The 276471-nt window shown below is 42.9% G+C and overlaps 7 long non-coding RNA genes across 25 annotated transcripts; 3 read left to right on the top strand and 4 right to left on the bottom strand.

The window, feature by feature from the left end:
* Nucleotides 1-258: 258 nt before the first annotated feature.
* LOC135299919 (uncharacterized) lies at nucleotides 259-2470 on the top strand. Its single transcript, XR_010361754.1, has 3 exons — nucleotides 259-298; nucleotides 1466-1650; nucleotides 2261-2470. It is a non-coding gene; the product is annotated as an uncharacterized LOC135299919 (long non-coding RNA).
* A 208-nt stretch (nucleotides 2471-2678) lies between these two features.
* On the top strand, nucleotides 2679-54893 carry LOC135298593 (uncharacterized). 14 transcript variants are annotated; one of them, XR_010360618.1, is made up of 9 exons: nucleotides 28850-30175; nucleotides 31484-31621; nucleotides 33029-33570; nucleotides 36293-36477; nucleotides 45047-45134; nucleotides 47345-47469; nucleotides 48984-49099; nucleotides 52425-52574; nucleotides 54638-54893. It is a non-coding gene; the product is annotated as an uncharacterized LOC135298593 (long non-coding RNA). The 14 variants fall into 14 exon arrangements; XR_010360619.1 differs by having other exon boundaries at nucleotides 31473-31621; nucleotides 36293-36448; XR_010360617.1 differs by having other exon boundaries at nucleotides 31473-31621.
* Nucleotides 54894-84072: 29179 nt separating this feature from the next.
* Nucleotides 84073-199817, top strand: LOC135298592 (uncharacterized). Of its 6 annotated transcripts, XR_010360603.1 has the most exons (13): nucleotides 84073-84890; nucleotides 87591-87732; nucleotides 107693-107852; nucleotides 108274-108465; nucleotides 108967-109066; nucleotides 109161-109327; nucleotides 126137-126196; nucleotides 127181-127426; nucleotides 128969-129101; nucleotides 130314-130486; nucleotides 131251-132937; nucleotides 185038-185241; nucleotides 186356-199817. It is a non-coding gene; the product is annotated as an uncharacterized LOC135298592 (long non-coding RNA). The 6 variants fall into 6 exon arrangements; XR_010360608.1 differs by lacking the exons at nucleotides 84073-84890; nucleotides 87591-87732; nucleotides 107693-107852; ... (1 more) ...; nucleotides 108967-109066; nucleotides 109161-109327 and adding an exon at nucleotides 124275-124769 and having other exon boundaries at nucleotides 127372-127426; XR_010360607.1 differs by lacking the exons at nucleotides 84073-84890; nucleotides 87591-87732; nucleotides 107693-107852; ... (1 more) ...; nucleotides 108967-109066; nucleotides 109161-109327 and adding an exon at nucleotides 124275-124769.
* Nucleotides 110706-111328, bottom strand: LOC135299918 (uncharacterized). The gene is made up of 2 exons (XR_010361753.1): nucleotides 111020-111328; nucleotides 110706-110869 (listed from the first exon to the last, which is right to left on the bottom strand). It is a non-coding gene; the product is annotated as an uncharacterized LOC135299918 (long non-coding RNA).
* On the bottom strand, nucleotides 156814-250579 carry LOC135298591 (uncharacterized). Its single transcript, XR_010360602.1, has 23 exons — nucleotides 250247-250579; nucleotides 241040-241152; nucleotides 237489-237546; nucleotides 234988-235168; nucleotides 228845-228932; nucleotides 227219-227374; nucleotides 226772-226807; nucleotides 225065-225153; nucleotides 221479-221589; nucleotides 212915-213061; nucleotides 212335-212427; nucleotides 211346-211446; nucleotides 210550-210667; nucleotides 208104-209820; nucleotides 200512-200628; nucleotides 198919-199048; nucleotides 196715-196873; nucleotides 187807-195205; nucleotides 174659-174854; nucleotides 171102-171185; nucleotides 169281-169428; nucleotides 162846-167694; nucleotides 156814-159635 (listed from the first exon to the last, which is right to left on the bottom strand). It is a non-coding gene; the product is annotated as an uncharacterized LOC135298591 (long non-coding RNA).
* Nucleotides 244800-250239, bottom strand: LOC135298596 (uncharacterized). Its single transcript, XR_010360625.1, has 4 exons — nucleotides 249852-250239; nucleotides 249274-249393; nucleotides 246023-246223; nucleotides 244800-245013 (listed from the first exon to the last, which is right to left on the bottom strand). It is a non-coding gene; the product is annotated as an uncharacterized LOC135298596 (long non-coding RNA).
* Nucleotides 250580-265585: 15006 nt separating the features above from the next.
* Nucleotides 265586-268570, bottom strand: LOC135298595 (uncharacterized). Its single transcript, XR_010360624.1, has 3 exons — nucleotides 267084-268570; nucleotides 266869-266981; nucleotides 265586-265705 (listed from the first exon to the last, which is right to left on the bottom strand). It is a non-coding gene; the product is annotated as an uncharacterized LOC135298595 (long non-coding RNA).
* Between the last annotated feature and the right edge of the window lie 7901 nt (nucleotides 268571-276471).

Raw genomic sequence — 276471 nt, 5'->3', positions numbered from 1 at the left:
AATGATATTGTAGAGTGTAATTACTCTAAAGATTTATTTACTCAAAATATTCTAAATTAACTAATTCATTAATTGCTCCCTTATTAGTGGCCTTGTCAGCATTTAAGGTCAGCATGGTTACTCAGATGTCAACAAAATGCAATTACTACCAAGTCAAAAGTAAATTTTCATCCTTATGTTTGTAATGAGCCTGATACAAAGCAAATTCATCTGTAATTGCAGCATTCCTCAACTAGGCACCATAAATTTATGGCTTGGGCTTTCCATCACTGTGACTACCTTGGAGAAGGTCTTTGAGGTACTGAATGCCTTTATTCTCTTTGACTCAATTTCATGGGTAAATCAGCTCCCTACAGACCACTTTTTGGTTTTATTGGTAATTACTGAATTGTTTTCTGAAGTACACAATTGAAATACTTGCTTTTATTAATCTGTTCCTGGTTAACTTTTTTTGTAGAGTCCTCTATTATTGCATTAATGACAATTCTGTTTTTATTTCCAATTTTATTTTCCAATTCCAAAAATATTTCTTTCCATTAAGGAAATCACTAAATTCAGCAACTTTCTGAGGTTTTTTTTTGAAAAGGAAAATCTGTTTCTCTTTCTGAAACTGTCTTTAGTTTTTTTATAATTTGGGGACCAAAGGAAATGTTGATAACTGTGTGAGATGTTTTTGAACATGATCTATTACTGAATAATATATTGAAATTACTGGATTGACACAATGACACTGGAATGTACCACTTTAAATCCTTTCCACTGTGATTCTCACAGCCTGTCCAACAGAGCTGGGTGTGCTCCTGGTGACTTGGTGAGCTCACTGACATTTAGGAGGTTCTCAGTTATTTCTTGTCCAGCTGTGAACAAACACATTTCCTACCATAAGTCTTTAGCCATGGAAAAAGAAAAGCCAAGAGCTCACAGATAACACCCTGCTGATGTAAAAGGTGCATCTGGTGCTTTGGGAGGTAGTGCCAGTGAGTGTTTCTAAGCAGACCAAGGCACTGTCAACAGAACACTTGAAGAAAAACACCCCACCTATACAAAAAGTAATAAACTATTATCTCAAGGCACATAATTACAAAGTGATACACTTGCTTGTAGCAGGATGTCTTAATGATGAAGACTTGTTGTAAGTTCTCTTTGTGTTTTCCCCCCTGCACTCTGTATCTATAGCAAGTCTTTTAACAAAAAGAGAATATTGTGGGTTTCAGATCATACCTTAGAGGTGGTGCAGGCTTTTTGCAAGATTTTGAAAATTACATAAATGAACTCTGAGATGACAAAAATAAAGTGTGTGGAAATTGGGAGCTGGTTTGCAAGCACCACTGTTGTGTGTCAGGAATTCAGGTCAAGTGAGGTGGGAGGAGATGAGTCAGTGGAGGTCTCAACATCCAGCTCTTGGTAAAATATGGCAAGGTAAGAAGATGGTTCTGACTTTTTTTTTAATCTTTCTGATTTAAAGGGACCTGCTGCTCCTCATACTCATGTGTATTAGACTTCTGAGTACCTTACATACACAGCCCAAGGTTTGCTGAGTCTTTGAGCAACAATAACTACTACTGTTTGGTTTTAAAATGCAATTAGTAATCTCTCCAGAGCATACTGTTCAATCTATAATTTTCTGGCTGCTGTGACTACTATTTTAAGGTGAGTGCTGTTGTACATGTGAGCCAAGCTCTGTTGTTCTCTGCTTGCCACTGTTTTTAACTGATGCAGCTGTGCCAGAGTTGACTTCTGATGTGATTGTTTCCCTAAAATGGCTTGTGTTTATACCCTGTTTTGGATGGCCAGATTAGCCTCAATATTTTCTTCAGATTTTACAAGCTGAACTGTGTTGTTTCAGCTGAAGAACTGTCACATGAAGTAACAATCTGCATGACACTGGTTGTTCCCAGTAAGAGGCTTCTGATAGCAATGATAGCATGAAGAAAAATTGCAACTATTTAAGAAAATGTCTGTCTCCCCTCACCTGCATACTAAGGGCCAAATGCAATTAGGTTCAGAAGTACAGTATTAGAGAATTGCACTCTCAGAGTCAGTTTTGCAGGTCTTTGCTGAGTGTGCATACTGTTCTACCCAAATTTTCTCCTTTTGTGCTGCTTGCATCAAAATCTGTTTTACTAAGTGCTACACGAGTTTTTCAAGTCATTAACAGAAATTAAAAGAAGAATAATTGCAGTATAGCTACATAACAAATTATGTTTTCCACCCATCTTTTGAAGTTAATATTTTAAAAAAGCAGTGTGTTTGTTTTCAGACTTCAAAGACACCTAACAAGCAAAACTTCAACTTCCTGGTATCCTGATAGAAACTCATTCAATCAGCCAGCTGAACAACAGCTGAACAGAATCCAGCTGGACAATTTTCACTTGGAAAGTAATCTGAAATCCTACCAGCATGTCACAAGAATTGTAGCATCACATGCAGCAAGATGATTTATTTTTTCATTATGGTAGATGTTTAAAAAATGTGTTTTCACCCAGACTGGTAAGTCAGACTTGCCAAGCAGTCCTGACATTCTGAATACCCAACTCAGAGGAATGTAGGAGCACAGGTTGTGGTAACTGGGAGTGGGGCTGGAGCCTCATCCCCATTGGCCACAGCTGTGCCAGGCAGGTGAACAGCATTGAAGGTAAGGAGCCAGGAGTGCCCAGGGGCACTGACCAATCCCCAGGGGAGCAGAGGGCACACAGGGGCAGTGCAGAAACAGGCGGGTGTAAAAGGCTGGGCTGGGGAACAGGAGGAACTGATACTTGCAGCCTTCTGATGCAACAGGCTGTTATGCTGTACAGGGAGATGCCTGAAGCCTTCTGTTGAGGTGTGGTGTTACTTTGGTTGGGTGCTTGCTTAAAGCTTTCTGAAATTATGTGCTGATTCTGTGTATTGTGGCCATGTCCACTGCAATGTGTGCTGTGACAGAGGACAAGTATCCAAAGGAGGACACCTGCTCTTCAAAGTACGAAAAATGCTGATAGTATAGGTAAAATCAGGGTGCTGTACTCCTTTTCCAGTGTTCTGTCTTTGTTTAAACACCTTGGAGACCACAGTAACCAAAGATAAAAAAAGTTAGAATAAGTCTAAGTTAAAGGAGTTTTTCATTTGTGTTACCCTTAAGTTAGGAAAAATGCAGGAACTGAAAGTTCACTGAACACCATGGGTTTATTTGGAGAATGTGTGGGACTATTTTGAATTACTCTTTAGAAGCTCACCAGATCTTTCTCTTAAGCTATGTTATTTGTTGTCATGTTTTGTAGTGTATTAAAAAATTATTGCTGTGTTGGATTGTAGAACAGGAGTGCTTGAGACTGACAAAAAATGGGAGTAAGAAAAGAATTACAGCTTTCTAGATGAAAAACCAAATATGCTTGTCTTCCTCACAGAGACCTGGTCAGTTGGTGAATTATAAAGAAGTTTAACTGTAGTGTTAATTATCATTCTGGAGTCTCAGTCCAACAGGATAACTATAATCATCCCATTACTCCAGAAATAACCAAGTTAGAGGACAATCAATAATTTCAGGCTCAGAATGGTATGTTCAGCCACTCAGATATATCTTTAACCTCTTATGTTTCTCACAAGGCATACCTCCAGAGTGTGTTGCACACTCATGAATTTAGAATAATCTATGCAAGTTGATCTGCTTTTGTATTTCTTCAAAGCATTAACTGTGTAGTTATTAATTAGCTAATGAAAAAGCACAGTACTGCTCAAAAAACTGTATGGTTTGATAACTTGCACCTGTAGTAGACAGGAAACTGGCTCCTTGTGGAAATGCTTTTTGCAATTTTTGGGTACATTTCCATACCTGTAGTTCTAATAATATTGAGTGTTTGATTTGTTTCTTTTTGTCATAAAGCCACTTTTTTTACTTGGTTTCCTGTAGAAATTTAAACTGTGAGATCCTACCAGGTATCAGTTTGTCACTCTGTGCTGAGTCTATTTGAAATTACTGGCAAATTACAACAAAATTTGGAACATAAAATTCTGGAAGTTGTGACATGGGAGAGTGTGAGGCAGAGCTCTTTTCATCTGAGCGAAAGCAGACACTGGCAGCAAAGTCAAAGCCTCAGTCCTTGGAGATCAGAATTGTGTTGGAGAGGCCCTGAGCATTCTCAGCTAGGCAGTATTTGTTTGAGGGTTGGCACTGGACTAAATGCCTTTTAGAGGTCCTTTGACAGCTCATTTATTCTGTGAGCCCTTAATGAACGAATCTGTGTGCTGAATTTCTCATGTCCACTGACATGAAAGTCACTGGTGTTGAATGAAAGGAAATGGACTTGGAAGATCTCTCTGTATGTGTCCTAGGAGCAAATCACACAGTATATCTGGCATTAGGACTCAGAATCAGGTAAGAAATGAGGTCAGAATTGTTTCAATATAAGCCCCCACTGGAGCAGGATCCAAAATGTTGCTGTGGTTTTTTTGCACTAGGTTTCTCTGTCCAGAGTAGTTGTCAGGGCAGCATCTGTCCAACCCCTCTGCATTTTACTCTGGACCATGAATATGTTGTCCTCCCACAGCTGGCTAAAAGTGGCATAAAATTGGCATAAACTCTGTTATCTGTGTTTGAAGGTTTCAGGGAAATTTAATTCTCACATCTGATCTTGATTGTGTTTTTACTGCTGTGTGATCCAATACTACCTGGGCTATGCACCCACCCTGACTGTACTTAGCTGCCTTCCTTGAATGGCTTTACTGGGAACTCTTCATCTTCCTGATGTGAAGTCCAAAGAATTTAACAATAAAAGTCTATGAAAATGAACCACAGTCAGTAACATGCCATGATTAATCCTTGTGTATTGCCCCTAAAAGTGAAGTATTTGGGCAAAGATTCTTTCTTTTGATTTTGAAATAAACTTCTGTCTTTCATTTACACAGACTAGTAAGCACTGTCTGCCTTCTCTGAAAGGAAAAATCTTGATTTGCAGGGGTGGCGTTTAGCTGAAACCAGAAGAGAATCTCTATGAATGCTGAGTTCAGTAGATGATTGTTTGGAAGGAAAAGAAAGCAAGTTGCAAAAACCTATTTTGGAGTTGGGGGAAGTCAGCTTACTGGTCTGAACAGACTCAGCTTCAGTGAAGTGTATGCAAGTAAATGATAGTGTTTCACCATTGTTAAATGACAGCTGCCTGTAACTTTAAAACTTGAGAGGATTCCAATAAGTGAATGGGATGGGTGTATTTTAGCATTTTTATCTACTTGATTGAGCTATTTGAATTTTGGCATTGCCAGTTTTACTTGTGTAAATCATTAACAAGTGATAACTGTCCTTAGGCGTTAACTTGATAAAATATTGGACAAGAAATCTTCTTCATTATTAGGAGGGAACTTAGTAAATATCTAGTATTTGAGCAAGTGCTTTGGTTAGGAGAGGTATCAGCATGTTGTTTTGCTGACATAGCTCAAAACATCTCCTGATGTGGGATTTTGGTTTATTTGGGACTGGGAAGGACTAAGGGTGGGCTTTAGTATGTTGTGTTTCTCAGTCTGACAGTCTAATTTGGTGATAATCAATTATTTAATCTAAAGGCTGAATGTGCATCAAAACACTTAGAGATTCACAGTAAATCTTCAGGAGCAGGTTCATTAGTTCTTTGAGATATTACTGGCATGATGCCAGGATTGTGATAGGAATAATCTCAGGATAATGAAGTTTTTGCTAGAGTGGAGTCAGAACGGGCTGCAGATCCCCATTGAGGACTCTGCTTCTCTACCAGGGTCAAAGAAAGTGAAAGGATGGACACATTACCAAGTGTCTGCTCTTGGCTCAGGAACAAGCTTACTTTAAAAGAGGACAGGGGCAAAATCCCAGTGTTTTGGTTCCTAGTTCTTATCTGAATGTTTTTCTCTAAAAAGTTTATTACTGAGGGACACTGCTGAAAGATGAAAGCTGGACATGTTGCTTTGGTGATGCATCTGGAGATGTCTCCTCCTTTCCATTTGCTTTGTTTTTCCCTGTGTTGCAGATTTCTAGTTCTGTCTTCCGTGTAGGTTTGAAACTATTGGCATTCAGATGTTGACTCCACACATAGCAGTCAAACCAAAGCATATTAGTGTCAAGCTGTTAAATATTATTCAGAAAGGCTGTCTGGCAAGTGTGACAGTACTTGCTCATCAGTAGTGTGTGAGCATTGCTCTTACCTGCTTGATTTAAAAACCCTCAACCCAGTTTTTTTCTGCTTGCAAGTAAACTGAGCCGTATAACCAAGCAGTTCCCCTTCTGTAAGCTTCTGGTGCCTTCAAGTGCACAAAGCTGCCCAATGTTTTGCTTGCTCCTTCACTTTTAGACTCTATTTTCTTGCCTACAGTGGCTGTGAGCTGTGGATCTCTAATGGTCACAGGGAATAGATGCAAACCAAATAGCTGCTGTGCAAGGCTGAAGTGTCTTTTACCAGAGGAGTCCCCATCTTGCTGAACAGAAACTGGCACCTGTGCTCTCTCTGCCAGCACTACGAGTCTCAGCTGGGGAAGGTGGAGAGGGAGGTGAAGCCAGGTGTTGATGTTCTCTAGCAAAGTCCTTTAAGAACCTGGGAAAATGGGAGTACGTTTCTTGTCTATTGAGCAGAAAGCAAGTCAGTCACTGTTTATGTGCAAGAAAATGAGTATCACTTAGTCCATGCAGCAGAGTGACCTTATGACTTGCTGGGTTTCCCAAATTCCCAAGAAGTACAGGCATGCAGTTTTTCCTCCCTGCTCAGTTCTTCATGTTACAGGACTGAAGCATGTCATCTAGGAATGCATGCCGCATATCCCTTCCTTTGGTACCTCATTTTCAGTATGTGCAAGAGGAGGGATTTGTATACCATGAAGGAAGCTGCTTCAGCTGAGTATCAAGTCATAATATGTCAAAATCTGAGTGCTCACATGAGCATGAACATGAGTGAAATGACAAGAGCTGCCTTAGAATGAGGCAGACTCAGTAGGGTGCAGCAAATCATCTTTATGCAGAGGGCTAAAAGTCATCCTGTAATCCCATTTTGGGACTAATTCAGTCAGCATTATTCTCTCCCTGTGTACACAGACTGCTTTCTAGCCAAGGCTGTGTTTTCTCCTGTGACCTGGTTTGCAGTTGCTATCTAGGCACTAGTGGACTGCTTTTTGGGAGAGGCATGGGGAAGGAAGGGAAAGTAGATTAGCTGTGTTTGCAGCCCATCTCAGTGACAAAATGTAGTGCAGTCTGTCTGAATTGCTGCTGGGTAGCTGTGTAAGGCAGCACCAAGGTGATCAAGCTGAAGTGACTGTGATGTCACTCAATGTGGTGCCTCTGAGGTTTGAGGTGTGTGGGCTCCTCCAGTGTGACAGCAAGTTGGTGATAGGAGCTGGAACCTTTGGAAAGATTTCCCCAGTGTGATCCAGCTCTCAGGTATCCTACTGTCTTAATGAGCTTGTTCAGCTGCTCAGTTTGTCTGGGATGAGGAGTCAGGCAAGCCAGAAATGTTTTTCCTTAAGATGCTCAGGTGTTCATCAAGGCTTACGTGTAGTTTAGATCATATCAGCAGTAATACTTCTCTGCTTTGCAGCTGCCAAGGCTTGTATCAACAGAGAAAGAGCAACATAATGGGATTGAGGTTTGCTGCTCATTACAAAAGCTGAGAGTTCTGATTTAACAGATGCTTGGCTTTTACCAGGTGCTTGGAAAAGTGAGAGGCAAGAGGCTTCAGCATTTCCTGTGCCAGGCAAGGTCTGGTTGTTAATATGAGAAATGCTACTTTAAATCAAGTCCACTTCTGTAGCAGGCCTAAGGCCTGCAAGGCCTCCTTGGAGGTCAGAAGTCTGAGCTAGGAAATGCCAAGTCGTGTTGACTGGGCCTTAGAAGCCGCTCTCCTCCTCCTTTTGGACCCTGCTTATCTCTCTGTAAGCCCATAGGTCACTTTCCCCTGACCCTTACTATTGGACAATTTCCAAAACCCCTGGAGGGTATATAAACCCCTAATTCTGCCTGGTTCGGCACAGGAGCTGTCACTGAGAACCTTCGTGGAAGAACCTAATAAAGAATCCTGCAGAACCTTATACAGCTTTTTCTCCTCTCTCTCCCTGCGCCTGCTGCTGCGGCACCAGCAAGCTAAAGAGCTGAAATCACAAAGAGCTGATAATCACTGAGAGCAGAAATCACTAAAGCTTGCTTAGGCTGCCTGCAGCTGGGAACTGCTTGGGAATTCCGCCGCTGTGCTGAGCCTACCTGAGCTGTCCTGGCCAGGGCAGCCCACCAGGCATAGCCCGGCTGGAAGCTGCTGTGACACACTTCTGTTTTTCTTTTCCTCAGTCTTCCTCGAACATGGTTTTGTAAATTGTGTCTGGTCCACAGCATTAGCTCAGAGATCAAGGTCTCCTTTTAGTGTGAGTCCATATAATACAGAGGAAAGCTGACATCTTGTTAATAGCATTTACTTGCTGTTACAGGGAAAACCCTGCTAAATACCAGAGAGGTCAGAGTATTGTCTGTTTGAAGATATGCTGTAAAGCAATTGTTATAATTAGTACTAATTAGCTTCTCTGTTGACGCAGTTGTAAAGAAGCCAAGATTTTTTTTTTTTCTGTTTTAGTGGTGTCCTTTGCTGTGATAAAGCTGTGTTGGTACATTTGCACTTCTTAATTTTCTTCTCCAGGAATCTGAGCCAGGAATCTTTCACCAGTTCACAAAGTACTACAATATTTTCTAGAAGAAACTATCAAAGAATGAATAATTTACCATATTAGAGCATTATTCTGCCAAGGGTATGATCAGACACCTTGCTTGGCAGGAGGAGTGTCTCCACTTCATAAGAAATCTATTTGGGTGTTCCCTTCAGCACCAGGAACTTGTTCATGGCAGAATTAAAATAGTTGAATATAACTGTACTCAATATTAAACCTTATTTTGGCTCATAATCCTATAAAAATAGGAAAAAATACATCTGAAAACTTTTGCGTCAGATACAATTGCAATTCACTAATATTAAATATGTAGTTCAGCTTTCATGACACTAAAACTGCAGCTGTTTGCTCGCCAGTATCTTATATTAATACTTGAGTAGTTGTCTTTGTAATTTGGTAACATTTGCATCCTTGAGTCCAGAAGGTTTTCGGTAGCTGGAGGAGCCAAATGCAGCTTAAACTGCTGCTATTGACTTGACTCTAAAATTGCAGAACACGAAATATTTGGGGAAATTGAATCTGGTTTTGTTTTGTGTTATTGCTTGCATAAACTACCCTCCTTTTCAGACAGTAGACTGCTGAACTTCCCAGTATGTGTGCAATTTTAAAGTATTTTTTCTCAGTGACAAATAGTTCTCTCTGGAATTTGTTTCCTGCATGTACCCATTTACATTTCTATAAAAATTCATTGGTGTGTTTAAGTTTGTACTGCCTGCAAGTCTACATCTTTCACTGTAATAAAGTGCAATACCTGAGGCAACTGGGAAAGGTTACAAAAAATCACAACTGGTGTTAGTTTGAAGACTGTCAACAAATCAGTACAATCAGTGGAGCAATCATGCTCACTTTCAAGGAAGTGCCATTTTATAAATATTCTACCTGCCTATATTCCTTCCAAAGTGTGTTGAAACAAGTATTTGTTATGCTGAGCCAAATGTAGCTCTAAACACAGATTTCCTCTTAACATTGCTTCGCATTCTGTGGAAGACATGGCAAGATCTTGAAGCCAGTGTGAGAGGGAAAGCCAGGGTTTAAACAACACTGATTTGTCAGGGACTGGTGGGAATAAGTTTACAAAGGCTGTATCAAGTGTAAGAATACCAGATGGATTTCAACAGTTTTGCAATTCCCATCTAGTTCAGACTGATGGTCTCTTGGGTTGCTGTGTTGGGTGTGTTGTGCCTCTTTCTAATCTCAGTTTAAATGGCAGAGAAAATTTCTGCTGTTCATGACTACAGTCAGTGTGGTTTTGGTGATTTATGCAGCTGCAATTACTGAGCTTGTGTGTAGTTTTAGATTTTGGGGATTGACATCCATGCGTACAATTGCAGTCACAATGATGATGCAGTCACTAAATATTTAGATGGTAGTCCCTGTGACTTTAAGCCATTGCCATATCAAGACAATAAATACTTTTTTTGTAGTTTACAGTTTTGGAGCAAAATTGAATTGTTTTCCCCCAAAATTAGTTTCCTTTGTTTTCTACCTTCTCTGAGTTTAAATTGAGCTCATTTGGTTTCTTGAAGGGGAATTAATTAATTTTTCCATGCTTTTTCTTGGTTAAATGCAAAAAAGAACAGGCCCAGCTGTATAGGAACTATATATATACAAAATTATTTGATATTTAAGTATCAAAGTTTCCAGTAGAAACTGAATGGGGTTTTTTGGTTAGTTGTCTAATTAGCTGGTTTTGCCACCTCAGGAAAAAAAATAAGGCAGTTTTGTCGTTTCTTTCACGCAATTACTGAATATGATATATCCTGAATTATTTCAAATATTTTTGCAGGTTATTGGTTTCAAAAACAGTGGGTATAGTAGCAGAGTGACATTTTCAAATAATATCAAGCTAATTCCTTCTATGATGAATGAGAGAAAAGGGACATTTCCATGTTGTTGATGTGTTACCTGGAATAAAAGCACAGGGAGAGGGGCTTTGCACCTTGTCACTGAGCTTATATTGAGTAATTTATTAATATAAGCCTTTTTTATTTGATAGCTGATGTCTGCCATCGATTCAATAACCACCTCTGGCTGACTGGAAGGAAACAAGTGTGTTCTGGGTCTTTTCCTTTCAGATAGACAGGTATAAGGAAAAGCTGGATTATTGTTTCTTAGCTACATCTGTGGCAGTGAGCTCTGACCAACTGCTGAATGCCCTGAGTTAGGAGGAGGAAGGGGTTTATTCCCTTTCCTTTGTTTGTCTTAGGCTTTGAGGACTTTGTATGCTCTGATGCTGCTTTGTATAATGTCAGGAGTAAGAGAAGTGGTGGCTGAGTGTGGCAAGTTTTGATCTTGAACAAGGTCACCACAGTTGCCAACAGATCCTTAATCCCCAAAACCTAAGGTACATGTTCAGCTGATTGTTTGTGCCAGTTGTTGACTGTACCAGTGAATAATGAAGGAAGCTGGCATTGAATTATAATTTACATAAAAGTTGTCCTTTATGGGAAACATTGCAGAAGTTGTGTGGTACAGTTCTTCACGAGTTCCTGTTTCCTTTGCATGATGGTTGCTGTGGAAAACTCCAAGTTTTAAACTTGTTTGTCACACTCGCGACTGAAGTTGGAAAGAAATAATCATAGTTGTGTGCATCCCTCTGCAGGCTGTAAACTTCAGAGCTTTATATTTTCTAATACTTACCTGCTTATGATAAAAGTAGAGAAACAAGTTTTTGCCAGGTACAATTGTTGTATAGCAGATTAGGCTGGTTAAATTTCAGTAACATGGCATCACGTGTTTTAAATATTTGAAGGACCATAATTAATTGCTGAATTACCATGTAAATTAACAGTGTATTTTTAGTGTTCTATCTTTGTAGCTGGGAGAGTTGACTTCCAACAAGGGTAAAAATGAGGAAGAGTTTTGTTTGCCATTTTTTAGCTTGGCCTCTTAGCCTGTCAGTTGACCAGCACTAGAAGTCCTGGAATCTAATCCCTGTTTACTTCGAACACAAATCCCTTGTAGAAGACAATTGCTTAAGCAGCTCTTGAAGGCAGGAAGGGTTGAGAAATTGAAATTTTTTTGATTCAATTATTCAGTTTGGTAAGTAAAGGTGTTGTAGCCCCTATTTCATTAATTACCTTTTATTACCGTGTTATTTGTGGTTTTACTTGGGTTTAAACTTCTTTTTTTACTAAAGCAAGTTCCAATACTGAGTAATAGAGCTCTAGCCTTCAGAGCCAGCTGGTGCCTCAGGACCAGGGCACACCACCCACAGACCATGAATGCTTCACCAGGACAAGTTATCCTGCTTGCTGGGCCTTCTGAGGCTTGAAATCCTCACAGCAGTAGATTTCTGTGCTTGTCAGTCTCCTCTGATGTGGAGAATTATGTGCAGAGGTGCAAGTTTCTTTGGAGATGAAAAGTTAAAAATGTAGTGCCCTTTCACCTACAGAGCAGATTTGTTTTCCTGTAGCTGAAGTTAAGAGGTCTTGCTCCTTAATAAAGAATTTGAAGCACAAAAAAAGGATGAATATTTTAGCAGAGATGACTTTGGAATGGTAGACTGCCAGTGTAGCAAGCCCTGTGCATCTTCTGATAAGCTGAAGGATTTGAAGATCAATTCCCACCTTCTTGACAGAACAGATCTGAGTCTTCTCATCGGTCTGCTTCTACCATTTTACATCACAGACACGTTGCTCTTCTGAATATTTGCTGAAATTGTAGCTGTGGTTTATACTGCGTGAAAAAAGAAATTGTGTGTTTCCTTTACATAAGGAAATGCTTTGGATGACATTTGCCAGTGTGTTTAACGAAAAAAGCTAAGTTGCTTTAAAACAAACTTCATATCTTCATGTTACTGCATCATTCAGAATTGGTATTTTGGGTAGCCTTTTTTTCTTTTAAGGAAATTTTTTTGATCTTATGGTTCAAGTGTGAGAAATGCAGTGTAGAACCATCCCAGGTTTTCACTAACTTTGATCTGTAAAACTGGACAGGTAAAAGCTGACACAATGCACATTTCAAATGGTTCTAGGAGTAGTGTACTTCATTTTGAGAAAAATCTGTTATTTTCATGTGAAGCCTGCCTTCACATGAAAAGTGATGTGCAAAGTGTTAGCAGCACATTTGGTGGCTGCCCTTAGTGAGACCTTATAATTGCATCAGGTGACCTACTGAGATGAACCCAGCCTAGACTCAAGTTGTTGATTATTTCTAAGTGGAGAAAATGTGGTTTTGTTTTTCTCTGAAGGACTGGAACAGAGCTGCTGTCATTGCCAGCACTATCAAGGACATGTCATTGCTCAATTTGTGGCTTTTCCAGCTATGAAAGAGGCTCTTTGGAAATGATTGACACCTGTAAATTAAGTTCTTGTGTCCTGAGCTTGTACCATCACTGGTAATTTAATGACATAGACAGGTAAGAGCTTGCTTGGAGAAATATTACAATACACAGGAATGGAGCAATGAGACTTTTGTCACATCACATTTTTTCTGTCTCTAATTCATCTCGAGCTATCACAAGCCATCTCTTGACACAAGACTACTTACAGTAATTGCCAGAGTTTGGCTGCTTCATAGCTCCATTTTAATGCAGTTTGGATTACTGAGGGTTTGAGTGGTTTTCAAGATGGTGAGCTACTTTGCAGCTGTGTCTTTCAGGAAGTATGTGCCAAAATAATTAGTACACTATTTCTGCTTCCAATCCCCTGTTGTCTAGGTCTTGCAGATTTGAGGAACAAAACATGAGTTTAATAAGCTTGTGTGCCCTTTCCAGGATGATATCGAGTGAATGAAATGGGTTGAGACAAGTCTATGCCTTAAACATGTGAAATCCTGTCTGTCAGATGTGGAATACCAGGTTAGCCTTTGGAGGGATCCATTCCTGATGTATCCTGAAGGGCTGCAGCCCATGGGCAGGGCCCATGCTGAAGCAGAGGAAAAATATGAGGAAGGAGCAACAGAAAAGGCACTTTACTGATTAATCACAACTCCTCATTCCTCATGCCCTCTGTGCCACTTGGTTGTGGGAGGAGGAGGTGAAGGAATAGGGAATGAGGGATTGATGTTTGGCCTGGAAAGAAGGGATGGTGGCTGGGGAAGGTATCTTGGCTTTTTTTCTTTTCATTTCCCCTCATTATCCATCTTTATTTTTAATCAGTGTTACAGTAAACTAATTTATCCTTAGATCTGGTTAGCCTGTGATGAGTGGAAAATAATTCCTCTGTCTTTACCTTGACCCATGAGCTTTTTCATGTTATTTTACCACTCTGTTCTGCTGCGGAGAGAGTGAAAGAGCAGCTGGCTGGGTGGGGGGATCCTCTTACCTGGAAAAGGTCAACCCACCACAACCATTTGAAGGTAGGTATATATATATGTATATATGTATATATATATATATGTGTGTATATATATATATGTTAGTGTTAAGGTATTATTCCTTAGATTCAGTGTACTGGCAGTCTCAGTGTCACTGTCATAACTTCTTTTTTTTATAGTTTCTCCTAAAGGAGTAGCCTTGAAGGGAGAGAAAAATCCCACCTTCCCTGAGCAGACAAGTGTAATTGGAAACACAGGTGATATTTACTGTTCTCTGCAGCAAGAAAACTGTCTCCCAACAGATCTAGAGCCCCATGGCAAACAGTATATTTATCTAAAATTGATTGCCATTTCTTCAGTTACTCTGACACAGGAACTGGTTATTATGCAACACAAGCAGCATGGATGGTGAAGTTGGCATCCAAGCCATTTTTAGATGTTTATAGGGTTTCAGCACAGCGAGAGACATTGTTTTTTAAGATGAATGTTTTTTGCAATCAGCTGATTGTCAGCTGTTTTTCTGAACAGTAGTCAAAAGTATGCTGAAGCTGTGTTTATTGTTGGACTGGTGCACCTTCTGCAAATGGCATAGCACACAGTGAGTGCTGTAGAGGAAATTCAACATCAGGAGCTGCAGAAACTGAAGAGAAGATGTGGGGTTCTTTTTGTAGTCAAGGCTCCAACACTGAGGCTGCCTTTCTTCAGTTTATGCAGATGGAGCGCTGTTGTGAAGCACAATGGCATGAGGCAGTCACTGGGTGATGAGCTGTTGTGCTGACATGCCAATACTAAAAAGACGAATCCTCTTACGTAGTTCAGGATAATACTGGAGGTTTTCTGAGCAATTAGTTGATTCATACATTCATTGCTTATGAATGGCATTTGCCTCAGAAAACTCCATAAAGATCTAATGAAACAGTGAAAAAATAATTTATGCATACCAGATAATATAGATTATTGTGCAGCACAACCATTCAATTTTCAACAAAAAAAAAGTTTCTATTTAAAATACACAGTTCTAGGAAAACAGATGGTGCTTTTGAGCTTTTTCTCTCACTGAAAGCAGATTTTAACAATTAGCTCAAAAATTGAAGCTAATACCTTTAAAGCTGTACACAAAAGGAAAAACAATTACATTAGAGGAGCACATTTCATTATAAAAAATGTTCTCTAAACAGTTCCTGCTCTGAAAATGTAAAATAGGAAGTGGCTTATATTGTCAAGCTCTTCACAGCTCTAGACAGAGTAAAAGGATTAATATTTATGCCAGGGCTTATTCCTGTGACAAGTTATATTTTGATTGATGTCACCTTTACACTTCAGTTGGAGGAACATCCACAGTAGATATTAATAGCTGTTTCATGGTGGTTTGAATAATAAACTTGAAGGTGCAACTGTTAACAAAATTTCTGCTGTGTCTCTGCACAAAATGGGGCTACAGCTGAACATATGGTGGCACTTAAACAATTACTTACTTGTGTATTTACATCAACAGCACCAACAAAGCACTTAAGTTATTGCTGAAAAGATATTGATGAATAAAAAACAAGAACTAGATGCTGTAGGATGAAGAACTAGATGGTCGGGGCTAGATGGTCTTGAAGGTCCTTCCCAATGCAAAGCATTTTAAGGTTCTGTGATTAGAGTCTGTGGATATGGTAATGAAGCTAGACCAGTTACACAAGAGAGTCCCTTGATACAATTCTATAAATGGAGGTTCCCAGGCCATAAAGCTATGTGTTTTTAAGTAAGCCAGGTTGTGGATGGGTGGAATGTAGGAAAATAGAGATAGTGATGAAGGTAATCTCACCCCTAAGGAGTTAGAGCTGTGCTAATTATCAAGAATTAGGAACAAGCCTGCCCTTAATAGGCCACAGCTAGATCCAGTTAGGGTGGGTATTGTAAAAGAGTACGTTGGCTGGTTGAGAAGTTAGATGGAGTTTTGTTGGCTGTGCTGAGAAGGAGGAGTCGATGCTGTGAGGAGCTGCCCATGAGAAATTACCAAGAAGGTATTGCAAAGGTAAACCTTTGCAATAAGATGGCAACACCAGGTAGTAATTTTGTGTAGTATTTTATGTTGTAGCAGACAAAGGCGGTCAATCATCAATGGGGCTTACTGCCAAGCTTGGGGCATGAAATGGAAGATTATAGCTTGTATGGGAAGATGCAGGTTTTCAAATTTAAAGACAGTATTCCCACAGGCAAACCAATATAATACAGTAAAAATAGATTTTTCTTCTCCCTTTGAAATTGAAATACATCCCTTGCCTTCAACAGGCAAAAGTAACTCATTTGGTCAATACCATAGCACATGTTCTAGTGGTACTCTTACAGAGCCAGCTCTGTGATAGGTTAGAAATGGTGTGCACTTACAGGGTGGTTTCCTGAGTCCAGTGCATTGTTTGATTGTGCACTTAGCATTAGTGGGTTAGTGCATGCTAATTTTCAGGGAAAAGACAAGTCAGAAGCATTCCATTCAGAGTTGCCCATGTTTAATGTTCTTGCCATGACACACTGAAATCCTATTGCAATTCTGTGGCCATCCAGGCCCCTTTGAAATCTCAGTTGACAGACACATCCCTGGGGAGATGTCAGAAAAAGCTGCTGATATCCTGAATGGAATGTAGGAAAATGTGTCAGAGCTGGCTGCAGGTCTGTGAGTCACCAGTGAACAGTGAATTGCTGTGTTGTGATCACAGCAATGAATGAGCTGACTGAAAGCATGTGCAGGGAGATGAAGGGAATAAATGGCATCTTAAAGCAGCACCTGGAGATGACAGAGCTGTTCCTGAGCCAAGCAGGGCATGGAAAACAGGCACAGGATTGTGCAGGTGTAATGCTTCTCCTAGCCCAGGAGGTAGCCTGGGTACCCCAGCACTCAGGTGTTTGGCCAGGTCCTATTTTGCGTGGTAGAACAGGCAGAAATCCCTTCCCTGCCCAAGTGGCTCTGTGCCTTCACAGAAGTGCAGTTGCTCTGGTACTTGGCTCAGTGGTTCCTTGCTCTTAGCCCGAGTGTTAGCCAGACAGCTGAGTCTGCCAGGAGAAAATGGATGTGGTGCACTGAGCCACTGCTCTCAGATGAGAGGGCATGTGTGTGGCTGCTGACATGTATGGATAGCTGAGTACTCAAAATGTCAAAGGAGGCATAATGGGGTTTGTTTGTAAACTACAGTCCTAAAGCATTAATCTTGGGGTGGACTAAACTGATTCCTTGGAAGTAAATGGTATTGTGATCAAATGGAGCAACCTTTGGACAATATACGAGTGTATACAAATATTCAGACAATGTAAATTCTTTTCAGATTTTATTTTAAAAAATTTGAATTAAGGAAGACTGAGATGAATTCTTGTTTACTAGGATACTATTAAACTAGAAAACCAGAGGGTACTCATGCTGTGCGAGACACTTTTAATATGAAGAAAAAATCAGTCTGTTATTTCACGGGAAGGCACCAAAGCTGCACATACTGATCTGAAAGGCAGAAATGGTATGTTGGTTTCAAGGAAGTGAAATCATTTCTTCCCTCTTTCACCATACTACATGCTTATTGGGAGTTGAGAAGTCAAGTTACTCAGCTAGGTTAGGAAGAAAATACTGCATCTTTGAAAATGTTGTTTGCTCTTCCTTCTTGTTATCATTATTGACCTAAACACCTCAGCTGCTTTGTAGTTTCACCTGCTATGAACTTCTGGAATAGCTTATCCACTGTTCAGAACTTCAGATGAGGAAAGAACTGGCATGTCCTGAATAATCCCTTAATAAATCAGTGCGAATCTAAGCAGATGGCTTTTATTTAATGGAATGGATTGGTTTCTCTGACACATGTAAGGCAGATCTTTCACAGGTACAAGCTGAAGATCTGATTCACTTAGGCTACTGCTGCTGAATTTGATCACAGTGATTCCAAGAGCCTTCAAGGTGGTGGCCAAACCAGAAAAGGCTTTAAGATTTTTCAGGCAACTTATATGTATCTGCACTGAATTGCAATATACTTTGAAGGTAAAAATGTTAAAATTATCTAGTCTTCTTCAAGATGCATAATTCTTCTAGCGTTCCTGAAAAGGTACAGGTATTAAATCTGGGAGTTTGAGAAGGTTTATGAGGCAGATACTGAATTAGAAAAACTTTTTCATTGTACTTAATGTTAGGGTTGATTTTTCCCATGCTATTTAAAGCTCCCATTTCTGGTAGTTTATGAAGTCAGTGGAATTGTTTGGTGAGAGAAGTGGGCAGCAATTTTGCAGTTGCGCTTTCACAGAAAGCATTGTCAGCTTCTTAAAATTCAGAATTAAAAAGACAAACGACAGAGATAGCAGAACTACAGGTTTGCTGGAGCTCACCTTTTTCCCTGGAGTTCACATTTAGTCTTGTAATCCTCAGGAAAAAACACAAGTTACTGAGCAGTGCCTTGTGGACCAATACAGGGTGAAAAGCTTTTAATAAGGGGTGTATATAGATAGCTGCAACTTAATTCCCACATAGCAGCATTATATTTTTTCCCTGAGGTTTATCCTTTTATGTGTAGATCCTAGTCTTGCTGTGTTTTTAAAATATAGGGGTTATATTTCTCAGTTTAACTATTCAAGTAAGACATTTGTTTTATCTTTTTCTAGGCAATGTAGAATATCAAATGTACCTTATGGGGGCAGAAGCACGCTGGAGACCTTCAGGGGCTATCACCTTAGATTTCAGCCAAGATAAATGTGATACATCTTCATCAGAGATCCCAACAATTCAGAGGAGAGGAGTCTGTCACAGCAATTGGCATTTGAGGTTATTATCAGACAAAGACTCCTTTAGAAGGGTTGGCAGAGTGTGAAGAAAATTCTTTTCCTAGTGACAATTAATCAAGTATCGGGACAAACTGCATCAGGGTAGGAATACCTAATCTAGAGGTACTGTTCTGGTTTCCAGTTTGCCAATCAAGAAGCAATCTTAAAGAAATCTCTGCATTCCAAGTGTTTGTGCATTAAATCACTGATGTAAGTTTACTGTGCCCTTTAAAAAACGGTGTGCGTACTGACCCTCTGAATGCTTAGTTCCCAGTGAGGGTAGAAGTGGCAGAGGAGCTTTTCTGAGGGCACCAGGAAGGCAATTGCAGTACTTATTTCTAGCCTGGAGTGGCCATGTTTTTTTCAGGAAATAATTCCCAACAGCTGTAGTGTATATTCAGGTTGAGATTCTATCACATTTTTAGTGGAGTTCAGGCTTAGGAGTTGTCTGAATTACAGTACTGTTTGTATGTTCTCTGCTGCTTATAATAGCAAAAAATTCTCAAGTGTTTCAGTGAATGCTATTGAGTTCATAGACTTTGTATGTACCAAGTGGTAAGAGAGGTAAGCGAGAGGTGATTAAAATCTAACCTGCTCATATGTGAGTAGAGAATTTTTGAATTTAGCCAATGGGGCATGCTGTGTAAAAACCTGTGTCTCTATCTGCCTCTTTCCTGAAAAATGGCTGTAGGGGAGAAGGAAATTCTTCAAGCCTTGTGAGGAAAACATTCCTCTAATTGTTGAATAATGAAAGTTAATCATGTGTAGTTCATATGATGACTTTCTGCCCCATTTGTGCAGCTCCAATGCAGGAAATACTTAACACAGTCTTTAATTTCTGATGTTCTCAGTCAGTTGAATTTCTATTAGATAATTGGGTGTTTCACATTTTCATGTAAGCCAAGTGAATTAGGTGTAAGTAGGGAGGGGGAGAGGAGAGTCTGTGGTGCCATTGTCAGACGCTGTTTGTGGCAATGGTGATGAGAACCAGCCTTTCACTCCTGTCTCCTTATGGTCAGTTCTGGACTTTGTTGCTTTCTAAACCTCTAACTGGCAGCTGTGGTCATCCCGGAAAGCAGGTTATTCCTGTTTTTTATGTGGTGGGAGGGAGGAGATTGTGAAAGTTTATTAAAAGCAGGTATAAGGTCTTGTAGAGATCAGCAAGTAGTGGAAAGGCTTCCATGTGAGGAACAGCTGCTGCCATCTCTGCAGTCTGGAAATGTAAGAATTGGGTGGAAGGCTAAGAGGGCAGAAGGGTTGAAGAAATTATGAACTCAGTGGTGTGGTAGCTGGAGGGCCTCAAATTGTTAGCCTTTAGGAACACATAATCACAGAATGATTATATGCAGGTGCTTTTATTGAAGAGCTCTGGGTGTCAGGGGTACAGACTCAAATCTGACTCCACCATGGGTTGAACATGTTTTTATATTCTGTCGTTATATAACTTACATATTAATTATTAAACTTACATTGTTCTATTGTATACATTGATTTCATCCAAGCATAGGTTTCTCGTGATCCCCCCAAACCCTTGAACATAGTTTCTCGTGATTCTTCTTACCATTAAACAATAATTATATCTAAACAATTATCACATCTAACAATTATATCATTTATCATATACTGATTACGCAGGTGCAATTTCACATGATCTGGCAAACACAAGGTCTGATGTTTCCCAGGGCCTACTAAGCATAGCTTTCTTTCTAACTCCCTGAATTTTCTGTGATTTTAAAATCTTTTACTATCAAAATGAAGAAGCAGGTCCTGGGTTTGAAAGCAAAGAAGGGATGCTTCACACACTGTAGTTTATCTATGTAACTACTTGCAATGCAGTTCTGAGATGAAGCCCCATGAAATCTGAGTCAGGGAGCTTTGAAATGCAATTTGGCTTTCTTCTGAATAAGGTAGCAGTGTCACACTGTGGAGGATCAGGCTTTCAGTGCAAAGAATGGGTACCAGAAGCAGCTGGGGGCAGCACATGAAATCAGTGAGTACAAACCAAGTACAGGAAGCAGCAGTTGAGTCATGCTGTGGTTGCCTTGCCACTTAAAGCGGATGTTTGAGTTTTGAAATTCTGTACAATAATACATTTGGAAAATTTTCATTGTTATTCAGCACAAGGAGCCTGTTGATACTGCCTCCTGTAGGAGCTCTAGGACACCCTAGATGTGGGAGAGGGGAACATGAAAATCACTGCATCACAGCATGATGTTCTGAGAAGTCCACACTGGGTATAAGATCTAGCTGGTGGAGAGAAGAGACATGGGCCCATTGTCTTTGTCTTAAAAATTGCATAGACGTGAAAAGATGTCATTACATATTATTAATGCATAGATTTTCAGAAACCTTCTGGTTGCTAAAGCCCAAATTAAATTTGAATGTTATGACAAGTATATAAAAGTTAAAATACTGAAAGTTTTAAACTCTAATTTTTCCAAGTATTCAGTCTCTCAAACTCTGATGGTGGCAATATAAATCCTTCCTAGGCGTCATTGTTTAAATCAGTCCTTTTACTTAATTATCCTGTCATGACTTTGCAGCATTAGGTACCTAGGGTATCATGGTCAGCTTCTGCAATCTTCTCACCAGTCTCTCCTCAGGCTCAGACTGTGCAAGAGGGAGTCAACTCTGAGCCCCAGATGTAGCTCTTGGTTCCTGTGAAATCCAGCATGGCAGAGTGTGCTGAGCCAGACAAGAGGGTCATGTCACTAGGAGGAGTGAGCTAGAGATCCCTAGGATAAAAGGAGAATGGGAGTAAGATTTCGTGTGGCAAGGTAATGATGTCATAACAAAATTACACTTATAGGTGATTTGAACTTCTTTAAAAATTATCTCAAAGTTCATGAGAGAGGACAGGCTGGAGAGAGTGCTGGTAATTACAGTAAATAATCATTTTATGAGCAATTCTGTTTCTCCCACACTGAAGTCACCTTCTCCCTGTCTGTAACACCTTATGACTAAGTTTTCTTGAGCTGTGAAGTGATAGAAAACACAGGAGTGATACCACTGGAGAAGATGGAGTAAAAATGGTTAGGAGGAAAAACATATGATGATGAGATAGTGTCCAATGGAAATAAATAAGACTATTACTATAGTCTATTTTTAAGGATTGCACAAAATCAAAAAAAAAAATCCGTAATATTTATAGAGCTGTTGAACTACAGAAGTTGGTTTGGTTTAATGTTAAGCACAGTGAATGGTGGAGTCCATAGCTCCTTAAGAAAATTTCAGGAGGAGCAGCTCACAGAAGGAAATGTTAATTCAACTGGGTTGTGCACTGCCTGCTTAATACACCCCAAAGGTCAAGAGGCTGGGGGTGTGGCAGGTCAAAGTCAAGGACAGTTCAGACACTTGATGGCCAGTGACGACTTCTTTCAGGTGTTCTGCCTGAATCTATGGGCACTGCTATTTTAAATAAGAGTGTGAGATTGACTTGAGCTGTGTAAAATAAAACCTTCCAAAAGACAGAAACTAAAACTGCTCTGCTGTGCACTTCAATGCAAGCAGGAGGCTTTTCTTCACTGGGGTTGTCACTGCACAGGCTTTATTTCATAAGCTGATACTGTCTTAATTTAAACTTTGGCTTCCTATTACAAAGTATAAATCAGAAGATTAAAAACCCCCTGCTATAGATTTTTTAATAGAAAGTGACAGTTTAATTTGGCAGAGTTGAGCTGAAAGGATGCTTAAACCTAGCAGAGAGTGCCAGCATCAGCAGCTCCAGAGTAGCTGGAAATGGAAACAGAAACATGAATAATTAACAGGTAAGCTTGACTTCCTCAGATATTTTGCAATTACTTACTTAAGAAAATTTTCTTCTCCATTAGATCCTGGAGCTCTATTTTTGTAGTCAACCTGGTTTTTCTTAATGAAAAATAGTGGGTGTATGTCACTGGTGTTCAACAGTGAAAGTCTGGGGTTTGTTGCCTTTATTTAATGAGAAAGTGTGGTTTTGGAGGGAAGCTCATTTTTTGAACCATAGGTGATTTAATTTCTTGCTGTCACATTGGGGTTTCTTTCCCAAAAAACAGCAACCACTGAAAATAAATTCATTTGGGTTTGTTGGGTTCCATGAGGTCCAAGAACCTTCAGTGTTTAGGTGCTGTAAGGAATTAATGAGCAATTGTGGCCCTCTTGACAAGACATTCCAAACCAGGGTGCAGCTTTATGTAACAGGGAGCTGTTAGACATCAGTTATTCCATGTGCTTATAGAAAATGGCATTGAGGAAGCTATCATCAGGGTAATGGCACAGAAAATACTCCTTTTTAAATGTTTATACCATTCATTTTACTAGCTGTGCAACAGCTTCATGAGGTGGAATATGATTCAGCCAGATGGTGGAATCAAAACCGCCAGTTTGTCCTGCAGGGAAGTGCCTCTGCAAAATCCTTGCTTTGCAAGTTTTTATATTTCAGTCTACAAGAGATTTTGTTAACCCAGATGGGGATTTCAGTTAAGAAATTTGTTTAGTGCATTCTGTTAGTAAAATCCAGGCAATTTTGCTTTGAGAAAAAAATATCTATGCCTGCAAATTTGTTTTTTCCCCCTCTCTCCTTGTGCTACCTTACCAAGTAGGATGACAGCCTGTTTTTGTTCCAGCTTCCTCTTCATTATACTCTAATTTGGAAAATGTCTCTTATTTGAGGAGGGTATGTACTTTTTATAGGGAACAAGAATAAATTGAAAGTGGGTTCTGCTGCTCTGACTTCCAGTATAAGTGTATCTGTAACAGTAGGGACCAAAGTGAAGAGCAAAAGCAATGCCAGTTTCCCTATTTTACCCAAAACTGGGTTAATATTTTTGTATTAAAATCCTGCACTTGATGCTAACCACAGTGCCTTGCATCTCCCTTACATATCAGCATGTATAGATATTCCCATTTTATACCTGCTCTGCATCTCTCACAAAGGATTTGCTTCCCAAAATTTTTATAAAAAAGAACACCCTGTCGCTTGCTGCGTGTAGCTTTTTGGCATTAGTGATTTTTGTGTTTAAGTCAGCTCAGCAGAGGGAAATTCCTCGATCACTGTTAGGGGTAAGGAATGTTACAGAAACAATTCCAGTGGGATTTTTCTCCCAAGGTAAGAAAAGCAGTAACTGAGGTCTCGGCCTCCTGATGACGATGTCTGTGGTGTCCCCCTGCCATGACTGGTGCAATTCATGAGGCACGCCTCAGGAGCTGTTCTACTGAAGTGTTGGGAAATGTACAGTAGCAACAGGTACTGTCACTCTGTGATTATCCTGAGGCATCAAGTCAAAGGATGAGTTAAAATAAACAAAACCAAGCAGCCCCCGCATATGTATTTATCAGTAAGTCAAAGCAGAGGAATTGTAAACTAAGGGAAGGCATTATCTGGCTTCTGACATAGTGTGAAGGGTGTTTTTTACAAAGTGGAATTACTGAAGTGTAATACATAGGTTTTCTTGTTCTAATGCTGCTTATATAATACCATAATTAAAGGAAAACTAGAGAACTGAAATGCTTTCAGGCTTAACATAATGAAGAAGACAAATGTTCTTTTCTTTAAATGTCAGATGTGGTTCTCATGATTTTAAGAACTTCTGTTAAGAAGCAATTGGTCAGGCACAACTTTGAGCAGGCATTTTGGTCCACAAGCCTTAGCTTCTCAAATGCTAATCCCAACTGTGTTTTATTACCAGTGTTATTAATGCAACAAGTATCATGGTGTCACTTTTCTTATTTCTGCTATCACTGAAAAGGTTACTGACAAAGTACAGCTCTTGCTGCTTGCTTTTTGTGACTGTTTTCAGCTTTTACCTTGAGAGTACATTGGCAACACTGCTTAGAGATCAAGCTGATTTTCTTAGTGGAATAAGAAATGCAAGTTTGGGACTGGAGAATTTGATGTGATTTTTTAAAAAGACTTACAGCTTTACATAACTGAAACAAAAAAAACTTCTTATTGTGTTTGGCCAGTTAAAAAGTATCTGGTTTATTGCTTTAAGAAGTTCCTTTGTGGCATATTTGAACTAGAGAAGGTGATTTTGAAAGGAGGGGTATACAACTCCAACATCCTGTGGGAAATGCTGTTAACCTTTATCAATTACTTTATCAGGCTGAGGCTGATTCAAAGTCAGAGATGTTCGCTTTTTCTATCCTGGAATTTGTTAGCAAATCATGGTTTTAAAGGTAACATCTACAACCTCAAAAGACTGAGGAAAAGTAAGAAGTCACTCTGTTGGAAGGAGTCTTGGGTGGAAATATACAGGTATTAAGATAAAGATCAGAAAACATAGTAAAAAAATTACAGCTGGTGTCAGCTGTTAAGTGAGTTTTGATGGAATATTCAGTGTATAATTAAACAGTTTGTAGCAGGGCTTTGGAGATAAGTTATTGCTTTTCACAGGAACTTGTACTTACTCTTGAAAAATAGAATATCCACATTACTAGCAAATAACAGGAGTTTCCTTTTAATGATGGTTCATGATACCCTCATCACTTCTTTCTGCTTAGTGTGGTGGATGTGCTACTTTCCCATGGGGAGAGCAGTCTGTAGTGTGGTGTAGTGAATCCATCTGAGTGTCTGTCTGAAAGCTGGATAATGGGATAAGGAATAGAATGGCATCTGCTGTGAGTTATTGAGGTACTGTCCCTGCAAGAATGATACAAATGTAACTCATTCCCTCAAAAAAAGAGTCACAGCCATGTTTTTGGTATAGGTATTGTTCTTTAGCTGTCCATTATCAGTAGGTGCATTTTTTTTTTACTTAACCCTCATGCCTGTATTTGAATCTTATCTAAACCTTTTGCCTACGAAGCAAAGCATGATGGATTGTTTTATGAGTGGAAGGATTAAAAAACAATCAAAGGATGCTGTTGGTTTTTTTTTTCTTATTACTTGCTAAGTAGTTTGAGTTGTTTCTTGAGAGAAAAATATTTTTTTCATTTTCTTTGTGTGCATGTTGTCCCTTAAGGGAAAAGCAGAATAGAATCAATTTGCAAAAACTTGAAGAAATTTTGTGAGTTTGGTTAGTTTGCTGTCCAAAAAGAATTTTTGTCTTGGTTGTCAGTGTGGAAGCAGGACAAGACCTGGGAAACATTGATAACACATGACAAAGAGCTTTTAGTGTTTTTGATGTGTCATGCAAATATAAGCAAATGCTGCTGCATAAAGCAGTAATGTATGGCAGGGAGGTGGAAAACTCTCCCCCAGAACAACAGAACAAGCAGAAGGGCTTTGTTTAGCGCCACTATCCTTTTAAGCTGTCGCAGAATGTTGTGCAAAACACAGCAGCAGTCATTTCTCAACTAAAATATTAAGTGTACAATGTGCAAAGTAAACACTGAACAAGTGCCAGGAGCTTCCAACAGCAGCTTCAGGTTTACACCTGGTAAGATTGCAGTCAACAAGGATCTCATTAAGCTGCTCAGGGAAATGTTGAGGCAGGCATGATGCACAGCAATTTGTGAGCGTGGATCTTACAAAGCAGAGGATGTATCTACTTATTCCAGATGACACTGAGGCAGCTGGGTAGTGCTCACCAAACCAAATCAATTTACTTCAGAAGACCTGGAGTGAAAGGCATTTCTTCTGGTGGTGTGTTTAGAAATGTAGCTGAAAAGTACTACTCTGGCTGTTTTTGCAGTATCAGACACTTCCATTTGTGCTCAAGTGAAGATTAGTTTGGGGCTTTTTTTTTTGCTTTGGGGCAAAATGCTGCAGTGTGTAGCAAGTTGCTGAACAAATACCAAAAGGTTTTGAAATGGAAACAATGTTGTTGCAGATGTTGCTGCACAAGGAAATTTAATGCAGCTGTACTTTTTGACATGAGGAAAATAGAAAGAATGATGTATTGGTTATAAAAGCAGAATTTCACGCTTTCTAGGAATGACCTGAAAAATCTAACAGGCTTCATCAGTACGTAATCAAAATGCAGAATTTGCCTCAAGTTCTTGAAGACTTCTAGTTTTGATATTGGAGCTCCCCTTGGCAGCTAACAGAGTAAATAGAGAGGTGCCTGCTGATCTGTGTGCAACAGATTGGAGCCTTTAGTTCAAATTGAAGACACCAATACAGAAATTGCTTTCTTGGTGTACCTGCACGCTGTGAAATTATCAGTTGACAAACACACCAGTCAGTGTGTGTTAATAGCCACTAATAATATGTGCTCCCAAAGGAAATGTTATCAGTGGCTTCAGCATATTTTTTCAGGTATGAAAGAGAAGATGGATTGAAACAAGCTTTAAATACCAGCCAGTGTGTGCATTTCCTGTCTCTCTCTTTTAATACTAAATTCTTCTGTTAGGAGACTAATACATGGATCATGTCTCCATCTCTCCAAGCACCCATCCTGTCTCCCACTGAAATACACATAAAGCTCATCTACTGTGAAATAAATCCTCAGAAATCTCTCCAAAAGAGACTTACAGGTGTAGTGGATTGAATTAAAGTTGAGTGACACACGTTTAAAAAATACTTGGTAACAACAGTTAATCCTGATGAAAGGTATAAATACCTTGCCTGAAGCAGAGATAACTTTGAACTATAAATATGTAATACATTTTAATCAGTTTTACTGCAACCATTTTTATCTATGAAATAAGCTATTTTGGAAGCTCTTTTCAAGTAAAAGGGTATAATTTGCTTGAACAGTATTTTAGTTGTGAAATCTCCTTAGTTTGGAACCTGGGGAAGCTTGTAATGGTCTGTTCTCTTTCCTTCTCTGTGTAACTGCAGTTGAGAACTTGTCTAAAGTGGTACTGAAAGTACAAGCTTAGATGTAAGCTTCTTTCTTGTCACAGTAGTGCTGAGGGACCATATTTATCCATGAAATAATGTAATATTTGCTAGAGAACCATTAAATTTTGAGCAGGGAATCACAGCATTAGGTACCATTGTGCCTGCTTGTTGCTGGTTACAACAGAGAGGTGGTACATAACCAAAATGAAAATGACTGCAGCAGTTGTTGTCATAGGTTTTCCAGCCTTTTCAGTGTCTTGTAGTCCCATCTCACTCTCAGCTGTGGATCCTCTTCCAGGGTCATTGCACAGCATCTCAGCACCCTCTCTAATGAGGCTTCCTGTGTCCCAGCTTGGGGCTCTGACCAGGGACCAGCCCAGGTGTGCAACAGCTGGGATCACTGGTATGGGGGAGCAGCCTCTGTTACTGCTTGCTGTGCTCTTGTGACATATCTAAACTGGCCTGTTCTTGTGAGAAAGCTGGCAGGGGACTGCTTCTCTTCAAAAGGAGGAAAGTATCTTGGAAATGAAAAGCCTTTAAGAGTTATTTTCAGAAGATTGTAATGGTATCTTTTCTCTGCCTTCTGTAGAGTCCAATTAGCCTTGTCTTTGCCATCTGAAGTTGTGTGCTGAAGGTATTGAAAACCCAGGCAGAGAGGTAGATAAAACAATGGGGCACCAAGTACATTTTGACCCAACTCTGCTGCTACCTATATCCAAGGTATTTAATTCAAAACTCAGCCATGGGTATATTTATAAAGATGTTTAATCTGTTACTGGTAACAGTGAGGTATTGGAATGGGCAACAGAAGTATGAAACCTTTCCACTTGTCAATGCAGACTTTGTGCAGCTATACTACTTCTATTTCTATTTCTTCCTCCCCACGAAGTTTTAGAATATTGCTGAATTGGTGGCAGAAAAAAAGCTACAGTTACATCCTTACAAAAAAACCCTCCTGTATCAATGGATAGGTTCAAACTTCCTGCTTGGTTTAATATGAAGCAGATTTCTAGTTATAAAAGGCCCTAAGCATATGCCCTTGGTACACATGCTGTTGTGGCCTGGCTTTCTTGGCCATGATTTTCTTCAGTAGTGTCTGTAAACAGTTTTGGGACCTGGATTAAGTAAGTAAATATTGTTAAATCAGGAAGTCTTTCACCTCTACAGTCTCTCAGAACAGGCCTACTCTTCATGGAAAATTCATAACTGATCATATGTCAAGCACAAAAGGTGGGGCTTTTTTTGTTTTATTTGTAACTCCTTCTAGTATAACAGCGTATTTTCAGGTAATACTAATTTTCTTCTTTTTTCTTGCATGGAGTGCACAGCTGTCTAAGTTTCTTCTCATTTGATGTACTGTCCAAATAAACATTTCAGGAGCTAAAGTGTAATATTTCAGGGTTTCTTACCTGCACACATTTCAGTGTGCACATGCTGTCCCTTGTCAGCCTGCAGTGTGCTCTGAAGTGGCCTGTTGAGAAAACAGGGAACTGTCTCTGAAGCAGAGTCCCTGGGAATAAGCTTCGACATTGTCTGTCACCTGGTGTTAATTGTCTTGTGGCAAATGGTGTTTCTAGTAGTATTAAACACATGAGGTGAAGTAATTGTGAAGAAAGAAGACAATTATGGTAATTTGCCTTGTGAATTGCCTTTGGGAAAGTGTCTTATTGGCAGGGTTTGTCTGTTCAAGTTCGATGTTGAAGTGTGAATTCAGCATTGCTCTCGTTTGGCATTCTGAGCTGTGCTTACACTGGCACTGAATTGCCATCTCCATCTTCCTAGTGCCAGCTAATGGTTTAGATATTATCTCTAAATGTCATCTTCAAGAGGTCTCACATCTAAGAAAGTGGGAATAATGTCCTAGGAGAACTCCTCAAACCTCTGACTGGCAGTGTTTTAGTACCTTATTTCAGCCTAACTCATTACTGTCCTCACTTGGAGAGTCGTACACAATACAATCCATGGAATCTGTGTCCTGAGGGGGGAGGGATGGGGGTATGCTTGCTAGTAGTAGTACTTCAGTCCCTGTTTTGCTGGTGTTACAAACTGCCTTTTTTCAAACTGTGCATTCTAGAAAATACTAAATCACAGGTGTCACTCTTTTTATTTATTTTTTTTAATGCACTATGCTAGTTAACACCTAGTGCCTTAGGAGAGAAACTCTATAATGGTTATGCTGTTAGAGAAAATGATTCCCCTATTGTTAGTCTTTCTTTTTTAATAGTTCAGTGAGACACTGCACCTCACTTAGACAAGGAAAGCAGCAGTGGAGAAGGCAGAGCAAGGAAAGTCAGCACTTTGCTCATCTCATGTGCATTCATTATAAAATCAGTGCAAATGTAAGTGCTGTGGAACAAGGGTGAAGCAGTCTGAGGAGTGTAGTTCTTCTGCATTTCTATTTTAATGAAAACCTTTTTGCAGCAGCTTTAATATAGGTCCCTCCCAAAACAGATACCTAGAATAGCCATTTTTACAGAAATTATTTCACCCAGAGGAAGGAGAGCATTTAAAACACCTACAATGTAGAGTTCACAACAGAGCAAATGCTGACTCTACTGTAAAATGCCAGGTAACTTTAGTGGTTATAATAAGCAGAATTTACTAAGGGACAATGAAAGGCTAATATTAACCTTGACAAATGGGGTGTCAAAAACATGGGATTTAACATGGAACTGAAATGGTAAAATGCTGATTTTCTGTTCTGCTATTCCAGTCCTGAAGGAAAAAGGAATTCCTTAATAAGTTTTGAGCTTTTGCCAACTCAGTAGCCTTCAAACTAAACAGAACTACAGTGCTTAGGTAAGTTCAACACACTGAGTTTGTCCCTTCCACTTGCAAATTTCTAGCCTGTAGTCTACTTTGATGTTCTTTCTCTTTTTGTATTTATCAGAGGTCCTGGGAGATGGCTCATTTGGTCCTTGATTTACAGGGGTGTAATGAGCGGTGTAATTGACACTGAATAAACTGAGTGATGGTGAAATAGCTCTTCTGACTTTATGAAGGCAAAAAAATTACATAAAACATTAGTATTTTATCCTATTATTGGTCTTATGTCTTGAAATATCATAAACCACACATTCTAAGCTTTATCTGCTAGCAAAAATGTGATGATCTTTGTTGTACTGGAAATCCAGGGCAGTAAAATCCTGTGTCAGACAACTTCATAGAGACAAATGCCAGCAGATATTTGTGTTCATTTGCAGTCCGTTCAGGTGCCTGTAGAATTTTGATTGAGTCCATTTATTCAAAAAGCAAGGGCTTTTCACAGTTTACACCAAGGACTTTGGGATAATTAATTGTAATGGATACTGTAAAGCTGAAAGCACTTTATTTGTGCTGTCATGTGCAGTTTGGGATAGTATGGAAATAGTTTCTCTTTTCATGCATGATGTAGGGAATTGTCGTAGGTTAAGAAGGAAGTGAGTTTTTTGGGAGGTTGTAGTCAAACCATTCAGTGCTTGGATTTGAATATTGGCACCTGGTTTGGCCACTGAAGGTATGGACCGCCTCTGAGAACACAGGGGGTTAAAAGCAAGAACTCCCAGGAGAACTCTCTCTTGGTCCCTGTCATTGAAGGAGCTCAGAGCTGCCCTGCCCGGCCGGGGCTGGCTGGGGGAGGGAAGCCATGCAGCCAGGTGAGGTAGGCTGGAGCCTCGGGCAGAGGAGGGGAGTGAAGGCCTTGCAGGATGGAAGGGTGGAGGAGCCCTGAGAAGCATCGGGCCCCGCTTCTACCTCCGGGAGAGAGAGATAGAGCCAGTGCCTGTGCTGCCTTGAAATTTGATATCATGGACTGGCAGCAGGGCTAGCCAGAAGGAGAAGTGGGGGATGCGGTGCAAGAAAGTGCCCAACACTGTGGGAATTCTGGGCAGACAGAAGCAAAAACTGTAACCCCTTTCTAAAATAATGGAAACCTTACAAATACTGATTCCCCTGAATCTGAATGAGGAGAGAAAGGTGAAGCAGTGGGTAAGTGTGATGAAAGTGAGTACAAGTGAGAGATGTTAGAAGAGGGGGGGAGGAGGTGACGGAGTGGCCTTGAGCTGGACTCTTTCTTGTATGGCCATGGACAGAGCTATTTTTTTCCTGTGACATTGAGACTGCATTTAGGGGGAGGCAATGCCTTAAAGCCGAAGAGAGTGCAGTGAAGCAGTGGCAAGAACAGAGCCGGCTGAGAACGGTGTGAGATGCCCTCTGTCTTCAGTGGAGAGGAAGATCTCTGTTCACGAGGCCCCTCGGCCCCAAGAGGTAAAATTTAAGGGGCACTGGTGTCCCGAAGTTAAGAGACTGCTGCTTTTGGAACTGGGTGGAGCATCCTTAAAAGGGGAACCCTAAAGGCAGTCCTGGTCCATGTGCAGTGGTGAGAGCACTGGACATGGGGGGGAAGAAGTCACGAGGGCAGATGTTCTCTGGGCGGTGCCACGAGTGACATGCAAACACAAGTTTTAATTGTGTTTCTGGGGGAATCCCATGGTGCAAGGGGGAACTCCTCTCTCCCTGATGGACTTGAGAGTCGATTATCTAAAGGGTGGTAATGGACTCAAAAGTTAATTATCTGAAGAGATAGTGACAGTGTAGAAATCTGTAGTGTCATTTCATGCTGTGGAGGAAAAAGGCGGGGGAGAAGGAGGAATGGTTTTGTGTCTGTTCCTTTTTAGATGCTGTAGTTAATAAAGCTTGTCTCCTTTATTCCTAAGTTAGTCTGTTTTGCTCTATTCCTAATCACATCTCACAGAAGCCAGTAAAAAAAATGTACTTTTAAGGGAAGCACTGGCACTATATCAAAGTCAATCCATGACAGGAATGTGAGAAAATGGCTGGCTAGCATATCAGTGAGATGGGCTTCTGCATTCAGTGTAGCAAGAGGTTCCCCACCATAAAGCCACTGCTAGTTAATTGTGCAGATGCACTGCAAAAGTACTTAATCCAAACACTGAAGGGCATCATTGTTTAAATGAGGCATGGAGATTGGCTGCAGCCAGCACCAAAAATATGTTCTTGAGTTGGAATTCAGTCTAGAATTTTCTAAATTGAAGTTTTGTGCTGCAGGAGTGGGACATGATCCTTTCTTTAAGGGTTGTACTTTTAGGACAGAAAGCACAGTATCTATTAAAATTGATTGAGGATGTTACATAATGTCACCACTGACCTGGTTTATCATTCCTTCCCTCCTGTGTCATTCCCATGGCATGTGTTTCCTGAGTTACTTTCAGCCAGAAATGCCAGAGAGCAACTGGTCTGTCATTCCATCTTATTTACAGGCAATCAAGATTTATATTGATTTTCACCCACTGTCAAATTTTTGTGGTTCGGATGCAGCAAGGGCTTTTGTGCTGCAATTAAAGAATTCACTTTTAATGCAGTGTAGTGGAAGACAACACAAATCTATGAGCATCCCATGTAAGCAAAAGCTCCCAAAGTGAATTTTGTTGGCAAATGCTGGGCTGAAGATGAACAACATGGCTGCAAAAATGTTCTTTGATACAGATAATGGGGCCAAATTTGTATGCTGCATTAACTTAAAGAATATTTTAGGTAACTTTATCCCTCTGAAATAAGTAAAATATATGTTAAATAGTATAAAATTATAAATGAAAATGCGGTCTGTCATAACTGTAGCCATTGACAAATTCACTGATTTTTCTGTGTTCTCAGAAGATTTTTTTACTGGATTAAAATCTTCACCATGATCTGTGAAGTGCTTTGGGGATGCTGATTGTTTTAGGCATGTTGCAGGTAGGTGCACTGCCAAGGCCTGTGTAACCTGAGGCCAGTCCCAGTAGCAAGCACTCAGCCTGAACACCGAGGCTGAAGGGGAAGCAGCAATGTCAGACACCAGTCAGGTGTTTTCCTGGAGCTGCTGTGCTGACAGCAGCATGGAAACATGTCCTCAAAGCAAGGCTGGTGCTGGAGAGAGACAGAGCCCCAGCTTCTGCAGCTGCTGGTCACTGCAGAGCCTCTGGTGCTGCACATCGCCCATCTCCAAAGGCCATTTTGGCAGGGGATTCAAATGGTGACTTGACACCTCCTTTGACAAAGAAGTCACTCAACAGAGGATCCCGAAGACCTGCTGCTAGGCAACGAAGGTGCCATTGGCCTGGCAGTGGGAATTCAGCCTCAGAGATGAGCAGGAACATCCCTTGGAGGAGTAGAGCAGAGGGGGAGAATACACTTCTGGAGCAGTGTGCTAAACTCAGGTAAGGAGCCTGCTAAACTCCTTCCCAGACGCACAGGAGAGTCTACTCCCGATACATTTCTTCATTCCTGTTGAAGAACTGCCCCACAAGACGGACTGTAAGACATCTTGCCCTCTGCCAGCCCTGGACTTCCCTTCAGCACTTTGGGAGGGACAGCTCCTTGGCCGGCTCTCCCTGCGGGTTGCACCGGGCATCCTGGGTGGCAGCATTCCCTGGGTTCCAAGTTCACTGTGTGTCTTTGTTGCTTGGGAGAGAACTGCAGGGAGCCATGGTTTCAGGAGGAATGAAGACATTGGAATTATGTATAGCTGATAAATTGCTGTGAGGAACACGTACATCTGAGTATTTACTATGGTATTGTGGAGCCTTTTTCTGCTATGAGCAAAAGGCAACTCCTCCATGGCACTAAGTATTTTGATGTTCTAGTGCTATTCAAGAGAATCCTTACTTTGAATATTTTAACAGAAACATTTAATCTGGCACCAAAATAATTGATTTTGTTTTACTGTAGCCACAAATTAAAACCTAAAACTGTACATGCTATAACAGATTTTTTTAATTAGGTATGTACGTGTTTCAGTGGTTAAACCAAGAATCTTACAGGTGATATTTGACAAGTACTCTACATTTCTTTGGGGAGAATGTGCATATAATATTGGAGTCATTTAAATCAGAGTTGCTTTCAGGTTGTTAACTATGGAGTGTACTCAGCTGGCAGTGTCTGTACAATGGAATGCATGCACTCAGTGCACACTAGGCAATATTGGTGTTTACCAATAATACAAATGGGACTGCCTTGGTCTGTCTGGCCTTGGCTGCTGACCAAATAGCAGCACCCGTGGTCCTTCCTCCCCAGAGATGCTGTTCAGTACCTGTGGTTGCAACTGGGGAAAAGGAGAGGTGATTGACAGCCCACCTGGAGAAGGAAATTTCAGGGAGAAGCCAAGGGAGCTGAGGCAAGCCGTGACACCACACCACAACATAGGTACAGAGAAAAACAGCAACTGGTTTATTAAGGCACAGCTCTTTGCCTTACAGCAATGGCCTAAGGGTGGCTGAGTGACATATTCAGTGGAAAGCCTGAGAGAGAAGACATTTTTAAACAGATTATTCCCTTCTTACTACTAGAAGGGAGAAACAATCCAAACTACTAATTGGACATAATAGTTCCAAGGATATGTAAACAGACCAGACAACATGCAAGCAGCTGCAGTTATGGGCTAATCATCTGTTGTTTCCAGTTGAATGGGTGGTTTTTGAGCCACAGAAGCAGGAAAAATCAGCTTGGAAGGGATCTTTATTTAGACAGAAATCTTGTGTCCATGTAGCTCTTTCAGAGGACTAATTAACCTGCAGGTTTGTGTGTCAGACAGACCAGAGCATTGTAAGGCAAAGCTGTGGTGACTTTGAGAAGATTCCAGGGGTTTTTTATGCTTTATTAAACAAAATTCAGACTGACAAAAGCATCTTAAGTCCTTTCAGATGTCTGTAGCTCATCATTCCAACATCAGACACTCCAAAGTTTTACAGCCTTCATTTGCATGTCTTACTGTGTGTGCTCCTTCCAGATTTAAAAAAAAATTAAGAAGTAATTCACAGTGCACTGCATGAGCCTTGGAGTGTCAGTTTAAAGAGGAAATTTGTGGCTGTTTGCATTGGTTAGGCTGGTGCTAAAGGAATGGGGTAGGGCTGATCTCTGTGTTGGGAGATGAGCAGTTCGTGCCAGCCAGGTGGGCGGGAAGCAGGGTGAGTGAGGGGCTGCATCCTCGGGGCTGCAGTGAGAGCTTCCCGTGGGGCACAGGGAGCAGCTGCAAGTGGGGATGCTGCAGAGCTCTGCAGGATGAGCCCTGGTTCCAATAGAGATTGTTCTACGATGTCTTAGTGTCTCTCTGAGGACAACTTTTGACACAGAGGCCTCTCTGTAATAATGATGATTGCTCGTGGACAAATGTGACATCATTAACACACTTTATAACAATTTTTTTGTTGTATGTCATTGGAGTTTCTCAGCCTGAAGGAGCCTGGTGAGTGGAGTGTCCCTGTGTGGTTAATGAGCTGTCTGTGGAACAGCTGCAATCTCAATACCTGCATCTCACTGGAAATAGTCTGGGAATTCTGCCTTAATGAAACTTGAAATCACACACCTAGAAAAGGTTATCCTGTCATTTCTACTAAATTGGCTGCTGGGTTATTTTCTTGCTTTGCTTTTCCTTAGTGCTTGGATAATTCTCATCTGCCACCACCTCTTCAGCTGCATTCTGCCTAATTTTGCCTCAATATAAGATCAAGTGGAAGGAGTAGTTCCAGAGATGATGCTGCACTAATTCTAATTTCTTTTAAGTTCATTCTTGTGTCAAACACTGTCTTCTCAGTAAGCTTTTTTTGATGTGACATTAAAATAATAATCACTAGTCCTTAAATTAAGATCAGTCTTTAAAATAGCAATAATAGAATAATAACAAATATTTTTCCTGCAGTCAAGGACTCGTCCTTGGGTACTGTATGACAGTGCCAGGGTGTAATGCCTCAAGATTTCCTTTCTGTGCAAGTGTGATTGTGGCATTCCATTAATATGGGTTTGTGATAGAATTAATACAACAGAGCTTGAAATAAACACTGAGAAAATGTGATTTGTGGATGCATTGAAGCAACTGAATAGTTCGGTCTGCACAAAGCTGAGGAAAGACTAGAAAACTTTTTTTTTTTTTTTTTTTATTTCCAGCCAGGGAAATGTTATAAGAAGCTGTCAGCCAAGTGTACAATTAGTTAGCTTGCATTACTGCATCTTGCAAGTGTAATCGAAATCCATCATCAGAGATGATAATCTTTTGCTGATTGTACATGTAAGGAGGTCCCTGCCAGGAACAACTTGCTCCAGGTACTGACCTGTTATGGTCATTATTAAATGTAAGTAACTGGTGCTATTATTTACAGTTTTATCAGCAATAAATGCCTTTGACAGTAGGAGTGTTCTTTGGGTTAGATATTGAAACTGAGACATTCTCTCAAATAATTTATTAGCACACTGTAGATTTCTGACCATACAGTGCAGATTTTATTTCTGAGGAGTGCAACTTGAGTGATTTATAGTGCTGACAACACTAAACCCAGCAAATGCATTAAATACTGCAACTTGCCTTTGAGAAAAAAGTGCTTTATGTTATCAAAGAGTCATAAAACTTGTAATCATAAACCTATCTGTTACTGTTAGCTAATCAGACTCATTCTTCCATGGATAATATTTTCAGAAAGTGTTTTAGTAAATTGCATGTTTTATTGCTTTTGTAACTCAGTAACCATCTCTTCCTCAATGACTCATCAACAGGCTATGGAAAAAGTCCCTTAAGAATATGTCAGTCTTTGAAGTGAAAACATGTCCCACTCTTGCACTGTGTAAATCCATTTAAAAATTCCATTTCATTGTTAATGAACAGAATAAAAAAGAAAGCTCTTGAATGAGGAAAAGAATTTATGGTCAAGATCAAAATTAGCACTCAAAGCTGTCAGCAACCCTGAAGACATAAGATTTGCATCAATACTTCTGCTATTGCCTGTTCCCATTTAGCTGCTTTGTCATTACTGTCCCATGGTATTACACTGGCTTTCAGTTGTTCAGCTTCTCCTGGAAAACCGAATGCATCCAGCAGACAGTCAAATGCAGGACTGAGCCAGGCCAAGTGTGCTGCAGCAATTGGCTCATTTCCTTTCTTACACAAAAGTATTGGAGGGTCTAATTGAAGATGGAGACCTGGTTGGTGAGCAGTGAGATACAGAGCAAACCCAAGGTGCTGTGCTATAAACTATTCCCTTTCTTCTGCTGTCTCTCCCATCTTCTTGCTTGTCCTCTCTCCTGTGACAGGGACCAAGATGGAAATGAAAGTTAAGTGCCAGCCTTGGACTGCTTTATGGAATGAAAAAGTTTGAGTGCTTGAGGTGAAGGAAGCCAGCAGGAGAATGAAGGGTGTCATAAAACAGAAACAGTGTTTCTGTGTTCATTCTGAAAGCAATTATTAAATAACTCTAAGCTATTAGTGCAATTGTTTCCACATTAAAAACAAGCCACTTTACTGACACTTGATTAGAAAATCAGCTTTATTAAGATTGGGAATAATGGTCCCAGGTTATTTATCTCCATTTAATAGTACAACAGCACACAAATCTGCACGGTGTATTCTCATTATTAAAGGCTCTTTGTACAAATATTTAAATACCGAATAATTGGGGACTTGACGTTTATTAGAGTGTGGGCTTGGGGAGGGCCAAATAATGCTTTTTAATGTAACTTGACAGCATTAGAATGAAAGTTGTATTAATTCTATTATTGTCCTGCCATAATGGAAAATTTAAAAGATATGCTACTTGGGTTTATACTTTATTTCCACCTTCCAAGGTAATAATAATCCTCTTTAATGTATTATGGTTGCATTTGCTTAAATAAGTGGAGCAATAAAAAAAAAGGATCTTGAATCTCAATATATTTTTCCCTTTACCAATCAAGAGCAAACAGATGTGAGTTGATGCACACAGCAACATCTAAGTCTCTGTGCTTAGAAAGAGAGTAAGTGCTAAATATGCCTGACAGGTGGGTAGTCACAGAGATTCTTTGTTCTGGAAAAACTCAGAGCAGAATCCTACAAACTGAAGTTCAGGATAAAACTGTTTCTGTATGTTTTCTGCTTTTCTGCTCCCAGATAGGACAGTGGGCTGACAGAGAGTTTCTAAAGAATCTTCAATGCCCATACCAAGAGATGCAGATAAAAGCATGTCAGGGTATTTATGCTATTTTTCTTCCCAGTTAAATTGAGAGATGGAGTTCTCTCTTGGCCTGCTGCTCTGTGGAAGAGCACGTACTGACAAATGACACTCTTGTAATGCTTTCTGACAATAACAATGCTTTCTGCCAATTTCTGCTGCCAATAATAATGATTGCCTGCTACAGCAAACAACTAATTAATGTCTCCAAATGACCTTTTAGCAACTACTGTCAATATTAACTACTCTGCAGCATTTTCACCTTCCCTGGAAATTGCTGGTGTTGCACCTGGGTTGTGTGAAGGTAACTGACAGAAGGACAGCTGGATCTGTGTGAGTTTGGGATGGCATTGCCACTGTTCAGTTCTGCATCTCGTGATGAGTAAGATGCAGAACTGAACAGTTTTGGTTTGGTTTTGGTGACAGATGACCTCTAGGGATGGAGAAAGGTGCTTGCCTGTGTGCAAGTTTCCCACATAAAGGGGGTGAAAACCACATGAGAGTTGTTCTGACCTGTGCAAACAGCAGGGAATGAGCTTTGGAAGCCACTGGATCAATGAAGGTCATGTTGTTCAGGTTCCCTAGAAACAACCACAAGCATGCAACTTCCTAGAAAATACAGGGGAAAATAAGCTAGAGGAACTAAAGCTAGAATTGGAGAGTTAAAGTTCCTGAAGGACAGACTTCCTGTGGGACCAATTAACCCTCAGCTAATTGTGTAAACCAGTTGTGTAAAACATGGCTTCTTGTAACAGAATTATTGCCTCTTGGTCATGGCAGTTTTCTGTTGTCTGTGCAGTGTGACCCCATCTGATTCCCAGGCAGCTCTATTTAGCTTCCAGCTCAAAAGGACAAAACAGTACAAATATTTGAGAGTAAGGAATAAGATCTCTTGGGTTTGAAAGAACACAAACCTCTCATCCTGTTGCTTAGAGAGCTGCTGTCTTGAGGCTTATGTCAGAGGACCACTCTTTTTGAAACTCTATATGTGTAATGGGTGTGAAAAAGAGATGGCATAACACAGCCTGGGCTGCTCTGAACGTCAGCTCTTGGAGGGTATTTTTCTTACCAAGCCGATCAATTGTCCTTCTTTTTGAAAGAGAGAGGAAAACAGAGCTGTGGATGGAGAAGATGGGGATTACAGTGTCAGACCCAGAACTTAAGGAGCAAAAGTTTGCCAACTTCACACCAGCACCTCAGACACAGGTTTGCACCCTGGCTTTTGATGCTTCCAGCTTCATACCTCTCTGCTCTGGATGACAATTCCCATTCCCAGCACATGGCCTCAGTAATTTACAAATTTATCATACATCTCAACTGTAACCCTCTGTAGGGAGCTGTGCAGTACAACTGAATCCTTATAGCATTGCTTGCCTCATGGAAATTGCTCAAGCACTTCTGCTCTCAATGTGAGGCAGCTGTTGGGCACAGAAATCTCATTCCTAAGCACCAAAATTTAACAGCATTTGAGTAATTAAAAGGCAGTGTTTTTAGTGCTTAATTTTAGCTGGGTGTTGCTATGGAAAATAAAGAGCTGTGCCTTCCCTTCCCCCTTGGTCCCCAAAGAGAAAATTGAAAATATTTGGTATTGTTTCTCTGCAACATCAAGATAATTCCCAAATAAAATGGCTTTTAGTGTTGTGGTACACAATATAAGAAAGCACACTGTAAATTAATTATTCTCTGCAGACTACATTATTATGAGATTGAGATGAGCTTTGACCTTTGCTGCATCCATTTGCATAATACAGCACACAGTACTAGGCCATTGTGGATTTTTCATCATCAACATGTGCTGCTCCTGATACTGAAATGTGTTCACTTAAAATACTCCTTTGTGTGAATTTTAATTGCAATCACATTCTTCACGTTATTTGTTGGACTAAAGTAGTGCTGAGTATAATTTATTTCTTAATGCCCACTGACTTCTAACATCTAAAAGACAGCTATGACTGGAATTGGCTATTGAGAGCACAGGATATTGATCATTAAAAGTCCATAGAAATATTATGCTTAACTTGGGAAATTGCTGCAGAATAAAATGTTAACACTAATTGTCACAAATTTAAAGCTTTTTTTTTTCCTCCAAATCCAAAAGAGGAACATAGTTATACTTCCAGACGTTAATCTCCTTGTTATATACATGACTGATCTTGAAAGACGTGGGTTAAATGATGAAGGTTTTAACCAGCATGTGCAGACAGAACGAAGAGAGTTAAGACATCTTGTTTTTAGTAGGATATCTTAAATGCAGGTAGTAAAATGGTATGCTGGGCTGGCTGCTTGGCAAATAACCAGAAATAACAATGGACAGATGGTTTTTCATTATCTGTTATATGGACATACAAGGTTTGTAACAGTTGTGTTTTGTATTGATGCTTATTCTTCTGAGAGAGAGTAATTTTCAGGCTGCTTGTCCAAGAAACATTCTAAATCTTCCTTTGCATCTGCAGAACAGCTGCTTAAACTAGGATTGTCAGTGTCAATGTTTTATTTCTGGTAAGCTGCAGGCTGTCTTAATGTCTTCCCAAAGTCCAAGAAATGAGTATAAAATAGGATTTCAGGGCTGGGATCCAGGGTTTACTGTCTATGAGCATTCTTTATTTTGCTGTGTAAAATCCTAGTCCATACTCTACTCGTGCTACCATATGATGTCAACAATTAGCAGAGAAAAAACCCAATTTCTCTTTCTAACAGCTTATAAGTCACGTAGGATACATTGAGTTTGGTTAGTCATGCAACCAGTATGTTTGCTGAAAAAAAACATTGTGAACAACAAGGCCATGGTACAAAATCCTAATAGTAATTAGGTCTCGGTTACTCTGGAGAGGGAGGCTGAGGATTTCACATCCACAAGACTTAAAAATTAGAAGTTGTGAATTACAGTGTCTGTTTCAAAACCTCAGAATGGAAGTTGCACTAGGTAAGGTGCTTATTTCAGATCTTTTAGGCAAACAATATTTAATTTCTCATGTGCCAATAATACTGTTATGTTTGTCCAGTTATGCCACCCTCTCTCTGAAGCACACACAGGTATCCCATGTGTGGGGGGGAATATCAGCTCTTACATAGTATTTTTCACTTGGGTAACTTCATCCTGCTGCTACTACTGTGAGAGACAGTGAAGATGAAGAGGAATGTTGTTCACATTACCATGTGGTGATGTGAATATAGTGTGTTCATGTTTTCTTTTAAAACTGAATATGACTGTATTGTATTTCTGAAAAATCCGAACTGTTTCTGCAGCACTATCATTTCACCTTATCCAATTCTTTGGGATAATTTCAATGAGAGGTTATCCTGATCTAAAATTTTCTCTATTGTGATGATTTTTCAGACATAAATTTCTGAAGTCACAAGAACGCTGTAATCATTTGCACCCTTAGTTGAATTGAAAACTTTGATACGTGGCAAATCCCAGTGCTAATGGGCCATCTACATTCCAGAATGATTTCCATATAAATTGCTATGGAAATTATTACTTATTATTTCCTTATTGCTTACTTATTGATTATTACTTAATTATTGCATACTTACTATGTAAATAGTTGTTTGTATGTATCCAGTTCCTTTGTCTAGACTGAAATGTCTCCTTCTGTGTTAAAGACAAGAGTAAATTATATTGCCTTCATTTTGAAGTTTAAGAAAAAACATCTTGAGATGTTAATTTTTTATTTCTCCTTAAGCAACTTTGCTTAGTTCTCTCCTGGGATTTTGTTTCTTTGTTTGGGGTTTTTTGGTTTTTATGTTGGTTTCTTTGTAAATCTATAGTAATTCTGCCTGAAATGAAAAAAAGGTAAAATAATGGAAAATGGTTAGAAAAAAAAAAATCAGTCAATCAGCTCCAAGTTTAGGATTCATGATTTTGACTACTATTTTCAAAGTGGTAAATGCTAAGTGTAGATGATGACATAATCTAGGTCAGATTCAAGGGTTTTTTCCCATTTTGGGAAGGCTGAACCTTATTCCACCTGCAGACTGTGTGTTTCAATGGATGTTGCTCTTGAGAAAAACTGGTCACTATTCCAACCTGAACTTTTCCATCTGCTGAATAAAATTATCTCCTCTATCTGTCTTGGCTTGGCAAGGACTTTTAATTTTTCTGTGAATCTTTTTCTTGTGTTAAGGGTTTTGTTATTTAGATCTTTCCATGACAATGAACACATCCTTTCACCTCTTAATTTGGTGAAGGCTCAGCTTGTAAGCATGTGCAATGAAACCTTTGATCACGCACCTTTACATCTTGGCACAAAAAAACTTTTTTCTATGGAATATTTTGAGAATTCTTGGGAATAATTTTCAAAATCTTAAATAGAAGAAATAAGCAGTAACACTAAGTAGATCATTAAATTAGTGTTCTACTATATTCATTGAAAATGAGGATTAGGATTTTCCTAATCCAATATCCTGAGAAATCATTCTCTTTATACACACAGTTATATTAATTTATAAAGGTTATTTATGTAGTTATAAGTGCTAATTCATAGAGAATGTTACGCACAGTATGTGCCACCAGTTTTATTAATCCTTAGAAAAACAAAGATTGAAAAGGACAGAAGTGATCATTTTATGCTTTTTGCAAGACACCATTTTATAATGTTTTGCTCATTCCTTTAACTGCATAGTGACCAGGGATACAGACTTTCAATGCTGAAACAGAATTTTGGCAGCCTTTTGTAAAATGAAGGTTTAACTTATGCTCTGATCAGAGGCGGTTTCAGGTATTTTACTTTCTGCTGTATATACGAACACTCCTTAGAAACTTATTTCTGTCTATGATTACAGGATGAGGGGAGAAAATTTGTAGCTGCCATATGTGATTAAATGTTGCTTTAAACGTAGTGATCCTCAAAAGAAAGTACGTTTCAGAGCTCATCATGGTGTGAACATTAGACAGACTTCCTAAATGAGGGTGGTAGTTACCCAGCCTTTTCCTTCTGTGTTAATTGGAATAAACAGCTCATCAAGCCAACCTGAAATTTGAAGGTAATGACATTGTTCCTTCTGGAGGTTTTCTCAGCATGATGTGCACAGGCTTGTGGTTATTAGTGCAGCAGATAACTGAGTTTTCTTGACACTTATTCCAGCTATTTGCTCTGCTGGAATTTTACAGATGGAGATTACTGCCAAGCACTATTACCATCCTGAGAAGGTCCTGGACAAATTATTCTGCTGAGTCCATGTAGAAAAGGAAGTCTATCAACTGATTTCACCTTAGTTCTGTAGTCTGAATTTTTCTGTTATTTACACCAGGTTCTTCTGGAACATAAGGTTCTTAAGAGTGTTGGATCAAGAGAAAATAAGATTTTTTTTTTTTAAAAAAGCAGTTATTTTTATTTTGCATTTGGGTTGTAAAAATCACTTTTGGGATGTCTTTGCTCAAGTTCAGCTGAATTATCAGTCTGGTTCTTATGACAGTATGCTTGTATTTTGTCATGCTCTGCTTTCAAGGCAGCCTAACTTTTCAAAACTAAGTTTGTTTGCTATGGTGCAAAGAGTCTGGTGAGGTTGCTCCTCTTGTGGACAAATGCAGATGACAACTACTGTTAGCAGAGTTGTCTCCTGAGTACACTTAAAACTTAAATATCCCCAGGATCTGACTTTTGATGTGTCAAGTAATGATCAATAAGGCTCAAAAATGCTTCAAGACCTTGATAACATGATAGTAGATGCTTAAAGAAGTAATTATCACAAAGATTAAGAGATGCAATACTTTTAAGAGCAATACTGCAGCAGTCAAATGAAAATATGTTAAAATTGCAGGGACTTGAGGTACTTTAATTTCTAGCACTTGATTTGAACAGGGGAGTTATTTTTATATGGGAATTAACTCTCATTTGAGGTGTACCTTAACTGAAACTATGAGTAATGTTTTTTTCCTCGCTTTCTAGTTCTTATCATTTATCTATAATGGGTGTGAAGTCAATGCTTCCATTTAAGTGTCATTTCATTTTTTTCTCTACATTTGCACATAAGTTTCTATTAATTTTTATTTATTGATTGAATTTGTGGCCACAGAACTCCAAAGAATTTCACAGCTTTGTGCCTGGGACAAAATTGCATTCTGCGTTTTAAATTAATTTTCATCCAGTGGATTTGAGAAAAGTAAGCCAAGTTAGTAGATGATGTCTTTTGGAACTACTCTTTGAACGATGATTTTTAGCAGTTGGTATAAATAACCACAGACTTAAAACCCACACTGTCATCATTCATCATTTGAAATAATAAATCAAATTTATATATGATCCAGTGGCTGACTGTATGGTAAGCTGGATGTACCTAATTATTTTCTTGCTCTGGCATCTCTTGGCTTAAGAAATGTTAAGGTTAAAAATGCACCCCTTTCTATTTTTCCTTCAAAAAGTATGTTTCTGTGGATGTATGGTAACTATGGGGCATTCAGATGGCTGGGGCTGACAGATGATGAAGTCCTGTCCTGGGTCTTTGGTCTGGCTGTGATGTGCATAGAGCCAGTTTAAAAACTGTTCAGTACAAACATCTTCTGAGGAAAGCAATCGGCTCCCCCTCATCTGCTCCAGGTGTGCTGCGGGTTGTGGGGAGAAAAGTAATTTCTTGTGTTGAGCAAAAGTCATTTCTTGCACTAAGGACCACACTTAGTGGGCAAAACTGCGCAGAATTGCTCCCTGAACACAGCATTAGTGGTAGTTCTGCCTGGTTGCAGAATTGGCAGTTATAAAAGGCATTTGTTTTGCTTTATTTGCAGATGGTTTCTGCCAGTGTAGCACCCATTAAACTTCTGAGCGAGGCAAGATGATCCCTTGGAGAATATGCAGGAGGAAAAAGCCCGAATGGTCAGTTTCATTAAATGACTTTTTAAACAGCCAGAATCAGGAGACAGTGGCTGTTTCATCACTTGCTGTCCTTCAGTGAAATACTGTCTTCTTAAATGCACAGCCACCAATTTAATGTAAAATTGTCTTAAATTTGCTGAGCTTCACAATGGCCAATTATTTTTATGGGTATCATTAAATGTTTATTGTTGGCAGTTATTGTTTACTGTTAATGATCATGAGTCTTTATCTGTCTATGGAGAAACAGCCACAATTTTTTATCCTACTGTGTTGCTTTTGCTGACCACAGATGCAGAATAAAATCAAACTGGAAAATATCTACTAAACTTCTATGTGGAGAAAAAATTTACACTTGTTCTTTGACAGTAACAGGGACAGCAACTGTTCTTAGACATTGATTATTGCAATTAATTTTTAATGGTTAATATACATCAGTTTTCATCATATGGAGTGATAAAACCTCTGTTTAAATCAGTGTTTTTTAACATTGATTCACAAAAAGAAAAAATGTATTAGAACTTGATATTTTATTATTCAGAAAATTTAGAGTTCTTTTCAAGTACTTTTTGAAAGATTAAAAAAATGAGGGAGTTTGTCCTTTAACCCAAAATGAAATTAATGAGGTTCAAGAAATGGAAAGAAACAAACTTGCTGAGTTCTTAACACTTTTTCCTCTTCAAGTTTCAGAGAGCAAATTGGTTACTCTGACAGCACCAGAGTGTTTTCTTGAGGTTCTCTGATAAATATAATGACCTTTGAGAGCTTGAGTGCTAAGGCAGTTTAGAGTTACTCATTCCTAGATCTTACTTGAAATTTTTTATACCTGGATAAGATTTGCATAACTTGTCCCAGATAACTTCATTGCTTTAACAAATGCTTTAAATTGCATTTAAAAGTTTCTGCAACAGGAAATGTTTAGACAACCCTTGTGCTGATGAACTTTTTCCTGATATCCTAATCTTTAACAACAGAAGGAACTGTGACACAATTAGGTAACAATGCAATCTGGCTGCTGAATGTTTTAGAATAATGTGGAGTTTGGACTAAAAGCCAGTCATGATGTTTTTGAAGTTAGCAATCATAGAAATAATAAAACCTGGAGTTGCTTTTTATTTTTGAAGATTTTATTTATGAAGACCTTCTAGGGGAAAGTCAGAATGAAAGTATTTTAAAGGAACACCTCCCATAAGAACATTCTGAAGTCTCAGATTTAACCAGTGCCTCTACTGTTGTTTTGAACATGGTCGTGGAGAGCAATGGCTTCATGTCCTCACACACTCACTGGCTTCAGAGCTAAGCTTGGCTTTGCATGAACAAAGCCTGCAGGGACAGCCCCTGTGAGATTTTGCTGCTTTTCTGTACAGGATCCTGTGTTTGTGTTTCTGACTCTGGAGAGGCAGCTGCTTTTATGCAGCTCCCACACCTTAAAGAGGGGGTGTGACAAAGTTGTTTTTTGCCCAGTTGTTTGGCCATTAAAAAAAAGATTAAAAATCAATTATCCCAGAGGCAGATTCTATAGCCTTTCCTTTTGCATTTTTAATGTTAATTGAGCAATTCCAATATGAATGAAAACTACTTGTAAAGAAACACAAGATCATGTTTTCTGCAAGGAAAAAGTTCCTCGTGTAATCTTTCCTACCTCAGTGGGGAAAGTATAGGTCAAGTTTTCTACTTGTTTATTCTGCTCGCTCAGTGTCACGGGACACAGACTCCTCCTCTATTGCTTTTCTGGTTTTCTGCTAGTTCATCACATGTTCTTCTCCCTGCTCTCTTAAATTTGCCTCCTTGTGGTATCATGTATCAGACATGGTCCTGTCTGCTCTTGCTGGGTGCTTTTGTGGCTTAGCTTTACTTCAGTTGTCACTAAAAGGTTGATGCAATCTCCAGCAGACCTCTGGTACCAGACTTCATCATCCACTTATTAATTGCTGCCAAAAAAAGCTGATTTCACCATTGGCTTTCTAAATCTCTGCAAACTGATTTAATCACCTTCCTTCAATTCTTTTCCTGTAACTCCTCACCGGTTTTATGTCCAAAAGAAGCCATTCCAAAGCTCAGTTGGCTTATATTTTAGACTGCATCCCAACCTTGTGGCCACAGCTGTCTGAATTGTTTTGCTCTATTTCCTAATGCATAAGTAATTCTTGGTTTAAATTTCAGATTGCAAACTCTGCAGTGGTGACTAATTTTTTTCTGGGTTTTGACAGCAGAGTGCAGAACTGGGAATAGACTGCAGTAATCCCCACAGTAAATCAGGCCATGGTGAAGAACTCTGTTTCTGCTGTGTGAGGGAGATTCCTGGGGCTACAGCTGCAGTGGTACTGGACACCTGCCTGTAAGATTTGTTCATATTCTTGTGAGTATTTAGTGTCCTCCAGCCCAGATGTGGCTCTACCATTCCATATTTAAATAAGGAATTAGTTCAGAACATTTCCAAGTCAAAGGAGTAGTTCTTAATTTACTGCCATAAAAAAATTACCATGTGATGCCATAATTGTAGCTTATTTGGGACTCAAATGGACTTCCCCACAAATGCAGACTGGTCCTTACATGCAATGTGCAGGACACTTTGCATCCACAGATTTCTTGGAGTGCGTGGGAGAGTCCTATTGCAATCTGAGAGCTCTCAAAGTTCTTCCTGGGAGCTGTGCAGTTGTTCTGTGTTGGTACTGCTGCATGATTTTGGGCTTTTTTTCCTCAGACTCATGGACTGTGACTTATTGCTCCAGATACTTGTGAGTGTTGTGCTTTGAGCTGGATGACTGGAGACAGTCACTGTAGCACTTGCTCTGCTAGATCAGATTTAGAAACCCAAACCCTGTTGCTGGGATTTAATTCCTTCAGTGTAAATTCAACTTAAGGTTAATGTCATCTAAGCTCCCCTGTTCTTCTTTCTCAGCCATGAGCACTGCAGCAAGGAGCATTAGCAAAGCTTCATTTGATCCCAGCTCTTGGGTCTTTGGGGAGAACAAATAACAGAGGATTGAAGGAAAATGGGTCTTGGAGTTTTGCAGGAAAATGTTCAACTGAAGTGTCCCTGATGAAAGACAAGTAACTGGATATGTGTTTGTGGTTGAAAGACAAGAAGTTTTAATGTGTTTTTATCCTTTGGTATCCAAAAGGTCAGCTTAATACTCAAGTCTAACACAAATAATGTGATGGAGGAGTGATAACACTTGGATTGAATAGGGTAAAATGCTGTTACATTGGTTCTATTCTTGTCCCATTACTTCTTCCTTTTGGCTTGGTAATTGCAAGAGAATTTGGGCTTATCATCTCTGTCTCAGGCTAAATGCAGTCAGACAATCAGACTTTGTGATTTTCTCAAATATCTGAGCTTTTCTCTATGTCTGTGTTCACAGTCCACTGTTCCCTGCAGAGAGAGATTTCTTAAACCTCTCAGCAAGACTCCACAAACTCCCCCCTGTACGTGACAGAATGGTGAATTATTCTAATTTAAAGGAATGACTGAAGGGACAGTGAGGCAGGAACCTGCACATCAGTGTGTTCAGACTGGTTCAATATCTCTGCTGCCCCAAAAATGTTGATAATGCAGCATGGAGCTGAGTTATGTGTCAGACCACAAAGTGTGGGCTCTGTCAGATGGAAAAATCATCAAGGGACTCAGCCATTATCCTGTGATCTTCAAATAATCTGTAACATTAAAAACATTTGGAATGTGCTGATAACTATTTTGTATTTTAAGCAATATTCTGGTTATTTACTGTCAACTGATGATGACTTTCAAGTCACTCAAAGCATGGCAGAGCTAATCATTGCATTGGCCTATGAAAGTGCAACACAGAAATGGTTGAAATGTGATTTGTATTTTTTTCCATCCATTTCTAGATATGCCTTAGAAGAGTGTATCCCAGCCCCTCAAAGCTGCAATGCAAAGGGATTTTCCATGTGCTCTAACAACCACTGCCTCCTGAATTCCCTGTTGCTGCTGGATGCAGGGCTTGGTGGGTATTAATTTTGTAACTGTGTCTTGTGCTGAATGAAAATGTTGTCAATGGAGTGTAGTGCAATAAAGTTACATGAGTACCCTTTGAGAGTTTAAATTAACTCAGTCTGTGGTTATATGATTATTATCTGTAAAGTAACATCTGACAGGCTTTAAATGCAGTTTAAAAAACCTGATTCCATGAGCCTTGCTAATTTAACCAAGAAGCAGATTTTACCCTTCAAAACATGCTTTTAACATTAAAGAAATTCAGTTTTTTTAATAACTAGTCCAAATGAAATAATTGCTGTGTAATGTACAGAAGAACATGAGTTCAAGGGTTTTTGCCATAGAATTTGTGGAAGCCAAATTTAGAGTTATTTTTTGTGAGCTATTTGTAAGCAGTCCACGGTCTCAAATGTGTCTCTGGGTTCATGTATCTGTCATAAAATCTCAAACTTCTGTCAGCTTTATATCTGCTTGTGTGATAAATCAATACCTGAGGATCACACAGATACTCCAGGAGATTCCCACATCCCATCCCTTCACTTGGATGCTCTGTGGCCATCTGTAACTCAGCTCATCAGGATGTCTCTTGACCGCCAAGGATGATCAATATCCATTTCACTACATATAAAAACTGTCTTTTATACCCTTTTCCAGAGCCTTCCTGTCTTTGGTGTCATGTTCTGCCCTCTGTTATCTCTGTTATCTCTTTTCTGGGAAATTCTCTCTCTCTCATGATTCTACAGGCTTGGCCCAGTGTCAGGAAAACTCACCAGCGGATAAAACACGGGCCATTTGAGGGGATTTTATTACCTGCTGCTTTTCAGTTCAGATATTTGTGTAAACAAATCCAGTTTAGATCCTTATCCAAACCAGGGATCTGAGCGACCACACAGATATGGTACAAACTTTTACCTGGAAGAAATCCACTTTTCTTATTTCATACTGTCTTGAACAAAGCCATGAGTAGTAGACACAGGGCAGTGAATTTTTAGTCAGCTAAGTCCTGAGGAAGTAAAACTAATGGTCAGGAATTTTAGCAATCTTTTTGCGTGGATTCTAAGATGTTTTCTGAAGTGCCACCTAATAGGCCGTGAAGCACAAGCCATGTCAGAGACACTGCTAAAGGAGCTGGGGGAGAGGATTTTGTCCTCAGCTGTGTCACACTGCTCCAGGAAAACACCCTCACCTCCCAGCCTGTCCTTGCACATCAGGAAATGGGGCTGCTTCCCCGGCACTCCTCTGGAGCTGACCTGCAAATGGCACTGGGATGTGTTGAGATGATGCAGGGATTTGGGGGTGTCTGTTTTGCTCAGAATTTTACCCAGGCACGACTCAAAACTCAAGAGAGATCATGGAAAAGAAGAATGGTTATTAGCAGTTCTGGCTGCCAGAGCCACATGCAGAGATTGCAGGAGATGAGGGTAATGGGCTGGGATTTGATTTGCACAGCCCACGGCAATACAAGGGTTAACTGTCTGTGGAACTGCAGCATGGAGTTAACTGGAGCAGATTAGAATACCATGATTAGCAGTGCCTGGGGAGCAGCACCACGTGATTCACTGTTCCAACAGGTTTGCTGCTGCTAGAATGAAAATAACCTGTGCACGAAAATCCAGTTACCCTGGCTGAGAATATGAGCGTAGATTTTGAGGGGTGAGCATGGTTCTCCTAGGTCTAATTTAACCCAAACAAAACAGTTTACAAATTTCTTCTGAACTCAGGAAATATCCATTAAAGTTAACCTTGAGGGGCTGCACAGAGCTGGACTATCTGGAATATCCTATTTTAAAATGAGGGATTTGAAATATTCAAGTTAGTTTGCTTTTCACAGGAATTCACCCAAATTAGATGGTGGTAATTTGAAATAAATAGATAATGATTGCTATTAACAATAATACCAACAATTACTTAGAGCCACACAAGCAGAAATGCAATGGAAGCCTTGTTTTTGTCCTACATTTTTATAAAGCCCTAAGTAGAAACAGAGTAATATTTCTGAGAGGCAGGACAGTTTCAACTCTGTGTACTCTGTGTTGTCAGAGAGAACAATGGCCACTTGACAAAATTCTGTATGGCAGAACATTTCACATTTCTCAATTTTTATCTGAAATATATTTATTAGAAAAATGTCAGTACTATGAACATGGGTTAAGTGGAGGAATGTATTGTGTGTCTTCCTACTTGTCAGCAGTAAATTTCTATCTTTGCAAGCTAACACTTGCCATTAATTCTAGCTCTTAGTTATGCCCAGTGCATGTTTTCTTAAACCAAGACTTAATCAGACAAATGATTTTGTGTTATTTAGCAAGTAATCCTTGGATATTACAATTAGACAAACTCTTGAAGTCATAACACCTATAATTGCAGTAATGTTATGATTATATAAGTCAAATGCTGGTCATTTAACTGTGTATAAGGTCTTACTATTTACTGGTGCAATTACTTAAGTGTACTAGAAATTGGTTTTTTTTCTTTCAATTTTAAATTGTTCTTATTGAAGTCAAGTTATTAAAGATGAGGCAATGTATATTTAGTTATTTATAGTCCCCAGTGACATTAATTATCAAACAGGATTCACTTAACAGTCAATAACCTAACAAATCGAAATCTTGTAGCCAGTTGTCTAATATTTAGAGCAAGGCATTGGGAAGTTTTTTATGTATATATATGTGTGTGTATGCATGTACATATATGTATATCTGGTACTCAGCAGTAGATGTATACCTTTTTTTATGAAGGTTTTGTTCGACTGCTTCAAATGTTTCTTAAACATATACCAAGCTACCAGCTTGTTATTCTAACAAGACCCTGTGAGAATAAATGATTTTTATTAATACTGTACATGTCAAAACCTTGCAGTCAGTCAAATAACAGAAGGAGTGTTTATCATCTCTCTCCCCACTGATGCTGTTACAAGAGTCGGAGTTACAGCATTCAGACATCAAGTGAAACAGTGAAAGATAAGAAAACACTTTTTTTTTCACTAGGTGTTTCTTGCTAAAAGAAATTGTTTTGCAGTTTTGTTTGCTCTTGACACTATTTTGAGTAAATCTGAGCTTCTAAGACATGCTCAAGGCAATTAAATATTTATGCTCCCCAAACTGGAACATTTTCTGTTTGCAGGAATCAGATTTGCCTTGGTTTTAAAGCTTTTCTTGCAGGTTATAAGCCAGAGTTTTTTAATTTTTTCACTGGGGGAAAAAGATGTGTTTACATGTTTGTAAAGACTTTGCTGTAAAAAGGCAATAGGGAACATGAGTATAACATAGTGTTCTTCCATATTTCCATTTTTAAGTCCTATTATCTCTGATATTTTCTGTTTTGCCTTCTATTAGGCCTGAAATTGGAAACTATTTAAAACCTAACAAACGCCAGAATCTATCCCTGTTCTCTGAATAGCAGCAGGAGTGTGGCTGTTATGGTTGGACATGGAAATGAAGAACAAGCTCTGCTCCCCAGCAGGTGCTCCAGTGGAACTCGTGCAGGTGAGCTCTCAGCAGCAGTGACTGCTGCCTTGGTGGACCTTGTTTGTCCTCCTGCCTTTGCTGTGGTTTATGTGGACTTGATTGCAAGTACAGCACTTGTCCTCTTCCCTGGATCAGCTGGTTTTGTTCAGCCAACCCTTTCCATTTCCTTCCCTGATCCTCTTTTTCCACGTGACTATAAAGAAAACAAAACACAACTGTTACAACATCAGTTTACAGAAGATGTTGCTTAATTGTTTAATTCAAATGAACACTTTGAACATTCACTTCTTAGAGTAAGGATACCTTTTATAAGACACTGATAAACATGGGTATTTTAAACCAGCAATATGAAAAGTAGGACCAAATGGGGGCAAATTCATTGGTTGGAAAGTTCTGTTTGCACTGAGGCAGCGCCATCAGTTTTGTCTGTCCTGTCTTTCACTGATCCTGATCTAAGAATCAGCAGCAATCCTTAATTATGCCTTCATGACTCCTGAAACCACAGTAACTGTTTCAATGTGGTTTTTAGGTTTTATTGGCATGCCCACTGTTTAATTTGGGATTTTACTATCCCTTTGTATTGTCCTCCCCCTGCCTTTTGGAGCAGCACAGGTTTCCCATTTTGTATCCCATGTTTCTAAAATTATACGGGCACCCTCGCTGTTATTGGGTTCTGTTAAGTGTTAGTCCTTCTGTTTGTTACCCAGCCACTCCCTGCCACGTTTCAAATTGTTCCCCTTGCCAGTTGCCAACCCCTCCTCTATCCCTACCCTTTTCCCCAGAACCTTCCTTGCTCCTCCTCCCACTTGATGTCAATCCTTCCCCGAACCTGCCCTCTCTTCTAGAAAATTCCCTGGCAGTTTTGCATTCTTTAGAACCTATTGGTTTACTCAATTTATTCCCCTCCTTGGTGCTCCTTCATTGGTTCAAGTATAAAATACCCCGCCTTAGACCCCTCCCCAAGCATACCCCTATTGGTTTGTTGCCCTAAACCCCTCCTCCCAAGATATGTTATAAAATCTTGCGTTACACTCGAGTGGGGGTGTTGTGTGTTTTGGAATCGTGGGCTGGAGGTGGATAGCACCTAATACAAGTACCCCAGTTCCAGCCCAAGGCCCCTGCTGCTGTTTCTGCATTCCCATGCAGAACTGTCTCTGTTGGCTGGGATCTGCAGAGCTTGCCAGGGGCTCTGTCGTGCTCCTGCTGCCACCCAGCCGGGTCACCCTGATCTCAGCACTCCACAAGTAACCTCACTTCCATTTTAGAATGTCAACATTCTTTGCATAAACACTAAGTTGTAGCTTCACTGACAGGAACTAAGGCAGATGTTTTCAGTGGTCCTAGAGTGGTAGCTCCAAAAGGCAATCAAGAGTGAAGATCCTGAATAATTTGCTTTTCCAGCCAGCTTTTAATGTATTTCCCCTGCAAATCAGTGTATCATAGAGCTCAATTACTTGCCCATAAGATGAGAGTTGTTGCTCAGAACTGTGAGATTAGAGTGAAAAGAAGCCCAGTGATACAGTAGATAAACACAGCTGCAATACTCTTTCAGCTCTTTTTTGGATATGTGAAATTTATAGCAAGTCTCAGGATGAGGAAGTGCTGAGCTATGTATAAATAATGGAGGCTGGAGGAAAAATTAGCTTTGCAGTATTCTTCAGTCTCCACAACACCAATCACTACATGTGGTAGTGAAAATGTTGGCTTATATTTGTAGAAAAAGAACTGCAGTCAATTAGATGCCCTACCAAGTAGTAATTTATGTTACTCAATTAGACCTGTTCCAAATCTACATCTTGCTAAAAAAGCCAAGAACAAACCATAGTGTCCTGTACCATTTGACCTGTCCCAGGTTTGTTTTGTTGTTTTTTTTTGTTTTTGTTTTACTTACAATCTGAAGCATGAGTCAAGTACCTGTAGTGGTGCTTTTAGCAATGTGAAATTCAGTTTTTTCAATATTATTTAGTGTTCCAATTGTAATGGGTTTGGAGCATAGTAAAGAAGATCAGATGTCTACAGGTACTGGGTGAGGGCAGAAATCATTAGAAAACATCTGAAAAGTACCATCACTTTTTTGTCAGTTCTCTCTTCAGGGACTGGTGTAAATCCCAAACTGTTGCAGAGCAATCACTGTACAAACAGAAGCTCCAACTGAATGAAACCAGAAGAAGCCAATGTGGCAAATTGCCTGATCAAAGTAAAGGAAGAAAGGTGGTGATATTCATCTGGTGAGGCTCTAGATTCCCATTTCAGAAGTAGTACCATTGCTTAAATATTGGGAATATTAGGGATTTTACTTTTTTGAGGTCTTTGTTTTGCAAAATATGTGATAGTTAATATGTGGGTAAAGATGAGTTTTTTGTTTGTTTTTTTTTTTTTTTTTTTTTTTTGCAAATAGCCAAGTGCATGTCACCCACCTCACTAGATAATAATTGTGGTCTCCTGTGTTCCTCTAACAATATTTTTTTTCAGAAGGCCTTTCTGTGTGGTTTGTATTCTTCCCTTAGGAAGATACAGGAGATTCTTTCATTTTAATGTACCCCACCAGACTATTCCATGCTTTCTCAGCTGTTTGTATCCTCAGGATTGGGCAAAGAAAAATGGTGATGGAGTCAAATTATTTTGTTTTTTAATTAATCTTCGTAGAGCAACATTGTCTAGCACTTCTGCTGTGGATCCCTGAACAATTCAGCTGGACAGGTGGAATGATAAGGTAATTGAATCCAGACATTGAAAGGGTTTTTTGGATGATTTTTTGTAGGTCCAAGCCGAAGTCCCTGATTTATTCAGGCTTTGAAGTACCATGCAAGCCTTTCCTGTGGAAGAAATTCTGTTCTATGTAATTAATTCACTGTGTGGTAAACAAGAGGAAGGCAAGGAGCAACGAAACTTCCTAAGACTTGAGAGCTTCACATGTGGTGAGACTGTAGAGTAAATGTTAGAAGACAGTTTTTACAAGTTGTCTTTCTTTAAATTATATTGAAGCATTCACCCACCCATTGTTGCTCTCCATAATTTTTCCCTGTTAGATTTTTTGACTGAAAATTGTTTACTGAGCTAGCTTTTTCCACTGCAACACAGTAAGAAGCCATAACTAAAAAATTATAGGTTTTTTGTAATTGAAAAATAAGAGATCTAGTCAAATAGAAAATATTCCAAACTCTCCTCTCCCTTCCCCCTTCAAATACTGTTTTAAAATTACAGAACCCTGTACTCTCTATTACAGAAAAATGCCCTCCATCAAGAAAATGTAGATGTTTACCTAGATAAATCTAGAAATGGCTGTTCTTTGTGATCTTCAGTGATGTTCTTCACTGAAAAACCTCAAAGCACAAATCATTTTAGTGAGGCAGGTAAGAAAGCCACTTGCATTTTCTCTTCCAGTCCAGTAGCTGCTCCTGTAGCTCATGTGACAATGGTTTGGGCAGGAACACAAGAGGTGAAAGTGTGGGGTGAACTTGGCTTCAGATGTCTCTTCTGTGCATCTTGGAAGACTCTCAGGCAAATGGTGAAATTCAGCACAGTTCAGTGCTTTGGCAGCAGAACCAGTTTGCTAAAACTAAATTGGCAGTAGCAGCAACACTGGAATATTGTGATGCTGGTGCCTCTTATGAATGATTTTAAATAGCAGAAATAAATGAAGCTGCAGCAATAGCGAAATACTGCAGTAGTGGTGCCTATTACAAATCCTTAATAATTAAAATGACTAACAGAAGTCTAAATTCCTAAGCTAACCTCCAAGATTGCAGTTTTTAAGGACTCAAATTGTACAGGTCCTGAAAAACCTGGGGACTAATATTTCCTTTGATTTTGTGTCAGAAAGGCACACACAGTGGAGCTGTTTGTGCACTGAGGGCAATCTCACTTTTTGGTTTTTTTGAGCTCAAGTTCTTCAAGCAGTATTAGAGTGAACAGCAGCAGCTTAAAGCACCTCCTAATTTTAAAGAGAGTTTGAGTAACACACTGCTTTAACAAGGTGGATTTGAACCAGATTTAGCCAAGTGATTTGCCTTTTCCTGTGTGGTAGTTTGCATTTTGCTTAACGCTGAATTGTAGCACTGGAATAGTTGAGAGCACTTACATATACTGTGTTTACCAGAGGAAGAATAAGGTTTCTGGAGTTTTGGTGTTAGTGTTCATGGTAATGTGGGTTATGTGGCTCAACTCATTATTCAACTCAACTCATAATTCCTTGAAATTTTAAATTCCAAGGAGTGAAGGATTAAGTTTTGAGTTACTATTCTGAACCTGATTTGTTCAGACTCTGTCCATCTTGCATGACATCAGTAGTAAGTGAATCTAAGAAGATTTTAACATGTATTTTGAGTCTGTTTCAACCTTAAATATAATTCCAAAATTATTTTTAACGAGTCCCTGCAGACTGAAGCATCTTGGAGACTAAATTACATGATACATTGGGGATTAGAAGGAGTGGGGAAAATATGTGAGAATTGGGGAGAGAAAATTGTCTTTCAATGAAGTAACTACCAACCAGATCTTGTCACATATTATGAAAATCTAATTTATGCTAGAATCTTATGTATTCAAAATGGTAAAATTAGCTGGTAACATTGGCTTGTACAATGAGCTGTGGGGGTGCTGTTTTCTTAGGTACTTTTGTACCAGAAGATGGAGCAGGAGAGCCTGGATTCAGGATCTCGGCAGGAGCAACCTTCTTTCAGTAGTGCTGACCTGACTTTTGCTATCTCCATGGACGGGTTCAAAAAAGGCAAATTGAGATCACAGCTATTTCACAACTGAATAGCCCTGTAACCATTAAAACATACTAAATCTAAGAATAAAAGCAGAACCCAAGTGAAGTCAATTTAAGCAGTTAAGGAGCAAAGGCACATTTCAGTGGGAAACATCTATAAGGTAATGCAGAACAATTTTTTACCCAACAAATACTTACAGATTAATTTTAAATTCCAGTGCAACAGGTCTCAAAGGTAAAGATGAATGCGGTTATTAATATAAGATCACTCATGCCTGATTCTGTGCAGGACTTTGACTGAATTATGAAAAACAAGGGATATGGTTCTGCAAACTCTTACCACAGGCAGACCTTGTACAGAAACTGTTGCTGTGGAATTTTGAAGCAAGATGCCCAGCACCAGTTAGTTTGATGAGCTAATGCATGTTTGGATCCTTTGATAGATGGCACTGAAGATCAGCATTTTGCAAACTATTTTATGCCTTACAGAGTCCCAGCCATGAAATATGCCCACATGATGGCTATTTTCAGGGTTTCTAAGCACAGTAAAAGCCTGTACATTTTATTAACACAGATGGCGACATTTTAAAAAAGAATTCTAATCATTCATGACCATTGCACCTTCCCCCTCTCCCTCCCACTAATATTACAGGCAATAGGGTTCTAACTAACCATGCAAAAACAACCTTAGAGAAGGATTGGAAAAAAAAAAATCATCATTCCCTTCTTTTAATAGCAACAGTTGCAAATCTGTGCATAATGCTGCTGTCATGTTATCCACTTACTGTAAATACCACTTGCAAATCAGTAGTTTTCTTTCTGTTTTCCAAACAAAATATTGAATGTTTAAAAAGCACTCTGAAAATAAGTCCTATTTCAATATTTAGCTTAAAAAGTAGTATATTGTCATTTATTTTGCATGAAATCCTCATTGTTTCACTGAGTTTCCTGGGAAGTTTTGCATTGTTGGACATGAATTCATTCCATTTCCAGACAAACCACTGCTTGTAGGAACTTGATTAACTTGAAGTTGCTGCTGGAGCTCTTGGACTTCTCACAGGAAACACCCCTATGTTCTGTTGTCCTTGCCTTTGAAGCATTCTTCTTCCCAGCAGCCTTTTGTGCTTTAAATTATTGTAAACACAACAGCTGTCACCCACAAAACACCAGCAGTTCCAGTGCCAGTATGTGGTTTCTGTTTTCAGGGTGATGACAAGGGACAGCGTGGGTCTGACTGCCTAGTGTGCTACTGCAGATTTTTGAAACAAGCAGGACAAATTATATTTATGTTGGTCATATTCTGAAACTAGTCATTTTATGCAAGGACTGGAACTTCTGAGTCACTTTGCAAAAGTGGCTTGAATGACATTGTGTGTTTCACTCAGTCATTTCATGAAGTGCCTAAGTGTTTCAAGCATTTCAGCAAATGAACATTACATTATTATTACACAGAATCTCTTGCTCTGAGTGTTCTATCAAAATAGGTTTTGGTGAATGGTTAATACTTCCACAGAAAAATCAGACCCATGCACTTGAGAGGTCTCACAGATGTAGGGCTGTAGTTCCAGAATTGCAGTTGCCTACTTTTGATATTCCCAGTGGCATCCTGCCACAGTTTCAGTCTGTAACACACAAGCTTTTATGCAACTCTAGTCCCTTGGCTTTACTTACTTCAAATAAGTAACATGAATGCAACTGTGCATTGTCTCCAAGTGCATATGGGATTCTTGCTAGGTTATTGTAATTCTGTGGTAAGGCCAGAGTGTGATTATTAACAAATAATAGCAGATGCTGTGTTGTGAGCAACAATGAACCAGTGGGCTTGAAAATGTGAGGAAACACACTTGTATTAATTTTCTGGAATGTGAAGCTCTCAGGTAAGTCAGAAGCCCTGGCTCACAGGAGTAGCAGAGCACTGCAGATTTATTCAACAGGTCTGTAATTTCCATCCACTTCTACTTGACTCCCTGTTCTAATGTTTGATGTCAATAACAGCCCCCTGCTTATTAACATTGATTGATAGGCAAAATATGGGGTTGGGGGATGAAGAAGTCATCTTTTCAATCTGCCCCCAAATATTTGAAATAATGTTTCCCTTTGATAGAGAAACTAATGATATTACATCTTCTAGTTTTGTATAAAACTGCTGCATAATTTCTAAAGGCTTTGCTATTACATTAATTCCTCTGAGAATTGCTAGCGAGGTCTCAAGTCACTCTTCTTATGGGTCTGGTTTCAGACCTTGCACACAGAGAGCAGGAATACTCCTGAGCCACGTGACTGAAGGAGTGCCTGCTGGAGTGAAACATCATCTATTCTATTTTTCCTTGGGGGAAAATCATTGCAGTAATGAAATCTGCTTAGGCCTACTAAAGGGAATGCCTCCCAGAGCATGAATACCTTAGTGGGATAGAGACCCACAGAACAAAGCTTTATGCTCACCTTTTATGAAAAAGCAAGAAAGATAAGAATGTGGCCAGTTTTCCAGTCTCTAGTTGTAGCTTGTTGAACTAGCGTTTATTTTAAGGCATTAAATTCCTATGCTATTACTCTAAAACTCTAGTGCTATTGCTCTAAAATTGGAAATAAGAACACAATTGGCTTGTGACCTCATTATAACCAACAGTTGCATTTGCTGTTTTGTAGTTGAGCCTAAATTGGATGGGGAAAAGAAGCTGATCCCAAAGATGACTGGATTCTAAATCCTGCAAAGCATTAATAATCTGCTGAAGCCCACAGTGTTTTATCTTATGTACTTTTTGTCAAATGGTTGGGCTCTTCCACACATTTTCTAATTAGCCTCTATCCATCTCCTTCTATCAGTTTCATTTCCCTGTGCTACACTTAACACTCACGTTGCAAATCCTGTGGTTTTATGCTAAATGCTCCTGCTGCATAATTAATTTGTCTTAAAAGAGAGTGTATACAAATCAATCAGATTAATATTCTTCCCAGTTTTTCACAGTCTAAATTTATTTTGGAAAACTATTAAGAAAGATTTTCTCAAATTCTTTTCTTGAATATAATTCCCCAGGCTAAACTGATTCTTTTCTTTATAGAGGACGGCAAAGATTTCAGTTGTTGCTGCAAAGTCTTCGAAGGCATCTCTAAAGGTACTGTACAATTCCATGTAACCTAGTGCATGTTTAAAGGTTATAAACAGCATTTCTGCACGAGCAGAGAAAGCACAGTAGCAATTTAGCTTGAAATAATAAAGAAAAAGCCAAGTGTGCATCTCTTCTGTAGCTTCCCCTCTGCCTCAGCTTTATTCTAAGTTCTGCACTGAAGAACCATGTGAGTATTGGTGTGAGGCCACTGAAGCAGAGTTTTCTCTCTGCTTTCAGTCACCTTGTCACTCACAGGATCCTATCAGCACATAAGATCAGACTTGGAAAATAAGTCAAAACTATTGTTTCTCTACCATGAAAAGTGTGGAAGCCACTTTCTGTTGTTTCAGTTGTCATTTGTTTGTGTGGAATTGCAAGTCCTCAAATTGGTCAGTGTCCTATTTGATCATCACATTGAATCAATTGCAGGTGCTAAAGATGCCCTTTTGTAAAATGACTTTGGGTAGCAGTCATTCTTTTGGTCTGGACTCAGTGACTGTGGGATTGACTCAAAAGAATGTAATCATATGACAGAAGAAGAGCAATTAAATAGCAAAATTATTCAATTACTCTTTAATGTAGGGATTTAAATGTGTTTTGTTGCATTGTAGTGCTTTAGAATATTTTATGATACTTGCACAGGCATAGAGTCTGTAACCATAAAACAAGCAAAAGGCCTAATTGCTCCATGCACAGATTATTTATAACTGTGGTCTCTGAAGGAATAAGAGTCCATAAAAAGAATGCCACTGAGTGTAAAAACCAATCTGCTTTGCTGCATTTTAATTGGGAAGGGAGTCTTAGCTCTCAGATTTCAAAAACATTGCATTATGGATGTGGTTCTTGCTTTCTAATTTTAAACAGAAATACAAGCAGTAAATATTGATTCAGGATCTTTGTGTACCAGGGGTACAGTCACTCTATGGCAGATGAAGCCACTAAACCCTGGGAGATTGCTGTCTTGTTCTAAAGCTTAGATCAGCTAATTTACTTGGGAGGGGCAGGGAGAAGTTAGGATTTGTTCCTAGAATTCCTGTGTCTGCATATGGATTTGTGGAGGCATAACCAGGCATAACTCGAGTTATGCAAAAGTGTTTATGTCAGCCTACTTCTCCCTTGTCCTTTTTATTTCCTTGATTCATTTGTTCTCTGCTCTGTCTTGCTGAACACAGGGATCTGGACCTCTTAGGACACACACTGAAGCTTCCTTCTGCTTCTCTCCTTGTCTGGAAATAACAGAGGCTATACCAGTGCATGGGTTTTGTACAACAAGCCTGGCACAGAATTTGTGTAAGGTTGGCAAATGGTGATGTCAGGAATGCAAATTACATTGAATTTCGTTGACTGTGTAAAATAATTTCCTCCTGAATTCCCTTACGGGACACAATTCAGCGCAGAGTCAAGTTTCACATCCAAGTTGGTACAGAAATAGTAATAATTCAGTCACATAATGGCTCAAACAGCACTATTACAGTGCACAATTAAAATCTGTCCCTGCAGTGGTACTAAAATCTCTTACCACCCTTGAAAGGTGCTCTGGACACTTGGCACTTAAATTGATCTATTGATCCATTAGTGCTCACCTTTTGCTAACCTATTGGTTAGTTAGTCTCCTTTAATTTTCCCCTTTAGTGAAGCACGTCCACTGGTCTACATGTAATTATGGTTCAACATGCATACCTTGGCAAAAACTGTGTTTTGGGAAGCTTGTGCTGGTTTCTGTGTGGGAGAAGCAATGAAATTGCTGTTAACTATGATAACTATCCAGAAAAGGGAAAGAAACCCAAACCCCCCACAGCTGATGCACTTTACGTGTCTGATTTATATTTCACATGAAGTAACATTTGTTACCTACGCCTGAAGGGAAACAAACAAAACCTACAAATGAATAAAAGTTCACAACTGCAAGAGGTGCAAGTTGTGAAAATGAATTGGGGAAAAAAATGGCACTTGGAGCTGGTTTAGATCTAACAGAACCAGGCTGGCTCTGTTCTGAGCCTGAGGAGTACCAAAAGAGATGAAGAGTCACCTAAGCACTCAAGGGTCAAGAAGGAATCATGTTTGTTATTTTCCTTAACAACATCTTTTGATTATAGCACAAGATGTATTCAGCAGTAACAACAAATCTGTGCCACATTGTTTAACCATTTCCCATACACTAGAAAATCCAGGCTGTTTAATAAGGATAAAGAAGAGTAAAATTGTGATTTGAAACACTTCTCGTTCATAAATCAAGTATTTTGTTAAAATATCTTAAGAAATAAAATGCTGCTTCCGCAGAGTGTCCTGAAAATTACATAGTTGGTTATGTGTATATATCCAAACAGCCAGTAACTGTGTACTTATAAAGCTAATGGTGTTCTTGCTGGAAACACCAGGCAAGATCAAGACACTAAGGGGTTATTTTGCTTGGAAAAAAAAATAGTTCAGCTTCAGCAAATTGTCTGCTGGTACTGAGGATTCTCAAACCACACATACCTTCCCATGCCTTGTCTACCACCTGCCTTGAAATCCCATGTCAGTAAGTTTCATTACCTTAAAAGTTAAATAAGGGAAGCTGAAAACATAGACAAGGCTTAACGGTAATGATACATGCCAAGAGTGGTTATTTTTATCTTTTTAATCAAAAATTGGACAGGCTTTGAAAAGAAGCAAGCCCATACATTGCTTTGAAGCTAAGCATAAGATCAGTACATTTTGCAGTAAAATTGTTGCTGGGCACTGTTGGGTAGCAGCACAAATCCAGAGGTGAATAGCTATCAGTCAACAGGAGATGCAGAATGCATTTTAGGTGGAATTCTTAACAGTTTGGTGTAGGCTTCCAAGAGACAAGACCTGCAACCATCACCTCCTGCTGGTGTCCTGTCTGGGTGCTCCTTTAGGGTCTGGAGGTGGGCAGGGAGCTGCTGCTTGAGAAGGCTTCAGTGTGTGTCATGTGTGCATCCCCAGCTTTATGGTGTGTGACAGATTGATTTAGCTCTTCACTTCCATCTCCTCTGGGAACCTAAATAAACATCACAGGGCTCTTGGGAAACCCAGCTATTCACACTGGCATCACAGCAGAGCTCAAATTATAAAAGCAAGCCAAAAAACCCCCAGATCTAGTAAGCAAAAAGTCTTTTTTCATTTATATTCCCTTACAGTCATGTTTCAGGCCTATGACTATAAGGGAATATAAATGAAAAATGTAGTAGTGTGAATATAAATGAAAAATGACTGTAGTGTGTTGTAGATGTTCAAGATAAAAGTTTGTTTCAGGTGATAAAGTGCACTTAAGCTTTCATAGGTCTTCATGTAAAAACAGATCTTGAGCTGAAGGACTTTTACAATTTTATGATTCACCCTCTGTCACTGGAGCTTAGAGAATGTATTCCAAAAATGCCATGTTATCAGTGGATTCTCAAGTCATTTCTGATTTAGCCCCTGGCTCTAACCAGACTGTCCTGCTTTCTGTGAGAGTAATAAAAAGATAAACCTTGAGATAGATGTAGGAGGGAGAAAGAGCTCATTTGCATTCAGATGAGCTATTCTTCCAGCCTCTATTTTATCTTAAAAAAATTATCACAGATTTGATCAAAAGTAGAGAAAAGATACATAAATCCAAAGACAGGTTAACAGCAGCGTTTCTCATAATGACAACTCCAGTAGAAAACTGATGCATGGAAACCCATCTTTCCACTCGCTGAAATCTGTGTACAGTGCATCATGTTATTGATCAGGAGTGTTAGATGTGACACTGAAATGTCAAATAACTTCACAATGAGCTGAAATACTGAATTTCATCTTAATAAGGCTTCTCTTAAAATTGTAATAGGGTCCCTTAGCTTTGATGACATTAATAAGTTTCTTTTTGGCCACCATTGCAGGTGGCATGCAAAATATTTTATTGCTAGGAACTCTATTCAGGGGATGTAGGAATGTGTTCATAACACAGATAACCGTAGGATATCTTCAGCCATATGATCTGATAATGCTCCTAAAATAAAGCTACTGACACAAGCCTATGGGGCAATCTGTTTGTCAATGTGTATTTCTAAGCTGGTGGTCTTGTCCTCACATTCTTTTAGTGCAAATGAGGGCAGGCCCTGAGTAGTATAAAGTCATTTTGGTCCCCTAAGCTGAGAAGACCAGGCAGAGATCCTGACCAGTGCACAGTCCTGCCAGGATGCTCACATGTGGATCTCTCTCAGCCTTCTCCAAGGGTCCTTTAGCCTGTGTCAATAAGATTGCAGGCCAGATAGACAGTTTGATGGCAGGTAACAACCACTGCTGTTTCTTCCTCCTGACAGACTCTTCAGGGGGAAGTTCACTTGTAGGAACATTGTTTTGACCCAAGAAATAAAAGTAAAATCTACAAAGTAAGTATTCTGAGAACAGATAATCTCAGAATGTGGTTTAAAATGGCAGGTTTACACAAGATGCAGAGTAGGTGTTTTCATTTCACATTTTTTGATTAATTGCAATGGGAAAACTGCCATGTCCTTGTTCTGTATAAAGCATTTCCTCTTTTTATACAGACTGGGGAGGAGGAAGGACTGAACTGCTCTTTACTTTGGCCTGTGGAGGACTGAAGTTGTTAACTGAAACCTACCTCAGCCAAGCACATTTTCAGTTTGTAGAAGCTTGTTCCATAATCAGTTTCTGTCTCTGGGCTGGACACTCAGCATCTGGAAGTGCAGAATCCTTCCTGGTACCGTGGATCCTCGCCTTGTCTCTGGCAGCACCACTGGCATATTTTCCTTTCACCGTAAAGTGAGTGAGATTTTAATCAATTTGAATTTTTCTGTGCTAGGAAGTGAAGGTTTTTTATGCACCTTCAGAGCGAGCCTTTCCTTAATGGCATCTGTATTACTGAGACACTATAAGTATTTGGGTCTGAAGACTGGTAAAGATCTAATCACTTTAAAATGGAACCCCTTTGGTTTGTATGGGAGGCTGTTGGGAACTTTATAAAACAGTTTACTCAGGTTGAAGGAAAATACCTCTTGGAGGTAGTTGAGAAATTGCATCATGATGAGCACAGGGATGGACAAGAAGACTATCATCTTGTTCACACCATCACACTTGAGATGGATGTGCAGGCCTGTGGTTATAATTTTAATCCACAATAATCTACAGACAGTCCTTTATTATCTAAAAAAGTCAATACTATCAAGTGGGAAGGAAAATGAAGTCGGAGGAGTTGGGCTCTTAAACACTTGTTTACAGCAGGATTGGAGAGTCTTTGCCTCTTACTGCAGTTTTTAAACTTGTGGGTAATCCTGACCTGGGAAATACAAATTGGTGGCTGCATCGTTGCCCTTCCAGCGGGCACAGGACACCAAAGGACAAGTGCTTTGTTCTGACTTCTGTGGAAGCAATGGCTGCAAATGCCATGAGGAAGTGGTGAATGGCAGGGCATTGGATGGATGCTGTTAGCCCACAGTCTAAAAGGATTTGGGAATATCAGTTCTAGCCACATGAGAAGTGCATTTGTGCCATTAAAAATCAGTTCCTGCACTGTCTGTGCAGCTTTGTTCTGTATCAGCCTGGAGATGGGGTAGATGAAACTGCTGGGGAAAGAAAACCACTTAAATTGAAAGCAAAGGAGTTGCTCCACTGTAAATGATGAAGATAAACCCATGAGGCTATCAAATAAATCTTTGTTTGGCTTCCAGTAATAATTTAAAATGGGTAACAAATATATGCTGCATAATTTTCTTTTAATGCATTTACTTTGGAATGTGTACATATCACTGTATTGCATAACTGCAGTATATTGACACATGCAATTTCACCCTCAAATGGCCACAGGAAAAGTGACAACTTTTGTTTTCTCTTGCTTCTGTTTATTAATGCTTCAAGGTGTTTCTCTGTATTTGTACACAGCTGCCATGGCATTAGAAAGAGAATGTTCTAAAAATAGGAGTAAAAGTCCCAGAGAGCTGCTCTTTGAGGCAGACATGGGCAGCATTTGATCTGAATTGTTTGTACAAAGCATCCTAAAGGAGAGGCAGGTATCAATAATGGAAACTGCAGAGGGTGTGGGGCTGCTCAGTGCCTCAGGCTGGGTTCAGCAAGGGCAATGTTACAGAGAGGGAAGCCAAGAGTTTTAGTGAGATAAGCATGAGCCACCCAGACAGTCAGGGTCCAGGCTGCTGATCTGCATCAGGGCAAGGCAGGAATCAGGCCCCTCTGCTGACAGAAATGTAAGTTAGCAGCCCAAGGATACACAAATAAATGGTGTATACAGATTGGAGAGTATTAAGCACAAAGTTTCTGTTTCATACACTTGTTTGAAGGCAACATGGGACTCCAAAGCTTAGTGCTGGAAATGCAACTTTAATTTCCTTATTTGCTGTTATTTAGTCTGCTCTGAAGTGGTAATGAAGAGAAAAAAATGAAAGAAAATGTTATTTGACAGGGACTGTGGTAGGCCTTTCTTCACAGACTTGAAATGGTTTTAATTCATTAAAATCTCCAGGTGAGGGGAAGATTGTATCCATTCCTCTTTTTAGCTAGATTTTCAAAGAAGAATCAAAAATGGCATTTGAAGGTTGTGGTGGGTTTTTTTCCCGTCTTTCATGTGCAATCTAAGAACTCAAATTTTACAGGCCTATTTAAAGTAAAATCATTCCTTTGCTTTGTATTTTGGGAACTGCTTAATCTTGGGGAATTTGCAGTCTTCTCAGTGCACTGAAGGTCAATCAAATGCTGCAAGTTTCATTCATCTTTTAATATGGTTTATGTATTAGGGTTTGACTCTCAGCCAGAGATATTTTTATTGGCAGCCTGGCAGCTCTGCTTGGAACTCAGTGCAGGTAAATTCCCTTGAGAATGATGGGTAAATCAGCCCCTGGGAGATGGGCACTGCCTGGTCCCGATGCTGCAGTGTGCCTGGGCTCAGGCTGCCTGTCTCTGACCATCTAATAATAGTGCATAATAATAGAATTAACTATTCATTTTAATTGGTGATTAGTAAGATTTTTCACGTCAGGTCTGTTTCATCAGTGACCTCCCTGACTTTAGCCTGAGCTTTCCAGTTCCTGCTTTTCTTATTTTCTCCCCTGTCCTTCTGAGAGGAAGTGATGGTGGCTGGGGATGTGTTTGGGCAGCGAGGGCCAGGCCACCACAGCAACCCTGCACACCCAGCCTGGGAGATGTGATCAGGAATCTGCTGCTGCTTCTCAGCTTTCCACCGCAGAGACTGGCCGTGCTGCCATCACTGTGCTGTACCAGTGAACTCTCATCTGTTTGGGCAAACTCAAAACCAGCCTTCATTTCAAAGGGGAGTTCTTTGTGGGTGACACTGTCAACGATGTGCTGTTTATACTCAACGTCATGCTGGCAGTAGAGTAGAACAACTCCTAACTGATTTGGCAATAAAGACTTTGGTTTTTCTTCACTAAACCTGCCCTAGCAAAATTCACAGGCTGGTGATAGCTATCTCTATGGTGGAAAATATTTATTGACAATTTAATATACTTTGTCAAGCTTTGTTGTTTAGTGTCTATTGATCCTGAGACACATGAGGCTACTTTTGCTTCCTCAGGGATTAAAGTTGCAAGCACTTAGAATCAGTTTTTGGGAGGATGGGTGCAGAATGCTTTGTAATTCACTTCTGAAAAGCATAATAATAATGAATATTTCAGATAGAAATTATAATATTAATAAAATATGTGATGTTTTTATTGTGTGGGGTTTTTTTTAATCCTGTATGAATTAAATGAGGCTTTTGGGGAAAGCACAAGCTGGATTTTATATTGTTTGATAACCTCTCATTCTGCTCTCCTTTCTCTTTCTGCTGGAACTTGTAGGAAACTTATTTTGTCCAAGCATAATTTTGTAATAACTATCTTTCAAATTGAGCCTTTCTCACTTGGTGCTGGGGAGGGAGGGGAATAAAGGAAAAATTACCTACTTTCCTGAATGCAATTTGAATTTCATACTGATGATTTGACTCTTTCCAAGATTCCACTGAGCACTGGATCTGGTTGAAACCGAGCAGACGACTGATGAGTCAGGTATAAAAACTGCATTTCATTCCCTGCATTAGGAGTTTTCTGTTGTCCACAAGAAATTTAAGAAAAAAATAATAGAAGCGGGTTTAAAATTTCATGTGTTATTTTCCATTTGCTCCTCCTTCTGGAGATATCTTAGCAACTGTAGGACATCTGAAAAACTTTGACCTGTGCCTTTATTTTTGAGGCTCTGTTGAACATTGCTTTTGTTACGATGTTCTTGTGTCAATTCTTTGAACTTACCCTAGTAATGTCGGTATCAGCACTGACTCTAATTAAGCTATGCCTTTGTAATTAATAATGCATTCTTAATGAAAGAAAGAATGTATTTCCCCATGTATTTAATAATGTGATGAGTATAAGACTGAATGAAGTCAATGCCAGTCAGATCTAAAACAAAACACTGGTTTTTAATGTGTTTTAGTACAGGTTATGCAGAAGGAAATAGACATTTATTTTTAAGTTTCAGTTACCTTTAATGACTTGCCCTGTGCATATTCAGGTTCAGATTGATGAATATTGAACCAAAAGCAGACATAAAATAGTTAATTTAAATTCTCCTAATTCAGAGGCAAACTATTTTTATAGCTTTGTTTTGAGAGTTTTTTTGCTAAAGAAATGGTAAGTATTTATTTATCCAGCTCCCTCCACACTTCCCCCATCATTACTGCCGGTGATTCCTGCTGGGATAAGTGGTCACTGACCCTTGCCAGGGTGAGCTGCAGGAGCCTTGCAGCTGTGCCTGTGATTTCTCACAGTGGCAGAACAACTGCTACAGCACAGGGACATTCAGCTTTAGCTAAAAGTTCCTATTTCTCCCAACAGGTCATTACCCAGGCAGAATAAAATGCTTTCTTAAGGATCAATCACATCTTTTCTCTGCCTGAAAGGTCACATTTGTTTGTGGGTTTTTTTCTCTTGTTTAGGTGAGAGAGGAAAAAAAAGGAAGAGGAAACTCAGAGGAAATGCCAAAACTACCAGCTGGTAGTACTTCTATATGTGAGTGTCTCCATTTACACCTTGAGCTTGCTCTTAGAGACCTTTGAACTAGCTATAAAGGGTATTTTGGTAGGTGGTGGCTGCTAATTGTCTGCATTTCTTCTTCCATTTGTTTTCTGTGCTCGTTTGGAATCTCTGCTGAATGTCACCAGTAAGGAAACTGGTGAGGAAGAGTTGAGGAACCAGCTTTAGAAATTGTCAAGCTTATCTTCAGGGTTTTTTTCTTATTGGATTTGTAAGAATGGTTATGTCACCAAAGTTAGTGTTCTTCAGAAAATAGCAATATTGTCCTCCTTGCACTGGGGCATCTGTATTGTAACAGAGGTGTTTGATGGGGGATCTGTATTTTAACAGAGGTGTTTGATGGTGCAAGATGCAGAGTAAGTCACAGAGAAGTCATTTAGGCTGGGAGTACGTATGGTTGGTTTCTAGAAATACAATAACTAAATTTTGTTTTGTAGGAAAATGAAATCAAATCCCATTTTGAGGGTCAACAGGATAAATGCAAAGACGTAAATACAGATAAGTACGAAAACCCCAGAAAGACATGAAACAGGACTGGGCCTCACTGGACTGATGGCTGCCATAGCCCAGCAGCCCCTGGATGTATTTGCCTGCCTGAACTCAGCCCTTGCCTGGGCCCCAGGGTGGGCTGCTCTGGTTATCTCCCACAGCATTCCAGGGATGATCCTTCTCCTTCCCTGGTGCCCCAGGGCCCTGCAAGCACCTTCTGGGGTCACCCAGACACCTCCCGGGCCTTTAGGGCCCCCCAGCACAGTGCAGACAGGGATGGACTCCAAGCTTCCTTGGAAGGTGGAGGCAGGAGAACATTGCCCACCATCTTCTCGCAGCGGCCCTCCACACTCTCCATTCGTGCAGACCCTGCTGGGGCACTCAGGCTCTCCATTCCAGGCAGGCTGGAGCTCCCCTGCAAGCCCAGCGCTGGCCGTGTCCCCTCTCCGATGGAATGTCACAGAAAGGACACAGCACTGTGCAGAAAACGTGAACTTTATTGTTGACTACTTAACTAAACTGCTCCAAAATCTACAGTACAGGGTGACTAGAACACTACGGGGTAACAATCTTATGCCTAAACTAGAAACTAAACTACACTATGCCTAAACTACTTTGACTTTTAGAAAGGAACACTGAGGGAAATATCAACTTATTGTGGGAAAGGTGTCAGGGAACGCTATTCCTAAGGATGGGGTGTCTCTAACTCCTAAGATGGGGATGTCGCAGTGCCCGGGCTGTGTGCTGGTCACGTCCCCGCGCTGAGGCTGGAGGCCAGCGCTGAGGGAGGCCGGGAATCTCCTCTTCTCTCAGCGGGCCCTGGTGCTGAGGGAGGCCGGGAATCTCCTCCTCTCTCAGCGGGCCCTGGTGCTGAGGGAGCCGGGACTCTGCTCCTCTCTCAGCGGGCCCTGGTGCTGAGGGAGCCGGGACTCTCCTGCTCTCTCACTCGGCCCCCAGCGCTGCTCTCCGGGCTCGGAGCCGCTGCTGAGGGCGGTGCTGCAGGCACAGCCGCAGCAGGTCGCGGTTGTGCCGGAGGAGCTGGAGCAGCTTCCTGGGGCAGCCGCGGCCCCGGCAGCAGCCGCGGGGCGCTGCCCGGGCCGAGCGGCTCCGGCGCTTCTCCTGCAAGGCAAAGCACAGGGAGGGATCCCGATGGGAGAGGCGGAGTGGGGCCGAGGCCTCTGCGAGAGAGGCTCGGGCCTGGCCGGGCTGCCCGGGGCAGGGGCTGCAGCGAGCAGAGCTCCGGCCGCCCCTGCCCGGTGTTGTCCCTGGGCTCAGCCTTGGGCCCCGTTCCTGCCCAGAGGCTCCGCTCCCTCTGCCACGGGGCTTTGGCCAAGGGGCCGCCCAAGAGGCCCAGCGGCCTCGGGATCTGCCCCGTCCTGCCTGCCTGCCCCCCTCCCTCACCTCTCTCCAGCGCCTCCAGAGCCTTCGCCCAATGCAGCATGCCAGGACGATGCCCATGAACAGCTCGCCCAGGAAGCACGTCCAGGACACCAGCGCCAAGTCCACCCACGGGGCATCCTCAGGGTCCAGGTCCTGCAGCTCCAGCTCCTCGGGAAGCAGACCCCAGGTGCCCGTGTCCCGCTCAGGACGGCTGGAGGGGTCGAGTGGATGGACCAGGAGCATCAGCAGGTACACCTGCAGCATCCAGGAGGAGCCCTGGCCAGCCATGGTGCTCTGCACGAGGAGCTGCCAACACCGCGTGGGCTCTGGATGTCGCTCCACACTGAGCTCTGCGCACACCAGAAGGGTGTGGAATGGCTGGGGACAGTTGCCATATACTGTGCTGTTCCCAGAGGCTGTGATGTCACAAACCACAGAATGCACTGGCCTGGAAGAGCCCTGCAAGGTCAAGTCCAACCCATGGCCACCATGGCAAGCAGACCAGAGCCTGGAGTGCTGCGGCCAGGCTTCCCTTGAACGCTTCCCACAATGGTGACTCCAGCAGCGTCCCCAGGGCAGAGCATTCCCATATCTAATGCCCCTTTCTGGGCCAAAGTTCTTCCTAATGTCCAATGTAAAGCTCCTTTGGCACAGCTTTGAACCCTTGTTGGCATCTGCTCTCTGGTGTCCTCGCCCATCTCTGAGAAGGTGGCACTGCCGTGATGGTCACTCGCTGGGGGTGCCAGAGGCTGTGCCAATGAGGGCCCCCAGCTTTTAGCCACTCAGAAGAGCATTAGATTGTGCCTGCTGTGGAAAGGAACATTTGTGCACGTTGCCATTTCTTACAGGTTTTACCCCAGATTTTCATGAGCAGCTGTACAAGTGAAAGCAAGTCTGTTGTCATGAGTATTTGAAGGGTAATAGAACACAATGTCATCCCAGGGAAATTCTGTTGGTTTCCTTTTACTCGGGTTTTGAGATGAGTTGCAAATCCCAAACATTTTCTCCTTGGGGAGGTAATAATTTCACAGTTTAGGTTGTGGGGATTTTGATTACCCAATGCTGAGGACCTAATGTAGCTTTCAGCACCAGAAATTCTAAATATCCAGTGATTGTCCTTGAAACAAAAACATTTTCAATCTTTTCTGTGGACAGGAATTGTTCCTGTGTTATTTCACATAATCCATTAAGCATTTCATGCCTGGAAAAAGTCCATAGTCCTGTGTGATTTCCTTGGCACTGTTCTTTGGAATGGTTTTGCCCCCATTTTCTGAAGCTGCCCACAGATAATAGATGTGAGAAGTTGTGAAAGGCAAACTGGTGCAGGTCTTTGCCTCCTGTTTAGAGGTCTGTGGTGGGCTGTGAGAGCAAGAGCTGATTTCACATGATGTTGAAAACACAGTTTAACCTTTTTGCAGTAGGATGTATTGATAGAATCAAAGCAGAGCATGGCTGACACTAATAAATGAATTAAAATGCATATCTGAAATGTGTTTGATTGTTATGCTAATATTGTGATAATAATGATGATGTCTGAGTACTAACCAAGCTAACCCCTGATTTATAGTTGACTTTCTGTCTCTAATGTAATCTAATGTAAAAAATCTAAGTGAATAGATTTTTAACAATTATGTTTTCTCTCATACCTGAGGGATGTGTTGTTCCCAGGCTGAATCTTAATATCACTTTGTTTTTGCAGAAGAGCAGTTTCTCCCGAAGATGAATTTTTGCCCTCACTTCAATTTTTACTTTATGTGTTACTGTCTGGCAGGTTAACCTTTTCACTTTCTGTGCTGCAAAATGTTGCTAGTAAGGATAGTTGGTGTCAAAACAGGTTCTTTCATAGCTTTTATTTAAAATATTGAAAGATGAAAGGTTTATAACGAAGTTACAGAACTGCATATTATTAGGAAGTGAACTTCTTCCCTGTTTGTATCTAGACAAACAGGTTGGTGCCAACTGAACTCCTGAAATATGCAGAGATCAGGAGCAGCCAGCCCAAGTGGTATTCAATTCTGTGAAACTTAATTTTTGTTAGAAATCATTTTTGCTTTAAAAATGACAGCTTGTTACATCCCAAAACTGGCAAGCTATGTCCTTGACCATCTGCATTTGTGTTATATTAATCATGAGGTTTTGTGTTAACCATGGGCTTGAGTTTCCTGTCTTGTTATCACTTGTTCAAATACCAGGTTTACACACTTGCTGGCTTGTTCTTTATATTTAAAGATGGTGTATCTCAGGCACGTAGCTCGATGTTATTGTGACCTGTGAAAATACCAAATGAAGACAGGCCAAAAATGTTTAAGTGATTCCTGTGAGATTTTGGGGTTTAAGATGTGAAAGAAGCAGCTCAGCAGCCTTGGCAGGTGAGTGTGCCAGTTTGCAATATGAATATACAGCATCACATGTGCTTCAGCTGGAACATGCACTGTTGGAGTTTGCTGCTGCTGGGGTGTTGGGTTTTACTGGTCTGTGAATCCATGTTCTACACAGTGTCATTTGTCAGAGCTCCATTTCACTTTTACAGTCCCTCTGTCTTCCCACTTCTGAATTATGGCTTTCTCTGTGCCTTTTATATGGGGAATTCCTGGTGATAAAAATAATACATGGTCCATAATATTTTATGTTTCTGATTGGATTTTTTCCTCGTTTTTAAATAATTACCTTTTGATTCTGTCCTGGGCAGAATGCATTTACAGTTTCAGTGTGTTTGTCCAATTGCTAATCCCACTCAGGCCCTAAATAAGGGAAAAAAACCTCCCCTAGTTTCATGAAAAACATTCCGTGTCCTTACGTATCTTTAAATTAATTAAAATGTAGTTATATTGCTCTCTGTTTAGTTTCTTAACTTAATTTGGTAGAGAAATCTTTTAACATTAAATAGGTAGTGAAGAGTGTGTGCCTTCCTATGTTTAACTGCTGGGTGAGCATCCCAGGCTTAGTTCAGGTATTTGCTTTTAAACATCCCTTATTCCTTCTAATATCTCTCATTTTGCTTGTTTGTAGTTGTGTTAGAACATAAAGAGGAGGGAGCTCACCCTGGACAGTTTTTCATCTGAACTGAATTTGTACCCTACACCCCAGCAGTGACTGCTTGTTCATTTTCTCAAGGCATGAAGGACACTGGGAATTTATCACAGACTCTCTTTTGGGACAGCAGCCATTTCTGTTTGGCTCCATGAGAGGCTTTGCACAGTCGTGCTGGAGCTCTGCGGGGCAGGGACATTCCATGAGGATGAATAATAAATAATTCCTGTGCCTTGAGCTGTTTCAAACCTAACACAGCAGAAGGAATTGTTTTCCTGATTATCAGTTTAATGGCGCTCCTGATGAGTTCTGCTGTTGAAGAGCACCAGCCCAGGATGTGGGAGGGGTTTCTGTGGAGGAGAAGCAGCTTGTGAGCCTGGACCTTTGTCCAGTGGGCAGCCCTGTGGTTTGAAGCAGGAGGGATATGGAATTTAGTAAGGATTTGGAAGATGAGTAGTTGGTTGCTGGAGGTGTGAGGGGGAAAAGTCTTCTGTAGGCAGGGAGCAATGATTAGAGAAGGTACTGGAACAGCCCCTGAGGAGGGAGCTGCTGCTGCACACTATTCTCCTGGAGCTCAGCTGATGCACACAAGATTTGTTATGACTAAAAGGATTGCAACCAAACAGAATGCAGTCATTTTTCTTGTCGTTTAGTGAGGCATCTTTTGATCCATGATGAGCTGCGGGCTCACTGAGCAAGGCTGAAAGTAAATGAGATGCTCTAAAGAGATTTTGGTCTTTGTGACTTACTGTAGGTGGATAGGACATAATTCCTTTGCTCGTTGGGACTGCATAGCTTAGTTTTATCTGCTGTGTTTCTAAGCAGTGCTAAAAAGTGTTATTTCCCTCAATTTTGATGGCAGCAGAAGCTCAGCTGATTAATATGGATCTAAGTAAGGCTTGTAAAATAAAATAAATAGTCTGAAAACCAGTTAGACAATCCTATAGTCAATCTTAAGAGATAAGGAAGAAGCTAAACTTCCATTTTAATTTCAGAGATGATTCCTCTGTCCTGCCTGCTTTTCCCATACTGAGTATAAAACCACCACACTTAATTTTGATCTTTGCCCCTGCCTGCACCACCTCACCTGCCTTCTGCTGCTCACCTCTGCTTTCTTGTCAGATGGGATCACTGGAATAGAAAAGATGGCCTTATTTAATTTACTTCATTGAAATGTCTTGGCACTTTTTAAATCCACTTTGTACTTTTGTCTTTGGCTGAATACTGGTGCTGGCTCATACCTAAGGTAGCAAATGTAGATGGGAATGCTGTACTGAACATAACATAATTATGTTAGGAAGAACAGTTACTGCTGCACTGCTAGGAGAAAGATTAAATTGAGCCTGTGGGACATTGTGCCTGATTATACTAATTGGTATCTGTGCTTGTAATGCTTGGTTAATTTTTTCCTCAAAACTGTGGAAGAACACTGGGCCATCTGATGTGGCCATGCAATTACTGCAGCTTCAGTTGCCATGCTGGGGCTGATGTGAGTGGCCAGTTCAGCACTGAGCTCCCCCTTTATGCACGAGGCTCTTAACAGCCCCTTGTTATGGTGATATCCATTTGGGATGAGAGCACATCCATCTCAGAAAAGTCATTAGCAGAGTTGTTAAGGTTTTCAGAACACTTGCTTTTCCTGGGTGCTTTCATTAAATCTAATGATGAGCTCCCTTTTCTGGGAGACAATTTAATTTCTTACACTGAGAAGGAAAATGTTTAGTGTCTCTCACACCCAAGGACACTGGCTTTGGCACAATTTCGTGATATCTGAATGAGTCCTTTAACACAGCAGCATTCTTTTAGATTAATTCATTGTTTCTATATTCCTCAGGTGGATTACTAACCCTAACAAATTACTGGTGGTTTTTGATTTCCCTGCAGCCAGCAGCACAGCTTACCCCTCTCAAAGAGGTTCCAGCAGGACAGAAGCACAACTCATTCTTTTCACCCCAACACGTGAACAGGAAAACCTTTCACAGCTCTCATCCCAATTTCTTATGTGGACCAAAACAACCTTGTCCATCACAACAGGTCGGAGTTCTCTTCATCGAAGTCCCGGGGACAAGTGGACAAAACCTCTTCTTTCAGTGCTTGGTGAGTACCAAGGTCAGCATCTGCTTTTCACCACTGCTGTACCATGACATTGCCTCTGACTATGGTGGCTAAGTCTTGCTCCAGCTCCAGTTTATCTGTCTCACTTGCTCCTCTAAAATTCATTTATGAAAATTACCAAAGTCCATTCTTGCAACTGGTGCCTAGCTTTTGCAACAGATATCTGTACCGAGTTGGTTATTATAATAAAGTTTTCATTGTGTTCATTTTGTATTTTTATTTCTGATTCGGCCTCCAATTAGCCAAAATTACTAGAAATCCTTAGCAAATCACTGACTATGTCAATTATTTATATGATTCAATATTGAACCAACTGGCTATAAAAATTCCATTATCTTGGTCCTCTACTTCTTGATGTGAGTGTTTAATTTCTCTAATGAACCTTTCCCAGGCAAACAGAGCCAGCTTACTGGGACTGACACCTATCCCTTGACATTTGTTACCTTTTGAGGTAATGCAAAGAGGCCCTGTGGGAACTCCAGTCTGCTTTAGGCCTCTCTTAATTGATTTTCTGTGAATTTTAATGATAAAGCTTCTCAGATTGCTAGTCTGAGTTGTGAAGGGGACTGGGATGATCTGCTTCAATTACTGCAGCATTTTCTGTTTCCCATTAGTTGCTGACAGCTTCATGCTGAAAATCCCTCTTATCTGGGACCAGAGGTATCAGGCACAAAGCAAAAAACGTCATTCTCCTTCCTGACTCCAGGAAAAGGACATTTGGCATAGAGGGAAAGAGATCTTAGACTGAGCCAGAGAAGTGATAATCTAGTGAGGCCAATTATTAATCCTCTCACGGTAGCCCTTATGGCTTAGCTGGCTGAAAAACTTCACTTTCTTCCTACCTGACTTTCAAGACAATTTCCCAGCTGGTTGCCTGTAAAATTCCTATTGTCCTGGTCATTGGGCTTTGTGTGTATGTTTGTCTAGATGCTCTGAATCATTGGGAGGCATTCCAACTCCAACGTGGCTAGAAAGCAAGACCAGAAGAGACTTTGTAAGTCTTATGCAGCAGGATGCCAGCCTTATTTCTAAGCATATTTTTCTTTTTTTTCTTTAACTGCATGTGTTATGGAAGCCAAAGTGTCCATTAGAAAAGCTCGCCTTTTCTAATGGACAAACACTTGTTCCTCAGAAGAGGCATACAAACAAAGAAACAAAGCCCAAAACCCAAAGCAGTATATTCTGAGAATGGGCTGTAGTTGTTTCTTTGTTGAAACACTACCTTTCCACTTAAAATGTAAGGAAATAATGTGAACCCTCCTCAAAACTAGGAAGCCTACAGACTTCATTGTATCTTCAACTAGAAGTAAATAGAGAGGCTAAGTGGATGAAGAAAGGATGTTCAGAAGGGTTAAATGAAGTTAAAAGGAAGCAGCCAAAAACATCTGGATTATTGTAGTGGTGTTACTAAAATGCTGACTGTCACCAACAGTAAGTCTCTTATCTCCAAGACTTAATTCCTCAACTAAAACTGAATATTTAACTGCTGTTTCTTCATAACTCATTGCTGAAGGAGAGCATAAAGAATGGGAAACTGGATATATGAAGAGACACATCCTTCTGTGAAACTTGCCATACATTTAGTGGGTCTTTTCTCTTGCTTGTTCCTAACACATGACTCACAATACAGGGCCATGGTACATTCCTTAAATTGTGACTTCAGCAGAGAAGCCAGAAAGAAAAGCTATTGTAGATGGCATGTTGCAGTATTTCAGGCTGGGTTAACTGCACGCAGATCTGCATCTCCACTTCCCAGACGTGCCTCTGAGCAGTGGAGTTTGAAGTCTTGCACCAAGCACTTGAAATGTATCTCTACACTTCCCTGTTTTCTAAGGGCATCCATTCAGCTGAATATTCCTCAGCCCTTTCTCTCTTCACCACACACTACTGAAACCTTCTGGGTGTTTCAAGCAGTTTGAGGGGGTTTTTTTGCCATTACTTGTGGTTTTTGTTCTGTTTAGTTGAAATCATTTTAAGCAGCCTATGGTGGTTTTTTGGCAGAAGAGAAATTACATTGATGGAAAATTGCATTATTTGATAGTGTTTGCAGTCTGTGGCTATAGCAGTGTGAAATATTTGGGTCAGATTGTTTTTAAGCAGTTAATTGCCTGCCCAACTGAATGCTCAAGCATTATCAGGCTGATTATGTTCAGGCAGTTGAAAGTTCAATGTACAGTGAGAAAAAGCATAGCAATTGTCTTCTAAATTCCTTTATATGGGCCACAGGAGGTACTTTTGCTCAGGACTGGAATCCTGGATAATCTGTATCATCAATACAGTTTTGGTTTTAGTTCCTAACATGTTTTTGAGAAAAAAATCAGCATGCAAATGAGTGAAGTCAATTTTTATGTTAATCCTCAGACAGCTATGAGTGAGAGACATCTGTGATTTCAGACTTCTAGAACAAAGTTCAATAGTTAAAATTCTGAGCCCTAAAAGTGCAAGACAACTGCTTATTCCAGGTATTCATTAAAACCACATTCCAGCACAGCCCAAAGAAGGTGCCTGTGCACTAGAAGTATGGGATTACATTAAGCTTTTTGAACACTTTGTTTTATTTGCCTCTGAATATATGTGATATTTCAATATCTGGTGTATGTATCATTGAAATCCCTTGTCTTTTATCTTTTAAAATATGTTCTCAAGAAGACTCTTTTCCAAGATGTATTTGGTGCAAGGAGTATGCTGTCAGACTCAGTAATATATTAGAAGTTATTCTCTTGGTTTTCTAGAAATAGTATGCAGGCAGGTAAGTGAGGAAGTTTTGATGTCAAATGCTCCCAGTCTGAAGGGAAATATTTCTTCTTCTGTTTTGGGTTTGGGCAGAGGTGTCTTACTGAACACCGGGGACTGCTGTGTTTGGCCATTCTGGCTGATGTCACACAGATTCTCGGAGCACAGCTGCGAATAACAGAAGGACAGTAGAGAATTTTTATGTTCTTGAGACTGTATCTGAAATACAGAATTGAATTCTGCTTCATTAGCTTCACGATGGGTGAATATATTCAAATAACAAATATGTGTGAACATTCAGTTTCATTTCTTTTTCCAGCAGATCTACACCTGTGGACTTAATCTAGTTTGAAATGTAACTTTTTTTTCCAATCAGAACTTTAAAGATCCCTCATTTTTTCAGTTTTCTTGTAAAGCAATATTCTCTTTAAAAAGATCACACAAATATTCTGAAGCACTGAGGTCCCTGTGCATTTGAATGAAACCAATGGCATTCTCATTGTGGTGTTAGGTTAAATCATAGCCATGAGTTAATTTGATTTGGCTTGAACCACTTTGACTTAGTCCACTTGGAGTAGTCTGATAGAATTCAGTTTTGACACAAAGCTCAGGTAAATTTAAAAGAAAAAGGAAATCCAAACTCTCTGCTTTTTGTCAGTACATCTTTATGATCTATCCCCCACAAGAGGGTCATGCTCCTCTGATAATGTGGAATTATAGCTAATGGGGGAATTGTTCTGCTGCCGAGCTGACCATAAAAACAGGAGGAGATGAATGAATTCATCAAACAGGTTTAAACCAGCAGCTTTTATTTCACAGCACCTTTAAGACAGTGCTTCAGAAAAACTGTGATATCTTGCTCCAAAGCCTCATGATGCTGAAAAAGTAAATTGCTTGAGTGGTTTAAAGCCAGCAGTTGTTCTGTGTTTTCTAGACTGTTCTTCAATCTTTTCTGAATTCTCCCTGTCGATGGCTTGGTAACAGTAGGTGATGGCTGGTTGTAAGGATTTTTTCCCTGAAATATATAATTTAAACATTATCTCTAACAGACTCTTACTGGAAGATATTAGTTTGAAGTAGAGATCATATCAATCCTAAACAACAAATTTACTTGTTTTAATGGGGCATTCCTCTGCAATTTCACATGATCTTAAGTTCTCTTTCCACAGCTCCTTGTATTTCAGATGGGTGACCTTTCTTCCTAAAAATTAATTTCTCAGAGTCCTCTTAGTATTTTTCCAACTTGGGGATCTCCTAAGCATAAGTGACTACTCTGACATGGGTGTTCCCATCTGTTCCAATGCTTTTTTGGTTTTGGTTCAATGCAGGATTTATTCACTGGGGAGGAAATGCCTCCTGAGAATCATTCAGGGGCTACCCCAGCACCTCTAAGAAGAACCCTCCCCTTCAGAACTGGAAGGATCTCCCTTCCTTCCAAGAAAGCCCCATGTGAAATTGTTTCCCCACACAAACCTTGCCCATGCATTCTCCGTCTCACTGGACAGGCTCCAGCACCTGCTGTGGGTGACAGGAATGTGCTGAGAATACAAAGTGCTCCCTGCTCTCAGTCACAAAGGCACTGTCACAGACTAAATGGTCAAAAGACAATTTGTTAAAACACGTTGAGAAGTAAAATAGCAGCAATCACGACAGCCAGATGGTGCTCACTGAAAGCTTGAAATAATTAATCACTGTGTTCAGTAGGCTGGTGGCAAAAATATGTTTGTTATATTTAAATGAAGATACTTTATTGAGGAGTTTCAGAGTAATTAGAATTTTCTTAAAACTCTCTGTCAAAATTACGTTGAAAGAACTTTGGGCCAAATGATTCAGACCCAAGTAAGTTGGTTAAAGCTTTAGGTGCTTAGTCCAAACGTTCTTCCCCTCCTGGTCTTTCCTGATGAATATTTTAGCCCTTGTGGCTTCATCTGGTGAAGTATTTGATAGAAGATGTTAATTCAAGGAGCCAAGAAAGGAATAAAGCCACACTGTGCAGTAAGCTGCCAGCTAATGTATGTTAGTATTTTATAAATTGCTGCTCTGAGCCCTGATCTCAGTCACATCCCCAATGGTTTCAGTTGGGCCATGATTCTTAGCTGTGGGAATCCTATTTATTCACTGTTTCTTTCACTACCAGATTACAGTTTAAAGTGTCTGTGAGAAACTTCTTCCCACTTTAAGACAGCTTTCTGTGTTTTCACCTTTAAAATACATTTAAAGACTCATTAAACAAGTCTTTAAGAATTCTGCTACATTAATTTGGCTGCTTTTGGTGCCTTATTTGCTCTTGCCACATTTCATTCTTTTTCCAAATTGTTGTTATTCCATTGTCATGTTTTCCACTGAAATCAGTAAACTCTGCAATTAATTTTGCACTTCTCTCAGTTAAAAAAAACCCCAAAACCAATCACCACCACCAGCCAACTCTAACCATGCCACATCTTCCTTTCCACAAACGAGTGTGAGTTTCCCAAATTTACTCTTGAACAGCTTGCAGGGGAAAACAACTAAAAGGAAAAAAAGGCAATGGCTGATTTCCCCCTTCCTTTTCCTCAAAGGAGAGGACAACAAAATTTCTGATAGATTTTCCCTTGGAAAACAAATGAGAACATCCCAAGCTCTGTGGACTGGAAATCGATGTGCATAAAGCAAGAAAAATGGGCAACGTTATCAAGGCCAGAGTTTGCACAGCCAGTGAACTCCAAAGAAAATGGGCCATTTTCCCATCTCTGTCTAAGCTGGCAAGCTCCAACAAAACTGGCTCCATCTGTGACTGCCCCTCCTGCCCCAGCACACGGTGTTTGTGCTGCCTTAGACTGACCCGCCTGCATCCTGAGAAAGGTCAGGGCAGTTTTTGGTGTTATCCAGTGTTGTGTGGGGTTTTTTAAAGTGTGGTCATCAATAGTACTTTTCTTCTGTATATGAAATGACTGCCCACGCTTTGTCATTTTTTAGATCTTTTCTTTCTAAAACTTACCCATAAATTCCCTCTCTTTGCTCCAATGAAGTTCCACAATGGCAACAGTACTAGGGAAAATATTTGTAGCTAAGTGCATCCACCTAAATCTGACTTCTGTGGTGATGAGTAAGTCCCACAAGCAATTTTAGGATGGAGCATTATTGTCCTTTTCCATCAGGGATGTAACCTCAGCAAGGTTTTGAACCAATCTGTTATGTTTTTGTTTTTTTGGTGTTTTTTTTTTGTTTTGTTTTGGTTTTTTTTACCAATCCAAAGATGCTTCTTGGAATTCTTACCCATTCTGTCCTGGTATATTCCATGTATGGAATATAATTAGGTTTATGTGGAGGACTCTACAGAATGTCTGTGAAGGGAAAATGTGTGGGTGGAATCTGGGCTCTGTTAAAAGAGATGAGAAGTTTCCATTGCCTGGAATGAAGTTCCAGTTTTTAACTGGAATTTTGTACACATGAGATAAGCAGCAGGCAAAGCTTCTGGGCTGTGGATATTTCTTATCTCAGGAGTGAGTTGTCATAAGAAACTAAGCATTTAGAATCTTCTGACATGTGTTATTATTGTCAATTCTTAGAATGCCAAAAGAGCTACCACTTGAGTCTGTGAAAAATCTGGGTAGTTGTAGCAACGATCAAGGGTACAACTTTAGAAAATATTCCTTACAGTCAAACTGAGTGGGATTTCTGGGCACTGAAGCTCTCATTCTCTATTGGAAAATGTGTTTCTTCATTTATATGAGATAAGGATTTAATGAAAATCTCTTTCCCTGGAGAAGAAGTTCTTTCAGAACTTTCAGAAGTGCAGAAGTAACTGTAGGTTAAAGGTTTTTGCAGTCAAATTATTCTAATCTGCCAGAAAATTTACCTGGATATATATGAAGACGTTACCTATTCACATTCATTTGAATAACAGAAAGTCACACTATTTTCTTACTTAATCTATTAAGCAATATTTGGTCTAAATCCCTAAAATTGCACTGCTGCCTTAAAATGTTAACATTATACAGGAAATCAGAGCTGGGGAAAGGTCTGGACTCTTCTCCATGGAAACAGCATCGGTCATCATCTCTGGGATAGTGAAGATTTTAAAGCTAAACCAAAGAAGCTCTGCTCTCTTTCAGGACCCCAATTAGGCTGAAAATTTTATGGGATTATAGATTATCAGTCAATGTTATTTCTTTGCTTGTAAATAATGTTACAATCAGCTACACAAATTCAGTTCTGTTCTCAGCCTCTCTTCTGTTGTCAAAAGAATTTAAAATCTGACAAGCAACTAAAGCACACTTGGCTTCTTTTGCCTTGAGTATGTAATAACTTTGCTCAGTCTGTTGGCTGTGCCACTCCAAAATAAATTTGTTTTTGCAGTATAGGAGAGTATCTGTTGATAGTACACCACCTTGTTGTCCATTGCAAAAACATTGGTGGTCATAGCTATGTTTTGAATTTTGATTAAGGAATTCAATTTTGAAATGACTGCTTCCCACTTCTCTTGAATGTTCTATTACAAAAACCTTCAATGCAATCTGATTTTCCTTTCTTTTCCTGTGGTCACCTTCATTGATCAAAAATAGAAATGCAAATAAATCATTAAAGATTATTGGGAAAATAACAGAGATTATGAAAATACATGTCCATCTCTAGAACCAAGAGTGCAGTTCCAATTTCTTTATCTGAAGAACAGCATCACAAATAGGGAACAGTTTCTCCTTCAGATGTAGGACATGGATATGTATGTATGTATGTAAAGAGACTTTTACTGACATTGAGGGGAATGGGCAATGGGAAAAGAGCAAAGAATAGAACTGAAGTCAGCCTGGAATGCAGCCGTGTGTTGAAAAGCCTTTTCAGGGCTGCCCCGTGCCAGCTCTCGGCACACGAGCCCCAGCAGGGAGGTTCTCTCCTCCTGCCTCCAAGGAAAGTGCCTGAGGCTCAGGGCCCTGCAGGACTCCGGGCTGCTGCTGACAGAAGAGGAAAAAAAACTCAAACTCCTGGTACAACTGGGTTTATCCACGAGAGGCAGACCCAGAAATCCAAAAGGTTGAAGACCCAGGTGAAAAGCTTACAACAAGTTATAAAGGGAGGTGGCAACAGGGGTGGAGCCTGCCCTCCAACCACTGGAGGAGCAGGGGGGAGTGGAAAAGCAAAGAGGGACATGGCTGTGGGACCAATGGGGAGTGACATGGGGAGGGGCCCCAGCCCCTGAACCAATCACTCGATGCCCAGCAGAGAAACTTCTAGATGGAGAGGATGGGTCACTGAGTGATAGACAGGGCACTGGGAGGGTCAAAACAAAGGATACATTCGTAACTGGGGCAACTGGGGAGGAGACAACGAGACTGACATGGATGAGGAGGAGACAACCTGGGTAAACCATCACATAACCAGAGGGGAGGACAGAACATTCCAACCCACAATGTACAACTGATCATAATTAAACTACTGTGAACTCAACACAACACTGGAGTGGAGAAGTGGGGCTGGTGATATGCCAAGTCCAGAAATGGGGAGGTTGTGTTCTTAAATGAAGTCACATCCTTCCCAAAGGACAATGAAAACAGAAGTGACTGAATTTTTGTAGTTTTCTATGAGCCAAAGAATACAGATTTCCATCAAATCATGCCTGTTCTTTCATGAGTCTGAGGTTCTAGCATGTGTCTCATTGCTGTTTTGGTCAGTTTTGTATATTTTGTTGCATATTTTGCTGCAATAATCTCAAGATGGAAATGGCAGAGATGGATGTAGCAGAGACGATCATCACAGTAGGCAGCTGGTAAGAGACAGCACACAGGAATGAATAAGGAGCTGAGTAATGATGAGGAGAGAAATAAAAAGTACCAGAGAAACAAACCAGCACACACAATTCAAACCATAGAGGCATCAAGGAGGAAAGCAAATCCATGGATATTTTCTAGTTCTTGCTGTTCTAATTGAATTTAATTCTCTTCACACACTGTGTATATGAAAATAGAGTATCTACCACTGGCAGAAATTTCCTTTGCTTGTCTTAAACATTTGTGTAAAAAAATACTTAGTATTTATCTGGACTGTCTTGAACCAATTTTTAAAAAATATATTCCTTTTCTTTAAAGGGAAAAGTTAGGTTTTACTGAGTGAGCAGACCAGACTCTATTATCAGCATTGCTAAGAAAGGAATCAGTGTAAGCTGAACTTAGTTATAAGGGAACCTAACAGTGTTGTTTCTCTGATAACAAAAAAACTGTGCAAAGAGATCAATGTGTTCACAGGCAAGGCCATTAAAATTCTCTTACTGCAGTAGAGTTTCGCTTTGTTGCTAATATCTTTTTTTCTGCTCTTCTCACTGGCTTTCTAAATTCTAGTGAAAAATATTTTTTTTTCCTCAGATAAAATTCTTTTTCAGCTGTAAACAAACCCAGGATTTTTTCTGGATAAAATAGTCTGAAGTTTGTTGATTTGTAAATGCCACTTTGAGTTGTGACTTTGGCCTGATCAGTGCCTTGTTGAGCCTCCAGCTCTGTGCTCCTGCGTGGCCCCAGGTCCCTGTTTGTGTGACTGGATGTCAGCTTGGGCCAAGGCCCTGGCCTTACACGGGGCTCAGGGCTGTGTACCCTGTTTGGAGATAAAGGCTGGTAATGGGGAAAAGCTGTTACTGATTTTTGTGCTTGTTTATGGCAATAAGAAATGAAATATTCCTGGATGGCAGAAAGAGCAACATGGAATCACATGTTAATGGTGAGAAGGGTACTTAGATAAATAGTCCCAGCAGCGTCACCAGGAAAAAGAGGCTGTTTTTTAATTCAAGGAGCAAAATAGAGGCACTTGGTAAATTGATGAAAACACAGAGTATTATACTACTGCAAAAAGCAACACGGTGGAATAACATCCACAACACATCTTGAAGGTTTTGCATAGTACAGGGAAGGAAAATGGCAGTCAGAAAAAACTAGAATCCAGATGAAGTGTGAGTTGGTTCATTATAAGTGAGAACTATAGGCAAGAACATATCTGTCACTTTTAAGAAGACATATTTTGGTTCACAGGAGCTCCTAGTGTGAAGTCAATTGTGTGAATATAAATGGGGAAAGACTTTGAGTCAAAAGAGTGAAATTTTCACAAATGTATATAAAAACTATGGGAAAGAGGAGAGAAAGTGTATAAAGTACTCTAAAAATAATGAGAAGATGATTTCCAGAAAAGTGTAGGATTGAATAAGAACCCCCAAAGACTCTGAATGAATGGATTGGTGAAGAAAGCAGTCATGTTTTGGAGATGAAGAAACACAGGGCTAAAATCCGATTTGAAAAAGTAAAACAAAGTCGGATTTTACACAGACGATTGAAACATGTTTTCAAGATGGCTTGGAGTCATTCTGATGACAGCCTGCTCCGCGATCCTCAGCGTTCTGCCGCAATGGTCGCTGATCTTCAAGCCCCGGGCCGTGTGTGAGGGGCCCGGGGCCTTTGGGCTCTTTCGGGGGGAACTTTGGAAGCCTCAGGGCCCAGTGGCGCCGTTCGCTTCGGTTTGGTTCGGCGGCTCGGTTTTTATTGAGCCGAGCAAAAAGTTTTTCCCTTCCCTGGCTCGGAGGAGCTGCAGGAACGATCTTCCAGCTGCCTCCGGGGAACTGAGGCCGGAGCAGCGGCACTGGCGAGAGCGCAACCCCGCTCCGGCCCCAGGCCTCCCGAGGCCGAGCCGGGGAGCGAAAGCCCAGGGAAAGAGAGAGGGAAGAGACGCTCCAGCGCCGCTGCTCCGCCCGCCCTGGCTGCCGGCGACGGGAGCTCGACGCCAGTGAGCCCTGCAGGTGTTGGCCTCGGGCTGGAGCTCCGCCGGGAAACGCCGTTCCCTCAGAGAGAAAAGGGGAAGCTCCGTGGAAGGGCCGCTTCCCTCAGAAGGAAAGGGGAAGCTCCGTGGAAGCTCCATTTCCCTCAGAGGGAGAAGGGAAGCTCCGTGGAAGCTCCATTTCCCTCAGAGGGAGAAGGGAAGCTCCGTGGAAGCTCCATTTCCCTCAGGGTGAAAAGGGAAGCTCTGTGGAAGCTCCATTTCCCTCAGTGAAGGCCGGTGCACCACGAGTCAGGCAGGGAGATTGGTTCAACATCTGCTGCGTTCTCCGGCCTTTTTTTGTCCTCTGTGCGTGAGGCAGTTCTGAGGATTTGCTGTTCAGGGATTGTTTGCTTTTCTTCCTTGCCCTGTGGGGCATTCTGTTGTTAATAAACTGTTGGTTTTGGGGGTTTATTTCCCACTTTATTAACATTAATCTGTTGGTGGAGGGGAATTGTTGAAACTCTTTGGAGAAGAGCACTCAATGCAGAGTGTCCTCTCTTAGGTTTGTCTCAAAACTGAAACACAAATGTTTTAATCTAGATAAAAGAAAAAGAGAATAAAATTTGGGACATTGTCAAACAGAAAATTTGTAAATCATTCAGAGAGAACTGAATTGTCTTCAAAACTAAAATGCAGAGATTTATAAAACGAGGCAATATTTTCTTGATGGCAGGTAACAAGCATTTACATCATGAGCCGAAGACATGATCTGGAGGAAATCAGGGAGATGGAGGAGGACCAGCTGTAAATACCAGAAGGTACACACCAAAGCAGTGAGGAAAAGGCAGATGTGGTTATAGAGCACATCCAGCAAGGTAATTCCAACAGAAAAATATTGATGCTATTGGAAAAGAATGACGGGATCTCACTTGGGAAGCCATGTACAGTCTGAGTCCCCCACATGGGAAGGAGGGATGCAGAGGGCCTAGGAGGGAATGGAAAAGGAAGAGCAGAACAGTGTTTGATAGGCTTGGACACAGGGGAGACAGACAGACAATATTTTTTACACCTATTAAAGCTGCATCAGAAGTGTGGATACTAGAGGCAGGAAAACAAACACCCAGTTTTTCAACAACTAGAACAAACAGCAATTTTACAACTAGTTATGTATAAATCAACTCTGAAAATCAGAAGTGGGTTTCTGGTCATTAAATGTGGCAAAGTTTGCAGCAGTCCTCAAAGAAGAGCAGTGAAATAATTGCATAAATTGTCCAAGTCTGAGGTTTGCAGCAACTGAAACATTCTACATTTTGGTAAGTAATTGTCAATTTCTTTGTTTAGCATCTCTCACTATATATTTAACCTTTTATGAGTAGTGAATCAAAAATTAAGCTTTTTTTCATTGTCTGAGACTCATTTTCAGGCCCTGCAGTCAGTCCTTTATTCATTAAACTCTGTGATACACCAGAGCTATTTGTCTGCTCTTGGATATGGTGAATACAAGCATTCAGCATCGGGTTGTTTACAGTGAATAAACGCGCAGGAATTACCCGGTGGTTACAATGTTTTAGGTATGACAGATCTATGGCCTGCTGTTCTGGTTTATTATCTGTTTCTTTTAAGACACTTAATTTAGTGCTGGGGGAGTAGACTCCTCCGAAGCAATAAACATCTGTTGCTGCTGTTAGCCGGAGCATTTGCAGCCCATAATGTTCTTGTCCCCTCTGGCAGCCGAAGGTAAATAAGGGGACATCACTCAAGTGTCAGTGTGGGGGCACCCGGGTGAGGAGGGAGACAGTGTGGGACTACAGAATAAGGTTTGAATTATCTTCCTGAAAACATCTTTTCCGTGAAAGTTCACATATGAATAATATGAAAATTGGAATTTAAACAACAGTCTAAAATAAAAGTATTTCAAAATGCATATGTTAGTTTTGCATAAGTATTTCTGAAAAAAACCCAAACAACCCTCCCAATAAACCAGGAGCGAATATTGCTGCCTTGGGTCAATGCTTTCTAAACTGCAGTCAGGTTTCCACTCAGTTTAGGCTGTTCCCTTTCAGCCTTTGAGTTTGAAAGGATGGTGAGGGGTTATGTATTTACATCAGGTAATTGGTATTCTACAGATAGGGAAGGTGGACTCGTTAGTGCCCCTTATTGTCACCATCCCCCATCACATTTTACTCTAGGACCTTATTTTCAGGCACATTTGTAGCTTCCAAGTGCCTGTGACCTTCCTTCCTTCCCCTGCCACTGTCTCCTTTCAGATAACTTCTTCCTGCTATTGCAGGTGAAATTGCCATTTCTGAAACTGAATTAAGGGAAAATTCCTACTAGCCATGCTAATAAAACCACATGAGCATTTAATCCACATGATCTCATACTCTGCATGGTGGAGCAGAGGCTTGAGATCAGAGCAGCAATCTTTGCCTGGGATGAGTTCCTTCTGTCTCTGTGAAATTTGCCTATCAAGTCACCAGCCTCTGAAAAATCCCATTTTATGGACATTTACTAGAAACGTGGATTTCGGTAGCTGCAGTCTCTGAAAATGCCCTGGGCACTAAAGCTTCTCCGGAAATGCAGCTTCTGAGTGAGCTGTGGCTGGTATCACCCCTCCCCTCCACAGCTCTTTTCCTGCAGGGATTGGGACCGCGGGGACCGTGGCCGACCTTGGCTGTTCCTGCTGCCCCCAGTTCCTGACTGCAGGATGGAACATTCAGGGTCTAATTTGGATAGCATTGGATGCCTTTCTTTTTTATTTTTCTTCTGCAAAACATATCTAGGGAAAGGAAGGAGGAGAACAAAAGTGCTTTCTGGCTTTATTATTATTTTTTTAAGGAAATTTATTTTCTCTACCATTTTAATTGTAGTGTTGAACATTATAGAAGAGCTTGGAATGGCTAGGAGAGAAATGGTGCCGTTTCAGGAAATACAAGGCCTTTTGTTCAGCCCTGTGTTTAGCCACAGAGTGAGAGCAGGTAATTAAACAGTGAATAAGAGCTCACTCAGCACCACGGGACACAGACATGAAAATATTCCTGCAGTGAGAGCACCTTCAGCGTGCACCTCCTCCCATTCCACAGCTATGACACCTTCATATGATGTTGTGCCATAACAAATGGGAAAATAACCTCCCTTTTCTGCCCATTCATTTTTCTTGTCTTCACCCAAATTATTAAACAGAAAGTGATCAACACAGCAGTTTCAGCATTCAGTGAAGCTGCAGTTTTTTCTTACTCCATCTTTCTTTGAGGGATATTTCTCAAGTCCCAGTTTTTTATACATGTGGAAAGAATGCAAAGCATAAACCCTTCTGAATCATATTTTCTAAGCCATTTTGTCATCTCTGTTGTTCTCATCTGCTTGGATTTCAATTTGTCTTTTCCAAATGTCATGTCCCAAAGTGAATCACATCAGTGCTGCTGCTGAAGCCTGAGCATTGCTGAGAAGAAGGATTATTGTGCTGGTTGAGACAAACTGTTATTGTTAATATAATCATGTGTAACATTTGTCCTTTTTTGTGTAAGTATCTTATATGTGAATTGTAAGCAGTTTTTGATTTAACTTCTAATAACTGTGTGTTTGTAGGAGTGTTCCTTGGCCCACATTTCTCATAAATACTTGCTTTGGGTTCAATAGTCACTAGCATTGCTGCACTCTTTTGGACTGTAAAAAAATATCTGTTTTAAAGAGTGCATATAAAATCTATTAGGCAGTGGAAGACTAAGACAAAATGACTCTGTGGCAGGGAATATCACAGGGAATATCACAGGGAATATCACAGAATCACAAAGCTTTTTTTGTGGCAGCCCAGCAATCCAAAGGTATTTTTTCGTGGTTGTTTAATGAATCTGAAGTAACTGGATTGTCATAGGGAATACAGCCAGCCCTGAGTGCTGCATTTTGATCACCCTGACAGGCTGCACAGGGCTCAGGGCCTTGGCTGTTCATTCAGGGGACAGGAACACACTGATGGTGACATTTGAAACAGGAGGGACAGTAGGCACTTTATGGTAGATTACAGAAATGTGAGACCAAGATGTCACATCTGAGTGTTGAAATGGATGTGGGAATGAGTGGCTGAAATAAATTGAAACTACTACTCTAGGTCACTTCACTTTCTCACTGCCAAATATTCTGCCTTCTTATATAATGAGAAGGAATATAAGTTCTACAGATGCCGTAGTTCATCGTCTGTTATCTCTCCTGTGACAACACTGACCACATCTTCTCAGAGGGAAAAAAATGCTAGAGCTCTTCAAGTCCCTGGCGCCACTCAGAGCAGATTATATACAATTTTAGTAGTTTCTCCACAGATCAGAGGAAAAAAAAAAAAATGATCTTTTCTGAGACCCTCAGAGTTCAAAGTGGTAGATCAAGAGCATGTGCTTGGCAGAGGAAGGTAATAAGAAAGTCAGTGCTCAGATGTTAAAAATATCAGATCAGAAATACGAGGTAGTCACTCATTGACTGCCCCCAATGAAAAAAAGCCTAACTTGGAGGTTAATCATGTTGAAGAAACGTGTTATCTAGAATAAAATGGAATTAATGCATGGGTCCAGTTGTAAAATATGTTGAGCAGCCCCAGTTCCCATTGTGTGGCAATTCTGCAGTAGCTCCACTGCGGGCACAGTAATTTCCACACCAGGAATATTTTTGTATGGACTAAATGTGGCCACACAAGGGGGTAGTGGAGAAACAACTGCTAGACTTGAAACTCCCTCCCTGATTTATCCCACAGTGGCTTCCAACTGCAGACAATCTGGTCTCATTCCTTATGGCTCATTGGTGCAAGAGAAGTCAAGACAAGAATGAGAGCAGGGTAAAATCTCAGAATGTGGATCATTTCTCTGAGAGCTGTGGGCCCTTAGCACCTGCAGGATTGAGCCTCAAGGCACTTGTTTTTCCTTCCCGTTCAGACAAGTCTTGAGTTCTTGAAAAATGGATGCTCAGCGTTCCTGTTGCTAATTCTGTTAGGGAAAATGGCTGGAATATGAGGGAAGCCAAATGTTACATGAAGGCATTAAGTAGTCCTAGCACTATCCAGCTTCCCTTGCTGTTCATTGCAAAAGTGGTGAAGTCAGCTTTGCCTGGGATGAAGGGAAAGGTATCCACTAAATTCTGCACTGGACCATTTTTTCTGGGTGAAATTCAGGATAATCATGTGGCAGAGGAAGAGAATCCTTGAGAGCAAAAGCTCTTCCTAGCAGTGTACTCAGCTTGATTCCAGTGGGGAAGAAAGTCCATGTGGACTCGGAAAATGGGCAAGGATGGCTGATTGAGGAGCTGCTTTTGGTTCAATTGTACACAGACCTGCAGCATGGTGGAGTTTTGGCCTCTACAACCACAAGAGAAGCCTGGAGAAGTCATGGAAAATCAGATGAACTATTCTGAAATAGATGCAGAAAAATTCTAATTATTTATTGCAAATGCCCAGCCCCTGAATTCCTTGTGCCAGAGTGTGTGGTGAGTGATCAGAGAGTGAACACTGCAGTGGGACAAGGGATAATGCATTTCCATCTGAACTGATTGCAGAGTTACTGTACACAAAAGCCCAAATTAAGGTTTTAGGTGTGGTGTGCCCAGTCAAAATTCTGCCACATGATTACAGTGACAAGTAAAATTTATGATAAAGAGAAAAAAAAAAGTCTTTGTAAATTGATCTATTTTTATAAGAAGGTGAATATCCTGATTTTGGTTATGTTAACTATTTAAACCTCCTGTTTTTGATGGAAATCCATGTAAAGTCAGTACCCACTCAGTGGCACTTAGGAGGTTCTCAGCCTGTTTTTAAATGCAAATAACATGGAGTAGACTGTAAAATACAAATGTTTTTTCTGCCACTAAAACTGAAGTTGCACATAGTGACAGTCTGAGTTAAAATTATGAGTTTATTTTATTTTTTTAAATTATGATTTAAATAAATATTTTGCCATTACATTCTGGGTACTTTGAGGAGGGATTATAAAGAAATAGGAGAAAGTTATAAAGTAGAAATTGATAAAAGGCTTATTTGGTGTTTGGGAGTCCTGTGCAAGGAGCTAAAAAGCCTTTGGAACAGAACCAATCTCTGTGAAATCTTTATTGATTACACAGAGAGAAGTCCATTTTAAACACTTTCATAGCCCTGTGTTGCCTTAGGAAGCAAAATCTATTACACTCAGATTATGAACTTTTTGTTTATGAACTCAGCTGTCTTAGTGGGCAGCTGGAAGAAAGCAGCATGATTATTTCTTGTGTCTATAAAGCAGAGTTACCAAAAAGCCCATATTTTCCCCATGTGTCTGCCCCTGCTGTTCTCAGGCTGTCGGTAGTGTGAGGTGCTCTGCAGCTGCAGCTGGAATGGCCCTGGAATGGTCCCTGGAGTGGCTCTCCAGCTCAGGGAGCTTCTCTGGATCCCCCACACCTCCAGTGGGCAGGGTCTGGGCTGCACTCCCTGCTCAGTGTTTGTGGAATTGCCCTGCTTGCTCCAGGCTTTTTCCAGGCTCCGGGTTGTTGTGCTGCGTTAGGAGAAGGACTCGGATCTATCCGTGGGTAAATAAGCTGTGGGATAAGCTGCCCAAACAACTCTCACTCATCGGGGTGATAATGCTGCTCTGCACGAGGATCTCCACTGCTGTGATCCAAGGAAAGGTCTGAGCCGGAAAGATGAGAGAGGAAAAGTGATTGCTTTTCTTTGCCTTTCCTTAAAAGGGGTGAATTCAGGCTGCAGTGGAGGAGTCTGGGTTTGGAAGGTGCAGGAAATCTCCCCTCCTGGGGCAAGAGCAGAAGCTGCTGCAGGGCTGGGAAAGAGGAGAGCTGGTGGGGCTCTGCCAGCCGGGCTCGGCAGCGGCTCTGGAGCTCGGGGCTGTGCTCGGCTCTGCCTGTGCTGAGACTGCAGCCAGCGGGGCCGGACTGGCTCCTGGAGAGCAGGAAAAGGCAGCTTGCTGTGTGCCATGTTTCTTCTGGCCTCCAGTGATGGGGTGACGTTTGGCATCTCACTGTGGGTGAAATGATGTGACCTGCTTGGTCTAGCACCAGGTCTCTTATCATTTTGGGCTCATAGCATAAATCCAGCTGAAATTGGTACCTATGAGTGCTTTAAGTCTCAGGAACTGTGAGGTTGATTAAATTGACTCAGAACCAGCATCTTCAAACACTTGTGTCTGTCTCCCTCCATTCCCCCAAAGCTCAAAGCATGCAGAGAAGAGAGTAAAAATGATAAAATGCCTAACTTAGTTCCATCTACATCTTTTCTTGGAGCTTACAGTTCTTTTCCCTCTAACTGACCCTCATTTCTGACTATGAGAAACAGATTGTGCTGTTCACAGCATGTTTTCTCTCTCCTCTTGTGATACCTTGCCAGCCTGACAGCTTTTAATGACTCCTTGAAATGTGATGGGGTTTTTTTGGTTTTTTTTCCAGCTACAAAATAGAAAAGGATGTGAGAAAGATTTCTCCCTGGTAATATCCAAAGTTAGAGCCTGCTCATTTGGCCAATAGTACCAGGTAGCTGCACTTCCACCATTGATTTATGTCTCATGGAAGATGTGGATAAACACCAAAACACTGGGAAAATGCCTCAAAGCACTCACAGTTCTCTTTTACTCATCTTCTCTTTCCAATATAGTTCTGAACGAAAGCTTCAGCAGAAGAGTTCTGGCAGACTGTCAGGCATTCAGGAGATTAAACTTCTTTCTTAGACTGAACATTGTAGGAAAGCTTTACTGGAGAATTAGAAAATAATGCAACGAGTTCTTACAAAATTAACAACTCCCTGTGTTTAAGATCTAGGCATACCAGCTGTAATTTCTGTTAGCTGTGGTCTTGCAGGGTTTTATGACAGTTTTACAGAGGTACATTTAAAACAGAAAACATTTAAAACTTTCCAAAACCAGCGTGTGAGGATTCTGCAGCACTTGGCTCTGTACAAGCCCCAGTCAAAATTAATCAGAATGTTTGCTCTTGATGTGAGCAATAAGGGTTGGCAGAAATTCATGCAAGTGTAGCAAAAGGTGTGATTGAATGAGTGGGAACTGGTTTTTTTTCTCAAAATGGCTTTGTTTTGGTAAGTTTTTTACCAGCAGAGACTCGGTAATGAATATGCACTGGTACCTGAAAGCAGTTTACAAGAAATGCAGATCCTCCACAGTAGGCAATATGGGAGTCACTGATCTTTAGGGAAAGATCAGTCCTGATTTCAGTGACTGAGACTTTTCAACTATTAAAAAAATAATACTAAAAAATACATGTATATAATTCTGTCTCACCAACTGAGTGTTTGTGTTTGGTTTCTGCTGCAAGAGGGATTGGTGAAACTGTTAATTTCATTAAGGCATGTTTCTTTAAAGGTGTTTTACTCCAGTTTAGAACTTCCAGAGTGCTTTATAGCTGCTGAAACTGCTCTGTGATTAAACAAGGCCTCTAAATAAATGGCTGTGATCTTTAAACAAATTACCTTGATTCAAATTGTCTGTCTGATGACACCTGATGTGTCTGTGTTGTCTAAAACTGTGCTGCCTGAAAGGAGGGACAGTATTGACAAGCTTTAAATGGGTCTGCTTGGTATTACTGAAGGTTAATTAAAAAATAATTGGAGTTCTTTAAAGTAGACATTGGAAAGGAAGATTATATTGGTGAAAAATTGCGTGGGTAATTTACAAATACATCTTCTAATAGCAGCCAGACATTTTCAGTGCAAACCAGACTTAGCAGGCCAGGTTAGTCAAATTTAATTAATTTGCCTTCATGTATCTTTTGGCATATTGTTCATCTTCTTCTGAGGTTTACAGAGCTTTAACAACCAGACCAGAAGCACAGCTCTGTGAACAGGTGCTGTGGGCTGGAGGCAGATTTGAGCACCAGGTGTGTGTTGAGAGGGAGTTAGAATGGCTCAAATTCCTCCTCTGAGAGCCTTTCCTGCTTCCCCTGTGTTTATGGACAGGGAAAGCAGTTTTGGGGAAAAAAAAAAGCATTTCCCTTCCTTGAAAAGTAGGAAGGGAGATATTGGCCTGGAATATCAGAAATGGGCAGGAGGGGGTTTTACCCGGACTTTCTGCTCCTTGTGCCTCAGTCACTTCACTGGTGCCACCACCTGCATCAGTGACAAGGTTCTGCCCCAGAGGTGTGGGGCAGCACAGAACAGGGCATTGCCCAGAGCCCCTCTGTGCAGCAGAGCTGCCTTTTCTGAGCAGGTGTCCAGGTAGGACTTGGGTGATGGAAGAACCACTGTCCTGAAGGGTTTCTGTCCTTTCTTTTTTCAGGAAATGCTCGGAGTTCATTACTTTCAGCTAGTGTTTTTTGTTCTATTTCTGATATTAAGACCCCAGGTTAGAGTTTGGTTTAGTAAGTGAGCAATGGCTTGTGTGCTGTGATTAAAAATATCCCACTGGGTTCAAGAGATGAAGAGCAGCCATGTAAGTAAGGTAAAAGGAGAAATTTGGTTTCCATTTCTCTCTGCAAGTTTCCTTAGCTTTTTGTCTGGGAAGACTTTTGATATATTGTAGCCCCGGAACTTTAAAAATAAATCTTAACTTTACCTATTTTATCAGCAATGTGGAGTAAAGGCTTGCTTGCCCCTCTCACCCACCATATCTCCTCTCTAAATTACTATCAACACAGAGCAGTCTAGATTGTCCCAAGTAAGTGTTAGGTCTCAGTAGCCATGCTAATTTATGCAAATTCTTAAAAAATAACTTCAAAAATTAAGTACTTGCCTCATTAATCTGCTCTTCTGGAAATAGACCATTATAAATTATAAACAAAATACTTTAAATACAGCTTAATTAGTTCCATTTGTGGAGCATTAGCTAAATATGGTTCTGCTATAATGAAAACAATGCTAAAATAGCCATAATCTACATAGCTAGATAAGCTAAATGTTTCAGCTTCCCTTTTAAATGGGCACCTTTTATGCCTCATCTCTGATCCCTTTGAGGCTGGACTTCATCTTTATTCATAGTATCATTTCCTTACTCTGTCCTTGTTTACTGCAGGAATTCATGAGGACACTGGCGTCTTCAAGACACCTTAATCCCATACACTTTATTACCATTTCAAAAGGTCTTCCTCAGAGTCACAGGCAACATCATCTCTGGGAGAAAAATCTGATTTTTTGTATTAAATTTGTTGTTTGCTCTGCTCAGAACCAGCAACAGCTTTCCTCTGAACCAACAGCTTGGTTTCCAAATTTCAACTGCAGTGATTCATTTAGAGCGTCAAAAATGAACTCCCTGGATTAGAGGAGTCAAAATTGACATCCTTGTGCAAAACTCTGGGCAAAGGGATTGCAGGTGCTGTGGGTGTGAAGAGGGAGAAGGTGCTCAGGCACTGGTTGAACCTAATGAGGCACCTCAGTGCAAACTGGAGGGGGAATGAGACAGGCTCTGCCAGGAAGAGTTAACAGAGCAGCCAGGCCATAGACAGGATAAGAAGCAAAGGTGAGCTGAGAGAAGTCAGGCTAGCAGCAGAATGAAAAGAAGTATAAATAAGGTAGGAAAATGTTAAGAGCACTGATGGTCAGAGGGTGTGGAAGGGTGTGGAAACCTAGAGATGGGTCAGAGCCTGGAAAGGAGAAGTCCATGCAGACTGTCAAGAGGAATTTCTGTGAACAGCTGGGTTTGGGCTGCTGTGGAAGGGAAGGGGCCTTGGGCAGTTCCCAGGTGAGTGGGAGAACAGAGATATTTGGGATATTTGGTCTGTGGGGAGGGTGGAGCCTGGGCACCAGTCCCTGCATCCAGACAGGCCAGGGAAATCACACAGGGTCAGCAGGGGGGTGCAGACTGGAGGAGAGAAGCTGATCGTGGTGTGCCAGCTCATCTGCACGTTCAGTTCCAGCCCAAACAGAACAAGGACTGCACAGCCAGGTTCCAAAATGTGCCTGGGGAGTGCAGAGGTGGGGGAAATTCACCAGTTGGCTTGGGTGTCTGGGAATCACTGCCATTGTCAGCTGCACTTCTACACTTAAGGGAAGGTGATGCATGGAATTTGATGATTTTAGAGCAGCAGTTTGAGGCTTTAAATGGTTGGTCCTGTAATCCATGGACACACATTTTATGTGTTATTAATATAGCAAATGCATTTAATGATGAAAATTGAAGGAATGGCTAGGATGACATGCCAATATTTCTGTATGGAACAGGTTTTTGTCTTTGAAGTTAATCTCTGAGATAGTGTGAAAATTTTTTTTTTTTTCTTGTTGCTTTTTAGTGATAGATGCTTTTTTTTTCCAATGGAGGTTTCAGATATCAAACTGATTTATGGAGAATTGTCGTTCTCCATTACATAGGTTTTTTTAATGAAGGTTCTAGGTGGTAAGAAGTCTGTCATATCTGCACAACCAGATCACATTAATCTCTAAAGGGTTTTTTTATATATTTTAGTAACATGATTAGAGAAGGGAAATGCCAGAGCTCTATTTGTCCTTCCAGAAAACACCAGATACTAAAACAAAGCCTTTTTAGCAAATGAATTTTTGTGATGTAAGCTGGGCATGAATTCAAACCACTATTACACTTGGAACATAAGTGTGTTAAACTGAAATAACAAAATTAGAGCAGACAATCAATAAAACTCAGGGGTGTGCTTTTACTGCCTTAGCACAATGAACTCCTCATAATGATGGAAATTATCCCAATATCACTAATGGAAGGATCTTCTTAGGAAACAGAACAGACTGTCTCATTCCAGGACATTCACACATTATCCATGGGGGCCAGTCAGTGCCATTCTTTTATCTGTTGCCAATTGCCCCGTACAATTGGTGATATTTATACAGTGCTTGTGATGAGAGCATCAGCCAGCAGCAGCAAAGCCCCAAAAGTCACCTCCAGAGCAAATCCCTCTCAGTTCATCCATGCCACTGGGGAATGGCACTGCCCTCCTGAACAGATGGGGAGCATTTAACATTAGAGTACAATAAAGAATCCTTAATCAAAGAACAGTACATGAAAAGAATTAGAGAAGGTTAATACTGGTGGCTTAATGCAGGGGAACAGCTTTTTTCTTGAATTCCTTTGGAACACATTTTGCCTTTGTGCACCCTGCAGCATGCAGCCTTAGCTGGGGGAAATTGTGGTTGAGTACAGGACAAGGACAGGAGAGGCAGAAGGTGAAGAAAGAACTGATGTCAAGAGAGACCCAAGCATCGCTTCCTGGTCAGACTGAGACTGGGATGTGGTGTTTGATATTTAATTGTAGAGCTCTTAATTAAAAGCATCCTCCCATCCTTTGGGTGCTGTTTGCAAAGGGGATGTTTAAACTCATTCCAGGTGAAACCAGCAGAGCCTCCTGCTGCTGTTGTATATGGTTATAAAATCAGAGTCTCTGTGGATCCAAATTCTGAGGAAGTCTTTTGAGAAGTGACCTGGACACTGGGATGTGTATTTAAGTGTTTTCCCTGTGAACAATTGATTTGTGAAAGCAAGAGGACAGATGTGAGTGTAGATTTAGGAGGTGCATTTCCACTGAGTTCCTGGCACCTGTTCTGAATTTCTGTAGTGTTCCATGGCAATCCCATCAAGTAAAAATATTCCTTAGATTGTTTCTCTTATTTCAGCACTAATCTATACCTTTTCAGCCTCCTATTGCAATAAAATTATGTTCTATGTTTACATCCTGCTTCCAGGCATCTGCTATTTCTCATTTTCAGAACTTGGATGCTAATGGCAAAACACTAGAAATAAAGTCCTTAAAATGAATTTATTCTTGTTTTTAAATTCTTCTTGTGACTTTTGTACTTCATTCTTCAGGAATTAAAAAGTCCTCTTTTGTTGCCTATTTCATTTGTTTTTCCATAACAGCTTTTGCTTGGTGTGTGCAGGAAGATGCTGGAAATTGGAATTATCTCTTAGATATATGAACCCTATTGATTGTTTCTAATGCTTCTCAAATATAAAGAGCATGACTAAAATCAGGTCAATCTACATCTGTATTATTATTTTCATTAAACCCAGGGTATTGTTTATCATGGTTTTTCTTAAATTTCCCCAGAGAGAACACAAAAAAGATGAATATAAAATTTACTTTTAATAGCTATATAATCTGAACAGTACTGGTCAGGAGAAACATTGTTGAGATTTTCTCTGTAAATTTTTGTAGTGATTGTGGAGGTACACACAACTGATTGCCTGTGATTATTTGAACTGCAAGCAATAGGCTGGGATGTGTGTTCTGTTTGCCATCTCTTTCACTGACTTTCAGAAAGAAAAGGCAAAATAACATTAGTGATGTCCACTGATATTAAATGGCTGTGTTTTGCACATGAAAGTTGAAATTAAAGAACTAATTTCAGTATTATTAACTCTGTAGGGTTCTTTGCATCTGTGCCTGATCAGAATTGCAATTGGTTCTGAAGTCCTGTAGAGGTGCTGGCCACAGAATGTGACTTTTGGCTCAGTCTTGGCTTTTTTTTTTTTTTTTTTTAAATTCTCCTGCTTTATCCAGAATTGAGATGGTCAGGAGTTAATACCATACACAGTATATGACTTTTGAGTCTATGTGAAGCAATCCTCACCAGCTACATTTTTGAGCTGGCACTGCTAGGTTCAACTTGGAATTAAGACCTACCAACTAATCTGCAATCCTACCCAAAACAGAGGCCAGCTCAATTGAAACAAACTGTGTAACAGTCTGGGGGAGCTGACACACCTACTGTGTGCTACTCCAAAAATTACAAATCTGCTTTTTACACAGCTACTTAAACCCCATGGAATATGCTGATTCTGACCGTAAGGGGGTGTGAAGGTGAGCACATTTTGTGATAAAGAAAAAGAAAGAGCCCTGATGAAGAGCAAACTGCCATCTGAAATTGTGGCTGAGGCTGAGATTTAACATGCTACACAAGAGTGATATTTCACATAAGCAGGAGATTCAATATGTGTGCCTGATTGACACAGGTTTGGGTTTTTCTCCCTCTGTATCAGGACAGCCTGGAATCTCAGTAATCCATCTGTGCTTAAAATAACATTCTGCAAACTGAGTCAGTGTCGAACAAATTGCTTTACTTGACCTGTGGTAGAAGAGGACTTTCTCACAAGGTGTTAGCCTGAGGAGCTGGGCTTGCAGCCTGCATTTGTATATGTGGGAAAAAAAAAAAAAAAAGAAATTACTTCAGGCTCCTTGGCACCCAGCAGGAAAAGGCAGAACATCCCACAGGCTCATGGAGCTGAGCCTTCACAAACAGGAAGGCTAAGCCCAGCCTGCCTGAGGGGAAGGGTTCCTGCAGTGTCCTGAGAGGCCAAAATGCAGCCATGGGCACTGCCCAGGGTCAGAGCAGAGGAAATGTGTGCCAGGCTCTCTGCCCAGGCCCCTGCCCTGGCAGGGCTTGGCTGCCAGCCCCAGCACAGCTGGACTGGCAGGAGGAAGGGAAAATGTTTCTCCCTGGATTGCAGCTCTAGAGCTTTGTTTCCCCTTGATCCTAGTGATGGCTCTCACCATTAAATGAACTACTTCTCATGCAGTTTCTCACTCCTGAGTTGCTGGTGGGGGAAGAAAAGGAAAAGAAGGTGCTTGTGATGTTGATTGTTTGTTCTGTGGAGCAGAGAGTAACCCCACCCACAGCCTTGCAGCAGCGCAGGGACACGCTGCCCACGGGGGAACAGCGAGGCCCAGATTTGTGTTCTGACTGACTTTTAGTGTGGTGTCCTGTGGAAACAAGACTTGTGGAATCATACAGGGAAATGGCAGGGGAGATGGAGCAAGGGAAGGGGTCCATCTGTCTGTCTGTGTGACCCCATTGTTGTGCCACTGGCTGTTCTTCCCTCTTGGTTGAGAGAGGTTTCTTTTTGTTCTCCAGCAGCTGGGAAGATGTTGGCCAGACCTTTTTTTTTTTTTTCATGGGAACATCAGCAAAATCTATATGAACATGAAGAAAAATTTGTTTTTTTCTAAAATAGCTTTCTCAAATGCAAAGCCTTCAGCTGTTAGGCTGTGTACAGACATGTACACATGTGCACACAGACAGGCCAGCCTTTTTTGTTAAACATGTGCACACACATAGACACAGCAGTTGTTTTTATCTATGGAGAGACTTCCATGGTCTAAAGTAACATAATAATCCCATTATTTCCTTGCTAGGGTTTTCTTTCTCCATCTGGTAGACTGGCATTCTGCAAAGTGGTAAAATAGCCTGGCTTTTAAAAACATTTGGAATTGTCTGGTCTGATAGACTTGAGCTGAAGGTGGAATTATTTTTGAGATAATCAATTACTCTGCTGAGACACAGCTGAAATTCAATCCAAATGTCTGAAAGTCCAAATCTCTCTAGAACATCTTGCTGGTTATAAACACGTCACGCTCAGAACAGCTTTTTCTTCCCATAAATTGACAGGATTTTATAAACAAAGGAAGAGAAAAATAGGCAAATTTTAAACTGATTGTTGGAAATCCTGGCTTCTCCCCAAAATAGATCCAAATTCAATTCTGTAGATGGCATTTCTTGAAAATGGAAAGTGTCCAGATGCAAGACCATATTCCACAGCTACTGTGCTGTGTTTTTTAAACACCACACTGTTGTTTAAACTGCAAAGAGGAATAGGAATGGGAATAGGAATGGAAAAGAAAGGCAAACTTTCCAGGCCACGGTGATCTGTTCTGTCCTTGCTAAGAGGAGAAATAGAATTACAAGTGAATCTCAAATATCAGTAAATCTATTTTTTTTAGGTTGTAGTACAACAGTGTATGTAATTTCTGTTAGAAAAAGAAAGTTAAATTCATATTGTTTACCTTCTGTAGTTATCCATCTAGTAAGAGTAGAGAATAGCTTTGTAACATTGCTTTGAATAAGCAGTGAAGCTGTGATGGGATGACAAATGGCAGAGTTGTTACATCACGTTTGCAGGTGCCTGGATGGACGGATGTGTGTACGTGTGAGAGTTCATGATGCAGCAGAGAAACTGCAAATGCTTCTCTGGCTCGTTGGTAGCATTGAAGCAACATCTCATGTTGGACATAAAACCTGAAGCGTTTTAGGCAGAAGAATAACAATACTGAAACCTTTCCAAGCACCTACAAAACCTGGTTTGTGATACAAATGACATCTCTTGGTGTGGTTGAATTCTCACATGCTCTGTGTTTTGCGCCTCTGTACAGAGGGATGGTGGGAAAACACTAAAATGAGTCCATCATGTTTTGAAATTGCAGAATTGTGTGGGGTTTAGGACCCACAAGGGTGTTGGCAAGTATTACAATGCTGCTCAAATCCCTCACACCAAAGTTACCAACGAAGCCAGAAATGAACAGGGTTAAAAAAGTCCTTCTGCCACACAAAAGATGGGTCACATCTTAAAATAGGAGAAAACTCAATTCTCAGGGAAGCTTCCCACGTTAAAATCCTGGTCTAAAATGATGAGGGGCACTTGGGAGAGTTTTTTTTCCCAGATGTCAGTATGCACCCCCTTGTTTGTTTCAGTGGCTGTGAATCATTGCGAGTTCTGCATTCAGGGCAGGATAGGGAGTGAAGGGAGCCTGGGAGCACCCACTGAACACAGGGAAGGACACTGAGCACTGCCTGCCTGGTAAAAATTCATCTGAGCATTGACGTGTCCCTGTGCTGAGCTGAGCACAAACCCTCTCAGAGAGTTCTGCCCCGGGCAGTTAAATTTGTATTTAGGGTAGCACAGGCTCCCCACATTTTGCATTTCCTCATGTTTCAGCTCGTGTTTGCAGCGTGTTTCATTCCTTGATAAGGTGTGTTGGAGGGAAAAGGGATGGGAACTGGGCCGTGGTACTTCCTGGCAGTCTGTTCTTAATTCTGTCCTTGAGAGATTTAGGCTGTGAGAGACTTGGATCTTGTGCCAGGCAGAGAGGGTCACGGGGCAGCTCTGTCCTGCAGGAAACCTCTTTGCAAGGAGAGGTTGAGCTCAAGGACAAATTCACTGGCAAGCCAGAGGACTGTGACCCTCCTCCTGAAACTTCTCAGTACTTGAAGGAAAAGTCACCTCAGGAAATCTTACCAGGCTGTGTGACTGGCACGGGGAGTTTGCTGACCCTTTGTACAACAGAACCCATGGAATGTTGGCTTGATGACAGAATTTTGAGTAAGGCTCAGAAAGAATTGGGATGCAGAGTTATCTGGAGTACATCATGCTGTTGTAAAATAGAGTACATTGATATAATCTCTTGCACAACTAGTGAAATGCACCTGTATGTCACAGTGCAGTCACACTTGCAGGCACCTATGAGTGATTCTGACATAACTTTAACACAATGATATTTTCCCTTTTCTCCTGAGTCATTCCCCTTTCTTATGCAGTGTGGTTTATAAGAATTGGGATGGATGTCTTCTAGTGACGAGTGGTAACACAGCATTCAGCAAGGAAAAAGGAGTTTCCTCTTGTTATTATTCCATATTTCACTTGGTTGGCTCAGTGAACCCTTACAATATGTGCTCAGAGATTGTGCCTGCAGATGAATGAGGAGATAGAATTATCAACAGAATCAAATGCAGAATGTTAAAAGTGATCTGGAAAAGATTTAAAATTCTTGATTTCTGTGACAACAATTACAGCCAGCTGGGAAAATGGCACCAGATGAATGAATGAATTGTAGTGACACTGAACTGTAGCAATGGAGGAGAAAGGTCAAAATTGTAGTCATTATTTTTAGAACCTCAAGATCATCGTATGTCAGTTGCTGTCAGATGTTACAGCATGGAGAATTAAATAATTGTACCAAAACTAGATATACATTAGTTGATTTTACATTATTTTTTTCCTTAAGGTTACAATCCTCATTACTAGAATTGAAATTTAAGAATATAATTTTTTTATTAATTGCCTTTTTAAGACTATTGTGCAAATAGTTTATGCTGAGCCATAATAATTTATTTTCATTCTTTCTTGCTCTGCTTTTATTTGAATGACAAAAATCATAACCTAAGTAGAAAATAGTGCAGAGGTAATCCATTCTTGTGTCACAAGTCATAAAAAGAAAAAAGCAAGGCAAAAATTTATAGTTTTGACATGCCTAAATTACTCACAGGAGTTAATACCTATTTTTCCCTGTCAAATTCTTGTTTGAATCTCACAGTGGTTTATAAGTAATTTATGTGCAAAACATTGTAGCAGGCATACAAAGCAGTATCTAATTATTCCAGTCAGAAAAATTTTAAAGCTGCAAATTTTAGGCCTTCAAATGTGCCACGTGTTATGGTCTGGCTGCAGGGTACAACAAAAATTTTAGAGACATTGATTTTATAAGTTCAGGTTTTCCAGCACAAAAATGTTGCAGGATACGCAGTGTAAAAATGCTGTTAAATTGACAGGACTCAGCACACAGAGGTGTGGGGGATGTTTTGCTGTGTGCCAGTCAGAAATAAGAGATTTATCCAGCCACTGTTGTAGCTTGAATTGAGGTGGCACAGAATATGCATTTTAAACAGCCTTACATTGCAGTGTTTAAATGCTTCACTTGAAGGAGCAGAAAGCATCCATTAGATTGCTCTTGAGCTCTGTCACTGCAGTCAGTTTGACATCACTCAGATTTACAGGGTTTAAGTGCTGGCTGCTCTTTAATCCTAATTTCTCCCTAAGTGCAGTTTTTAGTGGAACCTGTTTTGCATTTTCAGGAACAGGCAAAAGCCATTTTTAGGCCAGTTAAATGCTAAAAATACTGTCAGACACAGTGGAGGGAGAGCAGCAGCAAAGCAGGCTGTGGCAGTTGATGCCATGTCAGAAATGCCATCAGTGGGGTGGAGAGAGCTCTCTAAACACTTCTCTAAAATACAGACTGTGAGAAGGGACTCTGTGTTTCAGTGCTCCATCTCCAAGTGGGATTCTGCCTATGTACAGCATAAAGATGGTTTGTGCTTGCAGATATGTTGCTTACAGTGACTGTGCTTTAATCTATTTTTAATTGTCAGAGACAAAAGAAAGAGAAGAAACCTTTGGAAGCTTCGTCTGTGGCCTGAAAGCCAAAGCTGTGCCTTTGCTGCTTTCTGCCTCATCAGTCATGAAGATTTTGCAGGGAGAGCTGAGTTGATGCCAGTGCTGGTGAGCCAGAACTGACAGCAGCTCCCTTTTCTAGGAGTGCTCTGGCTTTGCAGCCCTAGCAGGGCTGGAAAGGAGCAGCCATTTATTTCAGTTCCTGGGGAATCAGCCTTGCCTATGGACTTACACCCACAGCAGCTCAGCTGGTAACAAGGCAGGGAATGCAGAGTGGAATTGTGCCTGGATGGTGATGAATGCAGCTCTGGGGCTGCTGGCTCTCACCTCTCTGCCCCTGTATGTACGTGCATCCATCACCAGGGCAGGATGGACCAGGAGCTGCTTCACCCCGGGCAGTGCCAGTGCTTGGCAGGGCCCTGACTGTGCAGAGCTCAGCAGTGTGTGCACAGTGCTACCCTCTGCACTGGTTACCCTCTGGGCAGGGCTGCCATTGCCAAAATGGATCTTCTCACCCTTACTTAGAGTAACTCCATTGGAGCATCTGCTCTGCAGCCGTGGGGGATGCCAGGTGAACAGTGCAAGATCCTTCCAATGGAAAGGATCTTGCACTGGTTCAGCTCCTCCAATGGGCACAGTCTGTTCTTCTTCTTACAGGCAAATGTCTGAGGATGTCCACGTTGCAGTCTGTAATGTTTAGTCAAGGTTACTAAGAAAGTAACATCAAATTAGAAATGTGGTGCTCCAGTATGAAAGTATTCTCATTTCACTGACGTTTCCCAGTGATCACTGTAGGTTTCATCCATTATCTTAATTCTTAAAGACATACCTGATTCATTCTTTTTGATATGCATGCATTAATTTTGGTCTCTTTTCAAAAGTTCATGTTGAGATGACAATGTTTTTAGTTTACAAAGGCTTGATTTTTGCCAACAGTACAAATCAGGTCAGGATCTGTGAAGAGATTCTAATTTGTGAAAGAATTTCCAACCCTCCATTTACATTATAAGTGATCACCTCCTTTCCCTCAGTCCAAAAGCTCAGTCAAAGTAGTGTGAACTGTATCCATTTATACAGCTCTGTTAATCTGCTGAAAGAATGAAGAGAGAGGAAGAAATTTAAATTGATTAATGCACTGTTTGCCATAAAAGTAAATTAAATACTTTGCTACTTTTACATTGTTGTAAGTGAAAACCAGTCAGATAACTAATTTGCAGTTTGAAAACCATATAGTTTAAATCCTTATTACTCATCTTCTTGACTAAAAGTTAAATCAGCTAAACTACAGTGCCCAAAGAGATATTAAATTAAAGTTACATCTGAAGAGCACAAGCTTCTCCCAATGAAATATGTATTGCTGTTTTCTGGCATCACTTTTACTGTCTGAATTTGGGTTATCTATAATACCATTGTACATATAACAGCAGGGCTCAAAATATTTTTATGTCTGAATAAGTTATTTATTCTATAATAAACATTAAAGATATGCTGCTGTAATGTACTTAATTTCTGGAGAAAATGAAAGGCAAGCAAGTAGAGAAGTGGTTGCAAGAGATTGTTTAAAACTGTTCATGCTAGGCAGAATTAGGCAGGAAACAAATGAAGTTTTATGAGAAATCAATTAATTCTCAGTGATACAAAAGTTGGCTTTGCCAAGGACACTTCATCACTCAGAAATATTCCACACCTCCTGTTGGACATGCAGAGCCTGGCCCCAAAGGGGCTCTGATTCCAAATGAGTGCTGTGGTTTGGGTTGGACATTTGGGGTGGTGGCAGAGGGAAGCTGGCTCAGAGCAGTTCCTGCAGACAACAGAGACTGCTGGCTGGGAAATGGGGGAGCTGCTGTCACACTGGGACATCAGGCACAGGAATCAGTGACAGGATGAGTGACCTGGTAACTCCTGAGAGCCTTAGCTCAGTTCTAGGTGTAAGCATTTTGTGATTTGTTTATTTATTTATGGGCATTTCCCACAGCTGCCTGAGATGCAGAGCACCTCTGAGGCTGCTCCTGAGTTGTTCCTGGGTCAGTTCACTCTGCCCAGCCCAAAGTTCACTGCTGTGTACAAAGGTTCAGATGCTCTTTCCTCTCTGCTCCACGGAGATCCTCTTCACAGCAGGAAGCCTGACCAGGTGGGTGAGGGATCAGACTGGCCTTTTCTCAGGGAACAGAAGGCAAGTTTAGGGATCAGCTGCCACTCTCAGAGGCCGAGAACTAAATTATCTGGGGGGAATATAAAAAAAAAAAAAAGTTTGTTAATAGATTGTTAGATTAGATGGGGGAAATCTAGCAGGAACACCTAGAAGAAGGAACAGAGAGATGAAAAGAGACAGGAGTTCCCTTGTAGGCTTTTGTCACACAAATTTCCTAAAATTGTGCCTGCTTCTGGGAGGGACAGATGGGTTGTAAAGGCTGGAGGCTGAGTGCCCACAGAGACACAGGAGCTTCTTTGTGTCACAGCTTCTGCCTGGCTGAGTGTACCTCCAAGGGAGACTCTCCAACCAGCAGCTCTTCTTAAGTGAATTCTCTTCTCTGGTTTTCCTACATGGAAATCTAGCCATGGGGCAAGGAAACCCTTCCAGCTGGTCAGGCCCCGAACACTTCCAAAACTCTGAGAATCTGTCTCTGGTGGAGCTGCTGCGTTCATCTTCCCTGTTGTAAAGGCAGCAGCTAAATCCATCCTTCCTTAAGAGCCATGCATCAGATGGAGATCAAAAGAGACCTTGGAAAGAAGGATGATAAAGCACAGGTATGCCTTCAGTTTATGGCAGGGTGCTGCCTCTTCTGTTGAGATTTTCCTAGGATTGGGAAAGCTCCTCCTTTTTCTCCTCCTTTTGACTCTTTTTCTTCTGCCTTGTTTTTTTGCCATCCTGTAGAGCTGGCCATGGCAACCTGTCCTTAGACTTTCAGACAGCTTTGTTATTTCAGGTCAGATTTGTTATCCGTACTTTTTCTTGAATGATAATTTGTTTATGATTTCTTGGAAGATGTCACAGTATGAAAAAAAAAACCAAACCAGTGGTACAGGCCTACTTCAAAGCAAGTGCTAAAGGTTCCGTTTATAGAAGACCAGTTCTACAAATTGTGCAAAGCTTGAATTTGACAAAGAGTTTATTCTAAAATGTTTTAATGAAAACCTAGCTTCACCAATATTGTATCTATTCTTTATTTTGAGGCCCAGGATATCATCAGTTGATTTAACATAGATTCAGTTGAGATCACCACTTACCTTTCCATTCAATCAACACAGTCATCCTGCAGGACTTAGCTCTTCCAGTGAAACCACAAATCCAGAAGAGTGTGGGAGTCCAGTTCAGCGAACAACATCTGTTAGGACCACTGAACAAAGGGTAAGAAAAATGGCTTCTGTTCTGAAAATAATTATTCCTCTCTTTGCACTTCAGTTAATCATTTGCCATGGTGTTTTTGGTTTTGGGATGTCAGGCAGAGGTATTTCAGAGGAAGACTCTTTCACTGTGTTTCTGATGGAAAAATCAGCACTTTTCCCCCCTGTGACATCACTGGCCAAGCAATATCTGTTCTGCCAAGGAGCTTTCTCTGGTAAGTGGAAGCTGGTTGGAGCCTTCCCAAAGGCCCTGGTGAGGCAGAAGGTGAGGTTTGATGTCAGTCATTAGGAGCCAAACTGTTGTGTGTGATTAAGTTGAGCAGTATTTACAGCTGGATCAGTATTTACAGCTGGACCTTTCCAAGGTCCCAGCACAGGTTAACTTCTTTGAGTGAACACTCCACAGCTCTCTGTCCAGCCATGACCCCTCACAATGCAGAGCAGGAGTTAGAAAACCAGCTTAAGGCTCCTGAGTAAATGGGTACTAACCTGATGAATTCATATTCCCAATTATACGTAGAAATCCAGTTCTTTTTTTTTTTTTCCTAAGTTTCTGACATGGGTTGTATTTACTGCAAAAGACTTCATTAAAATATATGACCACCCATGCATGTAAATGAAATCTGAATTAGTACAAGCCATGGGGATGAGTCAGTAGATTTACGTCTGTTTTCATGTGGTAAGAAGGATCTTCTGAGAAGACAAAAAAAATTATATAGGTTCCCATAATTTAAGAAGTGAAGCCCCTTTCAGCAGCACTTGAATACCTTGAAGGATGTACATGAGGACTTGTCATAAATTACCTGGGGGATGTAAAATAAAGGTTATTCAGAGTAATTATGCAGGGCAATCTAATACAGTAGGGCTGCAATTGAGTCCATTAATATAATTTGTGTCATGTCAGAGAAAAATCAGAGGTGTACATTGGGGGATGGCACTTTGTTCTGAAAAGGTGGAGCATGCACTGAATCCCCCTGGGTGTGTGGGTCAGTCCTCCAAGTCACTGTGTGTTAGTGGATTCATGTGAACTGAGCTGACTGGGCATGGTCATTCTGGTGCTGAGTATCTAAATGTCACCTACAAATCAGTTTATGTGTGTAGCACTTATTGTGGATTTTATGTGCTCAAATAAGTTAGTATAACAGACAAGCTAAATAAAATTATGCTGTTCTCTGGTCTGCCATTAGAAAACCTTGTTAAGACCATAATTGATTTCATAATATAGATTTGCTCATTTAAATTCCATTTTTGAAGAGCCTGTAATAGAAAGGTAACTTTTCCAAATGAGGAAATAAGCCTGAGATAATGATATGATAAGATACTCATACCCCAGTGGAAAATTCCTTCTGTTCTACTTCTGAAACTGTAGAGGAAAAACTCTGTAAAAAGTAATTGTCTTTCTCACTCTGAGAGTCTGTATCACCTGCAGAAATTAGTTTCTCTTTTTTCCCTAACCTATGAAGTGCTTTCACTTGTTTATCTGCAGAAATGTTCTACATTTTATGTCCCACTAGAGAATCCAAATATTTCATACCAATGGAGGGGTAGGGTTTTTCTGGGGAGGGACAGCCTTCAGGAATCCTAACCCCCTGGCAAACAGGAGCAGTTTATTCCAAGTTCTTGAAGATAATGAAGAAATATGCTTCTTATTCTAGGTCTTTATTCAAGGAATTCCCTACTGGGCTGTGGGCATTTGGTCAGCTCCTCTGAGGGTTTTAAGTGAGCACTTCCCTTTGATGAGAGCTGCTCCATGCGCAGTCCAGGTTGCTGTGTGTTCCCAGGTGATTTTCTGGAGCTGTTGGCATTGCTGGTACAACAAAATACAGTTCCTTGATGGGAGTGATCCATTGCTGGAGCCATTGATAGAGCTGTTAACTCCATCCAGGGCAGTGGGAATGGGACAAGCTTCTCCACCTGTCCACAGGCAGGAATGCACTGCTTGGCTGGCAAAACTCACCTGCCAGAGAGCCAAGTCCTTGGCTCTGTAAACCTTATCATGGTTGTTTTTGACTCCTTGTGGAATAAAATGGCCTTTGTCACTAAAACCTGGTTCAGGTGGGGCCAGAAGAGCAGCAGCTGCTTCAGGTGAGGGTCTCTGTTCACACTTCTCCAGAGCTTGGGCTTTGCTGCTGTTCTAGGGGCATGACAGAAAAGCATGGGCATTTTAAGGTTATGTGGCAGGTCCTGTTAGAAATCCTCAAGGGCAAATCAGCAGTTGGCATTTGTCACTTGATGGGTTTTGTCTCAGGGATTCTCTCAGTTAGAGCCTTTGCTGGTGTTGGAGAACAAACCCCACTTTCACCATCTGTGTGAATGCTGGAATTTACATCTGTCAGCTCAGCGTGTTCCAGGTCCTAATTCTGCAAGTTCATGTTTCCATTTATGTTTTCATACTGGCTTCATACTGAGAAAATGTCTAGTTTTCCAGTCTCTCTGTTGTTGTGAAATAATGTGTTGTACATGCAGTGCACTGCCTTGTGTCTTGTTTAACAAAGCCTGGAAAGAGCTTTTCTAATCTAGTGTTATCCTCATAAACCTCTCTATAAGTCTTGTTTTATAAGCGGGGTTACTGGACAGTGACTTAGCTGAGTTTTTGTCAAAACATTAAATGAGTGATGAAATCAACAAATGTTTTTTACTCAGCTTCCTTCCTCTGTCTCATTAGTAGCAGCTGCCATGCTAATAAATACAGGTGACCCAGCAGACACCTTCCAGCTGCATTTTCATTTCCTTACTAGAGTCTCCCATCTTAGCAGCAGAATTTTTATCTTCATTACAAAGAAAAAAATTAAGTGTGTTTTTAAAGTCTCGTTTACATATTCTTGAGGAAAGCAGAATCACAGAAAAAGTGTTCAAGAATTACTGAAGCATCTGATTAATTGCAGGCCTTTTTCTGCCTTAGTTGCACATTAATTCTGAATTGCTGCCTCAGTCTTTCTGGGGACTGAAAGCTCCCCATTATCCAGGGGGCTTTTCCAGCTGTCTGTGCTGGTAGCAGCAAATGGCACTCGTAGGTCTTGGCTGAGAAGCTGCCTAAGTCTGAAAGCAAACAGCACAACAGCCTCAGGACAGAGCCAGAACATCCTTTGGGGCTGCCTAATCCATCACTTGCCTGTGAGAGGAATACAATATTTCCCCAAATTTTACAGAAAGAGGAATTTGTGTGTAAAATCTCAGTGGGAGGAGTTTTGTTGTGACTCTCAGCGCTGCCAGGACTGAAGTGTGCAGTCAGTGCTGATGGGCCCTGCTGTAAACAGGATGGGAATGTGGCTGTGGGGTTTGCTGGGGCAGAGCGTGGCATTGTCACTGCTCCCTTCAGCCATCTGAAGGGGATATTTGTGTCATGGAAAGGGCTCACCTGCTTTTGGATGGGCACATTCCAGGTGGTGTCTGTGCTGGGGCACAGGAGCAGGAGTGCATTGCAGGGATGTGCAGGGAAAAGGGCAGTGGTGGGAAGGTGTGTAATTACAATTAGCAGAGTTTCCCAGGTGATTGCTTTTTACTGCTTTCATTGTGGTCCCCAGCAGCAATACATGCTGGTACTGTGTTTGGGGGCTCCTGGTTACACCTGCAGACAATGAACACTGGAATAAAGGGAAGGATCAAGTCTTCAAATGAAGAGATGTCTCTTTACACTAGTTGAGGCCTGACCTGCATTTACCCAGTTAAATTAAATTAAAAGCACTGTATTTGTGATCTTTTTGTTCCATACATAGTAAATTATTTGTAAAACATAAAACAGTGTTAAATATAATTTCTGATCCTCCTTCCTAGCAGCATAAATTCATTATTTAGACCTGCTTCCAGTGAAATCAACTGAAATTTAGTTTCTGCTCTCACTGAGAGCAGGATTGAAAGAACCCATATTGATGTGGGAAATGAAGGCAGCCACGTTTTTGAATGGGATTGAACATGGGTAATAAAGCGTAGTACCCTCATTCATCCTAATAGGCATGATAAAAAAATAGTTTTCATACAAGCCTACAAGTAATACAAATGAATTAAAGTAATTTAATTGCAAAATATTTTAAAAGTCACAATGATAAGTTAAAAATAACTGCAGTGCCAAATTGTAATGAAATAAGGACAGCTTCATTAGCTTTAAAAATGTGCATAATTTACAGAAATGTTGTATTAGTGTTGAAGTGACGTTTCCTATTTTATTCAGATTAAAATTGTGTAAATAGGCCATTGCATATTAGAATTAACTATCAGGGAATTAATTCTTCAGCTTCTCAGGAGAGTTATCCTTATTCACACAAGAAGTCCCATTGATTAATGACATTTTTCAAGCATAATCAGATGACAAGTAAAAGTATTACTCATGTGAAAAATACCAACTCTATCCTTCTTTGTTGAAGTATTTGCTGATAATGGTTCTTTTCTTGCAATTTGCTATTCCAGTGTTCAGTGCTGCACAGCAGACATTGGGGAATTCCAACCATCTCCTGCCTGTTTGCTTGAGGAATTGTGTGTTTTAGCTTTAGTCTCTGGATAAGTGATGCTTGTTTTTATGAGCAGAGCCTTTCCTGGGACTCCAGAAGCAATCCATGCACATCAGAGGGTCTCTGGAACACAGACTGGAAAAGAGTGGTTTAACTGCTGCATTGCAGCTAATTTCAAACCATTTCTATTCCTTTATCAACACTGGATAAACTTATTGATGACCTAAATGTGGGTGCAGAGCCCTAGCCTTTATTGACCATTTTATTCCATATTTCAGATGTTTTCTGGTTTTTCTAACCGTGCTTTCGTGCAGCTGTTGCTCTTTGAATGCTCTTCCTCACACACAGCATCCTGCTTGCACCATTTTTTGTGTGACTCATTAAAACACACATATGTTTGAATTGAAAACTCTCCTGAGCATTTAAAAATCATCACCTGGCAGTGTATTGAACAAGATTCCTTGGGATTTATGAGAAGCACTCGATAAAATATGTCAGCTCCTCATCCTGTCATTTGTAAACAGATAATCCTCATCAACAAGACAGAGGGAAATGCTTCCTAAAGCAATTTTGTTGCCTTTGTAATAGATCAGATTTGTGCAGTGTGGTACATAATTCAAGAGGATATTTGAGGAGTAAAGCTATAGATCCTTTTAAATGACTCTTTCTTTTCCATAAATCTGGGCTGAAGACTGTCTCATATCCTTCTCTAATGGTTATCTGCAATGCATTAAAATACTTGTGAAAGTTTTTTTTGCTAAAGACCAGCTTGCTGCTCTAATTCTGTTTGCTCAGCCTTCATAGGTGATCATGAGAAAAAAAAGTTTTACTTTGATTATTTGCCTTTTTTTTTGTCAGAAAGACTTAGTCTTAAAAAAAGTAAAGTATTAGCAGTTGCTACTACCTCTGACTGCAGGATCCAGGGGCTCAGATAAAGAGATTTCAAAAGGAGTATCCAGAAGTTCAAATGTTCTCATGTAACTGTGTGCATCTTTGTGCATTCAACTGCTTAAATAACACAATCTTTCATTCACCAGAAAAAACCCGAATACTTGGGCTGAGTTATTCCACTGAAGGGCAATAACAGAGTTAATTCATTGCAGCTTTATTGATATTCAGAGTCCTGGTGTGAAGTGGTTGCAAGGGGCCAGTACTTTTCCAGCGATCTCGGAAGACTTTCAGAGATTCCAGAAGGTGACAGGTTCCTTTAAAGCCCAGTTTCCAGAATTATCCCTTCGAGCAGGAAGAGAGAAGGGCTTGTAATAGAATGAAAATGGAACTGGGGCTCTGTGTGAAACAAAGTCAAAACACAGAGCCTTGTAAACAGGCCAAAACTTATCTTTCAAAGGTGAATTTCTAAAAAAACAGGATGGAAAATTTCTGATGAGAGTTGAAATCGCTTTTGTCACCTAATTTAATCTGCTCTTGTGTCCTGTAAATCATTTAATGCCATAAATAATTGATCAGTGAGAGAAATTTGGGCTGTGATTTAAAGGGAATTAATTCTTAATTAATTTGGCTTAATTTGGATTTTCATCTTTAGGTAGAGTAGGCTGCTAAGCATTCCTAATATCCACCACTTAGTTGAATATTAGGAAAACCCTTCATGAGAGATTAAGGAACTCCTCACATGAAGGAGATGGGAATGAAGTACTGAATTTAAGACTGAAAACCAGAACTCCTGGCAGTGCATAGGGGTCTGGTGTCATCTTCTAAGTGACCTTGCAGTCATCCCAAGAAGTGAGCTCCCAGTTATCCCATGAAGTGAGGCGGAACAGCAAGCTCAACATCCTGTGTTTGCAGGGGAAGCAGGCAGTTAATCCAGAAACCTTTACATGGTGATCTTTTCCCCCCTGTATTTCTCTGATACAGCTCCTGTCAGCAATTTCCAGGAAGAACCATGCAGTCCCTTCTTTGCCACTAATTGTAGGATCTTAGGGGAACTTGTTCCTGAATATTCCTTGAACTGTCTGTACTGTTTCAAAGTGCTGCTTCCTTCTCTCCTGTGTTAATTGCTGTTTATTCTGTCCTGCTCCTGGGTTATTTCCTTGCAGATGGATGTGTTCACAGTGCTTTAATACAGTGTGGAACATGAGTTCTGAATGTCATTTTCCATTTGACTTTCATGTTGCCTTAAGAGGTCTTTTTGAAAAACCTGAGTGTCTGTTTCCAGCACTGGAGCACTGTACAATCAGTTGCCTCTGTGTGGGTGTTGGTCAGATTAGTGGGATGCTCTTCCTTCCCCAGTGTATTTCAAACCTTGTTTCCACCTGGTGACTTGCTGTATTTGACAATGTCCCTTGATGAACTGCTTGAAGTGCCCTCAGCAGTCAGGAAATGAAGCTCTGTGGTCAGTGCTCATGATTTTATTGCAGTGGTTGTGGAGTCATGGAGTTAGATGAGTTTCTGCTGGGGTGTTTTCAGCCCTTGCAGCTACAGGAAAAAGCCAGGAAGTGTGATCCAGAAGACTGATGGGAACAGCAAGCATCAGGAAGGCTCAAAATACACACACCTTGTGATTTTAAGACAGTCTTGCTGTTCCTTAGGGTCTGGCTTGCAATTTGTCAATCTGAGAGTAGGCAGCCTTGCTGAAGGTATAAAAAAAGAAAATTAAGGGGAAAAAAGGGAGAAAGTAGAGAAGAGCCTGCCCTTGAAATAAGAGAGTGAGCTGTGTTATCTTTTCGTGTTGCTCTTCTGGCAAGGAATTTGTCCTCTTGACTGGCAACATTATTGTATCTCCCTTGGAGTGTATCTGTTCATTAGTGTCTCCAGACAGAGGTAGTTTAGCTTTTAATTAAAATACAATTTGCAGGTTTTTTAGTGTGTTAATGAGACAGCAAAAATGAATTCATTGAAAGAGGAACAGCTATCTAGGCCTTACAGCAGTGAAAGTTAGAGCCTCATTAGTAGCTAATTATGCAGCACAGTATATAAATAGAGCTGTTATGGCATTAAAAACAGCCTCAGTGCATTACCTAATGACATCAAATGTTTACAGTCTGTTCTGAGTATGGTCTGATGCCTTCCTGAGGTAATTAATGGCATATTTAACAGTGACACAGCTGGAATCACAATCACTTTGCAGGTACAAGTCGAGGGCACGGGAATGCATGAAACTCTTTGAGGAACAGATTATTTGTCTGCTCATAAATATGAGAGTTTCAGAAGATGCAGGAGGAGCACAGGATTTATACAGGAGGTGGGAAAATGTCTGTGTCTGACAAGGACAGAGTACACTGGTCTTTGTTTTCAGGTTCTCCAAAAGGGAGCAGTGAGCTGCCAGAGCTCCAAACTGGCACTTCCAAAAGGGGAATAAGAAGAAGGTGGTCAGTATTTTTAAAACCCTTCTTTTTTGATACACACATGCCAATCAAAACTGATAACACACCCAAGATGAAACAGAAGGGATTTTGTTTCACTTTGGGGGCCCACGTAATTAGACAGGCACACTCAGAGCAGTACCTTAATAGCAAGTTCAATTCTGCTTTTAATAAACTAAAGCATACATAGGATTTCTTTGCCTAATAAGAGCTGCATATGTAGTTTAACAACTGATTCTCCCAAGCACAGGGGCAACATCCTGGCCCAGCACAGCAGAGGTGAGCTGAGGAATGGTTGTGCTAATAAGAAAGACCTGTAAAATGGTCTGTGCATTAGTCATGATGATCCCAATTACTGTTGTATTGACCAGCAGCCAGAGAGCTACAGAATCAATTATTCCTTTAAAAATACAAAAAGCTCTTTCCTGCTTCAAATTGTTCAGCAGTCAACAAGGTGAGTGGTTTTTTCCCTGGGAAATTATTTTGATGTGATGACCAAGTTAGAGACTGATTAATGTTTGGCTGGGGGTGGGTGAGTTGAAAAGATTTTGCTGTCAGTTCAGTACTTTATCTTGTCGTTGTGATGCTCAGTGAAGTAACACAGAGCAATGGAAAACATCATTATTGCATGTGTTAATGACATTATCTAGTGGGGGGAGAGGAGTTAATGACCTGCAAGTTTGTGTTACCTGCAGATAGGAAAACAAGCCACTTGCTAATTGTGGTGGGAATAGTTCACTTAATTAATGAAAATAACTCTTTATTCATGAGAAGGTCTGGGTAGGCCAGTGCTGAAAGCCTGAGAAATGTGTTCCACATAGAATGGGTGCAGGTAAAAAACATCAGTGCCACCATCGCTGAGAGCCCACCAAATTGCCTGAGTCTTAATTTGCAAGGACAGCTCAGTGTGTGCATGAATTATTTCTGCTGATCATGGAGTCTGAATTGTTTAATTACCGTGGTCAGTGTGGATTTGTCAGATTTGCTGTGTTAAAAGACTTAAATTTCTGCATGGCTATTCTCTGATAGAAATCCATCAGCCTTGTCCAAAGAGAGATCCACCAGGGACATTTGTCTGGATTTTAAACAGTTTCTATTTTGTATTTATAATCAGGAGGGCAAGCAGGGGACTTCGAAACTTTCCAGATTAAGAAATATTTCTAATGGTGCTGCAGATGGTTTCTTTATTGTTAGAACCCTGGGATCTTCTTTGGCCCTATATGAACATGATTTGAGAGTGCTATTAGAAAACAAGCTATTAAATTAGGGGAATAGTAAGTGCAGAAAAATTAAAGAAATGGGTAAGGGCTTTGTCTGATTTTTAGGTAACTAGCTGGCTGTGTAGCAGAATATACAGGAAAGAAGAATTAAAATGCCCTGTTTTGTGGGAAAGCAGATGAGGGATGGAACATTCCATGTTGTTCAAATAGAATATAAACTGTAAGTGTGCCCAGTGGAGAATGTTTCAGCACGGAATAGAGAATGCTGTATGGATACAAGTCAAGTGGAAATAAAGGACGTAGAGTAGTTAGAAGGGGCCCAGGGGGTCCCTCTGTTACTAAGATATCCATAATCCCTATCAAAATCTGTACTCAGAACCTCTTCTTGGATAATAAAATACAGCTTCAAAGCCAACCAACACAAGCCCTCACGTTGGGTCTCATCAGAGGGACATGTGAAAACAGATGTTCTGTGCCTAAATTAATCCTTAGAATGTTAATTAGTTCATGCTCTTTTTGCTTCTTCTTCTTCTTTTTTTTTTTTTTTTAATCTTGTGCTTTAGCTGTTCTTTTTACCTTGCAAGTTTTCACTCCTGGATCCACTGTTTTCATGGAGTACTTGTACTTCTTTTACTTGCACACAGGAATTAGATTTTAATAGAGCCCAGGAATATGGTCCATGAAGCTGTACATAAGGTATGATGTAAAAATTAAGCAGAAGAAAGTGATGGCATAAATTCTTTTCTTTTTCATATTTTTTCTTCCTACCATCTCAGAGAAGTATCCTCACAATTCCTAATGATGCGGGGGGGGGAATAATGCTTTATGATTAGATTTCCTAAATCCTGGCTTAATTTACACAATCTGAGATTTCCTTTGAAACCATTAGATTTGCATTTCCAAATATGTTCAGTTAAAGTATTTTAAAGTTATTTTAAATGTGAGGCTTTAGAAACCCTTTAATATCCGTTTCTGGCAAGGTTCGGATATTTTTCTGCTTTGATTGTAAAAGAAATAGGGTAATATTGTGGTTATTAATTCATGTATCAATTCAATGATGGAGTCATCCAGTGAAACTAAGGTCTGGTAGATGAATCTTGATTAAAACATTTATGGATCAGAACTGTTTGAGAGACAGTACTGCAGTGGGATAAACCTTGTCTTTATTTTTACAGCAGTTTTTTAATTGAAAATCCTCCTAAATTGTAATTCAGAAACTTACTTTTTAAATTTATTAAATATTTTGAAATTTAAATTTATTAAATCCTATATTCATTAAGAAAAATATGCTTATTTTCCACAGCTGTGGAAGTACTGAATTAATTCTAGATGAGCCTTGAGTGAAGATGGAGAAGTGAGGGTTCTGGGAGGCTGCTCTGCAGTTTAGCTTTGCTGTTGCTGGGAAGCTCCTGATGAAGGAAGCAAACTGGGCATTCCTGCTGAAACAGGTCCAGGAATGATCTTTGTTCAGTGGGGGCAGAGCCCTGTCCCGGACCAGGCCAGTGTCCACTCCCCCTGTCTAAAACACACAGAGATGCAGTTAGCCCAGCTGAAGGCAGTGCTCCGTGCCTGCCATTGCAGAAGAGAGGGAATAAAAACAGCTCTGCTCCCTGGCCTGTGAAACAAAAATATGCAGAGTTCAGGAAAGAGAGGCTGGAATTTCCTTCCCAGCCCAGCCAGTCATTAGGACCTTGTCACAGAGGGATTGGGATTGCCTGCAACTGCCTGTAACCCACTGGAGCACTACTGGTGTTTTCCTTCCTTAAATGGCTGCTTCCTTTGGAAGTGTTGCTGAGTGTTGCTAGTAATTGCCTGAAGACACAAAGCACTGTGGAAAGTAAACATGCATTTAAATTTGCATTCTTTCTTGTGCTTCACCTCTTGAAGTATCCCAGTCCTCTCCCAGCTGGTTCTTCCTGTGCCAACCTCTTGCAGGTCTGCCCTAATCAATTTATTCTCCATCTCTGTTATCTCTTCTGTTTTGACAACTGTGTGCCCACAGCCTGATGTAGCATAAGTGAAGTAGGAAACAGCTCAGGCAGACATGGAAAATCAAATTCTGTTCCTGACATATGGACAGAAGAGAGCTCAGTTATCACCATGAGCAGCCACCATTAACAGCTTCTGTTCTGTTACTGATACAAACAAACGTGCCCCTTGGCTCACGCCCAGAGCTCTGAGCAAGGGCTCCTTGCCTTTTGGTGATTCAGTGGGTTTGAATGTCTTGTTGTACGTGTGTGAAGGGTTTCTGCTGCTTTTCCCTTGGGATATAAATGAATTTCCTGCAGCTGCCATCATATGAAATCTATTGGTGTCTTTTCTGGATGGGCTTTTACAGCTTCCATTTGAGTCTTCCCCCTGCCCCCTTTTCCCCTTGTTCAGTTGTTAAATCTGTGGAAATGTCTCTCTCTGTGGTGACTCAGGAACACCACAGGAGCTGTGGCAGTTCCGTATCTCACCTGCTTTGGCAGTGGTTTCTGCAGAGATCCAGGTGAGTCTCTTAGGGCAGATGAGCAAATGCTCATCCTCTGGCAATACTCTGGCAATACTGCAGAGCTGCATTGCTCCTTTGAGGGGAAGGTTGTCACACAGCAGTCAGAGGTGTCACAGCTCCCTGCACCAAGTGGGAGGGGATCTGCAGCACCAGGGTCAATGCAGGCCAGTTCCTGCACTTTCTGGCTGGAATTGAGTTAGGACTGTCAGCATCCTCTTCATCTCCACTGATCCTCAGGGAACTGCACAGAAAATGGTGCAGTGGGAGATGAATACAGAAACAAGTGCCCCTGCTGTCAGCAAGTTAGATGTGAGTAGATCCCATTAACTCAGTGGAGCTGCAGAGGTTTCCTTCATCTGTAAGAAATGTAAAATGCCAGGAAACTTGCTTTTCAACAGTAGCAAAATATTTTTAGGAGCTTTTTGTTCTTTCTGAAAATGAAGAATGCTTAAGGCATTAGTTAAACATGGTATTAAAGGAGAGCTTGCAATTACTTGAGGACTGTCAGGTGAGGTGGTGAGATCTGGCTGGACATGGCAAAAGCACAGGTGGAACTATGTACAGATTTGGAGGATAATGCAGAATTTAACCTGGAAGGGCAAGGAGAGAGTAAATAAGAGGTCATGTACTTCCAGTAAAAAGATATCCAACTAGAAGCAAAGCTAACTGTAGAGAAAAGAAAATATATGTAAATACATTTCCAAAGTTTTCAGAGCTTCTTCATTCTGTAAATATCCTTTGTGCTTTCCATGTTCAGCAGAGAAAGATCTGGAAAGCCAAGTGCTCGGTGCCCTGAGGGACAGTGCTGCTGAGCCCTGGTGACAGCCTGGCTTGTGCAAGTGAGAAGTGAAAGGTGCAGCACTGCAGCATTCCCATTTTCTCTCAGGAGACTGATCATGCCACCTGAAATGCCAAAGATGATCCAATAACTTGTGTGAGGGGTACAGCAAAGGAGCAAACCTCTTACAGCCCTGGGATCATTCCTGCTTGGGAACCCCAGAGGAGAGCAAGGTTTGCCACATGCCACAGACTGAACCTTCTGGCCATTGCAAAATGCTTTTACTCCAAACCAGCACTTTCCATCTCCAGTACAGGGAGCTGTGGCCCCACAGGACTTGGTGACATACACAGAAGAGACTTCATCTGCTTTATGAGCTGTATAAAAATATGATTAAATGTGCTGTCCACTAAATGGGAGCAGCATCAGGATTCCAGCCAAAGAGTAATAGGATTAATCTCAGGAACATAAAATGTGGTATTTTAGTGAAATGTGAATCCTCCCTCTCAAACAATTGCAGCAGGTGTGCAGCTTTTGCTTGTTTCCATCTTATCTGCTTAGGCTCCTCTGGCAAACATTTGATTTATTCCTACAGATCTAAAATAAATTAGTATATTTATTTCTGCCAAGCAATTGGCATGGCATGCTTTCCAGGGAACTGCTTTAGCAGGCATATCACTGACTTCAGCATTTTATCAGGATTCTTGACTTCCATAAGCAAAAAGAGCAAGGGGGAAACCGGGAAATACAAAAACTGCAGTAGGGAGGTAGAAAACTCTGAGATAAAATGGAAGTTAATTTCCTATTAAATGTGACCAGGTGTTTAAATTATTAATTGCTATCTATTGCTATTTCAGTCTTGGGTGCCCATGGACCATGAAGAATGAGAGTAGAAATGTTAAAAGGGTTTGTGAGAGAAATTAGATGGAGGTGATATCTTGCTTCATTTTTCAACAAAACGTGTCTGGTGAAAGTTCACAAATTCAAGGAAGACTTTGGCCTGCTGAGGGAATGGGAATCAGCTTGGAGAATTCAGAAAATTCCAAAGACTTGGCATAAAAAGCTACTTCATTGTTGGTATGACAAAGCTAGAAAGACCAATACCTTGCCGAGTCCCATTTCTTAGAACAAAGATTCCAGTTTTAATAAATAGATCTTTTAAAATATAAAGCAACAGTGCTGCTAATCTTTGTCATTACTGGAGTTAAATGAATTAAGATACAATTAATAGTGTTATTTCCTGTAGTGATAAATTACCTGAAGTAGCTTGGTTTTGTCTTTATTACAAGTCTGTCCCTTTTTAGAGAAAAAATTGTTCTCCTTTTTTGTTTTTCCTCAAATTGTGAGTTGATAATAGGTAGTATTGATAGTATTTAATGATACTGTCATGTACTGCTACTTCACTTAAAAAGAAGACTGAAGTAATTGATTTTAATGTGTACTATGATGTTTTGTGTTTAGCTGTATCCAGGTTATTCCTAAATATGCCAAAATTTCATTTAAACAAGGCATTATAAATGAGGGAGTGTGTTCACTTTTGCTATTCAGTAAACTTTTTGCAAAGAAACAAATACGTGCATGACAGGTTGGGCAGCAAAAGCATTACCAGGAAGCAGCCCTAGGCCAGTTTTTTCTTCTTCATTTCAAATCAGATTCACTGGGTCTGTCTTGCTGGAATGCAATCCCCAAACAGGGCATGGGCTTGCACTTCCTCAGCTTGGGACAGAAATTCTCTTGTTATATGTAAGATTTATTGAAATATTCTACATGAAAAATAGGATTTCAGCCTAACCCAGAATAGCAAACTAGAGAAAGCAAAGCTGATGATTTGCATTTCTAGGCAACTTACCCTGGGTACACACACACTCCTCTTACCCATGTGAAGAGGGAAAACCAGATGTTCCTGCTCAGGTCAGACCCATGTGAGACCTCTCAAACCATGGCCAGCCATAAAGCACATCTGCTGCAGTGCTCCCTGCAGAGCTGCAGGGAATGGGCTGCAGAAACACTCTGCCAGTTCAACGGGGCTCTTGGAAGAGGCAGATAACAGTGTAGTCATTGGAATCAATTTTTACAATGATATTCAATAAGTCATTAACAAGATTAATGAACTCTAATGAAAAATGCAGGCTCCTATGCCACATTTTACTCAGCTCACTGTAGCTTAAAATTGCATGTCATGATTTTATTAGACATATTACTTAATTTTTCTCAAACTGGCCATTTTATTTAGGTTAAAACTTATTAAACAGTTGGGGTTTTTTTCCACACTGAAATAGGATTTTTTAAAAAAATTACTTTGTGTAGTAAAGTACCTTCCTAAGGTAAATAGGTTTGTGATCAATGGGCTCAAGGCTGCTTTTCTGCAGCAGCACGAGGCTCAGATGGGCTCTGCCAGTGGGATGGTGCAGAACTGCACTGCCTTGGAAAAGTGCTGGGAGTGTGAGGGGTGTTACACCCCAACCATGCAACACCTGGGGAAGATGATTTCTTTGGGGACTTAAATCTTGGGGGAGCCTCTGTTTAGTGCTCCTGCTGAGGAGCACAGAGTGACTGTGACAGGACAGCACAGGACACAGCTCAGGGAGCTCCAGCACAGAGTGGCTGTAACAGGACAGCACAGGACACAGCTCAGGGAGCTCCAGCACAGAGTGGCTGTGACAGGACAGCACAGGACACAGCTCAGGGAGCTCCAGCACAGAGTGGCTGTCACAGAACACAGCTCGGGGAGCTCCAGCACAGAGTGGCTGTCACAGAACACAGCTCGGGGAGCTCCAGCACAGAGTGGCTGTGACAGGACAGCACAGGACACAGCTCAGGGAGCTCCAGCACAGAGTGGCTGTCACAGAACACAGCTCAGGGAGCTCCAGCACAGAGTGACTGTCACAGAACACAGCTCGGGGAGCTCCAGCACAGAGTGACTGTCACAGAACACAGCTCAGGGAGCTCCAGCACAGAGGCCCAGCCTCCCAGGGAAGGTAAACCATGGGAGGAGCCCCTCAGCACAGCTTGTCTGGGTCACAGGGTGTCTCTGTGTTCCAGGGAAAGGCACATGTCCTGCTCTTGGGAGCACTTGTGAGATTTCTAAATTAATCAGTGGAAGTGGCTCAAGAGAAGTCCAACCCAGAATACACAATCAAGGTGTTCTTTGCCAGTAACACAGAGGGGAAGAGGCTTAATAATAATGTTCTTGCATCTGTATCATCTCTGACCTTCTTACTTCTCATCTAATCCATTTTTGTGAGTGTTTTGTCTGGTCTAGATAATTCCTGCTTTGTGCAGCATCTGAGAAGCTGCTGGTCTTTCATATCCTACTGCTTAGTGCTCTTCCACAGGAAATTTCTCTTGGGATTTATTGTAGTGCTACTCCTTTCACATGCCTTTGTAGTCTGCTGTCTCTGAAGACTGTTATTCTTCTGAAATAAATCCAAAGAAATTCAAGAAGTCCAGGTAAGCGTAAGAAAAGTTTAATGGATATAGTGGGCAGTCTTTCAAAATGCAGTTTCCAGTCAGTCAGTGTGCTGGGAGTTTGTGATGCCTCCTTTTGTGCTCCACTGATTCTTCTGAGCAAACTTGATAGAGAGAAAGTGGCCTGTGTCAAAACACAGTTGGTTACCATTTATTTTTCCTTTTGTGCAAGTTTTACTTAAAAACTACCTTGAGTCTTTCACACAGCTGTGTTCTGGAGACCAGATTCAAGACAGAGCACTTCTGTGATTTACAAGTTAATTTAAAGGACATACAGGCTGTGGCAACATGCAGGAGCAAAGCTTGTTTTTGATTCATAGAAGTCCTAGTTCCTGGATTGATTGGTTTAATAACCTTTGTTAAAAAAGGTTATTAAACCAATCAATCTGATTTCTGAGAGCATCTTATTCCTCTGGGCTCAAGGGGTAGAGAGTAGGAAGTTTCAGTCTCTCAATAACTTGTTAGCTTTGACTTCACAGAGCATGTTAGAGTGCTGTGCTGTGCAAATTCTGCTTTATGCACACACCTCTTGTTTGAAAAGACACCTCTGTTATATCTGAAAAGCGATACATTTACAGGATAGAAGAGAGCTTTCGAATTTAGCTCTCAAGATGGATATTTATTTGAATGATCCATTTGGAGCAGTTCTTTTGCACTGCCAGTGTTTTCTCTAAGGGATTTGTGGTCCTGAGGCAATACTTCAGGAAAGCAGTCTCCCCAGGAGAAGATGAATAATAGCAGACTTCAGCAAGGTCCTCAGTTATGAGTCAAGTTAAATGTTTGTTTCTTAGTAAAATCTCACCCCCCCCCAAAAAAAAAATAATATACTTAGATTCTTCATCCTATTCCATTTTACTGTTTTCCCTTCTGAGGGCAAAGAGAGGCTTGCTGCAATGATGTAAATATTGTGATAAGCCATCTGGGAGGCTGCTGACTTGTACCAAGTTTTAATTCGTTCTGTTCTTCTCAGAAAACATCTAGAAAAGCTTTTCTTTTATGCATTCTGGGAAGGCCTTTAAGAGGTGATGAATGTGGGCAGTGACTTTCAAACTAGAACTGGCTTGAGATCTTAACCCTCATTCATTTTCAGCAGAGCATATGCCTCCAAATGTGATGAGAAAAATCCAAATGAGAAAATCCCGTCTGCCTGAAGTCTGGACATGACAGAGGGGAGTATTTCATCTTTCTGAGAAACTGCAAAGCAAGTTTCTCATTTAGGAGCCTAAAAAGCATTAGGTAGCATTTGTTAAGTGTAAAGGGATGGCTGTTCCTCAATTTCTGGAGTTCATCCTTGTACATAGTTGTATGTAGTGTTCATACATGATGTAATACATATTTGTATCATGCAGTGTTCATAATTCCTGTGTGCCACAGGATCCAGGGAGGCAGAAGACAAGCCTGTGAAACTCGTGAGTGAATGTGCTCCTTTATAACTTTTCTATGCAGAATTCTATTAAATTCTACTAAATTCTCTAATTACAAGGTTCAGGAAAATTTACTTGATGTTGTACTGAGCAGCAATGAAGGTAACATGTAGACAAGGTGACAGAGTTTTGGTTGATCCCATGTATTTAGGGAGAAAAGGTTCTGTTATTTACAAACAAAATTGTTCTCCACTGATGATAAGGTTTGGGAACAGAAATTATTAAGACCCTTCTGTCATTTAGAGAAAGAGGATTTAGGTTTGACTTTCTTGTTAGCCTCTGGAAAGGCTTTGGAGAATTCAGATACAAGCTAAAATGTGAGAATTCCAAATGCAGAAAGAAGTAAACAGAAAGGGGCAAAGCAAAATGAAAACTCAGGTTGAAAATCCTATGTATTAAAAAGTTCTGTTGTTAAAAAAAATCCTATATATTGTTGTAGTTATTTTTTCATTTTCACTATGCAAAAAGCTGAGTGCACCGGGGCACATGGGAACAGCAGGATAATGCCACCAGCTTTGGAAGGATGGCTGTTTCCTTGTAATTTATGTACCACAAAGGTCAGCTGCAGACATGACATCTGTTTTTACTGTGATCCCTAGTTCACCCCATAGTTCTGTATGCTGCTGAGATGTTCAGAGAAAAAAAATATGAGATGAATTGGCTCTTTCAGTGGACTTCCAGAAATATTCTGAAATTCTGTTGCCATTATGGGCACATAGCATTGTTCTGGATGAGATTCAGGGAGAAGCTTGGGGAGAGATAGCATGAGGGCAGAAAAGAGCTGTCTGAAAGGAGAGCCATGATGGGACAGGATGTATACAGTTATTAAGTCAGAGAATAAATCCTTCAGGAAGAGAGGGATACAGAGTGAGTTTGTAGCCTGAAATGTGTTAGTTAATATTTACAATGTGCATCCATCTTTCTCTGTTTCTTGGCTGTGCACTGGCTCTTGGCTGGACCTGTATCAAGTACAAATAATGATATGAAACAAAGTGATTAATGTCTGCTTGAGACAATTGGAAGATTATTCCCAGCTTTCACAGTGCTGTATTTTGTGCAGCCCACGAGCACAGCATATGAGGTACTTGGCTAACAGCACACAGAGGTGTTTCATTGATCTCCTCCTGTTCCATTCACTAAATCTGCCACTTTTCAGCCAGGCACAGCACCAGGATCATTGAGTCAGCACCCACTGCAGCTGTCTGGACAAGCCAGGTCTGGTGACATCAAAGAAATTATAAAGTTATGATGAGGGGAAGAAGAAGGGGGAAAATCCCCACTTCTGAGGTAGTGGGGTTAAAGGGATTTAAAGCTAATTGGAGGCCTAAAAACAGGAGCTGCCATCTAAAATGGCAAATGTGAATTGTAGTCTGAAATTAAACCCCAAATTTTGATGAGGGTTGTATGTTCTAAGCCATATATATATATATATATATATATATATATCCTTGAAAGTGCTCTTTAACCAACAGATTTTATGCAATGCAAAAATGAAGAAAGCATTATTGAGTAGAATGGTGAGAAATAAAGGGCTGTTGTCTGTATACATTTTCAAAGCTTCTATCTACTGGAAAAAAATTATTTCTATATAAAAATGTCACTTCTTGGTAAAAATTGAAAAAACATTAATGCCTGAGCTGGCTGGAAACACAAAAAAACTGTGATTAATATCTGATTAATTATTAAATAACAACTTTAGTAATGTGTTTTCCCTGTAGACACAGTGATAGTTGGTATAACACATATTAAGATAATTCAGAAAAGCATGTCTATATACAAAAATATACATATCATCCAAATGGATTCAATTAAACCCATATCAGCAGTCAGTGCCTCAAAAATTAGGAAATAGCTGATATTAGCAGTTTGAGGGCTTACTTAATTCATTCCCACTTGGGTTTTGGCAATATTAATTTATTCTGTAGAAAATACCCTAAGTGTACAGTAATTTTACAGTAGGTTGCAATGCCCAAAAGGGAATGAAACCAATTAAGTGAGTAAAAGAATGAAACCAAAGGCAATGAGGAACGCTTTACTCTAGAAGTGGCCTTGTTCTGGTACCTCATGATCAACTCCTAGATCTTGTATTTATATTTTTCTTAACAATCCTGTGAAAAGGCAAAGGCAATATTAATTAAATCCAGAGTTTGTACTATATTGTGAAGCACTGAGATAACACTGCCAAGAGAAATAAATCTAGTAAATGGGACTCAGTAAAATGAACAATGGTGAAATGAAATGCATTCTAATCCATGATTTCCCTTATTATCATCACATCATGGAAACCACTTCTGTGCCTCATGTATGTGATTAGCTGACAACAGAACAGTCCCTGGGAAACCTTTTTACCCCCTTTTACAGAAAGTGTGCCAAACACACAGAGATACAAAGTTATCAGCCTTTTTTGGAGTACTGGAGGGGGAATTTCTTCAATAGCATGCATGTTTTCATAAGAATAAGCCAAATTTACTCTAAAACTTCTGTTCTGATGAAGCCTCTCTTGGAGTAATGTATGATATTCAACACCCAATTCAGTACTTCCAAGATTAAAATATTCCACTCCTGTAAATGAGATAAAAATCTAAATTGGAAATTTGTTATCCATATTAGAGGAGTAGACTATTGGACATGGATGGTCTGTGTAGACCAGAGATGTACTTTCATGACTGTCAGAACACTTTCATTTAGGAAAAACAGGACAAACCTCTCCTTGTTTGTTGAGGCTGATTTGTTTGGCCTTTGTTTTGTTTTCCAAAGGTGCTGCTGCTCTGTGCTGGTTCCCAGTGACCCATTCCTCATGGCTGCTGATATCCATGCATCCAAGATGTGGCTTGTGGCCACGTGTCTGTGCTGCCTCCACCTTCTGTGGTTTTGGGTTGGAGGATTACAGGTTGATAGCAGCCCCTGCCAGGAACACTGCAGATCCCTTTGGTTTCATGTAACTCTTGCCCCTCTTGAGAGAGAACATTTGTCAGACACTTCCACCACCAGGCTGCCTTAACTGCATTTTTTAATCAACTACACAGTTCATAGGTTGTAATGGTTTCCAGATGGGTAGATGTTTTTGATATGTGTAATCTGCATTTTTTTATGTTGTGTAAATACTCCATTTACTATTTAGTTAATAACGCTAAAAAAGGTGCTTAAATAAAGGTGCTGGTTCAGTATAATTAGCAGAGCTGTTTGTGGCTCTGTTTCAGATACTAGTGGTGTTTATTTTATGGCAAAGATAAGACAAAATGGAGCTGGGATTAGCTTGAGAATTCCAACCAAAGGAACTGCCTCAACAGCAGTTTCTTGGCAGAAGTCAAGCAGGAAGGAGGAATTCTTAAATAAACAAAGCAGCCCATTTCAGCATCCAAAGGTGCTTCTTACTTCCTAGGAACAACAGGCCTTCATGCACCTGTATTTCATTTCTTTTCTTCCCTTTTTTTTTTTTGGTCTCGGAAAAGCAGACTTAGTTTGTGATTGGAACCTCTGGCTCGAGTTTTGCAGCTTAACAGATGAGACTTGTCTGTGTGCAACACTGTGCAGATAAAAGGCACCTTTCAGCAGCCCAGTCTCCAATAATGAGTACCTGAGCTTCATAAACTCCTCATTTTATCAGTGCTTCTGTCACATCCACATGTGAAGTCATGAGCTGCTCTGGGTGTAGGCCATAAATGAACTGATAACATGGACTGAGTGGGATGTAAATCAGGGCCCTGTAAAGCTCATCAGTGAGCAGGAATCAATAGGAAGGAAACAGTACAATTTCAGCTATTTTTTGCTCTGAGAAATAAACTGATTTCTCTGGGCTCTTCTGGGAGGAAGCACAGCACTGGAGTGGAAACCTGGATCTCTGCTTTTCACCTTACCCTGCTGTAACAGAGTCACAACACCAGCCACTTAGGTTTGACTGAAGTTTTATCTATAAACACAGCCCTCGTGGTTTTATATCCCTACTTTTAATTTCAGTTATGTTCATCAGTTACAGGTACATAAATATACCCTGGAGATACATCCTATCTATAATAAATAAATAGAAATATTTCTAGTTAATAGTTTGGGGATTAGAATGGCTCCACTTTTTAATCCATATTTCTCTTTCACACTTGTCCAGGTACCTGGAATTTTTCACCATTCCAGTCAATGCAACAAGGCATTTTGTCTTTGAGAAAAGAGGCAATTATTTCTGCTTGGGAAAGCTCCCAACTGAGCACATCCTCTTGCCCCAAGGCCAGGATGATCACCACTGTGAGTGATCCAGGGGCTCAGACACACTCCTGGTGCCAGGTACAATGCTGGAACTCCTGCTGCCACCATTCCTGTGGATTTCCCCTCTGTCACACCATAAGGAGTGCGGTGTGCACCTCTGCTGCCTCTGCAACAGCCACATTTGCTGAACACATTTAGCAAGGCTGTGGTCCTGCTGTGACCCTCCAACAACAGACTGGGCTTTAAACCCAATTCTCCAGCAGCACCAGGCTGTGCCTGAGGATCCAGCAGTCCTGAAACCTTTCCTGGGCACTGGGAAAAGACAAAACTTGTTTGCCATGTTAAAGTAACAGCTGAAAGAAGCTGCATTTTGTCAGGGCTTATTTTCTTCCTCTGGCTGCCCTTCCCTTTTCTGCCTACCTGTTTTGGGGTTTTTTCATTTTGAATTAAAGTTCTGATTGTTGTGGAATTTTCTGAAAGGGTCTGGAGAAAACATATGTGTTGATTAAAGTTAAGGAAACTTTTGAAAATAAAAGTCTTGAAAGTGGAAGTGGGGTTTGGTCAGTGTTTAAAGAAATGCAGAAGAAAAAAAAAAGACAATAAAACAATCCCAAAATACAGAGACATTCTTTTAAGGGCAATTTTGATCTCTTTAAGAAAATTCTTCAGAATTAGTGATTTCTTTTGTAAACAAGGAAAACCAGACTTTCTGTTTAGAATAATTATATAAAAAGGTGGTTGAATATGCATGTAAATTACTGTTACATATTACTTTTAAGACATGAAGACTTTTAAAACTCATTTATTGAAATAGCCGATCTTTTTTTTTTTTTTTTTTTCAGGACTTGACCTAAACTTAATTACAGTCAAAGATGGAACTCCAGCAGTTGATAAAATATGCTAATCTACTAACTTCAGTTAAAATGAGTACTGGAAAGAAGATTTCAGACAGAAAAAAAGAGCAAATTTCAGCTAAGAAGAAATTTTCTAACTCTGTGGTTCAGAAACGCCTGCATACCAGCACTTTATTATTGCCAGCAACACTGGAGCAGCTTAGGGGTATTGAGCCCCTTTTTAAAAGCATATTCCCTTCATAGTGAATTCTGAAAGCCTGTCAGGAAAATCAACCCTTTTAGCAGCATTTACATCTGTACTTAGCCTTCAGAGTTGCTGAAATCTCTGTGAGACCTAAACGTATCCTTAAATGCTGCCCTTAGAGACATTTTCCTGAAGAACTAATTTTCTGAAACACGGTCTCTAAATGCATGGAAAACCAGCAAAGCATCTTTGTCTTCCCATTTTTGAACTTGAGATCGATTATAAAAACACTGATTTTTAGAAGTTCTTCCAAAGGAGCTCTTTTCTTGTCACCGTGTGTCACTCTGTTAGTCACATTTCAAGCCATGGATTTGAAAACCGACCTGCAGAAGCAGCTACCTTTGTCATAAATTTAACTCGACAGCTTCTCTGTGGGACTTTCAATCGGGATTTTAAGAAAAAAAGAACACTGAAAGTGTCAGTCCAAACATACGGGAGGCCTACACATACTGCCTTCTACTTCAGACTCCAAAATGATCAGAAACATAAAATGCCAAGTTTTGGAGAAAAAGAACTTTTAAAAACTTGTTTCAGGGACACAGAAAGCAGTTTCTGCTGTTTGAGGGGCTGTGTGGCTCTGAGGCCTGATGGGCGTCGCTGAGGGCTCAGCCCAGCAGGCAGAGGTGCCTCCGTGCCACTGCTCAGAATCCCGTGTTTTCCACTTAAATTTGGGAGTCTCGATGGAGGACGTTAAAAAACCCCGGCATATTTCAGTGCTGGTTGCTGGAAGCTTGGATCCTGAGGCGGTGGGAGCTGGTGTGGCGGGGAAGAGCCGAGCCCTCGGGCCGCTCGGAGCCGCCTCAGCCTCCAGGGCAGGAGCCCCTCCCGGAGTCCGCATGAAAATGGGATCGAGGTGTGGGAGCTGCCGCCCCTGGCAGCTCTGCTCCCGGGCTGCCTCCCTGGAAACCTCATTGCTGCGGCTGTGGGGAATCCCAGGGTCCGGTGGGAGCCCTGGCTGCCGCTCCAAGCGCCCTGAGCCCGGCCGGCCCTGCCTCGGCGCCGCCGCCATTGGCACAGCCCGGCCGGCTGCGGTCAATGTGGCAGCCGCGCTGCAGAGCGGAAATTTCCTCGTGAAGTGTGGAGAAAAAACCCGTATAACTGAGTTTATAGCTCGAAAAGTGGTAAAACAGCCCTTGAAGAAGTCATTAAATGTGAACGGACTCAATGATTTCTGCCTGAATCATCAGCAAGCTTTAAAGACACCCAACGCGTGTGTGAGGGGAAGGCAGGAGCCCCGGCCGAGGAGCGTTCCTGAAATCCCACTTTTGTTATTTTATTTGTATTTGCCACTGAAGCGTGACTGGAAAAGTGATAAAAATGCTTTGGATACACACAAGGGGTGAAGGTGCAAAGGGCCAGTGACATCCCACAGCAGCGCTCCTCATCCACCGCCTCTGCCTTCTGCAGGAGCCGTGACTGCACCGTGACCGGGTGGGTGCTACATTTTTAAAGATATTTTGTTTTATAGCTGTTAACTGCAGATGGGCAGCAACTGGGAAAGGAAGCAATTGTGAATATGCACAGATTTCAAAAGTTTGTTGGAATTTTTCTGGTCTGTAATAATTCTGAGGTTTTTGTGTGATCTAAACGATGACTGTTTTGCAGTAGGAAAACGCTTTAATGGAAATGTTTCAGTATTGTGTCTCCATTGGGTGTGGGAGGGGCTGAAGGGGGCTGAAGCTGACGGTAACTTGCAGCCATCAGGTGCTCTCAGCAACTCTTCCTCTAAGTGCCAGGGTTTTTTTCTAATTCATGGAATGTGAACTTCAGGTAGCTAGAAAATGTCCCAGGCTTTAATTGCCAAATTGTTTCCCAACGCTAAATCTCCAACAAACAGCCAGTGTAAACTACAGTTTAAACAAGACTAAGAAATAACATTCTCTTTTTGAAAATACCAATAGATCTTTTTTTTCCCCCTAGAATTGATGTTTATCTTTGAACCAACTGTTTCCATGTAATATTTGTACTTTGAGACAGGAAGAGTTTAAATTAAGGTTTATGGTGTAAATTCTTGCTCTGCCCTTAGTACGTGACTGTTTTGCAAAGAGTGGTCCCTGCTGAGAGCCAGTGGCTGGGAGCCACAGGCTGGAACAGGTCATTCCCTTCTGGAAATGACTGGTGTTTAGGGGTTGTTCTGAGAACATGATAAGAGGGTAGAAAAAAGGAGAGATCACTTTTCCCTAAAGAAATTCTACTCAGAGTGATCCCTTACCCTTTGGGATTCAAGGTTACCTACAGTGGGTGTGTATAGTGTATTAGTGCCAGCTAATAGTTGGCAAAAAGAGGTGACCCCAGGTAAGTAGTTATATTTCAATTACCTGGAAACGTGTCAAAGAATCCAGCTATGGAGGAGGACTTGGAAAAGGAGGAAGGCACCTGATTCGTGGCTCTGCACATCTTTTAGGTAAGAAATTCAATGTTTTGGTGTTTCCTTGGGAACAACTTTGTGGGCTTTTTAATACAGTTGAAAGGAAAATAACTAGCAAAAATATTGTTTTTATTTCCTTTTGCTGCTGCATTTCTTGACTTTGCGTTACATATCTTTGTAAAAGAGATATTTAGAGGCATTCAGCTAAGTGATGCTTTTCTGTTTGTAGAACTGTGAAAAACGTGAAGTGGCAGAGCTGGGATTTCTGAGTTACAGAATTCCAGTTTCACTTGTCGATACAGAGAACTTGGTGGAAAGCCAAGGAGGAATTGGTGCCGTGGCTCCGGGTGGTGCTGGCAGAGCCCTGGGACACAGCCGGGCTGGGAAGTGCTGCAGGAGCCCCCGGTGTCCCGGCTCTGCCATTCCTCAAGGCTGGGCTGGAGGAGCCGCTGGCAGAGAGGAGAGGGATGGGGGCGGCAGGAGTTCCTCAGGCTCTGGGAGGCGTCTCCGGCCCCGGGAGCAGCTGGGAAGGGGATCCCAAAACTGAGGGAGCCGGAGGGCCCCGGGCCGGTGCACGGAGCCGGCACGGCAGAGGCAGGGAGGAATATTCCTGGGCATTGTGGAAACGCATTGATCGGCTCTGCCCCGCTCCACGCGTGTGGGGGCTGCTCCTTCCGACCACCCCGGCCCCGCTGTTCCCTGTGCCCGACTCCAGGCCTCAGGCCCGGCGGGGGCGCCTTGGAAAGCTGCCGGGAGCGGCTCCGGAGCCGAGCTCGTTCCGAGCTGTTCCTGGTGCCTCCCGCCGAGCCGGGCGTGTCCGGGCCAGGGCGGGAGCTCCAGGAGCCTCTGGGTTTGTCCCCGTGCCCGGCAGCGCTGTCACCGTGCCCTGCGGCCCCGGCGCTGCGGAGGGCGCTGAGCGCGGGCACAGCGGCGGCGGGGCCGGAGCTCACCGGGGCCGGAGCTCACCGCGGGGGCCGGAGCTCCCCGGGGGGCCGGAGCTCCCCGGGGCCGGAGCTCACCGCGGGGGCCGGAGCTCCCCGGGGGGCCGGAGCTCTCTGGGGACCGGAGCTCTCCGGGGGCCGGAGCTCACCCCGGGGCCGGAGCTCACCCCGGGGCCGGAGCTCACCCCGGGGCCGGAGCTCCACGGGGGCCGGAGCTCCCCGGGGGCCGGAGCTCTCCGGGGGCCGGAGCTCCCCGGGGCCGGAGCTCACCGCGGGGGCCGGAGCTCCCCGGGGCCGGAGCTCCCCGGGGGCCGGAGCTCCCCGGGGGCCGGAGCTCCCCGGGGGCCGGAGCTCACCGGGGCCGGAGCTCACCGCGGGGCCGGAGCTCACCCCGGGGCCGGAGCTCACCCCGGGGGCCGGAGCTCACCCCGGGGCCGGAGCTCACCCCGGGGCTGTGCGGCCGCACCGCGCTGCTCTCGGTGCCCTCTGCCCCGTGGGGCTGGCCCAGCACGCTCCCGCTGCTGCCGGGCGCATTTTCGGATGCTGGAGCTGTGCTCAAGGTCTCCTGCTGCTCCACGCCTCACCCTCAGCCCTTCCCAGCCTTCCCTGGAGTCCCCGCCTCTCGGACCTGGCAGTGTGGCTGCGTTTGGAGCCTCTCCGCAGGCCGGCAGTGCTGGGCTGAGCTGTGCTGGATAACCCCCGCTGTTAAAAGTGTTTGGAATGATCGGAAATATGTTGGAACGGTTTAGACAGAGCTGGGGCGGGAGCAGTGACTCGGCCATTATTTGACAGCTCTCAGTCCCCTCCTTTTTGTCATTGCTGGGGCACGGACTGGGGCAGCCTCTCCCCTCCTGATGAGACAGGGGCTGTGGAAGGTGAGGTGGCACTGAACATGGGAAGGAAATGCAGCGCTCCTGCCACATGGGAGACTTTCACACAGGCTGAGAGATAAATATAAACCAAAACATAATTAACTAGGCGCAGGCACTTGGAAGCATATCAGCATTTTCATGTTTACTTAGACTCATGCCTAATTAGTTTAGTTGCTGTAAACTTCTCTCAAGGGAGTAAATTACTGAAAAAAATCCCTTCTCAAATATTGTATTTAGTGCAGGAAACCAGCAGATCTTAAAAGAGCTGCAGTAACCCAGGAAAAAACTCGCACGTTCCCATGTATAAAACCTCTTTCTTCCAACAGGAAAGAGGTTTTACATGGGAGAAAGGGAGCAGAGCTCACGTGTGAGTTTCTCTGCTTGGGTGGGTACAAGAGCTCTTCCCTGGGCTGACAGCAGTGGTGGGACAAAGAAGAAGGGAACTGTATGTGGGAGAGCTGAGCTTCTCTTTCACTTCTGTGCATTGCACTTCGTGGCTGTGTCTGGGTTACATGGACAGATTATTTGTAGAGCTAAACAAACAAACCTGAGAGTTCTCGAGCACCTGGGCTGGGGAGCAGACGGGTGCTCATCTGCTGGAGCCTTCAGTTGCATTTTCCCTGAAATTAGCTGTCTGATTGCTTGTCCAGAGCTGTTGCTGTTGCTAATCTATTTACACATGTAATTAGTTTTAGTTTAAAAATAATCACACAACCTTTTTAGGTTGTTTGTCCTTTTTTCTTCATTTGTGGAATGTCAGACTATCATGCTGGTGAACTATTGCTGTGTTTATTTATGGACTACATTATGACTCCATTCTGGATGTGTCCATGGAGCATGATAGCTAATTATTTCTCAGGTTAAATAAGGAAATAATGAATATCAATTGCAGCTCCCTTCAGTATGGCAGCCATGGCAGGAAAACCTCAGGAGCACCTCCAAGGCTCATGCTGGCTACCCATAGTTTTTATTCTCTTTTTCAAATTAAGAAATGTGACCGCACTGATGTTCAGCTTCCTGAAAGCTGGGTTTGGAGAGGGAAGCAGGGCTTACTAGTTTTGTAGGACACTTGGCAAACTGGTGGGAGTGGGTGAAATGTTTGTGTTTGCCGTGAGAGAGCTCTGCTGTGCTGAGGGGCAGAGAAGAGCTTTGCAGGCCTGTGTGTGGTGCCTGGTGCTGTCACAGCCTCGGTGACACTGGGCCATGGGACAGGGCAGCTGCGTGTCCCTGATCCCCAGGAGCACACCTGGGGCTGCTCGGGGCTGTGTCTGAGCTGCTGCCTTTCCTCCTCTCAGGCTGTCTGCTCTCATCCATGTTTAAAGCTGTTTGTGCTTTCATGTTTGCTCAGCCCCAGGATCCCTGTGGATGTGCCCTTTCTCCCTTCCTAGCCATGCCAGAACGTGGATATCACTCATTGCTCCTTCCTCCCACATTTCTTCCTATTTCCTCTTTTGTCAGGGATCTGTGGAGCCACCACAAATCCCACGTTTCTCTTCCTTTGGCTGGGATATCACCTAGGGTATTGTCTAGGATGTCATCCTGGAGCCAGCAGTTTCAACTCCAAATTTGAGAAGTGAACCTGCATGTCAGCAGACCAAAAAAAAAAAAACAACAAAAAACAAAAAAAAAAAAAAAAAAAAAAACCCAAAAAAAACAAAACCAAAAAAAAAACCAAACAGACAAAAAAAAACCAACCAACACAGAAACAACAAGCTGTAGGCAATTACAGATTCACCTTTGAGCAGGGTGAATCTCTTTCAAACCCTTGTTACCTGCAAGCTCCAGCTCTGTAGTAGGAGATTTTATGTTCTTTCTCAGGGTGTTCAATGCTGGTTAAGAGTTAACACTGGAGGCTCTTGTTATCTGCAGATAGAGCCCATTCATCCTTGCAGCCTGCTCAACCACAGCTTCAGTAACACTGCAGTGCTTAGATGGAAACTGCCTTAAGAATAGGAACAAAAGGGAGAACCTTTAGGAAATGAAAGAACTTGGGATTGATTTTGGTACGTACTTAACTCAAAATGACACCAGCAAATAACATTTCATTAGAGAAAATATAACCAGGCCTGACACACCAAAAAAGCTCACCACCCTTGCAGTGATTTCTGTGGGCTTTAGATCAGGAATTAAAAAAGGAAACAACTGAATGAGATGGCTAAAAAAAGATATTGGCTGAAATAACTTCCAGATAACTGGTGAGGTGATAAGAAAGGTGCAGACAGAAGCTTCAGTGGTGTGGAAAAGATGGAGAATGGATTATTGTGCCCAAACCCAGGCACCAGGGGGTTGCTCTGCAGTTCAGCAGTGGACTGCTGCTGCCAGGAGCTGATGGACCATGGATCCCCTCAGGCTGTCCAGGAGCTGATGGACCATGGATCCCCTCAGGCTGTCCAGGAGATGGTGGACCATGGATCCCCTCAGGGCTGTGCAGGAGATGATGGACCATGGATTCCCTCAGGCTGTCCAGGAGAGGATGGACCATGGATCCCCTCAGGGCTGTCCAGGAGATGATGGACCATGGATCCCCTCAGGCTGTCCAGGAAATGATGGACCATGGATCCCCTCAGGGCTGTCCAGGAGATGATGGACCATGGATCCCCTCAGGGCTGTCCAGGAGATGATGGACCATGGATTCCCTCAGGGCTGTGCAGGAGATGATGGACCATGGATCCTCTCAGGGCTGTGCAGGAGATGATGGACCATGGATCCTCTCAGGCTGTCCAGGAGATGATGGACCATGGATCCTCTCAGGCTGTCCAGGAGCTGATGGACCATGGATTCCCTCAGGGCTGTGCAGGAGCTGATGGACCATGGATTCCCTCAGGGCTGTGCAGGAGATGATGGACCATGGATTCCCTCAGGCTGTCCAGGAGATGATGGACCATGGATTCCCTCAGGGCTGTGCAGGAGATGATGGACCATGGATTCCCTCAGGCTGTCCAGGAGAGGATGGACCATGGATTCCCTCAGGGCTGTGCAGGAGATGATGGACCATGGATTCCCTCAGGGCTGTGCAGGAGATGATGGACCATGGATTCCCTCAGGGCTGTGCAGGAGATGATGGACCATGGATTCCCTCAGGGCTGTGCAGGAGATGATGGACCATGGATTCCCTCAGGGCTGTGCAGGAGATGATGGACCATGGACACCCTCAGGGGCTGTGCCCACACAGAGCTGGTGGCCACCTCCTGACCCTGGTGGAGCCAGAAGAAATGAACCCAGATAATCTTCTCTAAATATCAGGTTCGTGGCCAGTATTAGGTGATGCTAAAGAAGCATTTCCACTGCAGTGAGTGCCTGGGATTCCCACAGGAATCCTACATTGGATGAATACTCCGCAGAAATTTCTTGATTCTTTTAAGCTGTTTACACAGTCAGATGAAAACTCAAACTACAGGAAGTTGATTCTGTGCTGAGCTGTTTACATGAAGCCATTTGGTGATGATAGCTAAAGCCCATTGCTCAAGGTAAATCTCAGTGTTTGCTTCATTTCTGCCCTTTCCATGAACCACTGCTTGGCTTCCAATCTGAAGTGTGGCCTGGGCTTATCTTCTTTCCATCAGATTTTCTTCTGGATGTAACTGCTTCCTTACACTGTTAACCACTGAGCTAAATGTATTTTTTTTTTCCTCTTCTTTCTTTTTTCTAGATTAATTAATATGATCCTCCTGGTTTATCAGAAATGACCTTAACAATATACATGAATCACCTTTTAAGCTTATTTTATGTGGCAGCTTAAGGCATGGTACAATAGCACCTTGTGGTAAAATGGGGCTGGCACTTAGTGTATGAATCTGCTGGCATAACAGAATACATCAGAAGAGATTTGCTGAGGTGAAACCTTCTTCTTTCATCCCGTTTCCAGCTGTAGGGTTTCAAAATGCTTTTGGCTATGACTACTTTCATAGGGGCTCTCCAGGCCTCCTTATTCCAGACTCCTAGGTGGGGAAGCCAGCTGAGGGGAGAGGGGAATTGACTGGAGCCATTGGAAAAAGTCTGTCAAAACTCAGTGCAGATTTTGGGGATTTTTCCAGTGAAAAGTCCCATCCTCACTTCAAGGCAGTGGTCTGGGGGCTGGCAGGGGGCACAAAGACAGAGGTGTTTTGTGGGTGTTTAATTGCTGAAAAACCTCAGTTCTGGAACCCAGACTTGTGAAGACACATTTTGTGTACCTAAAGCTCGTGACAGTGCCAAAAGTCTTTACATGAATTAAAAAAAGAAGCTACAACTTTAGGAAACTCTGGGGGTCTGTAGAGTTGCAGCTTCCAGAGGTTCAAGTGGGGAATATGGGGAGGATTTGGGGGGCCAGGGGAATCAGCCATGGCCTTAAGCATGTGTTCCTGTGCAGATGTAGTCCCCACTTTGTGTCTGCCTAACACAGTTCACAGGGGGAGCACGGACACTTTGCCTTTGTCATAACGGCTTTTCCAAAGCCAGACACCTTGGGCCATGCTCCATTGGTTTTATTTTATAATTAATCACTGGCTGATGCCCTTTGTGAAACAAAAATCAGGCCCAGCAGCCATAGCTGGGTTATTTGCCTTTGAGAAGCTGTCACTGTGCACACATCACACTTCTTCTTGTCATTAGTCATGTCACAAGGACACCAGGAGGGACAGTGCTGCACTGGCATCGTGTCATGTCCAGTGCAGGTGAAGGTGCCACAAACATTGGAAACCATCGGAAGAGGAAGAGCTCCACTGCTTCTCCTGGGCCTTCAGGAAGGATGATACCTGATGTGTGGTTAGTGTGCACAGAGAGATGTTCAGGAAATCTTCCTGTGGGACTGCCCAGCTGTTTATTAAATTTCTCTTTGCAAGTCACCCACTCGCCTCAATATTTTCCTATTTTTCTTCCCAAAGAGCAATGGAAAGAGAGGTAGAATGCACTGTGGATACAGTTCTGCAGCAGGGTCTGAGCCTCCTGCAGCTCTGTCCCAGTGCTGTCAGTGCCCACTTTGGCACAGGGAAGCTGTGGGAAACCAGACAGGAGGAGAATAATTGTGATTTCTGCCTCAGTGAACTGTGTGTTTGCAGGGTACCTGTGTCCTTCCTGCGTGCCTGAGCCTTGGTGCATTAAAAATTGCTCCTCTCAGCTGTTTGCTTTAGATGTGTGTGACACACAGAGCAGTGTTTGTGATGGACAGAGAGACAGAGAAAACTCAGTATATTACTGACAGTCCATCTGCATAGACACAGTCCTAGAAGTGTGCAAACTGTTTTTAAAATAGCCTAGTCTATCTCTCTGAATATTTCTTATGTTGTTAAATAAGTTTAAAGTGTGATTGATGATCTCCAGATCCAAATCTGGGTTTCTAAACCATCCAGCTGCATCTACAGCCCTGTGGTGAGAGCCCCTGCCATCAAATGCCAGATCTTTTCAAGGCAGCTCACGTTTTTCCAAAGCTCTCCTTAGCAGTTAAATGACTTTGTCACTATCAGAACAAATGTCACTCCTTTTGTTCATGACAGCATTAGGGCAGTGTTTCAGCTGAGCTTAGCAGGCAATGCTGGTATGTTTTGGATTCTCAGTTTTTAATTTTTTCCTCTCTTTCTTTTTAATTGGAAGCCTAAGTTGAACATAGAACCTGGAATGTGCAGGTTGTACATCGTTGCTGAGCATTTGAGTATTTCTTTGCCTTCCCTGCAGTGGCCTTTTCACATCTGTGCTCGACACATTCAAGCATACAAACGTCAGTAACACACTAAAAAGATGGTGAAGAGATGTAGAACATGAATATGTGGTGCTGGTGGAAGCTTGACAACTGTCAGCTTTGCCCGTGTGCATTGACACATCCTCTGTGTTATTTATTCATCTGAAACACTTTTGCAAATGAAGCAGATGAGAGGGAACCTAAGGTAAATTAAGCCTGTTTAGGGCAACTGGAGATGAGAAGGAGAGAAAACATCAGCAGGACAGAGCACCTGGGTGTTGGTGGCTGCTGCCATACCCGAGGTGTTCCCCTTAAAAACATGGCTGGAATTATTCAGGAGTTACCAGCATCTCTAGCCCCAAAGCATCTTCATTCTTCTGAACATGCACATAATAAATATTTTATAGTTTAAACTCTTGAGTCTTCAAATGATTAAAGGTGGCAAAATGAGAAAAAAAGAAAGTGAGCAAAGAAGCCTTTGTTTAAAGAGAAGGAAAGGTGAATCCAGTCTGTGCATTTAGGCACCAGCCCCAGGTGAAGAGAACAGAAAATGCAGTCCAGTCCTTATGCTGTGTCCTGGTACCACATAACTGGGGACACATGGTGACATGGCATTCCTGCAGATCTTTTCAGGCTGAGTTAAACCCCAAAGTGAAACTATGGGAGTTTCAGATCCTCTCATCTCCTGGCTGTTTGAATTGGGTTCACGTAGCTTAGCTCAAGGCAGTGGAACTGTTTGGGGTCTCTGTGGTTTTCAGCTGCTGCTGGGAGTGGAGCTGATGTATTGCCACTGCTGTGAGATGCTGCATGAAGGGTGGGGAGCTGACCTCTGTCTGCAAAGCTTTGTGCTGTGAAGGGTCCTTACCTCTGTAATTTGCATTCCCCTTGCTCAGTTTTATCCCTGCTGTGTGGCAATAAATGGCCTGGGGAGCCTGGGTGCACTTGTATTAGTCATAACAATCATGGCAGAAACAAAAGGGCTCTGGCTTGAAAAATCAACATTAAGTCCATCAAGCTGGATTTCTTTTTGAATGGCTGGTTAACTAAGCCACTTAAGAGCTCATCTACTTATGATTTTGCTGGTTCATCGTTTGCTGGCAGCAGGATTTCAGGCACTCTGTGTCATACAAGCAATATCAGTTTGATTTGGTCCCATCTTTTCTGTCCCCTCCTACCACATCAGGACCCTGTTGCCCTTTACAGCTCCGTGTTGTCTTAGGAATTCATTTGCAGGCTGGGAGGTGATCAGTAACTCCTGACTCCCTAGGGCTGGTTTGGTGAAATCAATTGATTGGTGAAATCAACCTGAATATTGCACAGTCACAAAACCCAAAACTTATTTTAATGCCAGGGGGTTTTCTCATGGGAAATCAAGCAAGCCTTTGCTGACTGCAGGTAATAGTGGTATTTTTGGAACTCAAAGGTTTACACTTAGAGCTCTCTGCCCAGATATGGGTGCACAGTTGTGTCTTTTGTCCTCAGCCTGTTGCTCCTAACACCTTTGGAGATGGGAAACCCTGTCAGAAATAAGTAGATAGGTTTTCAAAGGTTTCTTTGGCTCTGTTTGCAGTGAGTGCACCCCAGGTTATGTAAAATATGTGAATATTTATTAGGAGAGTGGGAATGAAATGCTGCAGTCAGAGAGATCTACTGAGACAAGGGAAAGATCTGGATGGATTCCAGTTGCCACTTGAATTAATACTTCACTTTATTGTAAAGTAGGAAATACGGATGCATTTCTTTCAGCTGGGTTATCAGAGACCACGTTCCTGCCCCCCTCTCATTGCTGAGGGTGTGGAGGGAGTGTTGCTCACAGGAGCAGCCTTGGCTGTCTGTACACTTGAGTTACACATCAGTAGCTGAGTCCAGCTGGCAAAGGTTGTTTCTGGGAACTGGGCACTCAGGGGACAGGGCAGTTTTTAGGGTCTGATCAAGGAAATTATGTGCTGACATTCACTGTGTCCTCCTTGGAGGCCAGGAACTCGCTGGACTTGATGAATTTTGAGTAAGTGTATCTTTTTTAGCTCTTCAGAAGGGAATTGTTTCTGCATTTCAGTGCTAGAGATGCCAGAATTCTTCAGGCAGTTCAATATGGGGAAAATGGATTTTGTCATAAGCTTAATTTGTTTTGTTGTATCACCAGCTCACATCTCTTTAACTGCTTTTTGAAGCATGGACAGAAATTGAGCTGTTCAAAGCATGCATCACCATTGGGATGCATGAAGACTCCTACTGTCCCTTTACCCCATTTCTGTAACTCACATATTTTTGTGAAATTTCAGATGAGACCTTTCTTCAAAAAGATTTCTATCTCTGTAGCCTTTTTTTAATGTGTAATAAATACATCTGGAGAGCAGTGCTTTTTGTTCAGTGGAAGAGTTACAGCATTCAGTGGCCCTAATTTAGTTTCTAAATGGCCTGAAGATTTTCTAGCATGGCCCTGAAGTAGCCACTTTGTAGTGCAAAAAGTCTTTCCTGTCCTTTCGTGTTATGATGGCACTGATATGATTTTTGGGTTTGGCATTGGTCATGGGATTCTCTTCCAGGCTGGAATTGCCACAAAGGGCTTGACTCTTTCAGAATACCCCAATTATTGCTTAATAATTGCAGAGTCTTAGTTTTGTGGCTGTTTTGCTTTCAACACTAAATGTCAATTTTAAATTTTTTTTAATCCGATGGTATTTTGGTTAGATACAGACCTAAAAGGATGGTGGTTTAGGGATGTATGTGTCAGAATGTAAAGGCAATGGGTTATGTGATGCTGAAGTGTGGCTTGTAGCAGCAGAGCTGGAAGAGGCAGCAGCACAAACTGAGCAGCCATCATGCACTGACTCGAGCACACATCTTTCATGCCTCTTGATCAAGCTGATGTAAAGGCACCCCCAGAACTGTTTGCTGTGTGGTTTCAGGAGTTATTTGAGTTTGAGATGAGAACAGTGCAAATCTGTGTAATGTTGTCCTGAAGAGCAGACCAGTGCATACTGGGAAACTGGCAGACTCCCCCTGTGCTCCAGAACAAATTAAGGCAACACTATTAACACCCTTACCTTTCCAGGAGTGTCACTCATCCTTCATCAGCAATTCTAGGGTGCAAGGTAGATGCCATTCCAGTAACTGTATTGGCTTTGTTATTTGTCTGTGCAGTAACCAGATTCATCAGTCAGGTTGCTCACAGGAACAGGTTGGGGACTGCCCTTTGCAAGGTGCACTCATAATGAAGCATGAGAAATTCTGTTTTCTTTTGTTTATTAGCTCCTCACTGTGCACTTCTTGTGGCAGTTTTTATTCCCTCCCAAGCCCTGCAGTGCACAGAGGTAAATAGTTGAGGACATGACATGTTTTTAAGCTGCCCACACAACGTTGATGTATCTTAGCTGAAGCTAGACCCAGTTCTGAAACCTCTTTCACAGGAGCCTAACAATTTATAATTGCTCACCTCGCTTTCCAGTTTCTGCACCTTTAGAGTGAGGGGTGATGAAGTGCCCTCCCTTACCCTCTCCCAAAGGCGCTGTGCCCTGGGCAGCTGGAACATGAAATGCACTAAGGACACGCTAATTGCTCTTGTTTCAAGTCAATACAGGGGTCAAACTGTAGGAAATTAAGGAGAGGTGTCCCAGATATTGGATATGTACACTCTGTGTAAAGTTTGATATCCTTTGAATGCTCCAGAAATCAGAGCTCAGGAGTTCAGAAAGTTCCAGCTCTGCGTTTGATTTTTATCCCCACTCACTAGAAAGTGACAACAAACTGAAGTATTATTCCAATAATCTTCTTGTTTCTTGTTGTTCAGAAAGGAGCTTCTGGCTAAATGTTCATTACCCTTTTTTCTCATCCCAGCCAACATAGATCCTGACTTTATGGGTGCACTTTAAAAAATGACACATTTAAAACTTCTTGAAGGCTATTCACAAAGCCTTCACATTTATTGGAGAATTGTATAAACTCTGTATGCAAAAACGCAAGTCTCTTGGTTTTTTTTTCATTTGAAGGAGAATGGCAAAACGATGAGTTGTGGCTAGTGGCATTTCCCTGTGCTGCCATCTATTTGTAATGCCCTGAAAGGCTGCATTGGCCACATCCATTCCTCCTTCCTCATGGGTCAGTTCTGCTGTTTGCATCCCAACCAGTCCCTTAACCAAGCGCGTTGGTAATTGCAGCAGTGCAAGGCGGATATTGCACACAGAAGTGCAATGAGGGCTCTTTGTCCCAGTGCAGCCCAGTCTGACACTGCCCTGCCCCAGGGCACCATTTATGCTCCTGTGGAGTTTGTTTCCCCAGCAGCGCTTCCAGGCACGGTGACATTTTATCTGAAAGATGCTTAGAACTGTGCTTTACCAAAAAAAAAAAAAAAAAAAAAACAAAAAACCAAGAAAAAACCCAAAAAAACCCCCCACATGGCTGTGGCCAGGTTGATGCTGTGCGCCTGTAATTTGGGCTCTGTGGGCTGAAGCTGGGGGGGCCGCAGAGCCCCCAGGGCTTTGCCGTTCGTGCCTCTTGCAGTTCCCGGGGCAGGCTGTGTCCTGTGGGGCCAGCTGGCACACAGGCCTGGGCCGGGCTCAGGGCTGGGCACAGAGAGGGAGGGGAAGGTGCCTTCCTCCCAGTCCCGGTTACTGGGAGCCGTGACTCTCACCTCCAGGCTGTGCACACTGCTGATGCTGAAATGCCTTCACATTTGTGATGTTCACCTTTTCCCCTCTCCTCTGCTGTACCAGGGCTACTTAAACAGGACTTTGGCTTAGTTGGATCCTCTACCAGTTACCGAGGTGCAAGTACCATTAGCCAGTAAATTTTGGTTTGTTTTAAAGGAATTCAACAATGTCCTTCAGTATTTCAGCTAATGGCATTATGTGCCTGGATTCCTCAGTGTCCTGTCAGAATTTTCCCCTGCAGCCTAAAGAGTGAGCACTGTACATGAAGTTGTCCCTAATTAAAACCCATCACTGTGGATGGCTGCTGTTCTGGGAGAGAAAACCTTTCCCTGTAGCCCAGCTCTCCACAGAGAACACAGCTCCTCAAAACTTGTCCTGTGCAACGTCAGAGCACAGCTGTAATGAATGTGGTGAAGCCGTGGTTCCAGGTATTCATTCTGAAGGAATGAACATGGAAACAATTCATTTTTGATTATTCAGTTTATTAGCACACACTTCTCTGTGCAGCCAAGCCTGAAATAAAGCTGTTTTGGGGCTTTTATCTGTCACTTAGTGAGGGTTCTTTGAACTGCCATTCAGCTCAGCAATGTTCCCAAAATGCCTCAATTCCAATTTCACTTGGTATTTCCATTCACAAGGCTTCACCCTCCCTCCCCCTGCCCTGTACTCTCTGGAGATCCTGAACCATCTACAGATATTCCATTTCATTGCCCGGGTAATGGTGTTATTTGAGGATTCAGATTGTTTAGGTGCATCCCAATTAAAATACTTGGCAAGTGCTGGAACTGTGAAATTGTAGGGAGATGAAAGGCAGGGCCCTTGCTGCTTCTGTTGCAGACTGAAGCTGAAATTCTGATGGCTTTTGACTTTGCTGACACTTGTCTGGGTTTAGATTGGTACGAGCAGCACAAATTTAAATGCAGTTCCAGGTTAGACAGACTTGCAGGATCTCTGCTGGTCCAGCTCAGATAAAGGATGTGGTTAAACACTGTTGGCACATACCTTCATGGGAAATGCAGCAAAAGCACTTTCCCTTGGTGGCCTTTTGTGACAATTATGGCACCAAGTAGAAAACCTGGATAGTGATGTGACAGCTGGGCTGGGCTTTTTTAATCAGTTGGGACAACTCAGAACTGTCTTAGTGACAGGGTTTGGTTTTTTTCTATTTGTGTGTGTGTTTCAAACCAAGTCAGGAGCAATGTCTGTGTTACCAACACTTAACTCCCACTTGTTTGTTTCTAAGAGTTTCTGGTTTTAATATTACTGGGCAGAAAAACTCACTGGGAATCCTGAGTTCCTGCTGGTGGTCAGGATTTTGTAATGCAATTTGTAATGTGTTTGTGGGTACCACATGTAAGGAACTGCTCCTTTCAGATCCCCACAGGCAGCCCTGCCTGGTCAGTGCTGGTGTGGAGCAGCCAGCCCTGCTGAAATCAGTGATCCTCACATTGCACAGCTGGTTTTCCATAGGGAAGCCCCCTTTGTGTTTGCCTGAGGTCCTGGCTCCCTTTCCCCATGGCTGGCAGGGGTATTACAGTACTGTTCAGTAAATGTTAACTATCACAAATGATTCATATCAGGCACGCTGCAGAGCACCTGGGGGAAAGTGAACTCTGAAATCGATGGAATGATTCTGTAACGTGGTAGGGAAAGGTCTATCCTGGATAATGAGCAGGAGAAGAGCAATTTCTGCTGCAGCATCCAAGGGTCATTCTTCCCTTTAGAAAGAGAAGGTTCCCATGTCTTTGAGCTAACTCGAGTGGCCTTTGTGGTTTTTAATACATCAGGTAAATCTTCCAGGAAAGCTCACTGTTTCCTGGGTCTTTTGTCTGCAGAAAAGATAGCCTAACATATTCAAGTGGAGCAACCCAATTTTTAAACATTTTCCATAATAATCTAGTATTAGGAGTATTATAGGAAGTGCTGACAAATGTAGAGCAATAGTTGGGTAGTCTCTAAAGTACAATGAATTAGTATTAGGTATGTAACTATTCAGTTCAGAGGCCAGATGGAGGTTCCAGAGCTGTATTTACTGTGCTGGGACAGCCCTGAGACAATCAGGCAGGAGAAAAGTATTCCCAGTGTTGAGGGCCTGCCCTTCCCAGCTGGGCCAAGGAAATGGCCCCTTTTTCTGAGCAGGATTTCTGTGGCTAACACTGGGAGAGGCTGAGGCTGTTAACAGCTCAGGGAACTGGAGCTGGATATGGAGCAGGCACGAATCCATCTGTCCAGGCAAGCTCCAAACATAACTCTTGCCCTGGCTCCTTTCCTGGCCTGTCCATAGTGGCAGAGGGGCTCAAGGCCTGGCTGAGCACAGCACCTGCAGCCTCAGGCCACTCCTGCAGGCACAGGGACAATGGATGGAAGGGGACAATGGAAGGAAGCTGTAACTCCATAGGGAAACAGAATTCCTGGCGTAGGAGCTGGCTGGGACACTTGGCAGGGACTGGGGCAGATTTATCTCCATGTCCCCACTCGGTAAATGAGGTCCTGGCAGTCTGGGCTCCAGCTCCCTGCTCCCATTGGCACTGTGGGCAGGAGCTGCAGGGACCCCTGAGCCCAGGAGAGATCCCAGAATTTATTTAGTGAAAGCCTCATGTGCCCCATAAATGCACAAATATCCGGGCACAGACACTGGCTTGGTTCTGGAGAGTTTTAATGCATTCAGATGAAAAGAGAGTGAGAGTTCAGGGCACACTGACACTGCTCTACCTTGCACAGCACTATCCATTTATTCTGCAGTTTTGGGGTGATTTGGGGGCTTACAGCAAACCCAGGGGTGCCTTTGTAGCCCATGGCCTAGGCCCAGTGTTCCTGCAGGTTGTGGTTCTCAGGATTAGCTCTGTGAAGGTCTTACCCAAAGAAACTCCAGCCAGGAGAGCTCTGGACTAGAAATTTGGGTTCCTTCTGGGGGCACCAAACCTGGGTCTGATTCTTTCAGGCACACAGCAGCAAGCCCCCTTTATATGGGAGCCCTCTGGCAGGGAGGTGCTCGGGCACCTCTCCATCCCAATCCAGCAGAGGCACAGCCAGTGTCACAAGGGGCCTCAGGAGGGAGAACAGCTTTCTGCTCACTCTGTTTCCAGTTCTCCAAAATCCTTGGCAGTCCTGTAGCAAGGGATCACTTCTATAGCAAAGGAGAGTGTGGCTGGTCCTTGGGGGTGTTGGAAATCACAAAGCCTTGGCATTTCTATTTCCAACAAGCCTGTTATCCTGAGGGGTCCTGAAGGGTGAAAGATGGGAAAGATACAAAATGGTGCAGATGGGCTTTCTTTTGAGACTGGTTTAACATGAAAATCAAGAATTTCTCCTTTTAAGAGTGCCAGTGTCTTCATGCCAAAGGAAGCTCAGTGTTCCCAAGGAACAGTTATTTCTCCTTTCATCCCACATGTGCAGCACTGATGGACATAGATGGACATCCACCTGCAGCAGCAGTGCCGGGAAGTTCCAGTGGAATCATCAAACACACAGAGCAGCCACTGCCCTCTCTCCTCTCAGAGCTCGGGAAAAACCAACTGGCACAATTAATCCATAGACAGCTGTTAGGGAAGCCTGGCACTGATACCCTGGGGATGGGCTCTTGCTTAGCCTGAATCTTGGCTCCTACAAATGTTGGGATATTTGCAGTAGGTGTGTTTCCATACAGGGTAAATGCCATTAATCCCTTTTTTGGTTCAAACTGGGAATATGTAGGCTTGAATACATGCTCTGAAATGACATGTTCTGGAAGGTTTTACTGAAGTATTTATTTTTGCTGTAAATATTTCATTGGGATGAAGCAGCCAGGCCCAAGGAGGGCCATGGTCACTGGTGTGTGCTGTGACCAGCAGTGGATTTGTTCCCTGTTGGCTTTGCTCTCTGCTTCCCCGGGGCAGCTGCAAGTGGAGCCTGAAAGCAGCTGGGACCCGCTGCCCTCCCTTGGGCAGCTCCAGCAGCTGGAGCCATGGCAGAGCCTGACTCCATCCCACACGGGGGTTTGGAAAGAGGCAGCAGGACAGCAGGCAGGGAGCCAGTGGCACAAGGAAGGAGCAACTGGTGGCATTTGGGTAGGGGGTGCTCTTGGATTTCTCTTTAAAGGTGTGGGCACGTGTGGAGCTTGGGAAAGGGAGGAAAAGTAACCGGAGCTCCTGTTGGTGCATCCCACTGGAGTCAGCCCCCCACTCCCAGTCTCAGCTTATGCCCAGAAAAATCCCCGGCTGCTGAATTTCTCTGGAGCAATAGTGACACCTCGTGGGTCAGTTTTAATTGTTCCACGTGGAAATGTTTGTTCCCACCCCCTCCACCTCTGCCTGTGTGGAAACCAGCAGTTGGAATTCAGGCAGCATCCTTGGCCATCTGCTGGGGACGTCCCTAGACCTGACAGCACAAGAACTGATGGATGGCAGAACTGCTCATAGACCAGGTGCCAAGGCTGCGTGGGAATTCAGTTAGCAGGATCTTATTATTGGAGAATGGTGTTTTAATTGGCAACTGATTGGTAATTGGGTATTGCACATATTTCATTAGGAAGACCCAGAGAAACTTTGGCTGTGCATGGACAACAGAAGGCTGAGGCCCTTGCTTCCATGCAGGAGTTTAGGGATGGCAGTGTCCTTGTTTTAATTTGGGAGAATGCAATTAATTAATGTGTTTCAGGTCTCCATTCCCACCGTGGTTACCTCCCCCTTTTTTATTTTGGTTTCCATCTCTGAGCATAACTTTTGCTGCTGTGTTTGCCAGTCTGCTTGCAAGACTTTATTCAATTCAGACCTATTTTTTTTCCTGGCATATTGAATTTGTTGCTCCAGAGGATTTTTCATTCCAGCTGGGCTCCAGTTATTCTCACATTCCCCCAGGCTCCATTCTGAGTCCTACTGTGATTTGCATTTGTAGCTTTTCGATGAGTAAACATCAGAGCTCCTCCAGCTCTGTGCTGGCACATCTTCTCGATGGCTCTTGCTGAACTTGGAAAAAGGCTGGATGCTTTGCATAATATTTTGTATGACATTCAATTATGGAGATCCTTACATTTAAAAACACATGGAACTGGGAGAAGAGTGATCTGCTATTAATTAGCTGTCTGATGCCCTGGACTCATGTTGATAATAATGGTTCCCCTTGGCTATGGTTTTAGTAATCCATAGGAAAACTTGCCATTAGAGATATTAAAAATTCATTTCAGAAGACTACTGGCAGTTTGAAAAGTGGCATTCAGTCTTTTCATTTACTACTCTTTTAACAGAGCAGTTTTAAATAAAAACTCCAGATTTGAAGTACTTATTTCCAGCAAACTTGAAGATAACATCTTTGTGTTAGCACATACTTTGCACACAAGCACTGCAATGTCTGCTTAAAAGAGCTCTGACTTCTCTGTTATTGAACTTACTGGATCAAACGATGGGAATGGATGAGGTTTCTGAAGATGAAGCACCCAGGCTGATGGTTCAGGTCCTTTCCACCTGTTTCTTCCTAATCCACAAAGCCCTGCACATCAAACCATGACACAGGCAAACTTTTTCAGTGGGTTTTTGGAAATGAATGTCAGTGGCACACATTTGTCTATCCGCTCTCCTTCCTTGTCTCCCTGCACCATCCTCATGTTAAAATCCAGCCCCTGCCTTACCATAAATGCAGTGCATTGGTCTGGATTTAAGGACTGTCCTGCATCTTCTGCCCGGCATTGCTTCTCCCAAGGTTTCCCTGCAGGCTGCCAAAATATTCCTGGTGTGCCCATGCCTAGAAAGAGAGAACCACGATTTTCAGTATCACCACACATCACCTTTCTTGTCAAAGCAGCAGCATCCACAAGGATTTTCTTCTTGGAACCATAGCTTTAGAGGTGAAGAAGTGGGAAATAGAGCCCACAACCTAATAATCTCCTAATCTTGGGAAGTGGAAATTCATCCCAGTGCCATTATTGAGAAACACTATCAATCAAATGCCTTCCCTCTACCTATAAGGGGTCTGTAGCAGATTGGTGGGCTTTAAGTGAGATAACAATCCAGCAATCTATCAGTTCCACAACTACACTCTGTTGAGCATTAAACACTAATTAATAAAATAATGCAGGTGCAGTTTGTCATTAATACATTTCTTAGTACAATCAGTGTTTCAGTTTTATAAATTTGTAAGGGTTGTGAATTCTGGTTTTTTTGCCATATGTGCACATGATCAGGGCAAGGGGATGCCTGTCAGAGCAGGATGTATTGCTGCATTATCCCGTAGAATTTATTCTGCTGCCTTTGAAGGAACATTATTTTTACCACAGTGCAACTGCTGGGTTTTTCACCAGCTTCTTCTGGCCTTATTAGTTTGTGTTCATCCATTTTCCTTTCTGCACTTTTGCATGTTTAATAACTCCTGAGTGTTTCTTAGGTGTAGGAGCACCCTGAACCTGTCCCTGGGAAGGGAGTTACTGATCTGCAGCAAAAAGTGCTTGCATTCATTGATGCCCATTTGTACTCCTCTTGTGCGAGCTGTAAAGGCAGCAGCAAGTTCTGAAGGTTATTCTCCAAGTGTGTTTAGGTCTCGTGCTTTCTGTCCTCAAATGGTTTAAATGTAACTGAGGAGAACTTTCTTCCAGAAGAGAGCAAAGCAGTTCCTTCCTGCAGGAACACTGTGGTACAGCCCAGCTGTGTAGCCAGCAGCTCTGAAACCAGGCCTGGCTCTGGCATGAAGGATCCAGCTTCTGAAAGGTTCCTTCCTTTAGGCTGTGCTCTGAGAGGTGTCTTTAATTAAAATCCCTCAAAATTATGAGGAAAGATACTGCCCAAGTGCTTGAAGTTTATCCTGAAGGTCTGTCCAGCTGGCAAACTTTCCATATGTTTGGAATTATTAGAGCATCAAACGGATTTTTTTTTAATGATTTGAAAGCTAACTGGAAAATTCAGATGTAAGTTTTTCTAAACATGAGAGTTTCCAATTACACTGCAGTGATGGAAGCAAATCTCAGTATCTGTCTTTTTTTCAATAAGCCTCACACTCTCACCTTCCCATATCCTAAACTTTACTATATGTGGTGCTGAGGCACTTTTCACACAATTTACCCTGCAGTTCAGGGAAGTTTGGGCATAGCTGAGAAGAAAAGTACCACTTACATGGGAAATGCAGTGAATTAAAACAGCTCTTGATATTTAAAAGAAAAAAGAGACTGACAGGTGCATCCTGAAGACCTTGCTAAGGCTCCTTAATAATTTGCCTGGTTTTCAAAAAATGCCAAGTGCTTGACAGGCGGTGAGGAATGACATTTACCAAAGTGATGGGAAGTGGTGGAGAACCTGGGAGCTCTGAAACACAAATGGGGATTGCTTCTGACTGCACCCTTTCCTCATGTCATCTTCTTAAATGTGTCATCAACTGAAGATTTTAGATACAAAACGGAGTGACAGCATCTTCTTATCACAAACTTTACGCCACTTGATGGCATTTTGATGGAAGGCAATCCTGAGCTGGTTTTGTTGCCAAATGGCAGCTCTGCCAAGGGGACATTTCCAGGCTCAGCAAGGCAGCTGAGAAGGTGAGAAGGCCTTGTGCACAGAGAGGGGCTAAAAAAGGGAGAGTAGCTCCTCCTTCCCAAAGAAATTCTTGTGGGCCTAAAAACTAAAAAATTCCCACTGAGGGGGAATGAAGGAGGGGCTGTGTGAGCCTTAGCTGCTGGCTGGGGTTAAACCAGGATGTGTTTAAGGTCTGTCTCTTTCTGTACTTCCAAGAGATTGATTTGTTTATTTGGTGCAGTGCTATGATTTCTGAAGAACTCTCTGGCCTTTCCTTGCCCGACCCCAGCTGCAGCAGGACCTCAATGCCCTGTGCGTCCCACACAGTGCTCTGGCACAGCCCTTTTCCCTCTCTGTTCAAAGTCCCTCCTGAGCCTCCAGGCTCCTTCAGCAGAAGGAAGCTCCAGGGCCTCCTCCTTCCTTCCCAGCCTCTCAGTGGATCCAGTGGAGCCTTGAGCATGGGACAGAGAGCAGAGCTGTGCCATGGAAATCCTGGTGGAAATTCCATGTGCGGTTTGGAGGCACATGCAATTATCAGCATGATGGTAAATGAAGAATAATAATGCCAATCTCTGTAGCACAAAAGCACAAGGAGCAAAAGGTGCCCGGTGTTCTCCTCAGCCTCATTTCTGCTTCCTTTTGATAACTGCTGGTGCCACTCTCATCACTGGATCCAGCTCCATTTATCCATTTCACACCACTGGGCTGTGGATGGCGGCGGCTGCAGAGCTCAAAGCTGCCTCTGTTGGCTGTGGTTTGTCTCAGCGTTACTGAGGGATGTGTTTTCAGAGGCTGAGCTGGGCTAGCAGGGTCACTGAGTGGCATTTAGCAACAGGGAAAAGGACTTTTTTTTTTTTTTTGGTAAATACTGAGGAGCTGCTCAGCACACAGGAGCACGCAGGCTGCTGTGGGAGGGATCCTTGCTGTGCTGTCTGTGGTTTGCAAACCAACCTCCCACTCAGATCAGCAGCTTGGCTCACGTCATCAATGGCCCCAGGAATATTCACCACTCCGGGCAGGGTTATTGCTCAGCAGGGCACGGCTGGGCTCGGTGAGGTGGGGATGCTGTAAAAGGGGCCCATTAAACACCACCCTGCCTGGGCTCCTCAGCCTGCACACATCCACGGCACCCTGCAGGGGACACTGCAGGGAGCACCTGCAGCAGCACCGGCATCAGCTGTGCTCACCTGGGTCCCAGAGAGAATCCTAATGGATGGGGCATCAGCGAGTGGGGTTTGCTCCTCTTGGAGCACCAGGCTTTGCTTTTCTTCCCTTTCAATTCACTTTTCTTATTGGTCTCCCCATTTCTGGGTTTGTGTTGGACAATGCCAGCCTGTTTGTGCAGCACCTGTACCTCATTCTCCTCTGGACTCCAGCTCTCTGCCACCCCAACACTGCTCCCCAGTTCTGCCATCCCCAACATCTGCACTGCTCCCCTGCTCTCCCACCCCAACATCTGCACTGCTCCCCAGCTCTCTGCCACCCCAACATCTGCACTGCTCCCCAGCTCTCTGCCACCCCAACATCTGCACTGCTCCCCTGCTCTCCCACCCCAACATCTGCACTGCTCCCCAGCTCTCTGCCACCCCAACATCTGCACTGCTCCCCTGCTCTCCCACCCCAACATCTGCACTGCTCCCCAGCTCCCAGCCCGCTCGGTGCCCTGGGCCCGGGGAGGGCAGTGGGTTATGGGATCCCCAGGGATCCCGAAGGAGCCCCTGTGGAATGGCTGCTCCCAGTGCCCAGCAGGCGCTTTGCCTGCAGAAGCTGTCAGGCAGAATTTGCTGGGTTTGTCACAGCTCTGATTTCCCCATCCCCCAGAGGGGCCTTGCTAAGAGGAAGCATTGATTGCTGCCAGCCAGCACACACATGTGGGAATGGGATTCATTCCAGCCCAGCCCGGAATAACTTCTGTGAGCTGTTATCCCTGCTGAAATGAGCCTGTTCACAGTTCTGTATTTTGACCTAGCATGCACACAGTAAAATGACCAGAGGGGAAATAAACTTCCCTTGGGTTGGGAAGAAATTTTATGTTGTTGTAGAGGACTCTTTCTGAGAAAATAACAGTTATCTTTATCCTACATTAATTTACATGTACACTCTGTTTATTCAGTGTCAGTACAGGGTCAACAGAAACCAGCACAGGCAGCTGGAAATACAGGTCCTCTTGTCCCATTTCACAATATTAGTGTTAAAAAATATCAATTCCACCCCAGTAATCTGGCTAAGAGAGTAAGGGTTCATTCATTAGTAAAATGCTACACTCAAAATGTTTCTTTGCATTAGGATTTTCCCAAGTATCTCATTTAGCTTTTGTTAATAGATTAAAGAAAGGGCATTGCATTTTGGTAACCTTTTTTTAAGTGTTCATATTTTCTATGTTAAATGAGTGAACAGGAGTGGAAACCCCTATGGATGAGGGCTGCTGGAGAAATCCTATAAAATTGATTATTTCCTAGAGACCTGAGTCATCATTTTGTCCTATTGCAACGTCTCTTATTTTTTTCAGTTCAGTTAAACCTGCAAACAATTCAACCTTTAGAGCTTTAATATTTTTTAAGAGACATTCATGTCCAGAAGGTGTCTCAGGGTGTTTGTTCCGTCAGGCTGGGTTTGATATCCCTATTAAAAATATATATGGCTCACTTGGTGGGCAAATCTTCTTGAGAGAGGGATTTTTCTTCAGCTTGAAATCTGAAATATAAAATTGAGTATAATAAAGTGAAGAGGCAAGTCATGATGCAAGGGATAGAAAAGAAAAATGTCTGTGAACATGTTCTGCTGAAACTGGATTTATTAGGAAAAGCACAGCCACATCCTCTGTGAGCCAATTAGAATTATTTATTATATTGAGGGAGTTTGTGCCAAATCTGAAGAAATAATTTTGAAGAATGAAACTTATTTGAGAGCTGCAATCATAAACGTTTATTTTTTTGACTGAGTAACGAGGAGGTGAGCAGAGAGGGGTGCGATGGCTTTGGGCCTCGCCTTGTGCCCAGGAGCAGGACGCGCTCTGGCACTCGAGAGAGGAATGGGAGCGCTCCGGCTCTGCTGTGCCTGGCACGGTCAGAGCGATCGGCTTCGCTGCGGGCAGCCCCGGGGGCACCGAGCCGGGCAGCGGGCAGACCCAGCGTGGGGGAGGGAGCCCGGGCCGGGGCCGCAGGACCCGAGGAGCTGTGCCGGCGGTGCCAGCTGTGCCAGCCGTGCCAGCCGTGCCCGTGGGCAGCGCCGGGCCAGGCCGAGGGCCGCTCGAACGGGATCTCACCGGGGGACCGCTCCCTGCCCTCCGCCGAGGGGAGCGCCGCAAATCCCGGCCCTGCGCCAGCCGGGAGCTCCTGCTAGGAAGCCGGGATCCGGCAGCGCTGCCGCTGATCCCTTCTGCGCCTCTGGGAGCAGGGATGTGTTCCCCAACATGGCATCAGCGAGGGCAACCGTGTACAGGATGGAGCTTTGAGATGTTTGTCTTCAAAAAATCTTGGTGCTCGTTTTCCTTCCTGTTGTCACAACTTTGCCCTAACTCCAGTGGCTGCTGAGTCAGTGCTTTTGTTTGGTGCCTCTGCTTCCTACAGCAGAATATTTTGTAGCTGCAGGTTTGGAAGGAGAATATTCTGTGTTCTGATTTATTTTTGAGACAGCTGCAGTTAGCAAAGATTCAAACAGCACGGGCCAAGGACCCTGCTGTTGCAGTGGTTCGTGGGAGGAATCCAGGTAGGCAGGAAGAGGGCAGGCTGCTCTTCCAGCTGTGGTGAGCTCTGGTGCCAGGTTTTCAGCAAATAGGGCTGGGAGTGGTGCTGTGACCGAAGCAGTTTGAGCAGGCAGAGGTGACCTGGCTCTGTGTGAGTGCCACAATGCTGCAGTGATCTCCATCTCACCACTCTGACTCACTGAGGATGCAGGGACATCCTCTGGCCTTTCCTGCTCAGAAAACTCCATCCTGCATCTTCTGTGCTTGGCCCAGAGTCAGAGCAGGGGCAGCAGGCAGACAAAGGGGGGTGGTTGTGCATGTGTGGGATGTGGTGTTCATTTAGAACCACAATCAGTGCCAGAAGTTGGAATTATTTGTCAGTAGCTCAGGCCTTCCCAAGAGCTGTGAATTTGGGTGTAGGTGAAAATCAGTCCCTGTGGTTTTGTGTTCCATTAGAGGAATTCACAGCTAGCCCTGGGCTGAGGGCTGACCCTCTCCAGGAGTGGGGCTCCTGTTTTATTCCTGGGCAGAGGATTGTCTTGGGAGCATGGTTTGGTTGGATGAGGAGGTATGTGATTGGTGTTTGTGGGACACCTATTCAATTTTCAGATTTGACATTGAATTTCTCTGTGATTCTGAACCATGCTGCGTGAGCTTTATCAATAAAATGCTTGATCATCCAAAGCAGGAAACAGTAGATGATCACTCAGCAAATTTGGAAGAGGGGTGTAATTAGTCAGATAGACAAGGCCAGGCCTTTCACCATTCCATTTGATCATGATGGGTGATGATATGAGGTAAAACCTCACCACTGGTATTTCAGTCTCTCATAGATTCTTTTCTAGAAATACTCTGTGAGGGAATTTTCAAACCTATGCCCTGCCCAAGCACCACATAATGGAGGAAGAGCAAGTGCTGCTTCCTGTATAAAAGGAGAGGCTCAGTCTTTCAGTTCCTGGAGAAACAGATTCTGTCCACAGGAACCTGAGGGTGTGTGGAACTCGGTGATTCCTGAGCAAGCAGAGCTTTTCCCTGCCAGTTCCTGTAGCTCACCTGACAAACTCTCCGAGGCACACAGCAATCCTCAGTGCCAAGGCTGGAATCTTCCAGGGCTGAGGTGACAGAGCTGCAGAAGGTCGGGTCCCTTTGCCAGGGCAGAGAGCTTTGTCTGCACCACTCATTGTTTTATTGTGACCTCTCCTTGCAAGTACAGTAAAGTTCACCAAAATATATTTGAGTAAAGCAGAGATTTCTTGGTGTTTGTCACTGCTGTTTCTAGAAAACAGGATCTTCTGGGGGGCATGAGGAGTGATCTCTCTCCAGTCGTGGAAAGGCTGCATCACATCTGGTTTGAGTTTCTGATTCATTTTGACAGCACCTGACACATTCCTGCCTTAAAGGTCAAAGCTGCCCTTGGCAGCCACATCTGACAGATGAGAGTATCCGTGATAGGTTAATCTGCTCTTTATCCACTGAGCCCGAGAGGGGGCTCTGGGGAAGGGACTGGGGAGATTCACCACAGGCACTTCTGAGACTGTCACCAGCTCAGCCCGAGCTTTGCTGAGACAGACTAGATCAGTGTCACAGCTGGGAAATATTGGGGATCAAGGCAGATGCCCAGTGTTCCAGTCACTTAGGATTACTCTGTCAGTGACCCTGACTGCAGAACTGAATCTGCACAGGTGCCCTCCAGACAGAGCAGGCTTTGCAGGACCTCACTGGCAAAAGAGCTCCAAAAAAGGTACTTTGTGTTGTTCTAATCTTTGTTTCTGGAGCTGGAAAATAGACAAAGGAATTTAAAAATACTTTGAAAAAACCCTGAACCAACTCAGTTTATTCTGTGTATGCCCACAGTGGCACTGCAGGTTTAACTGGAGTGTTTGGCATAGTAAAATTAGCATGGATACAAAGATTGAGAGCAAGGTTGATTGGGATAAGGAGCAGGAAGAATAAATGGCCCACAGCTCTTGATGAGGAACATCTCCAGGAGCAATTGTTCCCTGTTTCCCTCAGTTCAAGGACTTGGGTCAGCAGCTGGAGTTATCTTGTGATGGTTTGAAAAATGAGAGGTCCTTAACCCACTGAAGGTGGTACCACAGAGTGCTGCTGATGCAGGAAGCACTCAGGAATTAAAACAAATCAATCAGGTGTTCATGGGCAGGGGAGAAAAATAAGTCAATACTTGCTAAACAGAATTTTCTGCCATGGCCCAGTGAATTCCCATTAAAAAGGGAGCTGTAGGCTGGGAGAGAGCAGGCCAGTCCTCACAGTAGGGTGATTTTAGCCTTAAACTCTCCAGATCTCTCTTAGGAGCCAATTCTGGACCCGTCCCTGGGTTGGGCAGAGGCTGTGCTGTGGCTGGCTGGTTTTCCATGCTGCTTCTGGCTGCATCTTACTGCTCTGCTTTAGGATGGTAGAAGATGTCAGGTAAATTACAGCTTTTGGGTAGGAAGACACATGCCTTTTATACTGAGCAGAAAATTGTCCATCTGTTGGGGGGAAAAATAATTGGTAATTTACATAAACACCCCTAAAAGGTACTTTCTCTGCATTATATCTGTTTGTCTGGATTCCTCTGAGTTTGGGAATATGGAATCATAGAATCATTTAGGTTGGAAAAACCCCCTTATGATCCCTGTGTTCAATGGTGAAATACTAAATGGGCTTTGGGCTGGCTCCAAAGAAATTATTGCCTTGGGTCTTGGCAGCGCCGTGCACTTGAGGCTGTTCAAAGTTGAGCCCAGCTCAGGAGTGATGTGACACATCATCCTGTACAAAAAATTAATCTAACTCTGTAAAGGTTCAGTCTAAAACTGAGACACAGAAAAACTTAACTGGGCCACTTGATAGATGATGCTAAAGCAAAGGAACCGTGCATTGGGATTCCTTCCTGTAGAGAGCGTTCAGAAGAGCTCAGGCAGAGCCCTGCCCCCGTTGCCAAAAGCCCTCAGGCAGAGGCTCTGGAAGCCTGGATGGGGCTCATGGAGTCCCTCTGATGGTGAGGTGACAATGAATTCCAGCAGTGTCAGAGCCACCTGGGACAGGGCTCCTCTCCCTGGCAGCAGAGCTGTGCTGCAGCTGCAGGGACACCCGAGCAGGTCATTCCCCGTGCCACTCCCGGCTCAGCCCTGGGATGTGACATCCCAGCAGGGAATGGGAACTCCCGGGGGAGCGAGGCCTCTGCTCTGCTCACAGCAACAGGCAGGGGCCGTGTGGGAAAAAGCCCTCTGCTTTCCCATGGGAGAGGAGACCCATGGGAAATAGGGAAGGGCATCTTCTCAGCAATTCCACAAAGTTTCCCTTCAAAGGAGCGAGCTCAGTGAGGCCCAAGAGCCCCTCAGCCGTGCCCACTGAGCACCAGAGGTGCCGGTGGTGGCAGCGCAAGTCACCCTGCCGGTACCTGGGCAGCACTGACATCCAGAGGGAATCCTGTCCTTGTCCCAGTCAATTCAGTTCATTTGGATGGGGGAATGAATTCCTTCTCCAAGTCCTCTTCTGTCTGTACAGTTGCCCACAGTCTGTTTTGTGTTGCTTACAGAAGTGCCAAAAGCTAAAACCTTGAGGAACAGACCTTAATCTGACTCTGTAAATAGCTGTAATAATGTTCTCTGGGGGGTTTTTTGGTTTTTTTTTTGGTTTTTTTTCCCTTTTTTTGTTGTTTTTTTGTTTTGTTTGTTTTTTGGGTTTTTTTTTTTGGTTTTTTGGTGGTTTTTTTTTGGTTTTTTGTTTTTTTGGTTTTTTGTTTTGGTTTTTTTTGGGGGGGTTGGGGTTTTTTTGTTTTGTTTTTTTTTTTTTTTTAGATGATCCTAATTGACTTTGGTTTTATACAGCCAGAGTTGATCCAAAATCTGTCACTTCAGGCCAATTTCTGGCCTTGCATAGATCATAACACACTTTTTTTCCCCCTTTAATATTTCTCCTTGCTGGTAAGAAAGTGAAAGGAGTGGGAGATGATATGAGAGGAGCTCAGTGAAGGGCAGTTGCCAAGTTCCTCACTCTCGCCTTTGAAATAAGGAGGGGAGCATTGCCCAACAGGCAGATGATGGAACTGGTGGAGATGCCCTGTGAGGAAGGTGTAAGGAATTCATGTCTGTGGAAGCCAGGTGAGTGCTGAGGGCATAACTGGGAGATGCACAATAGACATTCCCAACAAAGGGAAGAGGCAGTGTCTCGTATTTCTGGGGAATGTCAGGGTGGCTGTCACTGCTGTCACCACTGTAACTCTCATCACCAGCAATCATTCCTGCCAGGTTATGGGCATTGCTGAATGTCTCCTTTGCTGCTCAGTGATGCTCAGCAGTCTCAGTTCTGGTCAAAATAATTTCAGTGGGAACTGTGAGGCATAAGATTAATGAGACTGATTTTCAGAGACACCTCTCCCCCGTGAGCACCGGGTGCAATCCCAGCAGAGCAGGGGTGGCTCTCCCTGGCTGTGCTTTCTCCCAGGACCTGAACAAGCCTCAGTGTTTGGCAGGAACGGGGCTCCAGTAAACTGTCTCCTTTCTCCTCTTACTGGAGTCCCAGCTGTCGAAAGAACTAAGCAGTGGGGTGAAATCATTGTTTAAAATTGCTGAGAATGAATCTCGATCACAAACCCAGAGCCACCATCGTGGCATTTGCATTCTCCTGAATGCGCTGAAGTTCCTGCTGTGCCCCAGAGCAGGTATTTGTGTGTCAGCCTTAGCAGGACGAAGTGTTGGAGATCTCTCAGTGGGCAGGAAATGGGCTGCCTTGGCTGCACCTGCTCCTGACAACTGGATCCATACCCAGGGATGATTTTCCAGTCACTGCGTGCGTCAGTCCCGGTCCTTAGGACAGGCTCCCAGCTCTGCCCTGGGACTGACCCGGGACACCAAAAGTTTGGAGCAGCCCCTGACTCTTGGCAGTGTGTGCAGGGGTGGAGGCTTCCCTGGGCCAGGGTAGGGAACCCTGCTTGTTCACAGGCGGGAATTCCCAGGCTGGAGCAGTTGGGAGCCGTGGCACCTTTAGTTCTCCTGATCAGCAAAAGGAAGGAGCCCAGAGGCTCTGCGTGACCCAAGAGCTCAGAGAGGCTCAGGGCAGGGCCGGCTGCTCTGTGCCTGTACCTGACAGGAGACTGTAGCTGGGTCAGGATTGCTCTGCCCAAGGAACCTGCTTGGATGGCTCCAGGATTAAGGAAGCCTTGGTCCTCCTGGCCCCTGCTCTGCAGCAGGACCACTGAAGAAGCCAGGAAGGACCAAACCTCAGCCCAAGGTAAAAGGACTAAAGAGGGGCATAGTCACCTTTGCTGCCTCAGGGCAGCGTTTGCCATAAACTGAAGCCATGAGGGTTTTCATAATTTTGGGAGCTGCTGGCTGTAGGGTGTTGGCAGCTCCAATGTCTGGGTTAATTCAGCTGCCTTCAGAGTTCAGAAAGGCAGAAGGAATGACTGCTTCAGGATTACTGGGTCTGTCTCATTTCTGGCAAAGGCTACTGACATTGTGGGGGTTTTTAAATCTTAATTTTGTTTATGAAAAACAATGCAGCAAAAAACATCTTTCTCCTACAGGTTTATCAGTTTTTTAGGTAATTGCATCTGATATTTCATCTTGTTTTTCTTTGCCCCTTCCATGAACAGGAGGCAAAACAGAATTCCTTTCTTTAGGGTTCTTTGGGAACACCCTCACCCATGAATACAACCAGCAGAGATAAATCCAAAAGTAAGCCTGGGGCTCACCTACCTTTTCAAGGATCAATGCCAAATTGATCATTGACAAGTGTCATTTGTTTCCTGCTCTTCTGTCATCAGCTTTCTTTATTTTTACATCCTGTGCCAGCAAAATTGAGTCTGTCCAGAAAATAAACGCAGTGCAGCACACTCCAGAAAAACTCCAGAGGAGGTGAAGTTAAGCAGAATGTGGGATACCGGTGGTTCAGTTCTGTAGAACTAAGATTAACAGGAGCAGCAGTTTGCCTGAGTGCTCTCTGTGCCACATCAGCTTTGCTGCAGGGAGGCACAAGGGGCTGGAAGTGCCCTTGGTGTCCCAGGTGTAAACCTGGGCACGTTCCCTAGCAAGCACCTTCAGGTCAGCTCTGATTTCTGCCAGGGTAGACACGTACAGTCAGCGTTTGTTTGGTGTCTGAAGCAGCTCCTCACAGTTCCTAGGAAATGTCTCTTCTTACTTAAAGCCAAAATGTTCTCACCTGGCCACTGGAAGCACAGAAAATGCCGTGACATCCGAGTGTGAGCAGTGTCCAAGCCCCATGTAGGGAATGTACGTGGCAGCTTTAGGATTGCACAGGCAAAGGGAGGAGAGGGTATTTGCATCTCAGGTGGAAGAGATCCTCAGGTGGCTCTTGGCTTGCTGCTGTCATCCCAGCACAGAGAGCTGATCTGAGCAGGTCTGATGCTGGCAGTGCCTCTGAGCAGCCACTGCATGCACACATTAAAATGTTCTCCCTTCAGGGCAGTCTGGCCCCTGACCAACCTTCCAATGGCCACGAGGATAAACTGCAATGCAATTGTGCTAAAAAAAATCAAAGGGTGAGAGTAAAACTCCTGGCTGCAGAATTCTTGATTTGTGCTCGCGGTCACCTGATGTTGCTGTCCCTGGCAGCAGTGACCTTCCTCTGCTCCCCCCTCTCGGGGCTTCATTCCCTTACCTCTTTGGTTGCCACACTGGCATTTAAATGCTGCCTTCTGCCTTTTAACTCCTTTTCCTTTTTCTCTCTTCATTTCTCTCTGTAAGGAGGTGTGCTGGAACAGAAGTTTCCATCACAGCAGCGCACCTGCTCCTGCAGACATAACTCAGTCTCACTCACCAACTCTCCCAGTGTGAGCAAGCACCCTCAGCTCCAAGGAGCTCTGGAGAATGAGCGCCTGCTCCCTTAGGAAGCACGGAGTGATCAGCCCCAGGGACAGGAAAGTACAGACAAATGCCATGGTCAGCCCTGAGCAGGAGGATTCAGAGCCAGTGGCCCAGAGCCTGCCACAATTACATCTGTAATTGCAGTGTAATCATGCAATAGTGCAAGGCTGGAGCTCAGAGAGTTCAGCCATTCCACCGAGGCTGGGGACGTTACTTAGGGGGGTTTGTGTCAGTCTGATGTGTCTGACAGGATCAAGAACTAAAAGGAAAATTTGACAGAAATGTTTTCAGATGGATTGCTCCAAAAACTGGTGCTGTTTCTAGGGGGACAAAAGATTGAACATTTTGCTGTTGAATTCCTCTCAGAAAGTACAGACCCGCTGGTTCAGCTATGGAAGGGGTGGATATGATGTACCAGGGAAAGAGACAAAACCAGAAAGGTAAAAAGGTCTGTGTCCCATCCTTCCCTGAACACGCTCCGAGGAAAAAGTTTCAGACAATGAAATAATGAAGAGCTGGTTCCTACCTCTGGAGTTCAGTCCCACATTTTGTCCAAGTGCTAGGTGGGCCGACTGGCAGTGCTGTGCAGTCCTCATCAGAGGAGACTCCCCCTTAGGAGCTGCCACACGTCAGGTGGCACCAGCCACAGCATCTGCAGAGGAAGGTCCAGCACAGAGCTGATCTGGAAAAGGAATCAGCCCTGAGCACAGGAGACAGGAGCTGCCTTCCCAGTCCTGCCGTGCGTGGGCTCCTGCCTCCATGGTAAATCCATGGCCTCGTGCTGCAGAGGACTGTGCACTGCTCAGTTTGGATGGGTGACACTGCAGACACTGGGTTAAAGGGGGTCATGTGCTTATCAATGTGTGGTACTGCATCTGCATCCCTGGAATGAAAGCACTGGCACATACATTCTGTTTTATGGGAGGGTAACTATATACTGAAGTGACACAAACATGTAAAAATTACACTGGTCACCAAAAAAAAAAAAAAAGAAGCACTGCCATTACTGTCAATGACACAGAACATGAGAATATGCACCTCACCTGTCACCATCTAAAGGTCAGAACATTTCCATCCTGGAAGTGCTTCCAAGATGGATCCTCTGAGGATTTAAAGAAGCATGCTGAAGCAAAATACAAACATATTTGGGGTGAGAGGGCAAAAGAAGGAACTGAGACAATTATTCAAGTTGAGCCTCATCTGGTGTCAGTTCTGGGTCTTGGATAGATCTGGTGAAGCCCCATTTCTGCTGCAATCCTCTTTCTGCACAGCCTGATGTGGTGTCTGTGCCTGGCTGGAAACTCTGCTCCTTCTGGGCTTTGAGTGAAACACTGCACGGTGAACAAGGCAGCAGAGACTCATCCCGAGACTCCTGAGTTATTGCTGTTCTGCTGGAAGCTGACATTCCACTGACAGCCAGCTCCTACCTGCTCCATACTCGCAGCTTTTCAGTTTCCCATCTTAGGGACACAGACCAGAGAAATGCTCTTTTTTTGTGTTCTTTGTTGGTTTGTAAAAACATCTCTCGGGATAGTTGATAACTTTGGGCTCTTGTATTGCAGGCACAGTTTTTCTCCTGGTATTGGCTCCTTCAAAGCCTGAAATATTAACGTTTTTTCCCTCACTTGCTAACTCAATGGAGGTCGCCTTATTGCTTCTCAATTAGATTGCATTTCTGCCACATTGGATAGAAAGGAATAAAAGGGACAGGAAACAGAAAGAGCCCCAAAACTGCCACTATTTGCCATTTTTGGCACTTGACGTTGCAAAGAAATCAATTCCTGTAGCTCCTATCATGGCAACACCTAAAATCTGAGGTTCATCTAAGCTCCACTGAATGAGAGTTAGAAACAGGGAGTTTAATGCAATTTTAGGATTGAGACATAGGCTGAAATTATATGAATCTGATTGCTCTGAAGTTCCCTGATGCATGAGCCTTGATTTTTCACATGACATGAAAAGCTGTAATTCATCTTTACTTCTTTATTTTGCCCTTCTGCCAATTAGGTAGTATGAGCTCCAAATCCCAGAGATGCAGCTTTTTGCCTTAATTTCAGGTCAACACAATTATGCTGCAGCCCTGACTGTTCAGTAGAGGTTACTGCATAAAATCAATGACTCCAGTGTGCAGGCAGAGTGAGATAAAGGGGAATCAAAGTGTTTCATTTACAACTTTTCCCCTTTTACAAATCATCTCGGAAGAATGCAAATCACCCTGCGCTGCAGCTCACTCGTCTCTCAGTTTCTGCCCCATTAAACAGTGCTGTGTCCCTTCAAGTCTCTTCCAGTTTCTTACACTTCTCACTCTTCCTTCCTTCCCCCTTTGTCTGTTGAGCACCGCCCTTCTTGCTCCATCATTCTCCCTGGCAGACTCCTGCCTGCAGCTCTGGCAGAGCGCTGCTTTTTGTTGTAGTTGCTGTGATCTGTTGTGGTGCCCAGAGTGTCAGCTTGTTTCTGACAAGACAGATCCGATCAAAGTGAAGATCTCTGCTCGCTGAATTCCTCATGTAAATGACTCAAACTCTGTCTGTGGAGGGACTGGGAGCCAGATCTTCCTCTCCTTCTTTCCTTCACTGTGCATGAAGGAATGTGGCTGCCTGACTCCCAGCGATGGGGAGAGAGGGACAGGTTTATACCAGAGCAAAGAAAAGTAAGGTGGGAGGAAGAGACTTTTCCTGTCCAGCCGTGGCTGGACCCTGTAGAGCACCCTTGCTATCAAAGCATTTCCATCTCCAATGAGTCTGAAAATATACAGCACACAAAGTGGCTGTGATTTACCTCTAAATGTGGCAAAATATTTTAAAGAAAGTGCAAAAACCTGTCTATGCTTTTATTGCATAGAAAAAAGCAGTGTGAACAGATAAAATGCTCAGGCACCAGATGAGAGCAGACAGCGCCAATAAAATGAGAAATAGAGAAGGTGTTTTACTGTGCTCTGTGGATGGTGAATGGTGTCTCTGAAATCTCTCTCCCCACCTCCCCTGCACAGGCTGGGTGCCAGGCAGCCCTGTCTGTAATCGCTGCCTCGTGCTTGCTGAGCAGCTGCAGACAGAGCAGCCGGGCAAGGGCCTCTAAGAGAGAGGCCCCTCCCAGGGCCAGTGAAGCCTGGACTGGGTCTCTAGCAGGGCTTTAACCACTTCAGAAGGAATCACAGCACATCAAGGCTGATCCCAGGACATGCAGCATGCCCTCCATAAAATCAGCCACGTGCCAGCCTCTTCCGAGTGCAGACAGATGAGTGGCACAGGAAAAGGTCCCAGGATGGTGCAGAGTAAGAGGTTTTCTGGGCCCGAGATGACCAGATCGTTTAGACTCAGCCCCTGTACAGCACATGGTCAGTGACCCCTGTGGCCCTGGAGTCCATCCAGGAACCTCAAGTTAAATGGATGCAACAAGGCACTGAGCCCTGCTCTGGAGTCCCTCAGAAATGGGCAATCAGACACTGCCTTTGGCATGGTGCTTTGGGGTAAAACGTCTATTGTTACCTCATGCTGAATCAATTCAGAATGTTTTGATGATCCTTTTGTCTGTCTTGAGACAGGGAAATACTGCAGGGAGCATGCAGGGATGACTTGGTGTGTTTAGGCCTTAGTGAAAAGGAAGAGCCCTGGGAACCAGGAATGCTGATTGTTAAGAGGAGCTCCAGGACTCACTGCAGAAGTGATTTGTCCCTCCCGAGATCAGTCTTCAGGTGGTGACACATCATCCTCGGGAAGACATCCTGCCCAAAGAGAGGGAAAAAGAAAAGGGATTTTTCTGAATGGCTGCTCTTAAGTTTTAAGAAAAGCATGATCATATAAAAGGAGTAATACCAAGAGAGTAGGGAATGTTCTGGGGGGAAAAAAACAAAGATTGTGCATTCCAGGCCAGATGCTGTCAGAATGGACTTGGCCACCAAGTTCAGCTGCAGCAGTTGAATCTGCTGGATAAAATCTACTGTGCAGAAAAAAATTCTTCACACAGACTTCTGACAGAGTTTGTGTTTTGCTAAGGAAAATCCCCAAACCTTGCCACATGAACTGCACATACATTATACACACATTTTGTAAACATATTGCAGGTCAACATGGAAGAGCAACAGCTTTGGAACCTGAAGTACCAAAAGAGAAAATTCACTTCTAGGTTGTGACAATGGATTTTCATATTGAGGAAGCACTTGCTTCCTAATAGGGGTTATATTAAAAATATTAATTTGGGGTACTTTTAAAATATTTATATTAACACACAATCATTTATTATCCTACACATTCATTACTGATGTCAAAAGACAGAAGAGATTGATGAAGAATTAGATTGGTCCAGCAGCATCCAGTGACTGCATTTCCAAGTCCCACTTGAAGATTATGGCTGTTGACAGTAATCCACCTGATTTGCTCTAGCGTGGAATTTTGGCCTCTGTGCAGCAGCACAGCCCTCGCAGGTGCAGGTTGGAGCCTGTTGTGCAGCAGCCCCTCAGGCGAGGTGAGCGCTTGCTGTGACACCAACTCGAGTTTGCTGCTGCCTCTGAGGCTCCAGCAGCACACGGGGAGCTGGGTTTGCCTGGGCAGCTCTTCTGGAACAGCGCTGTGCCAAAGGTGGGGGCTTACAGAGCTCTGGAGGGTACTTCCATGAGGCAGCAAAAAGAGAGGGCTTTACAGACCAAAGTGCCCAAAGGGGCTCCTTATTGTGGGGACCCAACACCACGTGACTGTGTTGGAGCTCCACAGAACGTGTTTGTCCCCAGCCCAGGGCTGAGCGCTCGTCCATCCTTTGGGCTCCTGCCAGGGATCGTTCCCTCTCCAAGAGCCAAGGCAGCAGATGGTGCACCAGTGACCCTGCAGTGACCCGCTGGCTGGGCAGGGCTGCAGCAGCCTGAGAGCAGCTGACCCCCCTGACACTGGCCAGGGCTGCAGCAAAGCACAGACACTGCCTCAGACAGAGAGCTCCTCCAAGGACAGGCCAGGAGCTTAACTCAGGCACTGTGCAACAGTGTGGGAACAAACAGCAATTCATTATTTATCACCCAGGAAGTATTTGTAGGGACAGACACTAACCTAACTCATATTTCACTGCTTTTTCCTTTTTCACCAGGAGTGAGGCAAATCTAAATCTGGTTTAGCTGCCAGATGTGAAGAGAAGCTCCGGAATGCTGGGTTTGTGCACGGGTTTACTCACAGACTGCAGGCTGTGCATTGGCTCTGAGCTCACTTCAGGGTTCTGCTCACTGGTTCCCTGCAAACATCCCAGCCTCTCACAGTGTCACTGCAGCAGTGAGAATGTCTCAGTCAATCAGTAAATCCAAGCTGAGAAATAAATATCCATACTCACCATTGCAGAAGGGGCTCAGGGCATTTTCTGATTGTCTGAGGAACCTAGAAACTCTTGGTGAATCTCCCGTTCCTGGCAGGGATCTCAGAAATGAGGACTCGCTCTTCACAAGTTATTGGCAGGTGCAAGGCTTTCCTTTGGCAGGTCTCTGAAATAAAGCAGAAGTCAGGTTTGGTGGGAAGCAGTTACTGTGATTTACAAAGCAATATATAATATTAAAGCAGAACATGAAACTCCTTCTGTTTGTTGAGCTGTCAGATGGAAACTCTGACTGAGCTCTGCTGAAACAGAAGATTTTGACCATTTTGTAACACCTTTAATGCTTCTAAAGGAGAACAAATCTTGAAACTACAGCTTAGATGTTCTACATCTAATATTCAGAAACATTTATATAAAAACTTGTAAAAATCAAAGATCCCTTAGTAACTACTGAAAGGATTTGGAATTTTTCATTAATTCTCCAATTAAAAAAAAGAAAAAACTCAGTCATGAATTCTATCCAGAAGGAATGTTTTTTGGTGTCTGTAAACAGCACTTCAGTGCGCAGCAGTGCTGAAAACAGTTTCCAGCAGTCTTGGAACATGATAGTCTTTTTTCCCTCAAATGTTAAACTAAACACATACTGAAGTATTTATAAGTATATACATGTGTGTGTGTGTGTGTGTGTGTACATATGTGCTGCTGTGCCAGATTTAAGAGGCATTTAGCAGCCAGACTCAGCACATTTTGTGACTGCACAGCTCCACTTAAAGCAGGAAATCTCATTTGACCTCACTCCTGTCTAACACAGTTATATCCTAATGGTGTCAAAATGAGAAGCAAAACTCGGACAAGTAGGAGAGGAAAACAAACAGAAACATTCTTTGAAACACTCCTGTGGATAAGGGCAGCAGCTCAGCTGCTTGACAGTTACCTTGCCATGGGAGACATTATGAGTGAGGGATTTGTTTGGGCTGTGTCTCACTTGGATCTGTAATTTAGAATAAAATTTCCAGCTGGGAAGGTAATTCCAGTGACCTGGGCTGGTAAGAGGATGGTTTAACATCAGCATCCAAATGCATGCCACAGACCAGGAGGACACATCACACCAATCCCAAAAGGGAAAATCTCCACTGGCAGGAAAAGGTGTTCTGTGCTATAAAAAAATTCCTTGTCCAATGGCTCCTGCTGAAAGGATGCCAGGAAAATTCAATACAGTGTAAACAGAACATGAACTGGGAATCCCTTACTGCAGGTTTGATTTACCTGGATGGGTTCCAGGGAAAAATAATAGCCCACAACACGGTGTATGGATACATCAGCCTGCTGCACTTGGCACGCTTTGCATGGAGTAATTAAACACTAACCCCTTGTACATGATGCAGCAGGAGTTTTGTACTGGACGAATTAAAGTGCAATTTCGCATACTTTTACAATCCTTGCTTTGCCAGTAGCTACAATCTGACAGCAGTCAGTCAAATGAAGGTGAGGAGAATTTGAGTCCTTGTTTGGTTTCCAAGGTGGGCCTTCTGCGTACAGAGCTGTCAGGAACTGGGCTGCTACTGCTTGGTAGTGAACTGATGTTACCAGGGCAAACAAAAAATATCCCCAAAACGAACTTTTCATATCTGTTTTTAGCACCTGCCACCTGGGGATGCTCAGCCTTGGTGGCTCGTGGTGATCAGACACAGAAAGTGCCTCCTCCCCTCCTCTGCTCTCTTGCACATCAGTGTAGCTGCACTGACTCTGTTATTTCTGAGCTGGACAGAGAGCAGTGAGGGAAGAGCCATTCCCTGGGAGTCCAATTCCAGTTCAGATGTGGGCTCGTGTCCAGCCACTTACCCACGTGAGCGGTGTGAGAGTCACGGATCCTCCAGCGGGAATCCAGGTGGAGCCACACCACCCAGCTGGGAACGTGCTGCCCTCCTGAGAGGACACAAAACAAACCTAAAGCCCCGGCAGCCTTGGAAAAGCATTCCCATCGTGACATCTTCTCCTAGAAACAATAAATCATAGCCTATCTTTTTGCAAATTGACCTGTGTGTTCCTGGCAGCAAATCAATAGGATACACATGAAAAATAACAATGCAATAACCACGCTGTGTATTATCCCAGGCCCCAGATGAAAGCCTGGGGAACGATCAATGTGATAAAGATTCAGCACTGCTACTCTCTTACAAAGGAATGGCAAAGTAACAGGCTGATTTCAGAAGGCAGCTGTAAAACACACAAAAATCCCAAACATAAAACACTTCCTTGTTGGTTTGTCTGTTTCCTCTCCCCCAGACTTCCATTAAATTGAACTGGAATTCAAGGGAGCAATTAATTTTTTTGTTGTTGTTTGGAGGAAAAGCAAGGAAGAGAGATAATCATCCCTTTATCCTTAGCCCAAGAAGCTCAAAGCCAAAAACTCACCTGTACACCACAGGAACTCGGGAAGGGGAGGTTTTCCCCCAGCACTTCCGTGCGCTTTGTTTATCTTTGATTGTAATATCAGTTTAATTGGCATGGCCACACAGCACAGAGACAGGCGTGCTTAGGGGGATGCCCACGTGTGGCACCTCCCTGCAGACTCACAGGGAATCATTTTTAGTGCCAGCTGCGGGGCTGGCCTGTGCACAGGGCAACAGAGTCAACCCTAAGGCCAAGAACTACGAGGTAACTGACTGAGCAATTAATTAATACCCAGCAGTGTTTATTTCTCCCTGTCAGTTTGCAGCCTGCTCTGTGGACAAGCAGCAAAGCAGAGACTTCCCGGGGTCACACAGTTCAGGGACAGGGGATGAAGGCTGGACTGAGGGAGAAGAGGCAAACCCACTGAGGACAGCAGCTCTGCAAACAGCCCTGCCCCTCCAGCCGCTGTTCCTGCCAGAACAAGCTGAGCAGCTGCCTCAGGCATTGGTCTCAGGATCTACCCACAGCCACCCTACTGGGCAAGATTTTATAAGTGAGAGCATGAAAAGATGATAGCAACTTGTGCCAGAATTCCCAGAACTATGTAAAATAACTTCCACAATCAATGCAACATGGCACATGGCAGCTACCCTTCAATCTCACTTACATTTTCAGTCTGGATTACCAAGCACAGGATGAAAATAAAATGCCTTTCCTGAAAGGCAGCCAAAAGCCAAGGTTTTCGAATTGCAGTTTGTGTTCAGAGCTTTGTCACAATTTCACATGATTAACAATTTCATACAAGTAAGTTCTTAGCATAGAAATTTCCACAATTGCTTCAAGGTGCTTTTAAAGTAATTTATCTCCATATGGGTGCGTCCCTCTAAGAGCTTTAAGACTTACCTCAATATCAATCCACAGTTTGTGGTTACAAGGACAGAACAGAGATCATCACGTAGCTTCAGCCCCAAGACAGGACATCCCCTGTGGGGTGATGGGACAGTCCCCTCCTGATCCCACAAAACCATGAGCACTGAAGCTACTGTGGCCTTCCAAGGAAAGGGTGGAAGTCTCACTGGATGTGATGACTTCCAGTTCCTGTGACACATCAGCCAAGGGAGATGTTGGAAAGTGCTGCTGGAGAGCTCTCTCTGTCAGGGTATGGGCCCACCTTAGTTCTGGGCATTTTTTAGCAAACTCTGCTTGCATGGAGTTTTTTACCCTTCACAGTGTCTGTCTCTCTCTGTCTCTTAAACAGCATTTGTCACAAATCAGAACCATCTCAGAACTGAAAAATGTCACTTTGGGGATTATCTAAAAAAAACAATCCAAATTCTTCATAGAAATAAGACAAAGTTTTTCAGACAGCTGCAGTTCCCACCTGTTTGCAGCATTTAGGGAAAGAAACTCAGAGGCTTTTTTCCCAGATGTGCCAAAGTGATTTCTGCATTATTCAGTCCTTCTGTTCTCCCTTAGCACGCTGTCACTGTCAAACCTGAAGGGATAAGTGTAAGGAGATGCTTCTTCTGAGCCCACAGAGCAGTCCCTTTTCCATGCAGGCTGGAAAAGCGAGCCCTTGGCACTGTCAGGAATTCACTGAGACACCTGGGGAGCAGCAGCAACAGCTTGTTCCCATGCCCTGCTGGGCAGCAGGGCACCCATCCCAGAGCCAGAAGCAGCCTCTGCTGAGCCTGTGCCAGCCCCTGCTGTCCCTCAGTGCCCCATTCCTGCAGGGAAATCTGCCCCCAGTGCCTCTGGAAGAAGCCTTGGCTTGGAGGAATCCCCTTGCACTGCTTTGGGCAGAAATCCATGGCTGGAGCTTGGCCTGTGGCAGCAAAGGGATCAGTGCCTGAGCTGAACCCAGGGTGAGGCTCGTGCTGCAAACATGGGAAGGGAACAGGGATTGGTGTCCCTTCCCTTCCTCCCGCTGTCAGCCTCTCCTGGCACAGACTCAGATGCAGCACTGCTGGTTCCTGCCCCTGAACTGGAATAGTGAAAGAAGAAAGGCTGCGGGCCAGATAAGGAAAAGTCTTCCAGTGGTAGTGACTCGGTTTCCATTTTAAAAAGGCAGGAAAAGATATCCTACGAATACTCTTTTCTACAGCCAGGGCTGCTTATTACCTTGAATGCTAAATCAAAGCTATATATTTTCAAAGACCAAAAACCAACTCTCTGCCATAAAGCTAAACAGAATTCTGCTTTCTGTTTGCAAGTAGGCTGGTAAATCACACAAACTATTTTTTACTGGTTTTTAGCTGCTGTCCCTTGTTTCGTATGACTCATGGGCCCCAAGAGCAGCCTCAGCTCAATGAAGCAGGCAGTCAAACACTACACAGCCCTCACTGATAAGAAACAATTAATTTTGCAATTTCCTACAGGATTTCTAATTATCAGAGCCTGATTTCTACAGCTGAGTTATCCCAGCCCTCAGGTATCCCATTTCAGTAGCCATAATGCTTTAATTCAAGCAGATCAGCTTCTTAATCTTGATTTTTTTGTGCTCAGGTGTTTCTATTAAAAGCCTACTTAGTCATAATGTGAAGCAAAACAGGGATAATTCAAATCAAACATCTAAACCCAAGAAAAGTCAGAGGGGAGGGGAGAAAAAGACACCTCAAAGCCAACAAGGAGTGAAGTATTCAGCATCACTCCTCAGCCTTGCTGATTTTAGGAGAGGACACAAAAATACAAGGGTAAAAATATACCACATGTAAGCAAACAGCTGCCTACTCTGGTTAAACACTGTGGAAGGAAACATTTCCTTGCTTCACAGTGTGCCTTCCTTTCCACTGATAAAGTCTGGAGCTCTGGAAAGACCACATGGAGATCTGCTGGTCCAAAGTGCTTTAAACGCAGAACCTGCACTACTGTCCTAAAAATAATGGTTCTTGCCAGTAACCATTCAACCTTTTGTGTAAGAAAAATGGGAATATGTTAGTTGGGTCTTCAGACCCCTGCCCTTAGAAAGGAACATTCATCCCTTGAGCACAGAACTGACAATTCACCTGTGGAATGTTTTCCCGAGGTAGGAAGGGACCATCCTGGGCTGCAGCCGTCAGTCTCCGAGTGCTGCCCAGATCAGGAGTGTCACCCACCACAGGAGAAGTGATGGATCTGTGGAGAGCTGGGAGCTCCAAGGTGAGCCACAAGCAGCCAGCTCCATGTGGAATGCCACTCGCCAGCCTCACCCTTCTGAGGGAGCTGAAAAAAGTCCATGGTTAGATTAAGAAAATGGAAAAGGGAAAGGCAAGGGAAAATATTTTCTGAGAACATCTTATATTCTGTCCTCAAACCCAGGTGAAACAAAAGTGCTGTGTAAAAATCACAGTGTGAGATGAAGCCCCAGAGAAAGAGCTGAAGGCTGTGCCTCCCTTCCTTCAATTTATTGCCAGAGTTATTCAGAATGCAGACACTTAATCCCTAATGTAAACCTGCAGGCAACATTATTTATCTTTAGGAAGACCTGAAGGCTAATGCAATTCAAACTGGGATTTTTGTCTTTTCATTGTGAGGGGTGGGAAGGAAGGATGGGTTAAATTGCTTTCTGCAGATATCAATACAGAGTTTAAGGAGGTGGAGGGGCTGGGATTCCCTGGAATGACTCAAGTGCACATTTGCTGTCTTTAATGAAAGGAAGCTCAGAGTTTACAATGGAAAACTACAGAAATACGATCCCTTCCTGCTGGTCTGTGGCATTTGGCCTTGTTTATGTGAGGCACCTACAGCAGGCATTTCTTTACAGCAGGATAGGAAGCAACAGCTGAAAGAGCCAGGTGTATGTGTGCAACAGTAGAGGGCTTTCCTGCCTGAGGGTGATTTAATGCCACAAACAAATGTTCATGGCCATAATGAAAATGACTCTGCATTCCTTCATAGTTATCACATTAGATAGTTTTCATCCTTCTTAAGAAAAAACTATTAAGAAGAATGAAACTGGCCTCCAAAGCATTTCATCACTGCTTTCAGGAAAATGGATCAAGGGCTGGTTCTCGTTATTTATCCAACCTGAGAAGAATACATTTTAATGAGGCTGTTTTAAGCTTTACTCCCTGTCCTCCTTCTGTCTGACTTCTGCCATTCCATCTCACGGCATTTCTGTGCTGAGGTCACAGCTGCCTTAGCAATAATAAAATATGTTATGCATGTAGGCCTGAAACACACGCGATCCTCCCTTAGAACAAGTTTAAATTTTAAACTTGTTTAAATTTTAAACTTGTCAGAATGCATGATCTGAGTAGCTGGAACAGCTTTTTCAATCATCTTTTCATAGCAAAATGAAATTAAAAACACCCATCAGGAACAATTCCAGCTCCAACCAGTTTGCTTCTGATCACAAAGCCTGACACTGTGTGACTGGTGCTGGCACCCTGAGCTCCCAGGGCGAGCAGCCTCCAAAGCCACGAGTCCCCCGGCCTCTGCCAGGGCTTCATCCACATCCCAGAGGGACACAGGGCTGCTCCCAGGCACACGGGACCCTGGGATGGCAGCTGAGTGAGCACAAGGACACCTGCAGCCCACAGCCCCTTCAGCCCAGGCACCTGCTCCTCCAGCTGCTTCTGAGGCTACACCTGAATTCTCCTTTTCACCTTCCTAAAATGCAGCCTGTCCTAGAGGTAAAGAGAGGAAAGGGTTGGGCTCAGGTTCACACCCTCCACTTGCAGTGCCTGCTGCACCCAGGCCTTGATACCAGTGCTCTTTGCCTCTGCTCATTGTGCAGAGTCCTGCCAGCACCATTTCCCATGCCACTCACTTCTTCTCTTTTCCCTTTGCCAGCTCCAGCTTCTCCACTGCATCAGGTCCAAGTTATTTGTCCTCACTTCAAAGGTGCATTACAATTCACTCCCCACTCATCACCTCTCACATAGGATCCAGGCAAGGACCCGGCACCCCTGCAGCACCCTGGGACAGCAGCCGACCATTTCTTTCCTGTGCTTTGGCTCTCCTCGTGCCCTTGGCACAGGGGAATGGACAGACAGCCCTGGAGCCAGGGCTGAGGCAGGAAACCCCTTGGAGGGGACACAGTCTCCTGTCACAGGCCCGAGAAGTGATCTGCACACAGTGCCTGCAGCCCTTCCGAGCTGAATAATGGAAGGAAAAAATACCAGGGAAATGGAGAAGAGTGGATATGCAATACAGAAATATCTCCTGATTTCTGCACAAAATGTTACCCCAGTGATGCTGTGCACTGATGAATGAGAGAAGTAGGGCAGACCAGGAGGTTTTTTCCAAACCTTTGGCAGCCATCCATTGTCCAGAGCTCAGAATGACACGCCTGGTGCAGCCCCTGAGGCCGGGGCTTTCTGAGCCACCACACAAAAGATGAATCCTCAACCAGCAGGCACAGGGGACAAGGTGAGGAGCCCAGCACATCATGCCTAAGATATAAATGGATCCATCTGTCAGCAGTCACTTTACAGTGAATTGCTCCCAGTTATGCCAGGAACAGCTTTTAATGAAACATGGATTTAAAGGACTACAGAGAGGAGGAAAATGTGCAAAGGAAATTCCTGATATAATGGAAATTGAAAAGAGCTCTGGATTCTGCTGCTGTAATTGCAAAGAGAACGGAGGGTTTTGATAGAGGTGACAGTGGAACAGCTTTTGGGGTATGATTTGGCTGGGACAGCAATCTGCTCATCAAATGTCCAGGTGTCCCCAGAGGCCATTTCCAAGGTGCATGTTCAGATGAGAAGTAGCAGTGTTATGTGACAATCTTCTGGTGGCTGCACAGAAATGTTCATGACACTGCCTTCCTGCCACAGAAGGGACCAGCCACGTGTCAGATGGTGGGGAGGGTGCCAGTGAAAACTGGAGTTGAGGCATTCTGAACTTAAATCCCTCACACAGCCACACTCAGCCTTTTCTCTTATGACAGGAAGTCAACGAACCCATTATCAAGTGGCAGGCAAATATTTCCCCCCCAGTTTTTTCTGGATTTTGGTGTGAGAGAGGCATGGATTGCACAGGTGGCCCCAGAGCTGCAGCACACAGACCTGAGGGAGTGTGACACATTTCTCTGGGCAATCTCTTGGAGCTCTCCCCACAACCTGGCTGCTGGAACCTGCTTGTTTGGCAGGCACAGTGCTGTAGCCCCAGAGAGGGGGTTTAATAATCCCGAATTTAAAGTTATTGGAAATACCACTGCTTTCAAAATGCATAAATATTGAATTACTGCAGCTCTTTGAGATGGGCTGAATTACCAGTAGTGTTTCATTGACTGATTTATGCTGGAAATCCACATTTAAAAATTATATTCACCAACAAACTCGGCTTAGTTGTGGCACAGAAGTCATTGCTGGTACTCGGGAAATGTTTTCTGCTTTGGCTTTTGTTCCTGGGCATGCTGCACACCAAACAACGAATTTCCCACATCAAACAGTTCCCTGAAACATCTGCTGCCAGAAAGTTTGTCTGGAACTTGCAGTGATGGATGAATTTTTGACAGGTAATTGTAATTCAGATCAGATGCATACAGATTTAGTGCTGAGAAGCTCCCAGTTTATTAAGATCACCACTGATTTATTCAAGCACCCCCCTCTCTTTTCACCACTATTCAGAAATGAATCACTTGGCTGTGGTGCTCAGGGCTCATCCAGCTGCTCAAAACATGAGATGCATCAGCTCAGCCCAGCTTCATCTACCTCTCAGCACTTCTGAGGGACCCATCACCACAGCACCCAGGCACCACCAAACCTGACCTCTGCAATTAGTGTACACCAAAGAAATCTACAATTTGGACCAGGTACATGCTTTAAACTCCTCAGGCTTACTAAAGCAAATTGTCAGCGCTATTCACCACACCTGTGAAAATTGTTTCTATGACACAGAAATATAATCCCAGTACAGCTCTTTTGGGCTGTGCCAGCTTTAGACAGAGGAAACGTGCATTGACCTCCTTAGGTTCCAGACAGAAAGGACTGATCACACATCTGATTTTAAACCCAGGTTGATTTATGTTACTGGCACATGGCACTTCCACCAGTCCTCAGTGCAGTAAGCAAAGATTCGCGGTAGGTACTGTACTCAGCTCTGGCTGTTCCCAGACAGATTTCTATCAAACCTTTTGGAAGTTAGACATTCACTTTCTTTGCAACTCACTCTGTTCCCATAAAGGATTAGTTATGCATGGACAGCAGCCATATGACCTCCAGCTAATTTTCTTCCAACTCTCCCAGACTAAACAGAGCTAGGGAAGTGTGGGACATGCTTGGAAAAGAGCCATAGAAAGTTGAGGTGAAATGAGCACGGCAAATGCAGGCACTTAAAGCACTTCTACTGGATTTAACCCAGAAGTGGCATTGGAGTTCTTTCAGAATGGCCACTGAAGGGACTCAAGGAGAAGAATGGCAGAAGGTAACAGATGACATCATGCCTCGAAAATAACCTAAAAACCCACACCTGCCAGCACCTGCTCTGAGACCCCGGCATTCTCTCCTGCTGTGGGCACAAGCAGACATCCAAAGCCGAGTGGGGCAGAGCAATGGTGCTCCTCTGAGTCCTGTTCCACCTGCCAGTTACTTCCAGCCCACAGGGACTTTCTCAGCCAGGTGCAATCCTGTGCATTTCCTGTCAAAGGTAAGCACTGTTAGGCTCATGTGGATACAAGTGTCTGCTCCAATTTGTTTGCCATTTAAAGGCTATTTGGGATGCTGCTCTTGCCTTAAGCCATTGAGTGTTTCTTTTATTATTCCATGTGCCAGTAAGTGCAATAACTTACAGCTGGAACCTGCAGGCATGTCTCCTTTGGAGCAGGTAGCATGGCCCCTTGCTGAAACAACAATCAGACTTGTTTTAACAGTGACTCTCAAACTGGTTCAGCTCTTGGCCAGAGGCAGCAGTGGCACCAACGCTCTTTGTGCACGGGCACCAGTGAATGACAGAAACATTAATGCCCACAGAAAATCCACCCCACTCCTGCCACCACAGAGGTCTGGGTGCTGCCTTTCCCATCCTGCCCACCTCCCTCTTGCTGTCCCACACCGTGGACTGAAGTGGCTGGCATCACTCCATGCCAGCACCCATTCCCGGGCTGACTGTGACTCTCCCAGGCTCTGTGTCCCAGGAGCTGGTGTGGCTCTTGGAGCCCCGTGGGTCTGATTCCCTGTAGCTGCCCCACGTGCCTGTGCCAGCCCAGCCAGGTGAACACAGCTTTGCCAGCTGTGATCACTCCTTACTCTCCTACACTGAGTAGGAGAGGAGAGGAGAGGAAGGAGTCACATTTCCACCAATGTTCATCCTCTCTTTAATTACATGGGCTGCTGCAAAGGAATCTTTCTTCAGCCAGAATTTCCCAGGTATGAAGGCTCATCTAGCCTTTAATGATTTTAGATAGATGATGTGGATTCTCTCTCTCTCTTGCTCATAAATAGTGGTTGAAATCTTTAGTAAGCCAATATTTTAAGGAAAGAGGGTCCACAGTGTCTCTGACAAGGCTGATTATAGAACATCAGAATGAGGATACACCTCTATTAAAAAAGTTTTGTAAGGAGTGAAGATTTATAGTGGTGTTCTGCTGATTCATGAAGAGTAGATATGGAAATGCATCTCTGGCAGCCACTCAGTGATGAAATATGCAGCACATAATGCATTTGTCTGCAAGACAAATACGCGTGTTGGCTGATTAAAAAAGATATACAAACTTCTGAAAAGAAACAAGAGGAAATTATTCTCAGGAACAAACCAGCTAATTGTAAAACCAACAGAGAACAAAATGCATCTGTTGAGCAACTACAATTTTTGCTAAACAGGAAACTTTCAATATAAATTTCTAATGTACTTCATATGCAACTGACCAGTATCTAATGACCAGTATAAACTCTGAGTACTTGAAATGCACCACTCTGCTGCTTCTAGGGCACTCTTAGGGTCTGTGTAGCACAGCAGGCACAGACAGGTGGGACAGGGGTTTTTTGATGAATTTTTTTAAAGTTATCGTCAGAATCTGCCAATCTAAGAAGCAAATTTCTCCAGCAAAAAGCAGTTCAGCTTCAAGCATTCAACAAGTGATAAATGAAGCTTTTCAAAACCAGAGGTGTCTACATGTGTTGATAAGACAGTGTGTGAATGCTGATAAATGTCATCTGCCTGAGAATGCCAGATTTCAGCTTGTCCTCACATGGAAATTATTTGCATTTGTACAGATGTGCTGATGTTACATGCCTTTTGGAGAAGAAAATAGAAATGCTAAAAAACCGCTTCTCCCTATTTATGTTCAAAATAAATGACACAGTTGCTCTGTCAGGTTCAGAAACTTGAAGCATTTGACGCTGTTTGAGAAAAAAATATCAGGATAAAAATCATCAAGCTTGTAATCTAAAATTTCTGAAGTCCTTTTGCAAAAATAAGACCAAATTGTGTGAGGGGTTCAGGCACAAACTCCTGAGAGATGAGGGCTTTGAAATCTACAGATTTCCCTGAGACTTGGTGGTTCCAAACATATTCTCCCAAGTTTCAGCTCTGCTAAAAGGAGAGATAGTAGATCTAGATATGTCTTTTAATTCAAAAAGGAAGATGGGATGATACTTCAGAACTGACAATATTTTGGATTTTTTCCCTGGTTCTGCTGGGTTTAATGGAATGCACAATGTTCAAAGGATATTCTGCTTTTCATATATCTTTTTTGCAGTTTCTCTTCTATCCCTTAAGAAAAAGAAAGGAGAAGATAAATGGCAAGAGTGAGGGAGCGTTTGTTGCTTTGTGGTGCACAAAAGAGAGGGGGAAAAGAAGCGTAATGTGGAACACACTGAAAATAGTTGTTACAAATTTCTGTGAAGTAGAAGCAACTAATTTTAACAACTGCAGTATAAAACACTCTGTGTTGTTCTCTCTGCTCATCCATACCTCTTTTATCTTGTTAGGATGGGATATAAAAATGGGTGCTAACCAAAACTACAGAGCAGCAAAGCTGCTGCGTTACATTGCATTCACTTTGCAGGGAAGAGCTCTGAGCTAATTGCAGCCTTCCAGGAAAATTCCCAGTGCAGAGCTGGTAGCAGAGCCTGTCCTCCAGGGCAGGGGGATCAGTGGGTACTGAGCACAAGGAGTACAAGATGGGATGTTTGCTATTCCTCACCTCTTAGGCTGCAGGGGACAATGCTCAGCTTGGAGCCAGCCTGGGAAGCCATGTGAGGACCATTCCTGCAGTGGGGCCGATCAATCCCAGGTCAGTCCCAGGTTCTCCCAAGAGCAGCACCAAATCCATGCTCTGAATATCCATGGTCATGGGACCAGGCACTGTTCTTTCAGCACAGGCAGCCATGAACATGAACTTAGGCATTATTCTGACCTTTCTCATCTTCTGACATCACATTCTCCCCCTTCACTTGCTCGGGAAGCTGTTGCCTGACCCCCCTCAGCCATGGGCCAGGGTCACCCTTCGAGCTGCACTGCCCTTGGCAGCTTCCCCTTAATTTGATCCCGTGGCCATGTTGTAAAGTTCACATCCAACAATCCTGTTTTCATCTAAAACCATGGCAGAGTCCTCCTGCACAGTTGTTCACCCATGACTTCATTCGAGGCCGGGACTCACCTCTCCTGGCTCTTAGGCATGAAGGATCCTTAGGATCAAATCCCCTGGGCAGCGTTTCAGTGACAGCTGCTGCACTGAGGAGGGCAGGACAGGGGAGAGGAAAGGGCAGGGCAGGGGAGCACAGAGCAGAACCAAACCCCTCAGGGCGTGATGGTTTCTGCAGCTTCTAAGAGAGGTCACAGGAGCAGGGTGCAAATACACAAAGCCCAGAATTTCTCTCAGACTGAGAATTTGCTGTTCACCCAGTAATTCTTCTTCAGCTTCTTCGTAGGGGGGATTAGAGGCTGGGACTTCCTAACTGCACAAAACTATCTTTGTTATTCAAAATATTTTAGGTCCTTCATTTAATAAAGTTTTGCTGTCTTAGTTCATCTACTCTGAGAACGCTCCATCTGTTCCATATCCCTTGTTGGCATCCTCTGGATTATATGAAAATTCAGCAGCAGCATTTCCCTGTGTCACACTTAGGGCCTCCTTTTAATAAAAACATCAAAGCTGTGCCAAAATCCTACAGAAACCTGGAATAAGATTTCAGTGGCACGCTTCATTTTTTGCTGCCGTGGGCCCTTGAGTCCTGCCATGCTCCTGGAACCATCCACAAGCAGTGCCCAGGATGGACAGCCTTGCTCAGTACCTGCATCCTTGTCTCTTCTTCTTCAGCCTGGCAACGATGGGATGGAATTACCCAGCCTAATTATTATCCTGCAGGATATCCTACAGGAATCCCATCAGATAAAGAAATTGTTTTAACACCATAAAACATGAACACAGCCCAAAATATCTGCGCCCGGGGCAGAGGCACAAAGCCAGCTGTGCATACACAGACTCAGAGGGGTTTGGTTACTCTGCTCTGCTGAGGAATAAACACATTTTCAGTTGCATGAGCTGAAAGAGGGAATTGAGGGAAGGAGATGTTGATGCCATAGCCAATCCGGATCAAAGCTGAACTCATCATTTGCATGATTCTCCTTACACATAGAATAAGAACAATTCAAAGAATGAAATACCAAGCTGTGAGGCACTGGGAGAAGGTGGTGTATGAAGGTTTCTGTGTAATTCCAAATATTCCTTGTAATCAGAGTACAGTAAGTAGTTGATTGAAAACAACAGCTAAAACCCCTCTAACCTTTGTTATTTACAGCAGAGCTAAGCCTAAGGGATCTGGTGTGCAGGTGAGAGATCAGCTCTAACCTGTTCTACTTCTCTTCCAGAGCTGACAATGTCCAGAACACAGCTCTACAAATTAATGGGACTGATCCTGTGCAGGGTTCTGCCATTAAACTGCACATTAATATAATAAAAATATACTGCACCTTTGATAAAACACAGCGTGCTTTTTATGTAACCACTTTTATGTGTAATACCAGAATTATTTGGAGAACAGTAAAAATTATTTCAAAGCTGTAGGCTGAGAACAAATCCATCTGATGTCACTCTTTTAGAAGGTGTCCTTCTGTCAGGTATGGTTAATGCTGGAATTTTGAGCAGAATAGTTCACAGTGCTCTGATGGCTACCCAGAAAGGACTAGAAAATGGAGGTTCAGTGAAATATTTGACCAGGCAGAACAAAAATAGCCAAAAGTATCACATGTAACACCCCCAACCCCAATGACAAATCCAGTCTGGAGTTAAACTGTAAAATCATAGGAAGATGCAAAGGAACTCAGAGACTTAATCACAGGCAGCTAAAAGCCATCAGCCTCAGAGACAGAATCAAACCCAGTAACGTGCCTTTACCACCTCACCAGTGGACTTTGCCATCAAGTCCGACATGGGAAAGATTTAAGAACAGGTTTAAGTTGAACAATTTGTACCACAAGGAAGAAAACTTAACCAAGGTTAGGTTTATATCCATAATTTATCCATAATTCTGTTTTAAATATCACTTCCCTTACAACTCTTACTTTACTGTGAAGTGCATTTTTCCAAGTAGAAATAAGAAATTAAACAGATATTCGTACTGAGAAGATGGTTTGGCATCTATTGAGAAATCTGGGCTATAATTTACAGAAAACAGGTCACCTAAGAAAAACTCATTGCAAAAGTAACAGGATTGGGAAGGACCAGGACAGGTTATTCCCACAAGGAAGTGATCCATTACTGATTCTAATGATGTTAAAAAAATCAATAGTTTTCTTATTTTTGCCTTTCCTAGGCTGACAGACTGATAACACTTTTCTGTGTCTCCAGTCCCCAGCTGATGCTGAGGGAGTGTCCCTGTTTCCCTTGGAACTGGTTCCCACTTGCCATGGGACAGCTCAGTGCTCTCACCATTGCATTTTCTCTGTGCTTGCTCTCATCCTACACCTGACAGGAGCAAACACCTGCCCCGTTATCCATAACCACATCCTGCCAGCATTCCTCACTGCCACAGCCAAAAGCCTTTCCAAACTTTCATTAGAAAGCGTCAGCAACTGTGGAAAAACCAAGGACTCTGCTACAACTGATACTCATTTCCTCCAGCATTTCAGGCCACTGGTGGGGATGGAGGTGTTTCAGGACATTGCCTGTGTTTCACTGTGGGAAGGAGTGAAACAGGTGACCATTAGATGCTGTTTGTAGCAGGGACAAATAGAACCAAAGAAGTTAATATGGTTTGATGTGAAATCTAATAAAGAAACCTCAAAAGACAACAAAGCCCAGGTAAATTTACTGCAATTGGAAAGGTTAGAAATATTTAAAAAATTATCTAAAAGGCTAATAGAATCAAATGATGTCATTTTAGGTGCCTCTCACAGCTTGTCCTTTAAAACTCAGCAGCATCATAGATTTGGAAGGTCAGGATGAAGAAAAAAGGCCAAGTGTGAACCATCTCCTGCTTGTTTCCCATCTCAGTGCTCTCTGTTTTCTCGGCAGTGACCTGGTGAGAGACATCAGCCTGAAAAGTGACCTCCAACTTCAGAGTCAGGATTGCACTGGCACAGAATCACAGCTTGGGATTTCAGCTTGCAGTTACACCCAAGAATGAAGCTTTACAGTCATGGAAAACAAGAAGGAAAAGAGCACAAGGTCATGACTAGAAAATGAGCACTTCTTTCTCACTATAAGCTTGTTCACCAGGCAAGTATTTCTCCTCTAGTAAAAATTAATACCTGCTAAATGTGCAGGGAGTACAGTTACACATCATATATTACAAATAATGCACCACCCCTACTCAGTAGTGTCACTGAAACCAAACTACAACATTTTACATTAATGCAACTTAAATAAGCAACCAACAGCATATGGTAATGTTAATATCAAAATGAGTCACCATAAAGAAGATGGGGTTTTTTCCGCACAGAGGAAAGATTGAGCACTTCTTTAGTGGCAGAATCATGGGAATGCCTTGAGCACCCAGTTTAAATGCAGCCCAAACACACCTGAGATGCACATCTGGGCAGGCCAAGGCCAGTGGGTGAAGAGCTGCCTGCAAAGGGCCTGGGTCACCCTGCACACAGGTGAGAGGTGAGGGGCTGCACAGCCCCGCTGTCTGCAGGAGCTTGTGGAGACACTGTAGGTCACAGCCACAGAAACGTTCCTGGCACAGCCCAAATACTTCCCGTTCCAATCAGTGACAAACAATCAGTGAAGATCTGCAGCAGGTCCCTTACCTAAGCCCTGGGTTGGGGTGGGATCAGGAGGGAACTTTTCTCCCCCGTGCTCCTTTCACTTAGACAAGATGTGCTGCAGCTAGCAAAATTAAGGAGGAAGGAAGAGCCCAGTGGGCAAAATACCCAGAGCTCGTGAATTACAAAGAATTACATTGGCTTTTGAAGTAGTTAGAGAATGATAGAAGGAGAAAGATCTTCATACTGAGGGAGTTTAAAATACAAAACAACCATTTTCATCATCATGAGTAACTATTTTCACAGCAGTTTGTGGGGGGCAGGAGAGGGGAGGGAAGCAGAAGGCCCCAGCAGAAGCTGAATGAAGGGTAAGAACTATCAGCTCCTGACCTACTGAAAGATTTGAGGCGAAGCAAGCGTGACTTGCTTCCCTTTCTTGGGCCGTTCCTCCACTGCTCCAGGTGTTCTGGTTTTCTCTTCTGTCCTGTCCATAACCACACTGAGATAATACAAAGAGCACCTCATGCACAAGTATGGTACAGTCCTTACTTCTTCAGATGTTGTTGCATTTATGTTTTGAGAAACAGTCACACATTGCTTCCAGGTATTTTCTTTTATTCTGACAGCTCCTGATTAAAGACAATGCAAACTTCTCCAGGCTGCTCCACAAAGTATTCTCTCTCCCTCATCATCTCACATGGATTCTGCTATGGAGTGACAGTGTAAATATGGCACCTCATTTATAAGAGTCTCCAGTCTGTTTATTCTTCATCTCCTTCTCCTAGAATTTTAAATAAAGCCCTCACTATAACCTCAAAACATTTGAGAAATGAGCAGATACTAAAAAATGCCAAGTCCTGATCCAGTTATAATCAGTATAATCCCACAGAGATATTCCCAAAGCTTTTATAACAATGCCTGAGTTCAAGGTGGAAAGGCTTAAACAAAATCCACTGTCTTCAGATGCTAAAACCTACACTATTTGATAAACAGGGATTTAGTTCCAATTAAACAGATGATTAAAGAAGAAAAAGCTCAGAGAATAATCAGCCCTAATTATACTACTGCTGCTAGTGTAATTAATCAGTTTTGTGACCTGCAGAATTGAGATAAGGAGCTACAAGATGTGGAGATGAAAACTTGCTGTGTAGAAACCAAGGATCATCATTATCCAAACGAACACATTAACAGTAATTGCTCCAGGCATGGGTTGTGTTTGGCCCCTTTCTGCTGCCTGCTCTGCTCTCCCACTCCCTGGCCCATGGAGCTGTGGCCACTTCAAACACCTGCAGTGACCTAAAAGTACAAAGAACATTAACCTAACACTGCCATTCACACCCCTGTCTGTGCCTCAGAGAACTCTTATCACAGCCTATTGCTGTTTGTGAAGCTATTTTTCAAGAGCTTATAAAGTTCTCTCACTACACATTGGTAAAGTAAACTATAAAAATAACTTCTCAGTGACATGAAAGCCATAAATCACAAAGACAGAAATTCAGGGATGCACCTCTATCTAACATGCTGCCCTTGAACCCTCCTGTTAATAAGCATTTCCTATAAGAACACAGCACACATCCCCAATAATCTGTGATTTTACATATTAGCTGTAAAGGGAAGGAATAATGGAGCAGTAAATGCTGTTCATCTCAATTGGGTTTCAACATCAGTTTTGAGTTGTCCTGGCCCCGCAGGTTTAGAAAGTACCCTTAGCACTACTTCAAAGTAGTTTTTGTGATTTAATTTCATATTTATGCCTTTACTCAGCTGCAAGAGCTGTTTCCAATAAATAAAGAGAGCAGCTATGAATCTTCCATCCCAGCTGTAAATCCCTGCAGCAGATACATTTTTAGTGATGCGAGGCTGGCACTCCTGGGTTCTCTCTCCATAAATACATCACTGTCCGTCCCAAGCCCCTGGTGGAAATATGGCTTCAATTTTTTTCTTAAAAACATGGATCAATCATTGCTGCCCTTGCCTATTCTTTTCTGTCAAATGCTTCAAATGTGCTGGAGGATCTGTAAAAAGTTTGAGAAGCACTTTGGATACAAGCCTTACAATCCTATGGTGTAACATTTACCTTGGGTGCAGCTCTTGCTGCCTTTGAGCTGCACAGGAGCTGCTCCCACTCAGAGATCAATGTGAGTGATGGCAATCCAACAAGTTCAACAGATTTCATGGAGCAGTGGAAGGGCCTCTCCTGCCTGAGAACACCCTGAGACCAGGATCTAAGAGCTCCCTGTGCCTTCGGGCTCCAGGCTACATATTCTGTAGCCAGGGGAGAAAGCACGGAGTGTCCTACCTGTAGACACAGAGCAGAGGAGGTTTACACATTACATCAGCTTTCTAATTTGGTAAAATTTAGAATTTTTAATTACGTGAATAAATTAGAATTAAATAAATTACCAATCTACTTTAGTAAAACTTCCTGATTTACTGCACTGGCTAAAAATGTTTAGGCCATTTATTCTTTTTTTTGTTAGATAAGTAACGCTTACAAAAACCCAAAAGCAATTCCAGACCAAGGCGATTACCAGAAAGCCAGTAAGAATTAAACACTTAATTGTTTAACACGGTATTTGGGTCTTGCCCCCTAGCAATGAAGGACAGCTAACATCTCTTCTGATGTCCAGGTCTCTCATCAGAGCTATATCAGCCCTTGAAGTTGGATTAAAACATAACTCCTTTGAAACTCCAGAAGTTTGTGACTCACTGGAAGGAAATTTAAAGGATGGATGGGTGGGAGGAGTGAGCTTCCCCTCCTGTGGAGTTTGCTACTTGAGCTTGGTTGCCAGCGCCACACTCACGTCCACCTGAAATGTTACAGGAGGAAGTGGCTTTGATCCTTTCTCCCTAATGATCTGCTCAGTCAGAACCCTGTCATGAAAATGTGACACTACCATCTTGTTAATGCTCACCCTCTGGAAGAGCTGTTCTTTGAATGGAAGTATCAAAGATCCTCCTTAATCTACTTTATGGGAAAGTCTCTGTTTTATGGCCACATGCAGTAAAAAGTACCAAACCCCACAGTATTTCAAGTTCCAGCATTGCACAGCTGAGGCCAGCCCAGGATAACTCCTCAGTGACTGCTTGGACATCTTCAAAGGTGAAAAAAACTGACAAAAACAGTTTCCAAAGCATTGTTATCAACAGTGCCTTTTCCTCAAGAGAAAACCCAGACTGACGTTTTTAATGGAATTTCTCTGGACTCATTAAAAACCAACCCCAACCCTGTGAGCAGGGACCAAGAGCCAGTGTAACAGCAGTGTGCCCAGAAAAGGCCTGTCTGCACTGCAGTGAAGCACCTTCTGAAGGGGACACCCTCCTGAGGGAAGAAGCACATCACAGGGAGCCTGAGGGAGCCCCTGGTACGGAAGAAACAGCCTCTGGGAAGAGCCCCACGTGCCCACACATACCAGGATCTGGGAGAGCTGATGGCTCCCACACTGCTGGCAGGGCTGCAGCACACTTCAGTCCAAGGGAGCAGGGCCTGGCTCCAGAATTCAACAGCAGCCAGGAGCTTGGCTCAGCAGGAAAGCTGTTACCTGAAAAAACACCATTTGTTCCCAAGCCACGGGCTCCAGACACGTTCAAGGATCTCCATGTAGCAACAGGAAAATAACTGTGACTTCTCTTGGGCTAATACTGCACAGCACTGCAGTCACTCACCTTCCCTGTGGGAATGAGAGAGCCCCTTCTGTGTCCCTGCCCTGCAGCAACACGAGTGCTCCAGGCACCCTCATCCCTCCCCCTGGCTCAGGGGTAGATGCACTGATGTAAAATGTCCTCCAATTCCAGCAGCATTCTGCAGAAGGCAAATACAAGCTGGAGCCTCTGAGGGTTTCCAACGTGCCAGCAGAGGTGAAGCTCTGGAAACGCAGGATTTTGGTGCCTTGCCTGGTCTGAGGCAGCCTCCTGCAGCCCAAGCTGCCTCAGTCCCTGCTGCAGTGACACACGGCAGCATCTCTGGCAGGTGCTCAGCATTTCAAATGTCAAAACAAGCCACAGTGGCTGTGCTCTTCACATGCAGGGCAGCCAGAGCCACGCATGGACAGCAGGGACATTTGGCCAGGCAGGCAGATCTCACCTTTGCACTCAGTGCTGCAGCTCGGGATGATGGGATCCGTGCTGCAACAAAACCAGACCCAGATCAGGAAGATGAAATTGCGACATTTTAGTGGACTTCTACCATATTTCTTTTTTTACAAGGCATCAGCTCTAAATGTGCTAATTCTGCACTGGTTAAGTAGAAGAACTTGAAAAATGTAATGGAAGCAGAGAAGTCCTCAGAATTCCAGATCCAGGCTGATCTGCTTTCCTCTCTCCCCACCCCCCAACTGTCTGATCTTATCCATCATCCACAGCTGATAGCATGGAGGTTACAAGTCCCCAGTGCCCACACATCCCTGTGCAGGTTCCCAGATCATGGACCTCACTTCAGTGTCTAGGCCATTCACTGTTCCCATGCCAGGATTCAAGTCCAAAAGTTACAGAAACTGCAGAAAAACATGCTTGTAAAGAATGTTATCACTTGGGAAGCAAAAACATGGCAGGTGTGTGCCAAAGGAAAGCTGGGGAAGCAGCTCTAGGATGTTCTGTGTCTTACAAGACACCTCAGCCCTTGAGCCTTATTCAGCCTCTGTCCACACAAAAAATGATGGAGTAACTAATGGTTTGCAACAAAATGGCAGAGTGACCATGGCCTGACGCAAAATGGCAGAGTGATGCCAAAGTCTGACACAAAATGGCGGCATGACCCAGGCCTGACTGCAAGTGGGGGACAGAGCCATGGCTGCTCCAAAGCAGGGCCCGTTTCTGACAGCTGGGTCACTGCAAGGCAGGGATTCCTGCCAGGAGCCCCTCCCAGCTGATGGTGCCTTTGTCCCAGGAGCAGGGACAGCAATGAGCAGTCCCAGCTCTGGCAGCCGCAGCGTTCCCCCAGCAGCAGCTGCCCTGAAGCCGGGTGGGAATGGCACAGCCAGGGCAGCCAGGGCGCTTGGGAAATGCAGACAGAGCTGTCTTCTCCTGTGCAAGGGGGAAAACAAACACTGACAACTCAGCTTGGAAATCAGGTAAATGTTCCGTTTCTCTGTACTTTGATTCCAGCAATACAAAAAATGGAAGATAACGTTCTATTGGAGTTTGCCAATATTACTGACAGGACTGCCTTGGTCTGTCTGGCCTTGGCTGCTGACCAAATAGCAGCACCCGTGGTCCTTCCTCCCCAGAGACACTGTTCAGTGCCTGTGGTCACAGCTGGGCACGTGGGGACAAGTCGGGCATGCCCTGAACTCCAGAGCTTACAGCTGGAGCTTGCTGCTGAGGGGGGCACTCCTCAGGCCTTCCTGAGCTGGAGAAACCTTTGAGGTGAAGAAAGAACTGGGTCCTGATGGAGAGTTCTTAATCCAGAGTTTTTATTTTGGTGGCACGGCCTCTGAATCTTGCAACAACCTGCTGAACCCTCCCACCAGAACTCTCCACCAGACCCCCACCTCGTGGTCTGCTTGTCCTTTTACCTGGGGAGAGGGGCAGGGGAGGGAACACAGGGAGCACCAACCAGGCACAGGGGGAGGGGGTCTCAGGTGAGAGGGACACCTGGGTGGGCCAATGGCCCTCCAGGGGGTGGAGAGCATCCTTTGAACCTGCCAATTGCTCGACATTCTCCTTGGAATTTCTGGGTTGATAAGCAGTGCCCAGCAGTGGTCAAGGGTGGGGAAAAGGAGAGGTGATTGACAGCCCACCTGGGGAAGGAAATTTCAGGGAGAAGCCAAGGGAACTGAGGCAAGCCATGACATCACACTGCAGCAACATTCTGTATTAATCCATATCCCATGTGTTATTTCAGACAGGTGCTTCTTCTCACACAAAGCCTCAAATCACTCCCCAGCCCGTTTCCAAGGACTGGTGCCCAGGCTCCAGGACAGCAGGATGACAAGACAGCCTGAGAGCCTGCTGGTTTTGGAAATAAAGCGAATTTGGTATGGGGAGCTAAGGGAAGGCAGTACATGAGCAGCTGCCTGCAGATATTCTCAGTGCCCAACTGCAGAAATGCCAGTGGCACGTGACTTGTTCTAACCAACTGTCCTGGTTTAGGGCAAGTTTGGGAGATAACCACCAAAGGGGCTTCTCTACAAAAGCAGATTCAATTGCTCCTCCCCCTCTAACCGGTTCAGGAGAAAATATCTCCTTGGAGAAAAAAGTGGAAAGAAACCTGTTTATTAAACAATAGAACCCAAACAATATTAAACAATAAAACTTCTCACTGCTCTAAAGAAAGTAAACACACCCAATAACAAACAGGCACCTTCCAACAAAACCTCATTTCTCAACAGACAAAATCTGCCTGCATCTTAGGAGCTGTTCAGTGATATACACACACAGAGAAAAACTTTAATTAAAAGAAAGATGCTGTGAAGAATGTAACTACTGCTTTACTAAAACTGCAAGAAATGAAAAAAGAGATGCCAGCTGATGTGCTCGTTGACTTTAAAATCTGTCCTCAGACCTGGAAGGAACACAGCTGCTGTAGGGGTGCAATGAGGGCAGATTTTGGATCATATAAATTTAGATTTTTTTTCCTCTTAGCAACTTAATGCTCATGAAATTATATAACAAATCTGCAAACCAATTACCAAATGTCAGAAGGTGCCCTGGTTAAAATACACACATCCCCTAGAATGTGCCATATTCACAAATTAGCCATGTGTTATTTATAGCTCCTCAAGGCACAGCAATGAAGAAAGTGGTAATGAAATCTGAAAGCCTGAATATCTCCTGTATGTCAGAAAACAAATCCCACAAGACCCATCTGTAGCCCAAACTGGGGGAAAGAAAATATCCTTTCTAAAGCAAACAAAAACCCTACAAACAACCTCCCCCACCTCTGCAGTTTTGTATTTGTTGTTTCATTTGTAAAATTAAGCTGCAAATTAAAACCCTTCCATACTACTTCCATTCATTTAATCATAATGATACCTTGAAATTCCTTATTTTTATTCCTCAGCACCACAGGGTGCATCCCAAATGCTTCAAAGAGACAGAGTCCTCTTTATTCCCTTTGTTTCTGTCCATGGAAGGCTGAACTCACATGCACACCAACTCCTGCCCAGCTTGCATGGTGAGATGGAACTTTAACTCAAAACTCTGATAGCTCCACATCCAAATCCTGCATGTTTACACCTACCCTTGTTTATTTCTTCACTGGTTCAGTTTTCAACATCCACATCCCAGTGTCTGTAGGGCCTTTGCTCGCTTGTCTCTGCCTCTCTCACTTGCCAAAAGTGACTTTCTGCTGAATTCTTTTGTCACACATTTTCTCTGTCCCTTATTGATCAGAACTGTTACTCTGCTTCCCATGTGTGTTTTCCCTCCTTAAAAATAAGGTATTAATATTATTTTTTCTTCTTTACTTGTGGTCATCTATACATCATATCCTCTGCAGAAAAAACCTTTTTGAACAAAGCCGTGCTAATTACTGCACTGAAATACTTTATACTCAGCCAGTTTGGTGCCGCCAAGCTGTAGCACTGTAAGACACAAAGAATTCCTCACCTTGGAATGTGATTTCCAAGCAGCACAGAACAAGGATGAATGAAGGACACTGCCTCTTCTGTGGCACATGGAGCAGTTATGGGGAATGAGTTGGGCTTGTTCACAGCAGATGCAAACACCACAGAACTGCCCAAAACGTTTGAAGGTCCATCAGGATATCTGCATGGCTCCAAGTGCATATTGATACAACAATCACCATCACTGCCTTTCCACCCCCAGCTCAGTAACATCCTGGCCTTTCCACCAGAGCCTGCCTCCATCCATCCATCCATCCATCCATCCATCCATCCATCCATCCATCCATCCATCCATCCATCCATCCATCCATCCATCCCAAACTATTGGCTTTTCTCCTCCTTTTTTAATCTGCCTCTCTGTCCCCCTGTATTCATTGCCTATTTTCTCAGATTGTTAGAAACCTTTTGGGCAGTTGACAAATTCTTGGAGGCATCTGAAGGGACAAAACAATCAGAGCAGAAGAGGAGCTGCATCTTTGTGTTACTTGTGCAACCTGACTCTCAGCCAAGGGTGAGCAGATGGGCCTGTGCTGTCAGCACACGTTCTGAATTTAAAGGAAATTACACTGGCTCCTGCTGGCTGCTGCAGTAGCACAGTGACCTCTGGAGCCATCTCTACCTCTGCCCCGTGCTCAAAGGTGAATTCTGATAGGGTTTCATTTACTTGATTTAAAACTTTGGTCTATGTAAGAGATATGGATCATAAAAAACAAGTTTAAAAACAAATATAATAATTTTTTCCCTCATCTTCACTAAACCTCCTTTTCTGCAATTCTGTTTTTTATTATTCTGGACTTAGTGACCCACTGACCTTTGCTTTTGAAGACAAATGTGTAGCTGTGAATGGTAAAAACATAAAAAGCACCCCTGCAAAATAAATACTTTTGTCTCATCTGGTTTCAGCCTCAGATACAAGCAGGAGACTTCCATGGGAAAAGTCTCCAGAATATAGTTCATATGGAGATGCAAGAGTTGAACACAAAACCTTTGGGGTTTGATTTTAGAGGTCCGTGGATATTTCAGGCTGAAGGCAGACTTCATCCACCACTCCATTTTGGACTGAGTAGCTTTGGGAGGGCTTTGGGCCTGTGCCTTTGGTCCCTTAGGGATGGGAAGTGTCACAAACCCAGCCTTGCCAGGGCCAGACTCCTAAAGGGGGAGTCTTCCCAGGAAATCCCTTCCTGCCTTCCCACAGACAGTCCATGTCGTGCTGGCTCCCTGTGCCACAGGCAGCCAGGCATCCTCCAGCACTGGGATGCTGGCAGAGACTGGAAGCCTCTCTTTTTATGGAGGGATCAGAGCTCAGAGATCTTGACTTCAAGTTTCAAATTACCATTGTAAACCCGTACTTTCCCTGTTTTGGTCAGTGCAGTCTTCTCAGACTGAATGGAGACACTGGGTGCTAAAGATTGCCTTTGTTAGCAGAAGCAGACTCCATAAGCCATGGTGCTGTTAATTTTTTCAGTTCTCTTGGCTTCCTTAATATCATTCAGCTATTTATTTTCTTTATGGGTACCTTATTCTGCTTGATTCTGTTTCACTTTGAACCTCCACTGATGCTGAGGGTTTCACACACTTTTTCTCACACTGTGCAAAATGCTGCTGGAATCTTTGTGCAGACTCTCTGGTGACAGAAAAAGGTTATTATTACCACCCCCCTCCTTGTATTGTGTCTCCATAAATCTGTGCACATGCTTTGTAGCCACCCATTTTGCACTGGAACCTGAAGAAATAATTTTGTTGTACTCACTATAAGAGCACTTTCTAAAAGAGGTGTCTTTCTAATGGTCCCTTTTTAGAGCTGGTGCATGCATCATGCAGAGCTTCCAGGAGGGTTTGCAGTGATTTGCTCCAGTTACCTGTGCCTCACCACTGGGGCTGCTGCCTGGCACAGAGGTGAAACCATCCAGGCTGAAAGGAAAAGGCTCTGTTAGGTTGGAATGCAGAGAGCAAAGAATTTCATTCACCAAGGGCAGTGATGGAGGAGCTGCATCCACACTCTTCCAGTCACCCAATTACTCTGTTCCTGCCTTTCTCAAGGATCTTAAATCCTCCTGGAGCTTTTGTGACCCCCATCCTCCATCTATAGAGGCAGAGAAGACAGAGTGAGCTTGCTTTCCTCCCTTCTGAACAGTTTCCATACTTCCACTAATTCCATCTGCTTTCTCTGTGCTATCCCACCTTCTCAACAATCTCTGCCAAGGATCAGCAACTGCCCAAATTAAATGGCCACTGACTGCTATGACTCAGAAATATTTCTATGTGAGCAGCAGGGTCACCCAGGGTACTCCAGCCAGCAGTCATTCCTGCACACAAGGAGCAGCTGGATATTAAGGCATAGCTGTGATATCCATATACTGCCCATATGCTCACTTTGGAGAAGCTGGGGAGACTCGTGACCTGCAAACAGGGTTAAATGGAAATTATTAAATAAACCAGAAAAAGGGGAAAAAAAGCCATCTATTGGCTAATTGTGCTCCATAGTCCTAAAATTTCACTTGGCATTCAGGAAGGACACATGGGGTTTGAATCATTTTCTGCCTTTACACTTTCCCTGCTACCAGAGGTAACATGGGGATGTTCTTCAATAAACAAATCTGCTCTTTTCTCTCAAGGTTTGTGTACGCTCTGAGTACATTGGTGACACCAGATTTTTCACCAGGGAAATGAAAAAAAAAACAACAAAACCAGCAGCCTACATTGCTGAAAACCCAAGAAGCTAAGCTGGCCAGGTCTCTGAAATATGGTATGAGTGAAAAGATAAAGAAAATTAAAATTCCCATCCAGCACAAACTGGGAAGTGAAGGAACGAGGGCTTTCCTACTGAGGCTGTCTCCAGTTACCATTCTTCTGAGCATGGCATTATCCACTCTGCACTGAGGAGGCCAAAATATAAAAGGTGACTGACAAACACAGGAGGCCAAAAGGAAGCAAAAGACTCACAAAGAGAACCTATGGAAGAAGCCTTCTGTAAAGCATGAGGGACCCCTGAGCCACATGAGATTATTTTCCTCTTTTTTTCCTCCTTAATTCTCTCACAGCAGACAGTATTTCCCATCCCCCCTTTCTGAATCTCTACAACGTACAAGCTCTGTGTTTGGGTGCAGGCAGGCTGGGAAGTGCAACTGTGCATTAGAGCTGCTGGAGCTGGGGAGGCATTTTCAGTGAGTAAGAACCACACTTCCATAAATGACACACAAAAACTACATCCCCAATCCCACAACACGTGAAACAGATCCCTGGATCAGTCCCATCACCAGCCCTGCCCATTTCTGTGCATGGCTGCTTGGGATGGAGCTCTGGGAGCACAGCTGGGACACAAGGGACACTGTTCCCATGTTCTCAGAAAGGCCCCAGGGATGCAGGCTCATGTGTTTGTCACATCCTGCACCAGCCTGTGGAAAAACCTTGATCCATTACCTTCACTCTTCCAGATGCTGTTAGGAATTGGAGAAGGACAATGCCACCTTCACCTGTAGCCTGCAGGAACAGCCAAATCTCTTTGGGAGAACAATCCCATCTACACAGGCACCTCCTGCCTCTGAATTCTGTGCATCCTTCCTTCCAGCAGTGAAAGACCTGGAGGGACACAAACAGCAATTACCTCTCCTGCAGGAAAAGCCCATCCTGCCCCTCCAAACCAAACTGTCCCTTGCTCACCTATGGTACACGCTCATGGTTTAAGTCCTGTTACTATTTCCATTAATGATTATCAATATTTCCAATAAAGATGGGCTGGAGACAAACCAGGATCTAATTATTAATTACATTTTGACCTGCATGCCCAGATGGGTGTGAAAAAAGTTTCACTCAAGAGGAGTTTTTCCTTAACTCCAGCAGACCCTGGATTTTTCCACTGAATGTTTTCATTTTCAGGTGCAATTACCAGAAATAACATTAATGGCTTTCAGTGCAGGACAAAAATAACTAAAGGCAGAGCAACTGTCCAGCTTAGATGCTTATCCTAAGAAAAGACTGAGAACAATCATGCAAAGCTTGATAACCTGAGGGGAGAAAAAGCAAACAAGCACAGGGGTGAAGTCTAAATCAAATATGAAGCAATCTATATTTTCCATTAAAGCCATTGTGGAACTGGGCATTTTGCAAAGGTCTTGATTGAAAACCATGGCAAAGTTAATGGGTTTGACTCAAATGATCCTCAGCACTTCAATAAGGAACAAGGAGAAAGGAGGCCCACAAAAGCAGAACTTGTAAAGAAACATTAGTGCAACCAAACAACAGAAAAGAAACAATTTCAATTGCTCTAGGAAGGAGTATAAATTGTCTTGTTCTCAAAACTAGAGGGAGATTCAAGAGTGCAGAATCTCATTAGAATTTCAGCACTGTATTTTTGTTATAAACAGCATGTCAGTAAGATTTACCAGTATTGTCTCAATATACTGAAAGCTTTATTATTTTTTCTTTGACAAGAGGTACTTTTCTAATTCCTTACTTTTAATAAAAAACAATAAAGATGTGTACTGAATTGAAAGCTAATTAGCACATTCATAGGTGTCAAAAATTCAATCACTTTTGTACTAATTTTTGGCTTCTTTTGTGGTCAGTTTAATTAAATTTGTTGATAAAATAAAGGAGGATATAAAAAATTATTAGTTTAGGCTAGGTTTTTCAAAGGCAATTAGTAGTTAGAGCCCATTAATTGAGGAGAGAATCAGACCAATAATTTCTAGGGCTTTTTTACTGTTACCCTTGAATTTTTAGTATAATCAGCAAAGAACAAGGAGCAGTCATGATCCAAAAGTTTCCTGGGATCCAGGGACAAAAAATATTCTTGAGGTGCTGAGAAACAGGAGTTCAGAGCTGCAGAGGCTGCTGACAGCCTCTTACAATGGGTGCCCTGTTTTAGAAGCTGTGATTTCAAGAGGTGGCAAAGTGGGTCATAAATGCTACTGAGAGCTGAAAATTAGGAGATGAAAACCACTTGAGAATACTGAAGTGTGGTGGGTCTGATTACAGCAATCAAAATGCTATCCCATTTTGCTACAGTTTATCTTGAACAGTAAGGTTAAGGAAAAAAAAGCCAAAAAAAAAAAAAAAAAGAAAGCCACATGATCCTAAACTGTGTGTATGCATAAATGTTACAGCCCTGACAGGGGCTGCACAGGCAGCTGACCCCAAAGGTAACGTGGTGTTGATCTGGTTTTGTGCTGGCAGCCAAAACCCCTCCTGCTGCTTCGCCAGGCCTTTCACTCCTGCCCACAGTCTGAATCCTCCTGGATTTGGCACTGAGGACTGACTGCTTCCCACCAAATACCTGCAAAACCAGTTCCATCCTTCCATCCTGAGGTGCCTGTGTGTGTGCCCTGGTGCATGGCCAGTGCAACAGCTGAGTGACATTTGTCCCTCACGACCATGGGCAAGAGTGTGTGCTCAGAGCACCTGGGCACGGCCTCCTGTGGGAAAACTTCTCCTGGCTGAGGACACCACATCTCCAAGGATCACTGCATGAACCTCTGCACCTGCCCCACAAAGTGCAGAACAACCCACAAACACACAGTGACACCGCCAAGAACAGCTCCCATCCAACCAGCCCCCGCGGGGCTCCCGGAGCAGCAGAGGACAGGAGAACAAACAGCAGGTGACAAATGTTGGGTCATGCCCACCTTAGGCCAAAGTGACTCCGTGCTCTGCCAGCTGGCTCAGCAAGCTCATCCCAATTCATCTGGGAGCTGTGCTGTGCACATGAACTGTGGAGGACTTCAACAATGCATCAGGTGGGAGATATTAAAGGCACTGGAAAACAAACAAACACACAAAGAAAAGAAACAAACCTGAGTACCAACAGCAGTACCCAGTGCAGATTAAAAATGCAAATAAACAAAATAACTTCATGAGTCATTTTATGTTAAATCCCAGTCCTCAGGGATGAGTTGAGCACCAATGTGTACATGCCTTGTTTATTATCCTGTGAGCTAAGAATTGAAATAAAGTCTCAGAGTAAATAATTGAGACAAGATTCAGTGATATGGAGCGTTCACTGCCAGCCTTTTAAAAACGGATCTACCTGCCCCTCTTGCTGAGGAGGTTTGTGCAATACCCAGGTTCCACAGTTCCTTCTTCAGCAGAGGAAGCCACTGCTGTTCCACCCCAGCTTTTTGTTACACTCTTCAATTTCTTTAAGCAGTATCATATAAAGCCTGTTTTCAAGAGTGAAATAAATAACTGGATGGAGATGAACTCTGTGCAAGGGGAGGTACAGGGCAGTGCTTCTGAGTGCCACAGTCTGGGAGAATCCATGGGAGACATTTCCATCCACGCTCCCAGAAAGCACAGAGTGCATCAGCAGTTGCTGTAATCACCTCTCCCACAATAACCATCACTGCTGTCCTCTGTGCTCTCCCCTGCTCACGCTGCCTCCCTTCCCTTCCTGGCTGGGATGTTCCATCACACACCTCCCTCAGGTGCACACCAAGCAGTGATGTTTGCCATTTTGTACTTTAGGAATTTCTGCAGGTTTAACAGTTTTAAAACAGACATTAAGCTGCTCTTTCTTGTGTTTTTTCTTCAGCTGTGAAAAAGTCTTTAAATCTCCCACTGTGTACCATCTGACCACTGAGCTCAGTCCTTTAGTGGCATAAGCCCTTGAATATGAAGGCAACAGATACTTTAGATGAGGTGTCAACAGTTATGGGCAACAAGCTGACATAAATCCCGAGGAATTTAACTTTTGAAAAACCTTAATTCCTTCTTTACTCCAGAAAGATCTCTTGAACCTTTTTCACAGCTTTATATGGCTCTTTAAGCTACATCAGCAGGATGTGCAGCAGCTCATAGATGGAGCAATTAAGTCACAAGCAAATATATGTAAAAACACAGTGTAAAAACATTTCAAAAAATGGACTTTTCAGAAAATCAATACATTTTCACTGGGGTGCATCACCCAGCATCACCACCAAATGTATTTTACTAAAGCAGCTGTAGCAAAAGGAATCAAAGCCAACCACCACCAGGGAAAGCAATTCTATTCATCAAAAACCCACAGGGCCATTTCAAACAGCACAGATTTTCACAAACAGCTCCTACCCTCCTTGAAGTCCCATTTGGATCTCAGCTCTGTCACTTTGCACTTCCATCTCTGTATACTCAAAATAATAAGAAAAGGTGAAAAGGGGGGATTTTTGTTTTACCCAGACTGTGAGTAGCATTATCCCAACCTGAGGTGAAAATACCAATGAATCAGCATTTCCTTAACTCACTTCATTCTCATCGTGGTATTACACTGACCTCTGAGCAAGGGAACCTCTTTCACTGGCTTCAGCAGCAGCAGGACAGGAGCACCTCTTGGTGTCTCTCAGGAAGTGGAGAGAGATTTCCTGCAGGTTTTCAAGCAGAGAGTTGAGATCTCCCTTTAAGAGCAACTATTACAGATGAATATTTCTTTCTGAGGCACACAGCATTTTACAATGGAACTCAATGAAGCAGCTCTAAGGTACTTCCTGCAATATATTTCAATAAAAGAAAATATAAGCCACTAAAAATGTCTCATATGTAAGCATTGAGAATTTAAGGAATTACTTAGACAATGAATGCATGAAGCTATTAACCTTCCTGGAGAATGAAAGTGTGCCCCTCCGTGATGAACCAAAAGCAGCAAGTCATTTCAAGTCTGCAGGACTGATTTTATACACGTGACTGAAATAGAATTACAGAATCATCAAATTGTGTTGTATCTAGAGAAAACTACACCAGACTTCTAGACATGAGCACACCTTTGCAACAGATTTTATTTGGCCCGTTTGTTACCTCCTGGCAGTGGTTCAGAGCCAGGGAGGTTATAATGTGGTAGTCACCCTCAAGTAAAGGCACAGCATAGTGAAATTAGCCATTTTTTACTTTTATTTCATTGCAATATTCTGCAAAAATAAAATTTTGCTCATGCACAGCTTATTGCACCAAAACAGCAGCAACCAAAGAGCCCTGATACCAGACTAAAGTGAGTGCAGGTTATCTCTGTGTGTCAGGTATTTAACAAGAAAAGTTATAATGGGAAAGGCTTACAAAATTTAAAACACTTTCTCTCTGAAACAAGTCACAGAATGTTCTCTGTTTAAAGCAGCTGCAACACTGATACTGTGAGATTAAATAAAACATAAAAGGGATAAAAGAATTACCATCTATTTAAAAACACACACAAAATCAAACCCCAAAGAGCAGAAATGAGAACAACGAGAGGCATTTTTTCTACTCACTGAAGTGTCCTACTATTTAAGGAAGCCCTTCCTGCTGTCCTTTTGCATGTCCCTGATTTTGCGTGTCCCCATTATTTCATCTTCCACTGGCACCATCATTATCTTATTAGCACCAAGATGTCACTGCCAATTAGCAACTGAGATCTTTGGGATCTCTGAAAGCAGTCACTTGGCCATCAGATAATATCAAAGTATCATTACCAAAATATTTATCAGTTTGGGTTTTTACCAATCTGTTCAGCTCCTGAGACGTGTTCATTTTACTGCTAATGGTGTCACACACTGCCTGTGCACTCCCTACACAATTAATACCATTTTATATCTGCATGGAGAGGGCCAAGAGCTCCTATGCACATGGTAATTCAGCACCATGGTAAGGAGATGTGCAGCTGCTCAGGGCTGTATGCAAACAGCAGTTCACTGGCAGCTTCTGGGAGATGAACCACAACAAGCTGAATTTTAAAGTAAACTGAGACGTATTTTGCCTCCTGATGGAAGATCTTTCAGAATGACCAATTTAAGTATTTTTCACCCCCTTCTACTGAACACAAGACACATGTACCTGAGCAGGTGAAAACCTGGGCGGCCTCTGGAGTTTAATGAGCACCTCTGTGTCCCCAGTGCCCGTGAAAGCTCTGTGGGATGGGTGTGAAAGGGATGGAGACAAATTGTAATTGGGAATCAGCCCTGAGGTGTGTCCTGTCTCTCAGAGCACTGACAGAAGCAGCTTTAGCCCAAATCCATACCTGAGTACACCAAAGCCCCCTTGCCTGAGCAATGTGACAAGAGCGCAAATCCAGCTGCTGATGCACATCAGCACCCTCAGACACAGGGCAGAGCTGTGACCTGGCGAGAGGCCTTGGAAACTTCCCCTGGTGAAAGGAGAGGGAGCTGGGCCCTCAGTGTGACACAGACAGAGCTGACTGTTCACTCCCTCTCACACCACCTGACTGCTCATGGATTGTACTGCCAAGTCTCATCAGCACAGGACCCCAGAGATGACACAGCTCACTACTAACGAGCAGACTGCACCAGGAGGTGATCAGGACTGGGACATCAGGATATGGCTCCTAGTTCTCTGTTTCTGTCGAGGGGCCAAGCTTTAGGGCTGTGAATGTGCATCCAAGAAGCACAATGTGCAAAGTGAGGCTGCTGCTGTAGTAAAGGCTTCAGACATTTCTATCTGTGACAGCACAGCCTTATATCCAAGTTTATTAATTCAGCTTTTAACAAATCTGCCTAGCTCAAGCTGAAACATTTTGAATTAAATCTACCTCTGAGTCCCTTCCTCTCCCTATCAGATGGAAAGAGGAACAACCACAATTACAAATACAAATTTGCAGAAATACCAACACCAATCTGTTGGTGATATTTTAGTGTTGGCCTGTGCATCAGGACATGGGGTTTGATTGCAACAGCTCAGAGATGGCCACAGTGAACAGCAGAGTAAAGGGTGACTTAAACTTCTCTACTAAAAATTTGTCTGATAACAGAGTGGACAAGAGTTGGTGAAACAAATACTTCACTCAGCACATGGGGAAAGTCCATGTCCTGTAGTGAACAGGACTTTGCCTACAAGTCAGCAAAGAATAAAAGGTACCTCAGAATGGGAGCCAGGCATTAGGCCTGAGAAGAGAAATTTTGCATGACAAAGGAAAAATAAGGGAAAATAAGGACAAAAAGTAACTACAGAAAGACAATCTTTTCTTAGCATAGAACATTTCAGTAATAATGTATATTTTGTAAGCACACAGCAGCATTTGTTTCTTAACTTTCACTCTTACAGTGAAACTGTTACTAGTTGTCCACAGTTAGCTACACCTATGAACAAAATCTGTGAGGGGGAAACAGTGTGAGAAAACAGATAAATTAATATTTGCCCCCTGAAATCACACACCTTCAATTGGAGGGGAAGATTTTAGCACACCCATGTGCTGCTAACAGCAAGCTCTTTTGCTGCCTGATAACACATCTCCAGACCCGACCCCTCTGCCTTGGAGGGCAGCAATGGGAGCAGGAAGCGGCCTGGAAGTGCCAGGCTGGGATCACCTTGCACGCAGCAGCTCTTTGCACACTCTATAAATGAGGGCTCCTGGCTGTGTGGCACAAACCTTCCCCCAGCCCTCGTCTACACTGAGCACTGAGTGCATTGTAATTCCAGTATTCCTACTCCCTGCTAACAGAATGTCACTCCTTATACATGTCAGGGGTTTGGGCCAACACATACTTGAAGCTTTAGCCTGCAGGAACAGGTAATACACAAATCCAGCTCCGGGCAAATCTTCCACACTTTGCAAATCTGACAGGGCAGCCACTGGTGCAGAATGAATGCAAATCAGGGTGCCACTTTATTTTCCAGTCAGTTCTGCACATAACTAGAATCTAATCCAGTTATGGTAAATAGTGAAAATCTTCATGTAAGGGTAAAACATATGTAAATTGCCATTGTGATTTCTTAAACTAAACTGGAATCCAGCAAACACATCTCACTTCATTGTCCTCTGCAGCAGAAAATTCAGTTGCCAAGAGAAAATTAAAAATAGTAATACCAGGAGCACACATTCCTCAAATGCGTTCTGTATCTTAAAGAATAAGGTCCCTGGATGCTACAGAATGCAATACATTATTACACAGGCAAAGTATCTCAGCACAAAGCAAATGATCCGCTCACACACGGAGAAATGAAACGGTGCCACTTCCAATCCGAGCGCAGCACCGCCGCTGTGCCGGCCCCGCTAATGCAGCTTCAGCAGCCACCACCGACGGCTCTGCACGAGTCCCGTCTGCTGCCAGAGCTGGCACGTCACACACGGGCCCGGTGGGGACAGCCCCGGGAGCGGCGGGAGCCCGCGGGAGAGGCGGAACGCCGCGCTCCGCCCGCTGTGCCCGGAGCAGCGCGGGGAGCCGGGCTGGGCTGGGCGGGCGGTGCCAGGACGCGGGGCCCTGAGCTCCCTTCTCCTCCTTGCACGGCCTCGCACGGCAGCGGGGCCGAGTGACAGCCGCGTTTGGCCCTCAAATGGAAGCACGGCAGTGGGGCCGAGTGACAGCCGCGTTTGTGCCCTCAAATGGAAGCACGGCAGTGGGGCCGAGTGACAGCCGCGTTTGTGCCCTCAAATGGAAGCACAGCACGTGCGCTCAGTGAAAACATGGGAAGCTTTCATCAAACCCTGGCTGGGTTTCTGCACTATTTACTCCAACCGGTTTTAAACCAAAATATGATGCTGCTAAGTAAGACCAAACCCAGAAGTTTGCACTCAAAGTACTCCACAGAAGCTGTACAAAATAGTCTATGCTGACAATAAGTTAGGAGCCTTTGGTTCCAGAAAAAAACGCCAAGGCTGTTTAACTGCAAGACATGAATTTAAAATCTTCTCAAAGGTTGGTTGTTTTGGTTTTGTTTTTTAAATTTCACAGCACTTCAACAGCAACTCAGTGTTTTGTTAGAGAAAATGAGATGATGCCTAGTAATAGAAAGGATTCCAAAAGCATAGCAAGGACAATATAGTGTAGCTCCTGAGCCTCTTCTTGCAGAACAGAAACTTGTTTTTCCATTGTAACCCTGTTACATAGAAAACAAAAACAGGTTTGTGACACCCTCACTTAATGTGTGTGCCTACTGAGCCACTGGCTTTGTCTGATGCATTTTTCTCTACTGCCCTCATTTCACACTTCTTCAGTTCTTTGTCCAAAACCTGCAGAAGCCAAACCACAGATTCTCAAACAGTTCCACCTGTGTCCCTCAGGCTCCTCCTGTCGTCATCTGATTTAGGATCCTACACTGTACACTGTTACACAAAGCAAATAATGAACATTTGAGTCAAAACTCAAGAAACTGAGAAATGACTCTTACCACGACAATGCAGGATATGTAGAGCAAATGACAACACTCCCCTTCTGTGGCTTCATCAGCAGCAGGACACACATTCAGGAGAAGTGACCCCCTCCCCCAGCACAATATTTGTGACCCTTCCCTTGTGGACTGCAGCTGTGCCTCCTTGTTTGTGTAGCAATCCTCATCAGCTCCCAACAGCCACAGATTTAAAGGTTACAGGGCTTAAAGCATTGCCCACTTATGATATGTCTGTCAGGCAGCACCAGCTGGGCAATAACTTTTAGCCATAAATGCTCCTGAGAGCGGGAAGTTCACGGCAAAGCCAAAACCATGTGACATCACTTGATGTCCAAAATGCAATCTGGGCACGTCGCTCCCTCTAACCCCCAGCAGTGCCTTACACTGCAAGGTGCTCACCAGCAGCCTCAGGTTAAACAGCACCTGCTGAGGCCAGCTGGGATGGCTCCCCAAGGCTCCCTCCAGTCAAGTAGAGATTTGTGGCCTCCTCTGAGCCTCCAGCACTCCCTGATTTCATCCCCGTTCCATCAAACACTCTCAATATCACTTTAGACTGGGTACTGAAATCACTTAGCAGCAATAAAAAAGAAAAGTGCCACACAATTGAATCCCATTTTGCTCAGCACACATCTCTAAACTATTACCAGTGTGAAATGAAATCTAATGTCTCCCTTAGCAATCCCATCTTCTTTGTCCTTTTGTTTTTCTAGGAGTGTTATGATACACTAAATCCATTTGGACACACAATAGCACACGGGTCAGCCCACACATTTCAAGAAGAGTTTTCCCAATGTATGCAGCCACCGTGGTAGGTTGCTTTTCAACCACCACACTCTCACATAAAAATCCATTAATAAAAGCAGAAGGAGACAATGCAAGCACCTCAGTGTGCTGCTTTGGGCTGGGGCAGTTCCCCTCTCTTCCCCAGCAGCTGCTATGGGGCTGTGGTTTGGATCTGTGCTGGAAAAAGTGCTGAGAATTTGGGGATGTTTTCATTGTTGCTGGGCAGTGCTCACACAGAGCCACAGCCTTGTCAGCTCTCTGTAACCCACCTCCTTTTCCTTAGGTTGATTCTCCTGCTGGTACAAAACAGAAAATGGGATTGAATTCCTGCAGGTCCATCTGATGCCCTGTTCAGGGACGGGAACTCTGCAGTGGCACAAACACTGTACAGAAAATGGGACCTGCTGGGATCCAAATGCCTTGGCTTTCAGGGGAAGGACAGGGCAGCTGCCGTGCGCCTGTGCTGTCAGTGGTGCATCCTCTACGTCCTGCCAAGTGCTCCCTGATGCTCAGCCTTCCTTTCCCGCTGCTGGTGATGCCACCTCTTTCTCCCAAACCACATCTCCTCGTCCCCAGCACTGGAAGTTCTGCTGGAACAGTGCATACAAGGCAGGACTGATGTGCAGAGCCAACTAAGTGATGGATGTGCAGGGCAAGTGAGGATACAGCGTGCCCCGAGGAGGAGTTGTGGGGAGGATTTCTGCACTGTCAATTACTGAGAACAGATGTAGCTTACAGAGCTTGGGCAGAAAGCTCATCTGATTGCTCTTGGCCAAGTTTAGATGATGGCCAGTCAACAAAATGCGATGCCCAAGAGACTGTGAAACTAAACCCTCTGGAAACACGTCCAAAGAATAAACCAAGTGTAAGGCAGCACTGCACTAATAAATCAGCAGAGCCCCTCAACAGTAACAGAGTCGGATTTGTGGATAATGAGGCTGTTTGAACTGTCTGAGTGGCTTGTCAAAGCTGTTCTATCACAGAAACACACATAACTACTGGCACTAAACAAAGTATAGTCAGCTGCTAGTTTTTCTCAAGTTTAATAAAGGCTATTACTTCCTGCAGTCTCTCTAGGTAGCTGCCTGGTGCAATGTCTTGTTGGATTGCATTTTTAACTCCTCACTATTATTTCTGGAGTTCCAAAAATGTCACAAAGACAGGATCTGGCACAGGGAGCCTTTGACGCAGCTCATCAGAATTAGAGACTGACTGGTTACAAACTAAAAACTCCTCAACAAAAATAAAACACTGTTGGAAGGGAAGCTTGCTAAATATCTGCACTGCTGATCTTGCTCAGTCAATAAGAATGGTGTATCAAACATAGAAGTATAAAAATTAGCAAAATAAAAGCTAAAGGTGAATGCTACTTAAAATGTAAGACAACAACAGGGAATATATCATTGCTCACAAGGCAGTGAACTATTTCATGTATGGACATGCACACAGGTTTTCTCCATCAGTGCTGGACCAGAACACGAAGCTTTTGCTGGCATTAAATAGCATCCTATGGTGTGGAGCAAGGTAACATTTGGCAAGAATAGCATAGTCACAATCAGTCCTCTCACTCACGCTCAAAGTTCAGCAGAATCCTGCAGGAAATTGTACTTCCACCATTTTGTTTTCCATCTGTAACACAGAACTGCTGCTTGAATGAAAGCACTGAACCCTGCTGCCCAAAACCATTTTGGATGGGGAAATGGATAACTTCAAAACTGTCTGTTGAGTTTCTCCCACTTTTACAATCAACTGGCACAAGGCACGATCCAAGCAAAGAGAATTCCCACACTAATTAGGACAGGGAACAGACTGGCCCGTTTGGCACTGAACATGCAGAAGCACGAGTGGAGCTCTGCCCACAAGGGGAGCTCCCAGCTCCAGACCTGAGAAAGTAACAGCCCACACCACACTCACACCCTGCAGGGCTCCATCTCAGGCAGGGGAGCTCCCTCCGCCCAGTTCTCACCCTGGACTCCACCTTTCATTCTCCAAACCCACGGTGACAGGACAGCTTTTCTCTTTCTTGAGATGGATTTCCTTTTCCCATTATTTTCTTTAAACAAAAAACAAAATCAAGAAAATGAAAATCAGTAACAAAAAGAAAAAAAAAGTTATTGTTTTCAAGCCCAAACACAGATTGTAGGATGCAAAGTAAATGTTTGCTCCTAATTTTCCCTGATTAGACTTGAGATACTAGTACCAATAACCACTGCAATCTGCAGTTAGTTCCTTGGAAGGAAATTTCACACACGAGTTTTAGTTTTTCTGTTTCCATGAGCACTGAAAACAGCACAAAAAGGACTCCTTGGGTGAGGAACAGTTGGGTGGAAGGACAGGTAGAAGGTGCCTTTCTGCAGTGCAGGTGTGAGGTTCATATTTACACAGGTTCTCTCCCTTTCCTGGGCCACATTTCCAGGAGACAGATGTTCCAGCTTCATGTATGGAGTTCTGCACATGTACAATCTGGGTGAAAATCTCTGGTCACCATTTATATATTAATAATATCCCTACTGCAAACAAAGGTGAACAGCTCTTAGGTGGAAATATATTGTTCCTCTGGGTACAAAAAGTCAGCCCAGCACTAGAAGCCCTGGTTTTTGATGCCTCCCCCCAGTCAGGGCTGTGTTTGTGTCTCTCAGTTGAGTGTATGGCAGACAACCATTTTATGTCATCTACAGGCTGTGTAGGTTATAACAGCATCCTAATGTCAAAATTAGATTTATTTTGTGAGACACTGCTTCTTAAAGTGCCTTTTATGGATAAATGTGAAGGCAGACTATTAGCATGGCTGTTAGGCCATAATAAAGGATGTTCATGACTTGTCTCTCAATTATGTTTTTTCACTCTCATCCTGTGGCAGTGCAACTCCCTTTTCCACCACAAGCCATGCTCATGATACATACAATGCAGTAAAACTGATGCACATAAGAGGAATGGGTCACATTAATCTGTGCAATTGAATCAGAAGACAATGCAACTGCAGAGAATTTGTAATTCAGGGAGCCTCAGAAGATTGTGAAAGATCCTGTTGCTGCAGATAACTCTGGCTGTTTGGTTTATGATTTACAGCAGACATGTTTTCTATACTTGCAAACATGAGACAAAACGTAGTTGTTTGGCTCGATTTTTTTCCCTAAATAACCCTTAACCCTATCATTAGAAAGGCTGTTCTCTCACCTTTTTTTTACAATATCACATTGACTTACAGCTGTTGAAATGGGGACACAAATCAAGATCTTGTTTTTGTCAGCCATGTTTTGTACTTCCATGACAAGCATTCATCTGCTGTGGTAAGACAGACCTGGTGACTGAATTCAGTAACATTAATAATTTTTCTTACAAAAGAAATTAGTCTTCTGGACCAGAGAATACTCTATTAAAACTGGAAATGCTGGGGAAAATATTAGAATGACAATGTATTCGTTGCTGTTGGAATTTGCCTTGTCCCACAGTTATAATTGCAATGCAGTATTTTGTTCTGCACACAAATGTTGACAACTTTGTTTTTCTCTAATCTGAATAATTTCACATGGATCTGAAGCAGTAGTTTCCTCATGGGAATTGGCTTAAAGCAATGAAGGGAGATTTTACCAAATGTTCTCCAAGAAAAGCTGATGTTTTGAGTATAAATGGGAGACAGGCACAGCACTGAACCAGATATTCCGGGTTCCACATGGTGCAGCCTACAGAGACAAAGCAGATGTTTAGCACTACTGTTGATATCCTCGTGCCCATGGGGAATTTTGCCATTTATTTGGAAAATATTTTATTTAAAAAGTCAAAATCCCCAGCACATCAGCAGCATGTGGTTTGTTATAGCAAATGTATAACCTACAGTGCTGGGGAGTATCAGATCTCTCTTTTAAAAAGAAAGATTTAAAAAGCATTCAAACAGTTCAGCTTTAAAAAGCTCAGTCTTTGTTATCTCAAACAGATTGGGCTGCTGCAGCCCAACTATTTCTGAATAAAAGCAGGTCATTATTCAAAAGAGGAGATTTGTAACAGCAGCCACATTACAAAAGAGACTGTCAGTACAAGCACCCATAGGAATAATGTGTGGGGTCTTGCATGATCAAGAGTAGCTCCCACAGGATAAAATGAGGACTATGGGGTTGGAGTTTTCATACTTTTATGCTTTTTGTTCTGTGGGAAGACAATAGCTCTGAATTTTCAAAGTAAGAACTTAATTTCAGCAGGCTAGAGATACCTACAGTTTTAAAAAGTCACTGGAATTGGGTGTTCTTGAGTCTTCAGCCATCTTTTAACCAGACCAAAGCAAATCACTGGCACTGCCAATGGGTCTCCAGTGCCACAGACATACAGATAAAAGCAGTGGCTCTGGCACTGGCTGGCACCACGCAGCAGTGACCCTGGTTCCAGTGCCACCAGCCAAGGCCATGTTCTGTACACACCTCCCACCTGCTGCCTTTCTCTCCTTGCTCTGGAAGCTCAATACAGTTTGCTGTAATCCCTTAGCCCAGCCCACCTCCATGGAGCACCAGGCTGGGAGGGAAGCTCAGAGGATCACCCCTGTGGAAGAGAGGAGGAACAAGGACTTTGCTGCTGTCCATTGTTGTGCTGTTCTGAGCACAAACTCACCTGCCCTGGGTACCTGTGGTGCCTCTGACAAACTTAACAGCCCTGGCTGCTGTGGCTGGCACACGTCTCAGCACGGGGCTGGACACCACACCAGTGCTTTAACCATGATATGCTGGAAACTGGAGCAGGGATCTCCAATGGCCTTCAGCTGTTAACCTCAGGAAGCAGCTTTAAAAATATCATTATTGCAGCTGTTAACAGTTTCCAAAAGGATGACTCCAGGGCTGCGAGAGCTCATTGACTTCACACACGCACATCCTTCTCCGAGGTTAAATGGGAAAGGTTTGTGAGCACACAGTTGAGAGCAGAATTACCTAATGAAGTGCACTTGCCTGAGCACACCCAGCTCACACAGAGCTTTCTTGCAAAGGTAAAAAGGTGCTTTTCATGTGAAAACCTGCTTTTGTTCCCAGCCTAGAAATGTTGATAGGAAATTGTGCTTTTAGGCTCTGGGACACGTGTATGCATAAATGCACAGAACATCAGCATTTACATCATTGTGGTCCCAAGGGGGAAAAGGTCTGAAAAACAAACCTGTTTTTACAAGGACAGAAATTAAATTATCCAAGTTTGAGCACGTTAGTAACAGTGACAGCCAAACAGACTTACCAAGTTAAATCCACTCTGTTGAGAGGCTCCCCATGAAACAAGGCACAAAAGCCAAAAGGAGGCATCTCCAAGGCAATACTGCAGCACTGGGCACTGAACCTCTGCATCCCAGTGATGAGAAAAGAGGGCATTAGGCTACAGCATGTTAGGGGGGAACTGCAGAGAAAAGGTGGTGATGAAGTGATGGACAGCGTAACCTCCGTGGTGGCTAATGTGATGATAAGTTCATTTATTCTCACACCATCATTCCACATCATAGGAAGACATTTAATAAGAATTCCTCTGGAAATATCAACTGAAATTCCAGGTGTGACTCTTTTTGACTTAGCCAGTAATTTTTCAAACCACCTCTAAGAGCAAGGCAGACAGTATTTTTATATTTGGATTAGATCTATGGAGTATCTTTTTGTCTATGGTGCAAGTTCCCTTTCCTTTCTCCCTTTCTCTTCTTCTCATAGGTGGTACTTCACTGGAATATCCATCATGGATAGAAGTGAATCCCCTTCCTAAGAACCACTGTTAGCTCAATGTGCTCACCTCTTACACAAAAGAGCTCCCAAGTGTATAGAAGAGAAAACTGAACAGAGACAACCACAGCTGCCCTGGAGAGTAAGATTCATGGCCTGCAACAGATCTTTCACGTGATGCTCAGTTGCACATTAGGAGAAGAAAGAAAAAAAAAGGACAAATATTTGTGTGCTTCTCATCCTCTGGGAGCCTGACTCCCAGCCTGACTGACAGTTCCCCAAAATTACACCTCAAGAGCTTAGTGAATCCCTAAGACCTGCTCTCCTGCCTTCCTGCATAGCATGAGCCATGGAATTTCACCCAGGCATTGCTGTCTCCATACAGAGCATGGTCTCACTAACAAAATCCAGCATTTCTGACTGGATAACTGCCAGCCCCCCACCTTGACAATGTCATCAGATTGGATTGCCTACCAACACCCAGAATATTAGCTAGGAAAAATCCTGATAAGCAATGCTTACCATTTTAGATTTCTATTTCTGAAGTTTTTCCATCTCTTACTGAGCTCTTGAGAACATGTGAGACACCAGAATTATCTTCTACATCTTTTCCCACTATGCAACAAGAAAAAAATTGCATTAGCAACACTCCAATGTCCAAAATAGAAGATTTGTTTGTTTGAGCATGATTGTCTATGCTCAAAACATGAGGCAGTGACATACAAAGACAAAAGAGATATCAAGTCAGTATTATTATTGGATTTTTAAAAAAGGCAAGCAAACCCTTCAAACCTGTTTGTTAAGCAATGCTGTTTGGGAATACTCTCCTTGCTGTTCTAATTGCTTCCCCATTGGGAGGAAGGTGGAATGCATGTGTTGATGAAAGTAAAATTTCCTTCTAGAAGGGCTGTTTGACTTCTCAGTAACACTGAAACACAAATAACCTCACCTCATTTACATACAAACTACTCTGATGAGCCAAACAGCTTCCCCTGGCAATAGCTGAAGCAACACAGGCTGTGACTGAAGCTCCTCAGCTGTCCTGCTCCTTCCCCTGCTCGGACACTTCACATCCTGCAGGAATGTGGGAATGGTTACTCACCATCAACTTGGGCAGAAAACTCAGTAACTTTTAAGTCTTTAAATGTCCAGTCCCAGCCTCTTAACATGTTGCTTCAGCAAAGTACTTCAGTGTTGATGACAGTGAGGGGAACTGGCAGTGTTTGTTCTCTGCCTTCTTTCAGTCACTCTGTGAAGTTAAAAAAGGAAAAATGGTTATTGTTGCACAGTCAGTTTCCATCTAAAAGCTGAATCTGATTGCATTTTGATTTTACTTGGGATAGACCTCTGACAGAAAATGCATCTTTGTTTTTAATTAATCCATTCAGGGACCCTAACCCTGCACAGAAGCTCACACTTTTTATGTAGTTACTTCTAAAGGCTTTTTTCAGCACAGCGTGGCTATCTCTTCAGATTACTTATTATGTTTCTTTTCCTTTCTTAGTCTTTGCTGGTGGAACGTCAGCTTTAAGTAGTGATTTCTGTAGGCAAGGCTGCCTGTTCCCTGGGAACCCCCTCTGCAGAGGGAGCTCAGCAGCTTCCCTCTCTCCTCGGAGTGGATCTGTCCAACCCAGGAAGGGTTACCAGCTCAGTGCACAGGCACAGAGCCTCTCCATCCTTCCTCCTGCTGCTGAGAGCTCTGTGTGTACAGGCACGAGAGGCAAAGCTGTGTCAAGAGCATTGTCTCAACACCACAAGTGTAAAAAGAACCAGCACAACTCTCTGGTGCATCAGCTGTGACACTTAGGAACCACTCTGTTCAATATTTAATCCTAAGGTTCCTTTAGCAGCTTGTTCAATTATGGGATGAGAGAAAGAAAGAGAAAAAAAGGGAAGGGAAAAAAAAAAAAGAGATACAATTAGGCCAGAGTTCCCATCACCACCACCATTCATCACCAGCCTTGAGAAATCAAAGCTCTTTATTCTCTCCTGCTCATTCCACTCATGTTTAGCACTTCTATGTCAAATACAGCAGATTCCAAAGGAGTGGCTGAAAAGTAGCCCCACAATTCGAGTGCTGTTGTGAGTGGAAGGAGCTCTCTTTGCCTTAGCTAAGCTACACACAAGTACTAAAGTGGCACACTCAGCCAGGCAGGGAAAAGCCTCCCTCATTCTCTGCAGACTGTGACACAATAAGGTCCCAGGAAAGGGCTCAGCTCCACACACCAGGAAAGGCTGTTGATCCCACGCAGGCAGGAGGGGACACGTTTGTGCTGCTCTCAGAGAGACCCTGACACTTGCAGCCCTTTCCTTTCTGCAGTGCAGGCTCTGGAAAGCCTGAGTTAATCAGGTGTTAGGGGTGTGTGTGGTGTCACTGAGCTGTTTTATCTCCCCTGGGGCTGGAAATGATGCACCTGGGAAGGAACACAAGCACCGCTCCCTCCGCAGTGCCGTGGAAAGGAGTAGCTCCATTGCTCAGTGCCCATCACCCTCTGGAACAGATACAAGGGAACCACTGACAGGATGAATCCCTCTCCTGCCTTTGGAACACGCACAGGGAGCTGCTCCTTGAGCAGCTTTTGCTACTTATCTCTACCTCGTGCCACACAAGCCAAGGCTGCCAGAGTGAATGGGCTCTGGTTAGTGCAGATTATATCCCACAGCCCTTCCCAGCTCCCTTTGGTCCGGCCCCATTAGTCTCCAAATGTCACAGAAAGAGATTTAATTGAACACTGAGGAGAGCAGGGATTAACAGGCAGGGAAACACAGGCTGCTCTGCTACCAGAGCAGCCACTGCCATCATGGCACACACCACACACTGGTCTCCACTGGCTCTCCTCTAACAGTGGCTGGGAGTGTGCATGGGCTCCATCCCATTTGGGATGGGAACTGAAGATGCCAACTGAACCTGCCCTGCCCACTCTGGACAGCTTTGGAGCTGTTGACACCCACAGGACCTTGAGGCCTCAGCTCCAAGGCCGTCAATGCAGCCTCTGCACCACCAGGCTCAGGATGGAATTGCACATGCTGGGACAAACCAGCCTCAAAGCTCCTCCCACTCCCTGGTGGCTCTTTACACCTCTGCCACCTTTACCTTGACCCTGGATGTCCTCTCAGGGACACCTGTACCTGATCCTGCTGGGGCTGCTTCACCTCATTGGCTCCACAGAAAAGCACCACAGCAACAGAAAACTCTGAAACTTCAGGCCCTGCTTGCCCACCTCTCCTCCCTCAGAAAGCCAGCAGGACTCCCCCAGCTCGCCCTCCAAAGCGGAGCCCTGTGGCTCTGGGCTCTGTCCCTCCAGGGGTGGCAGCCCTGGACTCTGTCCGGGGCAGCTGCTGGTGCAGGCTGTTCCTGGTGGATCAGGACTGCAAGGTGGTTCCCTGCTTGTGCCTTCACTCCTGCTGTCACAGAGCTCTGCTGCTCTCCCTCGTTCCTCCACCAATCCCCACTGCTGGCTACATCATCATCTTAGCCCGATGCTCTCTTCCAGCTTCTGCAAAATTTAAAAAAAAGCTTCTCCAGGGAACACAAAAAAAGTAAAGGAATGTTACAAAAGCAGGCTTGTAGCAATATTTACAGATTGATGGAGTTAAAGGCTGTTGTGCCTGTGGGTTAAAATCCAGGGGAGCACTGACTGTTTGGGCTCCTGTCTTCCCACTGACCCCTCCAAACCCTGCTAGCAGGGACAGAAGGGAACAGTCCAAGGGCTGGTAACAGCTCACTGGAGTGGGTCAAGTGGCAGCTGCTGGGCACCCCAAGTGCCACCACCTCCCACCACCATCCTGCCCCAGCCCCGAGCAGGAGCACTCCCATCTATTTCATTTCCAGGCACCAGGCTTGCAATTGTTAACTACTGTCCCTGACTGATTGGGCACTGAGCAGTTCCAAAAATACCAGGCTGGGGGTGGTAATTTTCTGTCAGTGTGACATCTGACATCTTGGGAAATAAATGGTGCCTGGACACATGCAGGCATTTCATAGCTTTTAGATATTAGCACCAACAATTATTTCTGCTTCACTTCTTACACTTTTGGTGAGTTTTAAATATTTAGAGTTCAGCTTGTTCAAAGATTTATTTTACTTGATTTTCAATATTTGCCTTTTAACTGTCACACCTTCTACATCACTGCTTTCAACATTCTGAGAGCTCACATTTGCAACTTACTGAGAATGTACCAAGGGGTTTGGTGCTGGTTCTGATACACAGATTCACTCACCCCATAGTTAGTTTCTCACCTTCAAATACCATTGAGATGCCCTGGTTATAGTGCTCTCCTCAACAACTGCTCAGGTAGCCTGACTCTGGTTTTCTAGAATAAAACCCCAAATAACCCAAGCCTAAAACCTAATTATTTTTGCCCATTTTTTCACATCAAAGGGACTTTAGGTGTACAGAATTGGTGACACGTAGTTCCGAGCTCCCTTTCCATTTTAGGCAGGCTGCATTTCTGCTTATTTCACAGTAACCCTGCACCAGTAGCTGATTTCCTGGCTGTAACCCAGCAATTGCACTGATCTGTGGTACACTGCAGTCTGAGAGAAGGTCAGCATTTCAGCCTCACCCCCTCCTGGGCACTGAAATACGGAGGGGTGAGGCTCTGGCTCGAGGGCTGGCCTGCTCCTCCTGCAGGTGCCAGGCCTGAGGCCCTGTGCCAGCAGGACCCTGTTATTTCTGGACTCACACACGTCTCAGGTGCAGGGCGAGGCTGAGAGCAGGTGGAGCTGCACACACTGACACAGCACTTCTGCAGAGTGAAGCTGCTGCAACAACAGGGCCTTGGGCACTCAAGGACTGTGCAGCCCAGCTTTTAGTTAGGTGTCAGAGCACTGATTAAAAGGTGCTCACTTTGGCAAATGTTGTCTTTGTTGTAGGCTCCTTGGCCACCACCACCATCCAGACATTACGCTGTCTTTCACACACCCTCCCAAATTGCTGCTGGGCTCTAAAGCAACAAAGGGCAGAGGCTCTCACAAACAGCTTTTGATTAAAATAGCAAATAACATCAACTTACATGAAAATATATTTCAGTGCTTGCTTGATATTTTGTTTTTCCTCTAATAAAAAGGCAATCATAATCTCTCACAGACTGTTGCTCCCTGAAAAAAGCATATCACAATATGCACTGACTGCAAATGCCAGATTTCAATATTCAACACAGCTGTACTTGTGGAGACCTGACAGAGAAAATTCCCCTGCTCTCCCTTCCTCCTCATTCAGCAAATCAGGCAGAGGATTTTGAACATAAATTCAGAAAGTATTTTCATAAACATAATATTTCAGCAGTTAAGACTGAGGTTTTAAGCAGTTCTGTCTCTCTGCACCTTCTCTTCCTACGCCTTGGTGGAAATGAATCAAACTCTTAAGCTGCTGCAATAATCTCTGAGACAAAACAGATGGAAAAAATAATGGGATAAAGTACCCTATGAGTAAGATTTTGGCAAAACAAACCCAATGCTTCTGGGTTTTACCTAAATGTTTAGACGTGCAGCAGGCAAAAACAAAATAAAATTGTTTTGCTTTAAATATGTGGCACGTTTTATGCAGAGCACACTTTTCATATTTAAAAAAAGTTACACTGGGAAAAATGACTCTAATAAAATGAAATACTTCAATGTTATTCACCAGGTTTTGCCGAGAGGCCCCAGAAAGGCAGAAGGCCTTCCACAGACGTGCAGACACTGCAGTCCCCAAGGCCCAGAGCAGCCACAGAGCCCCAGCCTCAGGCAGAGGCTCCTGCGGGGCTCTGGTGGAGGGCAGTGCCCAAGGGCTCCCACCATGGCCAGTGCTGAGCTGCTGCAAAGGAGCCTGGAGCAGCACCAGCTTCTATTCCTTTTCTTACCTTGTCTGTCACTGCACAGCTCACCCTGCGTTCTCTTACCCCAGTGGCCCTGATTTTGCCATCCTAATTCCCCCTTTCTGGTATTTATTGGACATTTTCTCCATCATCTGCCACAGCAGCTGCCTGACTCCTCATTTTTTTCTTTACAAGATTTCTCCACTTCTCACACTGTTATTTTGTTATTGCAGCCACACCTGAGGGTCAGCCTGGACAGCTTGGACATGACTTTCTCTTTGATTTTGGGATAGCTCCTGCAGTTTCCTGTATTTCTATTCTGTTTGTGCCACTTTGTGGCCACATGCCTGGGCACTGTTGGGTCTCAGCAGCCTCTCCCACTGCTGTCTCCAAGCTCACAGCCAGGGCAGGTCGGGTGTGTAACTCTGATGGGCATTATGAACTGCAGTGAGATGGATCCACCTGCTGAAGGAAACAAGACTAAAAAATAGCCAGGTACGTACCCGAGGATCCCTGTGCAACCTCAGACCTACAGACTGAAATTCCAGCAGAATGTTTAAAGAGATGCAGCTAATACCTTGAAAGAAATGCATTTTAGGGAATCTGTTTTGACTAAGAAGCAGGGAAAAAAGAAATTAGAATTAGGGCCATGAAAGCCCATACTGATATATAAGTAAAAATGTGTGCACGTTTGCATGTAAAATCGTGCAGCTTAAAAGCACACACAGCTTTGGGGGTTTTTGGTTACTTGGTTTTAATCTGTTCCAAGTCATGATCCTCAAATTGGGTTTTCCACAATTGGTTTTAGCTCAGCTATAACACATTGAATTTAGAACCCTTAAACCTTATGTTGTTTTTTGGAGATGAATATTATAATCAATTTCATTTCATACTGGTAGCAAGGACAAGACTTGAGCTAAATATTTACTGTTAGGAAAAATGTAATGCTTTTCTTTTTGAAGCAGAGCAGCTAGAACATTGTCTGTAAATGTTTGTCCTTTCTACTTCAGTATTAATAACCATGTTTTTATGACCTTGGTTTAAGAAACCCACAAGAAGGTGGCTGTTCTTTTTTCTATCATGTTTGTGCCCTTTACATAATTTCCTACTTCTAATAACCAATGATGATAGGCAATTACTTATCAGATGGTAAAAGCTCTTTAACTGCTTTTAAGGGCTACTGAGCTCTGCTGCATTTTGGGAGCACTAACTTCTGTGACTTTCCATCTTTGTTGGGTCATTCAGCCATCATTAAGTACTCAAGGGCTTGAGAGTTTGTGGTTTTTTTAAAATCCAGAACTGGGGGTTAGTAACATGCTACTTCAAACCACTGTTATTTCAAATACTTCTCTTTCATGAGACCACTCTTAACACTGAGACACCACAGCCCTCTCTGCTCCCAAGGTGTGATGAGCACAGCAGCCCAGGGCCTCTGACCTTTATAGTTACCACAGATGCAGATTCTCTCTCTCCTGCAGCAACAAACTCACATCATTAACAGGGGGATGGGGGGAAAATTCAAACCTTGAAACTTGCAGGGGTTGGTCTCATTACTGTCCTTACTCTGCATTTAACCTTTTCTCCTGAGTTACACAGGCAGGAGAAATTCCACATCAGAGAGGGCAAAAGTGAGGCATGAAATTCCCAGCTGAACACACCCAGGAGTTGGTGACCCTCTCCATCCTTCCCTTGCACTTGGAGTAAGCTGCACTTTAACCACAACAAGTGCTGGCCTAATGACTCAAGCTCCACTGCACAACACCAGTAGCTCTGCTACTGCTGCTGCTTTCCCAGTTCTAACAGCTGCTTGTTTGTCTGGCTCTCTGTGGAAATGCCTATGAGGAGCTGTGGCTAAACACACAAAACTGACTTAAATAAAAAATTATGTGGCACAAATTAGCAAAGACTATGTCTAGAAACAAATAATCCATTTTTATGATTGCTGGTAAAATAAACTCTTGCATTAAGTTGGAAATAATAAACAAATAAAGTCAGTGTGATTTCTTCAGCTTTAGGATCAAACAGCACTCCTGGTATACAGCTATAGTTACAAGTGATTAAGTTGTACATTTCTCATCTGATGCAAAGAGCTGCACACAAATTACTGGACACACCACAGATGAGCTCTGGTTAAGTGTGCCCAGAAGTGTGATTCACTGCTAAAAATAAATATTCACAACTGATTTTTTACTTAAAATGAAATGGGTATATAATATAACAAATGGATTCTAAAGCAGAGGTCGTGAATCTTCTGTTTGAAGGGAATATTATAAATACCCCTCTCTCTTTCTCACCCTCACATGTCAGTGTGTGTCCATAGTGCTGCACTGTCCATCCCTGAGTGGTACTCAGTGGCACTGCCACCTCTGGGGTGCTTGGTCAGTGATTCACTGTTTAACAAACAGCTCCTGAGGACAAATAACACACTTGTTCCCAGAGCTAAGAGAAGCACATGATGACCTGCTGATTTTCCTGTGCACAGCTCTGCACTGCTCTGAGCACAGGTCCCAACCTCCCGTTGGTGTGCACCGAACCAGAGTGCATCCTGCAACTCTGCAGTTTTAGCTGGGATTGAGAAGAAAAGGACAGTGATTTACCCAATGAGAACCCAAACGTGACCTCAACTTGTATTTTGTTCAATAATCTCCAGTACATTTAGTAAACTGCTGTTCAGAGGGGATTATGTTAACACACAGAGTGATACAATCATCACCATACAAAATGGACCCTCTAGGTATTAATTCTTGATGTACTCAGCACTTCCTTTGCAATTCCATTGTCATCCAGCATCACTGTTCCATAAATTTAGAGTGTTGCTGCTTTGTTTTGCACCATGACTCCTTATGATTTAGCAAGTCTAAGCAGATACAGCTGATTGTAGGAGCCATTTGCATTTTCTGCTCTTGTAGAAGAGAGCAGATTCTATCTAAAAACTTTTAAAACAGCATTATCTTTGCACAACTTAATAAATTGTTATGAATAAGCAAAATCCTCAGTTATGTTACACTCTGAAGTAGCCTGGACTTTACATGAGTTTGTAACAGAAAAAGAAAAAAAAGGAACAAAACTGACCACACACCAAATACAAGTCTGGGAAGGTTCCCTGTGAGAGGAAGCTCCAGAAATGTCCATGCCTGAAGCACAAGAGAGAGAACTTGTACCCCAAAAATTCTTCCAAGATGCTTTTTTTCTTCTTCTTTTTTTTTAATAATCCCAGAAATAATTTTAAGTACATTGGCAAATCAAGAAAATCATATCACAAAACTGCATAAACAGTAGGTAGGTGTAATATACATTATTCACTCTTGCAGCCTAAGAAATGTAGTTCCTCTTACATATCAGATTTTCAAAGCTGAATGTGTTCTCAAGGTTCGTGGCTAATGGGTTTTTGTATGCCTTTAGCATATTTATTTGGATTGAAACAATAATATTAGAACTGCTTCCACAGCTTCTGGGAAGTCCAGCACACAACTTGCACTACAGCAAAACTCTGTCAACAACCAAAACAGGACCTCTGGCAATTTGTAGTTATAAAAAAAAAATGTATTTTCAGAAGGCAAAATAAGCATGTTGATGTTACTAAACATGACAGCAGGTCAGTCTGGGGACAGGGTAAACACTGAGCTGGAGAAAACCTTAATAAATAATCAATATTTCTATCACCTGTCCTGCTAAAATTGCTTAAAGGCATCTCTGAGCCAATGATGTAATTTATTCTAGAGGAGATAAGGGAGACATCAGCACCTGACTGGCAGAGCCCCCACCACATGTTCCAGAACCCTCTCCCCACATCAGGCGTGAAGCAGACTTGGATTTGCTGCCTCCTTTCCAAGGACTTCTGGGAAGTGAGAGCAAAGGAGATCTCACCTTACAAAGAGCTGATTGCACTCCAGAGCTCTGGACTCAGGCGCCCTCTGGAGTTTGCTGGTGCAGAAGGACCCACGGAGAGCAGGGACAGGTCCTGGGGACCATTTCATCCTGAGAAGGAAGACAGAGATCAAGTCAGTATTCAGGGGTTTAACAGAAACGAGAGTACAAGAATGGCTATTTTTCATCCTTTGGTTGGAACCTAATAATGCACCACGTGGATCAGGCCAAACTCAATAGACCCTGCTAAGATTTTTGTCCTAATGACCACTTGTGAGTGAGGGTAAGGAAATACTTAAATAATGCTGCTGTGGAAAGGCATCTGAGAAAAATATCAAGCACTGATGCCAAAGTACAGTGAAAGTTTGCAGGTCTGAATGAGTTTGACAGAAGATTGCAAGACTGTGAAATAAACTTCACAGCATTTATTCATCTTCTCAATAATCCTCACCAAACAGAGGCTGTGGAACTTCTGCAGACTGGGAGGTTAAGAAGAAGAATAAAATGTTGGTAGTAATATCTATTTCTTCTATATTTGTGTACTCTTAAATTTTTTTTTTAAACTTGACTCCACTCTAATGGATGGAAAAATAATTAGGAAGAGGAAAAAATCAGCTTAAGTAAAATCAAGACTTGATGGTTAGGTAGCAGCTGGGATTCTGACAGTCTGGGGCACAAACCTACACGGTGCCTTCAGGAGCTCCACAGTGCAAGCACCATCTGCAGCTCTGGAGCCAAAGGAACAGCAGGATGGGAAATAAATGAGAGCAAGCAAAGAGAACTGTTGGTATTATGAGTTTACCCCCTTTCCTTTCTCTGTTTAATTCTCTAGGGGTGAAGTGACCAAAGAAAAGACAGAAACAGATTGTCATTTATTCTGGATCAGATTTTTCACAGCTAAACCAAGTGTTTATAAAAGGTACAACATTATTGGTGCTGTGTCTGCACCAGCACCACCATCATCTCACTGAGCTGCATACAAGTACATGTACATTTAAGAAAGCCATCTTTCTTATCCTGGTGATGTGAAATGCATAGAATTTCTATTTCAGGAGCCTGTGGTCTTTCCCCCAGTCTCCAGGAAAGCCAGAATGCCCGTCTATGCAGAGATCCTGCCCTCCTCATCCTGGTCCCTCTGTCTTTCCCAAGATAAAGCTAGCAGTGTAGATGGCTTCGTGCCTCTGCATGCAACTCAGAGATGTCGTTTTCTGCCTACAAAATAGTAGGTTTTTATTTCTGAGCACCTGCATGTAACATTACATCCCCAAGTCTTAGTCTGTACAATTAATTCTGTCCATCTGATGAAAGCATCTGTTTTTACTGGCAATAACAAAGAAATTTAGACCAGGATAGTAAAATATGCATCTTTGAGAAAGGTTCCAACCGTGGATAAGAATTTCTTACTATAGGAAAAAGTTCCTAAAACCTCGTTACTGAAAAAAACAGTTATCTTGGAAAAAAGGAGAAGACAATTTTCTTTAAAGCTCAGCCACTATGAAGTGTGTTTGGGGTTTTTTTAATTCTTGGGAATCCACTTTCTCTTCTAGTAGCTTGGAGCTTTTTTCTCTTTATATTAAGTAAGGACAGATTTTTTTACTTATATAAAAAGGCTGTGGAACGAAAAATCCTGCTTAATTCCTCACAGCAAATCTTTGAGCACAAACTTGCACATTGCTCTGAAAAATGGGAATGGAGTTCTGGGTGCAGCTCACAGACTTGGGCTCTGCTCTAGAGAGATACCTTAAGCAGATAAAGATGAATCTTATTAAGCTAAATCCTTTCACTTCTGCCCTTGGACTTTGGAACAGGCTGAATGTGATTTCAGGAAAGATCATATCTGAGCTTTGGGCTTTCAAAGAGCTGAGAAAAACACCTGTGCCCACTTCAAACCTCTCTTTGATCTGGGAATATTCCCAAGATAAAGCTAGCACTTCCTCTGCTCACAAGGTGGCCTGTGCCACCTTGTGAGCAGAGGAAGTGGCACAGGGACACACCTCTGGAAACAGCTGGAGAAATTTCAGACTTCTGTGCTGCTGGAAATAGTGATATTATTTGCCCAGTGGGTGCTTAATTTTCTGTGAGCAATGCTGTTGTTCTTTAGCTGTCTCTAGCATTTGATTGAGGAAAATGAACTGCTGTGTGGCTGACAGATGTCTGAGGGAAATCATGGATCCTGATTTGGGGAAAATGATGGATAACATTCTTCACCCATCTACTTAAGGTGCTTTTTCCTCTTTAAAAATCTATCTCAGGCAAACTGAGTGCACCGTATAATCTTGCAGCTATGCAAGTAACATTCCCTTCTGGACTAAAACCACATCTCTGAGTTGCATGCAGAGGCACGAAGCCATCTACACTGCTAGCTTTATCTTGGGAAAGACAGAGGGACCAGGATGAGGAGGGCATAGACAGGGGCATTCTGGCTTTCCTGGAGACTGGGGAAAAGACCACAGGCTCTTGAACCTCTTTCCTCCAGGGAAGTGCTATGAGTGTTTCCTTCTACAGATCTTATCGGTAAACCCAGCCAAAGTCTCTTGCATTTCACGGATTCTGTTGGGTAACACCAACCAGACCCACCAGCAGAGATCACTCCCTCACCTTCTTGCCTCTGTCCCTTGGTGGTGCCTTTCCTAGACTTGCATTAAACTGGGATTTTGGGAAGTTGGAGTTATCCTGGAGCTCTGGGTGGGGGCAGGCTGTAACCCAGTGGGGTCTGGCAATGCTTCCTACTTCCAGAGCCTGAATCAGTAATACCACCACGTTTTTAACTGACCATTGGAGAAGGATCCAACAACAAGTCCATAACAGCACACAGAAATAATGATCCTAACATGCTTCTAGCCAGGGAAAGTGCTCTTTAAACCCCATGGAAAAATGGGTTCTCTCGAGCTGCAACACCCCTCTGTTAATTCCAGGCTCACAGGACTTAGACAATAGTGAGTGAGAGCTTCCAGCATTTTGCCATCCTCTGAACTCAAGCAGAGAAGTGGCAATACTGGCTTGCCCATCAGCAGGCAGGGCATTTCCCCAGACTGCTCACAGAGCAGGTATCACAAAAATGTATCAGTTCTGAGTGTTTCTCACTGGAGCATCACATAAAGACTTGCAGAAAGGGAGAAGCTGGAAAACTTTGAATTATAAAGAAAAGAATTTGAATAATCACAATCAAGATTTTCAAAATTGTGCTTGTAAATAAGCACAAAATATTTCCATAAACCCAGGAATCCAGATGATAAAGTGCTCAGAAAATGTTCTGCCAGAGGGCTCTGTTTTCCTCTTCAAGAAGTTTTGATACATCAGCAACCATATGCCTTAATTTACTGGTTTATGCTAATTTCAGTGACATTTTGCTTCTGATGAGAAAAATCTAAGGGATCTAAAATTCTATGTGATGTTTCAAAATGAGTTTTCACTTAAAATGTATAATACATACACGCAAACAGATTTTGGTTTAGTCAAAACTTCTCCAGCAATACAACAACAACAGGAAAATAAGAAGGAGCCATGGAAGGAGAAGAATAAATTGCCACTGAAGGAGACTGGGGCTTGGGGTCATGGAAAATCTTTGATGTTGTCAGACAATTACCTTTTCCACTAGCCAGGCAACATCATTGCTTTGGGTCAGCACGTGGGGATCAGATGTGCACGTTCTTGGTTCTGCTCCACTGAAAGGAACTGAAGGATTAAATGACCTCTTTAAATAATTTCCAATTACAAATTTCTTTAGTTTAACACTTTCTATAGGAAATAACCAAATTCTTGAGTTACTGATTTCACAGACCAGCTTTTTGGACCTACTCCACTCAAACAATGGTGATTGCATAGTATTCTAAAATTTTGTTTCCATATAAACTGAAGATATTAAGAGAGACATGATCAAATACAGGGTAGTATGAACAAATTAAATTAGGTTGTATTTACAAGGCTGCAGTAAAGTATTTGCAGTGGCATTAGGAAGAAACCCCCCAGGTCAAGCAGGGATGCAGGACTCCCTGACTAAATTACAGTGCAGGTTTGGATAATCTCTTCGTAGGTGAATATCACAGCCAGATTATCAGGAGTAAGTTTCTAACCAGGTTCCAATGAAAGATTCACAGACTTGAACTGATCCTTGCTTCTGATCCCAGTTTTGAACCCGTGGAGTTTTTCAGTGTATGGCTTCAAGCAATCCTGATGCCGTTCTAAGAAACTTTAGATATCAATACTTCTGAGAATGAAAAAGAGAAATTGTCCTTTGACCCTGATTTATGAAATCACTTGCACTCTTTTTAACCCATGAAGAGGGCATTCATTTTTGTCTTACAGAAAAGCAAATGATGACATTTTTCCAGGGATGTTCTTTCCAAGGAGGTTCAGCTACTGCCATCTGTTGATAGATACGGTGAAGGGTCACTGTCAAAGTGCACATCTGTACCTTTTCTAAGAGGACTGTAAAATATCAGGGGTGAGAAAAGGACACTGAAAGAATGCTTCTCCTTCCCAGCAGTGACAAACAGGGATTTGGACCAGGAAGAAAATACCAGGAGCAGTTTGAGGGTGGAGTAAAGGCACAGGCAGATTGTATTTTACAGGTAAATTCTCCAACAAGAAGAGTAATATCCACATGTATGGGGTGATCTGTCACTGACTGACTTCTCTGAAAACCAGTCTGAGATGTGTAGCTGTGCTTTCCTCATCTGCTCATATTTAGATGAGTTGGTTAATGTTCAGCTCTTTAACATCAGGCCAACCTCACTGGACATCCGAATCATCCCAGGCTTTGGACAAGAACCTATTTCCAACCATCTGTGGAAGGAAGGCACTGACCTGAACTAATTAACTGAGATTAAGCCAATTTTTTAAAGGGATGAGACCAAAGCAGGAGATGCACTGAACTGGAGTAAGAAGTGAGCTGTGACTTCCAGCAAAGCCCTGCCCACGTGCCAGGGAGCAAACTGTGAAGCTGAGGAAAGCATCTTGGGTGGAGTGACTTCATGGGAGTGGAGGAGAAAACAGGGAAGCAGCCAAGGTAGAATTTAGTAATTTCCTGTTGTTGTGTATCCCAGCAAAATACTGCCCTCCCTCAATCCTTCTTTTGGTGTTCCTTGTGCTGAGCAGCCAGCCTAAGATCTCCAGCCTCCTCCAGTCTAAGACCCAGGGTGTGACAGCTGCATAACAGACCCAAGGGCTTCTGCCATGTTATGGCTTTCCCCTTCTCAAATAAACAACTTTCACAAACATTTCTCCTCTCACTGCCTCTTTTACCTTTGATCTTGCAAAAATAAGGATTTCTCCCTTCTGAAAATGAACTTACCTTGTCTGAAGAAAAATCTGCTTTATTTGATTTCACCTGAAATACAAAATACCCACTGAACACTTTCTGGACTATGTCAGCATCTTGCTAATTACTTAAACAACACAGTTTTCTTCTTCTTCTTCTTTTTTTTTTTTTAATGAGACATGCTGGGGAGAGGCAGAGTCTGTCTTTAGTTACTCATTTAATTTATTCCAATTACCAATACTTTGTAACCCAATACTGCAAAAAAAGTGCTCCAGGGTAAATCTGGAAGTCTGTTGTGTTAGGATCCCCTAAGTATAATACAATTAGAGCATTGCCATGAATGACTAACACTTCAGAAGCAATTCTTTCACAACGAGGTGAATTTCCACCTCACACCAAGTATTTCTAAGGTTTTTGTGTGCTGGTGCTAAGAAGATCAGAGAGATTAAATAAGCATTTATAATCATGAAGGGATCTTACTCCTGAGGCAGCTGAGCTGGAAGGTGACAGAGGCCTGAAGGCTCCCTGTGTCCCCTGGATCAGGCTCTTCAGAGCTTCTTGATCCTCTTGGCCAGGGTCAGGCTCTCCTGGGTGAGAAGACCACTGCAGTGCAGGGTGGCACAGCCATGATGGACACTGAGCAAATGAGGGGAATTAGCATTACCAAGCCAGTTAGCTGCTCTGTTAGAGAGTGCTGAAGGCATGGACATCCCATCTGATGTCACGACTGTTCCTCAGGGAATTACAACCACCTATTGCCTACTAGGAATACACAAGTCACAGGCATTGTTACCCAGCTTGGCTGGTTTTATTTATGCTACTGCAGCGCTTGGACAACGAGTCAACAGCTGAGTCACAGCTCCCAAAGCTCCTGGGTTTCCTTGTGTGAAATACATAAATAAAAACAAACAGTTCTTCACTGCTGGTTGCATCTTCACTAAAATGCTATGCAAGAACAATAGGTCTTCCCCACTTGAGAACAGAGCTCCACACTTCTGGGGTGCCATTCCCATTCCAAGGGCTGCAGGCTCACCACAGGCCCCTTCGTCCTCTCATTACCACCCTGTTTCCCTTTCCAAACCAAAGTTACACTAGCTACTATTGTAACAGCCTGCACACAATCTGCTGAGATAAATACCCATGCAATGAGCCTGGTGATATGGTAATTTCTTAATTCAAAATAATTACATGGCTATTTGAGCCCTCCAAAATAAGGTATTACTTATTCAGCCCAAACAAACTGCTGTTTGCCCAGGGTTTGAACTCTGATAAACAGCAGTGCAGCAGTCATCTGCATACTGAATCCTGAGACAATTTTGTGTCAGATGTTTACATACACAGAATTGGAAACAAATATTTGTCAAGGCAACAAGCAGCTTTCAGCACAACCAAGGGGGAAAACACCAAACCAGAAAGCCCTTGGAAACAGGACTGAAAATACGGCCAAGTCAGAGTGCTGCAAGGGCACCAGCTGGCTCCAAGTCACCCAAGTGCCCTCTAAAACATCTCACGAGCTTGAAAATGTTCCATAAGGGGAAGGGAATTGTTTAGTTTATTTTGGCTTGCCATTTGTGTCTGGTTGAGTGCTTCTCTCCCCATGTCACCTGGAGATACAGATGGGAAAGCCACCACAGAAATGAAGATGGAAGGAGGAAAGGAAAGGAAGAGTGGGGGCAGACAGACCTTCAAGCCACTGATTTCTGCCAGCTTTCCTCGAGTCAATAGAACATCTCCCACTGGCTTTGGTGAGGGCTGAGCTGGCCTGGATTTCAGAGCATTAATGGAAGATTTAAACATCATCTTGTGAGCCCTAGTAGAGGGCTCTCCATTAATGTACACCTGTATTTATATGTTTGGAGTTGCTGATTTAAAGAAGTGGACACAGATGAAAGATCTGCATGCCATTTCCTACTTCCAGGGGAAAAATAATGAAATCAACTGTAATCTGATCTGTCCTGATTAAGTACAACTTGGGTGAGAAACAAAACTCAGTAGCCCATGCTTCCACTTAAAAAACCAGGCAAACTGAAAAAGAAAGATGTTCAGAGGCTCTCAGAGGACAAAGAAATAATATATACCCTGTTTTAACACGGATTTGCAACTTACAACAGGGTGGTCCAGAGAGTATGAACAGAACTACTGTTTGGCTTCCAGAAGCATTTCACATCTGCTAAGAGTCATCTGATGTTCTAAACTGTCAAGAAAGCAGAAAACATGGTTTTCTAACATATATGCAAAAATACTAAAACTTCACATGACTTAAGTGGCAGCATACTTTGAAATTTTTGTTTCAGCATTAAGTATATCTTAATCTATTTATATGTTATAGCTGGACTATTCCAGTACTTTCACTTAGCACTCTTGCTGCAGAAAAATCAGCATTGTGCTCTCTGCTTCATTTGCTGATGCTGTTCAAGGTGTAATTTGGAACACTTGACCTTACCAGAAAAATTGCACCTTCCTATGGCATCAATGGAGTTATCATTAAAATTCCCCAACGCTGTTTTGCATTGTTTGCAAACAAGCTGCATGTAAGAGTACAGCACACCACCATGTGCTCTGCTATTTATGTCATTGTTTTCCCAGAAAGCACATTGTTTTCTCTCATTATTTGTGTTTCTCATGGCTCAGGAAGCAGACTGGGTGCAGTTTTCTGCTTGCTTTCTCTGGGGCTCTGTCAAGAGCCTGCAGTGTCCCACAGGTGCCTTCAGGCTGCTTTCTGATCTCTGTGCCAGGTCAGCTGCACTCAGCCTGGCTCTGTGCTGGAGCTGCCTTGCCATTCTGACACCAGCAGTGTCTGAGGTGCTCCTGACACTAAATCAGTGGCTAATTTCCGTGAGAACATTGTGAAGCTCTCAACAGTTCTCTATGGATTCTTTAAAGCACCACAAGAGGAGGAATACCCAAGCACAGGGTCCAGCATCCAAATTTCTGGTGCAAGCAGCAGTGCATGCTGGTGCTGTTGTCCATTTTGAGTGATGATGTCCAGATTATTCAAAACACATCAGCTAAAACTTTGGCTGTTATTCTAATGTGTCATTATATCCACTGGGATAAATTAATTTATCCATCTCAGTGCTATTGCTTGTTTCAGCTTGCTTGGATTTAATTCAGGCCTGAGCTCTCTGTAATCATTTGTTCACATTTATGACATTACACATTGTTGACTAATAGCTTCATTTTGTCGAGTTTCCATTTATTACTGTCACTATTACAGCAGGATTTAAATGTTTGTAACTTGCCTATCCTAGCATGAATGCAACTTCATTGACGTTTAACACTGATCCTGAAGGCTCCTCTTGGACTGTTTGTCACCTAAAGGTCAAATACTTCTGCTGCTGACTTTTAAAATCAATTATAATCTTGCAGGATTTGGCTCAGAGGATAACCCAAAGTGAAAGGCAGGGAGACTTAAGAGAGTTTCCCAATGCATTACATGAGATTGATTTTTCATGTGCAGAAGAAAGAGGTCTGCTAAAGGGAAAAAACACCAACAAATCCAAACTCCCCAAACCAACCAAAAAATCTTCAACTCAGAGTCAAGTCTTTTCTATGGTACTTGAAAAAATATGCATAAATCTGTTTTTCAGTCACCGAAATTTTAGAATCTGGTGTAAAAAAAATTAAATACTCATCAATATATCCCTTTATTTAATATTATGAAAACATTTAAATATTTAAACTACAATTTGTCATTTAAAAATAATATTCCTCTCTCTGCTTCCCTATATTCATAGTTTTATAAAGTGAATCTGAACTGAATCTCCAAGTTCAATAAAAATATTGAGTCAAAATGAAGAGCTGTGCTGGGTGATTTTCCATCAACAGACAACCAGATAAAAGCCTTCACTTTCAGAGTCATTCCTTGTCTGTATAAATGACAAATACAGATTAATGGAATCCTCAAAAAAAGAATACTACAGTATCCTAATGGAATGAGCAAATGTTTCATTGAAAATACCCTTTCACACTATGAACCATAATTGTTCCTTCAATTCCCAGCAAGAGCATCCATTTGCCTCACACTCTGAATTAGGCTGGAAAACACTTTAAGGCACTGAATTTGAAAACTGTTGTGGGAATTACTCACATGTGGGTAAGCAGGAGGGCCACTAGAACCAGATTAGAAGCACACACATGTTGAAGGCAGATTGAACAGCGTGCTGAATAACCCCATAAACCAGCCCTGAGCTGCAGGTCTGCTGCAGGATCCTCCCCATCCCTGGGGACTCTGGCAAAGGCAGAGCAGGGAGAGGAGCAGGGCAGGGGCCCTGGCGCTGGGGAAGGTGGAGCAGCTGCAGACACAAAAGGTGCCCAAGGCAAGGCAAGGCCAGCTGGGCTGGCAGAGAGGCCCAGGGAACAGAACTGCTCCCCTGGGAGCAAGGTGTGGGAGCCAGGATCCCAGGACTGCCCTTGCCTGGCCTCTCCCAGCTGCACAGTGCTCCAGGCATCCTCTCCTCAGCCCTGCTGCTCCTCAGCCTCTCCTGCCCATGCTGGGAACCCCCATTAATGAGAAAAGAGCCATTACAGGAGCAAGGCAGCGCTGCTGGGGGACACAGGGGGACCTTGCCAGATGCATGGAGTGACAGGGAAGTCAATTTCTGAACTATTAACACACAACTTTACCTGAAAATGACATCTCAAAGCATTTTCCTAATGCCAAAGTTTTCTTCAGAAAATTGAGTATTGGGGTCTGCTTCAACCACATTCGAATAATTTATTATATTAAACAGGACAACACATTTTGCTTTAAAAACAATGCTTTTCAACTGCATTTTCTTAAAATGTTTCCATCTCAGAATTCAGACATTTTTAGCACAAGAACATGAACTTGCTGCAGAGCTGTGCATGCCATTACCTAGTTACTCACATTCCAGTTACTTCACCCTGGGAGAGCTGTTTCCCAGCCCCACAGAGAAAATTGGAGGCCAGGCAATACTGGTGATAGGAAGGCTTATGATGAAAGAAGAGGAACCAGTTCACTTGAGGAATGCAGTGCTTAAGTGCAATCAAAAATGTCATAACAAAATATGTCAAAATATGTTTCCGAATCAATGTTCTTTGAAATCTCCATTTGCCAAGGGCAAAAGGTAACATTTTTGTCTTTCTGGAAATAAAAACACACACTGAAATATCCAAGGGGATGAAAACGTGCAATTTTCTCTCATCTGCTTGTGTCTACTCCCCTAAGCACAGCCTAAGTAATGGAGGCCCTTAGCAGACAGGCTAAGGGTAAAATGGTTAAAACCTCATAATTTGAGCTCCACAGGCAAAGTTAATGTGACAGACATGAATCTGGAGAACCCTATCAGTGCAATGGAAGTTTTACCTGGTGTAGAACCTTTGTGACTGAAATCTAAATACAGATAAACATATGTATTATGGAACTGGTCATGCACAAACAAGACACTAAAAGCCAAATCACAAAGATGCTTTATCGTCAGAGCTCAGCATTAATTCACTTTCCAATTCCAGCCAATTTGTTATCACAAATGCTCTCAATTAAAATGTTTTGTTTGATACAGGGGGAATGAAAACAATCTTTTTATTCTGATGATGGAGATGCACTTCGAAGAATAAAAAATAGTGATTTAATGGCTACTTAATGGTCTAAGCTTTAAATGAACAAATCATAAATGAAGGCTTTTGTAGCCTGTTATGCTTTGCCATTTGGATCCTAAAAAACCTATCTGCATTCATTATGTAGGTCTGACACAGAATACCTTGCTCCCAGTGACATTCAGCTGCATTCCAATATTTATCACCAGACTGAGCTTGACACTGCTGCCTTGGGAAAAGCTTCCAGTTCAGGTGTGGGACACAGCCTCTCCTTGGACAGAAGGATTTCACACTCTCCAGGTGACTCTGAGTCTGCCTCAACACTCAGACTGAATCACACTAAATCCATTGCTTTGTCTGCAGTTCACTGCAGCATTTCAGACCAGGCAGAGGGATGGATCTTTGAAACCTCCTATGAAATCTGAGCACAAAACCTGGGTAAATGCTAAGTTTTCATTGAAAGAAATTCCTTCCCAAAAGTGTTGGCAAACACTGCTACTTGAATCAGATCCATGAGTCAGTCTCCCTTTCTTCCTGAGTCACTGTTGATTACAACATATCACTAATTTAGCAGTTAGGGAAAAAAAAACCCATTAAAAATAACATGCACTCACACACATATTTATGTATTTAAAGATTGATCTTGGGTTAAAATTATTTTTTTTTATTAAAGTATTTTGAGTAGAAAAAAATCTGAAAATAAATAGTCAAATCTAAAAAAAGAGAAATCCCTACATGTTTTCTCTCTGAATATGGTCTGAACAGCTAAAACAGAATTTATTGCATTTTTATTTCAAAATATGTAATACAGTGTGTTCTACAAGCAGAAAGTTTTTTAATTCTATTACCAAAAGGAAAAATGACTGTTCTAACAATTTTATTCCATTCCCTGGGGCTTTTTCCCTCTTCTGGGCATTCTGTGCTAATCCCTTTCCCTTTAGGTACCTGCCAAGAGGGCGTGTCCAGCTGGCCACCATGGCACTGCCTGTTTGCTGATCCCATCCCTCACGTGGGGTTTGCATTATTCCCCCTGTGCCCTCCTCTTACAGGCTCTGTCACCTCCAGGTCACTTCAGTCACTTCTGCCTCCTGTGCAGTTTCCTCCTATTAAGGAGCTGGGTTTGCAGTAATTCTCCCCATACCAATTACTTTTGGAAGCACCATTGTGCCTTTCCTCTTGTTCCCTCTCTCAGATCCATTTGCAGCTTTTCCATGTCTAAAGCCTACCAGGATTACATAATGACAACGGCAGTATTTCAAGTGGTACCTGAGAGCTTACATCCTCCTATTTCAAAACCCTATTATGTTTTTAAAAAATAATAAATAGCCCCATTTTAATGTCACAGAAATTTTTATGTGAATCCTCTGTCACAAAAACCTGGTCCAGCTGCCTCTGGGATTGTCAGCACAGTCAATTGATGGCATCAACAAAACAAGCTCCACCAAACAACATAATTCTCCACTTTTAAAGGGGGGAAAAAAAGCTGCAACAGCAGCATCCCCTGCAGTCTTATTCTTGATTAAAGAACCAAAACAAACCAGTGAAAAAACAACAAAATTTATTATTAGGCCTTCAGAAATCCATCTGCTTAGGGACTCTGATATTTTAAATGAATTGGTCTATGCTAGCCCACAAAAAGAAAAAGAAATCTGCATAAAAACCAAGTGCTATTAAATGTTCTGACTAGCATTCATTCACTTTTGCTGAATTCACAGATCACAAACTCTGGAACAGACTAAATTACAGCTGTGACAGCTGAACTGCTATGGGGTGTTAATGCACACCAGCCCTGTGAATGGGTTTTGTGGAGAGGTTAAAGCTTAACTGACTTTTTACACCCAGAAAAGCTAACTGCACATTTTGTGCCTTCCAGATCACCTCCGTGTGCTGTGCTTCTTTAGGCATGCAGTTCTTGCCTCCGCTAGTGAGGCAGCCAAGCAAATGGTGTATCCAGACACTGAATGTATCCTCAAATAGCTACTGAATTCATTACTTAGTAAAAGCAAGTACAAGCATTTCTAAATTAACATAATGCATGTAATAATGCTGGCACCCCAGCACACAAGATTTCTTCCAGTCAGGAGGAAATTTCATTTGATACTTTGTAGATATGATACAACATAGATTGTGTAATAAATGTTTCATGAGAAGTCAAAATTACAGTGCTCCTCATCATTCAGCATCTTAGGAACATTGTGTTCTCAAAATACAGAGCATTAGCCCTAAGACCCCAAAGTTCTCTCCAGCAAGTGGTGCTTTAACAGGGAGTTTCTCCCAGAGCTGCTGCTTTCTGTGTGACTTTCTTCTTCCCATTTCCATCTGCCTACTCTGCCCCAGTCCCTTCTACCTCCATCACTCCTCCTTCCTCTGGGTTATCTCAGGATCCACGTTCTACAGAGACTTTTGAACAACTGGGACATGCCGGAGGGGTTCAGATATCCTGACGTGGGTTTCATGCAGGAAGCACTGCAATGACCACAGGAACTGATCCCTCAAGGGAGAGGCTCCCTGGTGACTGAGAAGAGCCCAAGTGCAGCCATGCAAACAGTTCCCCTGACTGATTTACCCAAAGTGACTGCAGCTCTTCCTGCTCACTAAATGTTCCTGTGTTTGGCACAGTTTAAAAGGACCATTGCTCCCTCCTAGGTTGCTCCTGAGCCAACAGAAAACACCACTGAGGCAGGTCCTACCTTAGCTTTAGACAAGGCTCATTCTGAAAAAATTGTGCATCCCAGTTTCAGGGGATCTGACTTCCCCACCTTGGTGTTGTTCCAGCATGGAGTCAGACCCTGCCTGGGAACTCCTCCCTGCTTCCACAGGGCAAACACAAGCTGCAAACTCCTGGCCCCAGAAGCATTTTGGCAGGAAATCCTAGAAATCAAGAGAGCAAGCTGTAAAAGCAAGCTTTTCCATCTAAATTTTCAGTATTACTATTTAATTTGCAAGTTCTCTGCCAAACACTCTTTCCTGCAAGTCCATTTGCATTTTTCTGCTAAAGACTGACTCAACAGAGGAAAAAGAATATTCTAAGAAGTCACCAGAGACAAGAATGATAGAAAGCCAAAGAATATTTTCAAAACTGCTGAGGATTGATATAAACATAAGGAAGGAACAACAAAGTGCTCCAGTGAAAAGTTCTGACCAAGAACTCTTTCAACCACAATGTGGATTTGCAAGGAGCTGTTAAACGGCAAAGAATACTACAAATATTTCAGCTCCTATCTGGCTGCACAAAAAGTGTTTATTCACTTTTAAATCCTTGAACTTTTCAATATTTTCTATTTCTGAAATATGGCTGTTTATAACAGAGTGCACCAAGATGTTATTTTGATACTTATGGGAACATCCAGTCTCCACTAATCAGTGAAAAAAGTTTCAGTGTTTTCAGTGATAAAGATCCTCATTCCTTGAGGTACTGCAGGCAATCACTGAGAACAGATTACAGCATCATGGTGAATACATTTTACTAGACAGATTTCTACAATACCAGGCAAATTTATGAACAAGATAATTTTTACAGGCTCTATTTAGCATTTACTTTGCCAATGATATTGCACAATTTGGGTATTTCACTAAATCTAAGGCAAAAACAAACTGTGAGCACAGACATATGTGAATATAAATACAGATGTACCTAAATCCTTATCAATGTTTTAGGGTTTTATATTGTCAATTTTAAGGCTTTGATATTATTGATGTTTTACAATAACAGCACAAGGGAGAGCCATTCTAGCAGCCCTACACCAGAAGCTTTAAATTTGGTTAAAAGAATTCTTGTTTACCTTGTGTTTTATAATTAATATTAACACTACTGTTTTCCAAGGGATAACATTTGGACAAACAATCAGTAGTTTACAAAAAGTATATCAACATCACCAATTTTCCAGTTTTCACAAATGTCAGCATATAAATTAAGCCGTTTAAAGCAAAAAGCTACTGATACAACAAAAGAAACCACAGCACTACCTAAAATGTTCTGTGAGCAGTTACCTAAAAAGGCACACACAGAGAAAAGACAACACATAAAATCACCCTTCCAAGTCCTGTGTGTGTTTCAGCTGGTGAAAGACTAACTGAAGTTTTGCTAAAAACTTATTTTAAAAAACTAAAAACTGACATGAATACTGGAATTTTTTTATAAAGGATCCAGGATTTTGACTGACCCTGTTTTTAAGATTAATATTGATATTAATGACAACTTCTGTTAAGGAAGTTCCTCTGAATTGAGTACAGAGAAATGGAAACATCTTTAAAAAAATATTATAAGGTCCATCATAATCCGTTATTTAATTGGAGTGTGTTAGGCTGCTTTATTGCACAACCCACTAAATAAGTTTTATTTCAGTGCTTACTACCTTTCCTGTCGTAAAAAGAAAGCAAGGTTTCAAAAGTTACTGATGAACATTCAAAGATGGAAACAATGCAAATGTTTTAAGTTCTTTTACCCTGCTCCTGTCCCTTTGCAAGGAGTAACTGAATTTAGAGAGAGGGACAAACCAAGGGAGGTGCAAGGAGACATTCAAATATAAAATTCCCACAGAGTTTTGATGTTGCTACTGTTGCTGCATTGCCAGAAAGCAAATTGTTCTCTTGCAGACCTCAAAATCTGCACTCAGAGCAAGGGAAAGAATGTGCTGAGCAGCCAGCAAGAGATGCACTGAGCTGGATTTATCCCTGGTGCTCCAGAGTCAGCACCTGCTTCCCAAAGCCTGCACAGTGAGCACTCTCCCTGGTGCCTCCAGAGCTCTGGAGTGCTCTGACCAGCACCAGGCTCCTTTTCCCATCAGTATTTTGCTGGCTTCTCTCCTCAGTGATTGCTGCCCGTGAGCCTCGAGTGCATGGACAAGAACAGACCTGCAGCTGAGCCATGGCTGAAATTCCTCAGGAGCTTCCATGAAACAGGGGCTTAGCACTGCAAAGAGATGTTCAATGGAAGCTGTGGGAGTGTTTCTTTATTCCCAGCTCCTTGTGCTTCACCAGGCACAGCTGAAGCTCTGCCACTCTGGGCTCTTAACCAACTAACTCACTGACCTGCATGTTCTCCTCCAGGAAAAAAACCCTAAATATTGGGGTTTTTTTCCTTCTTCTTATGTTAGGCTAAAAATAAATTGTCATTCTTATCTTTGAGAACAGTCACACAACTCAATGAGAAAAGACTATTTCCAAAAAATCTTTGCTTACATTAACTTACCAGATATGTCAATTTTGAGAGTGCTCAAGTTGAATAACTCAGGACATGACAGAAAAAGCTGAAATTGTAGATAATGGGAAATAATATTTCACAAACACATCCACATCCCTCTTACATTTTAAGTAAACAGAGCATTATCCACTTTATAAATTATTATTATTATTTGCTTGAGAGATTTCTGAGTTTGTATCAAGTACTTAGGTCAAAAGTTTAAACACGAGTAGAAAAAAGGGGCACTTTTTATCCAATATAAATTTTTTCAAGAATTTTGTAAGGCAAATAGATGCATTTCTGTCCCTGAGTTCCATTAAGTATTTATCCTAATCCACCTCCACAAAGCCCTGCATTACTCAAGGCATAACATACTTATCACACACATAGTTTCTAGACTTGACAAATGCATATTTTCAAATTGATCTTCCATGATCAAATAGCAGTCTAAAAAAAGCTACAGCTCTCCAAATTGATTTCTGCTGTTTTAACCTTTTGCAAATCAGTTTGGTATCTTTTTCTGTTTCTCCTCAAAATATCTGCCAGGCTTGGAGAGACAGTGCACACCTGCATCACCAGGATACAGCTGTTCCCTTTCAGGCCTCAATCCCAAGCCATTAACAGCAGTGAAAAGTTTTTATTGATGGCAGTGGATGGCAGAACAAGCTGTACCCAGGATGTGTTGCAAATTGCATTTGGCTTTTTCCCTTTAGATACCTGTGTGACCATAGGGAAAGACAGCTCAGCTTGATTTCTAACTGGTTTTTAGAAGAAAGGCTATTTTCCCAAACAATTACCTAAATTGAGTTTCTCCTGATAGCCAATTGGTTCTGAGAGTGAACATTTTCTGCATTTCTGTTTCTTTTTCAGTTCATCAGCTCTCTTGGGGCCTCACACAATGATGCTCACTAGAACCCTGAGAGATGCTGAAGACCCTGCCCTGCTGAGGGGTGAAGGTGAGGTCAGTGTGGGAATGCACTCATGACCTTTCTTGTTCCAAGCTCCCAAGCAATAAGTTGCTTGCAGAAACTGATTTTTTAGCTTTCCCCCTGAATCAGTTAATTGCCTTCCCACGTTAACAATGAATGGGATGTGTGTGTGAGGTGGCTCTCGCTGCTGCCATCAGTGGTGGACACAGCTAACAGCACGTTTTACACGGGGCTGCCAAGGCTTTGCAGTGACAGCAGTGCCACATTCCTGCCCACTGTGCACCTGAGTCAATGCCACTTCCAAAGCCATTAAACAGGCATCTGTACTCAGAGTGATCCTGCCTGCTTGGATATGACAGAGGAGAGCCAGAGACTTTCCTGCTCTCCGCCCTGGGACACTGAGATCCTGAGGAGGTGCTTTTCTCACTCATGCCTCACCAGAAGATGTTCTCAAGTTCACCTCAGTGAGGCTTTACTGGCCTGAAAATGCTCTCACTAAAGATGCCAAAATGAATTCCTCATGTCCAGATTCTCAATGATATAAAAGGTGAGAGACACACGTGAACAGACAACATAATTTTTGGATTAGTCTGCAGAGGGCTGGCTTGCAATTTTCCACGCTTTCATTCAAATAAAAAGAAGAGTTTATGACTGGTATAATGATGCTTTCCTTTCGCTTCACCTGGAAGCTTTGGGAAGGGATGAACAAGCTTACTTTGTAAACTTGACTTGGGATTTCCCAGTCCTATCCTCGTCTTGTCTGAATTTCCCTGTACTGGGTTTAAATCTCAGGATGTGATGCCTGAAAGGTCTCCTCCTGCAGCACTGAACATTTGCAGGGACAGGCCCATGCCCAGACATTTTGGGCCAAAGCCAGAAATTACCAGCATGTCCTCATGGGGGTCGTGTCCCCTCCTCCCATTTCCACCTCTGGGTTTTTGCTGACTTTTCTGATTTACTCACCCAAGCATTTTCTCACCTTAAGTGGAGCTGCTCTGCAACTTTGTTGTAGTTCCTATGTACATCTACCACTATAACACTACTTGATAATTCAAGACAAATTCCTCAATCCCTCTTGTTTTGAAAAGCTTTCCAAAGCAAAGATGCTGTGGCTGCTGCTTGTCATTCAGCTCTGTGATGCCAAACCCACCAGAAACCTGAGCTGCAGCTCTCAGCCTCTATTTCCACCTTCCATCCTTCTTTCACCTGGCTCTCAAGTGCCTCCCCTCAGACCTGTGCTATTCTCAGGTATCAAACTGGAGCCCTTTTACTTCTTCTGCCAACTTTAATATCCACAGAACACACATCAGTGACCTGAAGTTCTCAGCTCAAGAGCAACAGCAATAGCAGCTGGCTCCTGCAAAACTTTGGGAAGTTTGCCACTTCATTTATGTATTTAATGTTTGGCAGAACATTTCAGTCAGACCAAAACCAGTATTATGCTAGATTGTAAAATAATTTTAGTGAAGGTTTGTGTTTTAATTTAGTGAAGCAAAACACAAAGAAAACTAGGAAAAAAGTACTAAGCCTTATCTTTTCCTTCAGTGTAACAGAAAATAATAACTAATACAACTCTCTCTCAGTCATCCTCAATAAAAATTCTTTACATTTTGAATTTAGTGGCCAAAGAGGAGCACTGAACAGCAGCAAAAGAAATGTTATGTTACCTTCAATTCTCCCAGGTCATGTTGCCCTTAATTCTGCAGTGACAACCATCCTGATTTTTTTTGTATATGCTTTAAAATTAAAGTATAGAGATTTTTGTTTAAAAAACCCATTGTGCATATATAGATATATTTAAATCATAGTTGTGAGTTGTAAGGACACAAATAAAGAGAATTTTGAGGAACAGAGTATTTTGGCACATATGTTCATTCTGTCTTTTACATTTTGTCTAACATAAACATCATTTCTGTTTCTTCTATGGGTAAAACCTGTAGGTTTTACCTACAAAAAAGCACACAAAGCTGGGATTTTGTGTTCTCAAGGTCTATACAAAACAGATGGAGGCATTTGCCAAAGGTTAAATATTTCTTATCAGCTTCAGCCTCTGTTATTGATCTGGAGATTTATGGCCAAAACTGAGTAAATGATGTGACCTTGAACTAGAGCTCCTTGGATTTAAAATGTGACTTGACTCAGCCCTATTTTATAATTTATTTCACTAGACATATATTTTGACTTCTTACCATGTGAGTTGTGTTTTGAGGGAGAGGGTAAAAGGGACACATTTGGATTAAAGCTGAAAACTCACAGCACTTTGTGTCATGCAGTTTGAGGTGGGCCACAGACATTCTGGCCTGATTTTTCTTTTATGCTTCCACAACCCCACAGAGGTCCCTGCATGCACTCCAGGTGTTCAAAGGCTCTCACACAATGCAGTAGGAGTCTGACAATCCTGCTGACCTGTTTATTCCATAAAGTGCTGAGCCACTCTAGGAAATCTCAGTGGCCCATGGCTGCATTTTTAATGAAATGCATTGCTCTGACTGAAGGTGGTTCAGGTTTTAGCACAACACAGCTCCAAAATGCTCTGGTGCCATGCAAGTGCCCTTGCCCCACCCAAGAGCGTGCGTGGCACAGCTGTGTGTGAGGGACAGACCAGGACACGTCAGCTTTGCTCGCACTGACCTGGAGTCACGGCTCCACCCAGCTGAGGCAGCGACGGCTTCAGCAGCGCTGGGATCAGCTGGAGAGCTCTGCTGGGCCCCTTGAGCCACCCAATCCTCCAGGCCAGGGCTCCTCTGGAACAAGGAAACGTGCCATTAAAACTCCTGTGTAAATGGAACGTGTCTGCCTGGAAAATTAAACCTGTCTGATGCTGCATTCTCCACAAGAGTTGGAAAGGAAGTGTTGCAATAATGAAATATTAATATTTAAAGTAGAGAAGTACAACCTCAGAACACAACATATCACAATAGAGTTTAGTCACCAGCAATAACTGTTCTGCACTTGTGGACTAAACGTGCTGATGTAGAAAAAGGAAACAGGTAAGGACTCTATTTTTACTTCCACATATCTAAAATAAAATTAATCTTAATTAAAGTTTGATGTGTCTGTGACAATGGCTGTCTTTTTTAATGGTTAATGCTCACCTTGAGTACAAAATGTGCTTATTGTTTAAGCCAAGCTCAGTGATACTCAAAGAAACTTTCAAAATAAAGAGAGAAAGGAGGCCTGGGTGCTTCAGGAAGATATCCAGGTGCTGCTGTACTTATTGTGCCATTCCTGGGCTTCCCAGAGATACCCCGTCCCTGCACCCATCAGCTCTCAGCTCGGCCTGTCCTGCTCTACAGGCAGAGCCCGGCAGCAGCGGCGGGCACAGAGCTCCGGCTCCAGGCACCGCCGCTGGAGGCGCTCCCTGGCTCGGCACAGGCTCTGCTCCTGCAGGGAGAGGGAGCGAGCCCAGCACATCCTCAGCAGCAGCACCAGGGCGTGCTCTGCACACAGGCACATTTGGGACTCCTCACAAGCTGCCACCTCCCAGCACCAGGCAAGGAGAAGATAAGCCAAGGGCAACTGCTGTGGCCACCCAAAATTGGAGTGACTGAAATCAGCAAAGAGTTAAATCCAGCAGGGGGATGGCAAGCGGGGTAACTGAGGGAAGGTGAGGTTCTGGCTTCAGCTTCTTGCCTAACATGAACCGAATGGATAAGCAGAAACAACCTCCTGCCACCTTTGTAGCTCAGCCATCAGACTGGACAACAGGTACCAGAAATCTCCCAGCCAGCTGAGGCAAGGGCAGCTGGAGCCTGGTGTGGCTCCCAGTGACAGCTCAGGATCAGACACAGCCAACTCCACTGCTGAGTCAGCAGTTTCAGCTGTTCTGCTCTGGCATTCCAGGGACTTTGTGCGTCCCACAAGTTGTAAAATCCAGCACTGAGGGAGCCACACCCACTGAGATAGGAAGGGGAAGAACTGATAAGGTTAACAGAAAACAGCAACAGCATCAGACAAAAGAGACCAGAATTAACTCTGCAGTGAGAGGCAAACACAGCTGGACTCAGCATAACAGTGTTAAAATCATCACCACCATCACAGAAGAAGAGTCTGGATTTAAAAAATATACAAGCAAGAAATGTCAGCAACAGGCACTCTGGAAAACAGAAAATCAGGGAGGGGAACATGAAGAACACTCTGAATGCAGCCTTTTGGAAGGTAATAGCTGTTGTTAGAGCTGTCAGCTATAAACCACTCACAAGACAGATGCACTTGAAATGTCCTGTCCAATAAAAATCCCAAATGTCACTCAAAATTATCAAACTACTTATTACAGACAGCAATGGAAACATGAAAGAAGGCATGGGATGACAGAACACAGACAGATGGACTCTTTGCTACATGTCATTTAACATCAATCAGTGACAAGAATTTATTAACACAGTTGCTGCTTCAATGCATTGAACAAGCTTAAAAACATTCACGGCACTGGATGGTAAGTGATCATTAAAATGCACATCACAAGGCTTCAAAAGCTCCAATAGTCTGCTGAAAATATCCAATATAATTTATTTATCAAAAAACCCCCAAAACCTTAAGAACAGACCTCACTTGGTTTCTCAAGATTTAAGGTTGCTTCTCTACCAGCAGTCACTGGAAGATGAACTGAACACCCACATTATACTGCTGACAGTGTTTCTGCTCTTCCTTCACCCAACTCTGCTTGCTCCCTTAACCTTTAAGCATGATCCTTGCAAGGACCCAGTGGAAGCAGGACAGAATGGCTGCCAACAGGACAGACCGAGCAGAGCTCTTAGGGAGGCAACACCAAGCTGCTGTATCCCAACTACCATGTGTTTTCCCAGCACAAACATCTTTCCGTTCATGTACCCTTATTTCCCAAAGCAGCTCTGATCCATCAGCACTGTGCATTATCCCATGTTGCTTCCAGGAGAAATTCACCAACAACAAAGACTTGTTATACTGAAACAGACCACAGACCTTTCCTCATTCCCTCCACTGACAGAGCTCTTCCCCGAGCTCGGAGCTGCCAGGTCTGGGGAGCTCTGGTTTTGGCATTTCCAAACAGTTTTCTGTAAGCCAAGCTATTTCTGTAAAAGTATTTTCTAGGGGGAAAAAGTACACAAAAACCATTCAGAAAAAAAGGACCTCATTATACACTTCTAGCTTCTAAGCTCTTCTAAAAGACAGGAATCTAAATAGCAATGTCCATTTTCACCCTAAATGATGAATGAAAGTATATTAATACACTATATATTTCTGTAAAGGCTTAAATTATTTTATGTAATTATGGAAATCCTAAATTTCTCTGAAACCGTCATCTTTTCATGGAAGTCCAGTAGCAGAAAATCCAACTATTCAGTAGTGATCCCAAAGATAATTTGGTGTCAAGAGAAAGAGAATATTTCCAGAAAAGAACCAGAAAAAGAGGAAAAGAGCCCTTTTTCCACCCTGCTCCTTCTCCCAGTATTCAGAGTCTTCTAATAAATCCTTTCAGCAATGTTTATACACTAAGACACTTAAAAACTAAAAGGCAGAAAACAAAATCTCCAACACCAATTCCAGTGGGATGTTTGAGATGGAAGCTTTAAAACCCTTGCAATTTTTACAAGGAGATATTTTTTGTTATTGTACTGACACTGACAGAAGATTTAATGCTTGCCATCTCTGCAAAATCCTTCAATCAGCTGAATTCTCTGTACACAACAGCAAATCTGCCTGACAGACACCACCCTGACCCACAGCTATGAAGAATGGGGGTCATAAATATAAATATAAATATTTTCATATTTCTATAAATACATATATATTCAAACATACTCCCAGAACCGCAGGAACTGAGGCTCTGGCCTTTTTGTCCAAGCTCCGTTGCTTGGCAACTCATGGAAGCTTTTTCAAGAACATTTTTTGGAAAAAAAAGGCCCTGTTGTTTAACAACAGAGTTTTGAGGATTGAAACAGGAGTTTTGAGTAGCTGAGAGTCAGTAACATGATTTTTAAGGAGAAAATCACTCTCCTACTGACAACTTTTCCCCTATTTCAGAAGGCAGGAATTCCTGGATGCTGCCTTTCCTGTTCCTTTTTATTTTAAAGCCAATCCTGACCATAATCTCCGGGCATTTCCCTGCTCCTCCCCTGAGCAAGGACGGTGCCGGCAGCGTTCACGGGCTCCGGCCGCGCCTCCTCTCCGCAGGATCCTTCCAGGAGCGCGGGTGAGGAAGGACAGACGGCAGCCGGGATCCTCTGTGTGTCACTGGAGCCCTGGGCAGATCAGACTCGCTGCCCTTGCAGCCGCAAGTGGCTCTCCATGTTTGCTGTCCCAGCACAATTCCAGCCAAGCTGGGCGGCCAGGGCATGGCTCCTGTCCCCACGAAGGATCTGCCAGCTCCAACAAGCGCCTGGGAGTGGGCACGGCAGCGCCAAGGGAAACACACTCCGGCTGTTTGCCTGGCAAAGAACGGGAGCTCCACGGGCAGCCAGACAAACAGCAACAGGATCCATGAGAGGTGATGAGGAGAAGACATTCTGGAGGTGCATTGGGTTAATTCTGGTCACATCATTTCAGTGATGTGCTCACTCTGTGTATTTATTCAGACAGCACAGTGTGCGCTGCCTCCAACCTGAATGGCTGGGGTTTATTTTCTCCTGTGAGGAACGAGAAAGGCAAAATGCAACCAAAATTTGTTGTGCCAAATGGAAAGGCTTGTGCTCAAGGGCTTAAAAAATTGCAATTAAAAACCCAGGAAAGAAAGCAGTCTGAGATGTACATCATTTGCTGCTTGATTAAAACACTTACAGAGGCCTTGAAGTGTTAAGAATAATAAGTAGGTTCTCAGTGCATGATTTCTAATCCAATTATTTTTAAGAACTGCTAGAAATATAGCTAAGCATTATCACTTTTGCCCCAAAATCATGGTAGCAACACAGCAAATGAATAATTCTGGCAGATAGTATTAGGAATTAGTCTATAAGTATTCCATGAGACTCAACTGTAATGTATCACATAATAAACAGAAATAAAAAGCCAAGTTCCACAACTGTCTCACCAGGCTGACACTTTGGGATGCAGTTTTACATGGAAGGATAAATATGCTAACCTAGGACATGAATATTTGAAACTCATTGGCGAGAAAATTTATTATGCCTTCCAAACAACATTTGTGCTGTGCCATCTGAAAGAACATTTTATAAATTTGTCTTTGTAAACATTAAAAATGTTTAGCCTCAACCTGTTAGATCTCATTTCCCAATGCCTAATGAGTCTTGTTTTTCACCTTTATGATTCCTGTTTTAGAGCAGGACCCAGCTGGTTCTAATACAAAGCATCCCAGCAGATCCCTCACCCACATGTTTGGGTTAAATTTAGGTACCTTTACCTCAAGGAAATGCTTGGGTTTAAATTATGTGACATTTCTCAATATTCTGTATTGAATGACATACCCCAATTTGGCTACAAATTTTCACCAAAAAGAACGGTGAAAATAAGGAAAAAGCAGAGTCTAATGTTCTGAGCAAAACTAATTTTCTCAGAGCTATGAGTTTAATCATGTGCATCCAGTGGAACATGGAACACCAAGGTTCAGCAACACCAAGCTCATGTGTGTCCAAAGGCCTCACCCCTGAAAAGAGCCACAAAATCAATTTAAAACTCTACCTGTGCTGGCAGTGCCAGGCCCCTCCACATTCATTCTTTGCTTGACTTCTGCACAGGAACAGCGCCCTGCACAGGCAGCTCCAGACAAAGCAGCTGCACCAGCAGGGCCAGGCAGACCTCGGGCACTGCCAGATCCTGCCGGCCCTGGGGCGGTCGCACGGGTGAGGAGGCAAGGATCAGCCCTTGGAGCAGGAACAGCACCTGTGCTTCATCAGAGACCAAAAGGGAGAAGAAAACCTCACGTGAGCAATCCCAAAATGCTGCCACCACAGCACTTGGCCCTGAAAACAACTTCTTGCTCAAGTCCTTATTTTACAAATAAATAGAAATTAATTCCTGGTGCAAAAACCCCACATTATCTACTTTTTCTCTTCACACACTTGCTCACAAGCAATAAAAATGCAGAAGAGACCAAAGCAAGGCTCCATGTATTACTCCAAACTGACCTAAAAAACCTACAAGAGCTGGACAGACAATGGCTGAGCAAATCTCAGTAATGAAAAGAAATGTTAGCTGTTGTTTGTACTGTTATTACTAAAATGTGATGTTCAGTGATAACTTAGGAACAAAAGGATCATATCAGAGCAAGGACTTCAGAGATTAAAAATGCAAAGTAATCTTCAACAGAATTAAAAACTGTAATTAAATGAAGTTGCTCAGCACTGTAACTGCTGCCCCTCAGTGATCTTTTGGCAATGTGCCGAGCTATGGTTCCATTTTTCATTCAGAACCATTGTCAGACACTCTCAGCTGCACCAGTTAAAAGCTAAATGCAGTGAGTTACAGCATCCAGTGGCTGTGGCTCCAAACCCTGGCTGCTTCCAGAGTTCTGCTGGAAACTCGTGTGACAGTGTGCAGAGATCTGAGGCACACAAATGAGGGATGGCTGCGTCCAGCTGGCACTGAAGCCATCGTTTTCACATCCCTCATCCCACACATTGCTTTTGTCTCAGCCTTATTCTCTGTCCTGCAAACTTTTAGAAACCAATTACACACAAAAAAGGGCTTCATTTACTTCTCATCACAGGGTTAGAGACCTACCCTGGAGAGAAACAAAATCCCTCCATGACACTTGCACATTTTGGCAATTCCATCTACACGGGGTTAGCAGTTGGACCTCCAGAAATCATCCTAGGGAGGAGGAACTCACTTCTGTCTCTCTGAACCAGATCTAACACTGCCAAACTTTTCTCTGCATTCACAAGGACTACATTTTCCAGCAACAATACTGAGAAAAAGCACAATGTCTGCCACACACACCTTCGTGGTTTTTTTATTACAGTTTGGAGGGAAAGCTGCATCATCCTCCCTGTTTTAGGCACAGATCAATCAAGAGGCAATAGGAGCACAACAAGAACACAGAAATAGTTACAAATTGCTAATACATTTTCCCATTTTAAACCACAATTTCTTGGGAAAATGGTCTCTGTCACCCAGATGAAGCCTACGCAGATGCTTTAAATCCACTTAACCCTGATGACGTTTAACACGTGAAAACTCCAATGCCAAACAACCTGAATAAATGATGTTTGCATTGGTTCTTTCAGATATTTTATACAAATACACAGACAAAATTTACACATGACCCAAATTTTTTCAGGTATATCAAGAGTGGAGAAGATTTGGAATAAATCCACAGCAATCTAACATGGAAGAAAAAACAAACAAACAATATGAACATTGCAAAAGAGCCACTGCTTATGAACAATCAAAAAGCAATTATTAAAGTTAACCCACTTCAGAAGCAAATAAAACATCAACCCAGAAAAAATTAAAAATCCTTTAAAGCAGAGTCTTATTTTACATCTGAAAAAGATTACCCTTTCTCTGCAGAGGAAAAAACAACTGTACCCTGAAATTGTTTAATAAACCAGTGCATCTCCCATTTAGCTGTTTTATTCACTTCTCAGTTCCCAATTATTTATGTCAACATTTAGCTGTGCAACTCTGAACTTGTGCTGGCTGATCATAAGTAACTCAAGTATCTGATTCCAGGAAAGGATTAATCCTATAATCATGGCAGTTCTTCCAATACTAATTCATGTCTAGAATTTTTAAGAATCAAATCTAGAATCAAATTAATGGCTGTTGAAATTTTCTCATTCTGTTCCCTGGCTCCATTTTCTTATTAAAGATGTCAACTGCTATTGCACCACTTGTCTGAGAAATGGCAATCTCTTGGGAAAATCCATGGAAGTCTCTGTGTATCTCAGGCTGCCAAGGCACCAGCAAGACAAAAAGTTGTAGAAAGACTTCACTGTTCCCAGACTTCTGATTCTTCATCAAATATGACAAAAAAAAAAAAGTTTAAAATTAACAAAACTCAAAAGGATCAGAAAACACCTACAACTTAGAAAGGAAGAAAAGGTTTTAAAGTCTTCTCCTGAGATGTCAAGAATGGAAGCTGTGTTACCAGTGCTGCTGCAGGAGCTCCTCAGATGACTTTATGCCCACACTCCCACATGCTCACCAAAAATCAAATTAATATGCTTTGGCACATGGCAAACACCTAATGCAAAAAGATGCTGAACAGTTTTTAAATTTGCAATAAATTATATTCCTCAGTTTCAGTTCCTCAGTGCTCAACTCTGAAGAAATCTATGTTTGGTTGTTTTGTTTGGGTTTTTTTTTTTAATTTACCTTGACATCTGTATACAGATCAGTGGTTCACAGAACAATTTCCTGAGCAAGGACAGTTCTCAGTATCAGCAGATTTATGTCAAAGGCTGCCAACAGAAGAAGTCCTTGCAGGAACAAATTTATATTTATCAGAAAATGAAACAATCTTGCAAACCTCTTTCCGTTTAATCGCACAAGTCCTGCTCTCCTGCCTGTGATCCAAGCACCCACGGGGATTAAGAGCATTACAAGAAGAAACACTTGACCTAAAAAAATTATTCCCTTGCAAGCACAAAAGAGAAAGAACACCAGATGTTCAAAAAGAATTGGGTGTAGATTTAAGAATCAAAAAGGGTGATGAATATGGACTATGAAACAGAGCACTAAGCATCTGTTCAGTAATAAATCAAGTCTTTGTGCAGTTCTTTCTTCAAAGTGAATTTAATGGGAAAGTTTTTCAGTCAGAAAATGCTGGTCCGTTAAAGAATGCAATTCTATGTGTTAATAATCACCTACCACCAAATAAAACACTATTTGTCTATGAAATAGAAGGCTTGCACTTTAATCAATTGATAAATAAATGGCTGCTTTTAAGGGTATATAATCCAGATGGAAAGCCACAAGTGACCCACCTTATGAGAAAACAAGCAGAGACAGAACCCTTGGAAAACATGTGCACAGCATTTTCATCCTAGGTTTTTCCACTGAGGATGCACAGCTGGGGATGGACATCCTGGCATCACTGCAGGGACCTTGGCTAAGGTTCAGACACCTTGGTGAATAACAAATGTGACCTCCTCAGCATCTTAAAAGGCATTTATTTCAGTACATTTACCTTGTACTGGAGTTTTAGATAGGGAAAAATTAAAATCTGATCATCTCATCTTAAAAAATCAGTAAACTCTGGGCTTCCTCCTCAGTTCAGCACATAATTGCTCATAAGGAAAACAGGACCATATGGCACATACTATTTTAATTGTTTTGCATATTAAACATAGAATAGTTAATACTTCCTCTTTGTCTCTGTAGGAGACTGGAGGGATCATTGAGTGGCTCCAAACAACCAAGTGGGAAGTGTGGGAGGGATCTGCATAGGTGGGATGTCACTGCTCCACCACCTGAGTCTCTGTCAGCCTCTGTCCACACAGACAAAAGGAGGGGCCAAATGCAGGGCCCGACACAAAATGGCAGAGTGACTGCACAGACTCACACAAAACGGTGGTCTGACCCCGCAGCCCCACACAAATGGGGAGAGTGTCTCACAGCCCAACACAAGATGGTGGAATATTCCACAGCCTCTCACAAAATGGCGGAGTGAGAGTACAGACTCACACAAAATGGTGGAGTGACTGTACAGACTCACACACAATGGTGGAGTGTCCCACAGCCCAACAGAAAAGGGAAGAGTGTCCCACAGCCCCGCAGAAAATGGCGGTCTGAACCCACAGCCTCACACATAATGGCAGAATATCCCACAGCCGGACATAAAATGGTGGTCTGACCCCACAGACTCACACAAAAAGGCAGTGTCCCACAGACTCACACAAAATGGCGGTCTGACCCCACAGCTCAACACAAAATGGTGGGGTGTTAGCACAGACTCACACAAAATGGAGGTGTGTCCCACAGCCTGACACAAAAGCAGAGAATGTCTCACAGCCTGACACAAAATGGTGGAGTATTCCACAGCCTCACACAAAATGGCGGTCTGACCCCACAGCCTGACACAAAATGGCGGAGTGAGAGCACAGACTTAGACAAATGGCAGAGTGTCCCACAGCTCCACACAAAATGGTGGGCTGACCCCACAGCCCCACACAAAATGGCGGAGTGTCCCCATAGCCTGACACAAAATGGCAGTCTGCCTGCACAGCCTGACATAAATAGGCAGACTGACCCCACAGCCCCACACAAAATGGCGGAGTGTCCCCATAGCTTGACACAAAATGGCAGTCTGCCTGCACAGCCTGACACAAATAGGCAGACTGACCCCACAGCCCCACACAAAATGGCACTCTGACACCACAGCCAGGTTCATACCAGCAGAGCGTTTCCCTCACGAGCCCTTACCCACCACGGCAGACCGACAGCCACACCTTCCCCTGCCCTTACCCAAGATGTCGGCCTGTCCCCCTCACCCCACATGGCGCCGTGCGTCCCCTCAGGGCTCATCAAAGTGCAGCAGCGCCCGGGAGCCCCAGGGGAGTGGAGCAGAGCCCGGGCCGTGCCCCGAGCGCTCCCCTGCCATGGACTCCAGGCCGCTCAGGGCTGCAGCAGGGAGAGCAGGAATTGCCCCAGCTGAGCCTCTGGGCCGCACACAGGCTGGCTCAGAGCAGGAGAATTCACCAGAGACCAAGACAGGAAACTCCCATGGGACAGGGAACACAACCAAGAGTCACATCCCAGAGAGAGCAACCACCAAAGCCTGTGGAAATAATGTTGATTTTCCAGGGTGTTTTATCAGCACCGCGGGCTCTGGTTTGAAGTGGGAGCTCATTTGACTAATGGCTCTGGGTTTCTGTGGAAGCTGGTTGCTCTGGAAAGCTTCAGGTGAACAGCAGAGCCCCTGCTTTTGTATCTGGCTACAAGCATTTGTGCTCTCTTCCATCCCTGCTGGCCTAAATGTGCACAACTCCTTTCTAAGGGCTGAATTCACAGTCTGCACATCCATGCTGCTACTTTAGAACAGCTTTTATCTGCAAACAGCTGTACTCTGAAGGGAGTCTGCATGCAAAATACCTGGGAAGTGCAGGGATTCAGTTCCTCTATCAGTATTTGAAGTCACTGCTCAAGTTTTACTAACCCTTTTTCTCTGAGCAAACTCTTTCCATCTTTACCCTTTATTTTCATGACTGATTAGAATTTCTAACTTAACTTCTAACACCACAGTGTGTTGCTACTCATCTTTCACCTCCTCACCTTTGGCTGTCCATTCATTATTTAAGTTCCCACTTTCTTAGTGATTTTTATCTGTGTTCTGCAGGAGACTAGACCAGTTCTGTTCATCTCTCACAGAACTGCAGATCAGCAGCTGCTGCACTGCTGCAACACATCAGTAAAATAAATTCTCATTATTTCTCAGCTTTTGGAAAATATCCACGTCACAAGAACGCCTCAGTGTCTGGACATAAAAACCATAATCTCCACAAACACAGAATTTAGCTGCAGTATTGTTCCAGGTCTGCCCTCCCATTTTTTTGCATTAATCAGCAGCACAACGCCATGTGCCTGCTGCAGCCACAGCACAAGGGTTCTGTCTTCCAGCCTGTCCAGGGGGAAGATCCAGCCTGCCCTGGGCAGTGCCCAGCAGGAGAGCAGAAGTGTCCCAGTCCCTGCAGGGGTAACAGCATTTAAAAATCACCCACTGCAACCCACCCTCACCAGGCTTGGGGGAATTCTGCACAGTGCCCGGAACAGGGAACTGAGCAATGGAAACCACGCTTGGGTACACACATTCTCTGACATGACAATGTGACAGCACACACCATTTTGAAAACAGAGGCAGGACTGATTTTCACTCCTACATTACGTCAGAAATCCCTCCCTTTCAGACTCTCCATCTTTCCTTCACATGCTGCATCTAGCTCAGTCATGGTAAAAAGAGCAGAAGTGTGTTTCTAGAATGCACAACATTTAAACTTACATCCTTCTAGAAATGTTAGAGCTCAGCTACAGGCCTGCTGGCACCAACTACCAACCTGCCATGTCTCAGAGAATTCTCACACCTAAACACGGCACTGCAAAAATGGCATTGCCTCTTCCAATCATCAGTTGTTTAAATGAAGCAGATCAACTCTAAAAATATCCTATTATTCTACATGTAGCCACAATATTATACAGTATTTCTGGGCAGGTGGAATTAAATCCATAACAAAGCACAAAATCATCTAAGATACTGCTGCAGCAGTGAGGAGGACATGCACTTCATTGAGCTTGAAGTAATGATCTCCAGAGGCTCAGGAACAGTTGTTCGGTGCTGTGACAGTCACACTACCCCAGTGACAATTTCCTGCCTTGATTCCCACTCCAGGGGTACTGAGGGAGTGATTGCAAAGCCTTTGGTGTCAATTTGCTGGGATACAATTAGCAAAGAAAGCAGGTGAGTTCCCTTCCTTCATCCACACTGCAGCAATGAAGTCTAAAGAACAGAAACTCATCTAAAGCATGACTTAGCTGAATGATTACAGAAAATAAAAATACTCAGCCCAACACCCTGAAACACAACAGCACACAGAAACAGGTGGAGATCCAGCACAATCACACTCATCTGTAGAACTCTTGTACAACCAAGCACAACAAACTGGATCCCTCTTGAAGGAAAAGGTGCAATTTTGAAGTAAAAGCTGCTCTTTAAGAATGGCACAGAGAACATAAAAATGCAGTGAACATTTAGATTTGAATGCAAACTCTCCCAGCCATCTTTTCCTTTTCCTTAAGAGAACCATTTCAGATCCAGCTTTAGCTATCTTCATGTCTTTTGAGGGCACTTTCAAGCAAAATAACAGAATTAAATTTTTTACAAAGTACTTTACAAGTGAAAGGAGGAAAATACTGGTCCATGAATACTTGATCTCTCCACATTTCCAGGAAACACTGAATTAAGTCTCAAAAAGCTAATGAAATCTTGCTGGAGGGATGTTGCCCTTTATGAGGGTCACGTGAGTGCCCCATTCCTTTCTGGTATTTATGAAGGTCATTTGAACAGAATTAATTTTCTTTTTCTTTTTTTTTTTTTTCCAAAAATTAAGAGTACACAAGCACCACATTGTTTGTTTTCATATTTCCTGTAATTCTGGCTAGATGCCAAGGTGTAAATCTCAAACAGAAATGGCAAACTGTTTGTGTGGGCAGAGGCTGGGCCCAGCTTCAGTGTCCAGACCCCCATGGCAGCTGAAGCTGTCTCAGATTTAGGAATTCAGTGTGTCAGAAGGGAGCCCCTGAAGGGCTGAAATGTGGGAGACACATTTAATGATTCAAAGGTTTGCTCCTGTTAATGTAGCGTGCATGAAAGTTTGGTTCATTCTGGTCTTTTAAAGAAAAAGGCTTTTTACATGATTTTGATAGTGAAATTGGATTCTGTTCACACAGGAACCTAAAAGCTCTACTTCTATTTATGTATCTTAGCATAATCACACCATTTCAAATGTCAGGTGCTGTAAATGTGAATTCTCAAATCACACATGCAGACACACAGTGGAGTTCTCCAAGTGCAGCTCAGGGCAGGCATGGCCCACACTCATTAATGCTTTTCTCCCTTAAACAAGATTCCAGCACAATTCTGTTGTTGAGATTTTGTATACATTAAATTCAGAAAAGCAAGAGTCTTTGTTGACAAGAACTGAGCTACAGAAATAACTGCTGGTAACTTTCAGGGCTGGAGCTCTGAATCTCATTTAAAGTATTCGTGAACCACATAAACATTTTATTAAATATTAATATTCATAAGAGTGGGGCTAAACATCAAATTCTTCCTACTGACTACTGCCTTCATCTAGAAGATTAATTAAATTAGGTTCCATAAGGGCAGTGATTTTGGTTCAGGAGCCATTTGTCAAGGAGTGCTCTCGTTATCCCAATGTTATCTTGGGGCACTAAATTCAGCAGCGTCACTGCAGGCGACTGTGCTCACATTCCATTAATGCATTGGAGAGCCTGATGCTTCTTAACGAGCCTCAGACACAGGGAAATGATTAATCAAGAGTTTTGTTTCATATTAAAATATGCTGATTTCTCCTGAAAAAAAGAAGATGGCAAACTCTGTGAACCAGAAAAAAATTATAGATTCCCTGCAGTGTGTTCCACAATGAGAAAAAGGCTGGTAAGTAATGTTTCATAGAAAAATACCAATTTTTTTAATGACATACTACATCATGACTTCAGCAAGTTCCTGGGCAGGACTCAAATGCCCTCAGGCTCTTGGAGGAATTGAGCCCAAGTTTCCTATTTCTTAAACAAGCTGGCCTTAAAGACAACAGTGGACTGGGGGCATTGCAGGGACACTGCCATCCTGTGTGAGTTTGTTAAGCAAGAACTCAGCTTATCTGATTTAAAGGAGTGCTTTTAACCATGCAGCAAATATTTTGTAACTTTTTTTTTCTTAATTTGTGCATTTACTTCATTTTCATCCAAAGCATGTTTAAAACACTTGCTCAAATTATTCTTTTCCATAAAGTTTTGCTTCAGTTGAAATGTGACTTTTTGCATTTTCCTCCTAGATGCTGATCCAGTCCTTGCTTCCCCCCTCTCCTCTACTTACTCCTTCATCCCTGCTCAGGACAGGGCAACTGTCAGGGTCCAGGAACCAAACTCCAGGGAAACTCGGTGCCCAAATTATCAGGGGATAAACTTCAGAAAAGCTTCATTTCATCCTTAGACAAATGGATGAACTTCTAATGCCTCCAAAACCAAATATTACCTGGGAAAATAATTCCTTGTCCTCTTTTGCTGAACGTGCAGCGGTGAAATCTTACTGTAAAGTAAGGAAATTACCTACACCCAGCTAGGCTGACACAGGTAAATGCCTCCCAAATGTTGTTTTTCTGTCACCTTGGATTCCTGCAGCTCCACTTTTATTCCTCCTCCCTGCAAAGACCAAACAAGTTGATGTGCCTGGGCCTCAGCACAGACTCACGTAGCATTTCATCCCTGTGCTGGTACACAAGGAAACACAATCCATAACAGGCTCCATCCCAAGATTAAACACTTGGCCAAGTCTTCAAGCAGCCCAGACACACAAGTCTGACCCAGTAACTGCCCCAGCTCATGGTCCTGTTCCAGGGCATTCCCAAGGAACGTGGAATGGTTTCTCCTCCCACCACAACTCCATCTCAGCAAGAATCTAGGCCAGCAGGCAAAGGGCTGGATATGGAATGGCTCTTTTTTCAATACAAAAAACATCCCCCAGTTAGGTCCAGCTATGACTGCTCTCAATGGTTACTCTTCTAAAATTTTCCTAATGCTAATTCCATCTGGAATTTTTATGGTGTACAATGAGATAAAAAACCCAAATGAAAAATAGTGCTAAAACATAGATATAGATGTATCAGCAATTATTTCTATTTAAATAGCAGCTTCCACTGTTTATCATTCTCCCAGGCAGAACTGATTTTTCAGCACTGTGTACAAATCAACCTTTCTTAATGCCTTTCTTAATCATGCTGGTATCAAAGATTACAAATATGAAACTACTTTCTTTGAGGCATTACATTTTCATTTTGGTTAGTGGGGAAAGAGATGGAGAGCTAAAGCTGAAATCCTGCATAATTCTTGGAAACATCAGCACTTGTATTCATTTCTCTGACATTGTGATGTACTATTTGTAGTTGAAATAAATTATTTTTTTAACTTATTATCCCTCTGCTTGCAGAACAGCCTATTGAAAATATACATTGGTTGTATTTTGTTTCCTAATGTATCCTAACATATGCCTACCTAATTAAAATAAAGCTTTATGTATCTAACCATGAGGATATTGGGAACATTTATAAACTCTCAAAATCTGCCTATACGGAGAAAAGATATTCCACTCTTGTTTAATATTCTTCCATTCCCCTGGTGTGACCTCAATGCTCAAACTTTGGGTGAACCAAATTCTAGGCTTAAGTGTCCCTCCAAAGTCAAATTGACACAGTAAATTAATTGATATAAATAGATCATATTTTTCCTGTGAGAATTTCTGTCAGACTAATGTTGTGTTCTATTATGGATAATTAAAGTGGTTCTAAATATCACATATATTAAGGGAAAAGTTAATTTACTGTGAATTTTTAACTAAGGGTCGCTCTCAATATTACTTATATAAACATGCTAATGGCCTGAAAACTAATTTCTGGTAAAAAAAAATATTAGGAAAACATATCTTCATCTTATTAGAATTCAAAGTCCAATTAAAAAACTACAAACCCAAGACAATAAGCCAAGATCCAAGATTCCTTGTGGAACTGTCAAATTTGACAGCTGGAATGTTTTGATGTGGGCTTATTTATAACATTGCTGTTTCTTTTTCTTATGATTGCCGTTTCAGAGTTTCTAATCTTTCTCAGCTTCAACACAATCTAGGTGCTGACTGTGCAGAACCAGCCTTGGCAGACTGCACAATGGCATTTAGCAGTAACTGACCAATTTGAACATCCTTACTCCCCAAAAAGCTGTAACATTTCTGGTGGCTTCTCTCCCCAGTTGTTTTCTGGTCAGTAGCCATGGCCAGCCCCTGCAGGCAGTGGGAAGGCAGTGCCTGAGCTCTCTGCACTCTGGGAGCAGCTCAGAAGAGCCCAGCAGGGCTCCAGCAGCCTCAGGAGAATCTGGAGCTCTCAGTCCCTGCTGCTGCTCAGTGCCAGAGCTCTGCCTGGCACCTGCTGGGACAGCCCTGCCACATCCCCTGCACTGGCACTGCCCATGGAACAGGAACAAGCTCTGTTTTGCCCACCTCAACACCCAGCAAGGAGACTTTGGGCATCTGGATGGCTCCTGACTGCTTCTACCTGCAATCCCATGAGGCCTGAAAAACTTCCATTCAAATTTATTTTATGCTAAAAACCAAATCCTTTTCATCTACTGCTTGGCCCTATTCTCATCAGTGTGGCATTTATTTGTATTCTAGAGGAATAATTATCAAGCAAAGGTTAAAGGTCAATTAGCAAAGCCAATTGAAAACAAAGCATGAGGTAAAAAATGACTGAGTGTCCCATTTTCCTCTCTCACTGCTGAGGGAAGCAGCTGCACCCTCTGCCCTGGCTGTGGAGCACTGGTGTTCCTCTGCACACTGCAAGGTCCTGCTTCACTTTTGTAGAGGAAAATTAGAACTCAGAACTAAAGCTTCTTAATTGTCTGGAAAACATCTAATTTTATCAATATAATTCAGTCATGATTTTAAATATAACCAATAGAAGGCAGTGATTTCATGCAATCACACCCTGAAAACATGAACAATTGGATTTATGGAGTGCATTATGGCTCTGTTCTGGACACATGCACAGAAGGACACAGGACACCCAACTCCTAAATAAGGAATTAAATATAGCACTTGCAAATCAGTTCAGTGCTGCTGCCAGTGGTAGGCAGGGCAGGATTATCCCAACGGGAGGGATGGGACAGAACTGGGATGTGGGAGTCAGACAGAATTTTTATTAACTGAAATTAAGAAGTGGTACCATTGTCCTTAACAGTACCAATTATGAATGAAGAAGATTCAATAATTATTAAGTTAATTCAGTGCAGAAAATTGCAAATTCTAGAGGAGAACTAAACCCTGGGAGAAGCACCTGAAGTCTCCCTTATCTCACAGACATTCTCTTTTTGAGCAATGAGAGGCTCCAGGATGATTTCCAGGAGTTTAACAGCTCTCCAGAGAAAGTCATGTGGGTATGACAGATCTGCCATGGCTCCTCTGTTCATCCATCTTAGTGAAAAGGGAGACAGGTTCCTCAAGTGATGGATGCCAAATTAGGCTGTTCTGCATTTTTCTCAATCTTCTAACATGGGATTTGATGCTGAGGTTGAGGCATTTTTAAGACCAGATGGAATCACTCAATTTACACCTGCCACAAACCTGGACACCTGAACTGTTTTTCCTAACAAGCAAATATTTGTGAGCCAGGGCAATCCCACCCTTCTTCTGAAGTTAATGAAAATAAAATGGCAGAAAAAACACTTAAAGAAGGTGGTGCTCAACTGCTTTCTATTGGCCTGGGAAAGTGTAAACCAGAATTATCTCTGCTGTCCAAGCTCAGAAACAGTGAATCAACTCCATTCCTGGCTGCCCCTCTGGGCTTGTTTAACAGCACAGGGGTAATCACAGAAATGGACTGGCTGCCTGCAGTAAGAGGCTTTAGAGTTCTCTTACAAACACACAGATATTGTCACAGCCTCTTCCAAGAGAGAATTCCATGTTCCTTCATAATACACGTGCATGTATTTCTCCAATCATGACTAAAATCATATGTTGTATTTTCCAGAGTCCATGTGGTAATACATGTTAGGGAGTTTTTGCATAGCTGAAATGAATAAAAGATGTGAAGGCAAATTCATGTCACATCTCACCAAAACAATGAAAAACAAAACTATAAAGCAAGCAGCAGGAGCTCTCCTGTAAATGGGGATTGATAAATCACATTAAAAACAAGTGTAAATTGCTGAGATAACATTTTGAACATTTCCTCAAGATCTCAGCAGACAAAACCAGAACTGAAAAAAGAAATGAATGTTCCTGTCACCTTCCCCATTATCCTTAGGTCTCTTTAACCCTTCCCTAATTGCTGGTTTCTGATCCCATCCCCTGCAGTGGCAGCGCAGCAGAGAGGCTGATGCCTGTGCTGACCAGTGATAAATGTGAAGGATTGGAGTGAATCTCACAGGGGGACAGGTCACACAAAATGACACAGTGCCAAATGCACTGAACACTTCTATCCAGATCAAGGAAAAAGAGAGAGAAGCCCACAGCTGTACCCTCAGCAGTATCATTGGCCTTTCCATCTTGATGCTACAAGTGCCCTAGGAATTTTTTAGGATGAGCAAAGATGGTGAAAATTAAAAAGATTTTATGCACATGCTGCTTTGTAGAAAAAAAAAAGAATTAATTTTAATTAATTCTTCAGAAGGAAATATTCATTTAAATCCAGATTTTGGTTTAAATAAATTATTTCTTTTGCAAAAAAACCCTGAAAAAGTACTCATTCTATTTGGACCTTCCAAATGTATTGGCTTTCAGAAGGACAGAAGCTTAAAATTTAAAACCTCAAATCTTATAAAATTTCCTGAGTAAATAATAACATCAAGTAAATACAAAGAGCTGGATGTTATATGGCTCTGTGCAAGCAAAAACTGAACATTTAGGAAATGCTTAGATACAGGCAAAAGAGCAAAATTTGGAGTTCTAATTCTGGCAGTTCAATCAAATACTTAAATTTTTGGTTTGTTTTCATTTTGCTTTATAAGACTGATGGAATTTCAGGGCATCTGCAGGATTTATTAAATAATTAAATGCAATACATACATTTATATGCTTTCTAAACCAGTGGCTTCATTTCCGAGTTGTTTCTGGTTCCTCAGTGAGATCCTGTGCTTTCTGTTCTGACTTCCTCTTTCTGTTGCACATTCATGAATTCATGGATCAGTACAACATGCTGCAGTTTCAATGAGCTGGGAAGAGCTGAAGTCTGCCTCAGACAGCAGAGCTTATGGAAACCTGGGCAAACAAACTGGAGCTCAACTGTGCAGGAGAAATGTTTCACATAGAAACTGCCACTAACTAGCAGGAACTTTGTTTTGGCAGAAAGAGGAGAAAAAGACAGTCTAGGTGTAAGATGAAGATGCAGGGTTTGATTTTTTTTCCTTATTTGTATTCAAACTGAAAGCAATTCTGCTGCTGGTGCACACATTACTGCAGAAGGGTAGGAGTGGAGGGTCTGGGTTCTGCCTTCCCTTCAGCCTGGGTTAGAGGACAGGCATGAGCCACCCTGCTGACCCATGGGGATTGTGAGATTGTACAGATTCCTGTCATGTGTAATCAGGATTACACTCACACCCCAACACTTCTAGAGCATTTCTGCTGCCGGGCCAGTGGGTAATGGTTATGCTGTGGAAATATGCTGTGGAAACTGGGGACAATTAAAACACAGTTGCTATCAGTCTAAGATGTGACTCCTCAGACAATACCATACCTCTCTTATCAGTATTTCCCACTCCAGTTTGGTGAGGATATTTCCATTTCAGCATTTCCATACCTTGAAGCACTTCAGTAATGCTACTGAAGCCAATGACAGTCCTGTATTTAAAATGAAGCATGTGCTGAAGTGCCTTGGTCATGGGTCTGAGAGACACACAGAAACATCATAAGTACATTAAAAGAATTTACCATCTTTAACTTTTTCCAGCAGACATGTCCCCTTCCCAAGAGATTAAACATGCCTCGAGCTGGATTTTTCCTCAGTGACATAAAACTGCAATTATCCTTATTTCTCCCTACACTTGTCTTTATGGCAGCCAGAACAGTTATTTGCATGGAAAGGTGACTCTTGCCCTGATTCTACATTTGAAGGACACTAAAACCACTACAGCATGGTATTTTGTGGCAGACAGCAGGACTGTGCACATGCAAGATGAGTTTTATCTCCAGACACAGTGGCCTAGCTCAGATTAAATTACCATGTCTGTCAAACCCCATGGCCACGGGCACTGGCTGCTGTTACTGTGCATTCCTGCAGATCCAGAGATGTTCCCTCTGCTCCAGAGCCCTTGCAGATATTCCTGCCTGAAAAAGGTCCCCAGGGCAAAGGAGCCATCCCCATCAGAGCCAGGACACATTTCCCCCAGGCCACAGCAGCTCCCTTCACTTTCCTGGGGAACCCTGGGCTTTAACTCCTCTTGGAGTAAGGACACAACAGCAGATGGCCTGATGGGTTTTTGTTGTTCCTTTTGTGTGGGGGCACCCCGGGGTGTCCCCAGAGGGCCCCCTAGGCTGTGAGTTCGCTGGCAGCCGCAGGCAGGCAAGGAGACTCCACACGGCTTCTGAGGGTGTTGATTAGAAGAGGGTTTATTTAGGGCCCCATCCCTGGGAGCATGGTGGGGAAGAGGAAAGGGGGAGGGAGGGGGAGAGGGAAAGGGCCTAGGGGAGGGAGAAGAGGGGAGAAAAAGGGGCTAAGAGAAGAGAAAGGCTAAGAGAGCGACTGATTTTGCTAGCACAGCTTAAGAGGGGAATTCAAAGTGGGCGCCGAATCAGACTTGTGCCAATGGGATTACAGATACATGATGGTTCAGGGCAGGACCACAGGCTTAGAATATACCATACATTTTGGAGGTGTGAGACAGAGCATACCATTGAAATAAAATGCAATACGACAGGTTTTAAGGGAGCTGTAGTGGCTGCACTCACATTTGCGAAATGGGAAAACTGGTATGGCGTAGGGAAGGCAATGCATGACTTGCTCTGGGGTGTTTGATTTGTTTTCCTAATTCCAGTGTATTGATCACAGCAGGAATCCCTCATATCAAACAAGGACTCCAGCACCACCCTGCAGGTCTGGCTTTGTGGCTTCCTAAACCTCACAAGCCCAGGGACTTCTGGCAGTCCAGCTGCACCAAGACCCAGCATTTCAAAGTCTCAGACTTAGCCTGGGGTGGGTTAAAGCTGCCTGAATTCCAGGCTTGCTCTCCAGCAAGGAGGTTGGAATTGCTGGGAGAATCTGAACCTTTGGGAACACAAGGATGTCATGTTTTGATCCTGTACTCCAAGGCAGTAACGACAGTTTCAGTTCCATTGTGGCTGTTCCGATTGGAGCACATAATCAATTGCTTTGGCAAAAAAATTATTTCTTAAAAATAATTAAAATAATTATGGTTTTGAGGAAACAGGGAAAAGCGGTGCCTTGTAGCCTGGCCAGATTCAACACAAATGTTGGTTTTGTGGGAAATGTACTTAAAGCTAAGATTTTTCAGCTCTGGAGTCTTGGGAAATGAGTAGCTTATATGCTAGATACCCCAAAGATTCTCCACCTGATCCTTACAAAAAGCTCTTTCATCTTAACAAAATGGAGTGCCTAATCTTTTAGGTTATCCAGAGTCAGTTCTAACCCCAGAGAATAATGAAGAACAAACAAGCCCAAACAACAACCACACAAAAATTACTCAAACATTCACTTGCATGAAATTACAAGGCTTACAGTAATTTGGAAGGATCTTGCTTAACACCTGCAGCATCTCAGAGTGTGTAAAAGTGGTGAGTTACCTTTCCAACCATCTGGCAGCCCTTAGAGCCACATCCTCCTTGCTGTCTCTGTCAGGAGCACGAGGGCTGCCAGGAGCAGCTGCTTTGGGCAGCCTGGCTCTCCTCAGCCCAAGGGGAGAGGAGCCAGCAGAGCCCAGCACCACACAGACACTAGAGAGGAATAACAGGAACAGGCAATTACATTCTTTTCTCCCCTGCTCCTGTCCAAGCTGCCTCATTTCTAACATCTTTATGGAGTTTGACCCCCACAACCCTCCCCTCACTGAACAAGAGTCACCTTTTCTGTCTCACACTGCAAATGGTAACTGCAGCCTTGTTCTCTTCACTCCTCTTGTTTTCTTTCTTGAGCATCACACCAAGAGGAAGCCCAGCACAGAAGATGGTGGTGTTGAGAATGAAGTGTCTACACCAAGAAATTCTCCTGTTCTTTTCAGGAAAAGAATTTTTTTTGCCAAATACCTTGGCAACATTTCTTCCTTTGTTTCTCTATTCTGCCACATCAGTTCATCAAGCACAAGTGGTGGAGCTCACCATAGCATGGAGCTGGGGACGCACAGCCTCACTATTTTCTAATCAGGTGAAAAGGTTGACAGCCCCTTTCAAAACCTAATTAGCACAGCTATTTATTGCCAGGCAAATTTGCACTGGCACAACTGAATGTTTTATGGGGCTCTGGCTGCAGGCCACCCCAAGGTTTTCCATCACTGCAGGCATTTCACACACATTATTCCTTAATAAGCTTGTGCTGTTCTCTAGAATGAGCGCTTAGCCAGGATGCTCTACTCGATTTATTCTCCAGCTGCCACTTCAGCAGAGGAGAATGAAGTTTTTCCTCTTCCTGCTCCTTCATTTCTCCTCCAAAAATATCATGGGACCTGTCTGCCTCACTTGGGAACAACAGAGCTGCCCAAGGCAGTGCTGTCACCTCTCTGTCACCTGCCTGTGTCCTGATCCTGCCAGCCCAGAGGGAAGTGTTACTTCCCTGACAGCTCTCTGCCCACTGCCAACTTCAGTGGCTGCAGGAATTTCCATCTTCAATTCCCTCCTCATCAGTCCTTGCAGATGTTGAGGAGATTCATCAGAGCCCTGTGCCAGAAGCCAAACTTTCTGGAACATTTTCCAGTTGGCCCCAAGAGCAAGATATGGGAGCCCTTCTTTAAAGCTCCTGAGAATCAAGAAAACCCAAACCAAGCTTAATTAAACTGTTAAGCTTCTATTCACATCACTGCCTGCAGCTGCAGGATAACACTCTGGGGTTGCTTATTATTTCCCTCGTCTATATTTTTCTCTTCATAAACACAGTGCCATGGGGCTGTTCCTTGTTTTATTTGGAGATGCACTGATGTGAAGGCAAGGGCTCAGTCTGATCAGAAATTGCTCCTAGTTTTCCAGAGCTCAGTGGCACACACTCCATTGCCTGTCTCCTTCCCCTGGCTGATGACTGCCCTATGATAAGTAGAGGAGTGGCTGTGGTTATGTCACTGCATTTTGTTGTTGTTATTTATATTTGTCTATCTCTTGTCATCCTTATGCAGTTGATGATAAAAGAGGACACCAAAAGCCCCCGAGACCCTGAAAACTCAGGAACAAACAGACACACACTCTAGTGCCTGGTGTCTGACAAGTAAGAAACTCTTGGTAAGGTGGGGCCTTTTTTAAGATAATATTTCAAGCAATTAAATGAATTCAAATTAATTTCTTGTGAGTTCCAAAAAAAAAGTTCTGGGCATGCCAACTGTGAAAAATGTGTATTTTATGATTGGCTTTTCACAAGTAAAATGAATATTGTATCTGTTATGTTAGAAAGTTATGCTGTATTAATTTTCTTATGTAATGTATTAAATATAGTTTTCGGTTATAACATAATGTTAAAATAGAAACTGTGCTATGCAAGATATTTGTTTAAGAAAGGACTGGCACCAGATAAAAGCCACAGGACACCTAAATCTTTCAGAGAAAGGGAATTTGTTGCTCCCTTATCAGCAGAAAATTAACTTCTTCCCACCTCGCTCAGACAGGAAGACGGCATGAGGATTAAGAGGAAGAAGTTGACAGTGACCAGGCAGAATCCTGTGTTTGAATAGAATTTATGCATCATGGATGAGGTGTATGAATATGCAACAGGCGATTGTTCTTAAGGGTTAATCCTCTGTTAACGGGGGTCCTTTTTCGGGCTTGTGCTGCCCAGAAAAAGGTACCCGGACGTCCGTATCTCTTTGTTTTTATTGTCTCATATTGTCCTAACCTCAAATGTTCAAATTTTATTACTCTAATTATATTACTATTTTTATAACCATTTTATTACTATTAAACTTTTAAAATTGCAAAAACAAGTGATTGGCATTTTTCACACCAACATAACAGCAAACTACAAGAGCTTCTATTACTCATGTTTAAGGAAGACATTTCCTCAAGAAAAAGGATTTGCTCCAGAACTGAGAGCATGAGTTGTAAATGCAGCTTTTCTCTTCCTGCTGGAGACACAGCAGGAGATCCCATGGGAAGCCACCTGCCCTCAAGCACCTGTCACTGAAGCACTGATATAAAGTATTTATAAAACTACACTTGGAATAGTCCAGACCCTGTAAGGAGGTGTGAAATTCAGCTGTACAATCAACTCACTCCATAGCTAAAAACCAGCTCCATCCAAGCTTCACAGCTCTTTAAAACCTCGAGATTTATTATTTCAGGATGACATAGATTATTTCTGCTTCTTCCTTGATTTGCCACTCTGCTACCAGCAGGCAGCATTTTGACTCGGTACAAGACAAGCAGCACTGTCAATGTGCTGTTAAAAGGCCAATAAACAAGGAAGTAATTATGGCAAAGATCCTCTGCCTCCAGGAATTAATTCCATTCTCCTCTTCAATCTCTGATCTCTCAGGAAATCCTTTCCAAAGTGTTTCCCAACTATCAGCCTAGCAGAAGTTTGGATCTCTGTCATTTTGTGGCTTCCCAGAGCCAGAACTAAATGTATTTTCTTGCCCAGTCCCCGCAAACGCCCACACAGAACTTCCCAGCTTGCCAATATCTCAGTACCAATATCTCAGTCAAGGGACAGGAGGCTTAAAGCAGAGTTCCTGCCTCTGGGACCACGTCCCCACCAAAGGCAAGGCCCAGGCTCCTGCTCCACAGGCAGGAACCAACCTGAAGGGTGAGGAAGCCTTCAAGGAGCCCTGCAGCTCCAGCAGCGAGGCTGAGCTGCCAAGACTTCATTCCAAACTCCATCTTTGCTCCTCCTGCTCCAGGGTTATTTCACTGAAGTTCAACCCTGTCACATCCTTCTGTCTCACCCTGACATGCAGAGTTCAGTGAAATAAGAGAGTTTCTGTGTTTGTGAAAACCTGTAGGGAGAGTACACACACGTAATTTCTTCTGTTGATTATTTCAAAAAGTTTAACTCCAGGAAGAGTTCACATCTGCGACTTTTAAACTTTCTTCTCTGACATGAAAATGCAGCAATTGACAGCATGGGGATATTTGGCATGAAAGGAGAATGGCCACAGATTTAATTAAAATGTAAGTTATTGTTAGCAAGAAAGGTCATGCTAAGAGAATGTAATTTCAGGAGTATATTAGCAACACACTCCACTGTCATTTGCATGTGAAATATAGATTTTGTACTTGACATTTAGAAAGGAAATTGGAACTCTTTCTAATGGATGCTTGAACACTTTTGTGTTCTTGTGCTGCTTTTGTTCACATTTTTGTGTAATTGGCTGGATCTTACATACAACAGGAGTTACATTTTATTCTCTATGCCCGAATGCCCAACTGATCTGGGAATTAGCTCACAAAAGCTGATATAAATTGGAATAGAAAGCAAACTGCAGCATAATCCTTACATGGCTACAGCTTCTTAGGAGCTCAGACCTGCACAAGAACTCCTCATTTTGGGGTAGTTCATCATCCACCTTCCCTAGGAGCATTTGGGGTTTTTAACATCCCTGAGGCAGAGTGATTTCAATGTGACCAAGAGCCCATTTTGTTTACAGGGCACTGAGGTGCCTGTGGAGAGGAGGCAAAGCTTTTCCTTGGAGAGGGTGCTTGGTTTATGATCTGCTAATGACAGGAACGTGTCACACAGATCAGTCTGGCCCCGGGAAAGTGGGAGGTGAAGGCAGAAGGCATTGGCTCAGCTGAAAGCATTGGTTTGAAACCTGTCACTACAGTGGGGGTAGCGTGAAAGAACACCCTAAATACAGCCACGCTCTGCTGCTGACTGCAGAGAGGGGCCTGCTCACTCACAAGAGGTTTCTACTGATTTCTGCAGCCCCAGTCCTGCAGAAGCAACACCCGAGTGAATGATTCTGCACAAATGCACCTTCTGCTTTATCCACACCCTCCAGTGCACTGCAGATGTGCCCAGGTGCTGCTGAGAACACGGAAACCACTGCAAGCACTTGCTGAGATGCCATTTTGGCCTCCAGAACACACACAGCTGGTACAGGGTCCTCAAAAAGCTTTACCAAGGCCAGCACTGAATTCCTAGGTGGAAATTACTTACCTGGTGTTGGGGGCATCTTCAGCTTCAGCTCTACCCAGCAGAAATTACTTCATTCTAGGGATCTAAAACTTTAGGAACAGTAGGATGGCAAACCAAACTACCCAAGGAAGAATCTGCATTGTAAGAAAGGCTGATGAGATTAAAAATAATGCTGCATATTATCATCTTATTGCAAAAGTTTCATATTGTTGTGCCTTATGACAAAAGTTTCATACCTTTCTGGTGTGGTTTCGTGGGCAGCTCTCCCTTCTTCATAGCAGCCAACTGACTCCAGTTCCTCCTCAGCCAGCCAGCCCACTCTTTTACAGCACTTTTCTTCTCATTGGTCACAGCTGTGGCCTGTTACAGTCAGGCCTGTTCCTAATATTCAGTAATCGGCCCAGCTGCAACTCCTGAGGGGTGAGATTACTTTCTGCACTATCTTTATTTTCTTATATGCTATCCCCCCACAATTCCCCCTTTTTCTTTTAATTAGAGGTTTTCTAGAAAGACTTGTTCAAGTAAATTAACATTACGACACATTCATATATTTCATTTAGAACTAATAGTTATACAAATGTTCAGACAACATATTTGAGTAAGAATATCTATATTTCTAAGTGTTTGTTCAGTTTCGCAGCTTTTTCTCAGTTCACAAAGTATTTATCTTCAAAATCTTTTATACTCATGCTTACCAAACATTAATAGCTGCAATTGAGATGTTTCACTAATCAATAAACACAATGTACTGAATAGTAGAACTAGTCTTTTTCCACTTCTTACTTTAGTCAATTCTCCCATTCTTCTTTCAGTTTTGTTGCTTTTCCTCATGCAGTTCTCTTTCTCAACTAGCCATGGGATCACATTGCTTAAAATTTAAGTCTTGTTTCTTGAATCACCACAGGATTGATACTTAAGTCCTTTTTCCAAATCACCACAGGGTCATATAGTTTAATATTTAGGTCCTTTTTCCCGAATCCATGGGGTCTATAGTTTAGTATTTTTCCGAATCCACAGGGTCATATAGCTTAGTATTCAATCCTTTTTCCCAAAATCCCATCAGGATCACCAATTGTTGTCATATTATTGCAAAAGTTCCATACTGTTGTCTCCTTATCACACCTTCCTGGTGTGGTTTCATGGGCAGCTTTTCAGAGCACTGACTCTTCCTTCTTCATAGCAGCCAACTGACTCCAGCACCTCCTCAACCAGCCAACCCACTCTTTTACAGCACTCTTCTTCTCACTGGTCACAGCTGTGGCCTGTTACAGTCAGGCCTGTCCCTAATATTTGGTAATTGGCCCAGCTGCAACTCTTAGGGGTGAGATTACATTCTGCACTGTCTTTATTTTCTTTTATTCTATCCCCCCACAGCTGCACATTAGCTTTTGTCCTTTCTACCACCACAAAACAGAGGGATAGGACACTGTGGGAAGCACAGACACACTACTGTCCCCAACACGTTGTAACGAATAAAAAGCAGCCTGTGGTTTGAAGCCCTCCAGTCCCCAGTGGAAAAGGCCAAACAGGAAAATGGATACAGAGACTCCCAGGCACAGCTGATGCCTGTGTTACAGAAAGATTTACCCTCCAGGCTCAGACTTGCCTTAACACCTTGGAAGCCAGCTGTGGAAATCTCTCCAGGCTGTTGCCAGATCCTGCCTGGGCAGCAGAGGCTGAGCCTGACCATCTCCCCAGGCTGTTGCCAGACCCTGCCTGGGCAGCAGAGGCTGAGCCTCGGGCAACACAGCCAGGGTGTGATGTGAGCAGTGCCTCACTGCAGCAGCAGTTTCTGCCTCTGGATTTGGGTGGTTTTTGTGTTCAGAACCTTAGAACATGACAGCAAATGCTCTGTAGGAGAACATCAGAATGGACTGTCCCATCTGCTGGGTGACAAGCAGCTCCATGTAATTGCTAGCACTCAGTCTTGCACAGGGTTTCTTTCTGCAAAGTCCCCTACCTCCTGTCAGCAGGTCAGCTTTTATTTCAAATACTGAAAGGACCTTGTTTGGTATTGAGCCAGCTCAGTAGTTTTGTACAAAGAAGAGGAACCTGTGTGATGGAAACACAAAAGAACAGGGTTGTTTCCTCAACACAGGAGGATTAATAAATCAAGGTGTGAGCTTTAAATCTGATGGAAATAAACCAGAGCACTGTTAACAGCAGTGCCTAACAGCACATTTACCTGCACACTGTGCAGTAGAGTGCAGCTGTGAAGTCAGAAGAACAAGCAAAGGAGCAGAATTAATAGATCAAAAAAGTCAGGATTATGTGTTTTCTGACTGTGTAGTTTAAAACAAAGTTTCAGAACTGCCCATCTGACCCCGGGTGGGATACAATTATTAGCACACAGGCAAAATAATAAATCAGAATATTTTGCAACTGCACTTGTAGAGATCAATCTTTTGTGCATTAGTGCATTCTTAGTAGATATGCGAATTAAACTCTAAAACTCAGAAAAGAAAGGACTTCTCAAAAGCAAGAGTAGCAAAGGTGTCACCCAGTCAGGCGCCTTCCAAGCCAGTCACAAGCACAAGAAACTCTGCCAGGACATCCTGGATAGATCTCTCCCGAACTGCAGGAAATTCACGCTGTTAAAGAAATGATGGTTTAAATCAACTCCATGTGTAACTTGGCTTCATGCTCTTTACAAAGGATGCAGGGTGACCAGTTCAGACGCAGCAAATACCTGAACACATTGCCACAGTCACCAGCTGCATTCCTGAGGCACAAAAATATCCAGTTCCTTGGACAACCTGCAAGTTTCGTTCTTTATACTGAATTTAATTTCACTGATCTCTTCTCTCTTAGATTTCTTCGCTCACAGGCACAGTGGAAGCATGGTGGGCTTTTTCCCAAGTAACTTTGTTGGGGGCTACCATAAATAACCCCTTTCCTAAAGGCATTTAATCCTGGGCAAAAGGGGTGAAAGAAAAGGCTGGGATGTGCTAATAGAGCCAGGCTCCAATGTCAGATCAAGCCTGCTTTCAAGGCATCCAGGAATATTACACAGCTAAGAAGAAAAGAAAAATAAAAAAAAGAAAAATCCAGGGCAAAAGTACCTATTTCTGGAGATCATGAAGGGGAAAAATGACTTGCAATATACACTTTTATAAAGCAGCAAAGTATGCAAATATCACAATAATAATTATAAAAAGTATACTAAGTAATTATCAACAGTAGAATCACGCTTAATAAAATATTATAACACTTAGGGGAAAAAAGCAATACACACTGAATATTCCCTGTGAGGTGAGTGCATCCAGCAAAAGCAAATGTTCTGAGGCCCAAAGAATACTGGCTGTGCCTAACAGGGAATTAGGGGAAAACAGCACAGCTGTACTTCATTTATTATCAAACAGTAAATTAGCAGTGAAACACAAGGTTGTGTATGAAGGGAAGTGAGGCCTTTGAATGCTGCCCTGAATGTGCATTGCTGCAGGGGGATTGCTGCCAGCCAGCACCAGAGCCGGGCACAGACTGACACCTCACTGAAAGGAAAGAAAAAGGCTCAGCAGACCCACTGTAATCTGTTTGTGCTGCTTGCTCAAGGGGTCCATGCTGCAGGTGCAGAACTGCCTAAAGCCATCACTTCCAGACTAAACCAGGCACTTGCACTATTTGCTTCCTTCCTTCCCTCACCTCAGCAGAAACCTTGCAGTTACTTTTTCCCAAAGGGAGGGAAAACTGCTGGCAGAAACTCTCTTGGGGCTGAGCTGATTAACTGAGCAGCATCCTAAAGGAGAAGGTCAGACAGGGAATTTTCTATTGTGGAGCAACTGCCGTTGGAAAGTAATCTTGTTTATTAATGGCCTTTTTATCTTCTCTGGAGGGTTCCCTGACACAAGATAATGGAATTTGCTCACTCTTTAGTGTTTAAAACAGTTATCATACCCAGAAAAGCAAGCATTTACTGTGCCATTAAACCAAGGTAGGGAGGACTGACTTGAAGAGTTCTTGATGCCTTAGAAAGCTTTTTATTATTTCAATTAACATTGCCAAATGTTCTGGCTTATATTGCAGGCATAATCAAAGTTTTACAGGCTTTCTAGGTGTGTTTATGTCCTAATTAATTTTAGCTACTGAGCTTAGTTGCAAGAGTGAGACTGCACACAGAAATCTCAGGAATAGCTAATAAAGGGCAGGGCCATGAAAAGCCATTTAGGTGCCTCCATCCAGGGAAAGGAGCTCAAAGGCATCTGCAATACAGGGCCTGCACACCTTGTTTGCCTGCTAACTTCATCACTTCTAAATGTCAGTTTAAAAGTTCTGCTGCTCTTTCTCCCTGTGCTCTGACAAAGGAAAAATGACCCTCACAAACACACGTTCCTGTTTCCTCATTCCCTGTGACAGCTGAGTGCTGCTGAACCAAAGATGCCTCTTCCCAAGGCCCAGTCCATCCATTTTCCCACGGAGCAGAACCCTCTGAGCAGGACTGAGGGTGTTGGCTCCTTTGTTCATCACTGCCTCTGCAGGGGCAGTTTTAGACCAGGCTGAGCCAAGCAGAGCCATCAGAGCTCCTGCAATTCCCTCAGCAGGAGAACGCTCCTCCCTCGGACACTCGCGAGCTGCTCCAGGTTCTCCCTGTCCTCCTGCCCTCGCCATCCCTGAGGAGATGCATCCCTGAGCCTCCTGCCCTGTGCTCCCCTGCGCTCCAGGGAGGACGGAGAGACTGAACAGGCTGGCCAGCCCCGTGCCAGGCTGGGAACCACAGCCCTGCTGCTCAGGCCCTGCCTTGTTCCTTCCTATTGTTCTCATGCATTCACTGCCAAGAGCAAGGTCCTGGCTTCTAAAACAAGGCAGCTGTGCTGGCCTTCTTTTAACAAGTTTATTAAAGTGAGTGTCTCCCAGCAAATGCCCCAGGTGATGGGGCACTGCTGGGTGCTAAAGCTCTGCTCACAGGGACCTCCTAAAATGGAGCACTCATTTAATTTTCCAAATCAAATATTCATGTTTTTCAGCAAATTCTTTTTCTTCTCAGGATCATTAACTTTTCACACAAAAAGAGTTATTTTTTGTTTCCTTTGGAGAAAAAAAAAAAAATATAGATATTGTCCTCCCCTTCTAAAAAAATTTAAAAGAAAAAAAAGAGCAAAATTTAAAACTTAAGTAAAAGCTAAAATTCCAATATCATGCCCATTCAGACAATAAAAGCCTTTTCATTCATTAAAAGCTAAACTTGTTTCTTACAATTACAACCTGAACAGAAAGTCAGGTTTAAAACACCCTTGGAAAAATTCTGAACATTTTGAAAAATTTAAAATACCCATTTTAACTGTATTGAAAAGTTAATATAAAATTTTCTTCCACATACATATATGTATATATATATTTGTGTTCACAGTCTGCCATTCTTAGAATGAACATTTCCTTTTAATAATGCCTCTTTTACAGCCCTCATAACCAGCTGAGGATTCAATAACTCAGCTCGACAGTTTATTCCAGGGCAGTGTCACTCCACAGCTGTTACTGTGGCACACCCCAACAAAAGGCACACAGCAGACTATGGCCAAAGCTCTGCTCTCCTGTTGGCTCTGCTGTGTTATGAATAGAAAGTTGTAATTTTTTTTTAAGTTTCAGAGTTAAAAAAACCAAGCCAGACCGAGTCAGACTTCTTTAGGTTCCCTGCGAAGAAAAGCCCTTAATCACTCGTTGATGGTGGGTGATTAACCGATTGTTTCCCTGATGCTGGCTGCATACCAAGAAGATACCAAGAGAAACCCTCCAGGGTAAAGAGACAACCCTCCAGTGACACCAGAGACAACATGCAAATGAGAAACGCAGTGCACCCTGGATTGTTACAGTTTTACAGTTTTTATAAGAAAAACCCCTAAAATCACGAGCCATAAGTGACTTAAAGTGACGTCTAAGGATGGGAGCGTTGTCCCGTACCTGCTTAAACCTTTTTATTTCTCACTCTAACTTGAAAAGAAACTGATTAAAGAGACCCCCCGGGTTTCTAAACCAACAAACTAAGGACTCAACGACTCTCCCGTGAGGACAGAGTCCCCAGTTCTGTCTGCAGACCAGCGGACAAAACTGCATCGTCCTCCTGCTTCGTGCCACGCCTGGGAGCAGCGGCGGCGAGGGCGCAACCCGTCGATTTCTTCCCACCTGAGCTGATTCTTCTTAATAAAGGCATTAAAAAGGAGAAAGATCTCCTGCCCATTTATTTCAGCTTGGGGGCTCGTCCGGGATAGCCACGCCTGAAGAGGACACCAGGACTGGGACGGCCGCCCACCCTGGACCTGCAGGACAGCTGGCTATCAGGACCAGAGAAGATCGGCTTGGGACAGTGACACGGAGCAGCGTCGGATAGGTGAGAATATCCGGCGGCGGGAGAGGGAGGCGAGCGAGTGTGTGTGCGTGAGACGAGGGCCGGCAGCTCGGCCCCTCGAAGCGAGTGAGGACCCCTCAGTACCGCGGTTCCGCACCCCCGCGAGGGGGCCGGCCGGGAACAGGGGGAAGCGAGTGGAACTGGTGATTGAGGCGCCTCCAAAGGGGTAAAGAGGACCCCCCTCCGGGCGTGCGGAGGAAATAACTGTGTGAGTGGCACGCACCCCAAAGGCCCTGATACAGGTCCTAACGAAAGAAGTTAGGGTATCAGGCAGTTTGGCCCAGACAAAGGGCGCCTCAGAAGCCAGGGTTTCGAGGTTTGACTGTTTGAGCCTTGGCAAGGGAAGGCCAAGGTCTCTCTAAGTCCTGACGAAGGAGGTCAGGCGAACCTCAGAGGTCAAGACCTCGAGGATGTTTTTTTGTATTTTGGTTGTTTGTTGAGTCTTGGCAAGAAAGCCAAGGTCTTAACAAAGTCCTGACGAAAAGGGTCAGTGAAATTGGAGTTTTGGCAGGAGGTCGAGACTTCTTAAATAAGATATATTTCCTTTAGAGAAAAAGACACCTTGTGATTTGTTTAGAGGCAGAAAATAATGGGAGGGTGTGGTAGTAAGAAAAGTGGCCAAAGATTGAAGAATATACCTCCCCACAGTCCCCTAGGTGAACTATTAGAGAAATGGGACTTTATAGAAGGCACAGAAGGATTAGATAAAGTTAAGATGATTCATTACTGTTCAGAAGTGTGGCCAGACTTAGAAGTGCAAGGAGGATGGCCATGGTGTGGGACGAAAGACAAGTGGATGTGTCAACAGCTGAGTAATTATCTGACAGCTAGAGAAAATACTGATGCTGAGGAACTATTGTATATAGCTTGTTGGTTGAATGCTATACAGAAAGAAGGAGTGCAAATTTGTAAAGTGCAGAGCAAGAAAGAAGGGAATGAAAGAGGAGATGCTAGAATTAAGGAAATTGGTAAAAGGTGGGACCCTCTAGACTACTTGCCTCCTGATGCCCCTCCACCTTATAACCCTCTCCTTCGAGCACCTCAAATAGCAGATCCAGTTCTTCTCCCGACTGCCATGGGGGCCATTCCCTCACCCCCCCCTTCGACTCCTTCAGCTGCTTCTGCACCACCACTAATACCTACTACACCTGCTGCATGCTCCACCCCTTCTCCAGCTCCACCTAACCTGCACCCAAGCTCTTCTCCCCCTCCTACGGCAGTCCCTCCACCTCCTCCTAACTGTGACATAAATACCTCCTTATCTAATAACCCCTTATCACCAGGTATAGCCGTTGACTTACAGCAGGTCCAAGTTAATGCTATTACCCCTCAAGTGAACAATCTTGTGTCTGAAAATGGGCCATACTGTAGTACCCGATCCAAGACCTCCAAAGCAGAGAGACTTTTTCCCCTTAGAGAAGTTCCTATGGGAGGAGTAGCAGGAGGTGTTGGTTTTGTAAATGCTCCTCTAACTGCTTCTGAGGTGAGAGGATTCAAGAAGGAGTTAGGGAATTTAGTTGAAGACCCTGTGGGCATTGCTAACCAAGTGGATCAGTTTTTAGGTCCAAATTTCTACACTTGGGGGGAGATGAATTCCATTCTAAATATATTATTTTCCCCAGAAGAGTCCCGAATGATTAGGGCGGCAAGCATAAGAGTCTGGGAAAAAGATAACCGTCCAGGGCCCCAAGTGCCATCAGGAGAAGAAAAATTGCCACTAGTGGATCCCAATTGGAATCCTAACCAGGAGGAAGGGAGGAAGGCCATGATGGAGTACAGGTCCTTGATAATTCGAGGGATAAGAGAATCAATTCCCAAAGGAACCAATACAAAACTGGCATTTGAGGGTATACAGGAGAAAGATGAAACTCCTACCGCTTGGCTTAATCGCCTGAGGCGGAACTTTCAATTGTATTCTAGAACAGACCTGGACACTAGCGAAGGTGAAATGCTACTAAAAGTCCATTTTGTTACTAAATCTTGGCCTGATATACGAAGAAAATTGGAAAAGATTGAGGATTGGCAAGGAAAAGATATTAATGAATTATTGAAGGAAGCATTGAAAGTGTATTTAAGGAGAGAGGAAGAAAAAGCAATAGCCAAAGCCAAGATCATGCTTGCTATAGCCAGAGAAAGTGTGGGAGCAAACAACTCTTTCCTACAGTACGAGGCCACAAAAGAGTGGGGGGGGCCACCACCAGCAGCAGGCAAGGATAGGCCAGTACTGTCAGGGACAGGAGGCATAGAGAGGCCTCGAGTCCCTTTGAGTGAAAGCTGCTGCTATTACTGTGGAGCAACTGGACCCCCCCCCCCCCAAGACTGTTTAGCCTAAAGTTGTAAAACCTTTGCTAGCTGATCAAGATAGCAAAGGAAGCAGCTTTAAGACCAGAAGATCTGGTAAAAGTGTTTTTTTTTTAAGCAGAAACCACACCCGAGTAGGGAAAAAGAAAAAAAAGAACTCATATTTTGTGAAATTTAAAGTTACATCAAGGGATATGGGGGAGTGGTTAATATCTGACGGACGGGTGTTGCTAAACAAAGCACTTGCTGGGATAGTGCTAACAGAACTACAGAAACTAACCCACTGGGGAGTCCAAGGACTATGTGATTATTTCCTAAGAAATAACCTGTGCATAAGTGTATATGGTCTAGCAAAAACAATTATAAAAAAGTGTTTAACTTGCCAAAAAGTGAACCAGAATGAAATAGTGAATACCTTAGACTCAGACTGAGGTCCAAATTTTGTGGCCCAAACATTGCAAATTATAATTGAAGTTTTGGGAATAAAATGGAGATTGCATACTCGGTGGCACCCCCAGAGTTCTGGGAGGGTGGAACAAATGAACAAATTTCTCAAAAATGAATTGGCTAAAGTGTTTACCCCTAGCGCTCTTGCGCATCAAAACAAGACCCCGGTCTGATATAAGGATTTCACCTTATAAAATGATTTTTGGACTGTCATTCTATATAATTCTATAGCACAAGAGACTACCTGGAAGGAGAAATTTGAAGGCCCCTTTCAGGTGCTCCTCATCGCTAATTCGGCCGTGCGAACCAGAGAAAAAGGTTGGACTCACATTACGAGAATTAAAGGACCAGTCCCACCCCCGAGCATTGGACAAGATTCTTCAGTGTCTGGTATTGGACCAGATTCCACACCACTCCCACCCCCGGGCATTGGACAAGACTCGTCAGTGTCTCCTTCTGGTATTGGACCAGATTCTACACCACCCTCACACTCTAACTCAGGACAAGATTCAACTGCATCAGGAGTTAATTCAGCTGAG

The sequence above is a fragment of the Passer domesticus genome, chromosome 4 (genome assembly GCF_036417665.1).
Source record: "Passer domesticus isolate bPasDom1 chromosome 4, bPasDom1.hap1, whole genome shotgun sequence".
Classification (NCBI taxonomy): domain Eukaryota; kingdom Metazoa; phylum Chordata; class Aves; order Passeriformes; family Passeridae; genus Passer; species Passer domesticus.
This window is presented reverse-complemented; position numbering and strand designations above follow the sequence as displayed.